Source organism: Ambystoma mexicanum, chromosome 12 (assembly GCF_040938575.1).
Source record: "Ambystoma mexicanum isolate Mex_15411 chromosome 12, UKY_AmexF1_1, whole genome shotgun sequence".
Lineage (NCBI taxonomy): Eukaryota > Metazoa > Chordata > Amphibia > Caudata > Ambystomatidae > Ambystoma > Ambystoma mexicanum.
The window spans coordinates 1,179,263,329-1,179,551,686 of NC_090936.1; the positions used below are offsets into that span (position 1 = coordinate 1,179,263,329).

The 288,358-nt window shown below is 46.3% G+C and overlaps 1 protein-coding gene across 3 annotated transcripts; it reads right to left on the minus strand.

The window, feature by feature from the left end:
- Positions 1–69,668: 69,668 nt before the first annotated feature.
- HAL (histidine ammonia-lyase) lies at positions 69,669–216,466 on the minus strand. 3 transcript variants are annotated; one of them, XM_069629828.1, is made up of 20 exons: positions 215,954–216,466; positions 192,923–192,983; positions 188,009–188,036; positions 180,654–180,728; positions 180,467–180,539; positions 180,315–180,381; positions 168,422–168,459; positions 168,207–168,332; positions 157,287–157,426; positions 147,001–147,048; positions 141,289–141,436; positions 141,112–141,207; positions 140,965–141,023; positions 123,117–123,197; positions 110,073–110,138; positions 109,546–109,711; positions 108,216–108,350; positions 77,242–77,350; positions 77,075–77,144; positions 69,669–70,248 (listed from the first exon to the last, which is right to left on the minus strand). In XM_069629828.1, the coding sequence occupies exons 1-20, from the start codon at positions 216,198–216,200 to the stop codon at positions 70,114–70,116; spliced, it is 1,968 nt and encodes a 655-aa protein (XP_069485929.1). In that variant the 5' UTR covers positions 216,201–216,466; the 3' UTR covers positions 69,669–70,113. The 3 variants fall into 3 exon arrangements, with proteins under 3 accessions (XP_069485929.1, XP_069485931.1, XP_069485930.1); XM_069629830.1 differs by lacking the exon at positions 215,954–216,466 and adding an exon at positions 214,358–214,466; XM_069629829.1 differs by lacking the exon at positions 215,954–216,466 and adding an exon at positions 199,670–199,796.
- Between the last annotated feature and the right edge of the window lie 71,892 nt (positions 216,467–288,358).

The window sequence follows — 288,358 nt, forward strand, 5'->3', positions numbered from 1 at the left end:
TTGTGGCATGTGTGTCTGCTGTCCCCTCACTAAACGAACGACCGAGGTGGATATTGGACTTTCCAGACCTTGGGAGAAAAGAGGGTTTACGAATTGTAATTGGAGTTTTGTCATATATGCCATCTGGTGTCCCTACCATAAGATTTACATTGGTAAAACTGAACGAAAAATTAAAGTCTGCATCAGTGAACACAAAAGCTGTATTAGATTAAGGAATTTAACAGCACCCATGGTAGGGCATTTTATAATGCGGAATCACAGTTGTGAGGATTTGAGATGGACAATACTTAAGAAGATTGCGGTTACTAATAACATTTCTGTGGATAAACATACTCTATCCAGGGAGGAGACTAAACTCATCTTTTTGAGTAAAAGCCACGTGGTTGGCTTAAATGAGGCGATAGATTGGAATTTTTAATTTTACATTGCAAACCACCTTAGAGTCCGAGTTTCACTTTGGTAACCAGCTGGGCTTACAGAGTTGCCCTACTGAGGGTTGAGATCTTTTTCTCCCCTTAAATGTGACCAGATTGGTGGTTTGTTATATATTCCATCCTTCGAGTAACCACGGGTTTGGGAAGTGCCGTTCCCAATGCACTGCCACATGAGTTTTCATGTGTCAGTATTTTCTGTATGGTTACGCCCAGTTTGTCTCAGCATCTGTGCGTTTAATTATAGTGTTTCTTTTGATTGAGTATTGTGACCTTTACTTACCTCGCTCCTGTCTGACAGCCGACATTGAGAGATTTCATCGATTGGTGGGATTGCCGAGCTTGCTCGAAGCCTTAGGGGCGTGTCCCCTTAGGACATCTTACGTTACGTGCTTGTCACATGATTATGCGAGCACGTATATTACCTGGAACCGTGTAGCCTGACCATTGGATATGCCGGCTGATTTTGATCGTCACGGCCACCCACGTTGCAAACTGGAGAGTTACGGAGGTGAGAAGGGTCAGAGTTTGGGTTCCGGTCCGCGATGTCTTTGGTAGTAGGGGCTATTTACAATGTTTTTATGGTCGTATTATCTACCTGTGCTCCCCATTCCATGAATATTTTGGCATAAAGGGAGCAGGTAACACTTCTCCTTTCCCCGCGTGTGATGTGAGTGAATTTACCGACACTGTCCTGTATTCCGCGTAAGTGCGGGAACGGGTCAGTGGTCACTTATTCTTAAAGTCTTGTCAGTCCAAATACGTATGGTGCACCTCATATACATTTGGATGATTTAAGCAAATGAACTGAGCACTTTAGAGTTACGCTCTGGTGTTCTGATTGCTTTTCGCTATGTTTTTCCTCTCCCGCTACAGTATTGGTTATCTCCACGGTCATGACTAATTTAAATGTCGCGTTTGGCGCTACCCTATGGGACGAGTCCTATTAGGAGACAGTCGTGACATGTGCACATGCTGGAAAGCATCAGATTTTTTCAATAAAGGAAAGCCCGGGTCATACAATTTTTTTTTCGCACATAATAGGGTTGTATGTCGTGTGTTGTTACTATGAAGGGACCAATTTGATACAGATTTGTCCTCATGATACCATGTTACTGCGGAATAACATACATTTTTGTTCCTCCTTGGAGCACTATATTGTTTGGTAACTGGTTGTGTTTCACCTTTGCATTTACAGGTGGGCGAGAAGTTGCTACCACTCACACATAGAGTCTACGAGGTTAGGCTCTTCCACTCAATTAGGGACTGCACGCTGTTCCATCCTTCGGCGGTTGCCTGTCGCCGGGTTTGATTCACACCAGTGTTATCACCGGACAAAGTCAGAGAAGAGTGATCGTGAGTGCTTGACTTGAAACAACCCCTGTTTTATGCATTCTCTCACATTCTTGTTTCCCGACTATGAAACCTTTTTGGGTCACAGGAGGTTTAACCTCATTGTGAGGCATGACTATGGTGGTTCTGGATATCTGAAGGTGTCACGAGGTGGTGGTGATGATGATAATATTTTGGATGCACCAATTAATATGGTGTTTCTATCAAGGTTTCTAGATCACGGTCCACTTACTTTTCCCTTGGTTAGAGGAAGATGTAGGGTATTAATAACCTTTTTTTACACCCCGTTCACTTATAGCACGGTGGCAGTAATGATCAATCTAGAAACTTAAGCATTCAGCCTGATTGATGTTGTGTTTTCATGTTTGTATTTAGGTGAGTTCCGCTGGTGTATTTTACATGTTCTTCATTTTTCCATCTACATTCCACGCGACCTCGCTGGACAAGAGTGCCCTTGAAGAATTTCTGTTTACTGAATATTACACAGAAAGAAACATGTCGGGTCGGGGAATGTATTGTTATTTGTGAACAGTTTCAAGTCATATTCACCTGAGTCAGAATAGACTATATAAGCAAGAAACTGGCTCAGTGGTGTTAAACTTATGGTTCATACTAATAATGGACTAGATATTGTATAATTGTGTTTTAGTATGTTTGTTTTTATTGATGAAATATTTGTTAGAATGATTTGTTGAATGGTTTGAGTATGAATGTAGTGTGGTTGAAGTGTGGTTTGTTGTGGTTTTTAGATGGGAATAATGTATCCGGTCAATCCAATGATGAAATGGATGGATTGATTAACACATTTATTGATACCGATATTGACGTATGTTTTTACTATTAAGAAATCAGTTTATTAGTGATTTGCTCAATATATGTTAATAAAAAATATTTAATTATATTTGAGCGTCTACTAGGTTGAATTCAATTTGTTTCACCTCAGGGTTTGGTTTATTGATCGACGCATTTGTTCCACAGATGTTTTGTGCATTGTGAAGCTATTAGGATTATGTAGACATGTACATTACACTGGGACTCGCCACTTGAACACAACAGTACTCTGACCTTCTATGTTAACTTTGTATATGTTTTATCCAGGCCAGGTCACAGTACTTAGATATTCCTGGTATCCCCTGTTACTCTTGTGTTTTGACAATGAAGTCAGTCCATGCCGTGGTAGGCGCCCAAGCAGAGGACGGAATACAGTCTGCTCCATGACAACGGGGGGGGCTGTGAACAGTCCTTCTGTGCCTGCCGAGCACGAACCTCGTGGAAAGGCCTCCTTATCACATGTCGTCCTAGTGGTTGCGGCTCTGTTACAGAGTGCTTGTGTGTCACGTGGACCACAAATAGGCCATAACTGTCTGAAAGAGACAACACCATCTAGAGGGTACATTTTGGCCCCATCATACTCTAAGGCGGTGGGAGGACTACACACGTCAAAGTTTGGGGATACAGATTAAGGAGAAGTGAGGCACTGGGTCCTGTTTTGCTTTCCCCCGAGTTGTGGCCTCCAAACAGCTGAGGTGCCTGTGCGCTCAAGCGGTATGGAGGAAAACCAGGACAACGCAGTGGCAGGGCACATGCCAGAGCTGTTGGCATAAGGGAGGAACGTAAGCACCAAGACAACAAGGCACATTGGCTCCCATGCCTGAACTTGACACGTCAGGGGCACTGTCCAGTCTAGGACCAAGGTGGAGTCTGTGGATCGAAAGAGTAGCAATGTATTTCCGTGCTACGGGCGAAACGAATGATGACGTCCAAGCAATCCACGCTAATCTAAGCGGCAGGCCCGAAAGTACACCGAATCTTTAAGACCTTCGTGCCGACTAACAACACATACCAGGCAGCAAAGGCGTGCCTCAAGGTACATTTAATGCCGCAGGCCAACCTAGACTACGAAAAATTTGTGATGTGTGCAGCAAAGCAAAAAGAGGACGAGTCATTGGACAATTTTTATGGGTGACTCCGACACCTAGCCGTGACATGCGCCGGGGACAATGAGGACAGCATGGTTCGGCAGCAGCTGCTCCAAGGGTGCACGACTGGCAAACTAAGGAGACAGGTGCTGAGAGAGCTGGGTCTAACCCTAGCCCTCATCCTCGAGATGGGGCAGTCTTACAAATTGGCAGAAGTCTGGGCGTCAAAGATGGACGCAGCATTCTGCACCCTCAAGGTGAAAGAGGTGTGTGCTTTGGGGCGCCAGCAAGGGAACACGCTAGCCCACAAAGTGTGGTTCTCATAGAGATAGAGAGGGCCAGAGCCACCCGCACTGTGCCCAAAGTGCAGATATGACCTCCCGCACCAAGGGGAGTGCCCGGCCAAAGGAAGTATGTGCGGTTGATGCGGAATGACAGGTCATTTAGGGAGAATGTGGGAAGCTCCCATGCCGGTCATTGTTCCCAGGGGCTCTTGAAGGCCAGGCAGCAATGTGTAGAGATGACCCCAAAGCGCAGCGTAGGTTGAACAGGACAGGAATCTGGCGGTCATTGACCTCTCTGAAGATGAGGACGAAATATTCTTCATCTCCAGTCTAAGCACCATACAAGGAATGAAAAGAAGACAACCAAGATGCACGGTCAGCGTGAATGGGGCAGACACTCCAGTACTCGTGGATACTCTGGCCTCAGTGAACGTGATGGCACAAGGGCACTATGTGGCACTGCCAGGCCCACCACCACTAGATGCAGCCAAAGAAAAATGTTTAACTTTTGGGGGGACCAGTCCGATACCTCTAAAAGGGGTCTTTGTATCCAAAGTTCAGCATGCTGGATGCTCCATAAAAGCCAGGTTCTTTGTCATGGACATCAGAAAGACACTTTGCTTAGCTGCCCAGCAGCAGAAGCACTGTGCATTGTAAGCTTTGCATATGCAGTGTACGTGGGGGATATCAACACGATGCTTGAAAGGTTCAAGGAGATTTTTGAAGGCATTAGGAAGATGACAGGCGAGCCGGTGAAACTCCACATCGATGGGTCCGTTTGCCCCGTGGCTTTGAAGGACAGACGGATACCTTTCCATCTGCGAGAACAGGTAGAAAAAGAGCTCCACCAGCCAGTGAAACTGGACATTATTGAAAAGGTTGAAGGCCCCCACTCCATGGGTGTCCCCAATAGAAGTGGCGCAAAAACAGAAGCAGCCATGATCAGTACGCATATGTGTGGACATGAGGCTCCCATACCAGGCAATCAAGTGGGAGAGGCATCTGAGCCTCCCCACCACCCCACGGTCGATGATGTGGTCAGAGAACTTCAAGGAGACAAAGTGTTTTCTAAGTTAATTCTGAGGGCTGGGTACCACCAGGCAGCCCTCCACCCCGAATCCAGATACATTACCACTTTCACCACGAGCTGAGGCCTGTACCAATACAAACGCCTCAGCTTTGGGGTGTCGTCTGCGGCTGAAGTGTTCCAGAATGTCATCAGTGGAGCACTAGCAGGCCTGGAAGGAGTCATCAACATAAGTGATGATAATCTGGTTTCCGCAAGGTCTGAGGTAGAACTATTCTTTGGGTTTGTGTTTCACGAAGGAGGGATGTCACCGGATCCCCGGAAAATACAAGACCTACAGGATGCCAAACCCCCAGGGAACGTGCCAGTAATACACAGTTTGCTCGGGATGGTTACTTACTGTGGGCGTTACATTCCCAATCTAGCCACGATGTCGGAACCTCTGAGAAACTTTACCAGAAAAGACACTGCAAATAGTTAAGATTCAGAAGCTTGTCCAATCCTGGAACCCTTTAATGGTTTCATGGCTTGGACGGATTCACTTTGTCAAAATGGGGATTTTACCTAAGGTCTTGTATCTGCTTTAGGCCCTACCGATCCGTATCCCAGCTTCCTTTTTCCATACACTTCATAAAATAATTTCAAAGTTTATATGGAAAAATAAGCCTCCTTGTACCGCATTGAGAACATTAATGCTCCCCCCCAATAGGGGTGGATTGGGCCTCCCTAACTTTAGGGATTATAGAGCTGGACAACTGATGATGAAAGGAATGGTTTAGGGAAGGCACAAATAAAAGATGGAGACAGATGGAAACCTAGAATGGGTGAGAAACTATGGTTAACTAGACCAGATATACCTCAAAAGATACATCACAGTGATATCACTGGGTTAGTGGAAGACATTTGGGACCATGCTGTCTGCCGACACTGCTTTACTTCGTTTCCCACCCGCTTCACCCCATTATTCGCGAACCCACCATTTACCCCAGGACTACCGGTTAATTCTTTCCCGGAATGGAAAAGGGAGAGCTGTACCAAATTTCGGGATATGATTTCTGGCCAGGATATTAAGTCCTTTGCTCTAGGTAAAGAGGAGTGAGCCCTCCAGGAGAGTCATCGCTTTCAATATTTTCAAGTTTGCCATTGGCTGATGGCCCCACCAAATAAGGCAGCAGCTTTGAGAACACTCACACCTTTTTGAGCACTTTCTAACTAGCTCGAGAGACACACACATGATCTCTAAATTATACAAACTCATAACGGATGAACCTCCACCAACTGCATTTCAACTGGCCTGGGCGAAGACTATGGTTATGCTTATGGTCAGATATCCCGAAAATGACTAGGTCTATACACATTAGGGAATTTCGGCTTAAATTAATGTATCAGTGGCACTACACCCCCAAACGATTACATAAGATTGTTCCATCGGTTACGGATTCTTGTTGGTGGGGTTGTGGGGAGAGAGGCGACTGGCTACATGTTTGGTGGTCATGTTCTAAGTTGCTTTAATTTTGGGTGGAAGTGGGGCAGAATATGAGTGTGATGTTTGGTTTTAAGACAGACCGACCCATAGGGGAACACAACAAGATAGTGAACTTTGGCCGAAATACTAGAGAAAGGCATTTTGTATTCTTCAACTGGCGGCGCTGTTGGTAATAGCGCAGAAGTGGAAATCTGTGGACCCTCCACACATCAAAGACTGGTACCATAAACTTTGGAACTTTGTATCCCTCGAATGGGTCACTTACACGATTCAGGGGGGAACAGGCTAATTTTTCAATGGAATGGGCACCAATTTTGAACTTCCTTCATGGGGACTATATGGAACAACACTGCCCGCAGAACTTACAAATATTGAGTATAACCTGATTTAATCATAGTTTACCAACCTGTATACAGGGAAGGAGGAGGGAGGCTGATGGGGGAATGAGGGGGGGGGGGGGTGGGTGAAAGGGAAGTAGAGGGGACATAGTTATGTTTATTTTGATTTGATTTTAGTATATTTGAAAATCCAATAAAAAAAAAAAGAAAAGACACTGCCTGGAGGTAGACCAAGCTAGAGCAGGAGGCCTTTGAGAACATCAAGAAGGCACTCACCGAGGAGGGGATCATGGCATTTTTTGACCCCAGTCGAGAGTCGGAAATCATTGTAGATGCTAGCCCTTTTGGCCTGGGAGCAGTCCTGATGAGTGCGACTGGTGGGAATGTGAAGCCGGTGTGTGTACACGAGCAAAGCCCTCTCCGATACCGAACAGCGATACTCGCAGATCAAGAGGTAAGCGCTGGCGGTCCTGTGGGGATGCTGCCATTTTAGACTGTACATTTTGGGAAAGCCGGTCACTGTGATAACTGACCACATGCCACTGTTACTGATCCTGGCTGAGTGGTCGTCAAAGCCCCCCCCATGCATCGAAAGATGGATGTTGGCGCTACTAGAGTACGGGATGAAGCTAGTGTACCACCCAGGAGCCAACAACATGGCAGACTACCCATCAAGGCACCCAAATGAGCACAACAGGCACCAACAAGCCACAGAGGCCAATGAGCATGTCAGCCTGGTGGTCGGAACCTCCACGCCTATCTCACCATTGATGCAGGAAATGACGGAAGCCTCCAGTCAGGATGAGTGGTTCGGCCTCATAAGAGCATTAATGCAGAGTGGGGAGTGCAAGAATGTTCTGATGGGCCTGAACAGGAAGATGCAAGGAGCAAGGGTGGAGCTTGAAAATGTATGGCGCGTGCGACATGAGCTCTCATTCACTGAAGAAGGGCTCCTGCTGAGAGGTGACAGGATTGTGGTCCTGATGGCACTAGTCCCGCGAGTCATAGGACTGGCTCATCACAGGCACCAAGGCTCTGCCAAGACCAAGCCCAGGATGAGGCTCAAGGTATGGTTCCCAAACCTTAAGAACTATGTAGACTAGTTTGTGCAAGGGTGTGTGTGGTGCCAGGCCACAGCGCTGGTATACAGGAAACCTCACATTGAGTACATGCTGAGGAGTGACCAGCCCTGGGATGTATTTCACATTGACTTTGGTTCCATAGGACGAGGGTCCCATTTCTTGGTGATTATCGACCAGTGGTCCAGATACCTGGAGGTGGAGCTGGTGGACTCCACCTCATTCGACCACATACTACCTGTAATGGAGAAAATCTTCATGACCCATGGGTTCGCGAGAGAGATATGCATCGGAAGTTATCCCCCAGATGGCCAAGGGCAAACGGAGAAGCCGAGCGATTCATGCGCACACTAAATAAAGTGTTCAGGATTGCCCATGTGCAAGGATTGTGCCTCAAGCAAGCTCTCTATAAGTTCCTGCGGGAGTACAGGTCAACACCTCACAGCTCTACATGAGTAGCACCTGCAGAAGCATTGTTCAGAAGGTTCCCGAGGCCTCATCCCAGAAAAAGAAGGAAGTAGTCTGAGTGAAATTGATGATTCCTGAGTGTTTGAAGAAAGAAGATCGAGGAACGAGCGCGAGAACATGAGGAGAAACTTGCAACCCAACGACTTGGCAGTAGTGGATGAAGTACAGGTGAGAAACAGACATCCAGAGGACAAGCTGTCTCTCCTTCATGAGCCGCACCTCATGGAGGTGATGAGGGTGAAGGGGTTGATGGTCACTGCTGCGGATGAATGGGGAGCAGTGACTCGGAACTCGAGTTTCTTCAAGAGGGTGGGGGAGGCCCCGTCGCCGGAGAGTACAGGTATGGATGCCGGCACCTGGGGCAATGCTGGTGATGACGGACACTGATGTTCCCCCAACCCGGTTGGTCCTGATCTGGTAAGTGAAGGGCACCTAGAAAGGGGAGGACCCCAGAGATATCCCCAACATAAGGGAAAGAGAATGCCCCCTTGCTTTAATGACTATGTTGTTGACTTTGTGATTAATGGAGCCAGTTGATGGCAACACACAGGGACTCTGTGTTGAAAAATGTTCTTCATGGTTAATGCACTAATGTAGCTTGTTATACAGTTGAGTTGTGTTTCTCCTTATGAAAAAGGAGGGATGCAGTGAGCCACGTGAAGGAATCAAAGGGGCATTCCCGCGCACAAGCAGCAGTGTGCGCCCAGAGCCGAAAGCATAATACCTCGTACGTGCCCTCTGTAAGGGGGTGTTCCACGGGCCCAGGGTCGGTCGGCAGTCTGCCGACAACAATGGTCACATTTAAGTGCACCTGTATGCAGAGCACTTTGATTGCCCCTGTTCATGCCTGGGAGTCCCATCTGGCCTGGTTTTTGCTAGTAATTCTGGGACTAGTTACCCTAAATGTTTAATTGGGAAAATAAAAGCTAAACGCTTATGAATTCAAAAGGAGTGGAATTTGGTGGCATTCCAATGCATGGGTGGGGGGGAACTTGATAGTTTTGTGTATATAACAAACATTATATATATACACATCACCTTATCCCACAGACCCTGGTCCAGAATCCACCAGCATCAAACCCAAACCATGCACACATATCCTTGACCAGCATGCCATCGACAACTAAATTCCAAACACACAGACAGGGATATGACATGTGCACAACACATATCTGCCTAAACATGTTGATACCCTTGTGGATGGCATGACACTTCAAAGCCAGAGAATGACGGAGCACAGAGGCAACGCATCAGGATCAGGGCTTCCACCCATTAGAGGCAGTTTGGTCGAAGGAGAATTGGTCGCAATTGTTTTGACCAACGTTGCTGCATATATATGTGGGGTGGGTTTAGGGAAATAATTATTGTAAGGGAGTTAAGGGTGAGCCTGTGGAGGGTTTCTCCCCCAGGGCTAATGAGTTGAACAAACCAGGAGTGGCAAAACATGAACTTTGCTTTTGTTGGACACATCAGTCTCGACCCATAAGGATACTGCATCCCTAGAGAAGGGATAAACTAGTAACTGTATGGACTACCTGACAAGGACATCGTTTTGACCCAGAGGAGAAGCAGAGAGACATTTCTTTTGTTTGGAATTGTTCTATGAAGTCGAGGAGCATCAAGAAACCCTAAGAACTCTTGGGGGGGGGGGCAGAAAACCCACCCCACTTAAGTTAACCAAGGGGGAGTGACCTTATCCTAGGCTGAAGCTTAGAATCTCTTTTTGTCTTTCTTTGTATTGTGGTAGGGTAGCTGGGTGGTTAGCGTACGTTCGGATAGAGACGACTGAATTTATTTGGACGACATCCTGATGAGCACCCGTTTTGTTGTTTCTAACATAGGGAACCCATCATAGGAATAGGGTTTAGATGAGGTTTCATTTATTTCTTTAAAGAATACTGTTCAAATATGTCCTCTTGTCTGGCTCCCAGGTCTGACTTACCACACAACAGGCATCGAATTGAATAGGTTACAGCCAGTCCTGGAAGAAAAGAAGGCAATACAAGTTTACCTGTTACTTGCCCAAATATTGCCATACATTTCTTCTGCTATGAAACTATTTACACTCAAAACTTTAATCATGGAAGTATTTTGACTTTCCATGATTTTGGCCAAGGATTTCTTTCTGCACCGTCGGTAGATTAAATTTGCACCAAACATGACATTGCAAACGTACTGTTATTGCATCGAACAATAGAAAACAAAAACGTTAGTGTCCTGTTAAATCACAGTTTATCTTCTTCCTTTTATATTCACACTATAACTGCTGTACAATTATCATGACTCTCAGGTCCTTCACAAATAGGACACAGGAACATGTAGGGGGATAAAGAAGTGAAGCATACGAGTGATCAATATTTGAACAATAGAATCTAGAAAGTGCAACCATTGCCCACTCCTGGAAAACAAGTTCTGCAGACCCCCTTACCCACCACCTCAGACTCCGATGAGCTGGACAGCGTGTGGCCCGAGCACAACCTCAACCAATTGGGTTAAAAATATACATACTAAGTCTCCACTATCCGATTATGTACCTTCCCTTGGAATGCCATCCAGAAATTACCTGGCCTGCTTGTCTAAAACATATGTCTTCCCATCTAGAATTACACTCACGCTGGCTGAAGCCACAGGGAGGCCTTATTTTCGTTGAGCAACAATTGTCATCTAATTTCTTCTTGGAGCTCTTGTCTCCCTAGTTCTTAGTCTCTGCTAAGGTCTAGAAAGACGAGGATCTTATGTCCCGCTAAAGGGTGCATCCATCTTTTTACCTAAATTCTGAAGCACTATTTATCTTTCCCTGAGATGACTTTCCTCTAAATGTAAAGTACCTCGGGCTCTCTAGTTGGAAGCCTAAAAAGCATCACTTCAACTTCATGCTTTTCTTAAACGTAGCATAACATTTATGGGGTTTCCTAAACATAACCTAAGCTCAAATCCCAAAGATCTCAGACTAAACTGTACTGATGATCCCTAATGAGGGTGAACGCATATGTGGTTGCCTGCATCCTTGAGAGCTGGCGGTCATTGGTTGATACAGGTATATAATAGCGCTGCCCTATAAGACAATTTTCTGGGACAAAAAGTATGTGTTTCAGCTAATTGGCATTCAGGGACGGTCTCCAGGCGTCTATCTTTGAAATCATTAGCATATTGGGGGATGGTGAAGCCAAGAAACCTCATGTTGGCAGCTTGTGCCTAATTTTTCTACTTGGTCTACCTTCACTTGCAGCTAGACTACTGAGGTTATCAAGCAGCCTTGTAATCCTGGGCACGCTTCCTTAAAGTTGCCAAGTCTTGCAATTCTGCCATCCATGACCTTTTGCATTCCCTGTTCGGAGGCCATCTGTCTAGTATGAAAAGTCCATAATATGATTTCAATCACCGTCACCATGGTTTCAATGTGCTGCATAGTTTTTTGCACATCTTTAAGTGCCACCATAATCAGTGACTCACCTTGAGTAATATGCCCTCCCTGGGTCTCAACCAGCGTCGTCATAGCAGTTTGGGAGGTGCCTTTGGCTGCTACCCTGGTTCAAAGAACTCTTAGGTTTCTTTTGTATTCTTTAGATGGCATCTTTAATGATCTGCAATGTTAGTCACTGTTGATTATTAGGGGGGTACAGGTTTTCTGTGTTGGACACACCAAGTTTCAATTTCCTGTGGGAGCACTCTTCCCTGCCCTCACTTCACTAGTGGGTCACTATCATGCAGAGGGCACAGGTGAAGCGACACATCTCCTGTGTTGTACTCCTGCATTACTTCATGTTCAGAGCACTCTGTTGGCCCTTTCCCGTGCCACCTCTGGTCTACAGCCCAGAGTATGCCTGACATTTTGTGGAATTGCCATCTGGCAAGGGGGTGAAACACGCTGGCTTTTTTGATTTGTATTAATATAGTTATGCAGGTAATTCCATCTCAAAGTGTAATCTACTAATCATAAGCACCAGGCCAAAGTCATAGTATACACCTGTGCCTTGCTGGATCAGTACCTCTGCTCTCCAGTGGCACAGAACAAAACAAAAAAAGAGGATCCTATATCATAAATTACACTTAATGGCTAAATGCAATTTACTAAACTTGACGGTAAGAACTGCACATATTCCATGAATTTACATGACTTTATTATATTATCTTATGTGTAAAAAGTAATACAAAATTGATTAAATGCTTTAAGTCATAAAAATCTATGTATTATTATTATGGCATTTATGGAGCGCGGGCCTAGCTTCAAGAAGCATACATACCATTATTCACTAAACACTAAACATCACATCACAACAAAACACACGATTTTTCCATAAGTGACAAAGACGCTACAAAATACAAATTTAACACCACATATATAGACATGCACTTAAAACTCTGTGCAAATCCTAGCATTCAGTGCAAATAAAAACAATTGACTGGTAGTTAATACAGTGGGGCACTGTCTACTGTGAGAAACCTGAAGGTGTCTTCCTAACTAGTCCCCGGGATCTGTCATCCACCTGGCCAGGACACGGCCATCGCTGTTGGATCCAGTTCCTTAGGGTGGACCAGTGAGGGAGGATCACCTGGATGGGGGTGGTCCTTGGGGAGTGGAAGTGGGACACCAACGGGTGAGTCGCAGTATCCCCTTCTTCCAACACCTTTTCTCCATCCTACCATGTAGGACATTCAGAAACACCCCTCCCCCCTTTTTTTACAATGAACACTTTTGCACAACACGAAAGACGGTGGACAAATACCAAAGCCGTTTACCTAACATGTCCCAACACAAAGGTCAGGCAAAGTCAGGCAATTGACCAGGATCACACGCATCTGACAGCCCTTTCCCTTCCCCACAGGGATAAAAGGTGGAGCACAGTACGAGCAAGGCAGACAGCGCGACAAGAGAGCTAACTCAGCATGGCAGTTAAAGAGGAAGAGAAAGATGGCGCAAACCGAAATGGTGACAAGGTGAGAAGCGACCTTGCCCTTTCTGAGCCAGGCCCGTGAAACCTCTGTGGAAAGAAACGTAAGACTGCGAACAATAGCCGAAGTGTCTTGCAGCAGATGTCAACGGTACACAGGGCCCTCCTCTGCTGATAACCAAACTGAGGGGAGACGCTTGCCACCGTGGTACTGGCCCTGACTCCCGAGTCAAGAGAAGCCAAGTGGTTCATCACAGCCGGTGAGCTGAGGGGAGAGCCGATAAGAAACTAAACTGTGTTGAACAAGATTAGCAAATGGCTAATTGAAGAAAGTAAAAAACAGTTTTGGATACGAGAGGGGAAAACAAGCTACAGAGGAGTCAGACACAACATGGGTGTTCACTTGAGGACCTCTGGGCGATTACCCTATAGTTGAAACTACCGTTACCAGAAGGACTTGGGAACGGCGCGAGAAGAGGGTCAAAGTGGTCATACAGGGGTCTAGCAAAATCCTCTGTGCAGTCGAAAGTCTTTGACCGGCAGACGATTGTAGAGTTAAGGGAAGTGAATCCTACATCATAAGAAAGTAAAAGAAATTGTATGATGGCAAGAGGGAACCCGACAGGGGGGGATGCCGATGGAAAGGGGTGAAGCCTAAAGTCCTGAAGGAATAGTATAAAGTCCTGAAGGAATAGTATGTTGACAAGGGTGAACCCGACAGAGGGATGTCCACAGTGAACTGTTTAAAAGGCATTAAGATTTGTGAAGCGTGGTTTAAAAAGACATTAAGAATCCTGAATGTAACAGGCGAAATCGATTTGTGAAAAGCCATAGTGAACGGCGGAGGGAGGCAATCATTTAAGGAAGGGTCTGAGCCCACAAGAGGGGGATCCAGGAGTGAGAAGCCATCACCCCCAGCAACACATGAATACAAGCGAGAAAACGTCTTTGAATACAAGCCAAATGGGAGGGAGGCTGATATTTTAAATCTATCAGACCATCAGAGGTATGAAAGCAAACCTTTGAAGGTCCTGATATCGTTAAGCCCAGAAGAGGGGGATCCAGAGGTGAAGCGTCATCACCCAACGTACATAAGGACAGGAACTTTTGTTAATTATTTTGGAGCCTATCAGGTGCTTGGAGGCAAGACACTTTTTGTAGAAAAGAGACTTAACCTCCAACGGCCCCGATACCTAAAGCAGACTTATCTCGTGCTTGGAAAGCTCAAGCGTATGCGTGTGCTGTGCTCAGGAGTCCCGCCTTATCCCGTGCTAAAAACGTGGGGAAGGGAGACCACTGGTTAACACATCCAGACTTATAATTTATTAACTCTTCTTTCATTCTTGTCAAACCTCATCCCACACTTTTTGTATTTACTGAAAGGATTGGCAATAGGTTTTTCTTAGTATAGGCCTTTTATTTTGACAAGACGCCACTAGGACTGCCTTATTTTGATTTGATGGTCGTAGCTTGCTCGCATCTTAGATTTAGATTAGGCATTTTTACACCCTACCAATACAGTTTAATAAACACCCTTGAACTGTGATTACTTGTGTCTGTCTATTCTTGATACCATGCCTTCCTTACACTACATAAACCTGAACATGTGCCACTATTCCAATGTAGCCCAGTGGCCAGACAAGCTCTGCACCTAGGGCTGTTTAATTTGTAAAAAGGAGATCATAATGTATAGGTTTTAGCTGCATGGGCTTATTTTCAGCAACCCAGTCTTCCTTAGGGCGATATTCCTTCATCAAAAAGGGAGTGCAACGAAATCTCTTCTTGCCTTAGTCGGAAGGTTTTTCAATGCACCAGTTGATCAATCCATTCACTAGTGAAAACAGTGGAGGAGGTCCTCGCCCAGCCCCCACAACAGAAACTCCACCAATTGAAGTCCTGCCTGCCTTCTGCACAGAGATTAGCCTAAAGCGGTATGCCACGGGTTCCGGCATCATTCCTGGTGAATGAGTTTCCCATGACAGACTCGGCTCAACGTTTGTTACAGAGCCTCCATAAGGGTGCAATATTCATGCTGATTTTCAATTGCTTATGAGAAACGTGGCAGAGAGCAAGTTGAGGGGTCCAAAGTGCAGTGACAGCCAAACCATTACAGCACACAGACTGCATTTAAGATATGCACCTCTGTTCCCAAAACCACATAACTTCTGAGAGTTACTATCCTGGTGGCAGTTATGAACTTTAAATATAAGCCGTTTGGTCGGTTGCTACTTCCCGTTCTTATAAAAGCCATATAAAATTGATATCAGACATGTGTGAGCTCTGTGAGCTCAGCTGTGGAAGGCTTATGTGTATTCTGGTCAGACAGCTTTGCCCTACTGCTTTCAGGCCAAGACACTGGCTCGACCTCTCCTTTGATCCATTGTGAGGTCTGGTAACACCTCTCTCGGCCTAGGAGACAGAGGTGCAGCCATCCCCAAAGAACTAGCCTCACACCAGAGTGCTGCGTACCAAAAGGGGCTTTGAAGCTATGGACAAGGGAAGGGGTTGGAGTTAGTATAAACAGGGGAGCTGAGATGTGCTGGAAGAATATTCCATCAACTTGTTGTTTCTCTAGATCTCTCTTCCTTCCTGTCCTCACCACTTCCTTTAACACAAAGCACTTTGGGTATGATGTCAGAAGGCAAAGTCCACTTGTTCCCAGCACAGGTATTGGCCCCTAAAGCAGGCTTGCTTTACTCCATTCACCTGTAGACGTTTGCCTTTAAAAGAAGTGTTCACCCACTCCTTTTTTGATTCATCTCTTGGCTTTAGCCCTTAAAGAGAATTTCCTTTGAATCCTGCTGGTAGAGCAGTCCTTTTAAGTTTTCCAGTTGTGAGACAAAGACATGTAGTCCAAGGCAGTGGTGATCTCTGCTCCCTGACCGTCCCCAGAGCACATTGGGGGTAACCTGCTGCTGGAGCACGACCTGCCTTTCTGCCAACCTGTGAAAATTACTGGGCTCTTGTCACTTCTCCCCAGTGAGGAGCCTTTCCTTGTGAGGCTAGAGAGGTGAGCCCACTACGCAACAACCCCCTAGGGGTGGCATTAATTGTGAGCTCACAGAGAAAGACCCCTTGCTTGGGGACAAGGACTCCCATTCCACGAAGGAACTCACTGCCCCACTTTCCTATGAACCCTCAGAAGATCACTATCTCAGAAGACACAACCTGAACAAACCACTGTTTGCTGTGATACAACTTCCAATATTCAAACCCAATAAAAATCCACTGAGGAGAAGAAGAGTAGAGGTATAATGCTGATCACTCCTCCATGGCAAGAAGAGAACACTGTGAAGAGTGCGAACCACGGAGTAATAAAGAATACTTTGGGGAAAGAGGAGAAGGCCAAGGATCCTCCAATGGGTAGGAACCAGTTCAGATGCATAAAAAGCAAAGAAGGACTTGCATTAGAGAGTCGCATTAACTGAGCAGGTGAAGCCTGGGAAGTTCGATCCTGGGAGAGAGAAACCAGGGCATTCTGGGAGTTCCTTGGTCGAGAGGACGTGGAAAACGAAGGAGAAAAGTGATGCAAGAGCCGGCAAAGGGCCAACTAAGTTGTGTGGAAAGCACAGCCACATGGTAACATGACCACAAGGAGGTGGACCGTGCAGTCCAAGAACGATGCAGAGACCATCCAGCAAAGTACTCAGCGCAGCTGTGGTGAGCGAAGCAGAGAAGGAATGAAAGACACTGGAAGCGTTTATCGACATAGCGTGCTATGAACCCCACAGGAAGACCAGTGCCACCAACCTGAGAAGCTAGAAGTAACGGGAATGGTGTGACACCCAGGAGGGAGCATGGGCAGGTGCTGTTCAGCAGAGAGTATCACGAAAACAAAGGTTCATCATACTCATCCCAGTAACTGTAACCGCAGCAAAGAGTATCGCGAACACCGAGAGTTTCATCATACACTGAGACTTCCTTCACATCTCTCCTGGCACAAAAGCCGCGGCAAATGCCAAGTAGCTCCATGTATAAACTTTCGTTTATCCATTCATCTGAGTCAGTGTTCAGTGCCTTCAAAGAAGATCTGAGGGCCCTGAGGCTAATTACCTTATGAAATAGATATATGCCGAAAAGACCAGCGCCAATGTGGATACAGGCGCCAAGAGACAGGGCACTGACAGGTAAGTCAGGGCGCTATGCGTGGCTTGGGCGGGAACTTAAGGGGCGCCGCAGCACACGTGAGGCATTGGTGCATGACACAGAGTAACCGGTAGGCACGAGTGGTAGTATAGTTCAGTGGCAACACGCTAGGCTTGGAAGCAAGACGGCACAGAGCAACACAGGTTCGAACCCCACATCCACGCTTAGAAACCTCTGATATTAAGTGCATTTTCAAAAAACAATTATTATTATAACCGATACCCTGGAGTTTCAATTGTATTTTCAGATGTGCTGTGTGGGTAGAAATGGTAGTCATTTAGATTAGAGTGGTCCAGGACGTTAGTAGAATTGGAGTGGATGAGATAGTTATCGCCAGTTCAAAGGGAACTTGTTTTTTCTGCTTTCCTCATGTTATTTGAAGTATCCATGCCAACCATGTGCAATTACATTCAGGGTTAAGAGGTTTCAGGCCAGTTGTGAGCTGTAATTAATTATGTTTGTACATGAATGTGTAACCATGTACTGATGTCATGACCTACCATGGACGAATCCCAAGAAGGGGTGTGCTATGAATACGATTTGAAGATGGCAGTTAAGATAACAAGTGGCCAATGAGACTGGAAAAATTGGAGAAAGATGTGATTTCTTTGTTTAGGTTTTGTCCATTCAAATGTGGGGGGTGGATTGTAATAAAATATATGGGAGGGTTTTTACTGTTGCAAAATTGTATATAATGTGTCAACTTATGTGGTTTGGAGAAACTCGTGTTAGTTTGACTTGACAGGGTCATCTAGCTACTCCCCGGACGATTGTACAATAAACTCCCTTAACGTACAAACGTGCACTCGTTCATTAAGTGGTGGGCCAGCCTGGGTTAAGTTGATTAGGGGCCCATCCCTACAGAAATGATCAACTACATCACAAGGAACTACCTCAAGATAGACTATTAAGTCCAAGAGGGTCTATCCAGGAGAAGGGAGTCATTCTTCTGGAACCCTTTTTTGTTTTGTTTGTTGATGCAAACCTTGGTGGTAGGGTTAGTGTAGGATAGTCTTTGGACAGAGGATGAACTATTTTGATTTGGACTAACTCACTGACTTCGAGCACCCCGATTAGATTTATGTTCGGTATGGAAAACCCTCTTTCTGTTAGGGACAGATTGTCCTTTTGTTTATTATTCGAATAAAATCATAGGTAGAAATGCCACCTCTTTGTCCACCTCCTTCGTCTGACTAACCACACAACCACACTGGTAACTAGGACCTTACTGTGCTAAAGGACCCCTGCAGGTGTCTGCCAGACTCCCCTGTTTTAAGCGTGGTAACCAGGACTACTCTTGCCCCGGAGACCCTCTAGTGGTACATGCAGCTCCTGAGAGCTAATGCAGCCAGGATTTGCTGACGCACCGTCTCAGCTGAGGCCTGTCGTTGCCTTGGCTCTAAGAAATAAGCATTGCTACACCTGCAACACTCAAACCAACGTTTCAATTTACACCCTTTTCGTTGCCGATCCAGTCGACTATCGCACTGACCCTGGTGTTCGTCCTGAACTGCGTCCTTCAAGCACAGCATCGAACCAACTCACCTTGTGCACCCCGACAGGCTGTCCTCTGTCTAACCAAACCTGATGATCTGAATCGCTTCGAACTGCAGCATCCTTCAGTTCGGCTAAGACTCGACATCTGCTTGCCATCTGGACTACCACGACTGCCGCATTTGAGCCTGAATCGAACCGCCATCACAGCGCTAAGAAGCCTGGTTCACCTTTGTCAAACTGCCAAGATACAGCAACGGTATTATTGCCATATAACTGCCCTTGTGGTACATTTCTGGACCCTAGAGATTGGCTCTGTCTCTTTAATGTTGCTTACATACAAGAACATATCCTTTTCAATTAACATTGTGGTTTTATCTGCCTTTCTCCCACTGTCTCATTACCCAGAATGCTGCATCTTTCTATCCGTGCATATTCTGCGTTCCATCTACAGCGGTGGGTTTTTATAGTGTTTTCTATTTAGTTGTTCTTCATGGTGTTTAAAATATATATATTTTTATAAAACCTAGATTGGACATTCCTTTGGTTTGGACTATTGTACTTTGCTGGTTGGGCTGCTGCTTTTTCACATTCACACCTCTCTTAGGCCTACGTTACCACAAAAGGCGAAGGAGGTATAGCTCTTAACTATGCCTGTTTTACCTTTGATGTGCTGGGTTTTGGTTTGTAGATGTGTGAGGGCTAAATAGGCTCTTTAGCCTCTACTCAGCTATGTACTCCTGCAGGGAAGAAGTCAGTTACAGCATCCATCCTGTGGTTCAGCTAGCTCCACTGGGTTTATGTAATTGGTGGAAGGGCCTACCGCTGAGTTATTCACTACTGCTATTAATGTAGTGTGGCCAAGGATGTATTAAAGATGGTGTTGTGTTATTGACTGTGGTCAACAAAGGTAGACTATCTAAAAATCTAAGAGACCTTAGATGGTCTCCTCGAGGTTAGAAAGGTCGGATGAAGTAGTCTTGTAAAGCATCCTTCTGCCACTAATGATGGACTTGTGCGTGGCGCTGATTCAAACACTTGTGAGGAATGACTCAGTGAAATAGTGGGTGAGGCAGATGCGGAAAAACTGCCTTGTTGATGGGAGCAAGTCAGGAGGACCAGTTCCTTGTGTGGCAGAATGTGTTCAGGGTGAGAAAGGATGCTGGGTGGGTAATCGATAAGGCAGCTTCCAGAGTGGGGAGCGCTGCAATAGATGCTGCGTACGTGTTGATAGCAGCAGGGGAGGAATCAGATTTGTGCGCTAGGCCTTGTTGGTCGTCCGATGGAGAGTGAGTGTGGTATAAAACATGAAAGATTTTACCAGAGAAGGTGTTAGAGTCATGTAGTGGGTTTTGAAAACACATTTTATCATGCTAGTCAACAACACCACAGAGGTGCTTTAATTTCTTGAACCTTAATGTGGAGAAGACCAAGGAGCTATACAGGTTCTCAAATCTCAAGCCCGATGCTCTGGCTTGGCCTCAGTGCCATCATGCTTGCCAACTGTGTATCCTCCTTGCACTACCTACACTAATGCCTCAGATTAATACAGTCTTATGTGGGGGGCAGCTTTTGCCCACTGTGGCCTCTCCATTTGGCCACCGTCTCTGCACTGTAAAAATGGCACTGCTCTCAGCAATGGCTGGCCAAAGTCTTGTGCTGCGTTGGTCTTTTTGTTTGCTTACTGCTTAACTAATAAAGTGTTCATCAATCCACTGGAATCGTGAGTGGTAATTTTTCCCACTACAGAGGGGAGGTATTGGAAGGTCGCCAAAGAGTGGAGAAATGAGTATTGATGGCGGGACTGGATCAGAATAGAGATGGAGAGTAGAAACAGTAGGGATATGTGGGATAAGATCAGAAGGGAGGAAGAGATGGAGACAGGAGAAGTGTTATGGGGCAAGATCAGAAGAGAGGTGGTAGAGACAGTAGCGATAGGCAGAGGAGATCAGGAGGGAGGTGGTGCGTGAGAGAAGCAATACGAACTGAAGATAGAGTGTAGCGAGGGAGCCAATGAGATAGAACTAGCAAGGTGGAGAAGATTAGAGACAGTCGTAGCAAGAGAAGAGTGATTAACATGGTTGAAAGGCAGTCATCCAGAGGATGATCTAGGGGTAGACGGTAATTCATGCTGAGGTCACTTAGGAAGTTCCTGAGGGAGTTAGAGAGGTAAGGCTACAGTCTTCTGGCCCTCCCTAGCATAGGGACATACTAGACAGTAGGGGTACCTTGGCTATAGTGAATCTGTACTGCAACACATACCTTTGGGGTAGAGAGCCTGTGCTAGGGAGGTGGGAGCTCCCTCAAAGTTGAAGGACACCTGTACAGGGACCACCCCTAGACTGCGAATCCCGTCTTTGTATAACTTTTGTAATAAAACATAAAAAAAGATTGTACTCATCAAGTGGTTCATTGGTAACATTGTCACAAGTGGCGTCCTCGGTGGAACGTTTAGACCCTGATACAGAGATCGCCCACAAGACTAACACACAGATGGAGATAAGAACAAACAGTGCAGGACAGTACCCAGCAAGCTGCCCAGGGTAACCTTAAGGTTTGGGTTGGAGGAACCACACCAATTCTAGTAATCACTTCCAGTATTTATTGTGGCCATTGTACAAAGTTTACATTTGCCTTATTGAGCAAGGCACTTTATCTGTAGCCACATATACTATTTTCTGAAGTAAGGGTATCGGTCCAGGATGGAAAATCTGTTAAACACCAATGAGAGTTTCTGTCCGCTTACCATAAAATCAAGGGGCCTTTTGGGAATGTAAGAATGAGCACAGATATATATTTACAAATGAATTTGTGATAAAAGGGCCAAATGACTCAATCTCTAAGTATATAATGCACATTGTGCCTCATTTAATTTTTCACGATATTCACTGTAACATTAAAACAATTTGGATGGGAGGATAAAATGGTTGGAATCTGTGCTGCTTCTTGTTTCCAAAACTGGGGCTACGGGACGGGGGGCCCAAATGAGCCAGAATTTTAGAAGAGGAGGAGTTGAGAGGGGAAGCCAGGTGTCAGGATCCCAGTGTCTGTACACAAGGGATGCACTCCCAGTCCTCAATGCACAGACATCCTTAGATAATTAAATACATAAGATTGAACAGGGATTAGTGATGATTAAGGAATCTTTCAATCATGATAGGATGGCTTTATATTTCCTCCCTCCTTCTCAATTGAGTAGGACCAAGACATGATTTGTTTCTGGGCATCTCTTGATTGTGTGAATGCATAAGCAATCGGGAGTGGTGTTGGGGTTACACTGGGGCATAGCGCTGGCTGGTCATAAAGGGTCAAAGGCCACCTTTGAGCTGGTAGAACAATAGTTTTGGCGACATACGCTGCCTGTTGCTGCCCTCTATTATTGTCCTCTGACCACATTAGCATCCAGTAGGTCCATTGATACCTTTGGTATTGACCCTGGAGCCTTAGCATGCTATTGTCATTGATATTATGTGTACTTTGTTGATATATACCAGTTCGAAATTGAGGGGTACTGGGAGCTATTTAGCTCCTTCTTGTAGTCTAGAAGAGTCTGGTTAGATTGACACCAACATCTTCCAGCTACTTTTGGCTCACCAGGCCAAATGATGATAAACAAACACTGCAATGTGAGTTCAAGGATTTGGGAAAATCTATAGATAAACATACAGACAAATCTATATGGCACTTAAAGCATAAGGAGTTATAAATAATGGACAGAATGATCTGTTTGCATCTTATGTGGAAGTTAGATTGCGGAACACGATTTATTAGCTCATCGTTCCCCAGTGGTAGCTCCTGGCCACAGGTTAATGTGGATACTGTAAGGCTGTCTAGGAAGGATGCTGACGCAAGGGTGGCATGTTTATTGCTATAGACCTTTATTGATAGTAAAAGAACCATCACTATCGCCATCTCCAAGATGGGTTTCCCTCCCTCAAACTAATACTAAATGATCTGTCAGAATGCCCATCCAAATGAAAATCCACCGTCCTGTGTCACAACCGACTTCTATCCCTTACACTACAAATAAAGACTAATATAATCCAACAGAAAGTTCCTTCTCCAGGAGAATGACTCCCTTCTCCCGGTATAAGGGTAGATTTCCAAAAATATTCTCTTGCAAAAAGGTGCTACAGGGAATGAATATCTTCCCCTGGCTTGTAGCAATCTAACAAAGTTTCTTTCCCAGCAGAATGACTCCCTTCTTCTGGTATATGGGTGGTGTTCCCAAAATGGCCTCTTGTAAACGGAGGCCCGAGGGAAGTACTTCCTTCCCCTGGCTGGTAGTTCCAGCACTTTGTACAGCCAACTTTCCAGACCAAAGAGATGGCGCCTTTCTCCTGGCACTGGTCTGCAGTCTCCAAGCCCAGGGGGAATGACTCCCTTCCCCCGATGTCCATTCAGTGCACTTGAAAGGATTCCGTTTGCTCACCAGGAGAAGGACTCCCTTCTTCTGATATGATAGATAGGTTAGGTTATTTATAACACGCTTAATACCCGGAAGTTTCTAAGCACGGACCCGGGGATCGAACCTGTGTTGCTCCGTGTCGTCTTGCTTCCAAGGCAAGCACGTTGCCATTGAGCTATCCTCCCGAGACATTCCTGGTGTTTGAGAGTTCTTTTTCAACTTGAGTTTTACTGTGGCACTCTTTCACTATATCAGAAAAGTTTATGTAGGGGTCCCAGCCACTTCTCTCTGGTCAGTGGGCTTGTCTGTGCCACTGGCATGAGGAAGATTCCCTCAGATGCACTCTTCTCGTCTGTTGGGGTCACCAGACCCTTGATGGCCCTCCGATAGGCATTACACTTGCTCCTGCATGAATGCTTACCGTTACCTTCAGGGATTTGCTCGCACGGCGCCGGGTACTGGGTTGGTCTCCTTCCCACTTTTTGCAGCCGTCTGCCTCGTTACTGCTTCTGTGGCATCACAGTGTGTTGGGGCTCCTTGCAGTCTCAGCACTGTTAATGGACCTGGAGGTGGTGACACTGCCTCACCTGTTTCCCGCTGGACTTGGTCCAGCCGACACAGGACCAGTCACAGACTTCCTCAGCCACTCGCCGGCATCCTCAGCAGAGCCCCTTCTTCAGGTAGAGTGCAGACTTCAAAACTCCCAGGTTCTCCGGCGAGGAGGAAAGACTAGAGTCCTTCTTCTCATTCCACGTTAGAAGGCTTACTTCGCCCCGCCGTAACATCAACACCTTTGTCAATGTCTCCTTGGTATTCCTCATGCCTCCTGTGAGCCACCTCGTCTCAGTACTAGCACACTCAGTATTCCTCGTGTTTTCTTATTTTCTGTGCTCTTCTTCGTCCTAGTATTTTGTGTCTTGGCTGTATCCCAGACACTACAGAAATGCATTGGCTTACTCTCAATATAGTGGTTTGCAATGGAGTAGGGGGCTAAGGCATGCAGGGGTATGATGATGTATAACAGGCTGCACCAAAGGTTGTCGTCCTTATCCCCAGAGGGGGGAGTCCCTCCCCATGAGGTCCTCCTGTATTAAACCACCCCTAGGGCACTATTGGGTAGCGGGTGCAACTCCCTAGCCTCATGGGAATGGTCTCTCCCCTGGGGAGAATGACGATACCTGGAGAATCGTCACAATAACCAGGAGCTTCTTTTAGGTCCTGCTCCTCTGTGCTTAATTTAGATCCATGTATATATAGCACTTTCACATACAGGGAATCCAGACAAGAGAGGGATGGGAGGGGTGAGGGGGCTAATCCTTGTACACATTTAAAAACGATGCAGAGAAAGTGGAATAGTAAACGAGATTCGAAAGGTAGCGAGGACAAGTAGCGTAGAGATGGGGAAGTAGGTGTACAGGAGAAAGACAACATAATGTGTGAATAGAGGAAGATTGAGCGGAGTCAGGAAAGATAATAAGCAGGTAGACCAATAAGTAGAGCTGAACAGTAATCTATACGGGAACGGAGCAAGGTAGAAATAAGGAGTAAGGTGGCGTGCAAAGACAGAAAGGGATGGGTTTTGCGTTTTTCATGAAGTTGATAGTGACAGGAGTGGGTGTTGGGTATTATGAAATACAAATATCCAGCACGTACCTGAGCGTGATGAGGACATGGCCTTAGTTCATGAAAGAAGGCCCTCTCCCCAAGGGCGCGGGACCTGGTTCCCATGGATGGGAGCGATGAAAGCGATGGACAAGAGCTGGAGCATGAACATCTGGTGCACTTTCCTAGGTCCATTCAGAAAGGCCATTCACATTCCAGTCCACTAGATACTTGAGGTGACAGCGTTGATACCAGGAGTCACATATGTGTGACACTTCGTATTCAGGACCATCCAGAGTACACACAGGAATAGGCATCTTAGTTGTTCTCACAGTAAAGCGTTCAGGTACATGAGGTTTCAAACAGGAGACATTGAAGACTGCATGAATACTGTCTTTGTCACTCAATGTGGTTCTTTCGAACTCCCCTTCCATTAACAAAGCACATTCGGCTTTTGAGCTTTTTTCTCACTTCCATTTTCATGTTACTACTAACACTGTGACCCCAGCTTTCTTGTCCTCTTTTTCTTCCTTTTTCTCCCATAGACCCTGAAATTCTGGTCACAGTGGTGGGGTGGGAATTCTCTCTTCTGTCCCATCTGTTTCTCTTCCTGCTTCGTTAGACTGCCCTCCTTTTTCTACTTATGAATTGCAGTACTCTCGCTTCTCTTCCCTTTCATCTCTGGTTAATCTCCTACTCTATCGTCCTCTAGCACTTATTATTAGTTTCTGTGAGGATCTTGACTCACTTCTCACCCTTTTGCTCCCTCTACATTTTCCTCTGCTTCGTCTAAGTGACTTTAATCTTCACCTCTTCTCTACCCATGCTTCTGTCCCCTACTTTGATTTTTATGATCTCTCACAAATTCGTACCCCTCCCTCTCATAACTCTTGTTCCTCACATGCTCTTATCGTCTCCATGACTTCTCTCACGACCTCCTTGACTGCACTAGGTGACCTCAACCTGGGGTTCAGCAACCCCAAAGACTAGCATGCCGCACAAATTGCAGACTCCCTGGCAGAACTAGGGTTCACTCAAAAGGTGACCCTACCCACCCACAACAAAGGGAGAACTCTCGACTGGGTAGTTGACTTTAACTGCCAAGCCTCCATCACTTCCATCTCACCCCAACCGTGGTCTGATCACTACCTCATAACCTTCTCTCTTGAGGCTGTATCACCTACTCCTCCTAACAATTCTCTAGCCCCCGCCATTCCCAACAGGAAAAAAAGAAACATTACATCCGAAAAACGTGTTCCCCTCATCTTACCTACTTTGAACCCACTACCAGACTCCACTGATCCTCTTACCCTGGTCGATGAGTATAACAAAATAATGTCCTCATAGCTCCACTCAAACTCAGAAAGAGCAAACCCATAAAACACTTTAACTCCCGGTTCTCACCGCACCTTAAATCTATTAGACTTGAAAAACGAAAAAGTGAAGTCATGCAGACAATCTCCCACAGATGACAACAAGACCAACTTCATTAAGTTAACCTCCCTTTACAAGAAATAAATTATACTAGCTGAACAAGATTCCTACAATCAAAGAATCTCCCAAGCAAACTCAAGTATAAAAGAATTGTTCACTATTCTCAAAGAACTGGAAACTCCCATCCCAGTCCCAGACACCTGCGTGAAGGACAAAACTTGGTGCACCAGCATCCAAAATGCCCTCTCTAATAAAATAGCTGCCCTCCAAGTTAAGATGGCGAACAAAAAAGAAACCCTCCACCACTCAACCCCTGCAGCTAGCACATCTTCACCTATTCCTAAACCTTCAAAAAAAAACTCCTCTCTGCTTTAGCTTTTCTAAAGTAACCATCCTTGAGGTCCAAAAATCATACTTGCACTCAAACCATCGAACTGCCAAGGTGACCCATGCCCAACCAAAATCATAAAGGACGCAGCCAGAGATTTATCACCATTTATCTCAAAGCTCATTAACTCCTCCTTCTCCACTGGCACCATTCCCAGCAACCACAAAGAGTCTTGGGTTCTCCCACTACTCAAAAAGCAAACTCTGGACCCATCCATACCCACGAACTACAGACCCACTACAACAGTCCCCTTTCTTCTTAAAATTTTAGACAAGGTAGCTTACCTCCAAATACAACAATACCTCAAACAAAATCACCTCTTAGGAGTCCGCCAATCTGGTTTCAGGCCCCAACACGGGACAGACAGTGCTAATCGACCTTAAGGCACAAATTGACTCACAGACAATGGCAAAGCAGCACTACTACTACTACTACTACTACTCGACCTATCAGCAGCATTTGATTTAGTAGATCATAAAATACTCTGCAACCACCTAGACTTGGCCGTTCACTTCTCACAAGAAGCAATAGGCTGGATACAATCATTCCTAAACAATAGAACCATGCGTGTCTTCTCATCCACAGCGTCCGCCGACCCCATACCCATCACCTGCAGAGTGCTCCAGGGATCGTGTGTCTCCCCCACTTTGTACAACATATTCACAAAGCCCCTTTTCGATGGTCTTGGTATTACCTACACAAATGATGCCGATGATACCCAGATCCTCTTACCGTTGTCGGGAGAACACGATAAGGATTTGGCCTTCGTGAACAAAGTGTACCTCATTATCCAGGCATGGATGGCCTCTCATGGTCTTTGCCTGAATAATGACAAGACGGAACTCATAATTCTTGGCAGCACCACCACCATCAACAAACCTTGCCCTAACTACTACAACCTCATCATAGATGGCAACACCATCAAAGTAGCCAAAGAATTTAAAACTTTAGGCTTCTACCTAGATGCCACCCTCACACTCAACAAACAGGTTAACTCCATGGCCTCCTCTACCACCTACACATGCAAATTAATCAGAGCAGCCAAGCCTTTCCTCTCCTCCAACAGCTGCACAACCCTGGCAAGAGCTTTAATTTTGTCAAAACTGGATAATTGCAACACCCTATATTTAAGGAGCAACAAATACATCAACAAAATCCAGATTTTACAAAATAATGCTCTTACAGCAGCACCGAGTATCCCCAAAAAGCTCATATCTCTGACATAAGGAGAGCCTACAACTGGCTCACCACAAAAGACAACATTTCACTTAAAGTAGCATCCCTCACTCATAAATGTCAACAACACCACCCCACAATATCTCATCGACAGATTCCAGAGACAGTCCTCCAACCGCCCCACTAGAACCACCAATTCCAACCTCCTGACGGTGCCTAGATTCAAACGTGTCAAAACTGGAGGAAGTAGCTTCATGGTTAAAGCCGCACAACATTGGAACTCCCTTCCCCCTGCCCTAAGAGCAGATCAGTCATACCTACACCTCATCCACCGGATCAAGGAAAATGACTTAAAACTCTGACTTCCCTACCCACAACACCCTCTGTGCCCACTCCCTTCTGCCCTTCTGCCCTTCTGCTTGTATATAACCTGTATATATTCTATATGTATTTGTATATGACTGCACAGAAATGTAACCAAAGCTGAAAATCTTCTTGTTGCCTTCTGCGCCCTGATGCCCTGCGGTCTGGCGTGCATTATAAGTAATAAAACAAACAAACAAACAAACTTCCACTTCAGTCTTCTGATCATCTTTCTTTTACCCCTTCTCCTTCTGCCCTGTCTCTTCCTACCCCTTCTTCTGTCGTTGTGATTTTCGTTCATTTCATATTTTCCTTTTTGTGTGCTATGGTAGGTCAGAAGAAGGACACTGGTAAATGTATTACAGAAAATGAATACAGATTAGCTTTCCCTATACTACAAGGTTCCACTACCTAATGAAACTAGCCAAGGTGCTCATCAGTGAATGTCTATAAATGAAACTATCCAACTCTAAAATCCTATCTAACCCTACCACTATCTAATAACTCAAAGTCAGGCAAATGCCTCCCTTCTCCTGGAATTTTGCTGGTTTCTCACCAACTGCTTTTCAATAGATGATTTTTAGATAGTCTCTAACTACAACTTTTATTTGTTCGTACAGTTCAGTCACTGTTGTCTTGAGCTTTGGTCTCTTCTCTTGTTTTCCTCTACAAAGAGCGATTATTTTCTCTTCCCCTGGTAAACCTATCCAACAAGTGTTGTTTCCTTCTGAATTATTTCGTACTCTTCTGAATAGTGAATAGCCTTTGGTTACTTCCTGCTCTTTGACTTTATATATATTTACTAGATTCACCTAGTTTTCGGGTTTTCCTTTTATAACTTGGCCCTGGAATAGGCTTTCTTGGTCTAGACTGGTATGCATTGGGTCACTCCCACAATATTTCTCATTCACTTCTCTTCGTACTAGTTTTATAATATTTTTCTCTTGACTTGAGTATCTCAATACTGCTTCTGATTCACTCTCCTTTCTGTTATCATTATATTATCCTTTTCTTGACTTTGACAAGTATGAACATTCCGATAATGATTCTCATTTACTCTTATTTCTGATCTTGTGATATTATCTTTCTTGCGACTGTGACTATATGCTCATTCCAAATATGATTCTCACTCACTCCCCCCGCTCTCCTGTGTACCCATTACCTTATATTCTTAGGTCTAACGTCACTGGGGTTTTCGTTGAGGGTCAGCTCTCTCCCTCACTTTGACTTGCATCTCGTGTTTTTTTGCCAGCTCCTTTTCCGTCGGGTCATCTTGGATGGCTGTACGGTGTCCTGTGACTGCCATGGTAGAATGGTTTCAGCGTTGTTGTGAAGACCTTCGGTCCAACACAATTCTTACCTTGGTCACGTCACCACTCCCGGGCTCTTTTTCTCCCTCGGCTCTAGCACATATGGTACTTCTCGTTTTCACACGATTGCAGGCTGCAATGTGGCTTGCCTCTGCTTCTTCAGTGTTAGTGCTCAAGCCCTTCTGAAACTCGCAGGCTCTCTCTTCGCGTCTCTAGGCTCCTCCCCTTCTTGGATTTACGCAGCCATTGGGCTTCCCCTGCGCATTCCTGTGTTCCTTCTTCTCTTTCTCTTGCGGATTCTCTTCTCCCCATACATCCTCTTCTTTGTCCCGGTGATATGGGGACTTAAAGGGAACTGCTGTATTTCCTGTTGGCAAGAACACATACTGGTTGTCTCTTCACATATTTTTTTACCAGAGAGGTTTGAAGATGTTATTTTGGAAGGTCCTCTAGGGAGTGCCTCATGAGAATGGGAGTGCTTGTCCCCCAAGGAGGAGTCTCTCCCGGTGAGGTCCCACTTGCCTCTGCCCCTAGGGAGGGTATTGTAGAGCAGTCTCACCTCCCTAGCCTCACAGGGGGGGCTCCCCCTTGGGGAGAAGAGACAAATTCCTGTGATTCATCATAGTGCCCGTACTTCAGTCCTGCCTTACCTGGAGCTCGTCTCGTCTGTTGATTCTGCTTCTTTTCGACAGCTTGACCAACACTTGTGATCTCCTATACCCCAGAACTCCTTTCTTTCCATCGCACAAACCTTCTCAACCGTGGCTGACCCATCCCATCAGGGTGGCTCGGCGGGCTCTACACCTATATGTCCTCTCTTCATACATCCTCTGATGCTTTTCTCCTCTCTATGAAGCAACCTTACTCTAATTCTCTTTTTGACTCCCTCTCTTCCCACCCAGTCTTTTTCTAAATGTAAAGCGTATGCTCCCACCTTACACTCCCTCTTCCTCCTCATGTCTGCCTGTGACTTTGGTAACAATTTTTCTTCTAATATTTCTCTCCTTTGGTCTTTATTTCTTCCTCCTTGCCATCCACATCCTCATCTTACCCAGCTGCCTGCACCTTTGGCACTATGGTGATCTCCTTTCAACTACTTAGTTATTCAGATACTGCTGCTTTCCTTGTTCGTGCCCACCCTACTTCTGCCCCAGGCAACCGTCTCCCTTCATCCCCATTGTGTATCCCCCCCTTTGTGGACTTTCTTCTATTTTCACTCTTCTTCCATTTTTCCTTCTTCTGTCAAACGCACTTCTATTCTTCCGATTCTTAAGAAATCCTTGCTTGACCACTCTCTCTGCTCTAACTTTCGCCCTATCTCTCTCCAAACCTTTCTTTCAAAGCTACTAGAGCGCATTGATTATACCCAAGTTTCTTCCTTTGTTAATATACACTCACTTCTTCCTCCTTTCCAATCTGTATTCCGACCTTCTAACGCTGAGAACTGCACTCCTGGCTGTAAGTGAATTGTTTATTTCTGCACACTATCAGAAGATGTCTTCTCTTCTCGTTCTCCTTGATTTGTCGGCTGCCTTCGATACGGTCCACCACTCCTTCCCTGTCTTTCATGTTTTGGCTTTTGGGATTCTGTTCTTGACTGGTTTCAGTCTTATTTTACCGATTGTACTTTTTTGTTTCTTGTTCTGGCCAGACCTCTGCTATTTTTCTTCTTTCCTACCATGTTCCTTAAGGTTAGGTGCTCAGTCCACTTCTCTTTTCTTTATACACCTTTCCCCTAAGGGCTGTCATCTTTGTACATGTTTTTTCTTACATTTTGTATGCAGGTGACTCAAATCTTCTTTCCCTCTTTCTCAGACTCAGTCATCTCTCTTGGCCTGTCTCCTTTGTATCCAATCTTGGATGTGTTCACATTTTCTACCCCTGAACCAGTCTCAAACTGATATCTTTTCTTTCCTTCTTCTACTGTTCCTTCACATTTAAACCCCTCCATTTCTTTAAAAAAAAATAATATAGAAATGTAGTTTATTACAAACCTTTGTCTTTAAAATCACAGATACAATTCACACTTAAATCTATAAAAATACATTTTCACCAGACAATTAAATAATAAAAGGAACCCATTATTCATCACTGGTTCCAATTCTTAGCCTAAAAGAATCTCTAAATGTCTTCCACCATAATGACCCATAAAGAATCAATTCCAGATATTACTTTGATTAAATAATTGTGTGTTAGCAATTTTATCACGCAAAAAATTCAAGAGAAATCACCCAGTAAAATGAAATCCCACCATTCCTCTGCTTTGACCTCTGGCTCGCTTTGACAAACTTCCTAATATATCCAGTTATTTGGGCCGTCAGAGCAGTATAGAACAATGTGATGTGTTTTAAAGTTTCGACCGCCCCTTCTAAAGCACAAAATCTACATCTGGGGTCAATACCCTCCTGTTTCCAAGCTAGCAAAATCTGTTTGGTCAGGTATATGTTCAGACGAAACCTCAAACGCTGGCGAAATTTAGGACTAGGAAATCTAAGTAAATATTTTGGTAAACAATTGTACGCTTTAACTTTTTTTTTTAAGGTTAGCGTGCAATAAATGTTTGTTTTTGACATCAACCGTCAACATCCAGTCCTGCTGCTGGAGTTTCTGCTTGACCTCCTATGGATATTAATCAAGTGTTTGCTGTTTAGATCCCAGATGTTCTAGGATAGCCAAACAGGCAGAGGTCCTCTGCCCCAAAATATCAGAGCCTCCCCTTTGCGATTTCAGTAGACAATATTTGGTACAGAGGCACAGAGATAGTCATAGTGCACTTTTGGAATAAGGAAAGCACCTTCCATACCTTTCTTGCATACAGTGATGTTAAGCCTAACTCATATCTAATAACATAGGGTGGCACTCCCCTTGGTAGTCTCAATACTCTTCTCCAAAAGGCCAACTCTAATGATGCCCATATTTTCCAAGAAGTGAATAAAAAAGCCTGTGCACCATAAGTTAAAATTGAGGTCGGTTAAAATTTTTGTTTTGTAAAAAGTCAGTACTGAAAGAACGGAAAATATACCATATTTTGTATGGAGCAATAATCCCTGGGTCATCACATTTTTAACCTTCATTTTTAAGTCTAGTTGACGTGGCACATCACGCACACTGGTGTTTATGCATGAGCGCAGGTAGTTCATTGAGGGGACTCGGGTAAGTTCTTCTCACCCTAGATACTATCTACAAGGGTGTTTTTTCCTACCCCTCATAGATCATAAGACTAGAATGTTAGGCTTGGTTGTATTTATCTCTAGCCCGTTTTGATCATATGCTCCTGAAGGCCAGCAGCCTGCGCTGAAGACCTATGGGAGTCTGGTCAATCAGGACAAGGTCGTCCACATATAAGATCCATGCTAAGTTCTGATCACCGAACTCGGAGGGGAAAGATCTGACTGGATCCAGAGTTATATGCAGGTCAGTTACAAATAAGTTAAACAGAGTAGGCGCCAACGGGCACCCCTGCTTCAACCCTCTACGGGTACTGATCTCCTTAGTCAGCAGACCTTGTACATGTAATCTGATTTGGACCTTAGTTGAAGTGTACAAAGCCTTGATTGCAGACAGGAGATCACTTGGAAAGTCCCAGGCCTCCAATTTAGTCCACAGTTGTTGTCTGTCAATACCATCAAAGGCCTTCTTCAAATCGACAAACGCCAAATAGAGTTTTGTAACACTTTTTAGAGATTTCCCCTTAAAGATGTTCAGGAGAAACAAGTTGAAGTCTGTTCCCAACCACTTTACAAAACCGGTTTGGCGACAGTCATACTCGTTTACTGTAGTTGCCCACCTCTGGAGGTGTTTCAAAAGAAAAGCTGCAAATAGCTTACCAAAGCACCCAAGACGGCAATAGGGCGGTAGTTGCTAAGATCCGCTCCATTACCTCTCTTGAATATGGGGACTATTATAGCAACCCTACAGGAGTACAGCACATCACCTGACTTAATCACCTGGTTAAAGAGATTAAAAATTAAAGGGAACTCAAGTGTCCAGTGCTTCTTTTATCATGTTATTAGTGAGGGCGTCAGGGATTAGCTTTCTTAATTAGAAGCTCTATATCTAGAGTATCCAAAGGAAAGGCCAACACCATTCTGTTTTTTAAGCTGCTGCTGCTCCCTCGCTGCCACATGGCCAAATCATTGCCTTAAAATTCTAGGAAAGAGGAGAATAGGACCCATAGGCACACCCTAGTAACAGGAGTGGTAAATTTAAGAAGATGGGGTAGGTTTCAAGTTTGTTAGGAAACTAAGTAAAAAGAGGTAAGAGGTGCAGAGGTGAGAAAGGCAACCTTGACACCTAGGTTGCACTAATAATAGGACAAAAATAAGTTCCCAACATAGGAACTTACGTCCCCTGCACACTATCTAGTATCTGGATGACCAGACCAACATTTATAGAAAGAGTAGTAAAGTAACTCTATGAAATAAAGTCTTAATAAAGGACGTGTTGGTATGAAAAAAATACAAATTCTTAAAAAAGGACAACATTCAATCGTTTAAGGTCACAAGAAACAATCTTCATTATTTATTCTTGATAGTGCAGCTGTGGTAGGCCCAACGCGTTTCGAGTGAAACAGACACTCTTCATCAGGGGCAAAAACAATGATTCTAGGAAAAAATATGCACAATATTTAGTATAGAATAATGTATAAATCCAAGTGGAAACTTTTTACCAAATGTCTTTTCTGACTCGACAAAGCAAGTGGTCCCATGATTTTTGTACAGTAATTAAAACCCTAGAACATTCAACATGTATGGGATTTGCTGGATACAGAAGAGTAACTGACAACAAGTAAATACTTATTCATATATTTTGGAAAAAACAGACATTAATTGTTCAGATAATAAATAATATAGTGTTAATCTGGATCACAAAACAGATAAGTCACAAAAGCATGAAGAAAAAAAAGGGGGAAAGAGAAAAATCTAACCTTGTATGTTTTATATAAAAAAGGGGGACTGGACGGGGACTGTGACAGGAAACCCAGTCATTCGTGTATGCAAGGAACCCTTTATCTGAAAAAGTAGAGCATAACAGAACTCAGTTCAGTCAGAAGTGAGTTAGAGGTCTGAAACAGGTCAAAACATGGAGATACACTTACATGCTTAATTGTTCATCCGGATGGGGGAAACCATCAATTGAAAAAATAAGCGGATAAGTAAGCAGAGGGTCTTGTAGTAGTGCAAGGGCTTGAACACTATGGATAAAAGTCCAAAGACAGAAAGTCAGGGTGAGGAAAACTATATGGAAGGAAAAAAAAAGCGGGTTCAGCAGAACCCAAAAGGTAATATAACTTACCTAACTTACTACAGCGTTGCAGACAGAGGGCAGGAAACCGGCAGGTAATCCGATTCCACCTACAACTCCGCCGCCATTTATGTACTATTCGTTAGTATGACGTCACCATGCGCATGCGCGTGATCCGTCATTATTAGAGCTGCTGTGAAAGCGCAATAAAATTATGCGAAAATAGATGGCATTGCCCCGTATACGGAACGGATAGTGCCTTTGTCTAGAAAAAGCGAAAAATAGGTATAGATGTGTGACTACCAGTTTGGGAGTGTTGATACTCTGACGTCATCACGCAGACGCGTGCATGACGCCACTTGTAAACAACCAGTTGGTATAGGAAAAAACAGTTTAGAGAAGAGGAGGTGCTATGTTCAACAAGGCCTAGAAGTTGTCCAGGAAGTAGCATGAAACAAGCAAATGTCAGAATACTAAGTTCAAGGAATCGCTAAAGATAAGGTATGAATAGAGCAGTACCTAAGGAAGGGCAAAAGCCGAAGGAGGCGTAGAAGTGTACGTCGGGGAATTAAAGAGGAGCTCACTGCAATCTGATGACTTAGTAGAGACAGTTAATATTAGATGGTATAATAAAGGTGTTTCACAGGAATGACAAAGTCCAGAACTGCAGAAGGACATTAATTCAAAGAAGCATGGAAATGATGACAATAGAAGTATTAATCAAAAAATACAATTGTTATAAGGTGCCTAAATACATGTTCCATTAGGTAACATCTTAACAACATGTCTCAACATGTTAACATCTTACATTAGGTCACTTTTTAAAAGAGTGTCTCAAGCCCAAAAAGGCAATCTGAATGCACCACCAGCGCTATTGTCTAACTTTCTATGTAGTCAAAACATAGAAAAAAACACTGCCCACAAATGTGGTTCACATACTTATGATTAAGTTATAATCTATTTAACAGAGAAACCACATATATGGAAATGTCAGATGTGTCTACATGAAATCTTTAAACTGATAGACATTTTGGACAAGTGTACCCTACAGATGACTGCCAACAAGCTGCCCCTTGGAATGGTTCACAGTCTTTAGGTTAGGATCTGGTCCTCTCAACTATCATTAGTTGTGGAAGAATTTGCCTAATATTCACATGGAATAATCCAGGTAAAAGGAAGAGTAAGGAATAGTATATGCTCAGATAAATGGGCCTAGATAGTAGTCCTCATTGAGCCCAAGAGGGGCCATTGCATCTAGCCTATGTATCCAATACAGTTCCCTTTGTGCCAGTAGTTTTGGTAAGTCACCACCTCGTTGGAGGGGATGTACCACTTCTAGTACTGCAAATCTCAACTGTGAGATGTTGTGTTTATGGTCTCTAAAATGCCTGAAAACCGGTGATTTGACATTTTTAGTTCTGATTTGGGATTTATGTTCAGTCCACCTTTCCTTCGCTTTTCTACTGGTTTTCCCAACATAATATTTCCCACAAGGGCATCTGATGGTGTAGATGACATTTCTGGAATCGCAAGTAGCAAAGCTTTTTAAAGGGATCTTGTTGCCATTATTCGGGTGCCTAATATAATTGCCTTTAATGATGTTTGAGCAATGCTGACAATTTAAGCATGGAAAAGTGCCATTTTTTAATTTTGTCAATACCCTTTGGGTGGATTTTTTAGGTCTTTCTGCTCTGATTAACGTATCTCTGAAGTTTCTTCCCCTTTTATACGCTAACATTGGAGGATTTGGAAAAAGGCGGTTGAGATTGGGATCTGATTTGATCAGGTCCCAATTCTTCATAATGATTTTTTTGACTTGATAACTCTGTGCAGAGTATTTCAATGTATAGATCAAATTCGATTTCTTCTGTGTGGGTTGTTTGTTAAGAAGTTGATCACGAGGATATGATTCAGTCCTCGTGATTGCTTGTGTCAACACTTCCTCCGGGAAGCCTCTTTCCAGGAATCTTGATCTCATAGTGTCAAATTCTGTCTGAAGTCTCTGTGTGTTGGAAGTAATCCTTTTCGCACGTAGCAGTTGACTGAATGGTAAATTTTCTTTTAAGTGTCTCGGATGGAAGCTATTGAAGTGTAGGGAGCTATTAACATCAGTCGGTTTTCTAAACATAGATGTAATCAAGACCGTGTCTTGCCATTCTACAGTTACATCCAAAAAATTCACACATGGTGAACCGATTTCCATAGTGAATTTGATCCGGGGGTTACACTGGTTGAGATATTGCCAAAAATCGGTCAGCTCTTGTTTTGTGCCTTTCCAAATCCCGAAGACATCATCAATGTATCTTAGCCAACAGTGTATTTTATCTTTCCAATGTGGGTGGTCTAGGACATACGTCATCTCGAAATGGAACATAAAAATGTTCGCATATGAGGGGGCTACTGCTGAGCCCATAGAGGTGCCTGCGATTTGAAGGTAGTACTGTTCATTAAATCTGAAGTAGTTGTTATAGAGTATCAGATTAATAAGTTCAATGGCGAAGTTTTTTTGGATCTGGATTTCGTCATGTTTTAGAATGAACCATTCCAGGGCAGCTATGCCCTCATCGTGGGGGATTGAAGTGTAAAGACTACTAACATCCATGGAGAATATTAATGGATCATCAAAATTGATCTGAAGGTTCTTGATACTTTGAAGGAAATGTGTAGTGTCTTTCAAATATGTAGGTATTTTTTGTACCAGTGGTTGTAGAGCCGTATCAAGGTAGACAGCCAAGGGTTGGAATATGCTGTCAGTGCCAGCAACAATCGGTCTAAATGGGGGGTCTTTGGAGTTTTTATGAATTTTGGGTAATCCATAGAACACAGGAATTATTGGATTGCTTTTAATCAAGAATTCTTCGGTTTTATCTGAAATCCAATCCATAGTACTAGCTTTCTCTACTGCTTGTTTGATAATAATGCTGATGTCATTTGTGGGGTCATGGTCCAATGGTAAGTAGGTCTGTCTGTCTTCCAAAAGTTTGAGACACCCAGTGTTGTAAAACATTGTGTCCATAAGTACAAGTGCACCCCCCTTGTCAGCTTGTTTAATCGTCAGGGAGGCGTCATCAGCAAGCTCCTTGATAATTTTTAGTTGATGTCGCCGAATATTGTGTTGGGTAGATGTGTCGTATTTAATTTTCCTCAGATCACGAGTAGTTTTAGTTTTGAATAGATTGATGAGTGGGTTGTTAATTTGTGGATGGAACGTGCTCGGATTCTTCATCTCCAGAAAGTCATGTTCTTTAGCTGGAGGTAATTGCCCAGGTTATCAAAGAAGATCTTGAGTTCCATTTTGCGTATTAATTTGAACAGATTGACTTCTTCTTCGAATAGATTCGTTGAATTTGTAGGGATGAATGAAATCCCTAAACTCAGAGTGTCAATTTGAGCTTTAGAGAGTTGTCTAGAGGAAATATTGATAATCAGAGGAGAATCTACTTGTTCTTTTGGCGTGGTTTTCTTTTTTCCTCTTCTGGTCGGGCGTCTCCTAAAAAAGGCTGAACAGGAGTTGCAGGAATCAATGTATCAGTTAACCTTGGAGTGGGTATGTCACTTTCTATTGTTATGGGTGTGGCAGTAGGATTAGATGAGCTTGTACTAGGTCGTTCTTCTAGTTCCCCACTTGTAATGTCACTGCTGTCAGTATTATTATTCAAGGATGGTTTCTTTAATACTCCAGATGGTCCAGGTCTTGATCTGTGGTTGCTATAGTATTCTTGCCACGTGTATACTATTTCTCTAGCGTAGTCTAATGTGTCTCTTCGAAATTTGCGTATCTTACGTTGTTCAATATCGCGTTTGTAACTGTCCAACTTGTTGTTGGTATCTTCTAAGATTGACTGTAGTTCAGATGCAGTTTTCAGCTTAAGAAGTTGCGTGGAGACCTCTTCAATCTCTTGGTTCTGAAAATTCTATTCAGACTTCCTCTGCAACCACATTTGTCAGCAAAGCTGATTGCAAGGAAGACCAGTTATTAATCAGTTGCCAGATTTGTTGAGAATCTTTATTCTTTAAGGCAAGTCACATCTCCTCAGGGTCAGTCTGCAAAATGTGGGCTTTATGGTAAACCAACCAATTTTTATATTTCCGTTTCCTTTTTCTAAGGAGGACAGATTGCAAGCCACTGTTCATATGATTAATTATCCGCAGATCTTTACGGAGCAGTTTTCTTTCTGCTACTATCCTCTGGCAATAGCTAGGGGAAAAAACAGGGCTCTTCCCTCTTTTGTCACTTGTAATAAAATCCAGCAGCAGCAGAACATAATTTATGTCTCAGTATCGTTCCAGCTGTTCAGTGTAATTAGCCAGCAAAACAGATACATCCTGACAGTTCATACGCAAGCAACTACGGCCTTATGAAACCTCCAGGTTTACTGGCCAGTTATCACCAGTAGGCCTTGTTCTTGGACTCCAGATCAATATTAGTGGATGGTGGTCACTCTTTCTTTTCCAGAGCTTCCAAATGTATTACATTATTGACCATCGGCTCCGAAACAAATAAGTAATCTAAGACTCTAGACTGCAGTCCATTAGTCCAAGTCGGTTTACCCGGTATGTCCCCTTTAATTTGGCCGTTAAGCATATAGAGATCTCTCAACCTCATTGCGTTAGACCACCTCACCGCGTTCTCATGCCCTTTACTAACAGAGCTCTCCACATCACTCATGATTTTCTCTAGTATGTCAATACATGGAATATTTAAATCCATGCATAGAATAATACGTTGGGGATTGGAGTGCATAGAATAACTGTCAATGTTAGTCACAGAGTCCATAAGTTTCTCAACTGATATTGCCACTGGGTTCCAATATACATAGAAAATGAAGCCCCACTTAGCAAAGTCAGGGGAACTCTGGTCTATTCTTACACAAAGGACTTGTACAAAAGGGGACTGGATTCCATAATTCGACAACAGTAAGCCCCATCCTGTTTCTTATGAGTATCAGGAGTCCCGAAGATGGACAACCCTGGTACCTCTGTAAACCGGATTAAGAAAGGGGCCATAACCGTCTGGAATGGGGCTCATTTGCACCCACATTTCCTGCAAACATATATTATATCAAATTTTTCAGGATGCAGGTCGCTGTCCGCAAACAAATGGCTAAAAACCCTAGTATTCCCCAAGTGACTTCTTAACCCTCTTAATACTTTGAGCTGCTTCCTGTTTTTTGTTGTTTGTTCATGTGAGCGCCCCAAAACCTTTGGGTTAGTGTTGCACCATACAAGAATTGATTTAGTTAGTAATTCCAAGACCCCGTAACCCAGACATCTCTACTAGCTACCTTTTGTTATTTGCTACCTTGTGAATCTGGGCCACTGGGGGTGTTCAACCAAATTTGTCAGAGGTTCTGAAATTTCTCTAACCCTACGTTTCCAGCTATTGGAACAATTAAATGTGACCTTTAAGGTGCATTTGTCTATTATATTTAAAGCACTGAGAAATTAGCCAGCCGTCATTGTTTGCCCACTTACTATTACCTATCAACATGGGAATTAGTTAGATGTCGATTTTAATGGGTTATTTTCCCTAGAACCTTTTCCCCCCATCCAACTTACAACTTCTCTATTAGATGAGAGTCCACTCAACTCAAAACCTAGAGGAAGAAGCAAGTGGGCTACTTTGAGTAAAGATGATTTGACCACATCAGATTTTAAGTGAATAAACAATTTATCAAATTGTGATTCATTCACAATTTCCACAATTTTGATATCATATGTGTCAACAAATCACAGTAGCGGAATATGATGGAAGAAACTCAGTACTTTGGAGCAATTTCAAATCATACCATCTTCGGTCGACAATAAGCGCTCCAGGCACTGACTCTGGAGCCGATGTGCCTCCTTGTTGTTCCTTGCACAGGAGGACCTCCCCATCAAGTCTTAGGAAATTCAGATTAACCTCAGAACATTTTTAGTACTAGCTGGGTTTATAATAACTGGCTTACTTCGAGCATTAGGAAATTCTGACATATGACTGCTATTCACCCCCCCCCCTTTCAAGGTAGCAACCAACCGTTTGTCGGCCAATGTCTGAAAGGGCATGTTGCCCTCAGAAGGAAAAAAAAAACCTTTGATGTACAATCTGTGGGAGACTTAGAAACCAGAGAGTCATAAAAGTCCACCACATAGAGTTTGACAGCCTCCTCATCTTCATCCATCGTGTACGTTGAAGCATTCAGCATATCCATTTCCACAGAAGAAGAGTTTGCATTGGTGCTAACCAAATCATGGCCCTGACTAGAAGGGTCCCTTCTGGGAAAGTGTAGAAACTTCGGTATATGAAGAAAGCCCATTTTCTTTGTTAGTGGCCACTTTTTAGGAGGTACTGATGAGACAGTTAAGTTACGCAAGAAATTCCTCAAACCATTTCACATCCTTGTTTTCTTTAGTGGAATATTTTTGGCTTTCTACCTTTTTATTTTTTTTTTCTTTTTTATTTGTTTATTTATAAAGTTTTACACATATATAATCAATCAAACAATCAGAACAATAAGTACTCAGCAAAAATACACAGAATAACAGAATATTATATATACATAACTTGCAATAAATCAGTAAATACTCAGAAAGTCATCCCACACCTTTCCGTACAACCTCAACTTCCCTTGCCTCTTGTAAACCACCCTTTCCATGGATGCAAGGGCAGACATGCCCTCCGCCCAATCATCAAGAGAAGGCGCATTCCGCGACTTTCAGCCCCTAAGGATCAACTTTTTACCCAGACAAGCTCCACGGAGTAAAAACTTTTTCCATGACATAGAGAAATCATCCAGCAAATCTCCACCTCCCAAAATCATTGTCATAAAATCCAATTCAACATCCAAATTCAAAACACGCAGACAGGCACCACAAACATCGTGCCAAAATCCCCGTACACGCACACATTCCCACAACAGATGTTCCAGACTTCCCTGTCCATTCCCACAACACCAGCATTCATCCGAGTCCATCAGCCCCCTCTTAAACATTCGCTCCGGGCTCCAAAAGACTCTATTGAGGATCTTTATCTGTCTTGACCGTTCCACCATATCAATTGCACAGAGTTTAACATTCGCACACATATCCAACCACATCTCAGGCGAAATCTCACACCCTAACCTCCTTCCCCATTCATCTCTCAAATTTGAATTTTCCTTATAAGCAGACCCAATACAATTATATATCCTGCTAGCAATGGAACAACCACCTGGCTCCCTCTCCATAAGATAGAGATTCACCATTGAACTTCCTAGCTCCGCCACATCACCGATACATCTTTTCAATTTCCTGAAGTCTTCCGTTCTGAAATTATCAATGTGAAACTTTGCTCATAACTCACGTTCCCCAGTCCACCCTCCATCCACCAGAACATCATCAATCCAGAGCACCCCGCCTAGAAACCAATCCGGCCAGAATAAAGACCTGCCCCGATAGCAATCAATGGGTTCAACCAAATGGATGAGTGAATGGTCCTTGAAGCAACCGAGCCCAACAATTCATGAACCTGTCTCCACGTCTCTCTCAGAAAAACCGTCAAAGGCGATTTATTACATGACTTGTTTGTTGCCGTGAGAATAGCCCTTGGAGGGAGCGGACCCAACATACTTGCCTCTGCAATTACCCATTTATCAGGCAAATCCATCAAAAAAGGCACAATAAAATGACTTGAAAAGGCTAAATGATATGCCCTGAAGTTCGGTACTCCCAGACCACCTTTTTCTACTGGCAACTGAAGTTTCCACAATTTAAGCCTAGGCGGCTTATTATCCCACAGGAATGACTGCAACAAACCATCCATTTTTTTCCAGTAATGTTGACCAATTTTCATCGGAAGCATACCTAGAACAAAATTAATTTTTGGAGCTGCATTCATTTTGATAGCGTTCACCTTGCCCCATAGGGACAAATGAAGCAAAGACCACCTCAAGATGCTCATTTTCAAATCAGCACATACCTCATTCATGTTTACCACAACCATCTCATCCACCAGTGGGGTTAGCCATATACCCAGGTATTTCAGTTTCCTTTCACACCATTGAAACCCAATCCCAGTAATCAAGTTCTTGTCACAATATCCTGAAATTGGCAACACCTCAGATTTAGACCAGTTAACCTTAAATCCAGCCACCGCATGAAATCTTTCCAAAACATTCAGCAAGGCCGGAAGGGACACTGTTAAATTCCGTAACAACAAAAGTAGGTCATCCGCATAAAACCACAATCTTTGGTCAGCACCATGAAAACTCAGACCCTGTATCCCCACGTCACTCCTTAAGGCAATCGCCAATGGTTCCATGGCCAAAACAAATATCAGGGGGGGATAAAGGACATCCCTGTCTCGTACCCCTCCGTAGCACAAAGGAATCTGACAATAGCCCATTAGTTCTGACAGCGGCAGTCGGACAAGCATAAAGCAAGACGATCCATGAAATAAACTCCTCTCCCAAATTCATAGCACGCAATACTGAAAAAAGATAGTTCCAATCAACACGATCAAACGCTTTCTCCGCGTCCAAGGAAAGCACCGCAACATCATCATCCATATCCTGTGCATGTGTCATCAACAACAATAGGTTCCTAATATTGCTAGATGTCCTCCGGCCATGAACAAAGCCCGACTGATTAGTGTGCACTAACTTCACAAGAAGAGTCTGCAAACGAAGGGCCAATAGTTTCGCAAGGATCTTATTATCAGTATTAATCAAACTGATCGGACGGTAATTCGAGGTCAAACAACCATCTTTACCCATTTTTAGAAAAACCGATATAATGGCATGACTAGTAGAAGCAGGAAGCAAACCTCCCAGATATCCCGCATAAGTTCTACCACTGAATCAGGTAAGATTTTATAAAATTCAGCAGGCAGACCATCCGGACCCGGAGACTTGCCCGAGTTCAACTTCCCAATCGCAGTTTTCAATTCATCCACAGTCAAAGCCTCACTCAGCATTGCATTCTCCAAATCATTCACTCTAGGTATCTCCAATCCATCAAAAAAGGAACCATTAAATCCATTGACACCCAACTCACTTTGATAGAGTTTCATATAATACTCCTTAAAAGTCTCATTAATCAATTTCGGGTCACAAGTCACCTGACCATTCTCTCTATTAATAGAAGTGATAGATCTTTCTGATTGCTGTTGTCTTAATCTATAGGCAAGCCAGCGATCACACTTTTCACCATATTCAAAATACGAACATTTCAATTTAAACAAATCCTTCTCAGACCTTATTTTCAAAGTTTTTCAATTCTCCCTGTAGTTCCCTCAATCTTCTCTTTTTTTCCATGTTCCCAGAGTCATTAATCATCTCCAGTGAAAGTTGCTTAATACTTTGTTCTAAATCCATACTTATGTCCACCATACATTTCTTCCTGCTACTGGACAAACCTAGAATTAAGCCCCGCATTGTACATTTAAATGCCTCCCATACTGTCCCAACAGCCATACCATCTGTCCTGTTTTCCACAACAAAATGATCAGCCTCAGATCTGATTTTCTCCACAATCTTTTCATCTCGAAGAATTGAGGTGTTCATTCTCCAACAAAACGATCTAGGAGTACTAAACTGCAAATCTACGTTCATAAACACTGGTGCATGGTCAGTGACAGCAATACAACCAATCTCACAGCTTTTCAAATTCAGGGTTGCTGAACCAGCCGTGAAAAACATCTATACGAGAATGTGAGCCATGAGAACTAGAATAAAATGTATATTCTCTCAAATCCTCATGAAGCAATCTCCAACAGTCTTCTAATGCAAATTCAGAAATAAGTGAGTTAAAGGAACAAAAAGTCGGGTCTCTCCTGATAGCAATATGCGGCCCACTGCGATCCTTCACATTATCAATAACCAAATTAAAGTCGCCTCCCATAATAACATTCTGACAAGCCAAATCCTGCAACATTTGAGCCACTGTCCCAAAAAATGTGCCATCATCCACTGAAGGGGCATAAACATTGCAAAGAATATACTGTACTCCCTGAACTTCCACCAAGAGCACGATGACCCTACCCTCTTTATCAGTGCGAGATTTCAAAACCTTAATCGGGGAGTTCTTCCGAATCAAAATAGCAACCCCCCTACTCCTGGATGAATAGCAAGAGACAAAAAATTCCCCAATCCAACCTTTGCGCAGCATATTAGTATCCTCTAACAGTAAATGGGTCTCTTGTACATCACTGTGCATATCTTTCAAACAATTAAAAAACGTTTGCCTTTTGAGCGGATTATTTAGACCATTGATATTCCACGAGGAAACAGACAACTGATCATCCCTCTCAGACGGCATTGCAAGGAAAAAGAAAAGACAACAAAAAACCCAACAAAAAAATCTGTACTTATAAAAACCAAAGACCCATCCCCACCCCCGCTCGCAGAAATATGAATCCAACGTCAACAAGAACTAACAAACCCCAAGCCACCCCCGATACCCCTCCCAATCATATATTGATTACACCAACCAAAAAACACCAAAATTGAAGAGTCACCTAGACTCTAATAAACCTAACAGCAACACAAAACCTGAATCCTAATTAACAGCATTTCAAACAGCAAGGCAACAGATGAAAAAGGATAACCAGCCCCCCAAAAAAAAAAAAAAAAATTAAACTTTGACCCAACAAAATAGTAAAACAAGGTATAATGCAGGAAAACATATAACTTAAATTCATCTTACAACCTAAGATATAATCAATGACTAGGTAATAGTACATTTAAATCCACTCTGTCACAGAGAATGTCAGTACCAACTTTAGGTCACAGCAGAAGCAAGCCAGATCTATAGTATGTAAGATCCACAAACTCTGACAGATGAATGTGAAAGGGACATGTCAACTGCACCATATGAAGAATGTCTGTAGTAGTTCTGTGTGTCACAAAACCTTCGGTCGACATCAAGGCGCAGTACCAATTATCCTCTAATTCATGCTGTACAGCGATGAGATTGCATGGAAGTATCTTATGAGCACACTCTTTCAAATGCCTGTGTGTAAGCCTCCAATGCCTGGAAGTGGCAACAGAGATCCATCCCCCATTCATGTGGAGGTATGGGTGACCAGCTGACGGGCCTGGCAAGTCTGAAAGGCTGTCCACTTGACGGAGAGGCCCACAACTGCTACTGCACACCTCCCAAAGTCAATGCAGGCCATAATCGCCACCTCCTGAGACACTGGGCCACTGATCCTTCCCATGGCCAAAATACTCAGATTCAGACTGTATCAGGATAAATAAACACCCAAACCAACTTCCCAAACTTCCCGCAAAGCAAAAAAGACCATCCCTCTTATAGCGTCATATTCTGTGCCCAAGTTTATAAAGACAGAGAGAGGGCCCTCCATCACGTCTACAGGGTAGGCATGATTCATTGTCTGCACTGTATTCACAAGGCCTTCGTGGGCAAGACACTGCTCTGGTATGCCTTTACGCTTTGTAAATCAGGACTCTTGTTTTCTGGGAATTTGTCAGTTAGGCTGCCGGCCTGCTCTATGCACAAACGTGCTCGGAAATGGGCATTTTGCAACATTTTATAAAACTGCAATAAATAAACAAATATCAGCGTGCCATGGTTATGTTTCACAGCCAGAGACCGGCTCAACTACGGTCATTTATGATGCTTGCGCCCTATTCAGGTAGTACCCTAAACACACAGGCCTTCATGGGTGTAAGACCTGGTAGTTCTTCTTTATGAGCCAGTACACAATGGGCATTTGACAGGATACTCTTAACCCACCCTCTCCAACCCTTTTTGGAATAATTGTATCCTAGGCTGAGGGTCAAAGGGGCCTTTATCCGGAGCAGTTGTCATTTGAGTTTCCAAGTATCCAAGCATTAGGTGAGTTGTAAAAGGCCCACAGATGGCACCATAGAACTTAATAAACACTCACAATAAAACAGACCATCGTCAGCGTATTAGGGCTCTTGAAAAAAGATTCTGCAACCTCTTTATAAGTAGAGGCCCCGGATTACACAGATGAACGCATAAGCCCATAATTGGAGCCACATTCCACCGACAGTGGGCAGCAGATCTGTATCACATGCCGCTCTAGAAAAATTTAGGTGAGGCTTACTTGCAGCTGAGCCTATAAAGGCACTCAGCCTGGTGGCGCACTCATTTCCTCCCTGTGGACGCTGCCTCAGCTCGGCTCCGGACGAAGAAATCATCCCGCCGGGGTCAGGGACTCCCAGCGCAGACATCTGTCGGCGGGAGTAGGAAAGCCGGAAACCGAAGCATGGCTCCTCCGACACCCCTCCCCGACATGTGAAGATACGGAGCGTCACACGTCGCACGGGATCAACGTGCATTATTACAGGTCCTTTTCTTTTCCTTCCATCTCCCTTTCACGGAGCCAAACGAAAAGAATGCACGGGTAACATCCTCGAACGCAGCAACAAATTCAAACCCCTGCAACTGTAATCAGCCACCGGCACCATTTTTCTCCATGCAATCCAATGCAAAAAATTGCAATTTTTACAACAAAAAAAAACACAAAAAAAGGGGGGAGGCAAATGTAATAATGTTGCATCAATCAGCAATCGTGGCAGTTTTATCCCCAAGAGCCTCCAGCCAAGACAAAGCTTCTTTTGGGTCAGATGTTACCTTCTCACCTTCCGGCATCACCAAAGTCAAAGCATTATATTTGTTCAAAAAGGATTTCACCTTCAGGGCTTTTGCCAAATCTTTCACCCCCTTAAAGCTCTTCCTAGCCACCATGACTTCTCTAGGGTAGTCCGGAATCACAAAAATAGGTTTTTCTCTGTAATAGGCAGATCCCTTAGACCTAGCAGCAAGCAGCAGACATTCTTTCTTCCTGGCCAAAACAAAAACCATCATTATGTGTCTAGGCCTAGATCCCGGCTGTTTACCAATCCTATAAATATGATCTATATCCTCTTCTGTAATTGACAGCAAACCAAAGCAATCCTTGAAGATCCCGGTAACTACTGAAATCAGGGGTTCAGCTCCAGGATCTTCCTCCACACCAACCAGCCTGACATTTCTCTCCCGTAGTTTAAAGTCCATTTCCAACCTCCGATCTCTTTCAGCATGAAGGTCTTTTTTCAAAATGTTGTAAGCCCTATAGCTTCCTGCCATCTCCGAGGCCATTGAGTGTGATTTTCTTTCCAACTCCTCCACTCTGCCATCCAAATGACACACCTTAGAGTTCAATTCAGCCAAGGTAGTCTTCACTTCCCCCATATCCAGGGACACTTGTTTCAGGAGTTTATAGATGTCCTGGCTGCTAGGATTTTCCTCTTCCATCTCAATTAATTGTTTCTGTTTCTTGGAAGAAGGGTTTTCTGGTTCATGAATTTTCTTTTTAGAATTCATTATCAATCATGAAATAGCTTCAGGGAGGGGACCAGGAGCTGCAGGTTCAAGCTGCTGTCACCTTGGCCAACATTCCAGAATCTACCTTGCAAAATGTCATTGGAGCTTATGTTAAATAACTTCCTTTTCTTGAAAAATTGGAAATTTGGAAAGGAAAGTGGTGAAGAAATTGGCCCATCGCCATCTTGGCTGACAGTACTGCTGCTGTCAGGCTGCCAACTGTACCCAGTTCCGATTGTTTACCCGATGCCTGGTGTGTGGCAATTACTGGCACATTACAAGTGACTTTCAAGACTTGAGGGGCGGCTATTTTCTACTCGCCAATCTTCTTCCACACAGGTAATGGGCTGATGATCAGTCCTAGCTGCCCTGCTGGCTGATATATCCGTTGAGAAGCCTTTGCCCCATTTGTTAATGCTGTTTTTGCAGTGACCTATGACCAATAGAAGCTCACGCTCGCAGGATTTTGACCATGTAACGTTTTCTTTTCATGTAAAATCTCCAACAGCGAACCCAGTATACTCTTTTTGTCAGCCCATTCTAGTTCCAAAGCATCCTGGAGTTTTTTTTTCAAATGCAAAGAAATGTCTGCTTCATGATCCACTCTCGTTTGCAAAGAAGCGATACATGATCCTATGTATATCATTTTGTAGTGGACCATAGCTAATAAAGTAGATTGATCTTTAATATTTTCGTTCACAGTTTTGTATAGCTTTAGGAATGTTGGCAAAGAGATGTGAGTGCAGACATCACACTACAGTGTGTTTGAAAAGTAGCAGAATTTAGTGGATTCACTCCTTAACAGGTTTTAGGAGAGAAAATCGAATCATCCAACGAAGAAGATTAAGAAGATGGCATTGTTTGAGTTTGAAAAAACAAAAAGGTGATGGCTGGAAGGTTTAGACTGAATCTTAACCACAGGCGTTGCCCTGGGCAACCTTCCAGACCATCATTCTTCGCCTGCCTAGCCATTACAGAAGGGGAAAAACCATATGCAAATCAGGCTTGGTCCCACCCCAAAAGGGGCAGTCCAGCCAGAACTGCTAGGTCACATCCCTTCTGCACGAGACCACAAGCATCCCCAAACATGTTTCAGCCTTGCAGGCACAGGACCCACATCTGGGCATGGACAGACAGGCTAAAAAACGGTGGTGTGGAAGGTTGCCCAGAGCAATGCCAGTGGTTCATATTCATTCAAAACCTTCCACCCATCACTTTTGTGCTTACTGTTTGTCTCACTATGTGAGAGAGGGTATGCCCAGACGTGGGTCCCTTGCTCGCTGCGCCATAGGAATCCAAGCTGTACCTCACTGAGGAGGCCCAACAAGGCCGAAACATGTCTGGGGTTGCTTGTGTTTCCGTGCAGAGGGGACCTGGCCTAGCAGTTTTGGCTAGGCTGCTACCATTGGTGGCAGTACCTGGCTGATTTGCATATGGCTGGACCCCTTTTTGCAATGGCGCAGACTGGCTAAAAAACGGTGGTGTGGAAGGTTGCCCAGAGCAATGCCAGTGGTTCAGATTCATTCAAAACCTTCCACCCATCACTTTTGTGCTTATTGTTTGAGTTTGAACTGGTCCAATTGTCGGTTCAGATGAAAAAGATGTGCATTAGAAGTTAACTCAGTTTCTCCCAGAGCAGACTCACCCTTCTTGTCAGCACCAAAGATTCACGATTCGTTTCGTCTCCCTCTTGTAAGTCATCATTTTTATGTTGTAACGGATGTGGCGCCATAGCCTCAGCCGTGAGGTCCAGTTTGATGAGCTTACCCTTTTGGTCAAGTTTCCCTTTGATAATAGCGAAGTCCATGGCCAGCGGAGACCATGCCTTTTCAAAATTCTAAACTGCAAGCTCGATGAAAAGGTCTGGTTTTAAAGTTTGTGTGACTGGAGTCGTTTCACATGAAATGAACAATTCATCACAGAGTGGTTTAGGAAGATCAGTAGGCAACCCCTCTGAAACAGACAAAGCTGGGTTTGATGCCATAGGAGACCGAGGAGAAGACAGTCTCTACAAAGAATCTTGCGTTCCCGTTCTGATCGAAGTGGGTCACCAGCTCCTTAGCAGGAAAAGAGTCTATGTTTAGTTGGGCCTCGGTCAACAAACGCCCTCATTGCTCCCCAAAGCAGCTCAAACAGTGGCAGGAGATTGCCAACCTCTACCACTCATGCCTTCAAAACACTCTAGACATACATGCTCTTATCGTTGCAAAAATCCCTAAAATTACACCAACCTTCCAACCTATGGTTTGATGAGGAACTAATCAACTTGCGTCGTACGAAACGAGCCCTAGAACACCTACACAACAAGAACCCCTCTGTGATTAATGGTAAGGCACTAGCCACTGCTAACAAAAATTACAAATCGGCAGTAGTGTCACACACACCCAACTCTTACAATACCTGCATCACCAATGCAGGGTCTAACACCAAAGTGCTTTTCTCAATACTGAGAGAATTGGAATCACGTATTCCCACTGCCTCACCCATGCAAGTAGATAAAACATGGTGTACAACCATTCAAAATGCTTTGACACATAAAATTCACTCCCTCCAGGAGAAATTTAAAGCCAAAAGAGATTCCCTTGCCTCCAAACTACTACACTGATCACAGCAGACACTTCCAACCCCAATCCTTCACATAACTTGCCCCAATTTGATTTCAATAAAGGCACCCAAGAGCAGACATTATCGACCATCCTTTCACTCAAACCCTCCAACTGCAAGGGAGACACTTGCCCTGCCCAACTTGTGAAACTCTGCGCTCCAACTCTAGCTCCCATCATCACCAATTTCATGAACGCCTCCTCCTCCTCCAATTTGGTTCCCACCAACATCAAAGCAGCATGGATAACCCCATTACTCAAAAAACCCACCCTTGACCTCACCATTCCCACTAACTACCGGCCCATCACTAACTTTCCCTTTCTATTGAAGACGATGGATCGGGTAGCTTATTCCCAAATCCAACTCTTCCTAGAGAGCAACCACCTTCTTGGACCAGATAATCAGGTTTTCACCCTGAAGCATAGCACGGAAACTGCCTTACTGAACCTCAAAATCCAGACAATAGCATCCGTGATGCTATTAACCCAAGCATCCTCCTCCTTGACCTATTGGCTGGTTTCGACTTTGTTGACCATGAAAAACTCTGCCATTCCCTTAGTGACAACTTTCATTTCTCCCCAGAAGCCACATACTGGGTTAAATCATTTTTATCAGAGCGCACCACCAGAGTTTTCATTGGAGAAGAGACTCCAGATCCCATATCCGCACCTCTAGGGGTTCCTCACGTTTCCTGCCTCTCCCAACACTCCATAACACTTATTCAAAACTCCTGTTTACTGTCCTGGACTCCCTGGGTATCACATACACAAACTTTGCAGATGACACCCAAATTCGTATCCCCATCTCCGCTGATTACATACAGGAGACCAGCAAAATCAACAAAGTATACATCACCATAATTGGATGGCTACGAATAGCATGCGCCTCAACGACAAGACCAATCTCCTCATCGTGGGCTCCCGTGCTTGGCTGAAATCTCTTGATAACAACTACTCCTCCATACTCATTGACGGCACATCCATCACGGTTTCGAAACAAGTAAAAACACTGGGAGTATACCTAGAAGTCGATCTCTCAATCAGCACCTTATCCTCTTCCACGGCATATACATCTAAATTGATTCTTGTCACCTCCCAAATGCTTGACCCTAGCGCAAGTACTGATTCTATCCAAATTGGACTATTGTGCCGTGCTCCTTCTGGGTACCTCAGCTACAAACCTATCAAAACTGCAACTATTGCAAAACAAAGCCCTAACAGCCACCTTAGGGTTAAAAGGTAAGTGATCACATATCGGCAACCACATGAGAAGCTCTTTGACTGCCCATAAAAGCGAGGATTCTCTTCAAGACGCTCATGCTGACCCACAAGTGCATTTACAATGACGCACCCACATATCTCAATGACTGTCACTCTAAATTCATCACAACGATCTCTAAGATCTAGTAGCATCACTTCGCTGGACATACCATGGTATAAGAGCAAAAAGGCGGGAGGCGGCAGCGTCTCAGTTGCAGCCCCACTCTGTGGAACACTTTACCTGCATCTATTAGAAACAATCTTACCCATCTTTTAAAAAAGGGATAACAACCTGGCTTTTTGACAAATATGAGTAATGCCACCTGTTTTCTGTTCATAGGACTGTACTTGTATCTGATAATATGATGTAACTAACGCTGCGATACTCTTGGGTGAGGGCATTTAACAAATGCTACAAATAAATAGAGAAAGCTTTCAGGTCATGAATATTCATCACCGGGGACACCTGTGACTTGATATCAGATGACCGTATGGGAATCTCTTTAGCTTTTTTCAGTGGCACATTATTAGGAGCTCTGCCGAAGAAAGGAGACGGCACTTGGGTTTCCAAAGGGGATTTCTTGGCTTTCAAAGCTTTCGAAAGCCCTGCACATTCAGTCCCCCCGTGGAGTCTTCACTCCACAGTTCAGCCTCTTATACGTCTGATTGCAAGGATTGCAAGGAACCACGCAAGGAATCGGGCAGGGACGATGGAGCTACAGCGGGCTCTATAACATGTCAAGCTAGCTTCTTAGATCTTAGTCTTCCACCCTCTTGGCATCAGGCTTGGTTTCTTGTACGTGGAAGCGGCAAAGTGGATTCCCTCAGCATTTCCATTCAACACACTGATTTCTGGGTGAGAATAATGGATTTTTGCTTTCCTCTCGACTCTTCCTTGCGGGCACTTGCCGTGATCCCTGGACTTAACTCAACTCCGGGCCGAACAATCAACACTTTACCCCCACATAGTATGCAGCAGTAACTTGGGTTCTTGTCAACGTCTTACCCCTTCTGTTTTCGGGGTGATCATGATGGATAGCAATCCTTTCCCCACTGTTGCCGCACTTCCGAAAACCCGGGGGGGACCACCGGGAAACACTCAGGGACACTCTGCATCCGGAGTGTGAATTTTGGATGTAAAGCCCCCACCTCTAAATCAAACCGCAGCCAAGAGAGCCTGCAAAACAGGGTTTCCAAGTAGTCTCTCAACTTGGGAAACACTCAGTGACACACATTTCTCCCCCACCCCCTTACTTACCTCTCTCTCTTGCACTGTTGCCCGCAAACTAGGTGTCTACTTTGACTCTACACTGTCTTTCTCCTCCCACATATACTTAATTTCGTGCACCTGTTTTCAACTATTTAATATTCGGAAGGCTCGCTGCTTTCTCACTTTCAATTCCTGTAAACTTCTTATTACCTCAATAATCTTGTCTTTATTGTTCTTGGGTCTGACTTGCTCCTCTTTGCTCTATATACTTCACTTCTATTCATATTATTTTTTCTCCCTCTAAGAGAGACTCTAGCTCCAGTGCTTTAAATCATCTGCATAGGTTATCTTTTGATGCCCGACTCTGCTTCCATTTTCTATGTCTCGTTTTTAAACATCTATGGTTTTGATCCTTCCTACCTTTCTTCTCTAATTTATTTTGACTCTTTACATTCCCTTCGCTCCCAATCTTTCTTCCTCCTTGTTGTTCCTCACCGTCCTTGTGCTCCATCTCGTTTCTGCTCTTTTTTCCTTTTGGCGCCTAAGCTCTGGAACGCTAGCCCTCTGTTCATTCTCTGTCCAGTCTCTCTCTTTAAATCTAAACTTAAAGATCACTTCCACTATTTGTGATTCCTTTAATTGACCACCCTTTTCTACGGACTGTCTCTCTGTAAAGCCAGTAGGTGATATATAAAATAAACACCAAACCTGGAACGAAAGTAAAGGCCACAGGGTTAATACATTTAGTGATTTGAGTGAGTCGAAGTAGTTTGAATGGCAACAGATGGTTCGGTAATAATCGAGTTGACAACCAGACATTGGCCCTCATTACAAGTAAGCCGGTCCGGATTTAACAGTGCTGGTAAAACCATTCCGGCACCATTTTCTGGACCGGCTAACTACGACTTCTGTGGCCGTGTGGTGTTACACCCGCCAGGTCTGACCTGGTGGGTATAACGCCACCGGCCGCAGACCGACGTGGAAACAACAGCACCACTACCGCATGGTGCTGCTGTTTCCACGGACCCCATTCCCGTGGAGTCCTATGGGACTCCACGGGAATGGGGAGTAACGGAATGCCAGCTCCAGAATTACTGGACCACCGGGGCTGTAATGCCCCAGTAAGTCCGGAGCCGGTAAATCCCTACGGGTCCAGAGGCACCCTGCCGGTTTTACCGTCACGGCTACTGCCAGACTCGTAATGAGGGCCATTATCTCCAACTGAAAAAGGAGGTTCGGTGGTGCGTTTGCGGTCCGCAAATTCTTTTGCTCTCACTTGGGATGCTTTAAGACACTTTACAGCTTTTGTTTTGTCATCCTCAATATCGGAGATCAGTTCTTGAGCAAATGGAACATAGGAGTACGGCAAAGTAGCAGTAGGCAAAACCTGCAGATGATACCCTACCAAGCCTGCCAGATAAAAAAGCTAAGACTTGTGCCGCGCTCCCTCACCTCCCCCAACCAAGCTGGCGTTACTTCAGAGAGTCAGAGGCCCCGGCGCCACAACCAAGGCCACAGCCCGCCACCTGTGTTATTTACAGCACGGTAATAAACCCACGTTTGAACCCACTGATCTACCAGCACCCTCTCATAAATCCCCCAAACCCCCCTAGACCCCCCAAGAATCCTGACCCCGTGCAAGGACGATCCCCATCATTGGGACAAGACACAGAGACCCATCCATATAATAACTTCTAACGCAGCAGACAGACATGTATCATTCGGCCCAGGCCCCAGAGCCCCGTCCTGCGACCTAACATACCGGTCAATAGGACACAGGTAAATCTCGCCCCAACCGACAACCACCAGACCTCTCACGAGGTGCATTCCTCATGTGTTGCGTTTACTTTATAAGATAAGCTGCTGAGCGATTTATTAATGAACGTAAATGTCGTTGTCTGAATAACTGCAAGGTGCATGGCCTAGGGCAAATGAGACAGGAAAGGTATTCGTCATTGTCACAGGCTGCCCCAGCATACCAACACCGCACGGATGACCTCAAGCCGGCCTGCCAGGCCCAACCCAACCCACGAGGCTGACCAGTGACGTCGTCCTGCCAAGACCAGCCACGCTGCAGCAACACCTATAGTTAGTCGACGACACCCAATCCCAATTAACTTGTGCCCCCTATAGTGTTTAGGTGTTGATGACGTTTTTTGTATTAGATATACGCCTGTCTTTGCTATTGTCAGACAGAGCGCTCTCGGAGGTTGCAGAGTTCTTTGCATGCCTTATTCTTGGATAAACTCCCATTTACGCTCACCCGCACTCTGTCTTGGCCTTATTCCCACTACGGGAGAGTCCTTTATTGTCTCTCATTGCGGGGAGGATCGTGCTGAAATTGGGGGCGCTTCCTTTCAGTGGTGACCCCGACGTGATATCTCCAAACTATTTTTCCTAACTCCTTCTTAACGACCCCCTTGTGGCACGAGAATCTCCGGTCGAGAAGGGATACGCACGGTGAGCCGTCTCCGGGAGGCCGCCCGCCAACGGCGACCGGCACAATAAGAAGTGCGCACTCAATGAGAAAGGGTACGGGATCCCGATTGGAAAAAAATCCCCTTTGAGTGCCGCTCGCCGGAGCCAGGGGCTGACCGTTGAGTTACCGGTGACGCCGCCTGGACGGACCCAGTTTCGGAGAGTATCGGTTCAAGACGGGCACGTGAGTACCGAGTGCGAGTGATCGTCAAGGGGAAAAGAAGGGGAATTGGGAATAGAGGAACGGGGAAAGGTAGAGGAGGAGAATTGCGGGGGTCTACTAAAGACGGGTCTTGAAACTTTCTTTATTCTTTCTTTGCATATGGCCATTAGGAATAAGAAGATAAGTGACGTGGTAGAAGTGACGGAAACCTAGCTCCGAAAGGGGGTGGAAGGCGGCGCCGCATAGTACTATCTAGACTAGTACTGGGAATATATGAAGAAGTCAGAAATAAGTTATTGGTGCCTAGCAAAAGGAGACACCGGGAATATTTTTTAGTGATTGTGCTCTCTCTCTCTATTTCTTTTTTTCCATTTCCACGGGGTAGGGGATGAAAATGAGAAGGGTATAAAGTAGTTAGACTTGGGGGAGAAAGAAAAAAAAAAAAAAAAGGGGGTAGAACATCTTAAAAAGTGGGGACTCAGTAGTGGCACGTACAGACGTGAACACAGTAACCTTAGCAGGAAAACAGGGACAGCTGGCTAGGGAGGAAAGGGAGGAAAAAGACAAAAGTGTGAGTGGAAAGCATTGTGAAGGGTGCGCGCACCGTACGAGTGTTGGAGACGAACGAGTGGCCGCGAGGTGGTGCCAGAGAATGTGGCCATAACCAGTACTTGGTCGATTGCAAGTGAGATCACATAAGAGTGCCTGAGAATGGGAAGGAGATGAGATATGGTGAGTGAGAAGAGATTTGCGCAGTGAATAACAGTGGGTGATAATTTTGAGAAGTCCACTCTTGTCTGTGCCATAAAGGTATACATACGCATATCTACACCTAATCAAAAGTAACGAAGGTGATCGCGGTAGTGCTAGCGATTTAGAGGATGGGGGCTGAAACTCCCTTGTCACACATTTGTAAGAGCTTGCCAGGATATACTGAACGCATAAATAAATATCATGATCAGTGGTTGACAGAATTGAAAGGGGAGGGGCTGCCCCAGATTTGGCCAGAAGGAGGGTCTTTTGACAAAAGCGTTCTTGATATGGTATGTACATGTATTCGCCTCAAGTATAAGGGGAAAAAATGGCAGAATAGGAAGGAGATATTAGATCTCTGGAGATTGTTTGAGGAAGTACCCCCACCCAAAGCCCCAGCACCAAATATTGATTTACCCTCCACCACAGACAATCCACTAATGATCCCGCGAGAGGAAAAGGAACAGATAAGTACAGAACAATCTGCGGAGGTGATTACGTTGTACCCAATATTACCTAAACCAGCCCCTGCAGCAGGATATAGCGACCCGATTTATGTGCCTCCCCCGTCGACCAGCACACCACAGAGGCCAACTGCACCCCCACCATACGAAAACACCAGAGAGCGCGCCCAGGGAGGCACACAGAGGGTGGATATAGAGAAGTTAACAAGTGACTTAGAGTCGAGGCTTACAGTGGCGAGGGATGAACTCTCAAGAATAAAAGAAATATGTGAACGCACAGCATGCGCCTCTACACAATCTGGGCGCACGTCTAGAGCGTCGAGCGAAACTAGACAAATTGAGGAGGGATGGAAAAAGGGGGAAATACTGTTCAGAATTGAGGAAGAACCGACAAGAATAATAGAAGTGGGGACAGCAGAAGGAAGCATTGGTGATGTATCACGAGAAAGAGGGATCAGAGAGGATTTGTTATGTGATGTCAGAGGAGGGGTGGATGAGAGTGATAGATTGAGCATGGCAATAGGAGGAGAAGGCGAGGAGCTAGATGGTGCCTGTTCACTGGAGACTATAGAAGATGAATGGATGGGACGACTAAGAAATAGAGTGGGGAAGATGGCGTCATTGGAGTCAGCAGTGACTAAGGAAAAGGAAGCTGCAACGGTAAAAGGGAAATTACAACTCCCATTACTCCACAGAGGGGGCAGGAGGCCAAACTATATACCGTGGGCTCAGATGGATAAGGCTAATTTAATGAAATCACTGCCTCAGCTGTCAGGAGGGGCAAGCAAGTGGATATATGCATTTGAGAAACATACCGCTGGTATACCGCTGGCAGTAGGCGATGTGAAGAGCCTACTAGTATCCGCAGTAGGGGACCAGGCAGACAGAGTTTGGGCTAAAGCGGGGTTTCCAGCTGTAACTTTAGAATGTGATCGCCATGATGGGGCTTCTTTTAACACTGTGCGAGCAAGGGTGTGGGACGCACTGCGGGAAACCTTCCCGGATACCCCTGATTTGCAGTCAGTAATGCAATGTACCATGAATGACGGGGAGGACGCTATGGATTACATTCTCCGGGTGCAGGAGATGTGGAGAGCGGAAACGGGTACGCCCTGGCACCAATCCACATCTCTATTTTATTTCATCATTAAGAGAGGGCTCCCAAAGGAAGTGCAAAAGGCACTCGATAAAATAGCAGGCGTTGAGGCAAAAGGCTGGCCAGAAATCCAAAGCATAATAATACACCATTGTAAACGGATCAAAGAAAGAGAGAGGGAAGTAGCACAGAAAAGGTTGGCGGACGAGGCAAAGTTGGTGCAATCAAAATTGGTGAAGGTCGCAGCAGCGGTAGCGGGACTCCCACTCATGAGGGAGGGAGAGGAAGGAGAGGAGGGGCAAATAGCAATACAAGGAAGAATAGCAGCGAATTGGGCAGGACAAGGGCAACGGCAGTGGACAGAGCAGGAGCAGAACGGAGGTCCAACGTGGCAAGAGTGGGCCCCAAGAGGGGGAAGAGGTGGGTACAGGGGTCGAAGGGGAGGAAATGGGTGGCAGGGTCCCAGAGGTCCACAAGGGAGCTGTTGGAATTGTGGGAGATGGGGGCACTACTCAAGAGAATGCAGGAGTAGACAAAACAACGGTTTCCAAGAGACAGAACAGTACGGACACCCCCATCCAGGAAGCCCCTACGGCCTCCCCATGGGACAATACCAGCAACCAGACAATGTAGTACAAAGGAGTAACGCACAACCACACGGACATCAGTACCGAACACAAAACTTTCCACAGAATAATGACAATGTGCACTACACGCCTGGTAACACTTTCGCCACAGTAGCTAATGGGGCACCCGCCCCCGCACCTTACAGTGGAGTGTCAGTAGTTTCGGGGAACATTTTCGATCAGGGAGGGGCAATGAGACACCCCGCATAGGACAGCCCACAGAGAGCACTTGCGTGTCCAGTACTATCTACGACCCATAATGCATCAGAGGAACCATTGATAGGAGCGCAGATAGGAGACAAGCAATTCATATTCATGGTGGATTCGGGAGCGGAGAAATCATGCATTAGAGAGGGCCGGTTCCCGTTATCTAATAGAACGTTAGAGACGCAGGGGTTCTCTGGGGCTGTAATTGAAGTTCCTTACACAGAGGTATTGGATGTGACAGTAGGGGGTAAAACAGTGAAAGCACCCTTACTGTACTATGAAAACTCTCCCATCAACTTACTGGGGAGAGATCTCCTAAGCAAACTAAATATGACAATATCGTTCACAGGGAGCGGCATCGTATGTTCGACGCCAGGCATATGCCCCCTCCGCATATTAGCAGTAATACACGGCCACACAATCATGAACGAGATCAGAGGGGTACCAAGGAATGAGGAGATGTTTGTTGAAGGTATGAGAACATTGGCTCTCATAGTACCAGAACTAAAAAGGGTGGAGTGGAGGATCCCAGCAGAATTCCTTTTTCGTCCCATAGCAAGCCCCGACACTGCTCTCGGGTCAGTGATATCGTTGGATTTGCATGCAGTACATGTATCAACAAACAGAATATGTGTGATTGGCGTTGACATGGAAGGATGTGAGTGGCGGACAGTACTGTGTACAAATGCAAATATCCCACTGAGGGAGCTCTCGGACGAGGAGCTATTTTCAGACACTGAGACAGATGGCGAAATAGTGATGGAACTAGCAATGCCGTGTGACATTGTAGTTACAGCCAGAAAAACTCAAGTTGAATTAATGGCAGTAGTAGGAGCACCACATGCATTTTTTGATGACGACATGAGGTTAGTACCCTCTAACATATGGACAAATGGCCCCCATGACGTGGGGTTATTACATGGGGTTCAGCCTGTGGTAATAAAACTGAAACCGGGAGCAATTATACCCCGGGTAAAACAATATCCATTGTCACGCGAAGCAGAAGAAGGGATCAGAGAGACACTAGATGCACTGCTAGCACAAGGAATAATAGTGCCCTCAAACTCCCCATGCAACACATGCATTTACCCGATTAAAAAGGCGAAGGGGGGTTCATGGAGGATGATACAAGATTTACGCCCACTGAACGATGTGGTAATGAAGGAGTTCCCTTTAGTCCCGAACCCGGCGACTATACTGTGCAACATTCCAAAAGCAGCATCACACTTTACAGTGATTGACTTAAAAAACGCATTTTTCTCGATTCCCCTAGCAGAAGAGAGCAGGTACTTGACAGCATTTACATTAGGAGGAAGGAGGTTCGAACACTGCAGACTACCACAAGGATATTGCGAGAGCCCAAGCATATTTAATAGGGTACTACATGAAGATCTGGGGAATTTGTCTGTAGAAAGCACAGTGATTGAGTACGTTGATGATCTATTGGTTTGTGCACAGGCTGAGGAAGAGTGCAGAAAGGACTCGATAACACTCCTGACATTATTGGCCAACAAAGGGTACAAGGTGGACAAAGGGAAGTTACAATACTGTCTGACAGAGGTCCTATACTTGGGTCAGCTGATATCAAAAGATGGCAAACGAATTATACCAGACAGGGCACAGGCAATTAGAACAATGGGGGAGCCCAAAACAGTAAAAGAGATGCAGAAATTTCTGGGTATGTGTAACTATTGCCGAGCATGGATATTGGACTATGCGGCGTACACAAGGCCCTTGTTACAGGCACTGAAAGAAGCACAACAAGAACACAAACACATAGAATGGACAGAGGAGATGAACACAGCATTTAACTCCCTAAAAGAGCTGATATCAAGCGCTCCAGTACTAGCAAGTCCAGATTATGGGCGCGAATTTTTCTTATTTTCACACTGCAAAGGAACACTGATGACAGCAGTACTGACACAGAAAACATCTTTAGGGCACAAACCACTTGCTTACTATAGCGGCACCCTAGACGCAGTAATGCAAGGTCATTTCGCGTGCGAGCAATCCCTAGCTGCAGCCGCGTTCGCGATTGAAAAAAGTGCCACGATAGTGATGGGCTGTCCGGTGACACTGTTTGTGGAACACTCACTTTTTGCAATATTAGAGCGAACAAAGAGCACATTGACAACACAACGCGCCACAGCATATGAGATAATATTGTCCAGCGCTAACATCCATATAGTAAGATGTAAAACAGTGAACCCAGCCACATTCATCACAGAGGCATGCACCGTAGAGGACATGCAAAACCACAACTGCGCCACGTACACAGGTGACGAAAGTAAGGATCAAGTGATTTTTGAAAATGCCCTGACCGAGGGTGAGGTGTATTTTGTGGACGGGTCAGCATCAATAGACATGGAGACAGGAGAAAAGCATGTGGGTATGGCAGTGGTACGATTAGAGGAAGATGAATATGAGATACTAGTACAACACCGCCTCCCATCACACTATTCAGCACAAGCAGCAGAACTAATAGCGCTAATAGAAGCATTGCATGCCGCCAAGGGATGCGCAGTGACCATATACACAGACTCAGCATACATGACAACAACAGTTCACGGTGGGTTGGCCCGGTGGGGGCGGAGAGGGTTTCGGCGAGCAGACGGAACGCCAGTTCAGCATGCAGAATTATTGAAAGAACTGATTGAGGCCCTGCAAGACCCCACGGCAGTGGCCATCGTAAAATGTCAAGCTCATACCACCAATACAGATTTTATATCTTTGGGGAACGCGGCAGCAGACGCCGCTGCCAAAGCAGCTTCCTATTTACAAAAAGGTGAAATTGGAGAGTACATGTTGCACCACACAGCAAGCCAAGAGGTCCCCACCGGATACAACATGATGTCCACACAGGAGATAATAGAGCTGCAAGAGGGAGCTAGTGCAGAGGAAAAATTGCTGTGGACTAAGAGAGGATGCAGCAAATCACCGACTGATTTATTATGGCGCCAAGAGAGTTCAGGAAAAGTGGTAATGCCAAGTATGCTGTTAGAAATAGCATTTCAACAACTACACTTTCCCGCACACAACACAAAGAAACACATAATGGCAGAAATACAAGAAAATTGGTTTGCACCTTGCCTCCAGGAACACGTCACAAGGTTAGCTTTAGAATGTACGACATGTCAAATTTACAACTCAGGTATGACTTTGCGCACACTAAGGGGTACGATACCAAAACCAAGTGGCCCATTCAGAGAGCTCCACATTGATTATGTAGACATGGGAGAAAGGTGTAACGGGGCGCGATACATGATTGTGGTTGTATGTCCCTTTTCGAGGTGGGTGGAGGCAGGCCCATGTGCCCGCCCTGACGCGAAGGGCGCCGCGAAGTTCCTAGTGCGGGAAGTATTTCCGCGCTGGGGAATTTGCGACGTTATTCGCTCAGATAACGGGACACATTTTGTTAATGAACTATTTAAAGAAGTGACTACATTGTTGGGAATACAGCACAAACTATGCTCGATTTATCATCCTCAAAGTAATGGCGTCGTGGAGAAGATTAACGGGCTGTTAAAGAGCAGATTATCAAAACTTTGTTTTTCCCTTAAAAAGACTTGGATGTACTGCCTGCCTTTGGCCTTGTTTGAACTGCGAAACCAGCCAAGTAAGGACCACCATTTGTCCCCACACGAGATCGTCACGGGAAGAAGAATGCACACAGTGCATTCGCCTCTCCGTGAGCGTTCTGATGCACACAGAAGCGCAGCTATATTGGGGGAAGAGTTCACGGAATACCTGCGAAAACTGACACGGGCAGCGCGCGTAATTGCAAAGCAACTAGCCCCCCCCCTCTACAAGAGAGGAGGGGAACGCGACTGAACCAGACAAATTGCCTGAAAAACCACTACAACTAATGCCTGGTGACCTTATATATGTCAGAAGTTTTGTGCGGAGGTGGAATGCACCACGTTTCCATGGCCCCTATGAAGTAGTGTTTTGCACGCCCACAGCAGTAAAGGTAAAGGGCCTGCGATATTGGGTGCATTTGACAGACGTACGTAAAGCTTACAGCGCTGCGGAGAGTGAGGTGCAGGACGAGGCACAGGCAACAGCGGACGATGAAGTTGTGCGGAATGAATGATTGGAATTTTATGTGCACTATGAAATGAACAGTGAACACTATTGGCGCGCAACAAATGTCCTGGACTAAACATTTACATATGTATATGTAAATTTTCTTTTTATTACAATTTTTTGAAAGTTTTGCGTGGGGTTTTTTATTATCCTGTGTTCTTTAAGATGTGTTTTTTTTTTTATTTTGTTGTTGGTTTTACACTGTCATTTCTCCTTAGTATTTATATATATATATATATTAAGTAAAGTACGAATAATGATGATTAAAAGGCTACCTTGTCTGTCAACGCACCCCCTCCCCCACCCAATCCTATATTGTATCAACGAAACGCTACAACGTGGAAATGTTTATATGCTGTACTTAATGAACTGTTGTGTCTCAAACAGGATTTATCATGGCATCGAATGGGCAGCCTGCAACTAATAGATATGTTAGATTTAGAGAAATGTTAGTGGCTAGATTGACATATTCATTTGAATGTGGTTTATCAGTGTGTGTTATTGTGTTCTTCATCTCAATGTTTTGTCTAGTATTACACTGGGTTATAGCGTTCATCTCTACCGAGATGAACGAGGGGGGAGGGGGGAACAACACCACCCTTGCCCCTGGAACGAAAATAATTCCGACTGTAGGTATCAAAGAAGGTGATTTCTTGATCTGGGATGGATCACACTTTGTGTGGGGATACTATACTACACCACCCACTGCTGTCCAATCACAATCAAGAACCAGAAATATAAATAATGACACAATGTCCCAACCCGAAACATATAACAACCGTACGATCCTTCCCGCCCCAATTCCAAACAACGATTTCTTGTTTATTAAGGGGGATGGAAAAGTGATTATGATGACAGAACACAAGTCCCTATATGAAGAATTAGAAAAGGGGGGTGGGGAGGAGGAAGGGGGGCCTGGTTTTTCACCTACTATAACGAAAAAGTACAGAAGAAGAGAGAAAAGTAGGCGGAGAAGAGAGACTGGTGGACAGGGGCATGAGGAGTTTTATGGGCTAGGGTTAGACAAAATGGAAGACCCACGACACCCTCACCAAGCAAATAAATGGTATGCTGATATGAGCATAACAGCCAAACAGACAACCAATGAGAGCTGCTATGTCTGCTCGCTTATCCCCCATGCATCAGGCACACCTAAAGTGTTGTTGCCACGAGAATTGCCCATTGTGGATGCCCAATGTCTCCTTCATCTCACGCTGTGTAGAATAAAGAACACTTTTCAAGCACATGATGTCTCTTTCAGAATGCTACAGAACAACAAAACGTGCTATTCACAAGCGTCTGGAGTGATCTGTCTTAAAGAACCTTTCTTTGCAATACAAGGGACACTGTTTTTCGAAAACAAATGGAAAGACGAAGAAGTACTGTGTAAGGCGGAAGCACTGAAAGGTGTCCAACCGGACAAGTTGCGGTGGATGGAAAAAACGTGCTTGCCAATATGGAAAGAACACATCCCTAAACTAACATGGGTAACAGCGATGGAGAAACCCTTCAAGCTACAAAGTGAAATACAAAACGAACTATGTTTCAAGGGAGAAGGAAAAATGGCACTGGGAACGAATACGAACTGTAACAAAACTCTCACCATCCCAGATATGAAAAAAGGAACAGCAGCACTAATGGACACATACTGGGTATGCGGAAACAAGGCGTACTTACACCTTCCCCAATCATGGAGTGGTAGCTGCTCAATGGCCACTTTGCATTCAACACTAATGGTGATTCCAGAAAGCCACATTGATGTCCTGTCCTCCGGAGGGAAAGGAGAAGAGCTCTCACGGAACAAGCGAACCTCGAACTACATATCGCAAGCATCATCTGATTTATTGGCACAGGTCCCAGACAGGTATCGCCTGTTCAGCTCCGTGGAAACATTCTTTGCCTCGTTAGTCTCAAGTGTCCAAGCAAGAGCAAATGCAAAATGGCTCCAGATCACACGGTGGGAACTGATCCAGTTGGCCAATGACACTGAAGAAGGGTTCAACATAATAAAGGTGGAACTACGAGCTCTGCGACTAATGACCATGCAGAACAGGTATGTTCTAGACCTGTTAACAGCGATCGACGGAGGTGTTTGCCGAAAAATAGGAAGTGCGTGCTGCACGTTCGTACCTTCCGAAGAAGCAGAAAATGGGTCCCTGTCCCACGTTATTGAAGCAGTACATAACCTGGGCGAGAAGATGAAAATGGAAGGTGGAGCTGAGGATAGCTCGTGGTTCGACAATATCTTCTCTTGGGTTCCCTCATGGCTTGGAGTGACAATGAAGTTCCTGATACCAATAGTGGTGATCGTCCTTGTGATGTTCTGCCTGTGCCAGGTGGGCCTCCGATGTTGTGCTAACGCAGTTCCTAACGGTGCAATGATGATGGTGACGATGGGCAACTCTAGTGGTACAATTAAGGCAACACAAGAAGTACATGTGCAGACAGGAACAGATAACACCCCCAGGTACCAGTTAGTGCCTATGTGCCGTGATAAGTTCATAGTAGATAAACTATGGCACACCACTATCAAAGAACCACGAGACGTAGAACTGGAATGGTATGAGGAGGTCTGGGTAGATCTGGAAGAAACTGGCAACTGTATATATTTAACATGTACACCAGACGAGTATGCTAGGAGAGGTGAGAGTTTAAGGGGGGTGTGCAGAGCATGGATGCCTATAAAAGGAACCCCTGCATGGGATGACGCAGTGATAGAGGAACAAGAATGTAGAAGATTGGAAGAGCTAAAGAATTCGTTACTTTAGTAACGAAAGGGGGGAAATGTAGGGGAGGACTGGCCGCGAGGCCCTCCTCACCTACAGCTTTCTCCCCAGGTGAGGACCATGACTCGGTGGGCGCCCCCTCATGCCACCCGGGCCCAGGTGGAGGAGGATTCACCCGCCGACGACATTGCCCACACGTATCCTTTCCTTGCATTTACCAAAATTTAGTTAGGCCTAGACGCCATCTTGTCTAGCAAATATGGCGTGAGTTCAGCACACTGTAACGAGGCCCCCACCTTTGGAGGGCCTTTCATGCATCTCTGCCGCCTCAGCAGCCCTGGCAGATCCGCTGCGAGCGCGTTCCCATGAGAAAGTCGGAGATGAGCTAAACCCGAGATGCCAACACGGCAACATTCTATCAGTTACAATGTACTAGTGCACCCCGTATGACCCAGACCGCGAGGCCGGGGTAACGGGGAAAAAAGCTGATGCATCACTATCTGAAGAAGGTAGAAATAATTCAAGTATTGGTATTAATGAACTACCTCTGTTTAAAATGTGAATAAACTATAAAAATGTAACGTTATATGATATCCCTCCAGGTCTGGACTAGTGCTGCTATAACCACGGAGAAAGATGTTGACCAAACGTGTAACCTCTATCTGTAAAAGTGTTTTTTCAATAGCATGTAGAAACTTGAACTCATATATGTTTTCTGAATCACCCAAAGCGGCGAGCATCAATCTCTGTAGGCCATAACCTAGATATCCCTCGTATAACGTCTAATGTACATACAATACGCACACAATGTAGTGAATGTAATGTTAGGTAATGAAAAGGTACTGGAACCGACTGTCTTAAAGAAATGTGTAACGAAATTGAAATATATATGTGTGTCTAAATAACGTCAAAATAAGGCAGAACAGTATAAAACTTCTGCATTCACTGATCAGCAACGCACGAGGAAAATACCTTTGTGGATATGCAAGGCCATTCCCTCTCCCACCCTACCAAGCCTGCCAGATAAAAAAGCTAAGACTTGTGCCGCGCTCCCTCACCTCCCCCAACCAAGCTGGCGTTACTTCAGAGAGTCAGAGGCCCCGGCGCCACAACCAAGGCCACAGCCCGCCACCTGTGTTATTTACAGCACGGTAATAAACCCACGTTTGAACCCACTGATCTACCAGCACCCTCTCATAAATCCCCCAAACCCCCCTAGACCCCCCAAGAATCCTGACCCCGTGCAAGGACGATCCCCATCATTGGGACAAGACACAGAGACCCATCCATATAATAACTTCTAACGCAGCAGACAGACATGTATCATTCGGCCCAGGCCCCAGAGCCCCGTCCTGCGACCTAACATACCGGTCAATAGGACACAGGTAAATCTCGCCCCAACCGACAACCACCAGACCTCTCACGAGGTGCATTCCTCATGTGTTGCGTTTACTTTATAAGATAAGCTGCTGAGCGATTTATTAATGAACGTAAATGTCGTTGTCTGAATAACTGCAAGGTGCATGGCCTAGGGCAAATGAGACAGGAAAGGTATTCGTCATTGTCACAGGCTGCCCCAGCATACCAACACCGCACGGATGACCTCAAGCCGGCCTGCCAGGCCCAACCCAACCCACGAGGCTGACCAGTGACGTCGTCCTGCCAAGACCAACCACGCTGCAGCAACACCTATAGTTAGTCGACGACACCCAATCCCAATTAACTTGTGCCCCCTATAGTGTTTAGGTGTTGATGACGTTTTTTGTATTAGATATACGCCTGTCTTTGCTATTGTCAGACAGAGCGCTCTCGGAGGTTGCAGAGTTCTTTGCATGCCTTATTCTTGGATAAACTCCCATTTACGCTCACCCGCACTCTGTCTTGGCCTTATTCCCACTACGGGAGAGTCCTTTATTGTCTCTCATTGCGGGGAGGATCGTGCTGAAATTGGGGGCGCTTCCTTTCAGTAGCAGTAGGCAAAACCTGCAGATGATACCCAAATGTGCACTGAAAGGGACTAGAGGAAATCGAAGTACGCACTGTGTTATAGGCAAACACAACCATTGGCATGAGGTCGCACCAGCGGTCTTGGGAGGCTGATCCAAAACAGTAGAGGTACTCTTAGAGGAACTGATTCAGTCTCTCAGGCTGTTGGTTTGTGGATGAAATCCGGCAATGGAGCACTCTGAATACCTAATAAGTTAGAAACAAGAGATATATTGAGGACCCCTGTCCGAGACAATGGTTTTGGGCAATCGATGTACAGGGAATATGTGCAACAGGAAGTACCTTGCCATCACTGGGGCTGAAGGAACTCGAGGTGAACTATTTAAGTGTGCACGTTTAGTGAAGTGAAGTATAGTAACCATGACAGCAGTCTGTCTGTTTGAGGGAGGACGATCTCCAATACAATCCATAGATCTTCTCAACCAGGATCTTTCAGGAACTGGCGTTGGCTGTAGCTTATCAAGGGGTTTGCATCGTGGAGTAGTGGTCAGCAAGCAAGGGCATAGATTAGGTTGAGGGAAGTCAGTGGGTTGTGTGGGGTGTTGGGTAAGGGCATAGATTAGGTTGAGGGAAGTCAGTGGGGTTGTGTGGGGTGTTGGGTAAGGGCATAGATTAGGTTGAGGGAAGTCGGTCGGGTTGTGTGGGGTGTTGGGTAAGGGCATAGATTAGGTTGAGGGAAGTCGGTGGGGTTGTGTGGGGTGTTGGGTAAGGGCATGGATTAGGTTGAGGGAAGTCGGTCGGGTTGTGTGGGGTGTTGGGTAAGGGCATATATTAGGTTGAGGGAAGTCGGTCGGGTTGTGTGGGGTGTTGGGTAAGGGCATAGATTAGGTTGAGGGAAGTTGGTCGGGTTGTGTGGGGTGTTGGGTAAGGGCATAGATTAGGTTGAGGGAAGTCGGTGGGGTTGTGTGGGGTGTTGGGTAAGGGCATAGATTAGGTTGAGGGAAGTCGGTGGGGTTGCGTGGGGTGTTGGGTAAGGGCATAGATTAGGTTGAGGGAAGTCGGTCGGGTTGTGTGGGGTGGTCTCCTGCATTTTAGACAAAAACAAAAGGTCAAATAAATTGAATCAAATGTGATGAGGTCAAATAGACCCAAACGTTTGTGCCCTCTGTGACGAGAGATAAAAAGGTTTATGCCCGAGGAGTGTACGGTATACACACACAAGTGAGTTCCAGCAACAAAGTATATATTGATAATTCAATCGTTGCATAGTAGGGTTTTCGTTTCCCCATTTTACCCTTTTACAAAACACAGTTTAGACACTATAAAGCATTGGAGAAATCAAATATCGCCATTCAGGAAGTCTATCTTCAGGGGAGATCCTGAAAAGGCTGTTGTAAACATATATAATTAATTAATAAGTACATTTGCCACAAAGTTCTCCAGTTCTATTTACTCTAATTTTTCGAGTTTGGCAGTGAGTCCACCGCATCGATTATGGTTCAGCGAAGGAGGAAATAGCTCCCACACTTACATCAAAGTATTTCCTCTTGAACAATTGAGAAATTACCACTGATAGAACTACCAGTGGTCATTTTTCCAATCCCCAATGAAGTCCGGCACTTCTAAATTGGAATAACTGTAACTCATAATTTGGCAAATTAACCAAGGCCATAATGTTATTTTTGAAGTAATACTGAGCGAGACAAAAGGATTGGAGTATGCCATGGCCAGAGCAATGTGATTGATGTCTGGCATGTTGTTTGAAGTCACAATGAGAAAAGAAGGGCCTTCTATAGCCATAACTGCCTGCTACCTAAAACCAGATGCAACTGAACACCCTTTTGGTACAACCATCAATGTTTTTCACCACTAGAAAGAAGGCTGTATCCAGCGTGTGTTCAAATATATTTTTATTCATACAAAATAATCTTTTCAGAATGAACAGCACAAGTTATTTTTCTAAGAAGAAATCCATACATCGGCTGAACCCCTTGTGAAGACTGACGTAGCGCTATACAGTACTGACAGAGAAGTGCTCTTACCACATGCCCTGAGAAGAACACGCGTGTACGGGATCAATGACGACTACAGATCGGCAATTTATCGCCCAGAATAAGAGCCCAATAATATGTAAACTGTAAAGTTTTAGTCTATTGTACGATGCCATGCGTGTTATTCAAGGGAAAGGAATCAAACCCTCTCTCCTAAATGCAGCCCATACAACAAAAGACACCACCCCTTGCAGTGTATATGTATATGAGCAAGACCATGCTGATACATGACTAACCATCAGAGACACACGCTCAACAACACAGGTATTACAAGACAGCAGTCCACACTACATTTTGTGGTCATGAAGGGAGCACGCGTTCATTGATGCGCCCAATGAAAAAGCGGTTGGAGAAACGGGTCTGGATTCTGGAATATGCTCCATCCTGTATTTTTCAATGTATGGGACGGCTACCTCCCAGACCTGTGGATTCAGAAAATAAAAGTTTTTAAAATCTCAAAACAATAAGCTGCCACGGCACCACTGCAGGGTTTCTTTTAATTTCCTGGACTATTTAAAGTTAAATCATGAAAAAATAGAAGACAATTGGTAAATAAAAACTCCCTATGCTGAGGAAGAAAGAATTACAAAATGACAAAGCTTTCTGATGCCTCAAAATTGATACAGGCAAACGCGCTGCAGTTTGTAATTGCTGCGCGACTGACACTGGGAATTTTGGTGCTACCATTTTTAAGAATGTAAAGCAGAAACCATAATTGTACACAAAGGACTATGAAACTAGCATACCGGAGGGCCGCAGTGGTAAATAAATTGTGAGATTATCTTCACATGTGTCTAGGATAACAATGGGACCATTCACAAAAAGCCCACAACTCCCGATTTCTGGACTTTTCAAATCAAGATTAGGACCAGGGATCCGATTTAGGATTGGTCGAAAGACATTGGTTAAATCCTTTTTTATTACATCTCGTTTAGACCTTAAGGTAGATCAATTTAACCATTTTAATTCTTATTTAAGAAAAGTAATCACATTTTACAAACTAAATAAGGATGAACAGGATGCAAAGACACTTCTGTTGTGAAGTTGGAAAAGTAATTTGCATTAGAATATGATTTCTTCTCTTAAGAAAAAGTGTTGACTCAAGGTTCCAACCATAATAGAAACCTGGATTTTATGATTCTCCTTGGTTATTCTCACAGCTTCCTGTTCAAGCCAATTAGTAAACTCTGACTGGAGGCTCTGACCGTCTGCAAAGGCTGCGTTCCAAGCTTCCCTTTGTTAAATACGCACACTGGGCACTTGTAAAGGAGATATGAACAGGTGTATCACAGGAAGCCCGAGGTGAGGCTGCCATTCATCAACCACACCCCCCTGCACAAGTTATATCATTAGAGGTCTTACGATCATTCTCTATTGTGTGCTATGTGACCGTTGCCCTCATTGTAGCCCTTTAGTTCAGGACCACTAACTTTGACAGTGGTCACCTACCACAAAATAGAGCCATCTAGTGCAGGCTACAATGATTTATTAGCAACCTGTGAGGGGCACACAGCCAACCAGGCTGCTCCGAGCACGGGTGTTGGCCGATATAAAGCCTGGGTTGGGATCAGCCAAGATTTGCATGCTCATGCCACTCCCTCGCATATTCCCTGCAATCAGCAACGAAAAAACGTACCTGTGACACTTCTAATGGTCCTACCCTATGCTGAAGGCTGTTCTCTGTGTTGCTAAAGTCATAAAATCAACACAGAAAACAGACTTCAGCAGAGGCGCAGCCGTGCAGATATGGCTGCTAATGGCGCAACTTCCGCCATGGCGGGCCATACATGCCGATAATGGCACTGTGCGGCCCTCAGTGTGCTCATGCCATTAACTTAGGCAAGTGGGTCATTACCGATAGGCACAACTCGCTGTTTCAGATTTTGTAGCCTCAATAGTGCCTTGAAGCAATTAGAAATGTCCTCCTTGGTTTGTTCAGAACATACAGCATATCAAATCTAAAAACTTGAGGTTCCTATAAAGGAAATTTGGAAATCCTTTTCAGGCTTGTGTGAGATTTTGCTTTTGATTCTGTGATCGGTCCTACACTGGTTTTGACACGGAGCTGCTTTGTTCCAGAAGAATCTTGCTATTTAAAAAAAAAGTGTTATATGCCTCTTCTTCGTTTGTTGGCGATTGAGAATCTTTGTGTTTTAAAACAGACTTCTTGAAATACCACGACAGACTGAAAAGGCCTCAAATTTCTGTTCTGTATCTGCAGAAAGTAATCCATACTGTAGGGTTTCCCAAATTACAGATCCCATTGTGTGCCTTGTTTTTAACCTATAACCTGTTTTTCAGAAACAAATCCAACATAATAAATAGTAATTTGCCAGCTTGACAGACCCAAGCCTTCCACACTTGCCGTTAGGGAGAATTCTCAGAAATGTGCTAATTCCTCTCTACCATTGAGACCCCCAGCAACTTTGCTGGATTTTGAGGACTTGAATTTTTAACCTGGGGAGAGCGAGACCCTTGTTCCCACTCTCTCATGTATATTAATGTGATTTTGAACGCTGTTTCTTTTGGTTGTGGAGTCTGACAAACTCCATAGGCATCATCTTTTACATTGTGTCACACAGCAACTTCTGTGCAGTGGCACAGGGAAGTCTTTCAGATTTCCTCAAGGTTTAAATACCTTCTCTTGGATAAACTACTGTTTCCAAGGGCAGTAAAGTGAACTTTCTAGACCCAGCACACACTATCTTACAATAGGGGGCTGGAGGGGTTACTTAGTATCCCCTTTGCCAAGCTTCTCATGTAACATTTGTATGTTACCCTTTCCTCGATGAATGGCTGGTGGCAGTGGTTTACTTTTTACTACCATTGTGTGTTTTTACCACGGGCTGCCTTCGCAGCCACGGTAAAGCACCCACGGGTGCCATTTTTGTCAAAATTGCCCTGGTCTTTTTTCACCATTTCTTTGTGGAAAGGTCCTTCTTGAGATTTACTCAGCGTGCCAACCCAGGTTTGGTCACTTTGTTCATTTTGTCTTTGGAGGAATTCATTAGTGAAGCCCGCCTCTGGCTCCAGGGTGTCTGGCGGGCGCAGGAAGTGAGGGAGGTCTCTGAAACTCCCTGTGCTTAGTCTCCTAGGAGACAGGAATGCACTCTTAGGTGATTGGCTGGCTGCCCACCAAGGACAGCCACCCTGCTGGGTGACTGGCAGCTAGGCTGGAATGAATGGGAGAAACCTGCATAAAAAGGTGAGGCCTTTGGCTTGGAAGACAGAGTCGACCACTGGACGAAGGAATCCAAAGAAGAACTTGGAAGAGATACCCGCTGCAACTCCTGGACCGTTGGTTTGCCCGGTGAAGCCCTGCTGAAGCTCTGAATTTGTATCGACAGAGAAGCCCCGCAAGGACGACTTCTCCCCTTGAGTTGGTGGGACCAATCAACTCCAAAGTAAGCCACCTGGAAATCCTCTCGACGCTGGTTGAATTTCCACTTTAGTCGCTGCTGGAGCCGAATAGGCAGGGAGAGGAACACCAGATTGTGAACGTTGCTTTTAAGCTGGCCAAGAGCTCCAGGAAGATCCTCCGGACTCCGAGGAAGCAGGACTAACCGAGCCTGAGCCACCTCAGAGTCCTGGACCCCTGATCCAACAAAAAACCATCTTGACAGCCAGGAACCACAGTGTTGCTATTTGCAGTAGATACGAGGAGCTGAAAACACTGAAGTGCCACTTGTTTGAAGATTGCCGGTTGTGGTCGGTGACCGTCCCATTGCAGTGCTGGAGTCCCCAGAAGTCCTCCCTCTTGTCCCCACGACTGAGGCGCAGGAACACCAGGATCTGTAGAGCTGCGCAGGAGCAGAAGCCATCTGCTGCACTTTTCTTCAACCTAAAGGTACGGTCCAGTCTAAGAACTTACCTCTTGCTGTGCCACCTTGCTTGATCTCAGTTGAGACTTGTCTCGGTTCCTCATGTAGTTGCTTACATCTTCTACTACTCATAGGCCTAACAGCTTGTGGCCCTACATTTGATTCTACTTTTGCTACAAAGATTTCTAAAACATTGTGCAAGACTTCTACTTACCTGCAAGAAGTGCTTCAGTTCACCTTGACTTTTGCTAACTTAACATTGGCTAGCCTGGCTCCCTGAATGACTCTTCTCTCCTCTACTTAACTTTTTCCTAGAAGGAAGGCAAAAACACATAATTGACTTTGCATTGTTTTCTTTTTTTTTAAGTACTTACCGGATTAAGAATAATTGTGTGGATACTCGTCTTATTCCGAAACCTGTGAAACCTCTTTTCTTTGACACTCCTCTCAATAATATTCTAAATACAACAGTGAGATATTAATGTCCTCGGCACCCTAACTATTGAAGTCTCCTGAGGGTGTAGGTGGTGTCTGTGGGCCATCCCAAATGGTATTTGCTGATTTAGGAAACTAAGAGTGTGTATTTTAAAGTATATTTGTGTGTTGCTTTATATTGCTCCCTTCTGAAGAAGGCCTATTGAAACTCATTGTTAAATTTATAATTGTTTAACCAAGAAACCTTGTGTACAAGTTTATTTGAATACTTGTCACTGTGAATCTCTCTAACTCTCCTACAGCTCAAATTGACCCCTCTTGATAGAAGCCTGGCTATTCGACCACACTACCAACCTGTGTAGTACAGACGTATACCAAAGGTTGGGTTCCTATTGCCAGGAGGTCAGGGTTGTTGTAGTGCACCCGAAGGGTACTGCATACAATCTTGCCTAACACTTGCATCAAGCAGTGATATGGGGCAGTAGCTTTTAGGGAGAATTCTCAGAAATGTGCTAATTCTCTCCACCTAAGAGACCCCCAGCAACGTTGCTGGATTTTGAGGACTTAATTTTTTTTAACCTGGAGAGAGTGTGACCCTTTTTCCCAACTCTCAAATATGTTTTGCTGTGAATTTTAAGTTTGTTTCTTTTGGTTATGGAATCTGACAAACTTCATAGGCATCATCTTTACATTGTGTCGCACAGCGACATCCGTGCAGTGACACAGGGAAGTCTTTCAGATTTCCCCAAGGTTTAAATACCTTTCTCTGGGATAAACTACTGTTTCCCAAAGCAGTAAAGTGAAATTGACTTTACTTACCATTGTAACTTTCTAGACCCAGCACACACTATCTTACAATAGAGTGCTGGAGGGGGTTACTTAGTATCCCCTTTGTCTAGTTGGTCATGTAACATTTTATATGTTACCCTTCCCTCATTGAATGGCTGGTGGAGTCGTTTTGTTTGAACTACCACGGTTTGCATTTACCGCGGGCTGCGCAGCTCCGGTAAAGCAACCGCGGGAGCCATCTTTTTCAAAATGGCCCCCGGTCTTCTTTTTTCACCATTTCTTTGTGGAAAGGTCCTAGAGATTTTATCTGCGCGCCAAACCATGTTTGGTCTCCTTGTTCATTTCGCCTTTGGTGGGATTCAGGAGTGAAGCCCGCCTCTGGCGCCAGAGTGTCTGGTGTAGGCAGGAAGTGAGGGAGGTGCCCAAAACGCCCTGTGCTTAGTCTCCTAGAAGACCCAAATGCATTCTGTGGTGATTGGCTGGCTGACTGTCCGGCAAGGACAGCCACCCTGCTGGGTGAGCGACAATGAATGCGAGAGAACTGAATAAAAGGTGAGTCTCTTGGCTCGGAAGGCAGAGTCGACCACTGGACGAAGGAAAAGAAGAACAACTTGAAGAGGACACATGCTGCAACTCCTGGACCCTTGGTTTGCCCGGTGAAGCCCTGCTGCAGTGTTGAAACACCAAGTTCGTATCGACAGAGAAGCCCATGCAAGGACGACTTCTCCCATTGAGTGGTGGGACCAATCAACTCCAAAGTAAGTCACATGGATATCCATCTAGGAGCTGGTTGAATTTCCACAGAGTGCTCCTGGAAACCGTATAGCCAGGGAGAGGAACACCAGATTGTGTGCGTTGCTTTTAAGCTGGCCTAGAGCTTTTGGAAGATCTTCTGGACTCCCAAGAAGCAGGACTGACCAAGCCTGAGCCCCCTCAACAGAGTGCAGGACCCCAGAAGCAAGGAAAGCCCACCTCAACAACCAGGAACCGCAGTGTTGCTATTTGCGGTAGACGCAGGGAGCTGAAACGCAAAACAGCCACTGAAAGTGAAGTTTGCCGGTTGCTAGTTTTGACCGTCCCAGTGCATTGCAGGAGTCTCCCGACGCCCTCCCTCTTGTCCTCATGACTGCGACCCAGGAACAGTGAGATCTGCAGAGCTGCACAGGAACAGAAGTCATCAGCTGCATCTTTTCTTCATTTCTAAGGTACTGTAAACCAAGTCTAAGAGAATTTACCTCTTGCTGTAGAAGTGCTTGTAACTTCCACAACTCACAAGTCTAATCAGCTTGTGGCCCTACATTGGATTCTTCATTTCATCAAAGACTCCTAAGAACTTGTGCAAATACTTTTCTACTTACTTACCAGAAGTGCTTCGTCCTATACAAGACTCTTGCCTATTGACTTTGGCTTAGCCTATTGAATTGTAGGACTCTTCTAAGAGGATCTAAAAGTGGTTGCCCTGCTTAAGAAACTTGTGATCTCTTGTGTTCTAATAACCTTTGCCTTTTACCAACTTTTTAAGAGTGTTCTGAATGCCAACAGTAAGATATTAATGTCCCCATCACCCTAGTTCTAGTTATTGAAGTCACCTGTGGGTGTAGGTTGTGTTTGTGGGCTATCCCAAAAGGGCCTTTTCTGATTCAGAAACAGAGTGTACAGTATTGAAGTGTATTTGTATGTTACTATTATATTGCTCCCTTCTGAAGAAGGCTTTATAACTGACTGATAAATAAATTAATAATTATTTATGCAAGAAACCTCGAGTGTAAGAGTTTATTTGAATACCTGTAACTGTGAATCTTTGTGTAACTCCACTACTGCTCACAGTTCCCCTCTTGAGATGAGCCTGGCTGCTCAACACGCTACCAAAACTATGTAGTACAGGCTTATACCAAAGGTTGGGTTGCCTATACCTGTAGTCAGAGTTGCTTGTACTGTTCCGAGAAGGTACTGCATTCAAACTTTGCCTAACTTTAGCTACTTTGGTCACATCGATCCCCTTTTTTATAAATTGAAATTATCTCAGCCAATTTCTAAGAGTCTGGATCCTCCTCTTACTCGATCTAGCGAGCAATGAGCTTACGTGAGCTAAATGGCTGTGGTATACTCATTTCAAAATGAGTGTCAAGGTCCATATATCCACCAAGCTTCAATAGGTTTTTGACAACAACGAGGAGATATAACCGTAAGCAGTGATACTTGCCTTTTCATCAACCAGCAACCTGTGCACAGCTTCGATATCCGGAGCCATGAATCGGTCCTTCAGCCAAGGCCTGGCGGGTGGAAAGGAAAGGACATTAGCAGATCATTAACGGCCTCCAACGGGCCTCCAACAAGTGAAACTCCAGTGCAAGGTTTGTTTTCAGTTACCTGACAACAACACGCACAAGGTCATAGACCTTCTCCAATGGCGTGGTGGTTCTAAGTGGGCGTAAAAACTCAATGCCCTGGCAGGCTGCGAGAAGCTCAATGGCGAGCACTAAAAGAAAAAAAACATTGGAAAAGGGGCATCATTAATGTCTCGGCATCAACAAATGCATCCAATTACAACACAATGGAAAGTTAATTTAAATTTGATTTTATTTCCATTTCGTATTAAATTTCAACAGTAAAAGTCAATATCACATCAATCACCAAAATAACATCAATTTCAACAAAAACATATCCCCCCCATAACCCCTTCCCATCCCCCTTGGTTAAAAGAGGAGCAATCGGATTCAGTTCACAATATTCGGGCACTCACAAACCTTACGCGGCAAGAAGCAATTCTTTTACCAATTATTTGTAAAGTTCGTTGAAGGGGGCCCACTCTATCTCTCTGCTGGAGGCCATTTCATGGAGCTGAGCAGTTAAAGTCTCCACCTCAGAGTCCCTTGGCCTTTGCAGACCACATCTGCTCAGTTGGGAGATTTTCCGATTTCCACCAACTTGCTATACACGCTCTTGCAGCCAAGAGCAAAAAGTGGGCCATGTGCGGAACTCTCTCCCAAGGATTACCCCGTTTTTCCAGGCCGAAAAGTACCAATATGGGATCACATTTTCTCGAGACCCCTTCCACTATTTTAATCCAGCCTAGAACTTCCAACCAATAAATTTGCGACTTCGGGCAAGACCACCACAGAAAGTTAATTTAGAGGGGTGACCTTATATTTATGGGTCTTAGCCTCAGCATAATAATAAGCATAATCATTTTTGTTTAGTACATAAAACACATCTCACTTAGGGAGGCATCAATGATTAAACCATTAAATGAGGAATGGATAAAAAACAAGCATTAGCAAAGCCAAACGGTCTAGCTTTACAAACGTATAGGTCAATCCTTTTTGTATTGCGGGGGCTTTACAGAAAATCTTACTCTCCACATTTGCAAAGGCAGAACTACTGGCTCTGCCAAGGATTATTTTAATGGCCACCATCATGAATTTGGGGAGTCGTAAGGATTATATACAAGAATTCCAATCCATCATGGCCATATTCTTTGACCATAATTACTTAGGTTGATGTAGACATTAGCTTTGCCACCCGTTAATGGCCTCGGGCCCAGGTTAGATAATGCGGAATCTTGTGCCATTGAGAGGTTTTAAAGCTAGTCCCCCTGAATACTGCTGTGAAATGGTTTAGTCCTGTGTTACTAAGAGGGCAGTATAAAGGCAGGCAGGGGAGCCTGCCAGCCTTGGATGAAGGTGGCCAATGACATGGAAGAGACTGGCAGGAGGCAGCGCACAGAATAAAGTGGTGATTTCGCAAGCGAGGCAGGACTATGCATGGTATATATGGGACTTGTAAAGTGTGAGCCTAGCTGGGAAGAAACTGTGCGCTGTACAAAGGGGACCTACTCCAGGGGATACTAGCATGGTGCAGAGGTGCAAAAGGAAGAGAATGGAGGAAGGATGCAGCTGGGCTGAGAGGAGGCAAGGCAAGAAATGTAGGCAGGACAGGGAGCCATGGCTAGATGAGCGAGGTGATGTTGAGTATCGTGCAGAGAAGGCAATGAACAAGGCAAACGGGTGGTATGACAAACTGGTGAAGTCAGATGAAGAAGCAAGCCTTCCCATCAAGTATAACCCATTGGTGTACCAGCCAATGGGAGGGGGGCCTCATTCTGCCATAGATGGTAATAATATTAATGCTGAACCTGGAGCCTGATAACAATTAGCACGTGACTCAACACCTCCAGAAAAACCACAGGTGGACCATAGATCATTATCTATGCCTTAACCACTCTAAAAGAGAACTTCTTTGGGCTCCCAAACTGGGCAACGCTACCCATCAAAAGGCCACCTCTCATGGTGACAGCCCCCACCCATTAGACCCGGTAAACGGTCTAGATCTAATTCTCAACACCAAATTCTCACTGCAACCACGAATATACTTGCTAGGTGGTAAACTGCACTTCCAATCCCACATGCATAGGAGAATTGTTCCCTACTTGGAAACAATACAAACGTTTGCGGTGACCAGAGTCCCTATACTCTCTCACCTATACTAGTGTTTCATCCAGGAGTAACAAAAAAACAAAACCAACTGCAATAATAATAAAGCAGCTAGACTTCTTTTGGGACTCAAGCCCTGAGACCATTTCTCAGCAGGCCAGAAACCCCTCACCTGGCTCCCCGTCGCAAAAGAATAAAACACAAAATCAATGGTAATACTTTGCAAATCCTCCTCAACATTGCTCCTAAATACTTGGACTCTTACACAAAGAAATATGTACATAAAAGACGGCTAAGATTATTGCAGGTCAAAAACCCAACTACAATCAGATTCAAAAGACAAACACTGGCGGCAAAAGGCGAATCGTGATACCTAATGGTATTCGGTCTGGAATTCTAGAACCACTTCAAGAGGTCCACAAGGTGTGCATTTCCAGCTTTAGGAACAGAAGATCCAACTCTGATGTGCCTGCGTACATTAACCAAATAACCTCCCCCCCCCATTGATGCTTATGCTTCACTCTAGCCCACTTATACTTTATGACTAGCACTTCCGCCCCACGTCCACCATTAAGCCGTTACCTGATAACCTCAGATTCGCCTGCCTTGGTCTTGCGAACGGTTACCTTACTTGTTCCAACGCCCACTGGTTATATGTGTGTTGTAATATGAATAACCTGCAATCACCAGGATTGATCTAATCAATGCTGCCTAAACAAAAGCATCAACCACACTGTGTAACCCACCCGTCAGCTCAGATCTCCGATACCGGCTAAGTAAATAGACTACTTGGGAATTTAACCTCATCCCAAGCATCCTATTCCACACCTTTGTATTGTACACGTTGACCCCTGTTTTTCTCAGCTGCTTTTAAGTGACAGCCCTGAGAGTTAGTACATCCCAAAACTCAAAAAAAGTCAATAAAAATGATTTGCAGCAACAAAAAAAAAGAAATACGATGCAACACAAAAGTGGAAAACAGTATCCGAAGCATAAACGGAAATCAAAACCAGCTCTTAAAAGCAACATTCAAGAACTAACTTAAGCAAGATGTCAGGCAGTATAGCAGAGCTTTCACTATGATGCCCTTGCTCTGCATCAGAGAGCAGCAGGGTCAATGTAACCTGCATCTTCAAGAGCTCTGGCATAGAGTGAAAGTTCGGTCAAGCCAGACCTAAAATAGGATTATCTTTCAAAGTACATCTGATGCATTGCAGTTTCAGAGCATTTTGGTCTCCTCTGTACCACTGGACGAAGAGGGACCGATATGACAATGGTATTCCCCTTTAGCAGGGGCATATGATGATAAAAGGAATTTACATTGTTTAATTGATGGCTGGTGGAGAATCTGCCTAACATCTAAAAGAATGCAACCCCAACCTCCCAGCTCTCCCGCCTGCCTGCATCACATCCACCTCATCGGGAAGCTTTCAGCAGATCAAGGAAAGTAATATTTAACCTTTAAAGATACATCGAGTGTCTGCCACCGTGCATTCACCTTCTAATGGGGTCCTCATCTGTATGAGGAATGAGTCATTGAATAGAAAAAGCCACCCAATGCAGTCAGTCACAGGGCTTGTGGGCATATGACAAGTTCTAGCCACGGCCAGCTGGGGATAATCTGGACCCAGTTCACAGATGTCCTGAATGTACGCCATCCACCTCTGCCCAGCGGTAGGCCTACCTTAACATGATTTGCTGCTGGATTCATTTTTCAGGCTCCGACTGAGACCACATCCCACAGTTACTGTTACTGACATTACCGTCTGCACATATACTTGTGTTGCTAAAAACTGGATGGCAGCAGATTGCTCTCCTTGTCCTCAGTTGAGTTTTTCCCCGTGATCGCTGACAAGGATATGGTTGCATGCTCCTTTGTATCCTTCCTTAAGCAGCTGCCAGATAGAATGAGGTGTCCCCCAGTGTCCTTTCCTCACCTCTATTCTTCTTCAATATGTATACTAACTCTTACATTCTAAGGGGTTTCATTTTCAGTAGAAATGTGCTGATCCCAACATTTACTTTGGATTATTCATTGATAGATGTAGTAAAGCGATTCTATTAACCTTTTGACAGCTAACCCCGCCACCCCTCCCATTGACACAGACTGCCACTGCCAGAGAAATAATAATTTGGCCACATGTCCATGAACTTTAGGCCAAACAGAGAAACCACCCTCAAATTTAGGATGTATATGTAAATACAATTTCTAGAGGCAAAATTGAATCTTTTTAATAGAAATTCATACGTCATAAGGTCATAGGGTTGACAAGATTCTCAGAGGCAGCAAAGGCCTACATGTAAAAGAGCAGACAATCGTGGCACGATAAAACGCAGGTGCACTTGGTTGGCTCCAAAATGGCCCCCAGGGTAAAATCTGGTTTGGTGAACTTGCTGGCTGAGAACTTGTGTGAATCTCCATGCACCTTTTTTCAGTAGCCAGCTATATTTGTCCACTCGGCTCAATGGCACTTGACAGAGCTGTTTCCATAGGACCATTTCTCAGGGTGACATAGCCTTTGCTTTCTGCATCTGGTCCACATGGAGTATGAAGAAAAGCGAAGACCCTGTGGATGGCACTGGGGCACACGGGCTGATCAAAATCACAGCTCCTGTAGATCATCTTAAAAACTGAATACCCCAGGCCAGGACCTCTTCTCCCCACTCTCTCTTTCTCTCCCCCTACTCTTTGCCTCCTTTGCCCATCTGATCTCCTCACAACCTCTCTCAAGTACCTTCTCCCTTCTTCTACCCCCTCTTCTGCTCAACCCTTCCCTTCGCCAGTCTATAACTGACACTACTCAATTCCCCACTCTCACAACCTTCCCACACACACACACACACGGACACACACACACACACGGACACACACACACACACACGGACACACACACACACACACACACACACCCCCCCCCCATTCTGAGGTCCCATTCTGCGTCTCTTACCCCCACAGAGAGGGATCCTTTCATTGCAAAGGCATAACATTTTTTACAGTCTCTGTGATGGTCCCAGCTCGATTCTGTCAGCGCTTTGCTGATTCCAAGATGCAGTGACTGCCGATTCTTTCCCTTGGTATGAGAGGAGTCTGCCAGGAGAGTGTTGGTTTTCTTCAGCGGCCCATTGGTCTGGTAGTGCATTCTGACCGGGTAGTTTTGAAAAGAAAACAGAACTTGAGCCTGAATGGACCATGCATGGCATTGGGTGATCAAAATGATACCGTTTAAAATATCCAAGGCACGTTCAAGAGAAAATGTGGGGTCCTTTGGTCATGCCAACTCCCTCGCCCCACCTCTGGGGTAGCATAGACTCATTTGCACTGGTAAGCCTCCTATCCCATGCTGGGAGTGGTCTCTGTTCCCCCTATTCCGATGACTAGGTCAAGCGCCTGACCCATGTACCAATGCTGTGTGGCTTGCTACTGTTACCAGCTCAAATCCCCTTCTTGGAGTATAGCTTGCCCTCGTCCCATGTTATCAAAAGAGTGTAAGGAGGTATACCCTTGTGTCATGCCTTGTTCCACTTTTATAACAGAGATCACAGCTGGCTTCGTAGTAGCGAGAGGGAGAGTAACGTGAAGCCATCATGAAGCAAGACACAGACAACTGATTCAAAGTTCAAAATAAAAGGTTTCATTTACTCAAATGTCAGGATGGTTGAAAGCCTAACTTGCCCTTTGCTAAGGAGGGATTTCCCGACCTCAACAAAACTAAAGAAAGTCTGTGTCATAAAGTTCAACTTATAAGTCTGTCTGTGTCCAAAACCTATCCTTGCCCTCACAACTGAAGCTAAACAATGTGAAGGGATGTCAACAATAAACAAAATGGTGATCAACACAAAGTTCTGAGGTTCCCTTCCCCAAGTTCAAGGCAACACAGTTTCAAAGAAAAGGGTCTTGATGCTTCTGACCTCAAGACAATATTTCAGTTCATCAAGTCTCACGGTTCCCTTCCCCAAGACTTCAACTTGCCAACTTATACTTGGTTTCAGTCTGTCAATGTGCAACACAACTCTATATCAACTTGCCACTCCTTTTGGATTGAGTTAACAGTTCACATGAATTACATCTTCTTGGTTTACTTCAACAATGTCTCTAATTTACACAATAGAGTGTTCCCTGGTCTAGGCACAGTTGTCAGCCCACACGGTCCACCCATTACAGATCACGCAACCATGAACTCTAGGCTTTTCAGCCCACACAGGTTCTTCTGTATTTGCCCCCGTGTACAGATTCACACTCTCCTTGTTGGCCTCTTGGCTTTATGTGAAGGCTCACACTCTCTTGGCTTCTCCAGATTAGCCTCTTGGCTAGGCCAAAATGTGTCACTTATCCTTTGCCAGCCTTTGGCCTGGCCGTACTGTATTCATGCATCAAGTTCACTTCGTGGTGGTTTTATTTCTTCCCCATCTTTCCGTCATGCTCTTTCACTCCTATTATTTCGTGTGTTGCTTTCAAATGGGCACTTTCACATTTAGCTTTCATCAGATCGTACATTTACCAATAAGGTTTTCATTCAGTTTGGTATTCAATTTAGTAAATGCTTTATTTGCTGCTGAACTTTCATTCAACCTGTGCCTTCAGGTGTTTTCAATTTGTACATTTCATTTACTTCATTCACTTTCATGCTGCCCCTAGTAAGCGCCGGTTTCAAGTGATGTCCCCTTTCACTCACCAGTCCTTGGTGTTCCTTTTAGGCAGCTGCGTTGCTCCACTTTTGCTCCGCTTGTGACGCGAGCCCCGCTCACTCTCCAAATGCTTTGCTGCGCTCATCGGCAGCTCTGGCTTCCTTTCCACGGATGCAGGAGTCTCGTGTCAGCTTCTTGCTCACACAAGTCTTCTACGTCTTTCTTCCTTGGTCCCCAACTCAGTGCTGCTGCGCGGTCTGGGTGCAGTTTCTGTACCACTCGGTCCAGCTCCTGGAGGTCACGCAACCACCAACTTCCTCACAGTGTCTGTGGAGTCTGTTCCATCCTGACTCACAGGGAGCCTCTCCTCTTGTTGCTTGAGGTTCTCTCTCCCGAGGGCAGACTGCCTCTCGGTAGGTCCTCTTCTCCCAACTCTATAGCTTCCCTTGCTGAGGCTACAGGCCAACTTCCTGTTCCCAGAGTCTGGGTCCTTCAATTTCTACTTTATACAGCGGGGTCCACCCCGCGCAACGTCCGTCTCGTTCTAGTTGTTTCAAGGTCCTCTTCATGCTTCCTTGAAACCACTTGGTCACAGTCCTTGGATTATTCATCCTAAAGTTATTCTTCTTGTTTCCCTGCATCTTCTTCATCACAGTTATGTTGGATTTTACTGATTATACAGAGGAAACCTTGCAAGAGCACACAACAGTACTCTTTGGATGGTTATTTGATGGATTAACCAGGGTCGTGGGTTGTAAAGGAAAGGGTTTAGGGAGGTTCTTCACAATATGGGAGTCCTTATCCTCATGAGGGGAGTCCCTCCCTAGGAGGTCTTCCTGCATATTACCACCTCTACAGGGACTTTTGGGTAGTGGCCTCACCTCCCTAGCCTCATAGGGAAGTGTTCCCCTCTGCAGAGAATTGATGAGAACCTATGAATCAACACAGCAGGATAATTACTGTTATCAACATTAAAAAGTTCAAGATTATGAATTTCTATTCTAGTAAAAAATCCCTTGGCTTTGCCTGGAAACTAGGAGCTTTGAAGCTGGAGGTGGTCAACCAGTTGAGGTACCTCAGGTATTACTTTTTAGCAAGCCTCAAGAGAGAATGGATCTTGAACATAAAATAAAATTTAAAAAAAAAAAAAATGCTATTTCATTAACAACTCTGATGAAAAGAATGAACCATAAACCTGCTAAATTCTCCTTTACACCAGTCAAATTCTATGAGGCGAAAGTCATTCTCTCTCATTTATGTATTGGAAATTCCTCATTTCCTAATACACTAGATATAAACCTCATTGAGGGACTAATATGGTGGAAAATACTGATCCCCACCAATTGCGTGCCTATCACATTGATCCAATTGGAACTCTGTCTGGTCTCTTTAAAGTCACGGGTTGGTCAGAAGAGGTTTTTACTGTGCAGAAAAATCATAGACCCCCTAAAAACACACTATTTAATGAGTTCAAGAAGAAGTCTGATACCGGTCTTCTTAAACATGGATACACATGTGAAAGATCTTTGCATCTTATGGCAGGATCTTTAGGTATTTTAAACACTGGCATGTTGAAGAAAATACTATGGCAATGCGACTGGTGTAATATAAATATTAAGATCAAAAGCTCCATCAACTAAAATACAAGCATAAGAAACGTGGAGCTTTGCTCTGATATTTAATCCAGTGCTCAATTAAGGCCATTGAGAGATTGTTATGGTGCGAAAAGGTAGACGCAGACACAAGGATACAGTTTGTAAGACCTTTATTTATCAAGATGAGGGTTTGGGATAACTCCTATCTTGCCCAACGCTATATGGGAGAAGTCTCAACCATAAAAGAAAATAAAACTAAACAAAAACAAAAAGGATGTCCGTTTCTAACCTAAACTTGCTCTCAGTTTCTAAATAGATACTGTGTAAGGATTTGGCCAACGTAAAAAAAAGAGTGCATTAAAGAAATGTCAGGATAGCACTGCAGTGGCTCTGCAGCTTTCTTCTTCAATGTTCTTTCAACAATAACGGAACTGTCCCACAGCTCCCTTCCCCAAGCTTGAATCACTCTGGATCATCAAAGTTTCATAACAAAGTTTGAAATATTTAAACAGTTCCCACAACTTCTGTTCAGGTTTCTCCAGACTTTGCTCTTTCCCCAGACTCAGCAGCCCTCTTGATTTCAAAACTTCATTTTCACAGCATGTAGGCCTTCTGCCTTCTGGTCTTGGACCACAAAGTTAGTTCTAGCTTGGAATTCAATAGGGGTTCCTTTCCCCCTCAGATCGAAAACTCATCACAGTTCACCAAATCTTCATGTCAGAGACTTTCGAGTGTGCATAGGTTTACTTTGTTCTATGCGTGGCCACTCTGATACCTTGGCTTTCAGATTTGTGCCCCTGCCACTTGGTTTCTTAATTTCTATACTTTAACAACTCTTTGTATCAGAGACTTTCGAATGTGCTTACTCGCTTTCCTTTATGCGTGACCACTCCAACACTAACTCTCATGGGATCGTGCCCTAGGCACTATCACTTGTGCTTTACTTTAGCTCCACTTCAGGCTTCGCACAGCTCCCCTGCACTTCGGAGAGATACCTTTACTTTCATCTGAATCTTTCCTTAAAGTGTAGACGTACACACTACTTTCCTGTAACTTTGTTTCATTCTCGCTCACACGCCATTTGCAGTTCACAATGGACAATAGAAGATTTTTCTTTCCATGCAGCTTTCATCTCTCGCGTGTCCTTGTACTAGCAACTTTTTTATCTCCCGCGCTTTGTATCTTTCACCAACTGGGTTCCCCTCTGGCTTTGAACTCACCTGTTGTAAGCAGCCTAGCTTTCCGTGTCAACGTCCGGGACTCCTCGATCGTCCCTCCGACCGCCGACACTCCTGGGTGGCCTCTCTGGCCCAGGGGAACAAACACATTCAAGGATTTGGTCTTTAGAGAGCAGCTTTCCATGCCATCCCCTTCTGGCTCCCTGGAGACACTGCTCCCTCGTCACACTCTCTCTGGCCCTTTCAAACCACGGTCTCACAGCGTTTTGGTGCTCAGTTCTCTGCCAGCCTCCCTCGGGGTGATCAGTCCTTCTCTGCAACCTCTTAGCTCGGTCTCTGACTCTGGTTCTTTCTCCGGCTCCAGATCATTCTCTGTCTCTTATGTGGTTACTTCTTTTATACACCTGAGGAGCATTAACAGGCTTCAGGTGGCAACAATGTTCATTCAGTGCCTGACTTCGCCTGACCTTGTTAATGGGACAGTCATGAAAATAGTAGAGTCCCTCTGAACGTAGCTCTTCAGTCTGTGTAGTATTGAGACGGTTTAATCAAGGAGAGTTCAGGGAAAACCAACTGTCTGGCTGACAGTAGGTTGGGGGGATGTTGGGTAGAGGGTGTTTAGAAAGGGGGGAGATTTAACAAGGGGGGTCCTGGGAGTCTCTCTGCCAGACATTAGTCCTGGTTACGAGAGACTTACCCAGAGTCTTTAGCTCACTATCTTTTCACAGAGAAGAAATATCCCAAACATATCAGTCTTTGTCCTGCCCTGGGGCAGTCCAGCACCGAAATGCGAGGCAATTCTCCTCTGAACAAGAGTACCAACAGAAACCCCAGACACGTGTTTCGGTCTGGTTGGACCTCATCAGTAGGGTGGATCTGTGCCTCTCTAAGAATAGTGAGCAAGGGGTCCACGTCTGGATTCCCCTAGTAACTTAGGGTGAGACCCAAAGTTACTTAAATATGCAGATTTAACAAGGGGGGTCCTGGGAGTCTCTCTGCCAGACATTAGTCCTGGTTACGAGAGACTTACCCAGAGTCTTTAGCTCACTATCTTTTCACAGAGAAGAAATATCCCAAACATATCAGTCTTTGTCCTGCCCTGGGGCAGTCCAGCACCGAAATGCGAGGCAATTCTCCTCTGAACAAGAGTACCAACAGAAACCCCAGACACGTGTTTCGGTCTGGTTGGACCTCATCAGTAGGGTGGATCTGTGCCTCTCTAAGAATAGTGAGCAAGGGGTCCACGTCTGGATTCACCTAGTAACTTAGGGTGAGACCCAAAGTTACTTAAATATGCAGATTTAACAAGGGGGGTCCTGGGAGTCTCTCTGCCAGACATTAGTCCTGGTTACGAGAGACTTACCCAGAGTCTTTAGCTCACTATCTTTTCACAGAGAAGAAATATCCCAAACATATCAGTCTTTGTCCTGCCCTGGGGCAGTCCAGCACCGAAATGCGAGGCAATTCTCCTCTGAACAAGAGTACCAACAGAAACCCCAGACACGTGTTTCGATCTGGTTGGACCTCATCAGTAGGGTGGATCTGTGCCTCTCTAAGAATAGTGAGCAAGGGGTCCACGTCTGGATTCCCCTAGTAACTTAGGGTGAGACCCAAAGTTACTTAAATCTGCAGATTTAACAAGGGGGGTCCTGGGAGTCTCTCTGCCAGACATTAATCCTGGTTACGAGAGACTTACCCAGAGTCTTTAGCTCACTATCTTTTCACAGAGAAGAAATATCCCAAACATATCAGTCTTTGTCCTGCCCTGGGGCAGTCCAGCACCGAAATGCGAGGCAATTCTCCTCTGAACAAGAGTACCAACAGAAACCCCAGACACGTGTTTCGGTCTGGTTGGACCTCATCAGTAGGGTGGATCTGTGCCTCTCTAAGAATAGTGAGCAAGGGGTCCACGTCTGGATTCCCCTAGTAACTTGGGGTGAGACCCAAAGTTACTTAAATATGCAGATTTAACAAGGGGGGTCCTGGGAGTCTCTCTGCCAGACATTAGTCCTGGTTACGAGAGACTTACCCAGAGTCTTTAGCTCACTATCTTTTCACAGAGAAGAAATATCCCAAACAGATCAGTCTTTGTCCTGCCCTGGGGCAGTCCAGCACCGAAATGCGAGGCAATTCTCCTCTGAACAAGAGTACCAACAGAAACCCCAGACACGTGTTTCGATCTGGTTGGACCTCATCAGTAGGGTGGATCTGTGCCTCTCTAAGAATAGTGAGCAAGGGGTCCACGTCTGGATTCCCCTAGTAACTTAGGGTGAGACCCAAAGTTACTTAAATATGCAGATTTAACAAGGGGGGTCCTGGGAGTCTCTCTGCCAGACATTAGTCCTGGTTACGAGAGACTTACCCAGAGTCTTTAGCTCACTATCTTTTCACAGAGAAGAAATATCCCAAACATATCAGTCTTTGTCCTGCCCTGGGGCAGTCCAGCACCGAAATGCGAGGCAATTCTCCTCTGAACAAGAAAGGGGGGAGACCATGTCTCACTATCGGGTAATCCACCCTCAATTCCAGGGAACCCTCCACCCAGATGATCCTCCCTCGCTAGTCCGCCCCCTATCCGTCGGGATACAAAAGCGATGGCCATCCCTTGGCCACCTGTTTGGAAGATCCCCTGAGAGTGGGAAGGGAAAAAGCATCTGGTTTTTCACACCAGCGTTTGAGATTCCGTTTTGATCTCCTTTCGACTAAAGAAATGATCTACTTACGGGAGGTTAAGTCACAAGGTCACAATAGATGCACATATTGTCACACAGACAAAAACTTTATTCCATTTAATTCTGAATTGTTCCATTTTGGTAAACTTGCGTATTTTGCACTTTGGAAAATGTATTCATGATCTACATTTATTTTTGTTCCAACAACTTGTGGGGAACATGGACTAGTGGAAATTCCAACTCCATGACGTTTGATTAATTTTTAAATCATTGTAATAGGATTTTACAAACTGATTCAGTATTTACTGATAACTTGTAGCTACTATATAATGTATTGTTTACGTTTAGCATGCCATTTGTATGCTATGGATTGGGATTGTAAGATTGATAAATGTATATATGTGTGTGTGTAAGGTTTTGTTTTTAAAAACATAAAAAAGAAACTGGTGTTGTACATGCCCTTTAGAAAATTACTTCACTGCAAACCTAGATAGTGCAACTTGCAGCATTAATATGCCGTTGGGCTTTGGCAAGGGACATGTACCTGAACTTTGATGCAATGAAAAGCAGTGTTCTCATGCAATGTTACCCAACATTTCAAATGTACAAAAGCCCAAGGAGGTCCCGTCATTCAGCATTGGATGACCTCATTTCCTTCATTTTAGCTCCCATCACACACACATCTTATTTTTCCCCACCGCTTCACCATATGCATGCGCTTGAACTCATCTATTATTTTTTCCTCCCTTTCTGATCAGAGACCATGGCATTCTATTTGATCCCTATATATACATCTTCTCATATTTCCAAACTCACTTCTACCTGTTATTTCCAGCTTTACAATATTCATAAAAATCCCCCGTTCTTAACCAAAACCCGCCTCTTTAGCTTGATTTCCTACTAGACCGACTTCTGCTCATCTAACATCTTCCACCTACTGATCATAGATCGCTCTCTACTTCAATGCCCCTACTGTCTACCATTCTTAACGTTAATTTCTTGTGCGTGGTCTTCAAATCCATCCATGGCCTGGATGACCTTATCCATTAGCCGACCCCCCTCCCCCACCCTCTTCCACACCCTGCTGGCACCCGAGCATCTATTCTAATTTTCCCCTTGCCCCTCCTAGCCCCATCTCATGCCTTCTCCCACTTTTCCGCTCCCAACTGGAAGAGCGCATTCTCTCAAACCCTCGGAGAGCTTGTTTTCAGAGACTGAATTACTTGCAGCATTTTATGGAAGATCACCAAATGGCTATTCTATCACATGCACAGTGTTGTGAATGGAGTGACGTTGAGCAGGTGCAGGCGGGGACATATAGTGGGAAGAAGGTGCAGGGGAAGCTGGGAAAGTGGTTAATAGGGTAGGGTGTACGAGAAGCATTGGTGGCACAGAGGGACTACCCTAAAAAAAAGAAAGAGCACACCATCAAGAGAAATCCCCTTCCGAATGAAGTGGGGCTGAAAGACTGGATGTGGCAAGGGAGGCACGCTAGAGACCCCCACCCCACAGACGGTGAAGAAAAAACACGAAAGAAAGTTGGATGTCATCAGCGTAGGTAAAAAAAAGAAACCAAAAGCAGCAATAAAGCCAGGGGCTTAATGTGAAGATTAAACAAGAGAGGGTAAAGTGACGAGTGCTGAGGAACACCACAAGTGAGAGGGCAAAAAAGGAGTGAAAATGATTTATTTATTTATTTATTCGCATTTGTTGAGCGCACATCAGACCGAAGGCATCGTGGCGCTAGTTAGATACAGTTCACGTCCGTACGGTTACATTGGACAAGATATACTTTCTTTTACAGATATGCAAGAGCAGCAGGAGCACATGAAAACGGGGTTAGTTGAATAGGGCAGTTTTGAGCTTTTTTCGGAAGGAGAAGAGAGATGCATCAGCTCGGAGGTCAGAATGTAGGGAATTCCAGAGTTTAGGTGCGAGGAAGGGGAAGACTATGCCTCCTGCTTTGGTTCTGTTGATGCGAGGTATTGCTAGTTGATTCGTGGATTGATATCTACCTATCATGTCAGATAAATAAGAGGGAGCTGTGAGGTTGATGCATTTATGGGTGGTTGTGAGAATTTTGAAGGCGATACGGTCTTTGACTGGGATCCAGTGAGCTGCCTTTCTGGCTTGTGTGATGTGTTCTCTTTTTGGTATGCTGAGGGCTGCTCTGAGAGCTTTGTTTTGGGTTGTTTGGAGCCTAGATACGTTTTTTTGGGAGGTGCCGGCTAGGAGCGCATTACAATAGTCTAGTTTGGCTCCTATAGTTGCTCGGGCGATGGAGAGGCAGCTATCCTTGGTTAGGAATGGTTTTAGTGCGTTAATGAGTTTAGTACTCAGTGCTGAGGCCAGACTATGGCGCTGACTTGTTTGTCCATGGATAGCGTTGTGTCTATGTGAACCCCCAGTGTTTTGACTGAGGATAGGACTGGGATGATACAATTGTCTATGTTGAAATTGATGTACAGTGGGTTGTGGTTGGAGAGGGTGGATTTCTGTCCTAGAATGAGGATTTCGGTCTTGTCCCCGTTCAAGCAGAAGCCGTTAGTAGCCATCCATGCTTGTATGGTAGAGTAGATTTGCTGTAGGGTAGAGGCGTCTTGGTGATAATTCCCTGTCAGGGGGAGGAGAACCTGTGTGTCATCAGCGTAGTTTGTGTAAGTGAACCCCAGCGCGTCTAGTTTATCAAATAGTGGCTTGGTAAAAAGATTAAAGAGCGTGGGGGCAGTACAGGAACCTTATGGCACACCACAGTGGATGATGGAGGGTGCTGCATGTGCTGTGTTAGAGAACACTTTATTCGCTCTACCCTCTAAGAATGATGTTACCCAGGATGCTGTGTCATTTGAGAAGTGTGCCACGTGTGTCAGGTGACTGGTAAGAGTAGTGTGGTCTACCAGATCAAACGCAGCTGAAAGGTCAGGAGAAGGAGCAGGGCGGGCTTGCCTTTGTCTAGGATGTTGGTAATTTCGTTTTTTAAGTCTAGAAGGGCGGTTTCAGTTCCGTGTCCCTTGTGGAACCCAGATTGTCTTTTACCTAGGATTGCGTTCGATTCAAGGTATAGTTGGATCTGTGTGTGGGCGGCCTTGTCAAGTAGTTTCAGGAGGAATGGGACTGTGGTTTGGGTCGGTAGTTGTTAGGGTTAGCAGGGTCTAGCGTCGTTTTTTTTAAAGAGAGGGCGTACCCAGGCCTCTTTAAGGCTGTCTGGGACTATGCCCGTTTTGAAGGAAGCATTGATGTAGGCTGTGAGACGAGGGGCGTGTGGTTCTGCGCAATCTTTCATGATTTTAGGGGGGCATACATCACCCTTACATTGTGAGGGTTTTCAGTGTCTGAGAATGTCACTGACCTCGGTTTCGGAGATTTCGGTAAAGGCAAATTTGGGCACGTTTCTTACTTTTACATTAGGTTTTATCTGTGCATGTGCACTTTACTTTGGTAAGGTTTTGAAGTGGTGGGATATTTTGATTGATTGATCACAAACAAAGAGAAAGAAAGAAACCAAGGAGAAGGCCGAGCCAGGAATGCTCAGCCAAGAGAGGCAGTCAACAAGAACACCATGGTCTGCGGTGTTGAAGGCGGCCGTCAAATCATATGCAGTGTGATGTATGGTGGGCTTCGTCAGTGGCTACTGCTGGGTGTATGACCATATTACTCGATCATGATCTATTAGCTAGTGTCTGGATTATAGCTCCAGGCTCGCCCCTTCGCTCCAGTCCACTACTCAAAAAGGGACAACTGTAATACAGATAATATAGTGGGTGTGCAGAAAATGGTGCAAGGGCAAATCCAAGGGACCCCAATCCTTTCTGGATTGCGAAATCTAACACGTAGCCATTGCAATATAGATCGCAGCTCACGTTTTGGCTAAGAGCATTCCAGTTCCCGTGTTACGGTACCCAGCACGTTCAATGACTGCAAGTACAGTTCTCCTCTTGCCTTAAGGTTGTGCCAGGCTCTGATATACCCCTCGCTTTCCCAGGCCATGGGTCGCCTTCCCAGGCCATCAGGCATATGGCTCCTCCCTGCTGTTCACAACCCCTGACTGTTAGGCATGATCTTCATATTTATGATAAATCTTCCTGACCTGTGTCAACTACAAAACGTTTTGCTTGGACTTGGTAATTATTTTACCTTGTATCTGGGTGAATGGGAATATTTTTCCCCCTTTCACCTAGTCATTTACTCTTTATGGGTGACGTTTTTATGTCTCGCCATATTGTGTGATTGGAGTTACAGTTTCCTATAACCTTAGACTGACTTGAATACTATGGTAGTAAGCAGCATTTTAAACGCAGTGGCTTCCTTTTTAATTCTTATTTTTTAGGTTGAACTGTTCCCAAGAAGTAAAGTGGGATTTCCCATCCCCTCTACATTGGTTTTAGTGAGTCAGCACACCCCACCTTATGTGGAGTGTTGGTGGGATGCAGTGAATTCCCTTTCTTACTTACCTGGTAACATTTATGTTACAATTGTAAGCTTACTTGAATGGCTGGTGGCAGTGGTTTTAACGTAGTGACTTTTCAGTCTTATTACTCGCAGGCTGTTAAAATCAGCCGCAGTAATGCACAGAAGGGCCACCATTCTGCTAGAATTGTGGGCTCCTTTTTTCACCATTTCCCGTTTCCTTGTTGTTTCTGAAGATTACTTTGTACGCCTTGCCAAGACTCCAGAATGTTTGAAAAGGCAGGAAGCGAGGGAAGAGTCAAAAACTCTGCAGCCCTTTGTCTTTCACCTTGCCTGAAAGGAACCAAGTCCCATTGGGGGGCTGGCTGTCCTGGTTGACGGCAAGGCCGCCCCTTTCTGTAAACTGCAGGGAGGGATTGCCAAAGTTGTGATGTAGTTCCCGATAAATACTCTGAACCTGGAAGCTGCTGACAAGTCAACAACTGGACCTGAAAGCGGAAGATGAAGAAAAGATGTATGTAGCATTTCCAGCGACCAGAGAGCCTGCTGTGTAACCGGAGCCTGATGCAACCCTTCCTTCCCCATTAACCTGGGGGTCCCGAATGATGTGACTTCTACCCAGAGGATGGGGAGATACACTAGTCAAAAGAAGACCTGCATTTTGAGCCATCCCATAATGTGCTGCAACCTAGCTGGGCTGCAAAGCGCCAATACCCTGGGACCTCGAGTCCGAGTGTGGTGCATGGTCTTCCGAAATCTGAATCCAGGTGAAACTGGTGGACACCAGCTAGATCGCTGGAGACATGATCCGAATACTTGAAGTCCCCTCGCAAGCGTGCATGACCAGATTAATGAAGAGAATCCAACAGTGATATTCGTTCTTCAGTTGGCTGCTGTAAAAAGGCACCAATCCACAAAGCCGTGAGAAAGCTTGAAGGGTCTTTTGCTGGAAGCCTCCTCTGACGACTGCTGCAAGTTCCCATCCAGTCTCCAGTTCTTTTGTCTCCAGACCAAGAATCCAGGGACCGGGTCTTGTGCCGCTGCATCCTGAAGGCATCCACTTCAAAGCTCTTCTTTTCTACTAAGGTACTGTGTGGACTTGGGTAATACTTAACTTAAGTCTGGTGTGCATCCTGTGAGGTTGAGTGGGTGCTTTGTGTGGTTGGGAGTTCGCCCATACCATTTGCCCAGGCCTAATGCTGAACTGCATGTAGGGAGACTTCTGTGAAGTCCCTGAACACTTTAACTATGAAGCTAATACTCGCTTGAGAAGAGATCCTCTGGAACATTGACTTACCTGCACCTGCCCCCTATCCTGACCTGCCTACAGCAGGCACCTAGACCACTGGGGTCCCTCTTATGCCACTGAGAAAACTCATGCTATAGACTATGGACGGACTGTTAGGGATATGTATCGTTAGTATGCTTCATTTACTCTCCTAGTGAGAGCCCAGCACTTGTTGCTGGACACCTGGAGCCTTTTCCACTCATTCATTCTTTTAGACTGTTTTCTGGAACTCTTCTTTGTATTCCACCTGTGCTATGGAGGTCGGTCTGCTCCATAGCTCATAAAAGCGTCTGTGTTTTACTACTGCAGCACGCAGCTACTCATGGGCAGTGTTGAAACTGACCTCCTTTAAGATTCTTTTTCTATATCCTCAAAGAACTACCGTTTTTATCTCTCCCAAAACTTCATAGTCTGAGAGATTGAGACACACCACCTTCAATGGAATGCCAAAGGGATCCCTAGTATCCTCCTTCTCTCTGCTCCTGTGACCTTTAGTCACATAGACAATCACCTTGTTCTGGCTGGTGGCAGTGGACGTGTTCTAGCAACTATTGTGTATTTTTGTCCATAGCCGTGTGGTGCACAATAAGGCACCCAAGTACAAACTTGGGGCCCTCCTTTTTTCACCATTAGTAGCATGTTTTTTTCTTTTTTAGCCCTTCTTCTACCATTCTGGGAGGGGGAGGCCTGTGTGGGTATTTTGCCTTTGGTACGAACCCTTAGGTATCCCCGCCTAGGATCTGGGCAGGCAGGAAGTAGGAGAGGAGATTTCCACCCTCTGTCCTTTGTCTGCCAGAGTGCAGGTCCAGCTGTTATAGGGGGTCTGGCTGTCCTGATTGGATAGCCAAACGCCCCTTTCTGTAAAATGCTGAGAGAGATTGCAGAGGAGTGTGTGCTGGAATTGTATAAAAGGCAAAGCAAGTCGACCACTGGATGCTGAAGTAACCGAAGATGACCAGAGACGCATGCAGACCCTTTGCAACACTGAAGCAACCGCTGCTGTCCTGACCCTGTTGTCTATGTGACAGGAGCTCCGAAGAGGACTCCTTCCCTTTGGCTGGTGGGAACAACCAGTCCCAAGACAAACTTGGAAACGAGCCATCTCCTGAGGTCCTAGGAGTTTCCAGAGCTGCAGAACCCCAATACCAGGAGATCTGCTGCCCATTTTGAGTTCATTGTCATGGAAAGGCCGAATCTATCCAAATCTTTCCTGAACCCATAAGGACATTACAGAGATACGATCAAACTTGCCCAGACCCCCCGATCAGAGCGTGGCACTGCAGAATACAAAGAAGATTAACTGGGCGATCCGGGTCCTTTGTTGGTGCTGCGGAACAGGCGCCAAAACCGCAGAGTGAACCAAAAAGTAGCTGAAGGTCATTCTACAGATCCTCCCTCGAGACTGCTGCTGAGAGATCCAGTCCATTGTCCTGCCTTCAGTCACAGACCAAGGAATCCGGAGGTCGGGTCCAGAGCTGCAACATCGAGGCGCATCCAGCACAAACATTTTCTTCTAACCTAAGGTACTGTGGGGAAAAGAGCATTGCTAACCCGATTCCAAGAAGTCGCTCAAGAGCGTTGGAGTGCGCATAGAGGTGTCCAGGGTAACCCCTTCTTACCTCAGACTAAGCCACTGCTTTTGTCCCTTCCTCAAGTCCTTTTTAAGGTCTCCCTTGTTGGGTTAATTTGCTGCTTCAATAGCACTTGAGACTGGAGGAAATCCACAGGAACTCTTCATAATTTGCTGCTTGTAAGGACTTCAATCCCTCGCTGAACTGCCTTTAGCTAGGGTTGCGTTTTCGGCCTATGTGAAGCAACCCACTCTAGTACTAAGTAACCGTTTTACTCCCTTCGAAGTTACTATATGTGCTTGCAGAGTAAAAGCATTACTGTATAAACCGCTGAAAACTGCATGAGTGCGCAATAACCGATAATACGATAACATTGTCTTTTCCTTTTCTAAAGTTTCTAGAAATGTAACAGCGAACAAACACAAAAGTGAAAAGTGCCCTTCGAAGTGTATTATCAAGTATTCCCAAGTGTTCTAGCATAAACGTATAAAGTATTTAAAGTGATTCTGGTGTAAATATAATAAATATATGACAATGCATTACTTACCGTAAAAGCATTTCTGATGGTTGTATCTGCTTAGATTCACATGCTGTGCATAGGTCCGACATCCAGTGGTCACTGCGGAGTATTGCATTTTGTTTTTCGTAGTCGAAAAGGGACGTCGACAAGGCGTGTCTGAAACACTATCCCTATAGTGACGTGCGTTGTACCCACAATCCCTCACGCGTCGAGGTCCCTCTGTTTGTATTTTTCTGCCCTGAGGGAGCCTTCTAGACGTGAGTGAGTACAGAAAAGAGAGATATAAAAGGAAGTCTATGTTCCTTCCATCCGAGCGGGGAGGAAGTGTGGGCGCATGTGAATCTAAGCAGATACAACCATCAGAAATGCTTTTACGGTAAGTAATGCATTGTCCTCTGATATTTGTTAATCTGCTTAGAATCACATGCTGTGCATAGACTAGCGAGCAGTACCCGGAGTTGGCGGTGGGTTATGAGAAGGAACAGTAGAGAAAAGATGTCTTAATACTGCCTGTCCCACCTGGGAGTCAGATCTAGAGTGTGCATCTAGACAGTGTTTTGTAAAGGTGTGCACAGAACTCCAGGTAGCCGCTTTGCAGATGGACTCAAGGGGAACATTTGCAATGAATGCTATGGACGCCCCCGTGCCTCGAGTAGAATGTGCTCTTGGCCTAAAGGGCAGTTCTCTCTTAGCAAGAGTATAGCAGAGAGTGATGCATTGAACAATCCATCTAGAAATAGTGGACTTTGAAACTGCATCCCCTTCTCTTCCTGCTGCCACCGAGACGAAGAACTGATTAGTCTTCCTCAGTGGTCTGGTTCTTTCCATGTAGAACATGACCGCTCTGCGCACATCTAGTGTGTGCAGAGTCCTTTCTCCCAAGTTGGAAGGATTTTGAAAGAACGCTGGTAGTTCTATAGACTGGTTTACGTGGAATTTTGAGATGAATTTCGGAGCAAACCTTGGGTGAGTGCGTAGAACCACCTTATCTCTGTGAACTGTAACGAAGGGGTCTAGAACAGAAAGAGCCTGAAGTTCACTTACTCTCCTGATGGAGGTGATAGCTATTAAAAAAGCAGTCTTAATAGTGAGGTGTTTAAGAGATGCTTTGTGCATGGGTTCGAATGGTGAGCCCATGAGTCTGGTAAGTACCACATTAAGGTCCCATCCGGGAGCTGGGTCAGCTATCGGGGGGTGTATTCTCTTTACTCCCTCCATGAAGGCCTTTATAACAGGGATCTTCCACCACGACACCTTGAGTTGGGAAGTGGTGTATGCAGAAAGTGCCGCTAGGTGGACTTTAATGGAATTGAACACTAGACCTGAATCCAATAGGTGGGTCAGGTATAGAACAATATGTGTGGGGGAGCAGTCAATCGGGTTGATGCTCTTACCCCTGCACCAGATGACAAACCTCTTCCATTTGCTAGAATAGCAGTGGCGAGTGTTAGGTTTTCTGGCTTCTTTGAGGATGTCCATGCATCTCTTCGGGAGCTGTAGATGTCCGAATTCTATGATCTCAGGAGCCAACCTGCTAAGTTCATGTTCTGGGGGCATGGATGCAGGGTCCTGCCCTTGTCTTGTGACAGCATGTTGTATGGGCAGGGGAGTTTCACTGGGGGAGATAGAGACATCTCCATCAAGTGAGCGAACCATGGCTGTCGGGCCCACATTGGGGCCACCAGTATCATGGTTACTTGTTCCTGGTGCATCTTGTGCACCACCTTGTTGAGAAGGGGAGTCGGGGGGAAAAGCGTAAACAAATTTCCCTGACCATTGTAACGACAGACCGTTCCCCTTGGATTGGTTCTGGGGGTACCTGGAGGCGTAACTTAGGCATTGTGAGTTCTCCAGGGTTGCGAACAGGTCTATTTCTGGGAATCCCTATTGTGTGAAGACATCGAAGACGATGTCTTTGTGCAGTCGCCATTCGTACTCTTCGGGCAGGGGGAAATCTCTGCTGAGTTTGTCTGCCAGCAGATTGAGTTCCCCTGGTACATGTTGTGACAGTAGGAACATGTCTTGTTTGAGAGCCCACTTCCATATATTTTGGGCCAGTTTGGACAGTCCTGGAGAGTGGGTTCCCCCCTGCTTGTTGATGTAATACATGGCTGTGGTGCTGTCTGTAAGGACCATCACTGTCCTGCCTTGTAGGTGTTCCTGGAAGGCTTTTAGCGCCTTGAACACCGCTAGTAGCTCCAGAAGATTGATGTGTTTGGATGCTACGTTCGGAGTCCACACTCCGTGAGCAGTCTGATGGGATAGGTGAGCCCCCCATCCTGTGAGGGATGCGTCTGTGGTTAGAGTGGCTTCCGCCGCGGGTGTGGCAAAGGGTTTCCCTTTTCCCAGGTTTTCCTTTGTCCACCACCGTAGCGAGAGAACCAAGGCCTGCGAGACCACCACTAGATCGTCCCATAGTCCGCTGGCCTGACACCACTGGCTGTTGAGCCACTCTTGCATTGGGCGCATGCGCAGGCGCGCGTGAGGTACCAAATAAATACACAACGCCATCATGCCTAGCAAGCGCATTGCTTTGCGTACCGTCACCTCTCGACCGGTCACATATTGAGGGATCTGAAACAGCATGTTTTGGACCCTCTCTTTGGAGGGGAAGACGAGGCCGTCCTTTGTTTGAATTAGAGCCCCTAGGAATTGTTTGATTTGGCTGGGGTCTAGGCTGGACTTCTTTTCGTTGATGGAGAAGCCCAACTGGAACAAAAGGTCTACAGTCTTTTGGGTATTGGAGAAGCATGTTTCGTAAGAATCCCCTGTTATGAGCCAGTCGTCGAGGTAAAGGTAAACTGGGATGGACAACCTGCGCAGGTGGGCCACTGCCACTGCCAGCACCTTCGTGAATACCCTTGGTGCTGATGCTATGCCGAAGGGTAGCACTCTGAACTGGTAGTGTTTGCCCTCTATCATGAACCTGAGGTATTTTCTGTGCGCTGGCAACATTAAAATATGAAAGTATGCATCTTTCATGTCCAATGTTGTCATGTAATCTCCCTGTGATAGCAGTGGGATCACTTCCTGTAAGGTCACCATACGAAACTTTTGGGGTTTGATAAACTTGTTCGCTGGGCGCAGATCTAATACAGGGCGCATGGTTAGATCCTTTTTGGGTACAAGGAAGTACACTGAATAAATACCTTCCGTTACCTGAGATAGAGGCACGACCTCTATGGCTTCTTTTTCCAGCAGTTGTTGTACTTCTTGGAGAAGGATGGCAAGATGTTCCGGTGTCATGCGTCGGCCCCTCAGGGGTTTGTATGTTGGGGAACTGTTGAATTCGATGCAATATCCGTGGGCTACAGTGGAAAGTACCCAGCGGTCTGACGTTATACCCTCCCATGCTGGAAGAAAGGATGTTATCCGGCCCCCGACCGGTGTTGCATGGGAGGGGACGCGAATCTTCGCGTCACTTGGTGTTGTTGGGGGCTTGGGAGCCTCTGGGGGTGGACCCCCGACCTCTTCCTTTGCCCCGGCGCTGGCCTCTTTGGCTGTACTGCCCACTATTGGTCTGGAAATTGGTGGCAGGGTACTGTTGCTGCTGGTTTTGTTGTTGGCGTTGGCCACGAAAAAAGCGTTTGTTGCCATAGCCGCGTCTGGTAGAGGGCTTAGAGATTTGGTCAAGAGTTTTGATAGTATCAAACTCTTTTTTAGCCATCTCCAGAGCCTCATCCACCGCTTTCCCGAAGAGGTTTGAGTCTTCAACAGGTTTATTTATTAAAGACGCCTGTGTCTCCGGTTTGAACCCTGAGTTGCGCAGCCATACGTGGCGTTTTAGGAGTATTCCCTGAACCAGGGAACGTCCCGCTGTTTCTGCAGCATCCAGAGAGTTCTTTACAATACTCTGGTTGACCTGGGTTCCTTCGCCAATAGTTGTTAGCAGGCGTGTACGTAGTGGTTCCGGCGCTTCTTCGGCGTCTTTGCGCAGTTTGGCCCACTGCGCGTCCGCATAGCTAGCGAGCAAAGAATTGTTGTTCGCAATTCTTGCCGAAAAGGCAGCCGAGGATGTAACTCTTTTTGCAAGGGCATATAACCTCTTGCCCTCCTTGTCAGGTGGTGCCTCACTGGTGGAAAGTGGTACCCCTGCCCTCTTTCTTGTATTGGTTACTACCAGGGAATCCGGAATGGAATGTCCCCTGATGTACAGCGGGTCTGAGGGTGAAGGAGTGAAAGTTTTTCAATTCTAGGATTAACCCCTCTGATTAGTGCGGGTGTGGACAGCGAAGGGATGATTCTTCTCTTCACCGAAGCGAGGAGGGGAATGGTCTGACTGACCGGGGGTTTCTCCTTAATTACTCTTTCCACAAAGTCTAATTCAGGAGAGAGCTCCCCAGTGTCCAGTTCGAAATGTGCTGCTGCTCTGCGCAACAGGGCATTGAATGTGGGCTGATCGTCAATGGGAGACGTGTTTCTAACAGGTGAATTGTCAGGAGGATTTAGGTTCAGGACATCAGTGTCGGAATATATCGATGGGGATTGCCAGGGGTGAGATGGTCCTTCTTCTGGATTTTCTCCGAAGCCTTCTCCTACCAAGTCTGGGCTGTCTTCCAGACCTTCCTCCTGGTTCCGTCCCTCTTCATCGTCCATAAAATCATCCTCCTCCTCAAAGTAATGTTACTCCCCAGTGAGGTCATACACACTATGGAAGTCTGAGGCTGTGTCCTGGTGGGGATTGACTAGTCTCGGAATTTTGGCCCTGGGGTCCTCCTGAGGCCCTTCTCTTGTTCTCTTGGGAGTGGGAGGGTTCTGGGTATTCATAAACCTCTCCATTCTTTCCATGCAGAGATGGAGCCTTTCCATGGTTTCATGGGGTACCGCTGAGCGGTCTAGCGGGGGAAAATTAGTGTCCTGTATCTGAAAACGGCTCGACCTCTCCCACAACGTCGAGGAAAGTGTCCCGTCGCCCTCCGAAAAGCCTTCAGGTGTGTTGGGGTTCCCCTCGACTGAAGGGGGTAGTCCCTGGCTTTCTTCAGGCTTTTTCAGCGTGTCTTTCGACCTCTGCGTAGCGCTCGACGTGTCTTTCGGCGTACGCTTGTGGGTGTCGGCTACCACGATCCTCGCCAAGCTCTCAGTGACTCGTTTGTCAGCGGAGGGCTGTGGTTTCGACGTTACGGGTGTCGATCGCTCTATGGCGGCATGCGCTTTCTGCTGATGCGCGCCGGCCGATGATTTGGGGGCGGCGCCCTTATTTGCCGAAAACCCAGTCACTGGTCGCGGCTGTGAGAGGGGCTTCGAACCCGAACGGTCTGAGGAGGCCGCCGGTGGAACCTGCATCTCCTTGGGCGCTGATGCTCTCTTCGACGAAGAGCCATGGGTTGTGTGCTTATGTGTGGTCTTGTGTGCGTCAATGTCGCCGGGGTGTTCATCCCCATAAGCAGGGCGTGAGCCGAGCCCGTCGGGGCCGGGGACAGACGACGAAGCGCGTGAGCGCTCTTTAGGGGGGTTTTCGACTTCCGTAGCGGAGGTCGTGTTATCACATTCCTCGTCACTGTCGGTGGTAGCAACGGTGGGTGAAGCATCGGCCTTCGACATAGCTTAGGCCGCCCACCTCTTGACCCTACGGTCTTTTAGAGTCTTTGGCTTAAGAAGCCGACAAGCCGTGCAACCTTCCTCTTTGTGATCGAGGGGCAAGCAGCGGTTACACCGTGAATGCTTGTCCTTCCAAGTAAACTTGCACTTGCAAAGCGGGCAAAACCTAAAGGGTGTCCTCTCCATAGCCGAGGCAATAAATCGTGATAACCACCCCAAGGGAAAGGAAGGGGAAAAGGAAAGGCATTCTCAGAAAAGAACCAGAGATGTCCCACGACCCCCACTCTCCCTACTGTATATGGCCTGCGAGGCCAGGTCACTTGTTCGGCAACGCCGAAAGATCTCCTCCGCTCATCCCCTCCGTCGAAGATCTTGCTCTGCGGAGACAGCTTCACAACAGCGTCGAGGGAGGGATCGATATGTTCTATATTAAATAGGAAAAACGACCAAAGGTCGAGGAGATGAAATCTGCAATGTCTCTCGAGGAGCTCCGCGTAAAGGCGACCAGTAGCTGGGCGGAAAAAAACAATCTGAGGGACCTCGACGCGTGAGGGATTGTGGGTACAACGCACGTCACTATAGGGATAGTGTTTCAGACACGCCTTGTCGACGTCCCTTTTCGACTACGAAAAACAAAATGCATTACTCCGCAATGACCACTGGATGTCGGGCCTATGCACAGCATGTGATTCTAAGCAGATTAACAAACATCAGAAACTTTTATACAATTTATGAGTATAAGTGCTTCTTTGCTAACTAGATTCAGATTACTTACCTACAGCTCACATCTTCCTCATAAGATAAGCCTGACTGCTCGGCCTTTCAAGCAAGGTCCTGAGCTAGTACAGACTGATACTAAGAGTCGGGGTTCTACAAACCACTGGGATAGCTTACTAAAGTCTTACTGCCAGTAGGACTTTAGGAAAACTCCCCTTACAAGGATTTTATAAGATAGGAAGTCTGTCTTGAAGTATAACAAGTGTAAAAGTACTTACTTGCTAAAGAGGTTAGTGTGGTAACTGAACTTCTGTGAAAAATTAAGTTACAAGTGTCATTAAGTTTATGCTTACCTTTGAGTTGCATTCTGCCTCTCTAAAAAGTGTACAAGTTACTTTGAATTGTGTTTCCCCCCTTCTGAAAAGTAATAGGTGTTGGTACTGTTTTAGTATTCTTAAAGGAATGAGTGTAAAAGCTTGCCAATAGGGTTTACCTGCCCTGAATAACTTTGTGTCATTCTTTTTTAGTTGCGGTTAACCCCTTTTAAAAGTATATATGTCGTACTCACCTTGATTAGCTGCTGCTCTTCTAAACTTGTAACCGTGGGTTGTGCTTCCCTGAATTGCTTTGGTACCATTCTAAAATCGTTTCATAAAGTTATTACTTACCTTAGAAACTGTATTATACACTCATTAAAAAGGTATACTGGGTATAATTAGCTATTAGGTAAAGGATAGTTATGTAACAATATGTCTATTACTTACTCTGAAATACACACTGTCTTTCTTAAAGCGTAATTGGGTTTTGCTTTCCCAGATTTGCTAAGTGCATTCTAAAATAGTTATTGAGTGTTCATACTTATCATGAGTAGCTTGAGGCCCCTCCAGAAAGTATGAGATTTGTCTTAATAGCTCTAAATTGAGTTCTAAAAAGTAATGTTGCAAGGTGTATACTTGTAACAGGGTTGGTTTATTATGTGATTCTATAACTGAGTGTCACTGCATGACTCACTGGGTCCACTACCTTGAATTAATTGCAATAACCGTCAGTCCCAATGATTGCACTCTCCCATACAATGTGTACTAGAAAATATTTTAATTACTACAAATGCAAACAAATATCAGATTGTTTGATAGGTCACATATTAATCATGTCTATTATAAAAATTCAGACAGAATTCAATTTTTTGATTAGTCACAAATTCCACATATGCCTATTCAAGCCGACAAGTGTTTCGCCCCAAGTCGCTATCAAGGCAGAATTTTGGCAAAAACAACCTCACTCTACTGCAATGACACATCTCCTTGTGATCAATGCAACTACATGCTGGCTAGGCATGCTTTATGGATGGGGTATCTAACATGGTCAGAGCTATGACCCTTAGCATGCTCCTGGTCTTTGGTCTGGTCTTTTCTGGTCTTCTCCCCCCAGTCATTGTTTAGATGGGCTCAGGGATTGGCCCATATAGGTAGTTCTTTACCCCGCAAGTGGCCATCCCTGGTCCCAGAGCCCCTCAGCATCTCACACGGATGGGTGACCCCATGTGACCTCATCACAGTGGGTCAGAGTCACAGGGGAGAGTTCAGGTCATTACAGATTAGCATTTGTTGAGATCCAAGGTGGTTTGCTACAACAAGGACATGTGAAAATCTCAATCATTGCCACAAATGGACATGCACTACCGGGCGATCAAGGCTTGCAACTTTGACGTTGTGAGACCTGGCACTTCTCAGCATTGGTGCAACACTGTAGCTTTCACGGGAGTTCCATGCAGGAATAACATCCCTTTTATATAGCACATCATGCTACTCCATCTCCCTTGGAAGGAGGGATTTCCGAGTCGGCCTGCCGGGATTCATACCCGAGTCTGCAGGTTGCACACACATCTCTGTGGCAAGTGAGTTACCCATCTGCTCTGCACCCTTTTCATTTAATGGAACTGACTTATCATGGACCCAAAAGGGCCGTTTTTGACAGCCCTCAATCATTGAATGGTCACCTAATGATGCAACAATTGGACATTGTGAATGTGGACCTGCCTTGGGATCTGCACCCTTCCTGCGTGGCGGCTGCTTCACCTCAATTCCTTGACTGCCTCAGAAAAGGAAAGTAGCTTTTCCACTGTAGCAGCTTCCGAAAGATGGTCAACATTATAAGGCATTCACCATTGCTTTCACATCACCAAAACTAAGCCCAGATACCTTCGGGTTTGGCGCGCTATAAAAATAAATAAATAAAGCTTCGACAAGGACTCCAGAGGCCAACCCATCCCTGGAAGCAAAGCCTGCAACCAACTCAGGCCACTTCAATTCCGAGGAACAGCCAATACAAGATGAAAGATTTGGTCCAACCTACTGCAGAGAAATCAGGGTCAAGTAAAGTGCACATTAACCTGTATTGATGTACGGCGCTCAGTTATTTTCTGGAGCTAGGTCCCTGCTCAATAAAGACACAAAATAATTCTGCATAGTATCTAGTACAAAAATCAAAGACTGCGCTGATCTAGAGGTGAAAAAATAAAAATGAAGGCTACCATTTTAGCGATCGTTTACAATTCTGTCTGCAGAAATGTGCACAAGGTACAAGCTAAATACTTCAGGGGTTTGGCACATGAGGATGTGGGTGACAGGGTTGCGTAGGTTTCAATAGCTTTTAGAGCAACAAAAAACACATTTTACAATGAATCAAAAACAAACGGGCATTAGTTTGGGCTTTTTTGTAGGCATGGGTAAGGCATTTGCCAGACACTGCTGTAGCAGTATTTACTGTCCATCAACGATAGCAGCTGCAAAAAAGTGCAATTACCTGGGCAACTAATAGCAGTGACTTGCAAATGGTGAATACGTACACACAAGCCAAAACTGTTGGCTTTGCCAATTGTAACAGGACCTCAGTAAAGGACACAGATGGTACTTATAAATGGAGTGGCTGAACGCAGACCTGGTTACAAAAATGTTATTACACCAGCAGCATGTTTACAACTCCAATCAAGTCATTAACTCTCAGAAGACACACTGGCAGGCACTTCTGATCGTAAGGCTTGATAAAGCCAGCCCAAAGAGATCCCAGGAGGATGTGTTTTGGGCAGGCAGGGGAAAGAACTGTGTGGGAATGGCCATAGGGATCAGTATGGCCCTGGGCAGTCAAATCACCAAATAACGCCTACAAGCTTTGTGCCCCTCTTCATATGGCATTTCTCCCTTTATGTACTCTAAAATAATAGTTTCAGCTTATAGGTGGCGCTAAAGCGCAACCGAATAAGCAAAACTAAAAAAGGTGGCTTTTTTAGTCTCCCTTTTTCTACTCTTCATTTTGCACTGGACATGTAATGTAATAGTCATTTGTAAAGCGCTTTTCACCATTGGTATGGTCCCAACGCGCTGTAGGTTGAACGCCCTTAGGGTACAAGTCCAGTTATGGAACATTTGTCAGAGAATTATAGAATACATGTGTGCATTTTAGCCAATACAAAGGTAGGTACGGGTGGCCAAGTCCCTGCTAGTCACCCAAGTAGTGGATGGGTGCCGAGAGGTAGTCAGGAGAGAATGCAAGAGCAGGATATATGATATGATATGGCATTTGTAACGTGCCTATACACAAGTGTTTCAAGGCGCGACGAGGCAGGGGGGGAACAAGGGGAGACAGACAACGATCCTACTAGGCCAGGTGTCATTCAGATCGCGCAAGTGCAAGGGTAGAGGGGAAGGGAAAAGTGCAAGGGGAAAGGCAGAGGGGAAAGTGCAGTACAGGGTTAGTAGAATACAAGATAAATAAATAAGGGCCAGCTGGTGGGAAGTGCAAGGTAAGTGCAGGGATACAGAGACAGTCCTGCAGTGCAGGGGTTGCCAGGGAGGCAGTGCAGGGAAGAGTGGCTGGGCCAAGGACCGAGATCGGTGAGAGGCCCAGTTACAGATTCAGTAAGTTTAGCAGGGGAGAGAAGGCGGAGGCGAAGAGGAAGGTTTTGAGGTGCTTCCAGAACCGGAGATGGTTCTCCTCAAGTTTCAGGGAGGCAGGAAGGCTGTTCCAGAGGGAGGCCCCTGCTGCAGAGAGAGATCTACCCCCAACTCGTTGCTTGGAGAAGCGGCTTACCCTGAGGGAGTTGGAGGCGGATGAGCTAAGAGTTCGAGAAGGAAGATATTTAGGAAGAGAGAGTTGAAGGTATTTTGGCCCAAGAAGGCCTTGTGGACAATGCAGAGGGTTTTGAACTTAATCCTCGCAGCCACTGGGAGCCAGTGCAGTGATTTCAGTCCTGGAGAGATACGGTCCCTGGGCTTGAGGCCAAGGACAAGTCTCGCAGTCCAGTTCTGGATGAGTTGCAAAGGGCAGAGAGTAGAGGCAGGCAGATTTAGATAGAGGCTGTTACAGTAGTCCAGCTTCGAGAGAACCAGGGCTCTAGAGACAGTGAGCTTCCGGGGGAAGGAGAGGAAAGGAAGGATACTTCTGAGGAGGTGTAGCTGGTAGTGTGACATCTTAGAGACGCCAGAGATGCGAGGAGAGAAGGAGAGTGTGGAGCTGAAGATGACCCCGAGGTTTTTTGCCTTGCAGGTAGGAGCAGGAAGAGGGCCAAGAGAGGTCAGGAGAGTCAGTGTGTGCAGCTAGAGCGAATTGTTATCATGAGGGATAGCTGCATCCAAATGGAGGTGTTGTGCAATGTGTCCTAGAGTAGTGCAACGTGTCCTAGAGTAGTGCATGTAGTAGGTGGATGCTGAGAGGTAGGCTGGAGAGTCCTCGAGAGCAGGAGAATCATCAAGTGTGCGACAGTCATCTACATAGTTTACAAACAACATACGTGAGCTTACCTTGTTCCACATGCTCTATGACCCGTAGGGACTTGCGCGCAGCCCACCCGCCCATGGACACGTGATCCTCCGTCGCTGCGCTCGTGGAGAGCGAGTCCACCGAAGAAGGATGGCACAGTGCTTTATTCTCAGATACTGCGGAAAGAAAGGTACAGCTCTCAAGAAACAGGTCATCCAAGAACATCAATGCACAGGTGAATTTGAAGGCCTTCCATGCAGGCTAAGCAAAGGAATTCAGTTGCCTTTAACCCAGCAGGGAAACCTTAATTGTGTGCAAAGTGCTTTGGGTTTGCAGTTGCGAGTATGAGATCCAGAAATTAAAGGGACGAGTTCTAGGTTTCTCACTATGGGTCATCAACAGAAGCACTTAGACCCTTGCCAGTGTGTACCACATCTCAGTGGCAATATTTATAAACAGCTGTTTTTAAGTGACAACGTCTAGAAAAGCACAAACAGTATTTGCTCAAATCCCCTTTGGATCCTCAGATAACTTTAGATTTTCGAGGGACCATGGGAAAAGCAATGGTACAGACTAACTAGAAACTACAGATGTCGCTATTCCAGATGGCACAGAGCCAACAAAGGTAGCAACAGGTTTGCACAGCAAAGCATCCTGGACATCTGACAGGCTCTAGGTTGTCCAGCATTTTAACAAACAGAATTCTACTATTAACGGTCATGACAAGTGCCAGTTAATAGCATGTTCTGGCTAGTAACATGTCCAAAATAACAGCTTTGTCTGCATCACCAAGTGCAGTTGGCACATGTACTCGGAGTGCAGTACTCCACCGCATTCTTGAAACTGCACTCCTCAGTTGCATCATGAAAGTGCTATACCTGGCTGTGCAAAATATGCATTGGCTCCTTGCGGCACTCATCACCACAATGGTCAAAATAGCTAATAGCTCGATTGCCAAATGCACCACGAAGTTCTTGAAAAGTCTGAAAAATTCAGAGGGAGGCATGCATCGATTCTAATCTCTTCACTCTAGAACCCATAATCCAATGTATTGACAAAGAGCGGAACTATGCCAAGACCTGAAGAGCATATCCAGTGCGCTTGTGTTCGGGCTTTATCGCTGAATTGTTTTTCCTCTAATCACAGAACGCCTCATGTACCTTCACCTGGGTCAAGGTGAAAGAACAGCGTGCCATTTCATGTTTCATGCTTCTATGCTTTTCGCGGATACATGTTTTTGGGAGGAATTGATTAAAGCTTGGAACTGGGCTTCAAAACCCTTACATTGTTAATGAGCACTAAAAATCTAAGATGGCTGCCACTTTCTAAGATGGCTGTCAGTTTCACCCATCAACGCTTTGGGGGGCATACCTAAGGCAGCTGCCGTGCAGTGAGCGATCATGAACCCGGAGTTCAGTCCTCCTTCCGTAACTAGAAATGCTGGCAGTTCGCTAAGGGACGGGTTACACAGCCTTTCAATTCGCCTTTCACTAATTGCAGCGAGTTCGTGGACGCCAATGGCCAGGTAGTCTAGAGCCTGAAAAGAAAAGCAAATTCAGTGCCTTGAAAAACACCACATTTTACAGAATATTAAAATGAGCATTACTTCAGCGTTGCAGGAAGTCATCTGGGAAGCTGTGTATTGATGAGGAAAAGTTCCCTTTCTGTTCAGTCTAAAATGATTCTTAAAATGTTCTTTCGCACAACGCATTTTTTTTTGTTTAATCCAGGTTTCTCTGCAAGACCGAGCATGAAAAATATACTCCAGCCAGCCATGATTAATACCTTTGTATTCTCTCAAACTTAATTTTTACTCCCACTTACTTGGTGAGAAAAATACTCCCATCACAAACTCTTATCTGGACCCGGGGAATATATTTATTTCAATTAGCGCTTACTTTTGCTGGGTATTCACCATGGAAGTTTCCACCAGAAATTGTTTCCCCTCTGTCAGCAAACACCATCTTGAAATAAATGTTAAGAATTCAACACAAATGACACAAAAGATTTCTGAACATGTTACGTTAATTATTGTTGTAACAGATTAATGTCAAATGATACAAACATAAAATAAATATAGAATTTCAAATTGCACAACATAGGTCAGGGGTCTGCAACCCATTGTGATCCAGGTTTTTTCAATTACGACTCCCATGATTCCTCGACATGGACTATGATGGCTAGGGATGATGGGAGTTGTAGTCCAAAAGATCTGGAGAGCCAAAGGTTTGAGGCCCTTGGCATAGATAAGGAGGTTTGTTTGGTGTGGTTTGGTCCAGGGGGGGCAAAGTTATAGGGGGTGTGCCAAAATTTCTTTTTTTCCCCCATGGAGAAAAAAAACTTTGCTCACGCCTACAGCCCAAACCGCTGGACGGATTTTCACCAAATTTGTGGCAGGAGTGGCGGCTCGGTTCCGAAAGCGTGCTTTTGTAAATTTGGTGAAAATCCGTCCAGTACTTTTTAAAAAAATGACCAAAAAGTGGTTCTCAAAAAATGTGTGATATTTATGTCCGCTCCGTGGACACATTGGCTTAGAAGGCAACGTGGTGTCCGCGGACATCGGACGCACCCGCTGATTGGATGGTGAAAAGCATGAAGTGAGTCCGATTTTTGGAACTCCTGCCATCTTGGATTCGCGGACAGTGGCCAGTGTCCGCGGACATCGCGGTAAAAACATATTAAAAAAACACAACATTGCACTTGTCAAACTTATCAAATAATCTCTAACATTCAGAATGCCATGATCCTAAAAATGTACTCTCTCAACAACATTCCTAGCAAAAGACAGTCCCTGAAACCATCCCAACTGACCACGGTCAACACCACCTATCCCACACCCAACAGCCTCAGTTTCCCCTCGTTCCGCTTCAAACAAGTCACAGAACTAGAATACCTTCACATCCTCAAAAGCCTCAAACCCTCAAGATGCAAAGGAGATATGTGCCAGGCCCCTGTCATCAAAGACTCTGCAGAAAGTTTAGCTCCCTTGATCACAGAATTCATTAATGCCTCCTTCAAAGCAGGAACAGTGCCCTCCAGGCTCAAGGAAGCTTGGGGTCCTCAAAGCAGGAACAGTGCCCTCCAGGCTCAAGGAAGCTTGGGGTCTACCCTTACTAAAAAAAATGAAAATTAAAAATCAACCCCACCCTCCCCAACAACTACCGGCCTATCTCCACAGTCCCCCTTTTGCTCAAAATTTTAGACAGAGCAGCGCGTGTGCAAATCCAACATCACCGGGAATTGAACCACTTGCTAGGTATCCGCCAGTCTGGATTCTGCCCAGACCATGGCACACGGTCCGCTCTCCTAGACCTCAAGAACAAAATTATGAGATCAGGGGCAAATGAACCCTGCCATACTCCTCCTTTTGGACCGATCTGCTGCCTTCGACCTGGTCGATCGTAAAATACTCTGTCACTATCTGACCACCGCCGCAGCTTTCTCTCAAGAAGCCACAATGGATTGCTTCCTTCTTAGTGTAACGCTTACCCTAGGAAGCTCTGGACCCGTTTTACAGACGTAGGTGAGGGCCAATTGAGAATCACATCCACCTTCCGATTATCGAATCCGTATCCCCTGTGGAGTTAGGACAAAACCTAGGAACTCAACCTCGGAGACATGAAAAGCGCATTTTTCCACTTTTGCATATAGTCTTTTGACGCAATTTCTCAAGGACTGCGCGTACATGGTCTATGTGGTCTTTTAGTGTGGCAGAGTAAATCAAGATGTCGTCAATGTACACCACTGCGGAAACATCCAACAATTCTGGCAGGACATCAATCATAAAATATTGGAACGCTGCAGGGGCATTGCACAGCCCGAAGGGCATTACTTGGTATTCATAGAAACCGTATTTGGTGCGGAAGGTGGTCTTCCATTCATCTCTGTTCTTTACTCGCAGCAAATGATACGCCCCCCTGAGATCCAACTTCATTTAGATCATCTAGGAGCACGCTATCAGCGGGTGTGGGTATCAGTTCTTGATCGTTATCTGGTGTCGATGCACGTTCCTAAGTCCCCCCTCCTTCTTTGGCAAAAAGAAGAGGGGAGAGGCTGCCAGAGACTTAGATAGATGCAGGAAGCCGTTGGCGAGATACTGATCAATGTAAGCCTTAAAATGGAGGTTTTCCTGCTCGATCAGCACATAGATCTGGCTGCAAGGGACGCGAGACCCAGGAATGAGATCATTTTGACAATCATATGGCCTGTGCGGCGGAAGGGTATTTGCTTGTTCTTTCTGGAATACATCCGGAAACTCCTGGTACTCGGAAGGCAACGTTTCCACCAACCCGAGGGCGAAATCGCTTTGCTTATGTGTAGGTCTGACCTGGTTAACTCTGGGAGCATGGCCGTCCCTAAAATATGACTGCCTGCATTTGTCGGAGAAGGTTAGAGTTCTTGCACATCCTCGATACAGGAATTATGGACCTCGAGCCAGGGCATCCCAAGGATTATCTGGAATTGAGGAGCACTGATTAAATCAAAAGAGATCTTTGTGTCGGTCCTGACAAAGCAGTTAAATTTCCTCAGTGGATTGCGTCACTGGCCCTGATAGCAGCTGAGTGCCATCCACTGCAGTGACGTTTTCAGCAACTGATTTCAACATGGTCCATATAGTTGCCCACTGCACCACTATCCACATATGCTTCTAAAGCATGCATTAGTGAAGGCTGTTGGTGGCAAACATTGGTATGATCTCAAAGCGCTGGTAGGTTGAACGCCCTCGGGAACCGCAGTCCTGGTCAGTAGAGAGCTAGTGTCGTATGGTGCGTGGGTGGGTGCACCAGTTATGTGTGCAGCTGGTGTAATTGCTGGTTGGTAGCTGCATCCTAGCGTTAGATGTGGTACTGAAGATATCAGTTGAATGTGTGCAGTCTGGCTGCGTTAGGCCTAAAAGACGCTTGTGTGAGCACCTAGGCCGGAATGTCATGGGATAGCTGCATTTTATTAGGGTGATGAGGTGTTCATGGGGTTGTGCTTGTATGTGAACAGCTAGGCCGAATTCATACGACTTCTGTATTCTCTCTGTGGTTGCCCAAACTCCCCTCTACTCCCCAATCCCCTTGATATGTCACCTATGGGTACTAGGCTCACCTGCGTATAAATAATGCTGTGCTCTCCGTCCTGCTGTCTGTCGCAGGGGAGCCATCTGGATGTGCACTGCCAGTTAATTCACTGGTTTCAGGCCCAGACCAGCTGTGACCAGTTTGTGCTGTGCTTGGAGGATTCGCTTAGTGTCCGGTGGCTTTTGACCCAAAGGGTGTTCCTCAGGGTCTGGCTAATGTCTATAGCGAGAACACGCTGTTCCTGTAGTGTGGAGCACAAGAACTGCTTCCATGTGAGACTTTCTGTAGACAAACACAGCAACTTGCCGTGTGAAATGACCTGCGTGTTTCAGGAGTTCCAGCTGTCACTGTTGCAGCGCGTGAGAGGAGCTGTGTGTTGCTGGAGTTCCAGCTGTCAATGTAGCCACGCTCCGTGCTTTTTGCCAAGGTAAGCATTAGAAGAAGGTAAACTGCAGTCTGTTATCTGCATGCGGTAAGAGCTTGCCTCTGTCTTCGTGGTAACGTTATTTCTCCCTCTGCAGGTGCCGGCCAGTGACGAACGTTGGAGCACTGAAAGAACTCATGCTGGATTGAGGGATGAGCAGCGCTGGTGAGGGATGGACTCCAGAGCGCAGAGGCGACAGCTGGAGTCTGCATGATGCTGATGGTAAGTAATTCAAGGTTTTTGCTGTTGTGTTGTGCCTCTCAGTAATCTGGTTTTCTTCCTTTGCAGGCCGCTGGAGTTTTGCAGAACACTAAGAGTCCCTGGTAAGCGTTCAGCTGCTGGTGCAGATCAACGCGAAGCAAGCGGCATGCCTGGGTGTGTCCTCATATAGTGAGCCACTCCCATCAGCTAGAGTGCACTTTCTGGTGGCTACCTGGCCTGATGGTGGGCCATCCTGGGGGAAACCAGTAAGTGCCTTAATATCCAAGCCTCCTACATTTCCTCAGTCTGGGAGTGCCTGTAGTGTGGGAGTGAGAGAGCAAGCGAAACCTGGATGATGGGAAAGTGTGCAAGGGCGGGGTAGGCCTGGGAACGGTCATGACACTCAGACAGCAGAGTAATGAGAGTCTTTGCTGACAACACAAGTGCTCCCCCAGTTCCAGTATAATGTAGAGTACCTAAAGTATCCTGCATCTCACCCACACTCACATATTTACTAAGCCCTGCTTGGATCTCCTTAACTACCTCGGCATAGCCTACACCAACTATGCCGACGACAGGCAAATCCTTCTGCCCCTTTCTGGCAACTACTCGAAGGATGCAGACACCCGCAATATAGCTGACACGTCCATCGGAGCTTGGATGGCAACGCACAGACTATATCTAAATGACGAGAAGACTGAGCTCCTAATAGTCAGGCTGTCTACGGTTCTAAAAAAACTTGATCCTAGGTACGTAGCCTTCAACATTGATGGCACTCTGATCACAGTCTCCCCTGCAGTTAAAACCCTGGGGGTCTACCTTGATACCACTCCACCACACCAAGTAAACGCCATTTCCTCTTCATCACCCTACACTACCAAATTGATAAATGCCACTAGACCATTCCTCTCATCTGAGAGCTGGCTTACTATTGCCTGGGCTGTGGTCGGCGCCAGACTCGACTACTGCAATGCCCTTTTCGCAGGCACCTCTGCACACAACGTCCAAAAACTACAAACGATCCAAAACAACTCTCTATGTACTGCACTAAATATCACTACATCTGAACATATCTCTGCCACCAGGAGAGCTGTTCACTGGCTCTCATCCAAGATAGAATTATGTTTAAGACCCTCTCCATCACACACAAATGCATCTCAAGATCCACCCCTCTGTAACTGTCCCAGAGAATCACCAAAACCAACTCATCCAGGCCTTCCAGAACTCCGTACTCCTACTGGTTAGTCCAGCCCAGAGTCAAAAGATCCACAGCAGGAGGCTCCATCTTCCCCTCCAATGCAGCCAAAAACTGCAACTCCTCACCAAATGCTCTTATTGGTTTATTTCTAATACGCCGAATAGCCACAGGCATCGGTGTGCACAACATGGACACCGAGATACGAACACAGATGTACAGGACTTGGGGAGGAAGAATTGTACTGCGCCTTCCGTAAAGCTCTTAAAACGTGGCTGTTTACTTAACTGTGTATGCCCCCATGATCTCCCAGCCTCACTATCTCCTGCAACACCCTACCTCATGTAAAGTTCTTCTGTATATTCCCAGATGTAACTAAATGTAATTTGCATGCTTTTCTCCTCCAATTGCACATTGTGCACTATAAATGGAGAAAAAGAAAAAAAAAAAAAAAACTATAAATACATAGGGCCTCATTACGACCCAGGCGCTAAGTGAAAAACGATGGCGGTAAATGATTACCGCCATCGTTTTCCGCTAGGTCCGATCATGACCCGTGACCGTTAACTACGATGCCATTAGCGGCATCGTAGTTAACGCTGCCGCTAACTGCACCAAGGACGCGCGCACGCGACATCCCACACCGTAATTACCGGCATGGCGCAAAGGTACGTGAATGCCGACCCAAGCGGACATGCACCCAACGCCATCACCCAGCCCGTTAAGTACCTTACCGCCATGGTGCTAATTACGCCATCGCGAACCAACCGTAAAGGGCCATGTAAAGTGAATCCAGCTGCCACAGGTGCACAGAATCAGCACAGGTGGAGGCAATACAGACTCAGGAAGTACAAAAAGAGCACACCCAACCCCTTCCCACACCCAGTCACACTCCACAATGATACCAATAGGACTAGCAATGTTGGGGCTGGAGGACCTGATAGCAATGCAAGTGCTACAACTTCAAATACAACAACAACAACAAGAGGCTGCACAGAGGAGACGCAGGAGGAGAAGGAGGGCAAGGCAGGGCCAGCAAGCCCCACCAGCAAAGCCAGTGGCACCATGCAGGCAGCCCCCAATCCCACACATCAGAGCCAGTCCATTCAACCTCACCGCTGAGCAGATCCACACCCTGTACTGACTGGACCGGGACACCATCACCACCATTGTGGACATGATACACAACATCGTCAGCATGATTGAAACACCCACCGCCACCCCCCCCCCCCTACTGAAGGTAGTGTCCGTGCTCCACTTCCTGGCCACAGGCACCTACCAGCACACAGTGGGGCACTTGCATGGCATATCACAACCATTATTCTCATGTACACTGATCCAAGTGCTGGATGCCCTCCTCAAGCACACAGATGACCACATCTCATTGCCACGGTCTGCCCAGGAGATTGCTAACACCAAAGTGGGTTTCCATGCACTAGCTGGCATACCTGGTTGCATTGATGCCATCGACTGCACCCATGTGGAATTGTCGGTCCCACGTGCCATGGAGGTACCGTACCGCAACCGTAAACTATTTCACTCAATCAACGTGCAAATGGTCTGTGACTCCAACAGGATCTTCACACATTGTTGTGCCCGATTCCCCGGATCAACCCATGATTCAATGGTCCTGCGTAACTCCACAATACCACGCTACATGGAGCGACATGCAGGGCCAAGATCCTGGCTACTCGGTGAGTCTCATGTCATGAGCATGGAAATGTGAAGTGGGTAGGTGATCGACGTACCAATGCATACTTCACCTGGCAGAAAGGGGGGGGAATGATGCATACGACACCTGGCTGCGACTACCAGTAGCCAGATCATACCCTGAGGCAGCACTTACGTCATCTGACACCTGTATACGTGATGCCTGACCGAAGCAGCCCTAACATGTGAATGAAGGTGTGTCCCAACCATGACACAACCATCTGCAAGTGCATTGTACAAAATGTGACCACATTGACTCCAACGAAATGCACCTACATGCACGTCACCAAACACCATCTACTGAAAGGCCTGTCCCCCATAACTGTGCCCAAAGGAGGCACATGATGGATTGGAACATCAATGCACCACAACACAGACAGCAAGGCCCACAAACTGTCCCTATTGACATCAGTATTGTTCACTGGGGTCATAATGAGGCAGACAGCAATGTTGCGATCATGTGCGCGTTAACCTCACAGGATACGTGCCAGGTCACCTAATGAAACGGCCTGAACGTACACAGTGGATGGGCACTCACAAGGCACTTGTCCCCCCTGCATACATTGTGTTTTGGCATGCAAAACAGTACATGAGAGCCATTAACATATACGGGTTGCATAGTGTGAATCCATTAGCGCAACTAAAAGTGGTCGAAAGTTACAGTTGAATGCAAGGCATGGTGGTACGTCATGTTCAGAAATCAATCTCATCCCTGACACATACATTGTTGCCCACATACAGGTGATGCAGGCTATCCCCTGAAGAGGTGGCTTCTTACACCACTGCGGAACCCACAGAACCAGCATGAGGAGGACTTCAACCGTGCCCATGCACGTACCCGTGTGGTGATTGAGCAGGCTTTCGGCCTACTGAAGGCACGTTTCCGCTGCATCAGCAGGTCTGGCGGGGCACTCCAGTACCGCCATGAGAAGGTTGCGAAGATCGTCATGGCATGTGTCATGCTACACAATATGTGCGTCAGACAAAATGTGCCCCCTGACGCAGAACTGCAACCACCTGACGATGAGGATGAGGAGGGTGGGGATGTGGCAGCACCTCAAGGAGGCAGCGATGCACAGGAGGGGCGTGAAATGCGTCAGAATCTCATTGACCAATGCTTCTAGCACACACGTGTGTAACATGGAGACGGCACTTGGGGCACTGTGTGTGTCTGGGACATGCACACTGTGGACTGTACAACAATAAAGCACACATACGCAATGAGCAATGTCCACACATTGGATTTGTGCTAAACGATAAAGTGTATTATAATAGTGAAAAGGTATGACACACCAACTCCTCCCTCCCCCCTCCCCCCTGAACACCCCAACACACCCACTCCCCCCTGAACACCCCAACACACCCACTCCCCCCTCCCCCCTGAACACCCCCACTTCCCCCTCCCCCCTGGAATCCCTACGAAGGTGTGGTTCAGTCTGTGCAGCAGTGTGTGATGTAGTTCTTCTCCACTGTCCGGGCACTAATGACAGTCCCCTCCCCTGGCCCCCGGGGCACCCCTGGCCGTGCTGCGCAGGTTCCTCCCTGATCTGCGGATGGGGCTGCTCTGTGCCGAGCTGGTTGACGAGGAGGGTCCTGGCTGCACATTTGGACGGCTGTCCCGAATGGTCTGCACCAGTTCTGAAGGACGTGCCGCACAGCCGCGAGTTCTGTGCAGATGTCCTTCGTGGAGGACTCAATGGCAGCCGTGACTCGGTCTGCACATTTCTCCATGGTATCCCTTGCCCCCCCACACTCTGCAACGTGTTCATTGAGGAGGGTGGATAGCTGCTGCTGCCGGGTGACAATCTCATCCAGGGTCTGCTGGTTCCTCTGGCTCATGGCCAATGGCATTGGCATGCCCATTGGGTTGCTCAGCTCCGGCAACGTGGATGGGGTGGCTGGCCAATCCTCGGCCTCCGACTGCCCCTGTGTGGCATCCACCTGCAGGGGGCTTAGGGATGTTTAGGGGGAATGTGGGTGGGCAGTGGGGCTTCCATCATCGATCTCCTCGATGCTCCCTGCCTCACTGTCGGAGGATGCTGCTATGGCAGCAATTTCACCAAGGGTGCTGCTTGCAGCAGAGCCTGTCCCTTCGGTGGGCACAATGTGTGTCATGTGCGCTGCTGCTGCTGAGTCTGTGCCCTGTCCTCTTCCCCTGGCAGGGTTTGTGGCTGCTCGGGTGTTTTCCTCGGGACGGCAGAGGTGGAGGCTTGCGGGCTAGGCACAGTTGTCCTGGCCCTCCTGGTGGCTGTGGAGGCAGTGGTGTCCTCATCCTGGAGGTCTGAATCAGAGCCTGTGGTGGAGCAAAGGAGGGATAGTGTTATTGATGGGTCTGCGGACATTGGGCGTGCATTGTGACGAATAACATCTTATCAGTAGGTACATGCAGCACATTTGAGGCAGGGGCATACAGGTTGTCTGCCTTTTGTGTGGAAGTAGCATGGTGGTATGTGGGTGCCAGCAGTTAGGGTGTGCATGCTGCATGTGTACAGGGTGGAGTTCGGATTTGTCTGTGGGCAGTCTCCTGCTGATGTGTTGCATTTGCACTATGGGGAAACATAGTACTTCACATGATTGGTGATTTTTGCAAGGCTTGATTGGAGCCACCTACCTGCATCTCCTGATGTCGGGACTCCTCTCTCCATCCCTCCGACTCCTTGCATGCTCTCCATTCCAATGGTGGATGCACAGATTTCCTCCCATGCTTGCAATTTGATGGGGGAATCAGATTCACCCCCGGTTGCCGTGCCCAGGTTCCTATTCGCCGAGAGGATGCTCCTGACGCGGAGCCTCAGGTCGTCCCACCGCTTTCTGCACTGCTGTGCGTTGCGGGGTACGCTCCCCACCGCACTGACACGCTGTGCCACCAGGGACCATATGGCCTTCTTTTTGGCTATTGCCGGCCTGGTCATTTGCGTGGAGAAGACCACCGCAGCATTGTCCTGGAGGGTCTCAGCAAGCATGGTTAGTTCCTCCCGGGAGAAGCGGTCCTGGCGCTGCCGATCGCATGCTTTTTTAACAACTTTTGGCATTTTCAGGTTGGTAATTGGGTGGGTTATGGGTTTGGACAGGTCGCAGGGTCGGATGTGGAATGGTTGGGGAGGATGGCAATGGATTGTGTTTTTAAAGATGGCCGCCGTGCTCTTTCCCGTTCCGCCGCGATGACGCTACTTCCGGTTCCGCTTATTTACGGTCACCGCTAACTGGATTCACAGGGTTTGGACACCCGACCTACCTGCAATTTATGATATGATATGGCATTTATAACGTGCCTATACACAAGTGTTTACCCTTACGCTCCCGCAAGGCCTTGGCAGTTAACGACTGGCACTTCAAGCAGTCGTCTGTTTTGTGGCTCTCGCCCAGACACCACAAGCAGATACGGTGCAGGTCCGTGATGGACATCTTGGACTTACAGTCCCGACATTTTTTGAAGCCAGACGGCAGGATCGGCGGGGTAGAAGACACTATCGAAGTAGATAACATGAGGCGTGCCGAGTTCTCGAAGCAAACCCGTTTTCAGAAAAAACAGAACTGAAGCTACGGGCGCTCTGCGTGCTACTTATAACATCCGATGACGTCACCCACAACGGAGGCCTTCGAGGGACATCAACCAGACGCCATCAACGCAGGATGCCGTCTGCCGAAAAATTGCATGTCAAAGATGTGGAATACTTTGGAGGACACAATCCATTTGAAACTACAGTTCTTAAGGAGAGAGAGATACTAAGTATCTTTCCTAAAACTTTATAGTCAGAGATTGGCACGCACCACCTTATGTGGAGTGCCAAAGGGATGCCTAGTATCCCTCTTCTTTCTGCTCCTTTGACTTTTTAGTCACTAATACATTTAAAAACGTATTGGCTTTGATTCCAATATGGAATATGTTTCCAGTCTCGGGAGGATAGCTCAGGGGCAACACGCTTGCCTTGGAAGCAAGATGAGGCAGAGCAACACAGGTTCGATCCCCGGGTCCGTGCTTAGAAACCTTGGGGTATTGAGCACGTTATAAATAACGTATCATATCAGATCAATATGCCTTTAAAAGATAGGCTTTCCTCCATATCTCTTAAAGGCATCTGTGTTACACTTTTGCAGCACACAACAACCGATGTGCTGTGTTGCTGGTTACCCTTTGGGTTCTCTTTTGATATTCCTCAACTATCCTTAAAAATAACGGTTCTAAAGGATAGAGGCATACTTAGTATCCTTCCTAAAACTGTAACCTACGAGAGATTAGCAAACCACACCTTATGTGAAGTGCTAAGGGGATACCTAGTATCCCCCCCTTCTCTCTGCTCCTGGGACTATTTGGTCACAGTGACAACCCTGTGGTTATGGCTGGTGGCAGTGGACGTGGCCTACCAACATTTGCGCTATTTTATACCACTTACTGTATTCACAGCCTCGGTTAAGCACAAAAGCGTCACCTATGTTCTAACATGGTGGCTCCTTTCTTTTTTCACCATTTCTTGTCCTTTGTTAGCCCTTCCTCTATCATTCTGGTAGGGGGAGGTCTGTGTGAGTTTTTGACTTCGGCAGGAACCCTTGGGTGTCCCCACCTAGGCTCCAGTGTGTCTGAAGGAAGGAAGCAGGGGGAGGAATTTTACACTCCCCTGTCCGTTGATCTGCCAGAGTGCCTGAATGGACCCAGTCGACACTGGTGGGCTGGCTGTCCTTGTTTGACAGCCACCTGCCCCTTTGTATGAACTGCTGAGAGAGTCTGCAGAGGAGTGAATGGGAAATCCAAATAAAAGGTGAGGTACCCGAGGCAGAAGGCAAGTCAACCACTAGAACAGAGCATCTGCAGCTGAAGACAACCAGAGACACCTGCAGAGCCTTCCAGTAACCGTGAACTGACCAGTGCTGTCCTGACCCAGAGGACCTCTGAAGAGGATGATTCCTTCCCTTTGGCTGGTGGGACCAACCAGCCCCAAGACGAACTGCAGATCGAGCCATCCCCCAAGGTGCTTTGACCTTCCAGGGCTGCAAATCGCAAATACCAGAGGACCTTAAACCCATTTTGCAGTGCAACGTCTTTGTGTGGACGAATATGCCCAGAACTTTGGTGAGCTCCAGTTGGACTTCCAGAGGCGTGATCACAATCATCCAAGTCCCCTCACCAGAGTGCAGGACTGAAGAACCGAGTAATCGACCAGGCAATAACCGTCCTTTGTTGGAGCTAATAAAAAGGCCCCAAAACCGTAGACCGACATGGGAGACAGAAGTTATCCCTGCTGAGGATCCTTTCTCACGAATGGTGCTGTGACAAGGTCCCTATACATTGTGTTATCTTGCTAAAGTATTGTTCTTAAGTAACTAAAGAAGCCTTGAAAAGTGTTGCTGATAAATATATTACTGCCAATAGCCCTCCTTTCCCTTCCTACAGACTGTCCGTTTGACTTTATAAATGAATGAAACTAATTTCCCTGCAACATATGCAGATGCGCGGCACTTCAAGTTATACGGTATAACTGAAATTGGTGTAATTTTCTGTAACAATTGGAAGGTCGAGCATTTACTATTGAAATAGTCACCTTTGAAAAGTATTGTTGATATTTCCTATGTCTAATGGTTAGTCTTAAAGAGTATTTACTTATCTGCCTTGTGTAAACAAAATAAATATATATTTTATTATAACTTTCAGCGTGTAAGAGTTTCTTTGGACTATTGTATTGACTGGGTTCAGTGTACTAACCTACAGCTCACATCCTCCTCATAAGATAAGCCTGGCTGATCTGCCATTCTACTAAGATTCTTTGGATAGTACAGACTAGTACTAAGACTTGGGGACCTGCATACTGAGGGATAGTTTTATAGAGTCTTACCTCCAAGTGGATTTTAGAAAAACTCCCCTTACACGCGCAGCACCTGCTCCACCAGCATCCTGGTGCACCACAGCAATCTTTCTACATTCCAAACACTCCACTGTCCACCCTCTATATTCAGGAACCATTCCTTTGTTAAGTGTGGTGACACCACTCTTGAGATATACATTGTGGTATGATGTGCAATTATATCAATAAAGTATATCCTCTTTTGAGGAGGGTGGCAGGCGCCCAGCTGGGCCATAGAATTTAGCTGCATTACTTTGGGGGTCACTAGTGGGTTCTGCAAAGTGGTTTGGGAAAGTGGCTATTCCATGTGTGTAAAAGAAGTCAGCGGACTGTCCAAGCAGCGCACATACCTATTTTACTGTCTTCATTTAGACCATCAATGCGATTATCAATAGCATAATCCACTTCTGAGTACTTAAGCATTATTATTTTAAAAGTAAATTCAAATGATACTGTATTTATTATTTGTTAGCCATGTTGTGACTCCAGAGTTGATACTCAAAGGATACAGGATTGTCTGTTGCACTGTTGATTTCTGTCGTGATGATGTTCTTTACAAAAGCGATTGTGTCGTTCACCACCCCATGCACCTGAAATACAAGACAGTCAGTCAGTCAGTCAATGTGGACATCCGCTATAACAAGGGCACCTGGAGCAGCTACAAGACAGCAGTACATGTTAGCATACATACTATGAATTCATGATGCAGAGGATTTAGGTGAGGCTTTTGGCATTGGTCCCAAAACCCTTTACTCGTTAACTTAAGAATTTAATCAGTGTGAGGCAGGCACTGTTGCAACGTTAGCCTAACAATTTCAGTCACTGAGGTACCCTATGTAAAGGACAGAGGTACATGATTTGCTATAGGCCAAGGTACATCTCAATACCTAATCATACAATATAATAAACGCCAGAGGTAAGTTTTAGGTAAGATTGTCATATTTATGATAAATCGTCCTGACCTGCGTCAACCCCAGAACGTTTGCTTGAACTTGGTAACTATTTTACCTTGTCCTTAGGTGGAGGGGAAGATTTTTCCCCTCTCACCTAGTCTTTTACTCTTTTTATGGGTGACCCGTTTATCTCTCTCCATAGTGTATAGTTGAAGTAATAGTTCCCACAACCTTTGGGCTTAGGCTGGGTTGCCCCATTGTGCTCCCCGGTTAATTTATCTTTCATATACTTGGGTGAACTACTGTTCCCAAGTGGTAAAGAGGGATTTTCATCCCCTTTACATTCTGTATAAGTGAGCCAACCTTATGTGGAGTGCTGGGCGGATACAATGTATCCCATTTCTTACTTACATGGTAAAAGTTTGTTAAAATTGCAAGTCTACATTAATGGCTGGTGGCAGCGTAACTACTTTTATGACTTTTAAATCACTATTACTAGCAGGCTGTCAATTCAGCCTCGGTAATGCACAGAAGGGCCACCATTTTGCTAAAATGGTGGGCTCCTTTTTTCATCATTTCTTGTGTGCTTGTTGTTTGAGGTCTTCCCATGCCATTCTAAGCAGGAGCGACCTCAGTGGAAGTTTTGTCTTCGTCAGGAATCCAAATCTCTGCAGCCCTTCCACCTTGCCCGAAAGGAAACAACTCCAAGTGGCGGGCTGGCTGTCCTAATTGGACAGCCAGACCGCCCCTTTCTGTAAAATGCAGGGAGAGAATGCAGAAGTTGTACTGTAGTTCCTGTTAAATCCCCCGAACCTGGATGCTCCCGACAAGCTGACCACTGGAGCTGAAACCGAAGAGGAAGATGAAGAAAATACACCTACCCAAAGGCTAGTGGGATAAACTATTCTCAAGTAGACCTGCATTTTGAGCCATCCGACGATGTGCTGGGACCTTGCTGGGCTGCAATACCCTAAAACGCTGGGACCTCGAGCAAGCGTGCGGTGCATGGTCTTCCGAATTCCAAATATTGCTGCAACTTTGGTGGCATCCTGCTGGACCTCCAGAGACTTGCCTCGAGTCCTTGAAGTTCCCTCACCGGAGTGCTGGACTCGAAAGGTGACGAGAATCTGACCGGCAATGTTCAGTCTACTCCTGGCTCCTGAAAAAGGGCGCCAAAACCACAGAGCCGCGACCAGCCTCAAATCCTGAAGTCTTCCCCGTTGATCCCTGCTGAAAATTCCCTTCCAGTGTCCTATGTTCAGTCACCACGACAAGGAATTCAAGGACCGGGGTTTGGGCTGCAGATCCTGAAGACATCCAGCTGCAAACGCCTCTTCTCTGCTGAGGTACTGTGTGGGCTTGGATATTACTTACCTTAAACCTTGTGTGATTCCTGTGAAGCTTTTTGGGCCGATTCATGCGATTGCGAGTTCCCTCATACAGTTTGCCCAGGCCAATGCTAGAATCCCTCTATTGGGTCTTCTCGGAAGTCCCTGGACCCTTTCTGCAACTCTGAAGTGAAGAACTTGTTTGAAGAGCCTTCCCAGGAACTTTGCCTGTTCAGCATTCTGTGCCTATACTGACCCTGCCAAAAGCTGGCCTCTAGACCACTAGAGTCTCTCTTCTGCCACTGAGAAACTCATGCTTCGAGATTAGGGAAGGACCTACAAAGTCAGGCCTCTGCCTTGAACTGCATCAAGTGTTGAAAGTCTTTTACTGGTGCAGGAGTTGTATTGGTAACTGTCCCTCTGAAATATGAACAGTTACAAAAGTATTTCTTACCTTAGAATGTGTTCTGCCATTCCTAAATGTATATAGGGTTACTTTACTTACCTGTGATTTGGATCCTCATCTTCTCAAAAGTAATATGGTTGGCTTCACTGGGTTATTTCTTTCAGAGAATAAGTGTATAAGTTCATCAACTGGGGTTTACTTCCCCTGACTTGCTGTATAGCCTGTCTAGAATACGCCTGTCTTGGGTCTTACCTACCTTGAATAGCTGTGCATTACCAACGCGGTGTTCCCAGGTGAGCATATGTGACCCCCCTGACCCTTTCTGGGCCAGCTTCGATGTCGGGCCAGGTCTCCATGTGCCCCATTGCCCTGCGTGCTGCCTCCGCTTCCCGACTCCCTCCCTTCCTCTTCCCCTCCCTACGCCCGCTTTCCGGCCTTCCCTGCACCCTTGATTGGTTGGCTTTCTGGTCTTAACTGAAACCCCCCCCCCCCCCCCCCCCCCCAAGGCAGCCCTCTGCCTGGCAGCCCCAGCGGCTAAGGGCCCAAGGAAAAAGTGCAGCTCCTACAGAGGTGGCTCCAAGAAGTGTCTGCAGGGGACCCAGTGGCCAGCCGTCGACCAGTAGCGAATAGCACAGTAGGACCAGACTATGGGGGGAGTCGTACACATGTTGCATTTCAAGGTCGCTATGTTCAGGTTTGTACTCAATCTGCGCTGTCAGGTGTAGGCCTCTCTCCCACTTTACAGGACTCTCAAATCTAGCTATGTTTAGTTTTGTACACAAATTTCACTGTCAGGTCACAGTGCTTAGTCTTGTGCACAATTTGCATTGTTTGTTAGCCGTGTTTAGTCTGCTCACCATACGTGGATATCAGCTACAGCAGATAATCTAGACCCGGACATACAAGGAAGTCCCGCAGCCTATGGTATGTATAGTTCACACCACTAGTGTGGACATAGGCCGCAGGCACGGCCAATCATCCATGCACGATAGAACATGTCTACGGCTAAGCACATCCGGCCTAGTTTCATTCTCAGGTGTTTCAGCCTTATACTAAGAGTGGAGCGTAGGTACTGCTTTGGATGCATGGTTTTATGACGTCTTGGTAGGACTGTAGAAAAACTGTCCTAACAGTCTGATGCAGTTGTAATGAAGGTCCTGGTTCAGGACCAGACAAGGGGGCCTACCTACCAATTGAGGGAATAAACTGGTTAGGCAGGGACACCTCCTAGAGGGGGAAACAAAGGGGACTCTGGGAGCTTAAGCCAGCCATTGGATCAGGCCTGGGAAGGAACAAGAGGAGGGGGGCACCTTGTCAACGACAACACTGACACACCAACCTTGTATGCATAAGAATGAGAAAGGTGAAACCACAGATAAGAGCACACTATGGGGATGCCACAGGCTAAGCCTCACTCTGAAGACCCGCTCCGAACAAATGAATCATGCACTACGGTTAAGGCGGGGTCGGGGGCAGGGTGCTGAACTCAGTCCACTCGTCTCCAGCAGACTGTAGTTGCTGAAACAGCACTGGGTGATGTAATCAAGGTCATTGAGCCAGACCCAGGGCTGCTCGTGGGACCTGAGGAAGTCGACCTGATCCAAAGCAGCAGTCACAAGACACCAAGGCAGCCTTAAATTTCCCACTGGCCAGCTTGTATGGGAATGGGAGGCAGAACGAAGGAGCATTTTCTGAAGAACCAAATCAGACGGTAAATTCTGGTGTCCCTGAAAGGTAACCAACCCCCAGAGTATCCACTACAGTGTTCGCGGAGGTTGCTATCTTGCAGGTGCCGCGTGGATGTCTCCCTTCCCACTAGTTCATGGTGTCTCGTGTTCCTTCCGATTTGGGGCTGGCCAATGGCAGATGAATGAAGGACCGGAGGCCAGCACAAATACGTTCTTACTAATTCAAATCGTTCGCGGGTGGAATGGGAAGCAAGGCTGCGCCACATGGGGAGGAGATGAGCTGGGAGAGGGCAGATCTGTTTGCTCCAATCATGTTTGACTAAAGTATGTCCATCTATAGGGGTATGATGTATTTTAACCAGTAAGCTTTGTGGGAACCGCAAAGACAAAATATTTGAAGTGCAACTGTTTCCAACTCCAAGGACATTGTATTATCAGTATAAAAATCATGTTCGCTGTGTACCAGCTTGTCATCTCTCATCAACCAGTTCTGCTTCACTGTTCTGTTTTATTTGTGGTTACCCAGCTGCAATAAACAGCGTTATTTCTTAACTGGTGTGTGCCCCTTTCTGGACTTCTTGTGGTTACTATTCATTACAAGCTTTAGTGGACTCCTGGTACATTTTCGGGGCCTCTGGAAGAGGAGTTCTCTCGGGAAACTGAGGGTATTCCAGCCATCCTCGCTGGGGGTGCGGGTCTGGCGACCGCAGATCTGATTCTCACGCATCACAGAGGAGGCCCTGCAAGAGTTCACGAGGATCTGCCTGGTCCAGAGTGTCGTCCGCGCTCAGGGGGAGGTGTGAGCACGTACAGGAGGCTCAGTGCCAAGTGGACCTTGAGGATCTCTAGGACATGAGTGTAACCGTGCAAGAAAGCGCTACATCATGGTTGCATGCCCTTGGCGCGGGCAGGGGGAGGGATTGTATTTTTGTTAGCGTATAAGATGCATCTTCAAAGTGGGAGGACGATTGGCCGTTGTAGTATTAGATTTAAGCATGTGCCACCCTTTAGGAAGTGGACATGGGTGTGGGCACATAGGCAGACCCCGTTAGAAGGTGCGTCATTTGGGGGAAGAGGAGTGTCAATTTTAACGTATAATTGTTTTGGAGGTAGAGAGAAGAACGCGCGCAGGGTTGTTAGTATTGTACGTATTGTTTCATGGTGCTGGCCCAAGGCGGAAGGGTCCACATCGACAGGAACCTTGTGTATAATACAGAGCGTGGCATTTTAGCAGAAAGCGAGCAGAAGAAGTGGCGGTGACCCGGCGCTTATCTTTATTAGCATAGGGAGAAGGTGAGCCTGTGGAGAAGGCCGTTGGTGAGTGGACGGGCATGAGGAGAAGGCCAGTGTGAAAGAAGGGCGAGGAGTGATCAAGAGTTAGTGTGGGTGTTCCATGGAAAAGGGTATACAAAGAACTGGAAGGGTGTCTAGGGTGATTGGGACATAGAGGAAGGGCAGCCAGAGGGCGAGAGATGGCCTATCTAGATAGCCCCCTCAAACATGTGTAAAATATTGCCCCAGTATCAAGAAAAAATATGAAAGGTATCATTTTCAGTGGGTCCAGGAGACTGCAGGACAGTGTTTCCATGCATGGACAGGAGTGTTTGATAGTAGAACAATCGAAAACATGTTCTCATGTTGGATAACAAAATAAAAGGGCTGCAAGTTGAAAAATAGGCAGAATATATTGGGGCTCTGGAAATTATATGGAGAGAGAGGGAGAGAGAGGGAGAGGGATAGAGCGAGGGAGAGAGAAAAAACCACAGCCAGGAATGGACCAAGCTTGGCGGGGTATACACACCCACAGTGGGAAAACACTGGAGGGGACAAAGACAACAGAAGAAAAGAGGAACGCTGAAGGGGACAAAGAGACAACAGAAGAAAAGAGAAACAGACACAGAGGGAGGAGGTACACAAAAGGGGGGAGAGGAACTCCTTTGCAGACTTTGAAAAGAATACACGACAGCAGGTGGATGCATTATTCAACGAAGATGAGAGGGTAATAGAAGAGGTGTGGAGAAAAAGTAAATGGGACAAGAGGGAATGGCTATCATGGAGGATAAAATTTAGACTGGACGACGAAGAGGAAGAAGGCAGGAAGGTGAAGGTAGAAGGAGGGGATGAGGGTAGTGCGGCCTCAGATGAGGGAGCAGTTGGGGGGGGGTGGAAGAGTGGAGCGATGGAGAAGATGACCAGTGGACACCTGATAAAGACAGGGGGAGGAAACAAAGAAGACAGGACAGCGACGAGTGTGGAAGGGACTTGTCAACTTCCCTCTGCAGTAGAAAGGGAAAGATAAAAATGGGTCTGACCCAGACCACCAAAGGAGGGTGAATAGGGCGTATGATGAGGCAAATGCTGCCGTTACAGAAAAGGAGAGGGGACACACATTATGTACCATAGCAGACAATGTACTGGGACAATTTGCAGGTTTCCCTCCCTTGTGGCAGGGGCCAGCAAATGGATACAGGCGCTTGAGGAAAAAGACTGCAGGGGTGACACTGGCAATAGAGGACACGAAAAGCTTATTTACGACCATAATAGGAGAACAAGGGGAGAAAATATGGGAGCAGGCGAGAAAATATTGGAGCAGGCGAGGTTCAAGTGGGTGAAATTAAGCACTAACGCCCACAACGGCTTTCCATTCAATAACTGTCGAGCACACGAATGGGAGGTCCCGAGAAACATGTACCCAGATAACTATGACCAGGGATTAGTAATGGCACATAACATGAAGCAAGATGATGACCCTGCAGATTATATAAAAGGTGCAGGATCTTTGGACACAGGAGACACCAAGGTCCTGGGACGAGTGCATACCCTCGTTTTATCACATACTGGTCAAGGGGTTGCCAAACAGACATCCAGGCATCATTGGACAAGATTGTGCAGAGAGAAGTGAAGGGATGGCGAAAAGATACAGGAGAGCGAGAGGCATGCGGCAGAAAATGGTGCAAAACCAGAAAACAAATTGGTACAAAAGAAACTGGTGAGGTATACAATGGAAGAAGCAATGCTTGTGCCTGATGCGCCGCAGTGGCGCCCGCCCAACAGGGAAGGTTTCCCATGGGGAACACACCCCAGCAAGGGGGCGGGGGTTACATGCAGCCACTGTATATGTCACATGGGGTGTTTCTTTCCAATGGGGAGAGCGTACATGCCAAGAGGGAGACGAGGAGGATACAGAGGGGCAGGAAATGGGGTATTTGGGTCATGCTTCATATTCCGGAAAATGGGGCAATTTGTGTGTACATGTCCTTTCGGGCAGCAAGCTCAGGCACAAGCAATTCAAATGGCACAGCAGCAAGGGTTTGTCACAGCACAGCCACAGTGGCAGACGATGCCGCCGCTCTCAGCTCAGCTGCAGCAGGGATCACTGCCCCTGCAGCAGGGACCGTTGCAAGTCCAAGGGGAGTTAACAGATGGTGGAATGGCACCCCCAACTGTGACACAAACACCAGCACTAGCTACAGGAAGCACAGTGGTAATAGGACAGAAGGTGATACCCCACTACAACGGGGTGAGCGTCGTCTGGGAAATCAATTTCCTTTCCCACATGGTAGCCCGCAACAATAGGGGGCCCACAGAAAGCTTGAGTGTGTCCAGTCCTAGCAGTAACTGACGGCCCGAAGAGGAACCCGAAGTAGCGTTGAAAATAGGACCAAGATAATTTTCATTCCTCATAGAAACCTAGGCCTTTTCCACACTTTTCAGGACTCTCAAACTAAGGTGCGTTCTCTCCTATTTTTAAAATTGCACTGTGCAAGTATTCCTGTTCTGTGGCTTTGCCTCCTAGCAAAGCACTCCTCTATCGAACCTTTATACCTCCATCTTAGTGCCTGTCGTCTTGTCCAATTGTCAACTTGACGCATCTCTCTCCGTCTCATCCGATTGTCCCTGACCCGTTTCCTCCCTAGTGTTCTCCCCGACCCCTTCCTCCTCTATGGTGCTCTGGGTCTCTCCTATCTTTTTTAACTGCTTCTCCATTGACTATCCAGCTCTCCTCACTAAATCTGGTAGAAGACGTTTAAAAAGGACATCCTGGTCTCCAACACAGGCCTCCCTATCGCTGACATCTATACAAGTGCCTCCTCCAGGCAAACTTTCCCAGACATCCTCTTTGTCGTTCCCTCGCCAGACCTATAGACTCTTCATATTGTCTCTGTGCTCTCTCCCTTCTCTTCCTCTCCCATTAATGGTGGCACACAATGGGAGGCCCTCCTGGCCTCCTTCCACTCCTCTAAGGTCATCATTAATGTTTACTCAAATGGTACCGTCTTGGTCCAAGGCCCTCAAACCAACCTTCTCCTCTGTGATCGATGCTTCCAGCACCTCATCAATTTACTTTCTTCTCCTGCTGTCCCCTCCAACGCTTCCTTGCCTACCCCTGCTGTCTCCTCCTTGGCTACCTTGCCCTCTCCTCCTTCCTCTTCTGCCCCTCCTCAGGCTGCTTCTACACCTCTGCAGGGCGTACCTCTGATTTGTACCCCTCCCCGAAGTCTTTCAAGGACAGCAACCTTCTCCATATTGCCACTCTAAACTCCCGCTCAGCTGTCAAACACTCCTCTGACATCTGCCGCCTCCTGGAGGAACTTGATCTTGATATCCTCGGTCTCATAGAGAGATGGTTCACGGCCAGCTCTGTCACAAGCTTTGACACTCTCCTCCCTGATGGCTACAAGATCCTCTCCGTGCCAAGATCCAACCGCTTTGGAGGGGGTGTAGCTCTGATCTTCCCCGAGTGGATTTCTGCCTCCATCATTCCTAAACAGACCTACTCCTCTTTCGAATGCCTCGTCTGCAGGCTCTCTCTCTCTATCCCTCTCCCCTAGCCATTCCCTTACTGTGGCTACCATCTATTGGCCACCTGGTCAGATCTCCTCCTTCCTCTCTGAGTGGGCGCGCCTCTCCTCTTCCCTCCTGGTCTCATCCACCCAACTCCTCCTTCTTGGAGACTTCAACATCCACCTGGATGCTTCCTGTCCTCCCACTGGACTCTCTTGTGATCTCTGCGACTCTCTCTCTTTTCTCCCCTCTGGCCTGACTCACCCTGCAGGGCACACTCTGGATGTTCTGATCTCTCCAGACTTTCCCCTTTCTATTCCGCTCACCACTTCTCTCTCTACTGAAGCGATCACTTTCTGCTTTCCTCCCATCTCACCCTCTCTATCCCTGAGGTCAAGCCAACTGCAACACTGCCTCCTACCTGCTCGGTTATCTGACCCATAAAGTGTGCGTCAGTTGAGGCTTTCGCCGCCACTTTCTGACCCCCCCTCCCTCCCATACCCAATTGGCTGACTCACACCCTGACACAGCACTTTCCATGCTCCACTCTGCTTTATCTGATTCTCTCTATGTTCTTATGTTCTTGCCCCTGTCATGAGGATCCGCTTGAAGCGCAAAACCAAGTGCAACTCTTGGTACAACTCAAACCTCGTCACCTTTGAACGTAAGTGCAGGGTGGCTTAAAGGAAATGGTGTGCTTCCAGTACATCCTCTGACAAACTGGCCTGCCGCCTGCTCCAAAGGCAATACCGGCTCTCCGTCCACACCAATAAGAGAGCTCACATCAAAGCCTGCATCTCTGCGGCATCTAACAACTCGGCTGAACTCTTTAAAATCTGCAAGAAGCTGGCCAATCCTGCTGCAGTCTCAACCTCTCCTGCCCCCTCCCAGGCCATTTGCACGGCCCTGGCTTCTCATTTCATCTCCAAAACTCAGGACATCCTGTCCTTGCTCTCTCTTCCTCTCCCCCCTCCTCCCTCTACTTCCTGCTCTTCCTCTGGCCCTTCTTCGGCCACCTCTCCTCTGTCCTTCTCTGCCTTTCCCCTATTCTCCTCAGACAAGGTTTCTAGACAAGCCTGATATAAGAAAGTCTCGTCAAAACAGGTTCACCCCTGTTCCTCCAAAACCATCAAGGACCACATTGACACCCTGGCTCCTGCTCTGGCTGATTTCTGCAACCACTACTTCACCGCAGTCTTCCCCTCCCCCGTGAAGCACTCCCTTGTGCACCCTCTTCTTAAGAAACCCTCTGCCGACCCTCCCTGCCCGGCTAACTATCATCCTATCTCCATCACTCCTTTCCTGGGCAAACTCCTGGAAAAACTGGCCATCTACCAACTTAATCTTCACTCTGAATTTGTTGGTTGTCTCCATGACCATAGGTCTGGCTTCAGTGCTGCCAGAAGCACAGAAACTGCTCCCCTGAATACCCATTAAGACCTGCTCTCCAACCTCGATTCCAACACCCCCTGTGTCCTCATCCTACTTGATCTCTCATCTGCCTTCGACACGGTCAACCATGCCATCCTGCTCAACCGTCTCCGTGATAACCTGGGTATCACAGATCAGGCCCTGGCTTGGTTGACCTCCTTACTCTCGGACCGACCCTCGCAAGTCCAACTTGGGTCCTTCCTCTACTCCATCTCTACCTGTGGTGTTCCCCAGTGGTCTAACCTCTCTCCCTGGCTGTTCAACCAATACATGGCACTTATTGCCCACGGCATTGCTGCTCTCTGCCCAAACAACTAATTTTCAGGCTCCCTTCTGCCACCTCTTCTCCTCTCATCTCATCTACGACTGTCCGCCATCCAGGAGTGGTGTGCCGCCAATGATCTCTCCCTTAATGCCAGTAAGACCGAGATTCTCATCGGCACACCTGCTCCCTCCTTTCCTGTCACTCTCTGGCCGGCCTCTCTTGGCCCTCTTCCTGCTCCCACCTGTGAGGCTAAAAACCTCAGGGTCATCTTCGACTCCACACTTTCCTTCTCTCCTCACATCTCTGACATCTCTTAGAAGTCACACTACCAGCTGCACCTCCTCAGAGGTATTCTTCCTTTCCTCTCATTCCACCAGAAGCTCACCGTCTCCAGAGCTCTGGTTCTCTCTAGGCTAGACTACTGCAACAGCCTCTTTCTAAATCTGCCTGCATCTACTCTCTGCCCTCTGCAACTCATCCAACAGAACTGTGATACTTGTCCTTGGCTTCAAGCCGAGGGATCATATCTCTCCAGGACTGAAATCTCTGCACTGGCTCCCAGTGGCTGCGAGGATGAAGTTCAAAACCCTCTGCATTGTCCACAAGGCCTTTCGGGGGCCTGAGGCCTCAATACCTTAAACTCTCTATTCCTAAATATCTTCCTTCACTGGCTCTTCGCTTATCCACCTCAAACTCCCTCAGGGTTAGTCGCTTCTCCAAGCAGTGAGTTGGTGGTAGATCTATTTCTTCTGCTGGGGCCGCCCTCTGGAATAGCCTCCCTGCCTCTCTGAAACTTGAGAAGAAATATCTCTGGTTCTGGAAGCACCTCAAGTCCTTACTCTTTGCTTCTGCTTTCTCTTCTCGTCTCCTCTCCCCTGCTGATCTCCTGAATCTGGAACTGCACTGGTTACCTGGCTATCCTCTGATCTCGGGCCCATGTCCACCGCCCCCCCACCCACCAGCTGCACACCTGTACTTCCCCCCCCTGGCAACACCTGCACTCGGGGACTGTTTCTGTATCCCTACAGCCCCTACTAGCACTTGACACCCGATGTCTGCACTTACCCTTGCACTTGCCACCAGCTGGCCGCACTTTTATTTATTTATGATCTATTGCCTTATTATTTTACTGTTATCCTATGTACCGGAATGTCCCCCCTCTCCCAGCACTTTTCCCCGTCCCCGCACTTTCGCGATCTAAATGTCACCTGGCCTAGTAGGATCGCCGTCTCCATTTTCCCTCGGTTTCCCCTCCCTTGCCCTGTTGCGCCTTGAAACACTTGTGTATTGGTGCGCTATAAATGCCTTATCATATATCAAACAGGAGCAACCAAATCTTGTATAAAAGAAGGGGAATTCCCACTATCAAATAAGGTGATGATATGCAGGGCTTCTCTGGGGCAGACGTGATGGATCCGGTAACAAAAGATTTGCCTCTAACAATAGTGACGCAGCACATAGCGCCATTACTGTATTCCAAAGACACTTCCATCAATATACTAGGGGGAGACTTACTCAGCAAACTAAAGGCCACAATATCATTTACGGAGTAAGTAATGGTGTGCACTACGCAAGGCATTTACTACACACGAGTGGCCACGCTCCTCTTAGCAGCACACACTACGAGGCCAGCCCATACCCGAGAATGTTTTTATATGGGGTCGAGATACTACTGGGATGGGTCCCAAGAAAACGAGGGATGGTGTTCTGATATCAGAATTCCTGTTCAGACCACAGTACTAGAAGGATGACAAGGTACCACACTCGTACTACAGCTAGAGGAGGTGGCGATACGCAAAGACAAGGTGATGCTATGCGGGACAGACAATGACAATATGGAATGGCGTACAGTGCTATGCATCGACCCTACACTGACAGTAACAGGAGTAATGGATGAACAGCTGTTCTCCGATGAAGAGGGAGAGATGGGATTCCAGCTGCAGGTACCTTGCCCAGTCAAAGTAGTAGAAAAGCTGGTGCTGATACTGACATAACTGGTGAAAAGGGGGAGCAAACGCACATATGAAGACCTCAAAAGGGTCCCAGAGAAATTATGGATTAGGGTACTGAAAGGTGTGGGAGTGGTGAAGACAAAATTAAAGGACAGGGCACTGCCAACCCGTGAAAGACAATACGCATTATCCAGAGAAGCAGATGAGGGAATATACTCCACCCTACAAGCGCTATGGCAGCAGGCCATCATACAGACATCCTCATCACCATGCAAGACGGCCATATACACGATAAAGAAATCAAATGGTGGGTCATGGAGAGTTATACAGGATTTATGCTCTATAAACTATGTAGCTGAGGCCGAATTTCCCTTGGTACTGAACCCTGCTACCATACTGTGCAACATCCCTACAAGGCCAAAGTACTGCACAGTAATAGATTTGAAGAATGCCTTCTTCTCCATTCCTTTGCACCCAGACTCAGATACCGGACAGCCTTCACGTTAATGGGTAGCCTGATTCAAACACACTAGGCTGCCCCAGGGGTAATACGAGTCACCTAGCATTTTCAACAGAGTGATCCAAGTGGACATGAGCAATTTACAAATGCCAAGCACAGTGATCCGGTATGTTGACGATTTGTTGATATGCAGTGAGACTGAGGAAGAGTGTAGGGCTGATTCGGTAAATCTTTCAGCCCTACTAGCAAAGAAGGGGTACAAGGTGGACAAATCAAAACTGCAGTACTGCCAGGAGGAGGTTGTGAACCTGGGACAAATAATATCCATTGAAGGGCGCAGGATAACACAAGAGAGGGTAGAGGCAATCCATTTAACAGCACATCCACGCAGAGTGAAGGAAATGCAGAAGTTTCTGGGGTTATGTAATTACTGTAGGCTGTGGGTTTTTGACTACTCTACATAAACCAAACCCTTACTGCAGGCCCTCAAGGAAGAGCAGAAAGAGAAGATAGAGTTAAAATGGACACCAGAAAGGAATGAAAGCTTCACAGAATTAAAAGAAGCATTGGCCCACACGCCAACGTTGGCCACCCATAACTATAAAGAGAAGTTTTACCCGGTTCTCCACTCTACAGCTCAGTGATGATGGCGGCCCTTATGCAAAAGATGCCAGAGGGACATAAGCCATTGGCTTACTACAGTGGTATTTTAAACGTAGGGATGCAGGGACAGTTCCCCCTGCGAACAAGCTCTTGCAGCTGCAGCGTTTCCAATAGAGAAGGCAGCAACAATCACCATTGGGTGCCTTGTAGTACTGTACGTGGAGCACTCATTTGCCATTTTGGAAAAATCAAAAGGCACGTTAACACAGAGGGCATCTGGGTATGAGGCAATACTGAAAAACCCAACCATTGAGGTAGTGCAGGGTCATGTGGTGAACCTGGCAACATTCATAGCACCTGTCGAAGAAGGGGACTACATACATGACTGTGTAGCACAGATGGACAGAATGGAAGGGAACATACAGAACAAAGATGAATAGAAGGGACAGGCATGGTTTATATTGACAGGTCATCAAGAATAGACCCAGACACTGGAAAGAGACATACTGGAGCGGAGATAGTGTGCTACAGGAACGGGGACTATGCAATAGCATCCCAGGAGCGATTACCATCACATTATTCAGCACAGGCAGCAGAGCTAGTAGCAATGAACAGTGCATTAAACATGATGGAAGGGCAGGCAGCTAACATATTTTAGGATTCCGCCTATGTAACATCCGCAATACATTCAAGATTGGCACGGTGGGAGAGAAGGGGTTCAGGAGACGTGATGGGTCGCCGGTAAAACATGCAGAACTGGTCAGACAATTGATTGAAGCACTGAAACTCCCAGTGCAGGTGGCCATAATAAAATGTGCCGCCCATACAGGCGAGTAGGACCGAATATCTTTGGGAACAGAAATGGCCGCCAGAGCAGCAAAAGAAGCGACCAACTTACCTGGGGGAAGTACGAGACAATGGCAGCAGAGAGAAGAAGGGTCAAGAGGAAGAAAGGGGAAGAAGTTTAAATACAATACCAATTGTTCAGATTATAGAGCTACAAGGAGAGGCCCCGAAAGAGGAAAAAGATATATGGATACAAAGAGGGTGTTTTCTCTCACCAACCAACTTGATCTGGAGGCAGAATAGCACTCGGAAGCCTGTGATGCCCAAAAGGTTGCCAGGTGTAGCAGAAGAACAGCTGCACTTTCCTACTCATGTATGCAAAGATAATATAGCAGTAGAGATAAGTGAAGGGTGGTATGTACCAAATTTACATGAGCGAGTGGCAGAATTTATGGGAAATTGTGGGGTCCGTCACAGTTTTTGTCTGGTCATACTTTAAGGACTGTGAAGGGAACATTACTGTGACCAGAAGGGTCCTTCAAGCACTTGCATATCAACTAAGTTGATATGCAAGACGGATGTGCCTCTTACAAGTACATGTTCGTTGCCGTCTGTCCATTCTCACATTGGCTTGAGGCAGCGCCCTGTGCAAAATATTTCACAAGGTCAGTGTTGGGTAAGAATTGATGGAGTCCCACTGTGTGAGACTACACAACACGCATCTGCTTGGTATTAGGTAACCCACCTTTTGGTATAGGACTGTACAACACAAGTTAATAGTGTAACTGACCTGCCAGGCTCATCTCAAGAGGGGTAAATGTGAGCTGTACAAATGAAATCCGTAAATACAAGTAGCCAAGTAACACTTACACTCAAGGTTTCAGTTATAGTTATTTATTTAAATTAACATCCATTTTTAAATAAGCGTTCTTTAAAAAGACAATTTGTTGTAACATGTAAAAACACTTTAAAATCATTTTCAGAATCAAAACAAGCTTAGTGGATAATCTTTGGATATGCTTCTTACACAATTCCTAAACCCTGAGGTGACTTCAATCGCGAGGACAGTAATGGCATTTATATATCACACTAGTTATACTTGGCAGATTCTGAGGTTGCAGAAAGGAAAGGTTATGGAAGGAAAAAGGATAGACAGTTTCTCAGTATATGTGAGGACAACTAAATCTTCCAATGAAATCTAGATAAGCTTTTCCCAGCAGTAACAGTATACAACAATTTACCACCTATGAGGGACAAACAGTATCAAAGTCAATGGACTAGAAGAGTCTTCAGGGAGCCAGGACAGCCAAAGTCAATTGGGACACAGTCTATGGATTATAGGCACTTCTTAACTCAAAGTCTTGCACAAAGTTAGAGAGCTTGTGGAGGAAAAACAAAATCACTTGTAGGGTCACAAGCTGTTACGCCTGTGAAATGAGAGTCGAGATCAACTCTAAAAAGTAAGCAAATGCAATTCCCAACTGAGAAGAGCGTGGCTACAAGGCAAGAAGGCAAGAACCGCAAACCTAAACAGTATCTCTAGTTTGAAGCAGAGTGCTCCAGCTGGTGCAGACCCTGGTTCCTGAGCCTCAGTCGTGGGGACAAGAGGGAGGACGTCTGGAGGGCTCCTGCGGTGGTACTTGGGCGGTCGTCGGCAGGTACAGGCTCTTTTCGGTTCAGGAGCACTTTGCGGTTTCAGCGCTTAGCAAACAGCACCGTGATGGATCTTGGAAGCCAGTTGGACTCTCTTTGCTCCCTTGGTCCTGCGCTCTAGGGAGGGGACTCTGAATCTGGAGGTCCTGCTTCGGGGATGGTCCTTTAGAGTCTCCTGGAGCTTCTAGCCAGATTCGTTCCATGACAGACATTGCACTCTACTACGGACACTCGACCCCTGGCATTGGGCTTCCAAAGCAACAGAGAGGCACAGCAAGTCGGGGGTGATGGTCCAGTGGAGTTCATCTCTGGGTTAGTTGGTCCCACTAACCCAAGGGGAGAAGTTCCGGAGGAGCTTCTCGGTCGAGGTGAAAGGAGTTGAGCACAGCAGCAGGGCTTCACTCTGCAATTCAAAGGTCCAGGAGAGTGCAGCAAGCTTTGTTCACAGTTTCTTCATCAGGTGTTTCTCCCAGTGGTCTACTCTGCCTGTAGTCCCAAAACCCTCACCTTTTAACCTTTTAAGCAGGTTTCTCCCATTCATGCACAGCCTAGGCTATCAATCACACAGCAGGGTGGCTGTCCTGAAAGAACAGCCATCCAGCAAATCAGGACTTGTTGCATTCAGGCATTCCTAGAGACAAAGGACAGGGGAGTTTTGGGACCCTCCCTCACATCCTGTCCTCCCAGACACACTGGAGCCAGAGGCGGGCTTCAGGGCTGAAGCCTGCCAAAGGTAAGACAAACAAAGGGCTCAAATCTGTCTCAACGCACAAAGTAAAACACAAGAAAGACCACAGAAACAGAAAATGTCAAAAAAAGAAGACCAGGGCCATTTTGACGAAATGATCACCCATGGGTGCTGTACTGCAGCTGAGGGTTCTGCCTGCAGTAGAAAAGCACAATGGTAGGAAAAAGTAAACCATTGCCACCAGCCATTTAAAGTAGTGAGGGTAACATCAAAATGTTACATGAGACTGTGGGATAAGGGACTACTAGGTAACACCCCCAGCACTCCACATAAAATGGGGTGTGCTAGACCTACAAAGAGAAAAGGTAAGGTACATCAATTTCACTTTACTATTCTTGGGACCGGTAGTTCACACAAGAAAAAGGTATTTAAACCCTATGAGAAATCTAAAAGGATTTCTCTGTGCTACTGCACTGAAGGTGATGTGCGTCACCATACAAAAAAAACAGATGCCTATGGAGTTTGGCAGACTCCAAAAACAGTGAAAACACAAAATCCAAATCAGGTAAAAGCACATGAGAGTGAGGAAAAAGGTCTCACTCGTGCCATGCTTAAAATGAAGTCCAGCAAAAGAGCTAGGGGTCTCCAAGGTTGAAGGGAATTAGCACAGAAATGAGAATTCTACCCAACAGGCACCAAACCACCTTAAGTGGGTTCAGGCTTGCTCGCTTGCTAAGCTTTCTGACGCCAATTCTGGGTAAATACTGACACTCACTTAGAAAATCACTAGCTGCCGCTACTGAAAACCTGTACTGCAATGCCCACACCTTCTCAATAATGCCCTCAAGCATGCCTTCTATTCACTTTGAACAAGCAGTGCCTAATGTTTGTGCTCATAATATATAAGCATGTGTATCTGTTCCATAAACTCACGAGGTAACATCACTAATGCAAATACAAAAGGCACATAACAGTTCATTACTGACAAAATGTTGACATGGGTGCCATTTAGGCGTGGTCCTTTTGCAATCCATGTGATTAGTACAGTAGCAAAGCAAGCTTTTGGTGCCAGGGCGTGGGGGGGCAGATAATAGGACACCAGCGGGAGGCTGGGGGTGCACTGGGCACCGAGGGGGAGCCAGGGGGGGCCACCCCCTAGACCCCAACCCCCATGGCTCCACCACTGGATTAGTAATCTACTAAAATGAAGCCTGCCTTCATTTGGAAGCTGTTTTTGCGGGTGTGATCAGATACATTGATACAGCATTGCATTAGGAGCACACAATCTATCAACATTCCATGTCTCTAACGTGATACCAGAGGTCAAAGATCGTATGCAGTCATTCAAGACGCTTCTGCGATTTTGTTGAAATGACAGTATCTTTTGAAAAAGCACAAAATCATGAAATGGGACTTCACCTGAGGACAGCAGCGTAACGTGTATGCATCCTGGACTCGATCACAAAATCTATGACTTTCTGCAAAAAAATAAAATAAGAGGACTGCATTTTTATGGACCTTCAGCTGTCACAAGTCTTTGGATATACGCCCTAAAGTGATAGTTACCTGCAATCTCTGATGGATGATGGTCGGAATCTAAAAGTGACCTGAACCGAGAGGCTACTTCAATCTGTCCTGGATGAGGACGTAGCGCATGAATATCTAGTAAAGGGTTAAAAGGTAAACTATGAGATCATGGTCAAGTGGAGTCCATGAAAGCAATAAGCAGAGGTCGATACCCACCTGAATCGAAGGCTCTGGTGGTTCCCTTCAGCACCTCCAGGGTAAGCGCAGCTATGATGTCCGCCTGCCGGGCGATGGCGCTGGCTCTTTCTACGGCCTCACAGCCGAGGGAAGTGATCATCTGGGTTCCGTTGATCAAAGCTAAGCCCTATGGGAAAGGAGGAAATAAGTGCCAGGTTAATATGGGCCAAGTTTAGTGCTTTCTCTCATCAGAGCTTTGTTGCCTGTGTGGTGGTTAGTGCTATACAAATTAAACATTAAAAGAAATAGAGAAACAGGCATATCAATAAACCGTTTTTTTTTCCAAGACAAGAAGTTCCCTTATCTGGTGATCACAAACCTTTTCAAAATTTTCTTTTTGAATGTACTCCATTTTGCAACTTCTGTAATTTATTTAGTTTGTTGGCTTGTTAGGCGCTTATGCAGCAAATACATTCTGTTTCAAAGTGCCAACAGGGCACCAGGGAGGGAACATGGGATTGCAGTGCAATTAAAATATATTTAAAAAAAATAATACAGTGGGGGAAAAGGGATGGCCGGACCTACAATGCCTTGTGAGTATTCAGAATGTGCAAGTGCAGCAAGGAAGAGGACAGTGGGGTAGGTGCTGGGGTGTCCGTGCTCGTGGGTGAGCCACAGATGAAGTGCAAGGTATGGTAAGTGCTATGCAGCCAGGAGCCGCGCTGGGTGGAAAAAGTGTGAATCTCAAGTGCGGACGGTGCACTGAGGCAAGTGCTGAGGGTAGACAGAAGCTGGGGAGATTGGGTGCGAGTGGTCAGGGGCCCCGAGGATACATAAGGGTCCAAGACACCAATCACAGCAACTGTGAGATTAGAAGAGGAGGGAAAAGGGAAGGTGGCGGAGAAGAGGAGAGTCTTGAGGTGCTTAAGAAACTTAAGAAGGTTCTGCTCAAGAGGGATGGGGAGGCTGTTCCAAAGGAGGGATCCAGCTGAGGAAAGCGAACGACCACCTGCTCTCCGTTTGGCAAATCGCTTTAAAACACAGAAGTTGGTGCCAGAAGAATGTAGAGGTCTAGAAGGAGAGTATTTTGTAAGAGAGAGTTGCAGATAGTGTGGTCCCCAGTCAGCCTTGTGGATGATGCAGAGGGATTCAAATTTGATCTGTGCAGCACCCGGGAGCCAGTGGAGACGTTTTAGGGCAGGAGAGATGCAGTCCCTGGGCTTAAGGCCAAGGATACATCTTGCTGCTCTATTCTGGATTAGCTGAATGGGTCACAGAGTGGAAGAAGGAAGATTCAGGAGGAGGCTATTGCAATAGTCCAGCCCAGAGAGAACCAGGGTTCGGGAAACATAGAGCTTCTGGTGGAAAGTGAGAAAAGGAAGAATTCCTTTGAGAAGGAAAAGTTTAAAGTGCGACTTCTTGACAATATCCTGAGTGTGAGGGAGGAAGGAGAGCGAGGAGTCAAAGAGGACTCCAATGTTTCTGGCTTCAGAGGAAGGAGCAGGGGGAGAGCCCAAGGTGGGAGGTCAGAGAGAAGGGAAGAAGGAGGGAGCAGGGGTTCCAATCGGAAGGATCTCAGTTTTGCTGGAATTGAGGCAGGGATCGTTGGAACTACACTAGGCCTAGATGACAGATAGGCAGTCAGGGATGAAGGAAGGTTTGAGTGAGTCAGCAGGAAGTCTGAAAACGTCTGTACTGCAAGTGTTACGTTGTAGCGGAAGCTGATAAGCTGTTTTCACCTTGCACTTTGTCCCACTGTGCACTTTTCCGTCCCATTTCTGTTTCTCTGGGAGGAACTTACTGCCCGTCTAACTCAGAGGAAACCCCAAGGACCCTAGGGTAGGCAAGCATTCCTGGTGTGTCCTTTGTGAAAACCGATATGGGCCTCATTACAAGTGTAGCGGTCCAGAAATAAGGGTGCCGGTCGCACCATACCAGCACCCATTCCGGACCGCCACGCTACACCTCTGCCTTCCTGGCCCGTTGCGCCCAGCAGATCTGACCTGCCGGATTCAACGGGCCTGGTAGGCAGAGTTGTCATTGAAGCACCAGCACAGTTAGCAATGGTACCAGTACTTCCGTGTCCCCATTCCCATAGAGTCCTACTCCATGGGAATGAGGACTTCCACTTTCTGCCACCTGATATCTGGGACGCCGGGACTTGTAATGTCCCAGTGGCACCGGGAACTCAGGCTGCAGAAATGGCAACCCGCCGGTAGCCCAGTGATGTAAGCAGATGCACAAGCCGCTGAAATTAAAACAATGCATTTCTGGCAAACAAAAACAAAAAAAACGCGTACACATTTTTACCATTGTTAACAGAGTGGAGGACATGGGTGGTTTACAATGGGGTGAGAGAATGTGACTTGAAGACCAGACTTATGACTTGTCCTGGGAGGATAGCTTAACGGCAACGTGCGCGCCTTGCAAGCAAGACGACACTAAGCAACACAGGTTTCATCCCCGGGTCCGCGCTTAGAAACCTCTGGGTGTTTAAGCGCGTTATAAATACGCAACTAAGACAAAAAAAAAAAAACAATTACGCAACTGAAAAAACGAACAATTCCTGTAACAGCGCCTCGATGTCCGCAGGCTGTGTGAGCGCTTTAAAAAAAAAAAAAAACTATTAAAAATGGCATATGTTGCCGGGGAAGGGAGATATAAACCCGGGATGAGGACAGGACAGAATGGAATGGGATGGTGGAGAAATTGTTGAAGATGAAGGGTTGATGGAAAAGTGCTGTAGGGTTGTCCATGAAGGGTAGCAAAAGCAGAGCATTCCAGAGTAGGGGAGCAAGGAGAGTGTGTGAACGGAAATGAAGGGAGTGCAGGGGCAAATCGAGTGGTGGCAAGGAGGTGAGCTGAGGATGATTGTAACGATCAAGGAGGAGAGAGAGAGAGGGGGGAAGAGGGAGAGGCCAATGAGGAGACTGGAACAGTAGTCAATCTAGAAAGGACCGAGGACGAGATTAGCGGTTTTGCAGCATTGAAAGGAAGATGGCGACAGATCTTTCCGATATTGAGGAGGTTGAGTCTAGCTGCAGTGGCAGATTTGGAGAAGTTGTGCGATTGGTCGAAGAGGTCACCAAGGTTACGAGAGTAAGCAGAGTAAGTAAGATAGTCAGGAAAGAAGAGAACAAGATGAATAGATAGCAGTAGAGCAGTTCAGTCTTAGCAGAGTTGGGCATAAGCGAGTGAGAAGGGACGTGTCCCTGCACTTACCTCACCTCACCTAAAGCCTCTGCCTACCCTCCTTTGCTTTGCATTGCAGAAACTACATTTCACATTGGATGAGGTACAGCTCTGCAATGCATGCCAGGGGCCTCAAAATAGTTCTACAAATTAAATATTTACTGCCATCCCTTTTTCTTTGTGCCTACCTGTGTCCCTAGCTTTCAAGGTTCTCCAAGCAATCGCAAGAGGCAAGTGCTTTGGGCATTGTTCTCATCAGTGTGTAAGCATGGAAATTAATTAAATATTCACTTGTATTTTCCCCCATATCACTCATGCCACACTTTCCAGATTTACTTATTTCCTCCACTTTCTCTCCATCTTTACTTTGAATCTTTTTACTTCAATGATCTTTAATTTATTAGAGTAGTATTTATTTGTTGAAGGTATGCGGTGTTTCACCCCTAAATACTTACAAAGACAAACATTCAGTAGGGCAACCCTGAATCAGGTACTGTACATTAGAGGGGGAGTTAGTGAGGAACTAAACAGTGGGTGAAGGGGAGAACATGGTAAAGAAAAACCAGGGACAGTGCAGACAGAGAAGAAATAGTTGCGGGGGAGGCCAACGAATGGGATGTCAGAGTAGTTAAGACAGCCGAGTAACAAGGTCAGCAAGAGGATTTTGTCACCATGAAGTAAGGAAGGACTACATTTTCGGGATATTGTTCCTGTGTACAGTACAGGGTGCGAGCGGGGTATCCGGGAGATGCTTTGCGGCAGTGAATTCAAAGGAGACTGGTAGGAAGTCAGAGATTGGAAGGCAGCAGAGGGATTGACTTTGTTAATCATCAAGTCAACCCCTGTCCCTCCAGCACTTTTAGAGGACAGACGGAGTGCATATAGATGGTGGATTCATTGCAAAGTGAACAGCGATAAAAAGAGGTTTTATTACAGACAGGTTGGGTGTTGCGTAGCCTGTAGTACTCGTAGTTGGAGAGCGAAAGGAAAGGGGAAGGATTACATTGGGGGTTTGTGGGGGGTGAGTTGAAGGGGATATAAGAGATTGGGAGCAGTGGGATGGCCAGGGGGCATTTAGTGGGTGAGGAGGGGGGGGGGGCACACGATTGAAGTAGAGAACAGGGAGGCAGTGATGCAGTAGATTAGCAAGATGGAAAGAGTCCACACAGAGTGAAAGAAAGATAACAGTAGGAAGAGTGAGGTGTGCATTAACAGAAGAGTGAGAGTGAATGCGGAGAGGGAGAAAAGTGTGGATTGGTCGGCAGGGCTGGTTGGGAGAGGGTATAGGGAGTGGTTGTTGCAGGGACGAGTGGATCGGAGGGCCCAAGGCGATCAGATTGGAGATTGTGGCATTCATGTTACTAGAGCTTGTATTTGTCAATGGTACCTACTCAAACTTGCCTTATCTTTAAAGCCATTCTTCTCGTAGTCCTGCATTCTGCACCTTGACTTTCATTTTTACTTGTTTTTCATCTCGCTTTATTATTTTACATGGTACTGTAGTGGTATACAGCTCCGCTACTGTACCCAATACGTTTCCATCCCATCAAAATGGCTGGCAATTGCTTTTTTATTTTTTTGTAACATTTTTTAAAGGTGCCTTGGGGTAACTAGCAGATTTTTCATACTTACTTCATGCAGTATTACCGAAAATCTGCATGTTTACTGAAAGCACATTGGTGGAGGCCTATTAATGCAGAGGCCACTGGATTATTGCTTGCAGTAATGATCATTTCTGTGTGCGGTAATCAGAAGTACAATTAGCAAAACTCGTAATTATGTTCCACCAGTAAGGCAGTGTTCCAATATTTAATTTTTGTAAACCATGTATGTCCATTTTTTTTTGCCAGGGTGACCCTTACGAAGGAAAGCTAAAGCGTCTGCACTTTTGAATTCAGAATTGCCGTTATCATTGAAAAGATTAGATCTCAGTGATTATCATAATATGGATGTTGCAGTCGCACCCGGGCAAGCGCGCTTCGCCATTGAGGTGGCCGGAAACGCGGGTGACAACACACACTGTACCACCCACATTTCTCCAGACCCAAGGCCCTTACCCGGGTTTTGCCATCTTGATTGTGGGGAGGCAGCAGGGCGCCCACGCCCCCACCATTTCCCCCAACCCCAAAGACACACTGTTCACTTCCCCCAACTCAGCCCTACCCACTTACCTGCTGGACCATAGCTTTGTGCTCTGGTCCCGGTGCTCCTTCCCGTCTGCGGTTGCCACAATAGAAATAGAAAAGGTGACTTGGTCCCTTTTCAATTTACTATAGCAGCAATCCTTTTTTGGTTACAACTATTCGCACCCTGAGTGAACCACAGGAAGAATCAGGATGAACCACAGGATGCAAATAGCAGGCACCCATCTGGGGCAGGGGTGCATAAAGGGCCAGTAACGGCTCAGAGCCCTCACCGAGGCAATTGCTTCGCTCTGGCTCACTTAGGCTCAGGCTGGCGGGCCATTACCATCCCTGTATCCCCCCCTAAGTGGGAGGGATTGCCACAGTTTCAAACCAAACACAGTTAATTGCATGCAGCGTTCCAAGATCCACTTACCTCTTTTGGTCGCAAGGATACAGGTTTCAGTCCATGAGCTTCCAGCACCTGGATTAGAGTGAAATAAATAGACATCAGGTGTGTGCATACATTTATGGAACCAGGAAATCACAGCAACAGTAGCATAACAGAACTGCAAAACAGCACGATCTCATTTACACCTCTATGGCGGTAATGTAAACTCCATAGCGGGGCAGGAATAGAATATTAAATTATAACAGAAGTGCATAATTTCAGACGTAAAATTAGATACGCAATATGGACAGTTATGTGCCCAGAAGCCATACGTATAGGGCTGAGCAACGAATGAGTCCATTAAGTGGGATAGAGGCACACAAATGGCTGTATTTTCCACGTGGCCAGCCTATAACTCCGACAAGGGGCTAGATGCTAGACCGTGCCCCTAATATACACAGAAAGAAAAAAGAAATCATGGGTGCCAAGCAACTCCCGTTGAGAGGACGCCCGGGGAAGTGCCTTTTTTAGAGTCCAGGCCAGAGTAGAGTGCGAGCTAGGTGATGATGAAAGCAATGGGAGAGGAAACAGTAGGGAGTCAAGTGTGGGAATGGGGGGCCCAAGTGGAAGGCACGCGGAGGAGCGATAGTCATACTGGCCGCCATCAGGAGCCATAATCGTACTTGCCGATAGCTAGTGGGGAAACGTGGGATTTAGGGATGATTGGCTAGAGAGGAAAGCGGAGAGTGGGACGCCAAACAGCACAACCTCTTGTTAGGGAGAATTCTCAGAAATGTGCCAATGCCCTCCACCTTAGAGACCCCCAGCAACTTTGCTGGATTTTGAGGACTTGATTTTTTTTAACCTGGAAAGAGTGGGACCCTTTTTCCCACTCTCTCATGTATTTTAAAGTGATTTGGAACACTGCGTTTCTTTTGGTTGTGGAGTCTGACAAACTCCATAGGCATCATCTTTTACACTGTGTCACACAGCGACATCCGTGCAGTGACACAGGGAAGTCTTTCAGATTTCCCAAAGGTTTAAATACCTTCTCTTGGATAAACTACTGTTTCCAAGAGCAGTGAAGTGACTTTGACTTTATATTCAGGCAGCCCTCCAAATAGGAGCTGCGGGAAAAGATGGAAAAGTTGGAGGGAAGAGTGGAGGGCCTAGAAAACAATCAGATGAACGCAGACTTGATTGAAATGAAGATGGAAGCTAGGGTGACGGTTATGGAACTGAAGGATGAAGACATGGAATTGAAGATAGACTATCTGGAAAACCGTGAACGGAGAAACAATATCCGAATACCGGGTCTAGCAGAACAGGAAGGAGAGACCCTTGCCCTAGTGGAATGTAAGGTACAAAACATTGTGAAAATCCCCTTCTAGCCTGAAGGAGGGAAGACCGTGCAAATCCAAAGGGCCCACAGAGGCAGCTGGGCATTTGGTCAAAGGGCCGCGTTCCATCATCGTGAAGTTCTTGCACCACGGTGAGAAGACAGTGCTGGCCAGGGCAGGCCGGGCTAGAGAGCTGGCATATAAGGGCTCAAGGTGCAGCTCTTCCAAGACCTCGTTGGATTGACTCTGGTACGTAGAAGAGATTGCCGTTCCCTGACCCAGTGGCTGATTGGGAAGGGTATGAGATGTCGATGGGGCTACCCATTCACCTTGCTTTTTGAAATTGGAAATGAAGATTCCAAAATAACAAATGGGAAAGAAGCCGAGAGGGTTCTACAGCATCTGGCGGTAGGCCTGGATGGGATGAGTGATGCTGGGCGGCAGGATAATCGTGAACCCAGATATCCCGACCTGCCGCTAGGACCTCCGAGTCAACGGAGGGGGAAAGTGGAGAGAACATTTCAGAAATTAAATGGTTCCTCGCCAGTGAAATGCCTGTGATGTGCATCGCATAGACGCTGATGATACGGTTGTGGGACCCTGTAATTCCACTACAGGCATCTGCGATCGGCTGGCAGAGCCCAGCGAGTCATACCGACCCCAAGGTGGCCCTCTGTACGGAGATGGCGCCTCAATGGTGACACTAAAGTGATGTTTATTTCATACATAGTTAATGGGTTATTGTTGTTTGCTGGGAAGGGGCAAGATGTGGGGCAGGGAAGGCAATATTCCTTGGAGTGGCACTGGGTCCAGAGGTGACTGAATGTGAGAAAATGTTGCCAGGGGGTGGGGGTGGAATTTCAGAGAGGGTGCAAGGACCTCAGATGGCTGCGGAGAGGGAAGCTAAACGGGGAGTGCCGATTAAAGATCGGTACATTAAATGTCAAGGGTCTTAACTCCTCTACAAAGTGCTCCCTTGTAGCAAGGGAATTCCTGAGGGCAGGGTTGTATGTCCTCTTTTTGCAGGAGACGCTAGGGAGGGAGAGGAGAGACCACTCCGGGGTGGAGGGATTGGGCAGGTTTACTGGGTGTCGGATGCCTCCAAAAAGGGGGTGGGGGTGCGGGTGGCGGTGGCTTTCCATAGACTTCTGCCTATGGAACATTTGCAGGCCAAGCTGCTCAGGGGGGGTAGACGCCTCACTATTTAAGGGGTATTGGGGGTGGGGTGTACATGGATGCCGTTCGCTGCAGTATATGCACCAAACCAGGAGCAGAAAGCTTTCTACACGCAAGTGCTTGATATGATACTGGGCATGCAGGGAGAAGTGGGTGTTATAGGAATAGATTTTAACTCCTAGGCAGTTGCGTGCCTAGACTGCTTTGCCACAGGGGAGACCCCAAGTGCGGCCAGACAAACCGGGGATGACGCGTTCAGGAGGGCCCTTGAAGGTAGGGGGCTGGTAGAGGCCTGGAGGGCGGCCCATCCGAATCAGATAGACTATCTCTTCCTTTCCTTGTCACACATCTCACGGGTAGGTGAGTGCATGATCCGTCCAATCCGCTGGTCAGACCATGCCATGGTGTGTTTGGAATTGGACGTTGCGGAACTAAACAGGGGGAGTTCCCAATGGCAGTGCAATGACTTCCTGTGGCGAGAGGCTCAGCTAGCCGGCCTGCTTAGCTCTACGGGGGAGCAAAACTTTTGGCTAAATGGCAATGGGGAGGTGGACATGAACACAGTATGGGAAGCCCACTTGGAGGGGCCTGCTTATTAGTGAAGGGGCTTCTAAGAAACAGGACCGTAGGTTGGTTGAGGACAGACTCTGCTAGGGTATCACGCGTCTGAAAGAGTGGATGCACAGGACTGGGCGATATGAAGAGTGGGATGTGGACAGCTTGAAACAGAAGAGAGTGGCACCGAAAGCTGTGGGGGTAGGCGATACTATAAGGAAGCTACAGTTCCTCGAACAGAAATTTTACGAGAAGGGCGACAAGGGAGGAGCCCTTCTTGATGGGGAGACTGTGGGCATAAAGGAGGGGGGGAAATCAAGGGGATTAGAGATGCAATGGGTTTGATAGATACTTACCCAAGTGGCACAGCAGAGACCTTTGCGACGTACTATGAGGAGATGCCTAGACCAAAGAGTGCTATCAAAATATGTGGGACAACTAGAGGTTGAAATGCTTGGGTTGGAGGGATGGGGTTTGATGGAGCTACGGATTACAGAGGAGGAGGTAGAGGGGGCTGTCAAGTGACTACCCAGCGGAAAGGTGCCGAGAGAAGATGGTTTCACGATTGGTTTCTACAATAAATTTGCCCCAGTTCTGGTCCCATACCTGATCCGGTTGTACAGTCATATAATGAACATCGAATAGTGCCTCCCTCCTTCAGCAAAGCTCTGATCGCAGTACTCCCAAAGGAGGGTGGGGATCGTGCCATTGTAGGTCCTACCGCCCAATCTTCTTGCTGAACTTGGATGAGAACATTTTCACTAGAATACTCACTATGAGATTGGAAGGAATTCTGCCTCGCCTGATCCACCCAGATCAGATGGATTCATACTGGGAAGGCAAGGCGGGGAGGCTGTGCGAAAAACCCTAGATCTGGTGGAGCATATACATAGGGAAGGGGGGGTGGGACAATGCACTATAAAATCTAGATGCCAAAAAGGCCTTTGAAAGCGTCAAATGGGGCTTCCTCTTAGAAGTCCTCAGGAGGCGAGGGTTGGGAGCGGTTTCTTGGGGGAATGCTGGTGATCTATACTAACCCAACGGGCAAGGTTGTGAATGGCAGTATGTCCAGGGATTTCCCACTAGGAAGAGGTACAAGACAGGGTTGCCCGCTTTCCCTTTAGCTGTTCGCCTAATCAATTGAGCCCCTCGGAGCCCGGATTAGAAGAGATCGCGGTATAGAAGGAATCCGGGGGGGTACTTGTCTTTCATCCCCTGTCCCCTCCCTGTTGCTTTCTGTGTAAGCGTCTAACAAGTGAACAATAAATAGCATGCAAGCTGTTGCAACACAGATGCAAAATTGCGCAGTCGTCCACATACTGTCAAAATAAGCTCCATGGCCTGGCAGTATGCCCCGGGCCGCTTGTCTAAGATGTACAGAGGGGTGGGCCCATCATGCTGGAGGGGATGTGGACAAAGAGCGGATTACTGGCACATGTGGTGGGCATGCCCAAAGGTACTGGAAAGAGGTGCTGGTATGGGTGAAAGACCTCAATGGCATAGATGGGGTCTGCACCCCCTTGCGGATACTGTTTGGTGTGTAAGAATGCAAGGGAGAGTGGGAACGTCTTCACCCATATGCCAGACTTTTTATTCTTAGCTGCTAGGATATGTATGGTGAGCAAGTGGAAAGGCCCCCGAGCATCCAAGTGAATAGAAGCAGTCATTCAAGGCAATGGAGACTTATGTGATGGAGAATATCACATGGGCCATCCATAACCGGCAGTCATCTAGAGAAACGGAACGGGTACCGTTCATTGGGAAATACGGCTTGCAACCCCCCCCCCCCCCCCCCGACAGCTCTGGTGGATGGAGACATAAATGAGACGCTGTGACTGGGGCCCAGTGATGGGGCCAAACAGATGAAAGGACTAATGTGCCTTCCTGATTTGTGTTTAGTTGCTTTGGGACCCATTGTTGAGATTCTCTCCCAGCCACATACCCATGTTCATGTCTTATAGATTGTATGATCTTTACTGTCTTCCGTAGGAGGGGTGTGGAGGCGATAGTTGAATAGTTTAGGGAGTGAGGGGTTTAAAGTGAAGTACTGCAACAAGCCGCTGAATCGTGATATGGTCAACTTCAAGTTGTACTTGCGCAGACCAAAAATAAAGAGTTAAAAAAATAATAATGACCAGGAGCTACTTTTTGCTTCCCAGGCCAAATGATGCTGAACACACACCTAGGCTAATTTAACTATGTGCATTCCGGACAAACTATAAACAAACATTAGGCCACATCTATAGAACATTTAAAGCAAAAGGAGTAATATATAATGGACAAAGCTATATCTTTACACCTTATGGTGAAGTTAGATTTGCATAAAGCTTGTAGTAGCTCCTTGTTCCCCAGTGTTAACTCCTGGTCCCGGCATTATGCCGGATACCCAGGAGCTGCTTTTAGCTGCTGCTTTTCCAATCTTAATTTCGAGCCCTGTTGCTCATATGCAATTATGTGGGGGATAGATTCTCGATGTTTTGTTTGCAGGGTAGATATTTGAACCTTTGACAATAAGAGTATGTTTTATTTTAATATATCGGAAGACAGGATTATCTTCTGACGAAGAGAAAACATGTGGATTCATGTTACATTCTTTTCTTGAACCCATACATAAACTTATGCTTCAGAAAGGCCCTCAAAACCTGGTCATTCCCTACTGCAACCAGACTAGGTTTACCCATTTCATGCTTTCCTTCATGACACCTAGGCCTTGACACTGTCAATGCCTCTCCAATATACTCTCCTGAGCAAGGTAAACTATACATTCGGAGTAGACCGGACAATCTGACTACATCAAAAGCAAAGCTGTTACGATAGGATTTTCATATTTATGATAAATCTTCCTTACCTGCGTCAACCCTAGAACCTTTTGCTTGGACTTGGTAACCATTTTACCATGTCCCTAGGTGAAGAGGAACCTAGTCGTTTACTCTTTGTATTGCAGCCCTTTATCTTTCAACTTGCCTGAAGGGAGCCCAGTCTCAATGGGGGGCTGTCTGTATGATTGGATGGCCAGACCCCACTTCTGTAAAACGTAGTGAGAGATTCAGCTGTAGCAATTTCCAGCTACCAGGAAGTCTACTTTGTAACCGCAGCTTGCTGTAACCCTTCCTTCCAATCGACCTGGGGATCCCAAAAAGGAAGACCCTGACCCAGGGTCTGGTGAAGTCTACTAGACTCAAAATGCCCTGCATTTTGAGCCATCACGCATCATGCTGCGACCTTGCAGGGCTGTAATATGCCAATACCCTGGGACCTCGAGCCATCATACAGTGCATGGTCTTCTAAATTCCCAATCAAGCTAAAACTTTGGTGGCACCCTTCTGGCTCTCCAGAGACACAATTTAAGTCATTTTAGTCGTCTCCTCACCAGAGTGCTGGGCCAGATTAGAGACAAGAATCCTATCTGCGATATTCAGTCTTCTAATGGCTCCTGAAAAGGGTGCCAAAACCACAGAGACCCATACAGCCCCTAAGGAACTCTTGCCTGGAGTATTCCCCGTTGATCCCATGCTGCGAAATCCCTTCTCATGTCCTGTCTTCAGTCTTCATGACAAGAAATTTATCGAACGGGTAATTGGCTGAAGACCCTTAAGTGTTCCTACTGCAAACTCGTCTTCTGTCCTGAGGTACAGTGTTGGCTGGGGTATTTACTTACCTTAAGCCTGTGTGATTTCTGTATAGCTTTGAGGGGTGATTCATGTGATTGGGAGTACTCTCATCCAGTTCACCCAGGCCCACTGTTGCAATCCTCCTAGGGTGTCCTCACAGAATTCCCTGGCACCTTTCAACTAACTCTAAAGTGAAATACTTACTTGTTTGAAGAGTCTTCCTCTGGGACACTGACTTTGCCTGCAACTGAACCCTATCTCACCCTGCCTACAGCTGGCACCTAGACCACTAGGGTCCCTCTTGCTCCTCCGAGTGAACTCATGCAATAGACTAGGGAAGGACTGGATAAGAAAAGGATTCTGCCTTGAAAAATATAACAAGTGTTTAAATGTATACTTACTTGTGAAAAAGTTGGTTGGTAATTAACTCTGAAAGTCAGCAGTTACAAAGTTTCTTACTTACCTTGAATGTGTGTTGTGCCATTCTGAAAATTATATGCAAGGTTATTTTACGCACCTGTGAATTGGTTATGCCTCTTTCCCAAAAGTAATGTTGTTGGCTTCACTTAACTATTTCTTTCAGAATATTAGTGTGTAAGTTCACCAACTGGGTCTTGCTTCCCCGGACCTGCTGTATAGCCTGTCTGAACCAAGTCTGCCTTGGGTTTTACTTACCTTGAATAGCTGCGTGCCATCCTAAAATAAGATAAAGAGTTATTGATTACTGTGTTACACTGATCTGAAAAGCAACTGTAACAGTATATTACACCCTTTTACCTGCCTAAAATAGCTGTGTGCCATTCTTATAAAGTGCCCTGCATGTGTAGCTGACCTTGGTCCACCAGGTGAAATCCTAAATTAGTGTAGAAAGTTATTGCTTACCTTAGTCTGTTCCACTGATCTGAAAAGCAACTGTAATTGTATCTTACACCAAAAGGTCTTACTCACCTGGTATAACTGAGTGTTCTCCTGAATGTAGTAATAGGTTTATACTGTTCCTCGAATCTTTTTTCCACTATTCAGAATCATATCCTGATTACAGGGTTGGTTTACAAAGTGAGTCCTTAACTGAGTGTCACTGCATGACAGATAGGGTCTACTACACTTTATTTACTGTAAGGTGATGTGAAAGTAATTTATGGTTTTACTCACCATGAATAGGTGTGCCCTATACTAAATGTGTTTGATAAGGTCCGACTTCCATAGAATTACTGTTAGTTATTCTGAAGAAGGTTTATGCTTTGGTCTGTGTACCTTCAAGCATTGTGTTGTGTTTTTATAATTTGTTTAGGACTATGATATGATACAGCATTCATAACGCACCTATACACAAGTGTTTCAAGGCGCGACGAGGCAAGGGAGGGGAAACGGAGGGAAGACAGAGACAACAATCTTACTAGGCAAGGTGACATTGAGATCGTGCAAGGGAGGAGGGAATGGGAACAGTGCAGGGGGGATGGAGGAGGGGGGGCAGTGCAGTACATAGGATAACAGTAAGATAAAGAAGACAATGAATAAATAGTGCAGACATCATGTGTCAAGTGCTGGTAAGGGGCTGTAGGGGTACAGAAACATCCAGAGTGCAAGGGTTGCCAGGGGGGCAGTGCAGGTGTGCAACTGGTGTGGAGGGGACTTGGGCCCTAGATCAGAGGGCAGCCAGGTAACCAGTGCAGTTTCAGTTTCAGCCAGGAGATCAGCAGGAGAGAGGAGGAGAGAAAGCAGAAGCAAAGAGGAAGGTCTTGAGGTGCTTCCGGAACCGGAGATGGGTCTCCTCAACGTTCAGAGAGGCAGGGAGGCTATTCCAGAGGGAGGCCCCAGCAGAAGAGAGAGATCTACCACCAACTCATTGCTTGGAGAAGCGATTGACCCTGAAGGAGTTGGAGGCGGATGAGTGAAGAGCTCGAGAAGAAAGATATTTAGGAAGGGAGAGTTGAAGGTATTGAGGTCCCAGGCCCCAGAAAGTCTTGTGGACAATGCTGAGGGTTTTGACCTTAATCCTTGCCGCCACTGGGAGCCAGTGCAGAGATTTCATTCCTGCAGAAATACGATCCTTGGGCTTGTGTCGGAGGACAAGTCTTGCAGACCTGTTTTGGACGAGTTGCAGAGGACGGAGAGTAGAGGCAGGTCGATTTAGAAAGAGGCTGTTGCAGTAGTCCAGCATAGAGAGAACCAGAGCTCTGGAGACAGTGAACTTCTGGGGGAAGGAGAGGAAAGGAAGAAAACCTCTGAGGAGGTGCAGCTGGTAGTGTGACTTCTTGGAGACATCAGAGCTGTAAGGACAGAAGGAAAGTGTGGAGCCGAAGATGACCCCAAGGTTTTTAGCCTCACAGGTGGGAAGAGGAAGAGGGCAAAGAGAGGCCGCCCAGAGAGTGATAGGAAAGGAGGGAGCCTGTGTGCCGTTGAGGAGAATCTCGGTCTTACTGGCATTAAGGCAGAGATCATTGGCGGCACACACTCCTGGATAGCGGACAGACAATCAGAGATGAGAGAAGGAGAAGAGGTGGTGGATGGGAGCCTGAAAATGAGTTGAGTGTCATCCGCATAGCACTGAAAGTTGGGGCAGATTGGAAATGCACTGGGCACGAAATGCCAGGTATTGGTTGAACAGCCAGGGAGAGAGGTAAGACCCCCGGGGAACACCAGAGGTAGAGATCGAGATAGAGGAGATGAAGGACCGAAGTTGGACCTGGGAGGGTCGATCGGAAAGGAAAGAAGTCAGCCAAGCCAGGGCCTGATCAGTGATACCCAGGTTATCACGGAGACGGTTGAGCAGGCTGACAAAGTACTTAGCCCAAGACTTAACTTGGCTTATCTGCATTTATAATAAACCTTTATTTTTTATAATACTTCTGGTTAAGCGTTTCTGTTGAACCCTTGGAATACTACAAGTTATTTGTACCTTCCTACAGCCCGCTCACCCAAGATAAGCCTGGCTACTCCGTCTACGCTACCATATACTCAGGTGGTACAGCCTTATACTAAGAGTGGAGTTTTGTACTGTCTCAGTTGTTTGATTTTCCTAAACCCTTAATTGGACTTCAGAAAAACTGGGCTTCAACTGAGGCTCAAGATATGTATTTACGCACCACTTGGTGGACCTTCTGCCATCAGAATATAGATACGTTCTATGACAAAATAATTTGGTCTAGCTGGAAACATAACTAGTCTCTCGTACTCGCGCACACTGCCGACCACCTCGCCGCACCCATCAACATGCCTGATCATCATGGGCAGCCTACCGGGGATCTGCCATCCACCCAAATACCTATTCTGACCTAATGCACACGTGCATTCTAATCTTTCTGACAACGTTCCCATACCTGGATTTCAGTGCCCAGAGGGCATTCCCCCCCCCCAAAAGCGCATTGAGGCCATACTAATGGGATAAAGGTGCTCTATAAATGGCATACTACTACTACTACTGCTTACATATTTGTCATCAGCCCATCCACTCTTTAGGGATCACAGCTTATTGGGCCGCGTCTACCTACCCAGATATCTATTCTGACCAAATGCACACATGCATTCTAATCCTTCTGACAACGTTCCCATACCTTGGACTTCGGTCCCAAGGGTGTTTCCCCCAAAAGCGCATTGAGGCCATACTAATGGGATAAAGGTGCTATATAAATGGAAAACTACTACTTACATATTTGGCATCAGCCCATCCACTCTTTGGGGACCACATCTTGCCTTCTCCAATCATGCCCAAGGCCAGATGTGCCAGAGGTGCCAGATCTCCGCTGGCTCCAACAGTCCCCTTCTCTGGAATATAGGGCAGGCAAGACGCTGCAGGAACAAACAAGAAAGACTGCATCAGACACACTGCTCTGTTATTGCTTCACACAACTGTGTCGGTCTACCAATCCGGTCTGTCTGCCTAGGTCGGGTGCATACGCGGCCAACGCATTTGTGAGTCTCCGTCAAACAAGGTGGCCGAATTCTGGTGAGAAGCACTTTCCCTCCCAAATTATTTGAGGCCTGCAGTGATGAAATTATGTTTTCTACTCCAAGAATGTACTTGGAAAGGCCTCATCTTGCTTGCAGGTGTATACTCAAATCACCTTGTTAGTTTATGTATACTATGCTGGTTCAGGGAGTTTATTAAAAAGCCATGGTCTACTTCTGAGGAAACTCTTGTGATGGTGGCCTAAACTGGTTTCAACACCGGCTTTAGAAATAAATATTAAGCCACAGATAATTTTTCAGACAAATTTCTCGCTATGGAGAATCGGATCGACCTAATACTTGGGGGGTGGCTTTCGTGGTGAAAATGGAAGACAGGAAAACTGCCTTATATGTCAACAGAGACTATAAGGAGAGAATGCAGAAATCACATGGAGCAAGTGGCCATACTACAGGTCTACTAAGATAGTTTACCAGTTACATGATATTAAGAGGCCATAAGCTAACAAAAGAACAGACTACAAGTAAAGCACTTAGTGCAAGGCCTGTGCAGGCAAATTCTCTACAATGGCCAATTCAATGCATGGGTATCTCTTATGTTCAAAATCATCTAGAATTGAAAAATAAAAAATGGTACCTCTGGGCAAGAAATATGGTACTTAATAAGGAGGATGCGTGATGTGAATATAATAACAAAGCACAAAGGTTTATATTATATTGGGGGATAATTTTCTGTGAGGATTTCAGGGGCAGCGCGCTTCTCTTGAAAGCAAGACAACGCTGAGCAGCACGGCTATGAAACCCAGTCCCATGCATAGAGGCTGGGCTCCGGCATGAAGTGCAATTGGATTTTTATCTAATGAGGGGTGCAGAAAACGGAAAGCATAAAATGACTTTTGCACTTTCAATGTCCACTCCAGCTCATTTCTGCAGCCACCCTGAGGCGTAACAGGACAGCAAAGGCGGAGCTAGCACCTCTACTTCGCTTTCCGCCTTTGTCTCAGGAGTGCACCTAGTTTGACTCCTGCATGAGATTTTCATGCAGCCGTAAAACAAATGGATTCCAATGCAACATACCTTGCAATTGCACCTGCTCAACATCAGGAAGGTTCCATTGGAATCCATTACAAAACATTGGGCCTCATTACGAGTCTGGCGGTAGTCGTGCCGGAAAAATCGGCAGGCTGCCGCCGGAACGATAATTCCATTCCGCCTCAGTGATTGCTGGAATCACCGGGGCATTACAACCCCGGTGACCCAGTAATTCTGGAGGCAGAATTCTGTAGAGCACCATTCCCATAGGACTCCATTGGGACGGGCACCATGGAAACACCGGTTCCGTATATGACAGAGCCCTGCGGAAGTGACACCTCCCGCCTGCAGGACTCGGAATCAGCTGGTTCGGAAACAACGGTGGTGGCGGATTTACCACCACCGTTTTTTCCGGACCGGCTGACTTGTAATGAGGCCCATTGTCTGCAAAGCTTATTTGCAGACAGTGCTTTATAGCCCTCAAAGCGGGGAGTAAAACCGGAGAGTAATGGTTCTACTGTTCTCTTTCACACTGTGCTTTGAGAGGGGGGGAAAATGGCACCCAGAGGACCAGCAACACCCAAATGCAAGCGCTGCTGGTCCCAGCCATGCAATTACCATATCTTTTCAAATTACCCTCTTGGTCTTTTGAACATATAAAATAACAGCACATTGAATTAGCCCAGATTATACAAAGTATGTAACAGTTACATTTGATTATTAATATTATAGTATTTATTGAGCGCAGACCTAGCCTTGAAAAGTAGGGAGCGCTGTACATAGGTATTCAACAATACAGATGCATAAAGAAGCGCTTTTTAGAGGTCAATTTGCCCAATTTCGCACATGCTATGTGGTACGAGGTGAAAGGAATGAGGATTCATTACATATGTTGCAAATATGTAATATTGAAATATGGCGTTCCTTAATAAATGCTTGAACTGCAGCTGTAGTTCCACAAAAAACCCTTGTTAACCTTTCTACATACAAAAGCGGTGTCTTGGCTCCTTTTTCTGAACTATTTTGAAACCGGAGGAGATTTCAAGGTCGGTGAGGTGGGGGGGGTCGAAGAAACATTCTGCTGATCCACGCCAGCAACAAAAGGATGAGGTTAGGTTGAACATGCCTTGTCCGTCCACCAACAGAGTTGCTCATCAGCCAATCCTGGCCAACCCAGTAGACGCACGCATAGGGCGTTTAAGCCACTCCTCATAGAGCATCCTATATCTTATTTTGAAAAAGCGTATGCCCATTTTAAGGAGTCGATATTCCCCATTCACACCCGGGGAAGGGTGCTGAGCCAATCAGGTGCTGGAACAGTGTGTGAAGACATCATGAACTAGACAATAACAACTGAAATAAAGTTTGGGTTATAAACTTTTATTAAAATGAAAAGATTGTTGGAAAAAGGCCCAACTTGCCCTATGCTAGGGTGGGATATATCTACCTAAATGAAACCAAGGACAGTCTGCGCCAGAAAGTCCGAAATAAATGTCTGTCTGTGCCCAATGCCTATACTTGCCCGCACATCTATTTGTATATAGCGTATAGGGATGTCGGCATCAAAATGAGAAGTGTTAAAATGAAAGATCAGAGCTTCTTCCAGCTCTTGGTTTAGAAAGGATTTCCCTTCCCACAAGGTGCAAATACAAAAGGGGGGGCCCTTACCCAAGCTTTCAAGTCTTTTCAACTTTCCAAAACAACACTTCCTTGTGATGCTTCCCAGATCTTCTGGTTTGGTCACCTTTCACCGATTTCATAGAGTTCAGTTGCTTAATTTCAAATCACACAAGATGTCCTTTATATTCAATCACAAGCATCTTTGTGGTTGAATTAAGTGGATTTTCCATAGATGGGTGTACTCTGTCTAGGCGCAGTCGTCGGACCACACGGTCCACTCGTTACAGGTCATGCAACCGACACCTTACTTACTTGCTTCTCCTTCATATGCATGTTGCCACTAGTGGAGCTTGGTTTATTCTCATTTCACATCCTCATAACGCTTTACCATGGTTTGGTTTGCCACTATTCACTTGTTGCACTTTCACACTGCTCTTGCCACTGCTTTGCACAGTTCCTCATGGCTCTTGCCAATGCTTCCTCTCAGTTCCTTATATTCAGGAAATTCCAAACTCCTTTCAATCAAATCAGTATTAAGCCGTACTTGCTTTCTTTCAGTTTGATATTGAAAAAGGTTTGCTTTCATTTTCATTCGGATTGGTATTCAAAAAGTACTTGTTTTCATTTAAATCTGCATTCATTAACGTTTTCACAAGCTTTACGTGTTCGCATGTTGCGGATAGTATTTCAGCGAGGCTTCCAGCTGCCACAAGCTTCCTCTCTCTCCGTCTCTCCTGTGCGCCGCCTCGCTCCATCTCCACACCGGCTCCCTGTGGCTTCACACACACCACCAATGTATCTCTCGCAGCTCCGGCCTCACACTGCCGCTTCGCCTGGTTACGCTGGTTTCCTTTTCCTGGTCTGCTACCGGCCTCCAGCTTCCTTTAGCCTCGCTTTCCACTGCATACACTCTGCATCTTCCTAGGGGTCCTCGAGCACGTCTTTCAGGAGAGGTCTGCTTTTCGTCCAGCAGGTAGCTCTTTCACAGCTGACCGCCAACCTGCCTCCACAGCTCTCTCCATTTCCATCATTCTTGCTGCTTTTAAACTTCCTGCCAAGTTAATTGGTCCGAAAAGGACTAGACCGTTCATTGCTTGCCTCCTTCTCGTCCCAGGACTTGGGGGGAGGGAGTGCATGGTTCTGGTTGGTCTCTTCCTCATCCCAGTACCCGACGGGCATTTACTGGGGAATGATCTACTGGAAAAATAGGGAAGGGACCAGTAATAGCCTACAAAGGCCTGGGGGATATTAGACTCTTTATGAAAGGGAAATGGTGGATACCATGTCACACCCAAGGGTGCCTCATCCCCACTTCCCAATTCTCCTCCATCCAGGTAGTCCTCCCTCACATATCCACCCCCAGGGTCAGGATCGGATAGCGACAGCCTTTCCCTGGCTACCTGGGGGGTAGGGGGAGTGTATATTTGGGAAAGAAGTGAGGATGCCCTCAGATTCCTCACAAGTGTTAAGAGTTGTTTTTCTAAAGTCGACCTGTGGTGAGAGTTTATAAAACTATCCCTTGGTATACAGGCCCAAACTTCTAGTATAAATCTATACCGCTCAAGGGTTTGGTAGTATGGCAGAGCAGCAAGGCAGATCTTAGGAGAGAGAGATGCGAGTTGTAGGTAAGTACAATGAACTCCCCCAATATAACCACACATAAAACACATCAGTCACATCTACCACCCTCACCTCCACAATCATACCTCACATCAAATGCGCCCTCCTCAATGTTCGATCCCTCCCAGCTCACGCATCTGATATTCATGACCTCATAACTAATAACAACATCGACCTACTAGCCATCACAGAAACATGGTTACTCTTGCACTACCACCTAGTTTCACCATACTCAGACAAGACAGACCTGAACGAATAGGAGGTGGAGTAGCATTCATCTACAAGGAGAATCTTCAGCTCCGACTTGTTAGCCACTCCTCGACCAACAACTCTGACCTCTTATCGACCAAACTCACACTGTCACCCAACAGCACCATCAACATTCACCTACTATATCTCCCCCCAGGCCCCACCCCTGACTCTCAGGAAAGCATCTTCCACATCCTCAGCAATAATATCAAAAGCTCCACCAAAACCCTTCTCCTAGGAGACCTCAACCTGGGATTTAATGATGCTAAAGACAAATCTGCACTCACGCCAAAGGTCGTATTCTAGACTGGGTCGCAGACCATAATTGTCTCTCCACTATCACCTCGATCATTCCCATGGACCGACCACAACTGCATCGAATTCTCGATCCCTATCACCAAAAATCACAAAACTCTGACCCCTGCTATCGCTGCACAAGTCAGAAGCTCTAAAAAACTCAAAGAGGACAACCTGCGCCCATACCTCAACACCCCCAAACTAGCACCCCCTTTCTCTAATGACCCCAATATTTTCGCAGACATCTACAAAGATGTCGTCACTAAAGCTATCAATGAAATAGCACCACTCGAATGCAAAAAAGAAAAGAAATCACTACACACCAACGCCTGGTTCACTGAAGAACTGCACTCAATGTGCTCCCACAAAAGAGCAACTCTAAAAAGCTGGCAATCCAACCCTTGCAACAGCACCAAAAAAGATTTCAACTTAATCTCCAAGCAATACAAAACAGCTATCACTGATGCTAAAGCCAAAGCATTCAACACACAAATCTCTAATGCCAAATCGCACACTAAAGAGATCTTCGCCATCTTCAACGAGCTCATCTCCCCCCCAATGCCCCAGATGAAATAATCAAAGATGAAGCTTGGTGTGCCAGCATTCAATCGGCCATGCTACATAAAATTGACCTTCTTCAAAAGAAAATCAAAGACCATTGCAAAGCACTGCCTAAACAGACAGGTACCAAGCTTTCTAACGCCTCACCCTCCTCATCGAAGCCCACCATACCTGACTTTCTCTTTCAGGGATGTCACGGAAACAGAAGAAAAAATCTCAAACCCTCCCCCTGCAAAGGCGACATCTGCCCACCTAAACTCGTCAAAGACTGAGCAGATTGCTTTGCGCCGCTCTTTACAGCTTTCATCAATGCGTCTTTTAAAACAGGCATTATCCGTGCTAGCCTCAAAGAGGCATGGGTCCGGCCCCTCCTAAAAAAACCTACCCTCGACCCCCTACAACCCAACAACTACAGACCAATAACCACAGTGCCATTTCTCCTGAAATTACTGGACAAAGCCGTGCATTGCCAAATCCAGCACTTTCTGGAAACCCACTCCATCCTTGGAACAAGGCAATCAGGCTTCCGGAAAGGACACGGCACAGAAACAGCCCTGGTGGACCTAAAAAATCAGATCACCCAAATCATGGACAAGGGCAAGCCAGCTCTCTTGCTCCTCCTAGATCTCTCGGCCGCTTTCGATCTAGTTGATCACAAGACCCTCACCTCACACCTCACACACTCTGCTAACTTTTCTAAAGAATCAGCTCTATGGGTCACCTCCTTCCTAGAGAGTAGAGCCATGAAAGTCTTCTCAGACATCGCCAACGCCACTCCCACGACAATCCACTGCGGAGTCCCTCAAGGTTCCTGCACTGCTCCCACACTCTACAACCTGTTCACTAAACCTCTCTTTGACAAACTCGACTCCTACGGCATCACATACACGAACTACGCAGACGACATACAAGTACTTCTACCCCTCTCAGGTTCATAACACGACGACGCAAAGGCACTCCACTCGATCTACGCCATCATCCAGGCCTGGATGGCAGTAAACGGCCTCTGCCTAAATGGAGACAAGATGGAAATCATGATATTGGATCAACAGAGCACCCTAGACAAACTGGACACACTATACGCTAACTTCTCCATTGACGACTCCATCATCCCAGTCTCCACAGCGGTAAAGACTCTGGGAGTATACATAGACTCCTCTCTATCTATGAACAGACAAGTTAGCGCCATCACCTCCTCATCTGCTCATACCACTAAACTCATAAACGCCATCAAACCCTTCCTCTCCAAACCCAACTGCCTCTCCATAGCCAGAGCAACCATTGGAGCCAAACTGGACTATTGCAATGCCCTCCTAGCGGGCACATCAGCAAAAAACCTGAACAGACTCCAAGTCACACAGAACAATGCGCTCCGGCCCGCTCTCAGCATCCCAAGAAGAGAGCATATTTCCCAGGCCAGACACTCAGCCCAGTGGCTCCAGATCAAGGAGCGGATCACACTCAAAATCCTCACCCTCACCCACAAATGCCTCACTCTCTCCGCCCCGTCCTATCTATCTGAGACCATCACCAAACCCTCCTCTGCCTGTCCCACCAGAACGCAATACACCAACCTACTCTGCATCCCACGCATCAAAAAAGCCAAAGCTGGTGGCCTAAGCTTCCCCTACATTGCCGCCAAAACCTGGAACGCTCTCCCTGCAGACATTAGGGCGGAAAACTCGCTCCCGATTTTCCGCAGGAAACTGAAGACCCCTTTCCTTGCACAATAAGGTGACCCCTGCGAATCCATGTAAATATACTGCATTGCTACTGTACAAATACCATATTCCCACTGTAAATAATGTATTCCTTGTTAACATTGCTTTATCTGTATTGTATTATTTGTAACTAAGACATTTCTGTAACAAGCGCCGCGATGCCCCCGGGCTGACGTGCGCTCTACAAATCTGAATAAATAAATAAATAAACCCAGTAAGTACATGGGCCCGAAGAAACTCTTACACACTTGTAGTTCTAGTAAAAGTTATTTATTTTATGTTCCCCATGGATACAGTTATATTCAGGTAAGTACTATTTCAAACTAAGAAACACAATAGAAAACCAATGCAATAATCAGGTGAGTAAACCAATTGTTAGGAGTAAGTACAAGGCAAGTGCAATAACTTTTTATACCTACTCAGAACATGTTCTGTTGCAGGCATTAAAAACGTTATTCAACACAAATAATAGCAGATTAGTACTTCAAGAAGCTTGTAATACTTGTCAGAGGCCTTGCGACTTAAGCAGCCCATTCATATCTAGGTAGGAGTACTTCACAGTCAGATTGGAGGTAAAGCAGATGTGGTACAGCAGCAGGAACGGTGTTCCAAAGGGGTCTTCAATTACAAATAAGTAGATTGCCTTAGAGGGACAAAAAGGTTTCGGGGACCTTGGGAAAGGCTCCCTATGGGTGAGCATGGGTTTGGCCTTGGTGAATGGTATGGGCGAACATCAAACACCGGAATCGGCACTACAGCAGCATAGGAGTGACGAAATGACTTGAGGTATGTACAGAGTTGTGAAGAAGATGCAGATGGAATCTTTCACGGCGCAGCAGCTGTGGACCCGGTCTCCTGTACCTTGGTCGTGGCGACTAAAGGAGGGACGTCTCAGCAGCTTTCGAGAGAACGGATGTGCAGCAAAGGATTCTTCATGCTCCAAAGATGTCTGCAGCTCTGGCATCTTTTCAAAGGCTCCAAGTGTTAGGTGAGATTTTCATAGCAATGATAACACTTTTTGCTGGACCGGTAGATTCTTTCTCCCTATAGCTCCATGAGTTGGAACTTTATCCACACTCACACAGTCTTTTAATGGCTGCCATTTTTAAGACTCTCCATAGTGTCTTTTTAATTGTATCCTCTTTGACAACTTTTGGCACATACTGCCCATTGTTGCTGGGTTGCCCTTTGGGCTCCCCTTTAAACTATCTCTGGCTAACCTTGTGAGAACTACAGCTCCCAAGGGTAGAAAGGATCTTTGGATCCCTTTTACACATTATTAGGTGAGACGAGCACCCCCCGCCCTATGTGGAGTGCTGGAGGGGGGGGGATTGTGGGTAGCCTCCTTCTCTTTTTTAATGTAACATTTAGGTCACAAGGACAAACTTACTTTTCATGGCTGCTGGCAGTGAACCATTTATTCGGCGCACCTTTGCCACAGGCTGTTTGTACAGCCCCGGTAAAGATACTCATGGGTGTTCATTTCACCAAAATGGCCCGATTATCTTTTTTCGCCATTTCAGTGTTCCTTGTCCTTTCTTGTTCCTTCCCCTGACCTCCAGGGTGGGAACATCCTTGGTGTTAACATTATCTTCGGCGGGAATCCTGTGGATTCCCCACCCAGGCCCCACAGTGTCTGTGAGGGCAGGAAGCGAGGGAGGAGTCCAAAACTCTGCAGCCCTTTGTCTTACAGCCTGTTTAAACTGGGAGACTTGCTGTCCTGCATGGCTGTTTGATTGACATTCTGGTCTCTCGAGGTCCTGAAGAAGTCCACCAAAGTTTCGGGAGAGTTTGTTCACAGGAGATGATGCACTGCAAAGTGGTTGCATGTCCCCGGATATTGGCGGTTTGCAGCCCAGGAAGGTTGCAGCACGTCGCGGGATGGCTCATTTTGCAGGTCATTTTAGGACCGATTATTCACACAAATCCAAGTGAGGAAGTCGTCCTCTTCCCCTGTCAATTCGAAAATGGGGTCAGGACAGCAGCAGTACTTCAACGGGCTTCACCTGTCACTGAAAGGTGCTCCAGGCATCTATGGTAAACTTCTCTGATTCTTCTGTTCCAGTGGTCGACTTTTTTGCCTCCGGATCCTCACCTTTTAACCCAGCCAGTCAACATTCATGCAACATTCAAACTTTGGGGGGAGGCCGTCATTTCATGACAGCCAGACTTCCAGTTGGAACTGGTTCCAGGGAGGTATACCACAAGAAAAAGAACAGCAGAATTTCAGACTCCTCCCCTGCTTCCTGTCCTTGCAGACACACAGGAGCCTCACAGCAGAGTTTCAGACTCCTCCCCTGCTTCCTGTCCTTGCAGACACACGGGAGCCTCACAGCAGAGTTTCAGACTCCTCCCCTGCTTCCTGTCCTTGCAGACACATGGGAGCCTCATAGCAGAATTTCAGACTCCTCCCCTGCTTCCTGTCCTTGCAGACACACAGGAGCCTCACAGCAGAGTTTCAGACTCCTCCCCTGCTTCCTGTCCTTGCAGACACATGGGAGCCTCATAGCAGAGTTTCAGACTCCTCCCCTGCTTCCTGTCCTTGCAGACACATGGGAGCCTCATAGCAGAATTTCAGACTCCTCCCCTACTTCCTGTCCTTGCAGACACACAGGAGCCTCACAGCAGAGTTTCAGACTCCTCCCCTGCTTCCTGTCCTTGCAGACACACGGGAGCCTCATAGCAGAGTTTCAGACTCCTCCCCTGCTTCCTGTCCATGCAGACACATGGGAGCCTCGGAGGGCTACGCAAAGGGTTCCCGCCAAAGACAAAAGTTAAAAAGTTAAACACCGCCCCCCACCCATGATGGCAAAAGAAGGACCACGTAATGACCAGCACAAAATAAATTGCGATAAAAGAACGAAGCCACCATTTTGGGTCAATGGTGACTTTGTGCGTTACCGCTGCTGTGGTAACAGCCTGCGATAAGAATTAAAAAAATCCACACAAATGTCGGTAGAACACGACCATAGTAGCAGTGGACTATACATACAAACAATAAATGCATAATTGTATGCTTGTCACCAACAGAGATTTTACAGGAGCAGCGAGAAAGGGGATTCTAGGTAACCCCTCAGCAGGCACCATTTTTTTTTGTCGAATGTTGGTTGGCAACAGGGAGCCTCCCCACCTCTCAAAAACAAAACAAACCGCCTCCCCCCACACCCCACCACCCCCACCAATACCTGCCTCCCCACTTCACTGCTGGACCGGGGCTGTGTGCTCCGGGCAGAGAGAATTAAAAAAAAAAAAGAAACCCTTTGCACTCCGGATTAACCTTGGGGCGCGAATGGCTTTCTCCCCTGAAGTGGAGGGCGCACATGGCCTTTAACTGCCCACAGCTCTCACTGGGGTCCTCACTTAGCTCAGGCCTACCTAGGCTCGGGACGGCGGACCATTAAAAGCCATGTCATCAATTCTCTTTTGTGAGACTGGGAAGCCCCTCTAAAAAATTCAGAGCTGCATGCACCCCACAGCTGGATAGTTCTAAGTTTTGACCATGAGCGGAGCATTGCATGGGTCCTCCTTCGAAAGGTTCATCTCGTGAGCAGGTACCAGCTTACCATTGAATGCTTCGATAACTTGGTGTAGGGTCTCGAGCGAAATCCCACTGTATCCCTTCGCGAGGACATTGATCCTTAAGGCTAAGAGCATGCGGGTCCTGTCTGGGGACAACGGCTTGCCAACACCTGCAAAGAAGGGATGATAAACAAGGCACGTTAGTCACTCAATGGCAGTGGCTTTTAGAAAATATGCATATAGTTTCCTTTTTTATTACCTGCGGAATGGGATCTGACCAGGTTCACCTGAAGTTCCCTGGTAGCAAATGGGGAGAGAAATTAAACATTATAATGCTTCAGGGATTCAAAGTCCACAGCAAAAAATATATATATAACACTGAAAATAAGGGGAAATTAGGTCTACTGAAAATAACTAAGCTGCATGTGACTTGTCTAAAAAATAATACAACTGTCATATGCAATAAAACATTAGCTCAGATGTCTGCAACCTATGGCTCTCCAGATTGTTGGACTACAACTCCCATCATCTCTAGCTAACAGTCAATGATCAGGGAATCATCATAGCCCGAAGCATCTCGAGAGCCAATTTTTACAACTCCTTCAATAGAACAAAATAAAAAAGAACGACTTGGAGCAGTGGAGTTTAGATCCGGCCGAAGCAGGAGGTGGGACAAAATGGTGCTTGGAGCATGGGGTACAATAATGGCTAGAAATAAGTAAGTTTAATAAAAGAAAAAACACACAGGTTGTGAGTCGAGCTGGTGAGCACAGGCGTACAGCCCCCTCCCCGATCACCAAATCAAAAGCCCAAAAATATGAAACATTTGGGCAGAATTTCATTCTTCAGAAAAACAATCCATTTGGTGGTTATTTTTGTTTTTGTCATTTAACTTCCTGCCCCCTGCCAACTGTTCACATTACTTTTAGTAGAACATTAGATGTGTACCTCCTGACTTTTTAACCCTTCATTAGAAGTCCAATTTACCTTTTACTTTGTTTTAGTTGCATAGAGCAGAACCGTTTGTCAGGGCTCTGCAACCTTTGGCTCGCCAGATGTTTTGCACCACCACTCCCAGAACCCCACACCATTGACTATACTGGCTAGGCTTGATGGGAGTTATAGTCCAAAACATCCGGAGAGCCAAAGAATGCAGATCCTTGGAGTAGATGATGGCAATCACAGCTGCCCCAGAACTGTAGATTCGGGTTAAGGAGCACAGCAAGCACAAAGTACACGTGCAGATGGCTGTCTGCATACGTGGGCGTATATGGAAAATGCAACACTTTTAACTACATTCAAGATTCATTTCACATGTTCCTTTGGATTAGCAACACTCTGGACGCGCCAGTGCCCTTTATCATGGATGTTGAGTGCTAGTGGCCCTGTATCTTCATGTTTGGTCCCCTGATCCCAATTCACCCCCGTCCTCCTCATTGTCCACACAAGGCATCCTGGCTGTCATTCATGCTCCAATATCATCTGTTCCCTTCGCTTCCCCACCCAAACTCTGCTGTCACCCCCTCCTCCTATACCACTCTTACCCCAAGTAGATGGCATGCCCCCAACCACAATCCCCCGCACCACCTCTGACCGCGTGGACTCTCACATCCCCAAGATTGTAATTATGGGCATCATAAAAACATGGGTTGCTCCCCAGGACACCGCTACGCTTGCTGCCCTACATACATAGATTTTCTGGCTTCTCGGTTCCCCACAGTGCCCCATAACTTTTTCCTGGCTTTGCGGGGAGTAGATAGTGGTCCTCCTCCACAATCCTTGTGAGACTCTCTGCAGAGCGGAGCCTCAGGGTCCTCTGTGCAACACATGCTATGCCGTGATCATGGAAGCAGTTGTCGGCGGCTCTCATTAGGTTGAGCCCCAGAGATTCCACAAGGAATTTGGTCTAACGAGCTTCTCAACCGACTGGATCGGGGCAGGCTGGTATGGAGACAGATCCGTAAATTTGCCAGATGAACCTCTTTGCAGCTGTAGTCCTCTTCTCCTCTCCAACTCTGGTTCCCATCTGTAGCCCCGAGCACCCCTTTCTCATCCTCCTCCCTGACGAGTCGCTATGGTACCATACTTTAGGTTAATCTCTTCTATACTTTCCGTCTTCTCTGCTGTCCCTCTCCTTCGGAGCCTCAAATCTTTGGCACATGCATGGACCTCTACTGCTTCTTAGCTCTCTAATTTTAGGCTCCATATGTTGTCCTCCTTGAAACCAATATATTCATTTAAATTGAACCACTGAATTCTCAGTGGAATGGGAGAGATTTCAGAAGCACATGGCAAATTGCAGAGTCTCAGTTGAACTATCTGGATTGATAGCGATTGGCATAGAACACCAACCGCCAGCTTTGACTATGTAGAAGAGGCAAAGTCTCAACGTTGCACCAATTGGAGAAATTTTATCCTTCATCTGGCAAGAATGAGAATGCCAGATTGGCAGATCTCGGTTCTTTCCCCACCAGTTTTCTGTAGAGGCAGGATCCAAAAAGTGAAATTTGAAGGAACCAAACCCGACAAGAATTATAGATGGTTCATTAACCAGAAAGACATCTTCTGTGGCAATTTCAGGCCCGAGTGGCAAAGATAAATAGATGTGTTGGAAGCGGAATGCAACAGAGGAGGGTGAGGGGGCCAGAGGATGGGTAGCGACGGAGGAAAACAGACATGGGACGAGGAGGAAGAACGCGCCACACAAAAAGGGCTGTAGACTAAGTGGAACAGTGCTAGAAGAACTCTGACAGCATATTCGGGTTTCCTTGGGAATTTCACTCGGCGGCCCCGTACAAAAGAAATAGGCCCTGTTACAAGGGTTGTTATAGCAGTGGTGCTCACAGGTGCAAAGGGAAAAAGATCACTCTGGGTTACAAACTAGAAAGAACACCACAATCTCATGGCACCAGTCACAGTACTACATGTGTATGAAATAAACAAGTAGACACAGCACTGTGTCAGTAAATAAACAGAGTTTCTTATTGTCGATGGTGAAGTGGGCACAGCCCATGTGACAGCTTGTGACAGTTCTTCGTGTTTTGCCCACCGTGCTCTACATGCTGGGAGATGGTGCCTACGTTTTATGAGGAAAACTACATTGCAAGCCCCAGAATTGAAAGGGATGGTGGTTGAAAAGCCAGTACTGGCTCAAGGGAGGCCACTTTGAAGCACTGATCATCACTCTGCAATTATTTCCCCATTAAATAAATATCTGGTTTGGCGCTGTAGCCAATACGAAGCGTCTACGCATTTAGAACTCTCACTTAGGGAGTAAACCTTAGGGCAGGACAGCTAGGACAGCTCCCTGCAAAAAGAATCTCACAAATGTAGCCAGCAGCTACAGCTACAGGATCTAGCACGTGAGGATAAAATGCTGCTCCTGTCCTTGACTGAACTATGCGCGCACGTTTCTTTATAAACCCAAACACTGAATTCTCAGTAAAAGAGGAAGGGAGATAGTCTATAAGCACACCCAAGTTTGCCAAGTGTGAAACTGAAAGTCATCCAGCGAGACTCGTGGGACAAATGGAACACGCTCCTGTTCTACGGATGAAGGTCAAATCAACCTGCATTCTACAGCTGCCCAAGCACGATCAGTACTGCATCATTAAACAGTAGCAAGCATGATCTGTACTGTATCATCAGTAGCAAAATGAACAGTACTGTATCATTAAGAAGTACCAAGCATGATCAGTACTTTAAACAGTAGCAAGCACGATCTGTACTGTATCATTAGTAGCAAAATGATCAGTACTGTATCATTAAACCACAGCAAGCAGCTGGGGGGTTTTGTAGTTCAGACTAGCTGTCAGAAGACTTTGCTTATAAATTAGGTGGCGGAAGGCACCCTTCTTTAAGAACTTATTATATCAGCAGCCACGACCTTTTAGAAGCTTGCTTAAGAGTAACAAAGGTATACCCATAAAAGCACAGTTTTCTGTGAAAGGAGACACTGGGCTGAAAATGGGCAGAACAATGCACTGCCCTTAGTATTCACATTGGCGTGCACTGGGGGGTGTTCTAGCCAAGCAATACCTAGAGGCTGTACGGCGATCCGTGCGTGCCATCCCCTGCTTTTCAAGAGCTCCCAGGTCATCAGTTCTGAATCGCAGGTGGTGCCATGACCCCGAACTAACACCAGGGATATAGGCCTGGCCAAAGGAAACAGATCCAACACGGACATTGTGTAGAGGCATTGTTTTTGCAATGAGCTGGATTGTTTTCTTTTTTAGCTATTCTAAGGAGTTAATGTGCACTGTTGTATGTGATATTTTTAAGGTGCAATGGTGCACGGGTGAAGAGGTTGGCCTGTGAATGCAAGGTCTTGAATGTGGTGCTCTAGATTTACCTGGTTATATCATCTTGGAGCGAAAGCGGGTGGCCCGGCAGCCTGGGGGGGCCGGGGCAGGCTCCTCTTTGGTTTTTGTTCTTGATACTATCTCTTTGAGGGGGCGTAGAGGGGGTTATGGGGTTTCCTTGAGCAGAGATATGTGCTGTACTTCATGTGAGAAATCTCAGGGGTTATTTTGTGTAACCTTTAAGATTGTGTAAGGGGCAGGGAGGGATCTTGTAACACAGATGCCCTTTTTACATTTTTCAGTGTGGGGAGGGCGTAGTAGATGGAGCCCTGGTCTTTACCTTAAGATAAGATGGTGTGCGGGTGGAGGGGCACCACTCTCACTCGTTGGGCCAGTCGCAAGTAACGAGAGACCACTGTGACATTTGGTTTCTTGTCCAACATGGGAAACCGTACATCTGAGACTTTCTTGGGGGCGGGTCATGGAATTCATGGGCCACTTGGAGGGTTCCCGTGGGCAGGAGGGAAATTCCAGCACAATTAAAGCAAATTTAGATGGGGGTGATACATTTGTGCCGTATCCTAGAACATTGGTATTTTGATGGCCTCTTGGCAATTTGCGGTCTGTAAATGAAGGGAGATGGGTTAGTCGGTGAGCAACATTGCCGTTACTAAAATGTTGGCGAGAGACGGAGTGGGGAAAACTGTGTGCTGCGTGCGGTTAAGCATCTTTACATAAAGTGATATGCTTCTTGCGGAGCGAGACCTCAGGGTGGACGAGTTGCTTCAGACCCAGCCTGTGTGAGCGCAATCCGGAAGAGGTGGTCGGCATGGCAGGGGCGCACCCACAATGTTTGTCCAGGAGCTGAAAGGACACACGTGCAAAAAGGCTCTTGAACATCAAACGGTTACATAAAACACTGCCACCTGCCCCCAACCCTGCCACCTATCCCAACACAGCACTGCTCCTCCCCCAACACAGCACTGCTCCTCCCCCAACACAGCACTGCTCCTCTCCCCAACCCCCCCCCCCCCCCCCACACAATTCTGCTGGCCTGGAGTTTGGTTCTGTGATGGGTCAGAAATGTGAGACAACCAACTTTTGCATGATTTTCCAAAATATGCAATTGTATAAAATTATAAATTTCAACCAATGCCTCACTATCCCTACCCCGACGAGGATTTCCCTGCCTATCAACACTAACACTCAAACAAGGGATATCTGGCCCTCACACTTAAAACATAAGATACACAAATATATATGGCAATTCACATCAATTATTGTATTTCCAATGTATTCCCAGTCTGTCTTTATAACCTGGGTGAACTCCCCTTCCCCAGGTTTCAAGTTAGATTCAGTTCCAACTTTCAACAAAAAGAAACATCTGGGTTTGCACCAATGTTCCAACTCAGTTCTTGGCTGCTTCACTTTGTCAAAAAAGTTCTGTTAGCCAATGTTCAACCAACAGAAACACTTCTCTTCTTATTTGAATAATGATTTGCACTTCATCAAATAGCATCAATGGTGTTCTAGGCCACAATGCTTTGCTACAACATATGAATGTCAAAGAATAAACAGTTCCTTGTTAGGATCAAAGAAACAACTTCTGGAAAAATTAAAGAAACAGCTTCTTGTTAGCTCTTTTCAGTTCTCCCTTTATAGCACCATAAATCACAGTTTATATCTTGGTCAGGATGACTTCGCAGTACCTTGGCTTTCACCTGGATCACTATCATACAAGTTTAACTTCTGCAAGGATTCCCCATTCAGGTCTACTCGCCTGCTCGATGGGTGTTCCACATTCAACTGTGCGTCTGAAGTTTTAAAATCTACTGACAACCAAACGTTTTACCGCAGCTTTGATAGTTTGCAATGTTGTGACTTTTTCAGAAAAGACAATATTCACATTAGTGCTCCTCGACACCTTCATGTAGGCAAGGCACTCTTCCTCTGAACATTCACCTTTCAGGCGGGCAGCCTCTTTGCCACTTGTCTTTCTGTAATACCAACAACCAAAATGCCTTTAAGGATGCAATTCGACCTTTCCTCCTTTTGGCTTTGGCAATGTGAGTTATACCAATTTTCAGGAAACAATCACAATCAGCAAGCTTCACCTTTTTACAATCTTGCGTTCGCCCTTTCACTTCCTGCCAACCAGATCGGCTTAATTGTATGCTTGTTGTTAGTCTCTTTGGCTTTAAACAATGCTTGTACAACACTTTAGGCTTTAGCAATACTTGGACCCGGCTTGGCTTTGGGAAATGCTTGCTCCCTAGAACTCACAATTAACAACTTTCGGTCACTTAACTTCAGTGTTAGATTACTGCTTCACAATTAACTCTTTGGTTAACCTTTACCTTAGACTCACTTTTAAGCACACCCAACCAGTCTCATCAGTTTTAGTATTCAATTAACGTGATTCAGAGCGTTTTACTCTTACACAAGTGCTATTAAAGTTCATTCATACGCCAGTGCTACTATTGTGGCTTTTCCATTGTCCGATAATGAATGGTTGGTTTAATACTGCTGCAAGCGATTCTGCTTGGCTACAGTTGCCTGCCTTTGTTCACGCAAGAGATCAGAGCACTCTGCAACACTCACTGGCTTCTGTCTAGCTCCCTTCGCATGCTGCAGGACTCAAACTGCTTCTGGCTTCGTTGTAACATACACCCTTCCTCGGTGAAGGTGTCTTCATTCCTGCCACACAGCCACAGAGCTCATCTCGCTCCTGGGACCCTTTGCTGTATTACAACTTTCAGCCACTGTCTCCAGGACGCTTCCTGCTGTGCAATCTCTGCAATCAGGTTGATGTTGATAAAAGCAGTCTCCCTTCTGCTGCGCAACCTCTGCTCTTCAGATTTAGGGGGAGGGGGGTAGGAACCTCGCAGGACAGGCAGCTGGAATCTGCTTCGTGAAAGTCCTGGTGTCCCCTCTTTCCACCAACCTCTACTTAGACTTCCAACAACATGCTCTCCTTCTGCTGCTGCTATTGCCAAAACTATTCCAATTCCATTTCCATCTAATGGCCTGCACCAGAGGGGCCTTTTAAGCCTTTCTGCTTCCCTCAAGAGTGGCTTATCAACATCTGAAGCACTCTTCCTCGTCCCAGCAAGTTGAGTATTGAGGGGCTCGTAGTCCCAACCAACAAAATTAGGCTTTTTTGTCAGCTTTCTATTTTTAAAACCAGATTTACTTCTCTCAAATGCATTAAAGAAAAATTCACAAGCGTTTACTTGAAAAGGGGAAGGCAGCTTGTTCAAGCCATTATTTATAGGTTTCCTTTCACTTTACCTCTGGGAGGAAGGGAGATTTTTAATCTTAAAAGTTTCAAACAGCCTTTCCTTTCTTCAGAAGTTTAGAGATTTCACACCAGCTTTAAACACATCAAAAGGCTTAATGTGTGGTTCAGATACATCATGGCGGCAATAAACCAATATGTGCCCTGGTACCTATAAAAGGTTCTTACCTTTTAAAGACAAATACTGTGTCCCATCCCACGGGTTCTCCTCACCACCCTGGGCCTAATCTCCTCCCAGGTGATCCTCGTGCAGAACATCACCCCAAGACGAGGTGCGGGAAGTGTCTGCCTTTCCCTGGCCACCCAGGAGGAGACTTTAGGGAGGGGTTTGGCGAGTGATCCGCAGGACTCATCACAGTGCCTTCCACTGAAGAAATGTTGGCAAATGCAGTGGTAACGGTTACATGGTTAAACCCAATCAAACCTTTAAGCTGGAAAGCTGCTCTTATTAGGCCCAACTTGATAGGATTTAAAGACCACTTTGCACAGGGCATTTTGTAAACATTGCAGTAAAATTAGGCATAGTACATTCAGCCAGCAACATCGCCCAAACCAGGCTAAGAAATATTTCAAACTACTTTACAGAGAGCCCGAGTGTATTTTGCCAAACATATTTTTTGGAGGAGGATTAAAGGCACATTATTTTTAAAAGAACATTTTACAAGGCGTTGAGGAGACACATTCACTCATGTAAATTTAACGCAGGGTCAAATGACAATTTAAGCAGTTAACACGACAGGGTTAGAAATAATTATTCCTGTTTAACACAACTTGACCAGAATCAAGGATTGCCAATTAAACAGAACATGTCCATGTTCCATCATTCTCAATTAACACAGTGGGGCCAGAATCCATTATTGCCAGTTAACTCTGTAGGGTCAGAACCCATTAGTTCCAGTTAACACTGCAAGGCCAGAAACCATTACCCCCAGTTAAATATGTAGGGTCAGAACTTTGCAAGGCCAGGATCCATTCATCCTGGTTTAATGCAGCAAGGTCAGTGGATTCTCCATGGAGGCAGGCTGTGAATGGCACCTACTGATGGTATCCTGCGAACAGGATCGGGGATAGCGTGCAACAAAACGATGCATAATGTGGGTGATGAAGCCTGGACTGCAATTGGTCAACACGGATGGCATGGAAGCAGTTTGGGAGGCCTAGAGCCCACCAAAGAGGTGCCTTTAGCAAATGCACAACTTGTGGTTGTAATTCTAGATATATATCAACAAAAGGGACCATATATATAATGCACATATTTTTATAGTTGACACACATGATGAAAAGAATATATGCATGAAACACAGCACATAATACACACTGGATTCAGTGAACAGAATCACCCTAACATTAAAGTGTTTGCAACCATGAACCACATATACTCGTTCGGACATCCTCAGGATTTGGACGCGAGGGTCACCTATCCCGCTTCTCACTTTTTGGGTGGGCATGCCGAGGCAGGGTGCCCAACTGAGTCCGAATATTAGAAGAGAAGGTGCTGGGGGGAGGGGGAGCCAGGTCCAAGGAGAAGGAAGTTTCTCATACATGCACATGGGTGTTGTGGGCTTGCCCAGTCCCCAATGCAAAGACATCCTTAGAGAATTATATAAAAGGAACCAAAAGGTGAAAACCCTTAAAAGTAGTGCCAGGCTGAAATGGCATACATTCATGGCCGCCATTGGGCTGTGCGGCTTCTATACTGCGCCTAGAAGGGCGAATACATTCCGACCCGGCTCCGAAATGCTCCTAATATTGCAAAGTAATTCAGGGCTTCAGACATGTGAACAACCATGTGGAGTAACTTCCCACAATGCCCTGGAGTATCAAAGATTGACGGTGTGTTCTGTGATGTCAATACATGTGTATATCAGGGGCCATCTCACGCCAGGGCCATGAAAATGCCCTAGTCTGTTTTGTGGCCAGAGTGTATGCCCTGCTCGAGAATCAGGGCTTCAAGCCGGGTTGGTAGAGAAAAACCAAAAGGTGTTGGCTGGAAGGCTTTGAATCAATCATAACCTCGTGCACAGCTGTAGGCAACTCACCAGACAATGTCTTACAGCCTTCCTAGCCATTACAGAAGGGGAAGGACCATATGCAAATCAGCCTTGGTCCCACCCCAAAGGGACAGTCCAGCCCGAACTGCTAGGTCACATCCCTTCTGCGTGAGACTACAAGCATCCCCAGACATGTTTTGGCCTCATGATGAGGAGCAGCTTGGGTGTCTAGGCACAGCAGGCACGTGACTCACGTCTGGGCATACCCGTGCCACTCGGGGAGACTTAAGAAAAATCAAAAGGTGATGGCAGAAAGGGGATGCTTTCGGTCTGATTTGTATACGGTCTCTTTCCCCTGCTCTAAGGACTTGTTATGGCAGGCTGAAAACTATGGTCTGGAGGGTTGCCCAGAGCTGTACCAGTGGTTATGATCGATTCAAAACCTTCCAGCCATCACCTTTTCTCTTTTTTTTTCTCTACCGCCAAACTCAGGTTGATGGCCTTATTGTGGACCAGCTTTGGCCACAAGGCAGACCAGGGCATGTTCTAGGATTTGCAAGGAACTGTGGGGCAACATTTTCTAATTTGCATATGTATTCACACCACAGAACGTGCGCCACTTTTTGGTTTTGCGGTAGAGAAAAAAAACAGAGTCTAAATATTGCCTTTTTTTAACCACCCAATGTGGGCCAGGCAGTGTTTTAACACAGATGCGTCAATAATGGCCTTCTCTGCATTAGTTTGCCCCGTGCAGTCAGTCCATCACAGCGCACATTCCATGTCCGTCCTCAAAACAAAAAAGGAAGTGGATTTAAAAAAGTTTTTTTAAAAACACACACAAAATATTGCATGCAGATTGTTTTACCTGTAACCACCTCACTGGCAGTATTGCTGTAAGCAGAAGGAGTTCTAGGATTACCGCATGCAGTAATAATAATTAATGCATGCTGTACTCTTAAACCTCATAAGGAGGAATTAGGTATGCGAAGGCTGTGGGAGGTCTAAAGCGTGAGTCCACAGTGGGGTAGATGTACAGGGACGAGTCCTTTGTGAGAGCTTCGCCGGAGAGTGTCTGCGAATATTTAGGTAGGATACCTACACTTCAGCATTAGTTAGTCCCCAGGTGTGCACTTAAACGGTTTACACTGTAGCTGCATGGAAAGGTTCTACAGCTCCGGCAGCTTTGTGCCATTGCTTTCTGACACTCCATTAATACATTGTTCCTGAGGTGGCCTAGATTAACATCCGTGTGTGAGAGCACATTTCATTATCAAGTATTATTAATGTCCATTGTTTATTATAACGTTTTGGAAGTATTGCACTGTCATCCAACCCTTAATATAAATCATTTGAGTGGAGGGACTGAAATAATTATCTAGTCATTTATTCACCTGAGCCCATATAGATGGTGTACATGTTTGCACAGGACCAAGGCCATCCGAACACACTTCTTTTTTAGGGACAGTTGCATTGCCCTCACCCAAAAAGGTGGTTTCCAGTGCCATGCACTGTTCTTTTGACATCCATGTATTTATTTACATAAAGAACAAAAGACAAAAATAAAGGGGGATGAAGGGTTACATGTAGGACAGGGCTAGCCAACATGTTCGGCATACAACTCCCATGTTCCCTCAGCACTGACTGCTGTCTGTGGCTGATGGGAGTTGTAGGCCAACACATCTACAGAGTGACAAGTTGGCTACCCCTCATTTTACACACGACATGGTGCTGGCATGTTTACTGCTCCTAAGCACTCCCAATTTCTGTGATTGTTTAAATCGGATCATTGAAAGATTAAGTGATCTCCCCAGCATCAAACAATGGTGGTGTCCAGTTAAAGGAGCGATTACAAAAGGTTTGAATGCAAAAGGTGAGAGTCAGTAGGATCGAAAACCAAATGTTCGATTTTTTTTTTTGAAATTATATTTTTTGTTTGGGTTTCCGTGTAGGTAAAAAAAGTGGTTTTTACCACAAAAACTGAGGTTGGAGGGGGTCCCCCCCAAAAAATTTGAACCTTTGACCTACAAACCAACAATGGTTATATGTGATTTTAACGACAGACATTACAGAGTGGTACATTTCCTCGCAGACAAACTAACGAAAAACACCATGTTTTTATTTTGGGGGTCCCCCCCCATCACCCTGTTTTTGAACCCTTATAACGCCACTCCAAACCCATCCCAACCCATTTTAACCCCTTTACCCCACTATCCTTTATATATTTATTTAATGTTTTCAGTGTTTTTTGGTATTTTTGTACTCGTGAAATTTACCACTCTAATGTTTTCGGTAAATTGACTGGGTACCTCAAATAATATGGTCAGGTGATCTAACTGGGATTATAACCCACGTCTTCGGGAGCCACCATTGTCAATTCGGCCATTGGACCATATTTCGTCACAGCGGCTTCACAAATCACAAACTTCCTGAATTGAAACCTCTCCCTTGCAAGTTCTAAACTGCATCTTCACCCTCAAAGCTGGGGAAGAAACGTAGTCTTTTGGGAGATTTGCATACATTTGGAAAAAGCAGTCAATAATAGGAAAGTCAACCAAAACCTACTTGAGCTTACTGAATGGGATAACAGTCCGAGCAAACTTCCCGAAGCCAGTGGTGATGCCGTACACAACTAAAAAGGAAAGAGACAGACAGAGTAAGGCTCCTGTCGAAGTAACAACAAGCCGAAACATGCATGGTTTTTAGAAGAAACATACCCTTCTGTTCCTTGACGATGCTCTCTATAAGTTCTCCAGACGCTTTTACATTCTTTTCAGCATCAGGAGTTAGCTTAAAAAAACAAAAACTATAAAATGCACTGCTTCATCAATGCCACATCCGTAAATAGCCTTAAAAAGGATTAAAATCGTAAGGTGGTGAGAACGCAACTCTGAATGCTCTTACCTTGATTTTGTAGAGTCCTTTTCCCAAATTCACCAAATCTTCTGTCGTCAAACTGTCCCCATCTAAGTAAATATACTAGACAGAAGCGGTTACTTCAAGATATTTGAACAATAGCTCACAAGTATATTTTTATTTTAAAAGTAAACAGTGCAAAACATTTAGAAGCGCTCATATCCCATATGGAAGTCCTCAGGGATATAAGAAGAATACATTACAAAAGCAGAGCGGAGAGACAAATTGGAAGAGTTGCGGGACCATTTGGAGAGTTCTGGATGCAGTGGTATTAATCTATTGCCAGCGCTGTGGGGACTGCCCAGTATTTAAAGACAAATCTGAACCCTACCCGTTCCCTGTGCTTATGAAGAGTGCGGAGGGAGGTTGGGTCAGAGGAGTCTAAGAGGCCTAGTCGATAAAAGTGCTCATTGGGAAAGGAGGAAGAATTTAGGGACAAAACATTTAATGCAATCCTTTTTGCTACGGCCAACGCAGGGAGTGTAGCACTGGCAAAATAAGCTTATTTTTTAGGGTTTTGGTGGGTAGCACAGTCTGTGGGAGAGATTTGAGGGAGTCAGAAAATTAGAGGCTAATAATGCACAGGCTCAAAAATAAGTGCCAGGGCTGAGCCCTGGCAAACACCCCAACAAATTAAGTACTGCTGGTCCCATTTCCTGTTCCTGTACTAGCAAGCGCGCAGCGGTGCTCTCCACAGCGAGCCCTGTCACACCTGCTTAGCTTTCCTACCAGTCTCTACTTTGGCCCCACCCACTACACGGATGTGACGCACATGTGGATTAACGCAACGCCTCACCAGCAGGCTCAGACTGGCCAATAGGGCAGTTGGACACTGTGCGTGTGAAGTGCTGACCCAACAAACTTGTGACGTTGTTGAAGTCACCATACATGTCACATGGAAGAAGCCACGTAGCTCTGGGGAAGTGAAGTAGTACTGGTTTGGAGTTAAAGGAATAGAGGCGCGTCTACATTCCTCCTCTGGTGTCCACAGGTCCGAGTGAACCCCGTCGGGTTCAACTTGACATTGGTGACGAGGCGGGTCGACCGACATGTGTCGGGTCCCCACCTTGGAAGTGCGGCAAGTTGAAGGAAGGCGGGAGCGTAGGCGTGGAAGTCCCGCTGGCCCTCCCTCTGCCCCTCACAAGGCGTGTGAGGAATCGTTGGCATGGAAGCCCCGTTGGCCCTGCATCAACAGCAGCAGGGAGATCGCGGGACGTGGCAGTCCCTGCCTCATTCTGGGTGCCGGAGGAGGCACGAGAGAAAGTAAATGACGACCTCTGTACCAGGACTCGATTGCGCACGTGTGCCCGGAGATAAACCAGCAGCAGGAGCCCCCACAAGTGGTCAGGAAGGCCATTTTCAAAGCCCGGCAGCACAAGGCTGAAGGAGCATGCAACAAACAAGAGGTCAGTCAAGCCATTGGGGGCACAGCATACTGTTCATGACACCAGCCCAACAGACCCATGCTGGAAACATGGGGTGGAGAAAAATAAAATAAAAAGGAGAAAGGGCCAACAAGGCACCATATGGCCCTCCCCACAACAAGTTCTACAATCCCCCATAGAACTTAGCCAACAAACCCCCAAGATGTCATAAGAGGACAATCTCACAGTGCTCCTCACGCAAGCAGCGGCCCTGCCATCACGAATCCATTATCCATAGAAGATTTGTGGACAATTCCCTACAGGAACAACAGATACCTATGCCAATGCAGCTCTCACAGAATATTTCACGGCGCACACTAATGTAGATTACGAAAAACATATCTTTCATACCACCAAACAAATCAAAGGAGAATCAATGGACACTTTGTCATGCGTCGTAGGCTCAAACTAAAACACTCACTTCAATAACTACTCAAACGACGAAGCACTACGGTCACAGATCATAGCCGGATGTGAGTGCGCCGACTTCAGAAAGAGATACTACAGAAGCCTTGTTCCCTAGAAGAAATACTGTGCCTTGCACGGTCAGAGGCAGCGTTGGCATCTCAAGTGGAGAGGCTCAGTGACATCAAGATTACTCATGAAAAATTCGAGAGCATACACAAATTAGACTTGACGCATGCAAGCAAAGGTATTGGTGAACATTTCTGCTACAGGTGCGGATGCAAATTCCCCCACGAAGGGACCGGCCCCGCCATTGGTCAACAGTGCTTGGCATGTGGGAGGCGGGAGACACAACCATTTTAAACCGGTATGCCGCATGTACCGCAGCCAAGCAAGATGTGAAGGCAATGGAGGGCGAATCTCACATGGCAGAAAGTGACAAACACAAAGCCCCCTTAACTCCCAAGGACAGGACATCAAGTAAACCTTACGAGCCACCTCATCGACGCCACAGAGAAGAAAGCGATGAAAGGAAGCCACAAAATAGGATGTCGGGAGAATGGCAATCAAACAAATTGACATCATCCAGACCCAGGAGAAGGCCCAAAAGATATGTGCGGTACCTCGTTCAGCAATCACAGACAGTAGTTCCAAGAAGACTCTATACGAAAGGAGAGAACTCGGGAAGAGCCAACAAAAAACAACAATGAAAAAACAAAAAAAAAAAAAAAGGAGGATACTTACATGCACTGGGTAACCTGATAGCAAAAGAACAGAGTCCAGTATTACTCCTCCAGATAAATGAGAAGGCGGCTGAATTCCTAGTGGACACTGCAGCGACTGTAAACATCATAAGTGAAGAGGTATACGACAGCCTACCCCATGCTCCGCGACCCCGACCAGCAGAGGTACACATCTACCCTTATGGGTCAAAAACACCAGTGCCATGCAGAGGATACTTTATGGCATCATGCAGTTACAAAGGGCAAACAAAGAAAATACCTATGCATGTTCTAGAAGCAGCAAAGGACAGTGGCTGCATCTTAGTTTTAAAGCCGCATTTGACATGGACCTCATACATGTGCCCTACAGACTTATGGCACAAATATCTGGACCCTGCTGCGAAAATAGAGCCACTGTTCCCATCAAAGATCAACAGATTGATCTACACATTGATCCACTAGTGCCACCAGTAGCTCAACATTACCGCGGAATACTGTGGAACATTCAAAACAAGTGGAGGAAGAGCTATACGAACTGCTAGAAGCAGACATAGAACCGGCGGAAGGCCCCACCCCGCGGGTGTCGGCCATTGTCCCAGTACCCAAGGAGGACTCCTCTGACATCCGAATATGCGTTGACATGCGAAGACCAAACGAAGCAATACTAAGGGAACGTCATCAAGCCCCTCGATGGTGCACCTACTGAATGGTGCTGCGGTACTCTCGAAGTTGGACCTTAATAAAGGATACCACCAACTTGAACTAAGCAAAGGTTCACGCTACATAACCACGTTCATCACCCACCTAGGCCCCTACAGGTACAAACGCCTTAGATTTGGCATGTCCTCAGCCGCCGAAATCTTTCATGCAGAAGTACACAATGTTATAAAACATATCCCCAACTCCCTGAATTACAGTGACGATATCCTTATTTTCAGACAGGATCAAAAACAGCATGACAACACTCTCACCCGTGTATGCATGGCCCTGGAAGAAGCCCACCTCACACTAAACAAAGAAAAATGTGAGTTCAGGAAACACACCATTCGCTTCTTTGGACATTTGTTCTCAGCTCAGGGCATGACCCCAGATCCTGAGAAAGTAACGACACTCACTGAAACGGAACCACCTACGAACATCTCAGACTTACGATCCTTCCTAGGGCTTACAAGTTACTGCACCCGTTACAGTCAAGACTTCGCACTCAGAAGCAAACCAGTTCAAGCGCTCACGAAGCAGCAAACAACCTTTGAGTGGACAGAAGAGTGACAGGAAGCATTTAAAAAAAAAAAAGAAAAAAATATCAAACAGAGAATATCAAGTGCCCAAAACATGGCATATTTCAACACCACAAAGGAAACAGAACTAATCATTGACGCATGCCCTGTGGGCTTGGGCGCCATCTTAACACAGATCGACCCTAAAGACAACAGCACGCGCCACATTGTCTATGCCAGCAGGAGTTGATCTAAGACAGAGCCGGCCTACTCACAAGACGAAAAAGAGGGCCTCGGTGTGGTATGGGCTTGCGAGCACTTTAATCTTTTCCTATACAGAAAGCCATTCACAGTAGTCACTGACCACCAGGCTTTACTCTATGTATGGAAGCCCCCAATCATAAATGCCCCCTAGGATTGCCAGGTGGGCACTGAGGCTCCAAGACTACAGTTTTCACATCATCCATCGCCCAGCAATCCAGCTGACTTTCTATGATGCCTCCGCAAGGAGTCCCAGCTCACACACTCCATTGCGGACCAATACATATATAGTGCATGAGAAGACACCGAAGGCTTAAGCCCCCATCAAATCGCGCACGAGACTGAAAACGACCAGGGTGTACAATGGAAGCAAGCCAAACAGGCGGGAAAAATCACGAGCACTGAAACTCAGCAAGTCATTAGCAGCCTGGTGGCTGTAAGGGAAGAGTTGGCCGGGACGGAGGAAGGACTCTTATTAAAAAGGAACTAAGATAGTGATCGCAAGGTCTCTGCGAAGGAAAGTGTTGGAACTAGCACATGAAGGACACAGGGGCATTGTGTCCACCAAACGGATGCTACGACAAGAAATATGGTTCCCTCAGCTTGACTCCCAGGTAGAAAATCTGCTCAAACCATGCCATGATGGATCTCCCCGAAAAGGCCTCCGATGGGATCACCATAGATTTCTTTGGACCCCTAGAAGGAGGGGGAATAGACGAATATGCTCGTTTTCCTGATCTACAACTGGTACCATCCACGTCAGCTTATCACACCATACCTGCGCTGGACCGGATGTTTGCCACCTATGGCATACCTCAATTGTGAAATCAGACAATGGTCCCCCCTTTACAGGACAAGATTTCAAAGTATTTGCGGAATACATGGGCTTTGTGCACAGAAGAATCACACCACTCTGGCCACAAGCCCATGGCACGGTAGAACGTTTTAGGAGTAACATCCAAAAGAAACGGCCAGATTGCACGGAGATACGGGGGAACACGGGGAGAAGGTCCTATACCAATTGTTGCAGGACTACCGCAGCACAGCCTAGAGCACAACTGGAAAAACACCATCTGAGGTGATGTTCGGAAGAAACATACGCACGAGAATACCACATATTACGAGCATGGATGAGAGATATAAAGGAGATGCCGAGATGAGGGAACATGACGCAAGGAATAATGAGAACATGAAAAGAAGAGCGGATGAGAGCAAGAGGGCACGAGAAAACGATCTTGAAGTAGGAGATGTTGCGATAGTGCCTCACATGTGCCTGCATTTGGCAAAGAACCAATGACGGTGACGCACGTGAAGGGATCTCTCGTCTCGGCTGAAAGGTAAAGGAGAAGCACAACTAGAAACTCCTCACATTTTAAAAGGAAGTCAGGAATCATCACGTCCCATTCGTCGAGTGCAGAAGCCGAAAGTCAAAAGGTGGGACCCCTCCTACGAGGGTGACGGTGAAGACTCCAGTGAAGAGCAGATGCCCTCGCCTCAGAGAGGGAGAGAGGAACCTCCAACTCCGCATGTGACGGAGAGGCCACAGACGGACCCCAGAGAATCATAGAAGAAATTAACTGAGGTACGGCACTGTGTGAAGTACAGGGGCGGGGGAGTGACATTGTTGAAGTCAGCATCCATGTCACGTGGGAGGGGGGAGGCGCGGGGAAGAGAAGTAGTACTGGTTTGCAGTTGTAGGAATACAGATGTGTTTACACTCCACCTCTGTAACTAAGAGTGAGGACGTGTGGACATGTTCGAGTGAACCCCGTCGGGTTCAACTCGGCAAAGCTAGTCTGGGATCGTGTTTTGGGTCAAAGTGGGTCTGTTTTTTATGTTTTTTGGGGGGAGGGTAGTGTGGGCCACTTTAATGAGCTGCTATACTGTGCAGCTGGTTTTGACCCATGTCACTTACCAAATAAACTTTCAACTGATTTTACCTTAACTTCCCCTTTCCGACTACTTGAGGAGTCCGTCATAAAAAGGTACCCATTTTTCATTTGTAATTTCGCAACACTTTCTTATTGGTGCCCAAGACGGATTTATGTCCCAATCCGACACTTGACAGCATATTTTGCACGTTGTGAAACGTGTTTATGAGCGCAATATCCTTAAAACATGCCCCTCACCCCCCTCCCTCCGCCCCCGCAGCAAGGGAGGTCATCCACAGCAGGTTCACTTCCCAGCCCAGGTTCCCTTTTGACAGCAGGCAATAGAGTAAAATAAACACTTGTGTCCACTGGATGATGAAACAGGCCGGGGCAGATAAGGGGCTCGTTCAGAGTGGATGTATATCCAAGGTCGCAACACCAGGGTTCATTTTGAAGTCTAGAAAAAAAAAAAAAACATGGAGGTTTGAGCGGAGGGGCAGGTCCTCAACTTTTACCCCGGAATGGCCGGTTGGCGCTCGTTCAGATAAGGGAGTTTTTGGGGTGGTACGTACAGACCTGGCATTACCTGCAAATAAAGCTCAGTAGCTTTTCTTCAGTGGTCATTTGTTGTTTCAGCTCCCCATATTGCTGCCTTTCTTTGTTCTGCTGCGAAGAGGCCAATAAATCTATCCTGTAATAATCTGCAGCTACTCACCTCCTCCCTCCCTCGCTTGATCTAGAATTTTACTACAGATTGAAGCCCTAAGGTAGGGTTATATATGTTACGTGTATACATGTTAGCCAAAGACAGAGCGCTCTAAAAGATCATTTATTACAGACATGTTTCACCCTGCATTCAGATCTTTGGTGTGGTGCAGGGCACATGCTTGGCGATGAATGAATTTCAAGGTAGGGGTCATGTTAAGCAACCACAATGAAAAAATCAAGGCATTCTCCCAATGGAGTTTGCAACAGGAAGCCTCTCCATTATAAGCAATGCACCACACAGCTGCCACAGACGCGTTTTCCCATCAGACGGCCAGGGGACCCCCAAATTTAATTCTGAAGACAGCCCGCACGAGCACCCAGGCATCTTACCCCAGATCCAGGTATGCAAGCTCTTCTTAAGGTGCTGAATGGGGGTCTTTTTTCCATAATGCCCTCTCCCGCGACCCGGGCAGATTACAATAGGGGTGTCCCTTCTGCAGTAGAGGAGGCTCGGATCTCCTCCGTTCCTCCAGATATGATCAGTGGGGGGGAGGGGTGGGGTGGCGGGGGAGGGGTCGCTGCCCTACAAACTGCCCCCCTTTGGCTGTGCCCAGGGGTGCAGCACATTCGGTTGCGTGGCAAGGACAGAGACATGCCCTGCTCAGAGAAGAGCAGGAGTGCAGTCTGTACATCATTATCAGCTTACAAGAGAGGCGGGTATTAAAAGGAACCTACCTGCTCGGGTTCCCGGTACTTGCTGTATCTGTGCGCGCATTAAGGACATTCCAAACCACACCGGAAATAAAACATTAAAAAAGCAATTATATAGACGAAGCCAGGGGCGTTGCTGGGGGGGGGCTAAGGGGGCTATAGCCCCTGGTCTTTTGGTTGTAGCCCCGGATAGAATCTCAGGAGCTACAGCCAAAAGACTAGCTAGCCCCCAGTCCCAACAGTACCGACATCAGCTTAGCCCCGGGTCTTTTCCAGACCTAGCAACTCCCCTGGACGAAGCCATGGATACGTGCTTAGGTGGAACCTTGGGGTCTGGAGATGGTAACTTGCATACCAATGTGTAGTTTTCTACACATCCGTGGCCAAGTGACACTATGCCAAGAGGGTCACCTTTCCTCCCCCTCCCCGCAGTCCCCCCCCCCCCATTTCCTTTACCAAAACGGTACCATGGCAATACATGACTTGGTAATACGCACCGAACCCTTAGGTAACTGGGCGCAGCAGATACAAGAATACTTAAAGCTTGGCTACACACAAAGTAATACAGTGAATACAATCAGAAGGAACAGGGTACATTGGAATGATACAGTGGGTTGCTTACATGCACATGGTGAGCACCTGTGAATATTATCATCTGTCCTCCCTTAGAACGCAGCCAGTTTAGTGTGTTGCGTCTGAACCCAAGATAGGACTGGTCAGTTCCCAGGGCTAAAGGGAATGCGTTCCAGGCTTGCGCTGCCTTTACCGGGAAACTACTTCCTCCTGATTTGGTTAACTTAAATCTAGGTATCTCTAGGCAGTGGGAGTTGGCTGCTCTGGAGGGGCGGGTCGAAATTCTCCTAACCATTCTCTCTGTCAGGTATGGGGGTGCAGCGTTGTTCAGACACTTGAAGGTGAGTCACATGTTAGTATACGGACGTACAGGAGGACTACTGAATTCTGAATGTTAACCAACGTTGCTTTGCATGCTGGGACATGTAGGCCCTAACTTAAAATGAGAAAAGGCTCCTCTTGTTATTGGCTAAAAAGCCATGACTGGCAGGACGTGTGCCCTCCCTTTGACAAAGGGACAGTGGCGAGAGTTGAAGCAATGTGTGGCCAGAGCAAGGCACAGTTTTTTGCACTAACTGTTGTGATCCTAGTGGGTTGCAAGTCACTGGCAGTCCTGAATTTCTCTCTCCAAGATGCAGGCCTCCTTGTCCGGTCAATATGTAACCATGTCAGTGGGCCAACTGGATACACCTCACCTTCTCAAAGGCCAATCCTGGCTTCAGTTATCCTTGAGCTGTCAAAAGATGGAAGCGAGCCCCAGAAAATGCACAGTTCCGTGCATGGCTCCAATGCCCCAGAAAATGCACAGGTCGGTACATGGCTCCAATGCCCCAGAAAATGCACAGGTCCGTGCATGGCTCCAATGCATTCACAGATTAGGGATCAAGTGAAGGGTAGCAGTGCCAGGGATCAAGTGAAGGGTAGCAGTGCCAGGCTACAACGATCACCCTCAAAAATCTGGAAAAGTTACTGGAGGAAGGGTAATAGCTGCTCAGGGTGCCACATTCTGGAACACATGAGGTGATGTGGTCTGCAGTGCCTGCTACCTGTATGGGCCATTGGGCGCGCTATACGAATCGCCCACAAGGGACACTACACAAACGGCCCATGAAGTACACTACACCAAGGCCCATACCGGACGCTAGACAAGCGGCACATATTGCAGGCTACCTTAATGGCCTCTAGGGTGTGCTGTTGAAATGGCCCATAATGGACGCTACACAAATCATTGAAGCGGATGGTATGGCGATAAATATATAGCTCAAATAATCACCATCAAAGGGCATTCTGACGCTTAACAGAGGCTGTACGGCCCAAAACCCCTGCCCCTGTACAGGGCAAGGCGGTTCTAATGACGGAATAGGAAAGGGTTAAGTCCATATCTAAATTCCTGATGATGTTTGAGGCTAGTTGGTAATGTGTTCCAGAAGCTTTAAGTGAGAAAGCACGGCCACCCCACCGTACCAATCTGAATCTGGGCATAACAAGATGGTGCAAGTCACAGGAAACCACATCTAAAAAATAAGTGATCTACATTTTGTTCGCATAAGCCAATGAAGCAACAATTTACTACACTAAAAATCATAAAACTATACCAATTAGGCAACTCTAGAAGATGAAATCTAGGTCAAAAACATCATGGTGCTGATGAGCAGTTAAAATACTCACATCTTGTCATGTAGATCCCCCATTACTGCACATAACTGTTGAACCCATATGCAGCAGACTTACATATGTTGTTGTGCGGTATGTGCGTCATGCCTTACGGCCCTTGCCCCTCCCACCCCATGAAATATTACACCACAAATATTTGGTCAAGTGTTGGCAATAAAAGGCCGTAGGTTTTTATTGATACAGATATGGTTATGGGAACATAAACAATACACGTAATCATAATATCATCCTTTTGGGCACCAGGTCCAGAGGTCATCCCCTCTGGCCCGTGCTGCCTTTCTTTTCCCACGACTTGTTGTGGCCACCGTACGGTGTCCTGAGTTTCTTCCCGTTGTTCTTCTCCCCTTTTTCTGAGGTGGGAGGGTTTTCGTGGAAAAGAAAAAGAACGGGAAGACGCGGAGTCATTACTGCACAGCACACTCCTCCACCCGAGCCATGCCCTATGAATAGTTATGTAGATCCCCCATTACTGCACAGCATATTCCTCCACCTGAGCCATGCCCTATGAATAGTTATGTAGATCCCCATTACTGCACAGCACATTCCTCCACCCGAGCCATGCTCTATGAATAGTTATGTAGATCCCCCATTACTGCAAAGCTCATTCCTCCACCTGAGCCATGCCCTATGAATAGTTATGTAGATCCCCCATTACTGCACAGCACATTCCTCCACCTAAGCTATGCCCTATGAATAGTTATGTAGATCCCCCATTACTGCACAGCACATTCCTCCACCTAAGCTATGCCCTATGAATAGTTATGTAGATCCCCCATTACTGCACAGCACATTCCTCCACCTAAGCTATGCCCTATGAATAGTTATGTAGATCCCCATTACTGCAAAGCACATTCCTCTACCTGAGCCATGCCCTATGAATAGTTATGTAGATCCCTCATTACTGCACAGCACACCACCGAGCTATGCCCTATGAATAGTTATGTAGATCCCCCATTACTGCACAGCACATTCCTCTACCTGAGCCATGCCCTATGAATAGTTATGTAGATCCCTCATTACTGCACAGCACACCACCGAGCCATGCCCTATGAATAGTTATGTAGATCCCCCCATTACTGCACAGCACATTCCTCCACCTGAGCCATGCCCTATGAATAGTTATGTAGATCCCTCATTACTGCACAGCACACCACCGAGCCATGCCCTATGAATATATTTGCCAATAGAGTATAACATGCTAAGGTTTTCACGCTTTTTTACAGAATTCCCGTGCCTCAGACACCCTCCTGTTACCTTGTAGTCTGCAAATGGGCAGGAAGTACATTGCCCTAAGATAACTATATCTGGGGCATAGCAACATGAAGTGGCCGACAGATTATTCCAGAGCTCCGCAGCACTGACTGCCCCCGCAATTCGAGCTATTCCATCTTTTCGTGAAGGAGGCTACGCCCATAACCAAAGACACCCTTAACCTGCCCGCTAGAAAGGCCTGTACAGGTTGCGACCAAAACATGTCTGCAGTGCTCTCTTCAGGCTGCTTTGATCAGATCCTCCCTCTCCACAAGCTGGCCACTCCCAGTAACGATCAAGGCCCAATGCCGAGCACCAGCTCCCAATGTGCCTCAGCCAAGGAACCATGCAGCTTCCTTCTAGAACCAGGAAATTTGACAGCAGCTCTTAGACTCATGCAGGCCGGGTTGCTGACACTATGCCCGGACCTTAAGCATAAGAGATTAAAGGCTATGGTGTGCTTTATCGGGCGTACGTCGCATTCGAGATGTAGTGCAGCATTCGGAGCACTAGCGAGTTGTGACATTGTTGACTTTAAAAATGTATTTTCTATTACACCCAGGCTTGCTGAATTTTCACAGCCCCAGAGCTTTGCCTCGTATACCGCTGCATACACAGGTTTGGACCGCTACAGTTCTAGGACTGGTGTCAATGCACCGTTGGCATGCATACAATAAAACCTCCTAATACTCCCACTGTGTTTTGTCGGTTGCATGTAATGTCCTCTCAAAAATATCGACATGCAAAAAAAGAAATTAAAAAAAAGAAAAACCCTGAAAAATTACCGTTTTTTGCTGGGACATTGTTACATGGAACAAGCAGGGGGGGGGGACAGCCCTGCAACCCCAAAACCCTTTTTTTCTCCAAGGGGGAACACCCTCACAACCCCCGTTCCCCCTGTAATATATATATATATATTTAAAAAAAATCACCTATATAATGTCGCCTTTTCCTGGTGACATTATATACAGAGAACACATATATATGGATATTATTGCCGGATACTGTTTTGTCAGGGTCATGGAAGCTTTAGAGACTTGCTCTCACCGGGTATCATTTCCCACAAAACACAGGCCCAAGTAACTATATGCGGTGACCTGACCTAGTTCTACCCCTTCTATTTGTACACGCTTTTTTCAATTTCGCTCATTTTTGGTGGGAAGCGCCCATTTTGAGTTTGGCAGCAGCCATTTCAGTGCGCGGAGCCACATTTCATCGTAAAATAAGGCACAAGCAAGAGAGAAGATAAATAGTGACCAGCGATCGTTTGATACCCCCCCCCCTGCAACGAGCAAGCACGCACTAGAAGATGTGATGCTTGTTCAGATTTTTGGGTACTTTAGGGTGTTTTTGGAAGTGTGCGGTAATAGCCGGACCCATTGGATGAAACTGACCAAGCACATTTCAGGAGAGCAACCATAGAGTACAGGAAAAGGATACAGATGGACGCCTTCAGGCTGAGATGGGATGAAATCCGGCGACATGATGTCCCCTTCGATAACTGGAAAGCAGACAAAACACAGCACGTTAGCATCTCTCAGCGTGAGGAAGACCGATTTCGAAGCACCTGTCCAGCTTCCATGGGGGGGGGGGGGGTGAACAGGTACAATACACAGAGTGTGCACCAAAGGAATTCAACACACAGGACTCCCTGCAACCGCAGGGAGTTAACTCATATTAGAACTGCTCCAGTCCTGCCAGTATCACCCCACACCCCCAACCTCCACAGTACACCCATCACTTTATATTCCCTTCTCCGCTCTACCACACAACCCACGCCTTCCCTGCTACCTGCAAGCACTCGCCTCAACACAGCACTCTTGGTTTACATAGTTCTGTCATTTGCCAGACAGAAACATTTAAGATCCAGCAACTAATTGAAAACCCTCAATGAAGAGAGAAAACCCCATTGCCTATTTGCTTCAAAAGGTATTTGTTGTAGGGCAGCCCTTCCTCCAAGGTGTTGTGGCCGCTTAGAGCAGACCGTGTTATTGTGTGCCAAGGTAGACCATGAAACTTAAGGGTATCCCCTTAATGTAAGGTACCTAGTGTGGAACAAGACATAATAATCACACTGTTGTACCCAATATTAAACTTCCTTCTTCTCGTTACCTTCAAGTAAGCAATCACAGTCAATGTATTGGTTTCATGGGCGATTAGTGGGATTCAATACAAAGGGGATTTAGAAAGACTTTGAGGTCACACGAGGATTCATGTACACCTGTAATTGTCAATGGAGCCCTGCTGGTCTGGAAAATAAGAACATATTTGTATTTATATAGCGCCTTAATCCAAAGCGCTTTACATTATAACAACAAGATACATAAAAATATATAACAGTAGAAGCAATTTACAAGACATGAGTCAAACCAATAAAACAGTAAGTAGAGCAATTAACCTGTGAGGGTAAGTAAGGGAAGGAGGGGGAAGGGGAGGGGAAAGGAGGAGGGAAACAGAAAGGGCATTAGGGTGAAGATGTAAGGAGGGAGAGGTAAGGGGAAAAGGAGCAGGTAGAGAGGAGTGAGTAGGGGAAGAAGTGAGGGAAGAGAGAGTGAAAATGAGGGTATCAGGGTGGGGAATGGAGAAGGAGAGATTTAAGGAAGCACGGAAGGAGGGAAAGGTGGGGATGGAGTGGATAGAGAGAGGGAGGGAGTTCCAGTGTAGGGGCGTGGGGTGCATGAAGTTCCAGTGTATCAGGGGTGCATGAAGAAAGCAAGATGTCGATAGAAATGAATATGGAATGTGAACTTGCAATAAATAGTTTAAGCAAACACTAGCTGGTAAAGAAAAACGATGAATTGAATGGATTGCATACTAGAAAAGAGTCGAGAAAAATTGCTCCAGCATTTAATGCAGGAAAAAAAAAACGACAGAGAGAAAAGAAGAACCTTTTTGGGTAAAACTAATTATGAAACTAGTTGGTGATGTTAGACTGCTGTACAGCATGGGAATATTAGAATAGAAAACATTTATATGGGTACAATTAGCAGGAATGCGAAGGGTACCGTTTTATTGTACCCACAAATCTCCCACAGGGTGCTGTCTACAGAACAGTTACAGAAACAAACGTGCGATTGGGCGTTGAGACATTAGTAAACAGCTCACCAGACAGAAATGATATCTAACAGCAAGTAAGTTATGGTGGATTTAAAAAGGTTTGAGAAAAAAAAACGTCACGTGCAATGAGAAAGTAGGATAGTCCATTTGAGCCAAATCACTCATTCCACAACGCCACCTAGTAGCCATTGCTGTAAGTTCAGTTCCAGTTCTGAGCCACAACAGCAAGGCATTGTGGGTATACAAATTAGCACAAATGCAAACCTTCTCCAGGAAATTGTCCGTCTTAAAATGGCAGCACTACTTTGTACATAACTTCACCCAAGCCAGACTTTTTGCAAGGCTGTCAGGACAACTACATACTAAGAAAGTGTGAGAGAGTTTACAATTGGAGGCACAGGGAGCTGCAAGGATTTGCCCGAAATCACACATCGTTTCATGAAGTGTAAAAGTTAGGATTCAAACCGGAGTCTCCAAGATGCAATACAGCCATCATTTCAGTGACTAGTTGCAACAAAAAAAAAAGCAAAAAAATCTGTCAATTATGATTTTTCTAAAATACTGACAAAAGTAGACTAGGCACCAAGAAAACAAAATCTTTTGTGAGATACCTCATAACTGGTAACCTCGTTAAGTCCCTATAATGTCATCTTGGGGTGCTCGTGACCTTAACATATCACGCAGCTCTTGATCTTGACGTGGTCACTAAAACCCCATCTACAGTACAAAAGGTTCTACACAGTAGCCCTCCCTCCCCCCTTTTGCCTCTCCAATCACATCATCGCTACACCCCGCAAACCTGAGTGATCGAACGCCCCGTCCCCACTTACTTTAGGCAGATTTTCTCATTTTCAAAATATAAAAAACATTTTGAAAAAAGAGCAAATCTATCAACCTGGTCCCTTTTGACCCATTGCACATTTTATTTAAGCTTTTGAACTGGTATAAGGGTTCTTTCAGCAGTGTTCCTCATTTTGAATAACTTATTTTCCAGGTATATTTAATAACCGTGGATGCTTATTTTAATATAGACACTTATTAGTGAAATTGCAGCTTTGAGCAGTAAATGTTTATATTACTGGGCCAATATATAAACATCACTGATACCGTATGCTGGTGTTGGATGGAGAGAAAAAAGAAAAAAAAGGGGAGGGTCTGGGGGCTAGATAGTCCCATTCTGGTTTTACACTTTGCACTCTGGTACTTGCAGTTTCTCTTTACACCCATTGCAAATGCAAGACTGCAGGGCCCACCATGTTTAAAACAAAACAAATTATATAGGGCCAAATGAGCTACGCATAACCGAGTGCTCCGCTTGCCTCACTTCCGGTAAAGCATACCTCTGTGTACTCATTCACCCCGACACTCCACATCATGTAGTACATACTCTGCCCTCGTCAGTAAGGCTAGTCCTTGCAGCTCCCACCCTTCCTTATTAAAGGCAAATCGCTCCCCAAAATCCTGGCCCTCAAGTAGATAGAGTTCTTGTATCACACTTGATGCCGTAGTCTGTTATTGGAGGCCGGGTCTTCGGCCCCGCCATAGAGCGGATGCCCCTCCTGGTAGGGCGGCCTGATGGGCCCATGGTATGTGCGCTGTCCTGAGCTGCGCGACAGTAAGGTCACAGACATATATTCCACTGTAACAGCAGGGCGGGAAACCACGTGGCCCCAAACATGTGACATGGCACGAGCCATAATACTCGCGCTGACGTCACAAAATCCCATGCCAAGGGTAAAGGATTTTTTTAAAATAAATAAATAAAAAAAAAGCAAATGACAATTTAAGATGGCATTTGTTACACTGATGTACAACTCACTCCGACCTCGTGGGTCATTCTGGATTCTTATATTGGGCACCCTCCTGTACCCATTATCTACAAGGGCACACTACCAGGGGTTGGGCAGTTCAGTTGTCTTGCGAAGGGTGATATTCCCGCCTGCTGTTCTGCCCAACATTGATGTCCAGCTGGTCTACTGGGCCTACTTTACACATATCGCGTTCGAGGTGTCACTGCATTAGCAACATACCTCTTTGGTCTGGTCTACACTTATGCACATATATACACTGGTTTGTAACACATCTTTGGAACCAGGGCTGGACTGGGAAGCAAAAGTGGCCCTGGAATTTTTGTATTAAAGTGGCCCTATATTCCACCCACAGAGGGAGTGTCAGTCTCCCACCTTTAATGGGGCACCTCTACTCACCCATTGCACATTGGATAAGCTTGCTGGCAGTTACACTGTCAGAAAAGTGATGGGTTGAGACTCAACAACATATTTCTTACCACCATATTCTCCAATTAAAAAAGAAATCCACATATTCCTTCTTGCTCTCCTTTTTGTCACATAACTCTCCCTTAGTCCTCCCCTCCTGTGTCCCAGTTCCCTGAACTATCTTCTTGAATCTACTCTTATCCTCTCTTCAACCTCTCCATCCCGCCAAAACTCTATTCTCTCCTCTGTTGTCATATCTCCCTCCCATCCTGTTCACTTGCCACCCTCTCCTCACTCTTGCCACTCTTTTCATTCCCGCTGACCAATACCAAATATCTCGCCTTCCTCTTGCTTCATTGTACGTCTACCCCTCACATTCTTGCTGCACCCCTTTCGCCCTCCACCTCAGTCTTGCCACATCCCCATCCTGCATGGTCATACCTTCTTCATATTAAAATTACAAAGCACTTGGCGTCGATTTACACCTCTTTCCCCACTCTGAGCTGCCTTCCAATACCTCCTCCCAGCCTCTTGCACTCTCTTCTCCTTTCTCTCAATCTTACTACTGCACCCTTGCCATCATGCTCCTTGCAAACAATCCTACTCTCTGATTTCTTCCTCTTTTTTTAAAGTCCTCAATGTTCTCCACATCCCAATGCCCCCTTGTTTGTGACCACAGTCCCCAAGCCTGCCCTTCTCTTCCATTCTAACTTCCTAACCTTGATTCTCTTACCTGCTTACCCGACCCTCTCACTCACTACTGCCTTTCCTTTCTCCCTATCTTTCTATGAACCATTACTGTGCAGATTAATCCCAAAGAATACTAGTAGAAATCCCTCAAAATGACTAACACAGGGCTTCATCATCACAGCTGAGACGACATTAATCCTGCAATAAGGAAGAAACAAAAAAGGCCGCCAGTACGCGAAGGTGATGGTGAGATGAATGAATGACAGGGACCATGCCCTGAGCAGTCTTGCATCCTCTTTAAAGATACACTTGAAGTGATCATTTGCATTGTTAGCAAATGTGCAATTCTGAATTGAAATCCAGATCTGAGTCTTGTCCATACTTGATATTTGTTAGAGCTCTATTATTTTGTGGGAAGAGTGGCAATGGCCCAATTCTTAGTGGCGCTGAAGTTGGCTTCTTGTGGGTCGAAAAAGGACATGTGTGTGTGTGTGTGCCTCTGTGGTCTGGCACCAAGTGGCTAATTCAACATTTTTGTGTTGCTGAATTTCAAAACTTGATCAAAAACACTTTATGTAAGTAATTCAAAATAACTCCTACGTTTTTTCATCATCTTCCACTTATTTTTATCAGAAAACCTTTAGCAAATAAAACATCAAAGCCACAAAATAGGAAGTGCTCAATTTTAGAATCTTTACATTTGAATGACTTTTACTGCCTTGGCATGTGTTAGTCAATCATGACATCATGTTTCCAAAGCTGAATATGAGAGTTATGGTATGCCAAACTTCAGCTATATATAACACTATATGGGACACCCGGGATTAGCACTACCAATCGGGGTGCTTATCTTTCACTTGCCCCGGACTCAACTTTATAACATCATCTACCAGTGAAAGGCTTCAATGCATTTCTTACACTTATCGAGGGGCGGGGGTAGGGGGGGGGGATAATGTATTCACATAGTGAAAATGATGTATTCAACTTTTTTTCATCTTCATATTGCAAACATATAAAAACTGGTTTTGTATAAACTAACCACCACCTTGCATGACCCTTATGACTCAATTTAAAAAGTACATATCAATACCATTTCAGCTGAAAGGTCTTGCAATAAAACAGTGCTGTAAAAAGTAAGAATCTGACATAATTCCAGTGCCTGAGCAGTCACTAACATTGGGTAATTGTACTGATATGTACTTTTAAAATCGAGTCACAAGGATGAAAATTCACGTACGGTGGTGGTTTGCTTATATAAAACAATTGTTTATATTTTTGTAATATGAAGATGGTTATTTTTGGAAAAAAAGTTGAATAAAAGATTTTAACTGTGAATACATTGGGTTTTTATTCCTCCTGAAAAGTGTAAGAAATGCATTAAAGCCTTTCACTGGCAGATCTTAAGCCCGACTTTAGTACACCCCAAACGAGGCTATTTATGTGCTGCATGTATATGCCATTTATGTTTTAACATAGCAGACAAGGCACGCGAATTTGAAATGTCACCGACGTTCACCGTGCAATGAAGCGAACAATTATGGTATAGTAAATCTGGCCTTTTATTAGAAACACATTGCTGGACATGCATGTTCTGGGGACTATAAGTAAATATGGATAGTCCAAGGTAACAGTGTGAACAGAACTTCCAGCTATTCCAGTGTCACTGCAATCCGCTAACGCACCTGATTTTGGCAGCGCTGAGCACTGAAGCGAAGGGGAATGAAGCACTGTGCCCAGGATCACACACAAACGCTATTTGATTGCATGACTTCTACACGCCATGCCACTAAGGCACTATGCACAACTAACTCATTAATACTGTTACGTTGACTTCCTTGTCACTTGTAAGTGTGCATGCACACTGAGCCTTCCGTATTGTCGCTTTCTTTTCAAAATCTGATAACCTACTTTTCTCTTATAGCATGCAAATATCTCTTTTTCAGTGAATTAATGAGCTAGCCTATCAGGCAATAACTGTATTCCTAGAGTGTTGTGTGATGGCCACAGAGCCAATGTGTAAAATGCAGTCCTACATAGATGTTACCAAAAGAGCAACTGGTTACTTCATTAATACTTGTCTACAGGTCACTGCCATAGCTGAATCTACATTCAAAAATCATTTGGCCATGTGGCAAAACGTGTTTTGAACATTGTCGTTCTGACCCACTGCTACCGCACCCCCTCCCCCAGCCTGCCCGCCCCTACCCCCCCTGTCTCCCCTTACCTTCAAGTTGACATCGATCTTCACATGGCAGCCGACGGCCTCACGCCCGCACTTAGTAGCCTGCAGCCTGCCCTGCTGACCTGCGCACTGTGCAGGGTACGTACATTTTACCCATGCCCAGGGCCTCATGCGCAGGCGCGAGCGGGAAGAAGAAAAAAATGCACAGCGCCGATGGTGGCAGCCGGCAGGCAATTCAAAGCAAACCATAAAGGCAGAGAGATGGTTTCACGCGACGAGTATCCTTCCACGTCAAAGAGGCCCTATGCGGCCAGAGGCCTACCGGGGGATGTCCCGGTGCCCCGGTGGGGCAGTCCAGCCCTGTTTGGAACTCTGTTACTGCAAACTTTATTAGTCCAATATGAGAGTGGGGATCGCACCACAGGCCTGAAACGCCACACCGGTGGCACCAGGGCCATATTGGCAGATTGTCACAGGGCAGTCCCTCTGTATCTGCTCACCCACGATGGAATGCACCTTCAAAGCCTAGGAGGACCGGAAGAAATGCCCCAACGGACAACAGCAGCGAAACCTAGGAGGACGAAAGAAATGCCCAAAAGGACAACAGCAGCGAAACCTGGGAGGACCGAAAGAAATGCCCAAAGGGACAACAGCAGCGAAACCTAGGAGGACCGAAAGAAATGCCCAAAGGGACAACAGCAGAGAAGCCTGGGAGGACCAAAAGAAATGCCAAAAAGGACAACATCAGCGTAACCTGGGTGGACCGAAAGAAATGCCCCAAGGGACAGCAGCAGCAAAACCATCAGCGTAACCTGGGTGGACCGAAAGAAATGCCCCAAGGGACAACAGCAGCGAAACCTAGGAGGACCGAAAGAAATGCCCAAAGGGACAACAGCAGCGAAACCTAGGAGGACCGAAAGAAATGCTCAAAAGGACAACAGCAGCGAAACCTAGGAGGACCGAAAGAAATGCCCAAAGGGACAACAGCAGCGAAACCTAGGAGGACCGAAAGAAATGACCAAAGGGACAACAGCAGTAAAACCTAGGAGGACCGAAAGAAATGTCCAAAGGGACAACATCAGCGTAACCTGGGTGGACCGAAAGAAATGCCCCAAGGGACAGCAGCAGCGAAACCATCAGCGTAACCTGGGTGGACCGAAAGAAATGCCCCAAGGGACAACAGCAGCGAAACCTGGGAGGACCGAAAGAAATGCCCAAAGGGACAACAGCAGCGAAACCTAGGAGGACCGAAAGAAATGCCCAAAGGGACAACAGCAGCGAAACCTAGGAGGACGAAAGAAATGCCCAAAAGGACAACAGCAGTGAAACCTAGGAGGACCGAAAGAAATGCTCAAAAGGACAACAGCAGCGAAACCTGGGAGGACCGAAAGAAATGCCCAAAGGGACAACAGCAGCGAAACCTAGGAGGACCGAAAGAAATGCCCAAAGGGACAACAGCAGCGAAACCTAGGAGGACGAAAGAAATGCCCAAAAGGACAACAGCAGCGAAACCTAGGAGGACCGAAAGAAATGCCCAAAAGGACAACAGCAGCAAAACCTAGGAGGACCGAAAGAAATGCCCAAAAGGACAACAGCAGCGAAACATGGGAGTACCGAAAGAAATGCACAAACGGATAACAGCAGCGAAACCTAGGAGGACCGAAAGAAATGAGAAACCTAGGAGGACTGTAGAGGGGTCCCAAGAACAGCCCACACTCCAACCGTCCATTTTGAAGTACCAGGAACGTTCACGCCAAAATAGGTGATGTATGATGAGCAAATAAACCAGCAGAGAGCCGCAGTGGGGCACTGTCCAGTACCTATCAGAAGAGCAGCTCCTATTGAAGTACCGATACCAAGGAAACCATGGACAGTAAGGTACCCATTGAGAAAACCATATCAACAAATGAAACGAAATGAAGATCGTTTGAGTACAATCCCTGAGGAAACCAAAAAGGTCTTAATATAAGACGAATGGTGATGACACAAGCACCTGGACTGACTCACATATAGAAGGAAGGATGACCAGAGAATGATGTAAAGAGACAAAATGCCATGAACAAGGGATCGTGAACCTAAAGTGAAAGGACGATGTCAAATGTAAGAAGCTTAAGCCATGAGCATGATGAAGATATTCGACCAGTTTACGCATGTACATATGCTTGGAACCGCAAGAAAGCTAAGAAAAGCGGGCGGCTTGCTATGCTTAGTAGAAAGATAGTGCGGAAAGCGGTGTCCAGTCAATTGGTCGACAGCAAACTGGTCGACTGCAATTTGGTCGAATGCCAAATGGTCGAATTTTTTTTAAATATATGTGTTTTGTGGGTTTTCGTGTGGGGAAAAAAAGGGGGTTGGGGGATGGGGGGGGGGACCCCCCAAAAAAAAACAAAAAAAGGGAAAAAAAAAAAAAATTCGACCATTTGGCATTCGACCAAATGGTGTCGACCAGTTGTCCTGTCGACCAAATGTTTTCGACCAATTGACTGGTAACCGCGGAAAGCGCCACCTATACAGATCTACCTCAAAAGAAGAGCGTTATATAAGCGTATCTCCACTTTGCACAAGAAGCAGAATCAACCTAAAGGTTACGAACGGCCACGTGAGGAGAGCTTCATATTTAGCAAAATCAAGAATAAGTAGCAGAAACAAAACTCAGCAGAGGCAAATCGTGCCAGGAAAACCAAGGTTGTATCAATCAGAATGAATGAACAGTAGCTACAATTAATTTAAGCAAAGAACAGAATATCCTGCTCTGAAAGGTGAAGATAAGAAACCGAAGGCAGGTGGTGGGTGAAACTAAAATCAAATAAACGAATTACATGAAGAGGCAAATTCATGGTGTCTGAATCACGTCACCAGCCGAGCGAGGAGAAGTGAGATTTTCACACCTATGCATGGCAGCAGGCCAGGCGAAGATGTCGAGGCCAACCACAGTGAAATAATTGACACATGGCCACTAAAGTGATGATTGATTGTAACAATAATTGGAGGAAGGCCGGGGGAGCTAAGGGGCCCCCTGCACCTGACCGACCATTCTGCGTGCTGCTCGACAAAGTGGAGACGTATGAGTTGGGTTGGTGCCAACCCAATCACAATGGACCAAGTAATCTAGGGTCCTATAGTTAGTAGAACCAATAGGACGTCGTACTTTTAGTGACGTCTACAGTAGCCATTTTGAAGGAAGGGCTTAGATGCCCCACCGGACAAGGTTTACACAATCCCCTTACTCAGAATCCCCTTACTCCATTACCATATACAGATATAGTACATATAGTAAAGTTACCTCTCCTAAACCAATAGAATTGTATGGCAACTTTTAAATGTTACATGTCAGTGATCAGTATAAATGTTATGTTTTTTATGAAGTTTGTTGGAGTTGTGAAGTGAGAGAGAAGATCACACATCTGCTGATATTCATGCGACTTCCTGTTTTTTTGTACTTGTCATACTCCCTTTGCCAAACCGTTGAGTTGTCATTATTGATTTGGTGTTGGAAAATAAATCTGCACCCCCATCCATCTCACAGGTGCTGCTATCTTGTCTTAAAGTGCTTCTGGGAAAAACCCCGACTCCATGGGCCGGTTGGGGGTCTCAGAGTACAGGACCGAAAGAAAGGCCCAAAGGGACAACAGCAGCGAAACCTAGGAAGACCGAAAGAAATGCCCAAAGGGACAACAGCAGCAAAACCTAGGAGGACCGAAAGAAATGCACTAAGGGACAATGGCAGCTAAACCAATGAGGACCAAAAGAAATGCACAAAGGGATAACAGCAGCGAAATCTAAGAAGGCCGAAAGCAGCACTGTCCCCTTCTGCAATGGTCACAATATTGTGCCAACAGTTTTCTGGAGTAAACAAACAGAACTGCTCTTCTGTTTGTCTTCACAGGCCCCGGCGAGGGTAATTCTGTTTAAAGGACACCTGCACAGGTTCACCACAGAAAATAGAGGGCAATGTTTAAGATGACCATCAACCTCCACGCCCGTTAATATTAAAATAGTGCAATAAAATGGGTGACCATGGAAAAGGGGAAAAAAATGATTACAACTTCAGAATGTGAAGCTAAAATAATGTAGATTTCAATTTAGAGGACGGGGTGCCTTCTAATTGGTGATGGGAGGGGTCACTTCAGAAACTGGGTGGAGTAAAATTTGCAGCTCCACCACCTCTGTTCAATCCCAATGGTTGTCTGGTGTAGGGCTCAAGTAAGCACAATATGCCAGTGAGAATAATGAAGAGATTGGATTTGAGGATCACAAAACGAAGCTGGGATTTTAATCCACGCTATAGTTTAGGCACTTGAACACCAGCTAGACAATGCTAGAGACTCCCGAAACCTCTCCCTCCTCATGCTCCTTGATCTATCTGCGGCATTCGACCTTGTAGACCACACCACCCTCTGCCACCATCTTGCCACCTCTGCTGCCTTCTCATCAGCAGCAACCGACTGGATCACCTTCTTCCTCGCTGACTGAAGATCCCATGTGTTCGCTGACAATCACTCCTCTTCCCCACATGCAGAGTTCCCCAAAGATTCCCGTGTCTCACCCACTCTCTAGAATGCTTATACTAAGCCCCTCTTCGACCGCCTCGACTCCATTGGCATCAAATACACAAACTATGCGTACAACACACAAATCTTAATTCCACTTATAGGCATTAGCAATCAGAAAACCAAACTCGTCGTTGGCAACCCATCCCCTTTGCAACATGAGCCCTGAATACCAGTTGTTCAACATTGACAACCACACCATCCACAGCTCTCCCTACGTCAAAAACGCAGGGCTTCCACCTTGACGCCACTTTGAGCATGTCACGCCAGATGAACACCATTGCTCCATCAGCCGTGTACGCCACAAACTCGCATCACTGCCAGCAGACCCTTCATAACTACTGAGAACTGTCTTAACATCCTTCGATCGATCATCGGCTCCAAACTGGACTATTGTGATGCACTCTTTGGAGGTACCCCCAAAAAAACCTCAATCTACAGACGATACAAAAAACAATGCGCTCCGAATTGCCCTCAGCCTCAACAAGCACAACCATGTCTCTGCCGCAAGAAAAAATGGACACTGGCTCCTAGTCAGAGAACGCATAAAGTTAAAAATCCTCACCATCACACACACCGCTGCCTCTCTGATACCGCCCCCAGCAACCTGACCCAAAAGCCATCTAAACCCACACAAACTGAGTGCAACCGCTTGTCCATTATCAGGTTCAAACAGTCTAGAGCCGAAGGGCCCAGCTGCCCTGCCTTGGCGGCCACACTTGGAACTGACCCCCCCCCCTATCCATCAGGTCAGAACCCTCCAACAGAATATTCAGGAAACAATTAAATACCCACTTGGTCAACTAAGCAGTGCACCGCAAGACCTTCCCATTATCCACGTACATTCTCTCCTGCCTGTAACTAGCACCTAAACGCCTCTGTGCTATGTGCACTCATACAATAAAGAAATAAACACATACCTTCCCCACTTGCCAAAACTATTTACATTTTAAGGCCTACCAACAATTATGTCTTATAGAGCAGAGCCATCACGTTTCCTGTGGCAACGCATGAGAACACCACCCTGGTCAGATTTTGCTTGGAATCCTTGGGACTTTTAGTTTTGCTCAAATTCAAACAGTAAAGAAATTACTACAAATCCTAGAATCCAAAAGGGATATGCAGGAATGCAAGGCTTTCTCATGCATGGTCACAGGAAAGTTCCGAGCTCTGGTAGTTTAATGACAAAATACACTTATCTGAGATGATGATCCTAGGGCTGTGCCGAATAGCATATTTAGCATTCGGCCAAATACCGAATAGTTTGTCAACTATTCGGCCGAAGCCGAATATGAAGCCGAATAGTTGCTTTATTTAATAAATCATGTTCCAAACTTCAAAAAACACACTTATTAAAAAAACATATAAATGCATTCTATACTTGCATTTCTCTTCAGTGTAATCAATGGAGTATCTTTATTTAAAGTATAAAAGCCAGAAATAAAGCAAAGCAGATTTAACCAAAATGACGGGACCAAATGTACAGAAGATTGTTGCATATTCAGTGCCAGTTAAAGTAGGAGGCTTCACAAATGCAAAAGGACTGCCTTTGTGAATCAGATGCATTGCATTCTCTATCCAGTTGCAAAGTCCATCGTGATCGAGTTTCAAAACTTCTTTGCAGCTCACATAGAAATGTAAAAATGCTTCATGTCGGCTCATGCAGGACACAAGTCAAGAGGAAATCTGAAATGCGTGAACTCCAACTCACAACTATTGACCGCACCCAAACAAATGCTGCTCACTTTTCACTTATCCTCGCCACTCTTTCTCACCAATACACACACATTTGCAACTTACAATTTCCTGATAAAATATACAGATAATGTTAAACTCAGGACTCAAGTTGTTTAAAAAGAAAAGGGGGGGCTATGACGTACGCAATGGGAAGGGACATGACAGGAACTGAAAGTATCTATGCACATTTCTTTCAGTTTGTTTTTTCCAACTGAAAAAAGTGCAGTATGCATATAAACATTTGCCAAAAGAAAAGATGTTCCTGTATTGTTGCAGGCGAAGTATAAAAAAATGAATCCGTCTAAGAATCTGTAACAAAACATGCCCTAAAGAGCAGGTGACAATATAAGATATTTTTCAGCTGTGTGATAGCAATTTGTCTTGTCTAATTCTATCCAGTTTTGCAAACTGAAGTCCATATTTGCCTTTCTGAGTTCATGTTGCATTGTATTCAAATGAGAATGTCAAATTATTCGGCAAGAGCCGAATAGCAAGAAACTATTCGGCTGGAGCCGTATAGCTTTTTTGTCAGCCGGAATTCAGCCGACTACTTACTCAAAACCGAAGTTCGGTACCTTACCTCCTTAAAGAAACATGCTAAGCCTAAAGAATAATGCTGTAGCTTCATTTTCTACATCCTAAATAAAGCTACAAGTCACATAGCGTAAAATAATACAAGCCAGAAAAAAAAATATTCTTTTTAAACCACTGTAGTGATGTTACTCAGATACAGAGTGTATTGTCATTAACTTACAGCATGCTGTTATGCAGTCATTTAAAGCAACCCCCTTTTTGCATGCCAGAAGCCTTATTTTAGATGGAAACCTTGTTGCTAAGCTAATGAACCATGAGAGGGGTCTTACAGACCATCGGTGACAAGTGTGTAAACAGACTTGAGCCGGATCTTCTTAAATTCCGGAAACTTAAAAAGACTTTACCTTTCTCCTCTTCCTTCCCTCTCCCCCTCCTGCGCCAACTCTCCATCTGCTGCTGCGACTGGGGCCTGGTCCCTTCAGAGTCATGCAGGGGCCAGACCACCCCCTACGAGTCCCCCTAGCATCCATACCAGCACTTGCCCTCGGGCACCCTTCCCCGGACTAGCCCAACTTGGTCCTTCTTGTCCGCCTCCCTCACCCCCCAATCCTCCTGGCATTTGCTGCCTTGGGACACTCAGCACTTGCCCCCCCCTGCACTTAGCACCTAGTTGTACACTTGCATGGTATGATTTCCACAATGTCAATATAACTGTGTTTGTCGTTCTACTTTTTGATTCCCATACCCCCCCCACCCACCCCCCTAAAATCTTGTCTTGTGGCCAGTGGCGTCACTAGGGAGGGGCCTGGGGGGCCGCCCCCTCTATGAAAGCATGTGCCCCCCCTGCTTAAAACGAGCACTGACCATGTTCTCCACTTACATTTGTCTATGCCCCCCTGCGTTTGTCTTTGGCCCCCTCTGTGCCCCTCCTAAATTTGATTCCTGGTGACGCCACTGCTTGTGGCGCCTGGAAATACCTGTACATAGGCGCCATACAAATGTCCAATAATAAATAAATATGTAAAAGAAGAGAGAGGTGCGATTGTGGGTCATTAAAGAGCCACAGGCAGCCCAGGGCACTGCCTGTGGCCTGCACAATAATGGCTACCGCAAGTTGCAGGGTGTGCGTTTCCACAGTGGTTGGAAGGGTCGTTCTCCTGTCATCTGCAAGTACTTTGGCAATTTTTTTTTTTTTTTGTAATTTCTAGTTTCTTACAAACTTTTATTACAATTTTCTTACATCAACTGATTGATCTCTTCCCTATTTTTTTGTTTTAATTCCACATCTTATGATGTGCCATTTCTCAAGGTTTTGATAGGCTTTCGTTTAGTGCTTTATCTAGAAAATTTATGACAGCACATGTCAGATGCGCTGAGTTCCCACCTAAGATTCGTAACCACAAGTCGTCCATGCTGTCAGTGAGGGGAGCAAATTTATGTAGATGTACAGATCTTAAATCTTTGAGCAGTTGACATTCGATCAGTAAGTGTTTTAGCGTTTCAGGAAGAATGGCGCAAAACCTACATGAGGGATCCGTTACATTATCAATGTGCCGGATGAAACACATTTGCCTGGTCTTATATGTATTTGTTCTTAGACGTAAAAAGCCATCTCTATGACGTCTTGATGGAAATTTACACAAATATTTTGGCAGTTTGTCTAATTTGTTCATCATCGGCCTCAAATCCAGGGCAGTTTTTAATTCGTAGTATTTTTCCAAATTCTCAATCCATAGCCAATGTCTCATTTTTTCTTTGCATATTGAGGATGTTCTTGTAGACTTTCCATGGAAACATCGGCGACCTGCATAATTGCCTTCACTTTTTCTGACCACAATTTCTGTAAACTGTCCGTTTTCAAGTTGATCTGTGGTCTGAATAATCTAAATGCAGGTTCGCTCTTTTCCAACGACATCTTGCGTAGCAGAGCCATCGATTTCCAAATTACAATTCCACGCATCGGCTCCAGCCCTAGTTCATGGCGTATGACTATGATTGATAAATATTTAGGCAATCTTAGTACACGTCTCCAAAACAGACCTTCAAATTTTGCCCAGATCTTGTGGTCAATATTCCAGCCTGTTTCGGCTCCAAACATTATAGATGGTATCACCTTTTGCATGTAGAAGGTTCGTACTGGGATCAAGGAGAATTTCCCATACTGTGCATGAATTCTGGATCCTTGGAGAGCCAAGGTTTTGTTTCTTTTTCCAAGTTCAGTCACCCAGCTCCATTCTCTTATCGAGGTGCTGAAAAATATGCCCAGATAACGGATCTCATTCACTTCCTCAATCTGGGCATTATTTATTGTCCGCCTGAAGTTCTTGTCTTTGTGACTCTCAACATGACCAAATTTCATTATCTTTGTTTTCTCTACGTTGATCTTCAGATCGTTTTCCACCATGTATGTTTTTAGTGTATTTAATAACCTCTGTAGACCAACTTGTGTTTTGTCGATCAATACTAGGTCATCTGCGTAGATAAGACAGCTTACCGGATTGCCATTAATTTTGGGAGGAAAGCAATGCGTTTTCGCTAGTGTTCCAGAGACATCAGCGATATATAGTTTAAAAAGAATCGCTGCCAAAGGGCAGCCCTGTTTTACTCCCTTGTTTGTTACAATTGGTGCAGAAAGGTCTCCGTTATCATTTAACCTTATTCTTATTGACGTTTGGTCATGTAGAGCTTTTATGGGATTCAGAATGTTCGCTGGACAATTCCAATTCTTCAACTTCTCCCAGAGTTTTTCCCGATTGATGCCATCAAAGGCTTGCTGCATGTCGATAAATGCAAGGAACAATTTTCCTTTTCCTCGCAAGGTTTCTAGCTTCAGAAGATTCAGTATGGTTAAATTGTTTTCGATTCCAACTCCTTTCGTGAATCCAGTTTGTCTGATATCATTTAATTCAAACTCGAGGGCCCAAGTTGAGATCTTTTCTTGTAAAAAGGTTGCGAACACTTTTCCTATGGTGTCCAATAGGGCAATTGGACGATAATTAGCGGGGACATCCCTGCTGCCCTTTTTGTGGATTGGAACAATTATTGCCTCAGACCAGGATGATGGGATTTGCCTGGATTTCGTTATTATTTCGAACAATTCGCCTATGAAAATGGCCCATTCACGAGAATGTTGTTTTAGTATCACATTGGAGATGCCATCCGGGCCGGCTGCTCGGGAATTTTTTAGCTTTGCTATGGCACTTACTATGTTATCTACCGTCTCCTTTGTATGCCAGGCTACATCCGCAGAGTCAATTTCCACCTCCTTAGGCTGAACATTGGATGAGAATACTTCCTGAAAGTGACACACCCATTTCGCCTCAGGTACTCCATTTGCCATTGTTGTTGCTTGATTTGAGTAACCTTGGTTCAGAATTTTCCAGATTTCTCTGGTGTTGTTTGTCCTGATCAAGGAGAGCATCGCCTCCCCTCGTTCCTGATCTCGCTGGTGCACAAATACCTTTAGCCAATTTCGGTATCTTTGTTTTCGTTGTTTAATTATTTTTTCTGCACTAGTGGTGCCGAATCTGGTTCGTAGATCCTTTAAGTCTTTTCTCAGTTTCTTCTTTTCAATGTTCAGACTCATGCTCCACATATGTTTGTGATTTGATGCCAACAGAGGGTTTCTTGCCTTTACTATATTCGGCTTAGGAAGAATGACTGGATAATTTATGAAATCTGAGGAGACTTTATTTTCATATTGAAATCCAGAAGTCAGTTGCTGAATCTGTTTTATGTTCATCCTGAGTCTGTTTCGACCAGGATTTACTTCTAATTGAGTACTCGCTGTGCCACTCAGATATCTGCACCGTGGTTGCCACAACAATTTCAATGGGTAGTGGTCACTGTTGTTCGATGGCGTTATCTGTAGCTTGGTTATTTTATGCATCACGTTATTCGATGCCCAAATGTAATCCAGAGTTTTTTTTAACCCCATGTTTTGCCACGTGATTTGTGGTGGGGAATCACCAGACACGTTTCCATTTACCATGATACAATCTCTGGATTTCATTGCCTCTGACCATCGTGTTCTTCTGGAGGAAGACTTCTGATCTTCATCGCGGCAGCAAATATTTTCCTGTTGACTTCCATTGAACCACGATATGTTAAAGTCACCGCATATAATTATCCAGAGATTTTGAAGACGTCTTTGTTCTTTGTCGATTATTGTAGTTATTGATTGGATGAAAGTCCCAGTCGAAATCTTTGCAGGATTCCAATATACGTTGAATAGCAGCAGGTGTTGAGGTGGGTGTTCCACTTTTCCAGCTCTTATAGTTGTTCTTGTCAGCAAAGTCGATTGCACATATCCATTTGGATTTGTTGACTCTGCCACTTCCCAACTTGTTCCTATTTTTATTAACGTCAGGAGGCCAGAAAAAGGACGGCCTCTTGTATTTTTCCTTGCAGGATTTATCAAGATTTGGTATCCATCCTTTACAGGGGGGTGGCGCATCCAAGTTTCCTGCAAACATACTATGAAGTTGTCTGATAGATCCACAGGGAAGTTGTTATATAAATGACTAAAGCCTCTGGTGTTCCACGAGATCAAGGAATTACCAGTGTCCAATCCATCGTTGTCTAATTAGTGTTTTTTTCCCCCTCTTGCACATCGATCTTATTCTTTCCAGATATCGAATTTGAGTTCAGATACTTTCGAATCTGGTCACGCCGTTGTCTCAGGGAACTCTTTGTCTCGTGCCTATCTGAGCCGTCTAGAGCAGTCGATTTTGGCGGCTCGAAATATTCTGAAATTTCAAAACCGAGACATAAGATGTCATCCTTTGCCTTCATCAATAGCCTTCTTACTGCATTGGACTTAATGTGTAACAATACGCAGTCGACTTGTTGTTCCGAGATGTATTCCACGATTTGTAGATCATCAGAGGTGATCGTCCGTAGTAAAGGTGCTGAGTGCAGTAAACGCATTACGTTACCACGGTTCAGATTCACATCAGTATCATCTGCTAACACATTCACTAATTTTATTTTTTTTGTTGAGTTCGCGTATTCCCCAGAGCTGGATATCCCCGGTTGTAATTCTCCAGTTTTCTGTTTTTGAGCAGTTGTTCGCTTTGGATTTAATTCTGTGACTAGTTTTCCTTTGCTATTGCAAGGGATTTCCAACTTATAACCGTTTCTTTGTTTGTCGTGCTCCACGGGAGCTATAGCACGATTTTCTCTTCTTTGTGTTGGAAGACGTTGAGGAGTCTGTTTTGTTTTCAGTAAATTCTGCTGGCTCTGAACTTGATCATCTTGAAGAGTCGTTCCCTCAAACGAAATGTTATCATATGGAGCACTACTATCTTCTTCACTTTCCTCGTTAGAATAAGTAGATAGATTGCAAAGTTCTTCAGTATCATCAGTTGTTGAAGCACAGCTAGAGTCAGAGTCGACTCTTCTCCGCTTGTTTGGATTTTTTCTTTCTTTCTTAGACGCCTGTTACATCGTTATTAGCCAGAAACGAGTCGTTTGTTTTTTTTTGTTGATCTTTTCCAAGCTCGTTCTCCACTGTTGACCCCAAGGCGATCGTTGACGATTGTTTGTTCGTCATTTTCCCCGACAGCCTTCCATCAACAAAGACTTTAGGTTTTGGAGGTGTTGTTAAGTTTCTTAGAAATTTCCTCGAATTTGAGGTGTGTTTCTTGACAAATATATTTTTTGTCTTTTCTTTTCTTTTTTTGTGTTGGAGTAAACTTGTTGTACCTCCTTGCCTGTCGTCGTGATTTGGATCTGTATTCTTTTCAGGTTGAATGTTTTTTGCCCCACCATAAAAAATTCCGAAGGACGCCTTTAGTTTGGAGCTACTCGATGTCACAAATGAAGACTCCCGGGCAATGGAGGGGACTGATCCTTTTATAGCATTACATATATGCCTCTCTCCGATTGGTTGTTGAAACTCTTGTGTGTCTGGGGGTTCGCCTGATTATCAGTTTTTTGCTCATTATCAGTCATTTTTGGAGTGAGATTTCTTATTCCCACGTCAAAATGTGACCGCAGAGATGTACTGGCTGTTGCGCTTATGAAAACATCATTTTCGGTTTGTGTTCCTTGTGGTAGAACTTTTTTACTTAGACCTAAATCGAGACAATTACGACTCCCTGATTTGGCCAAGTTTGGAGAAACTGGGTTTAAGTTCGAAAGAGTCTTTTTCATAAAGTGCAGCAACTCATCCATTTTGATCCTGGCTTCGTTTGAGTTTTTATCAACCAACTGAATTATTTTTTAAAAACCTTTGTTGATCTCATTGTGTTCGTTTACTCTTTGTTGTTGATTTGAGTGTTGATTGAGTTCCATTGATGATATTTTTTCAGCCAGGTGTCCAATTATGGCTCCGTTGTTATGCATTGTTTTGTTCACACTTTCATATAATTTTATGAAAGGGATTAAAGCCTGTGATGTAGCAGCTAGGACATTGTTGTGTATCTGAATTGCCGCTGCAACAGATAAATTAGATTTAGCTTCTGTTATTGAGTCCGTCGGATGTACCATCTTTTCCTTACAGTGACACTTGTAATTAGCTTGTTCGAATTGTCGTGAGGAATGAGCAGTCTCTCGTCGGATCTCTGGAAATTCAGCTGTATGTGTATTTAAAGGGGTTGAGCAGTTTGAAGCGTTATTTCCACCTTTTTTAAGAGAAGGTTTCAGTCGTTGTACTTCCTCAATCCTCTTTTCAGCCCGACCATCTCCATTATCATGGGCTGAATGTAGGCCAAAGGTGTCATCCTCCCATTTCGGTGAACAGACAGCCGTAGTCACCTTTTGCTCTTGATGGAATAATTTTGATTGAGAGTTTGTAATTCCTATTTCCAGAGCATTTGATTGCTCTGGAGATGACATTTTTCGATTCCTACGGCCTGGTCCAAGACTGTCCTTTGAGTAGCTATCTTCAAGCTTTGCCTTCATTGCTTCGAAGTCCGCTTGTAGTCTCAGGGTGAGTCTGGCCTCCCGTCCTGTTTGATCCATTTCGTTGTTGTTCGATCTCGACGATGCAGCCAAATGTGTATTGCCGACTTGTTTTTTTGCTTTTCCATTGGACACCAGTTGCTCCATATTTATTGTGTCCAGTTTCGATGATATACTGGTCGCCAGTTGACTAATCAATGGGTGACTTGTCTGGGTCGAAGGAGGAGCTTCAATTTGAGTAACAGAATGCTCTTGAGCCTGTTTCCTAAAATGAAATCTTAGTGTTTTGATGTTATTGTGAGTCTGCGCTACTTCTGCGCTCAAGAGCTCGGCATCTGTCACATCAAAGGGAGAGTTGTCATCCCCTTCCTCGTTGTTCCCATTAGATAAAGCACATATGTGTGTGGTTTTTCTTGAGGGTTCGGGACTCTTTTTGCAGGCCAGTTGGACGGCACTTGCTACATTTTGAATGGCAACATACTGTTTGCTTTGTGAGTTGAGCTCTCGCTCTTGCTCACTCGAAGTTTGGTTGATAATTTTCACACAATGCGGTTTTATGGGGGTATCCAAACGGGCATTTCGCTCGTGCTCGTTTTCCTCATTTATGGAACTCTTCACCTCTGTGTTACTCGTAGTGACAATGGCACCGGGTGCTAGACTATCCTCATCATCCAAGGTTACTGGAAGAGTGCTGACCCCCGTTTTGGACCGTCCTACTACTGAAGTAAAAATGGGGAAGGGGGGGGGATCAAAGTTTGCTTGCGTCGATGGAGCGATCGCCGCCGACTTCTGTGGGAGGGGACTTGATGATCTCGTCTCGTTCCCCACAGCCCCCGTTCCCAGAACACCAGTCTTGTTACCAGCCCCTGTTTCAACACTCTGGAGGCTTGTATCTGCTTCAGTAGACATCAAGTTCACAGACATTTCCTCCCCAACATCCAGGAAGGTTTGTTTTGTTTTTGAGCGAGTCAGAGGACGAGAGTCCATGATCGTCGGGTCTCACCTGGCAACTGGCTTCCTGCCGAAGACTGCAACTCAGCGCGAAACTCTGGTTTCTTTTTGGTTCTTAATCTTCTTGACTCCTAGCCTTGTTTTCCTTGACCTTGGTCTCCGGAACTGGATCAAAGAGGGGATACCTCCGCAGTCTCCCGTTCATGCCAAACAGCCGCACAACAGCCGACGCCCTCTACCCCTGCCGGGCTCAACGCCGCGAGGGTGATTGCAGGTGGGTTTTGAAGGCTGGTCAGGTCACGTGGTGCTTCGCCAAGCTCCGCCCCCTCCTGGGAACGAAGCTGCAGGCGGTAAGAGTCCTGGGTAACTCGAGGTGCTGGGACTCACTATTGTTCCAGTTTTAGCAAAAACGAAGTGTCCTTGACTGTAGTTAATATTGTTAGTAAGGGACCTGTTTCCCGTAGGAACGATGGCGCTCTAATGGTAACAGAAGTGCAATGGAAAACAACAAGGTGTCCAAAGTTCAAAGCACTCTGATCTAGCATAAACAATTCATCAGATGAAGGGCTATCCAGTGACGATCCGTTAATGAGTAAATGTGTCAAAAACCAGGTAAGCAAGAAAAGTACAAATTTGGAATCCAAGATGCAAAGTCCAATCACCAGAGCCGAGGTCGAAGCAGGAGAACGAAGGTCCGTAGAAATGCAGAAGTCAATAACCAGGAAGCATAACACTGAACGAGGGAGAGGGATCAAAGACGGAGTAACAACTTTAATCAGAAGCACTCGCGTATGGAAAGTCTTCTGGTACTTCCAGGCTAGACCTTTGGCAATGAAGCCAGGCCGACAAGCAATTAAGCTCACGGCAACACTGGTGCGGAAGCCCCGCCCCTCGGCTCAGCCAATTAGCGCAATGGTGTCGCGCGCCTGTTAATAGCGCTAACAATTTTGGGGGTAGTAAACTACAACGAAACAGCTGCGCTACTTTTTTGCCTTCAGGCCCCGGCGAGGGTACACCTGCACAGGTGCACCGCAGAAAAGTGGGGAAACGTTTGAGGCGACCCCACGCCCGTTAATATTAAAATCGTGCAATGAAACGGGCGACTTTGTGGAAAACGGAGAATGGGGAACAGTTGAAACTCCAGAACACGACCCTAGAAAGGTGAATTTTAACAACGCGTCCTATTTTCTTTCATCAAAACAAATGGCGCCATGAAACACGTTCTGTTTTATAGCTAGGCGCTTTAAAAATATCCACTCAAATAAAAACCAATAATAAGCAGGGGGGGGGGGGTTATTTTCAAGTCCATTCACCGTTCGGGATTTCATTTCAGAAAGTTTACTAATTTTAAATCTAGAACCGAACTGTTCAAAAGTTTTTGAGAAAGAGCGTGTCCAATTTAACATTTCCGCTTGTCGAACGTTTAAATGTCGAGCTTTTTTTTGTAATTGTTCGACCCTCCCTTTCCCAAGAATGACCAGCAAAGCTTAACTTTTGGACATTATTGGCGAGCCCTCCCGCTCGGTTGACTCCAGTACCATTATCCAGTTTGTGTTGTGTGATAAGCCCTTTTTAAACACCCCTAATACAAGTAACGGCGATGTGTGTTACCCCCGCAAATATAGCGCAGAATTAAAGCGCCACCTACCGACTTCCACGAAGTCGTTGTCCTCCAGGGCCGCGGCGATCTCATCGTCGGGGTCCAGCAGGCCCAGGCCCTTGCACCTCCGCACGAAGAACTTGACGGTCTCCAGCGACTCGAAGCCCCCGTTGTCCGGCCGGTTCTTGATGTAGCGCCTCAAGGCCTCCTTGCCCAGCCAGCCCACGGTGTCGGAGCCGTCCTTGCACGGCACTGCCAGCCACTCTCCGCGGATGTGCACGGTGTAGCGCAGCATGTTGGGGGGTCAGGAGTCAGCGTGTCCCCTCGCAGCAGGTGAAAGGCGAACTGTGGGGCAGCACCTGGACACCCTGCCTGGAGTCAAGGAGCCCAGCGAGAGGGACCAATCGGAGGCCAGGCAAGGCTTACACAACCCCCTCCCCCGTGCCTGCCCCAAGTAAATAACAGCCCCGGAGGCAGGGGACATGGGCCTTCACAAACACATCCCTCCCAGGAAGTGGGGAGAACGTGGTGTAACATCCCCCAAGCCGAAGGCCGAGAGGTGGGTGCATATCCCCTCCCCCATGGTATTATTGTGCCCCAATGTTCTCCCCATTATCTTCTTTTCCATGTTGCCACTACTCGGCCCCTCCCTGTCCACCCCCAATTCATGAACTCGCAGTCAACTCTTGACTCCGCTGTTAGACAGCAAAGCCACAGCAGTGGCAAGCTCCAGCACACTGCTTGTTGTGCAGGCAAGTGCGCAATGCTTTTCTAATATGTCCCAGTGGTTTTAGACCTAGGGCAAACTTTGCCACAGTGCTAATACAGTGCAAGCGTGCACCGGTGCAGAGTGTATTTTTGCAGGGCAAAATCATTTGGTACTGCAACAATGATGTACTACACTGCACTGCAAAAATACATTTTACACCGTTCCATGAATCGGGGTTTGTGTCGGCGGTGCAAAGTGACATTTAAGCAGTGCAAAGTCACTTTGGACCTTGCAAAGAAAATCATGATTCGGGTCCCCAGAGTGTACCCCGAGGCTATCACGCAACCACTCGCACTTCACTTGTAGAATGTAGGTGCCAAATACACACACCACCTCCTGGGTCCAGATGACACAAACTTTGCACTGGTGTAAGTGCAAAGTTGCACAGTATTAGCAATAGGGGAAACATTGTCCTGGTGGTTATGCCATGCCAAATTGCATTTGTGATGGTGCAATTGTTTTCTAGTAGGTCCCAATGTTTTTAGAAATAGTGCAAACTTTTCCCTAGTGCTAATACTGTGCAAGCTTGCACTTGTGATGGTGCAATGGTTTTCTACCATGTCCCAGTGTTTTTAGAAATAGTGCAAACTTTGCCATAGTGCAAATACCGCGCAAGCTTGCACTTGTGATGGTGCAATGGTTTTCTACCATGTCCCAGTGTTTTTAGAAATAGTGCAAACCTTTCCCTAGCGCTAATACCGTGCAAGCTGCACTGGTGCAGAGTTTCTGTAATCTGCCACTGGTCTCACACCACTGTCACCTGCCACCTCTTGTACTATCCACTTCCTGCCACAGGCCCACACATCAAAGCAGAAAGAACATTTTGCTCAAACCTTCCTGCTCTACCTAAACATCCCCCCCATAACCTTCCTCTCCTGTCCCCCTTCCCCACCTCCCCTTTACCTCACAGAATCTAGTCCTTTGCCCCAAGCCTGGGCCTATTACCCCACTTCATTATACCTCTGAGCCTTGAGGCATCTACCTGGTGGTGGAGTATACACACGATTACGTGAAATTAACATTAAATTACCACACATTTGGGTTCCCACAGGGTGGGGGGTGGGGGTCGGGTAGTGACAAGCCATGTGTACAAAGGATGTGGAAGGCGCTGCAGTAATTGCAGCTGGATATAAGTGGCGGGAGAACAGAGGATGAAATAAGAGGAAAGACATCAAGGAAGGATATATAGAGATGAGTGGATGTTTTCCAATCAGAGGAGGGTGTGAAAACCAGACAAAACCAGGACCAAGGCGCTGGAGAGTACCTAGCGTAGAAATAATGGGGGTGTGGGGGAGGGGCGAACAATAGTATGGCGGAACTCAACATTCTCCCAATGCGTGGTAGGTAGCGAGACCCAACTAGCCATGGCACAGGCTTCTACAGCCAAGACGTATGATTCCAGAGCACATGCAGCTGGTGAATTTGCAAAACTGAGGGGTGTAAATGTTTTCCTTGAGTTGAACGAAGCGAGCACACTTCAACTTAACAACGCAAGGTTTTGCCTGGTGCTTCCCCCTCAGGAATTGTTTTAAATAATTGGTTGCAACCGTGCATTTCACAGCAAACAAATTCAGAAAAATTGGGTACAATGTAGATTGGTACTACGTTCTGTAGGGCAACACACGAAACACTCCAGCAATACACAGGAACATTACGTAACAGGCGTGGATGCTGGCTGTCCCTAAACATAAAACAGGCGGTCTCTCAACAATATAGGCCAGCATTGCCCCACTGGCAAGCAGCTCCTGTCCCAAACCAAATCATGCCGTATGGCTTTCCATTAATGCTTTTTGTGCCCAAGGAAAGTAATTAGACTGGTCTTGAATAAGCACATGATTGCCGGTGCCCGATTACTGGATGGGAGGGGGGCCTTTTGATAGTTGCAGGGGATTTTAATATGCAAGTGGAACAGCTGAATATTCTAGTTGACCTGTGGGAAGAGCAAGACAGGGCGTGGGGAACTCCGGAACTGATCGCTGACGCTCCGAAGAAAGCCCATACCCTAGCTGTGGAAGTGGCAACTCCACTCTGCAGGCTGAATCTGAGAGGCTGTAATGGACGACTTCAAAAGGACCAACTGGCTGGCAAGGAAGTCGTACAAGGGCCCAAATGGTTCCTCGTTAATTGACTATGTTTTCTTATCGGGTGATCACTGGGACCTTTTTTCAGATTTTGCAATTCTTGGAAGGGGTTGAGAGTGACCATCATCCCCTGTCTGTTGTCATAAGTCTGGGTCAAGAAAAGGGTGTGGTGTCTTGCACAGAAACCTCTCGGAGGATCATGGCCTCCTTAACAGCAAGAACATAATTAAAATTGGCAACAGTACCTGAACGAGGCCAGAAATCGGTCATCCATGATGGTATAATGTACGATCTAACAGCGATCTGTGCCACTGAGAGCACCCCTCGCTGCACGCTGGAAAATTTCGAGAACATTAAGTCTATCCTAGGCCATTTTGTAACAGTATCTCTGGCTGCAAATAGAAGCCGGGCTGCGGCGTGCCTTCCTGTCATGATAGAGACTGCCACGTAGCTAAGAAAAAAATATATAATGTTGGTCAAATCCAGAACTAGTAATAATGGCCTCATATGTATAGGGCTTTAGAACGGGGCAATAGTACCCTATTTTGGAGGATAGTGGCAGGTAAGAGGAGGGAAGGGCCTAGGGAAGAGCATTGTGGGATCCACCCTGACGAATGGGAGTCCCATTTCCCTAATTTGTATAAGCCGCATCTGGGAGAAGAACGGTACGAATATGAAACGGCTCTTTCTGATGGTGGGGGGGGGAATGTGATATTCACCTGAGTATGTCTGAAGTTGGTAAAGCCTTAAGATCCATGAAGAAAAGGAAGGCGGTTGGTCCTGACTGGATCCCAGTTGAGCTTTTTAAAGAAGAGTAGAAGGTGTAGATTCCGGACCTATTCAGAGGTTGTTTTTTTTACAACTTTGTTTCAATCGGTTGCATAGGAATAGATCTTACAACATTGGTACATAGTAATAGCAGTTCTTCACTGGAGTGGCATGGCCCACCAGGGGATTGAGGAGGGGGGGGGGGTGTTACTATTTGGCGTCACTTGGGTCTCAGGAAAAGTTTCGCCAGGCATGGTTGGTATGTGTGCGCAAGGGAGACTTGGTCATATTCCAGTATTGTGGCACAAATGTCTGTGAAACAGTGAAACGTTCCTTCTTTAGCTGCTGTGCCCTTTTCCGCGACCAAGATATCCCAGATCATGCCCACCATAATTGTATCAATGGGCCTCCCTTGTTTTCCACTGGCAGGCAAGAGTGATTTTCGCAGCTTGTAGGGGTTGAGTAATTAGCCTGGCAGATGTTCCGGTCTTTGGGTAACTCTCCAGATGTGAAATCCCCAGTAGCATTACCTCGGAGTCATTGACGACGCCAGATGAGTGACAGCCTCGACAGAGTTGGCCACTGCCTCCCAGAAAGTCTGAGCAATCACACCACATGTGAAAATAGGACCCATACGCCCCACATTGTCTCCAGCATTTGGGAGCAAGAGAACTCTTAACTGGCTTAAGCGTGCTCGGGATTAGTACCACCAGTATAGAAGTTTAAGGGCGCATTCTTTGTTGGTAGCACATCTAGTGGCCGTGTGTATCCTGGACATGGTGTCGACCAAAGTTTGATCATCTATTTAGTGACCCAGGTCAGCTTCTGAATGAGCCATGTATGTATGTCGTATGGTTAGCATATCGTCCAGCAGCTGTTTATAAAGTCTTGAGATGTTTCCCCTCCAAAGGCCCTCCTGTAGTTCAAAGGAATTGATGTTTTATATTTATTTATAAAGCGCACAATCACCCAAGGGCATCTTGGCGCTGCGGGGCGCAAGAGAAGCGGTTTCGGAGAACAACTGCCTAAAAGAGCAGTGTTTTTAGTGAGCGACGGAAGGAAAGATGGTCAGCAATGGCTCGTAGAGTGAGAGGAAGTTTATTCCGTGACCTTGCAGCCATTAGAGAGAAAGCACGTCCTCCGGTCCGGGATTGTCTGCCCGTGGAACTGATAACAAGAGAGCAGAATGAGACCGGAGTAGGCACCCAGGAATATATTGAGGACATTTTTCCTGTAGATATTCCACACCCTGCTTGTAAAAAGCGCGGCGGACGATACAGAGCGACTTTACCAAATTCTGTTTCTCCAACAGAATTCAAGTTTGAGGTCCACCATGAGAGATTGGATGTCTTCTTTTTTCGCCCATTGACCTACCGGTCTCTCAGGTGAGTGGGTTAAGGAGCGTCCCTACTCTGGTTTCCTGCTTTTGTCGCGCGGCTGCAACAGGGTGGCTACGTCTGCTGATTCTGAGAGGTTTGGTTGTTTTACCATTGTGATAGTTGGTCAACGTTCCCAGCACAGGTCAGGAAGCTCAAGGCACTCTGGACATGTGGGTGTGGGCCGTTGCTCAACCTCCTTTCTCTGTCCCCAGGTAACTGGGCTCCAGGTGGTCGGGCAGATCATCCCTGCGGTGGGAATGGGAGTTGAGGAGGTGGGTCGCAGTTTACTGGGTTCAAGTTCGTAAATTGCGGATGCCAGGGTAAGCAACTAACCACTCCCACCTCTTGTCGCCTTCATATTACTGTGACAGCTATTCCTGTGCGTCATGGGTAGGTGGAGCAGTCACTGTGCAGGCCAGAGCTCCAAGCTTTACGGACTAATGGCAGAGCCAGGAGCAGTTTGCTGCTGTCTCTCCCCAGCACAGGAGGGCGCAGCGCTGATCGCTTGCTAGGCACCGGGCTCCTCCCCACTTCAGAACCCTTGCTCCTATATTATCTCCTCTGTGGAGCATACCGTAGCTATGCTCCCTCAGGCCCGGTCCCACTGCCTCCTTACTTTAGCATTACCCCTACTTTATTGCACGATCTGAATGACACTTAGCCTAGTAGGATCGCTGTCTCTGTCTTCCCTCTGTACCCCCTCTCTTGCTGCGTCGCGCCATGAAACACTTGTGTATAGATGCGTTATAAATCCCATATCATATCATATAATTTAAGAAAGGTTGTAGAGAACCTCCCCTGAATTACCTTCCCATCTCGCTGTTAGATGTGGCTGGGAACATTTTGTGAAGTCCATACTTAGTCACTTGCAGTCATGGTCTGACACTAACCATGTACTTACCCAGCATCAAGCTGGTTTCAGGAAAAATATAGGCGCTGTTGATCTGTGCTTTCTCCTGTTCCTTTTAATCCTAAAATATGTAATTTTATATAGGACAAAGTTATATGTCGCCATTTTCTGGCATATACTTGAAACTCGTAAAACCCCACCAAAGTTGATCTCCATAATTGCCTCATTGTATTCCCAAAATCGGGCTAAAGTTTGCTTTTGCTTGTGGGGGGGAATGCACAAAGGCATTTAATGTGAACAAGGGAGTGAGGCAAGGATGTTCCGTTGCCCCCTCGCTTTTTAATATATATATTCAAGAAATAATTGACGCCTTGCTGAAAGAGAGCCAGGATTATCCAAAAATGGTTTCCGATAAATATCCGGCTCTCTTCTGTGCGGATGATGCAGCAATAATTTCAACAACCCCAGCGGGTTTAAGAAAGGCTTTATTAATCTTCAAGACTCAATGTGCAGAGGTAAAACTGGAACTAAATGTTGATAAAGCAAAGAGAATTGTTTTCCGGCCCAGCTCCTTAAAAAAAAGGGGAGACCTCTTTTAGCATTGGGAACGTTTTGCTTGAGCGGGCAGACTTTTTTTGAACTATCTGGGGGTTAGATTGCTGTTAGCTGTAAGTTGGGAGCCGCAAATAGTTAAAGCAAAAATCAGTTTGGAAAAATATATAAACTCTTTCTTTGCGAGTCATGGTAGGGGCGTAGTCTCTCCCGCCCTGAAATTATTCCAGAATTAGTCCTGCCGAGCAGCAGTATATGGGGCCGAATGATGGGGATATTCGCAATTCCATATCTTACAATCGTGTGAAAGGGAGTTCTTACGGAAACTGTTACTCCTGCCACCTTGCACGCCATCGTCTTTAATATACCTGAATTAGGTATCCTACCTGTGTTGGAGAAGGTAAGTTTTGACCCAGTGAAATATTGGATACAACTGTGGCGAAAGGAAGGACTAAGAACCTTCTGTGAAGCGCTAGTACATTTCTGAAGCTTAGAGGGTGTCAGATCCTCGAAATGGCTGAGTTCCATAAAGAAAGGCCGCTCCAAGCTGAGTTGGACAGACCCAATCTCTTGTAATATGAGTGGAAGGGAGACAGTAAGCCTAGCCATTAATAATTAGGTGAGAAACGTTTTAATGCGTGAAGGCCTGAAACGGTCTACCGGTACTGATTACACTGATAGCAGATTGCTTAAGACCGAAATTGTATATGTTGACCTAATTGGCACGGTCTATGAGAAATTATTATATTTTCACTTCCGACTATTGGCTGTGGTGAGCTTTACATCTCTTTGGAAAATCCAGGCGTCTGCTCTATGCCCAATGTGTTTGTTAAAAAAGAAGACAGATTGCACTTTGTGTTGATGGGCCAGAAGACCTTGAGGCTGAGGCAGAGCTATCTGAGACCTATTCTAATTCACGATGGGATTCAAAGCTTAAGGGAAGCACTTTTGTTTTTAAGTAACCCGCAGAATATTTGTGTTGTGTTGGCTACATCACGATACATATACAGAGCTTGGTTGTTAAGAGCAAAATCTCTTAATATATACAATAGCTGAAGTCAGTCCAATCTTTGTAGTTGTTCCCTGGTTGAGCAAGGCATGACCAACTCAGTTCCCCTGTTTGTTAAGGCTGCGAGCTATGCTCTCCTTATATTCTGCAAATAACAACTGTATAACAGTGTTGTGTATTTATTATTGTTTTAGTATTAATGTATATTCTATATTGTTATAAATAAAGCTTTGATTGATTGATAAGCACATGTCATCTTTGCCCCTGTGAAATACATTCCCACGATGTTATTGCAAAAAAGGCATCCCAACACTACCCTTGATGTTCATCTTTCATGCTACTAGTGCCCAACTTTAATGCTTCCGTTTATCTCAATATATGCCACCATTTCCCCCCTGTTGTGCATCATGTGGCTCTCAGTGGCCACAAACTGCACCTTTGCCCCAGATATATACATGCACAAACACATTCACACAAACACACATGCAAATAGACCTTTTGTTTAGTATGTTTTTTTCTTTTTTTCGAGCGTTAAAGCCAAGAATGGTTATTTATTTCACAATGAAATTGGAAAACTTGAAGTCTCCTTTAAGGGATTTTCAACCCGCGGCTCTCCTGATGTTTTGTACTATGACTGCCAGGAGCCCTCACTCACTATTGATTATGCTAGTAAGGGCTGATGGGAGTTGTAGTCTAAAACATCTGGTGAGCCAAGGGTTACAGACTCCTGCCTTAAACTGTCCAACATGTCTTAATAAGTGGAATACACTCCCAGAAGAGCATTTGTGATAAGCTCACTTGCTTGTAGCCATCATTTTACAAAGGTATTCATCATTCACACAACTTTGCACATCAAACCAGCATCTGTAATCGTTCAGGAGACACGAGATATTTTAGAGGAATGGGCTAACTCTCTTGTTTTTTGTGTGTAAACTCTATTGTATTCTACATTTCTATTTATTTTTTATTTTATTTATGTTTACATTTGTAAAGCGCCTAAACCCAAAGGCATCATGGCGCTGTTACATTGTAACTGAAGCGATAAGAGAAACATGTACACAATGATAAAGGAATCATGAAAGCAAAAGAAGATAAAGTAACTTGTAGACCAATAAGTGTAAACACGCACTAATGCAAGGTAGAAAAGATACATAGAAGCTTGCTATAGAGGAACATATAACGTGCCATGGACGGCCATTGTTGGAAATTGGACGCCAGCTTGTGTAAATATTCAATTCAACTACCTCAGAAGTCAATCATAATTGAAGAGCCAGCAGACTCTGGAAGAACAGCTTTGTGTGCAAAACAAAGAGGAGCCGATGTTGGCCTGGGATCAAGGAGGCTATTTTTAAGGAATAGCTGTAAAGCACAAAGGGAGGCAGACTGATGAGTCGTGGACGCAAGGCATATTGCTCTAAGATTAAAGAAGAAAAAAATTGCAAGAGGCAATTATTGGACAGTTAAAAGTGTATAAAGTCTATGCAAGGTAGAGAGAGTAAGTCTCTAGAGGCCTAGAGGAGCAATGACACCCAGTATAATTAAATCAAATAGCAGTAAATAAGAGGCTGAAATGGACCAATTCGTGGTCTCTTCACGCGCGATTGAGAAGTCCAAAACAAGCCGTGAATGAAGATAGTCGAAAGTCCAAGGTTGGGTGAGAATGCCAACCAATCAGTGGGTCCATGAGGCAACCTGTTATGCAATGTTGCATAGACCAATCCGCTGCCATGTTGTTTTCTATAATCAGTAATATACGTATGTAGAGGTAGTTCAAGGGTTGTCTTACACATAAGAGACAGCCAATGAAGTACTAACCTGTATACCTTCTATACGTAGATATGTTCCCCTAATCCAATCACTCCCACCAATAGGTTTTATGGTTTACCACATAGGATGCCGTCATAGAAGACGGATATTGGGATATAAGACCCCTGTGTAATCAAGTTTGTGTGTGAGTGTGCAAGCATCAGTCTGATGTCTGCCAGATGACCCTGCTTTATCAAACAGAAAATAAAGTAGTACTTTGCCATATTCCTTGAGTCTGTCCGGTTATTTGGTCTGAGATCTTCATTGGTAATTCCATCTAGCACAAGAGATGCTTCAAGGTGCTAGAGCTCACGATCGAAAACTGTTACACATATCTCAACAAGTACCACACATGCAGATTCAGTTGCAAGAACAGTCAGATTAGTCCTCATATTCGTGGGGGGAACGCTGTGCCTTGGACATCAAGTAGGCCACATACGGACGCCAGATATTTTTGGGTAACACCGAAGGGTGTAAAGTGACACAATGTTCCGCCTCCACATCATGTCAATATAATATATCGGACTTCCACAGATCATGCAAAGGAGGTCGCCTCCCTTCCCCAAACCATAGCAGCCCTCCTCTTAGCAAGGGCGAACAGAAGACCAATGAGGCGCTTAGCATGCTTTGCCACCTCCCCAGTGTATCCCAATAGGCCAATCAACGGGGAAAGAGCAACGCTCTCCCCCACAATCTCACTCATTGTGCGGAAGACCTGGGTCCAAAATTCAGAAAAACGGGGACAATGTCACGACAGATGGGGAAAAGTGGCTGGGGAGAACCCACATCGCAGGCAGACTTCCAACATCTCGGGGAAAGCATCTATGCAGGTCAACGGGGGTAAAATATAGCTGGTGCAGAAATTTAAAGTGTGTCAATTTAAATATACTATTGAGTGATACCCTATTTGTCTGGGCGCAACAATAGCGCCATACCTTGTCCGGTATAGGAACACCAAGGGAATGATATGATAGGATATGATATATGTCACTTATAACATGCCTGTACACAAGTGAATCTTCCCATCTCTCATTTCCATCATCTGCCCAACCCACCGTGTTCTCTATGAGTTTGGCATACAACCTGGAAACCAGCCGCCTGCTGCCGTCTGCACTAATCGGCCCATGAAGTAAAGGGGCAACCAGTGGTGCTGCAGGAAAATAGAAGAAGCAATCCTTCAACACTTTCCAAAGTCTATAATACAAGAACACGTCAAGTGCCGACAATCCTTCAAGGAGCTTGAACTCCTCCAGTGTGAGAAATTGACCCAGAGGAAAGATCTTGCCAACAAGAGATACCCAATCTGGCCAGACATTGAGTGTAAACCCTTTAACCCATGATCAGAAACCCAGGGACATTTCCCCTGGCACCAGGGGAGAGTATAGCACTTCCTGAGGTGACTTCTGTTCGATTCGCCACCAGGCCTTACATGAGGTCATGTCTATATTGTTAGCTCTGCCTATACATCTTGGCAAGGTCAAAATCACTGATCTCTGGAGTGCAGGCGAAGCGAGGGCACGCTCAATCCGGACATGGGATCAGTCTGGGCAAGGTGCATATCAATACATCAGAAATGATGCCTGGGCTGCAATGTTATAAGATTTCAAATCCAGGCGCGCAAGCCCGACCCTCTCCAGCGGGGCCACAAGCTTCGCTCGTCCTATACGAGGTTGCTTACCCTGCCAGATGAAGCTTGAGAACATGGAATTCAGCTCTCTAAAGAAAGACTTAGGTACCTCATGGGTACATTCAGGAACGTATACAACAACCTTGAGAGGATAATCATTTTTACCAATGGTATATGCCCAAACAAAGATAACAGGAGATGTTTTCAACATGAACCCAGGAAGAGTATGTTTGGCCGATAATTTTGCTCATAAAGAATCTCTGGGGATCGCGCAAGCGCAATAACTAAATAACGAGTGCTCGCCTCATGCCACTGGAAGCACAGAACATCACAGTACTTCACCAAACTACCAGTCAACAGAAACAGTACTGACTTTGCCGGGCTAATGTTAAGAATGGAGTACTGCCCAAATTCAAGGACATCCTTCATAATAGGTTCCAGATTAACCTTAGGATCAGTTACGAATAAGATCACGTCTACTGCATATAACAAGATTACCAATCAGTAAGTAAACAGGCCAACTCCCATTGGGATGATTGTTTACCGAATTAACTCTGTCAAATGTTCTATTGCCAGGGCAAACAATAAGGGGGAGAGAGGACACCCCTGCATGGTTCCACGATCCATCATAATAGGGCCGATGAGTCGTCCATTGGGCCGAGCTACAGGCAATGTATACAACATGGTCACAAGCGAAATAAACATCTCACCAACAACCATACGTCTAAGTACCCTGAATAAGAAGGGCCATTCAGCAGAGTCAAATGCCTTCTTGGCGTCAAGTATGGCTGCAACAGTAGGGGCATTCCTCTGAGTTCTTCTCTGGTTTCAGGAGTAAAGTAACAACAGCCTCACTCATTGACTCATGGAGAGAACATCTGCGACTACCTGTTGATACAGGTTCAAAAGATGGGGAACCAGGATTGCCACAAAAACCTTGTAAAAATCGGCAGAGTACCCATCCCGGCCAGGTACCTTCCCTTACTGAAGAGCCTTTATAGCACTATGGATCTCCGGGGCAGGGATCGGGCTGCACAGCGATTCCTTTTCACCCTGCGTAAACCAATAACGACCAACCTGATTCAGATCATTCTCTATCAACGATTGGTGTGGGGAAATATTGGAAGAGTAGAGCGCACTGTAAAAGTCTTCCAGGGACGGAGCTATTACATTGTCAGTATGCACTAGGGCACCAGCTCAGTTATGTATAGCAGAAATATGGGACCTAGGAGTTTCAACCGTAACTGCACGAGACAACAGCCTGCTTTGTGATGGCCCTCACCATATTGGCGGACCGACGTCTGCCTCTGTAGAAACTTCACCTCCCTCTCTGCAGCCTCTCTACATTTCCCAAGCTCCTTGTGGAATTGTGCCTGCAACGAGGGGTCCGTGAGGAAGGCAGCATCCGATTCCATAGGTCTAGCTGAGACTCACTATCGGCAAGTTCCGTCCTTATGGATTGAAGGATTCCTGATTCCTTTGCAAAACATACTCTGCGGAGCACACACTTAATCTTCCCAAAGAACAGAGTGGGAAGACACTGACCCTGCATTGTCTTGGAAAAAATTAACAATACTTTCCCGGATGGATTCGCGGATGGATAAGGCTATCGTTCTTGAAATAATAACTATTACCACTCCTTCTCAGACCAGGGATATCCATATCTACCACTAGCGGAGCATGATGAGACAACGTATGCACCAAAATCATACAATCCATTACCTAGTCAGTGCCACTCTGAGAAGCCAGAATGTAATACAGACTGGAAGCCGATTGATGCACCATAGATCTCTCCACACATCTATGAGTTCACTAGTTGTACAAATCTGCTGAAACATATGTGTGGACTTAGTAACTGGTCTGGCAATCCCCCCTGATCTAACCAGGACGAGGGCAAGAACTGCATTAAAATCCCCTGCCCAAATGATAACATTGGCTGAGCACCTCCGAAGGTGAGACTTAGTCCACTTCAATGTGTCAGTTGAGTCGGTATTGGGACCATAGTGACACCGTAGCCTTGTAGCACACCAGAAAGAATCAGCGCCCTGACCTCTGTGTCCGTCACCAGTTAAAAAAATAGAAAACCCAATGCACCACGGGGAACTATGTAGACTCCTCTTAATGAGTGGGAACAAGACGAAAAATGTCTGCGACAACTCCAGGACTTGGCAAAGTTGGCCTTGCCAAGGGGGAGAGGTGGGTCTCTTGTATAACTGTACCTTCCTCTATTTGGAGGGGCAGTTAAGACCTCAGACGTTCCAAGTCATGTGTTTGACCCCGCTACCAGCCATAGGGGATTCCATCCTCAACAATCAAAGCGAATCTGCAAGAAATGCTCAACTGTTTCACAGCCAAGGAGGAATCAGAAGAGGAAACAGTGCAATCACCAAGTCTGGCAACTGCGTTACTGGGTCTTATTCCTAAAGGGAGCAACATAAAATTCTCTGTACCTGCACAACCTGCTGCCTGAATAAACAAACCAAACAAAACCACACCCAACACCACCCTCCTCGTGCCGCCGCCACACCATCGGGAACCACCCCCACATATCTGTCAAAATCCACCCAAAAAACTCCCGAACCCCCACCCGACCCCTGACCCCCACCAGCAACCCCAAGCCGGCAGTTTAATCCCCACCCCAGATTCCCGATGCCCATAATGTGACGTTGCATGAAGACCACAAGAAAGCCCAGCCAGCCGTGGCCCACCCCAGACCTCCTTCCAACACACTGCAGAACAACAGAAACAACTCCCGAGCAGGAGGCAACTGCACCAATCTCAGCCTCTGTCCCTTAAACTGGATCCCTCAGGAATATTGCCACTTTTTGCAAGCCGAGAACCACAGACCATAGAATCCAGAATGTCTGCAGCATCCTCCGGAGACTGAAAAAACACTGCCCTCCCTTTATATTCAAAACAGAATTAAGCAGCATACTGGAAGCCCTTTTCTTGCAACCTATGTTTCACATCAAGAAATAACTTCTGAGATGCTAGGACCCAATTGGAAAAGTCAGGGAACAGTTGCAAATTCCATGTGCCTACAATTAAGCAACCGAGCAATGATAGGTCTGGCAGGGGTTCGAGGAACCAGTTTCCTCCCCCCGGGGACGCTGTGAGCCTTTTCCACCATTGTGTCCCAGAGTCTCACAAAGGATAGATTCCACAAGGAGTTCAATGGGTCCCGAGGTCTCCGATTCAGGAATCCCAATTATCCTAAGGTTGTTCGTGCAGGATCTCAACTCCAAATCTTCTTGCTTCTCCGATATTTCCTTGAGAGCTTTGGTTAGTCTGGCAATTTCTCTTGAGGATTTCGAGGCTTCATCCTCCACAGTGGAAAAATGATTTTCCGCTTCGTCGAGTCTGTCTCCATGTTTATTAAGCCAGACCTGCACATGATCGACTTTGCAGGTCAGGGTGTCCAATTTGGCATCTAAAGACTGAATTCCCGTCAGCAATTTTGCAAACATATCTTTGATGTCTTTCATGGCTTCAGGTGGGTTTTCCAGGGTCGGCTCCAATCTCTCAGCAGCCGCAGCATTCAATGCCACAACGTTCTTATTCTTGGCGGGGGCAGTAGATTAGCCTGCTACTTTTCAGATTTGGCCATCTCAAACGTGACCCCAATGTATATGGCCCCAGCTAGTCAACACACCCTCTGATGAGAAACTTGATGACAAGGTTCTGGCCTCATCAAACCGATGGAAAGAATGTGGATCTGCATGGAGATAGTACTTTGATACCTTTGCTGCACCAATGAATGACGCGCAACCGCAACCCACTGGTACCTTATGTGTCACTTACAGGTCAGCCACCACAGTACCAGCAGACATCTGTGATACCGGTGTACACTAGTTCAGTGCACCAGGATGAAGTGAGGAATTCCTTGGTTAAAGGAGTGTTGGGAGGCTCCAATCAGCTGCCCTATCTCAGCCAAGACTCTGCGTGGTAAAGGTGCTGTAGGAGCCAGGCTGCCCCGCTGATGATATACTACAGGGAACCATTGAGCCACTTAATGGTATAGTTCCAGACACTGTATGTAGGAGAGTAAAGGAGCCAGGATCCGTAGGGGGAAGAACAGTGGGAGCTGGGCAACCCCTGTAGCAACGTGAATCTCAAAACTCCAAAATGCCACCAGAGTAACTTACCCCCTCGCTGCAAGGGCAACTGTATGATTCTTCCAAGCCAGGATTTCCCCAGACAATGCACTACCAATAGCAGCAGGATCCTTGGCCAGTGCACCAGATGAAATGCGACTATGGTCACAGCTGCATCAACTCCTGGAAATGAATAACGAAATCAGATAATGTAAGGCCCAGGGGTCCAAGAGCAGACTGCAGTATACCGGTGACCCAGATTCAAAGTCAATTACGAATTCTCTGCCGCCAGCCCGGGACGACTCCTTCCCACATTTCGCACCACGACCTCAGCAAATTAATCCTCACAGTTGCGGCATGTGGCATTGTTTTGAATATTAAGTAACTTTGGGTTTCACCTGGGCATGGCTGCAGAGCCATGGGATAAGATGTGGATCCAGAGGAGCTCCTGAGAATCTTGAAATGAGCTGGGCAGAAAGTATACATAATGATGCTTAGGAACGCTAGAATTACATGTGCAGACCTGTGAAACTGCACTGCGAGACTGGAGTGTGCCTGGAACAGTTTGGCAAAGGGATTTGCGGATATCATGCCCGAAACAGTCTGCAGCGGCTTGCAGACCGAAGAACAAAGATGGCGGACTGCAGGGGACAAAGAGACGGTAGGCGGAGATGAAAGACTGCGGACATACGGCCACACTTGGTCGAGTTGTAAGTGGCCTGTAAAAGAAACGGGATAATAGCAGATGCGCAACAGGAGGAATAGCGCTTTATCATTCAAGTACGAATCAGTGACGAGCACCTGACCGGAGCTCGGGAAAAAGCAGACATCACGGCAGTTGCAGGGTGCGTACACAAAGACTTATGAAGCAGACCCGAACACTGAAGGAACTGCTGGGACCTGGTGCGGACACAGAAGTAGCTCCTTTCTCTCGCCGGGTGCCGTGGGACGACATATGAGAGCTGGTGAAATAGACGTGGAGTCGGCGGAGTGGAAACACTCCCGGGAAGCAGCGGACACATTGTAACAGCTTGATTTGGTGATACACTAAAACGAACCCGACTCTCCCATTCAGAATCCGCGCTCGCAGTACAAGCGAGGTATGCATATACTGTGTATTCAAACGAGATTGAAGTGTGAGGGGCTAAGATAAGGAGGCCCGGCCGCGTATCGATCGAGGAGGCAATCGCACTGTTCCACAAGGCACATGTTAAAGAATATGAGTGCCGCATGGCAACCCAGGAAGCAGGGACGGCTTCCAATATCTACCGTGAACGACATGGGGCTGCAGGGGATGGCACTATGGATTGTGCCCCTGTAACAAGGAACGTATAGAAGATAAAGGAAGTTTTGTCCTGTGTGGCCAACAACATAGGAACAGTGCAAATGCAGCAATAAGGAGACATAGAACATCTTGGCTCCGAAAAGACGGAGAAATAAAACTGCCCACGACAGATGATCTGCAGCCCACGACAGCTGATCTGCAGCTGGAAAGCGGTTGAATACACGTGACAATCATTGCAGATGCTTACGATGCAGTAAGCTGGTCACGTAGAATTGTCCAAGTGACACAGTGGTTGAGAGAGGGCGAAGAGGATTGTATTGCAAGGAGGTATACAGGCAGGAGCATGTAAGCTCCCATAAAGGGCACAAGGCAGTGCAAGGAGAGCCTACAAGGGCAACTGGGAGCAATTGCATGTTGGGAAACTGAGGATGGCCCACACAACCACTTAGGAGGCCTCATAGATTGTGGCAGTGGCAGGAGCAGGCACTAACGGGACAGCCACGAGGGGCAACAACATCAGGTCCCACACTTAGAGGAACCGGCTGCCGCTGAACTGCTCATTGAAATAACTACAGGCCCTAAATCTAGAAGGATATGTTAGCGACAACCATATGACAAATTACAACAGTATGTATTGGGAGAGGCTATGCAACCTGAACTATAAAAGATAAGTGCAAAGGCAGCATGCAGGGGGGGATAAACCAGGTAGGCTGTTAGCTTTTTATGTAAGAGTGAGGCACCCCGACCAACAATAAGTGCAGTACGGGGGAGGGATAGACATATAGTAGACACCCAAGAAGGAGTGAACAAATGCATCATGGAGTTATATCAGCAGCTGTATAGAGAAGTTGTAGAGGCGGAGGAGATTGAGGTACAGGAAACATTGGAGGATATTGGCTTTCCCAAGCTAGGGGCAGCAGAGAGGGATAATCTAGAGGCCCCGATCACGTTGGAGGAATTAGAAGCAGTGATTAAGCTTTTGCCTACAAGTAAGGCTCCAGAGGCGGATGGACTTCCTAGTGAATTTGATAAGATATACAAGACAGAGTTGCTCCCCCTGCTACTAGCTGTGTTCAATGAAGCGTTAGAGAAGGGGACGTTGAATCTTTGAGGGAGGCAATTATTATCCCGCTCCTAATAAACCAAGCACGGACTGCGGGTCATACAGACCGCTATCCATGCTTAATCAAGACAGCAAAATTCTTACAGCAGTATTGGTGAATAGGTTGAAAACGTTATATGTAAACTTGTACATCCCGATCAGACTGATCAGACCGGGTATGTTCCGCATAGAAACATATCTGACAATCTCAGAAGGCTCCATCGTGTTGTAGAACAAACGGAAAAGGACCCCCAAGAGGTGGCAATTATTTCATTAGATGCAGTAAAGGCCTTTGACTCCGTTAAATGTCCCTGGCTGATGCTGGCCTTGAAAGAATATAGGATAGGACCCATGTAGTTGAGGTGGGTCCAATTGCTATACAGCATGCCACTGGCTCGAGTTAAAACGGGAACAACCATCTCAGATAGATTGCAACTCAGTAAGGGTACTAGACAGGGATGCCTGTGGTCCCTGATTTTGTTTATTCTGGCATTGGGGCCTCTGGGGATATACCTGAGGCAACAATATAGAGTGGTGGGGATCAGCACGAGAGGGGGCAACACCTTATATCTATGTATGCCGATGATATGCTGCTGTATTTGAAATATCCTGAGGAAAACCTACAATATATTTTAGAAGTAATGGGGTGATACGCAACGCTGTCAGGCATAACAGTGAAATCATGCATATTCCCACTGGGTAGATATTAGGGGATACCACGAGAGAAACTGCAGATATTACAAATACAATGGGAGACTGAGACCTTTAGATACCTAGGGATTGATATATGTCACACTGTAGAGGGAGAATAAGTACTTAATAGTGAAAAGGCGGTAGCCAATATTGAAAACTGCATGAGGTTTTGGGCCAAGCTCCCTTTGACCATGATGGGGAGAGTGGCATTGTTGAAGATGGTGGTGCTACCAAGGTTGTTACACTTCTTTGGGAATATACCATATATGATACCCAAGCGGTTCTTTGTAAAGCTCCAGGGTATATGTAGGGGATTCATATGATACAACACTAGAAACAGAATTGCGCTATGGAAACTGCAAAACACGCACGACCGAGGGGGCATTAATTTGCCCAATTTTGAGATTTATTATCTGGCCAGCCAGCTACAATATGTGGCTAGGTGGTTATCGGAGGACCCTATATCAGAGTCCAGACTGTTGAAGGCTGAATGTGTCCCGTTTTTTCTAAGAGAGTGGATATGGTTACCGAAAACACAGCAAGGTGAGGGGACAAGAATGTTGTATCTGGGATGGAAGATATGGAGACGGGCTTGTAGGGTCTTAGAGAACCGGACCCTGTGTTCCCCACATATGCCGTTAGTGGCACTGAAGGGAGTAGACGAGCAACTGAGGAGGATAGTCCATAGGTGTTGGGAACCTGTGAGCATAGCAACACTGGGGGATATCTGGCAAGAAGGGAAGGCAGTGGAGTTGGTGGAAGACACTGGTCTACACCGAAGACAGTATATCACTTACACTAGACTGCTGCGGAAGATAAAAGACACTTGGGCAGACATAATGCTGGAAGGTCAGCCCTATACGGCTATAGAAAACATTCTATGATATATCAGACGGAGGACATGAGGTCTCCCGAATTTATGAATTGTTGATTTCAAGGTTGGGCAAGGAGGTGCTCCAGCTAAAACGGGACTGGGAAGAGGAGGCCGGGGAAACCATGCGTGACGGGCTGTGGGTGAGGGTTCTGAGATACCACAAAAAAGTGTCTAGGAATGCAAGGTTATTACCCATAGAGAGTATATGTCCCCTCAGAAGATTGCACGATTCAAGTATGCAGGAACCCTAACATGTCCTAAATGTGGGGAGGTGAACGCGGGACTGGTACATATGTTCAGGGCATGCCAGGAAATTGGGAGATTCTGGGGTGAGGTGGCCCACCTTCTGGCGGAGAAAGGGGTGAGGCTGGAGGTGGAATCTTTGTGGGCATGCATGGTGGGGGGGTGGCGGTTCTAGGCTGCGTTGGATGAAGCATGTAAGTAAACTTAAAGACTTGGCTTACATACTTGCCAAGCGCAGAATCGCCATGGGCTGGAAAGCAAGCAATAGACCGAAAGTAGAGGTTTGGTGGCATAACCTCCAGAAATGGGCAGATGCAGAAACGGTGGTGTGGAGCGAAGCAGCAAATAGAGGCGGAGATGAAGAGGCAGGTACATTGATGGCATGGAGGCACCTGGTAGCCACACTGTCTGAGTCTGCCCAGACTGGTCTAGAAGACGAAGATTCCCTGGGGGAAGAAGAGGAGGTGGTACCCCCGGATAGAGTAGCGGATGGTGATGAGATGGAGTAGGTTTGGGATAGGGAGGGGGGTAATGGGTAAACGGTGGACATATCATGATGTCGTATATAATATATGTTGGAGGTTCACTGTTTGGTTTTTGTTTGACTGTTTGTGTTTGTAAAATCAATAAAAACTGTTAAAAAAAAAAGAAAATGTGGGTTTCACCCAACGTTACTAGGGGAATCCAGACGTGAACCCCTTGCTCACTGTTTTTAAGAGAGGCACAGCTCCACCTCACTGATGAGGCCCGACTAGGCCGAAACACGTATCTGGGGTTGCTGTTGGTACTCTTGTTCAGACGAGAATTGCCTAGCATTTCAGTGCTGGACAGGAACTTTTCCTCTGTGAAAAGCACAGCGAGTTAAAGCGTGGTTGAGACTCCCGCGGGTGCCATCCACCCAAGAACAGGTCAATGGGCCGTGTTTGTGCAGGTAAAGGGACACCCAGACCTCTTTATAGAGATGTAATTTGTCTCAAACCAACTTGCTGTTACACTAATGTTAACAACATTTGACTATCCACAAAAGCAAACCCTTTTCTGCTTGCCAAGCTAGTAGACATAATGGATACAAATATATCTTTAAAAGGAACTGTATTGCATTACTCAATTGAATTATTTTGGTAGCAGACATAGATCTGGAACGTGGAGTGGTGGGGGATCTTTTACTTGGATATGTTGCATCACACTGCAATGAGTCAACCCGCATTGCCTAGAAAGGTGCTGGCCACAAAAGGCATGTATTACAGCAGTAATTGACAAGCCATTACTAAGGTGCATTTGTCATCTGCATCATTTTCCCATGCCCATATAGCAGCTGTGAAGGTGAGGTGGACCCTCCTGCCGTGGCCCAAATTGAAAGGGAGTGGCTGTAGCCATTAAAATAAGTTGCTGCCCATTAGCAGGGCACTGAGCTAAACAAAGACATGTGTGAATACTGCCACCAGAGAGCCAGTGGCCAGCACATTTCCACCAGCCCAATGGCTCTGCGGATGAGCCAGCAGCTGAGGAAAATGTCGCAGCCTGCTCTAAAGTGTCCCGGTGATCAGTGCTGTAGAGCCCTAGGTGTGGCGGGGGGTACGACAGCTTACACCGCCTGCCCCTGTGGTCAGTACACCACTGCAAGGGTGAGAAAACCAGGACGAGGGAGTGAAAACCAGGAAGTGGGAGTTAAAAAACAGAGGAGGATATGAAAACCAGACTCGGGTGTGAAAACCAGACTCCGGTATGGAAAGCAGACTCGGGTATGGAAACCAGATGCAGGTGTGAAATCCAGACGAGGGATTGAAAACACGAGAGGAGGGTGTGAAAACCAGGGGCAAGTGTAAAACCCAGAGGAGGGCTGTAAAACCCAGAGGAGTACGTAAAAACCAGGGAGCATGTGAAAACCAGAGAGGCGGGTGTGAAAACCAGAGAGGCGGGTGTGAAAACAAGAGGGGTGTGTGAAAACCAGACAAGGGTGTGAAAACCAGACGAGGGTATGAAAACAGAAGAGGGTGTGAAAATGAAAGGAGGAAGCATGTGGAAAGAGATCAGGGGATGATATAGAGCAGTCAGTGGATGCTGTCCAATCGGATGATGATGTGAAAACCAGAGAGGGTGTAAAGCCCAGAGGGAGGGGTGTAAACAAATAAAAAAGGAGTAGGCTGTAAGTGGAAAGAGATCAAGGGATGATATATATAGAAATCAGTGGACGATGTCCAATCACAAGAAGATGCAAAAATCATAGGATGATCTCTGAGAAGTATGTGAACACCAGAGGCTGAAGCAAATGATGATATAACAAAGGGTGATTTCATTTTGGAGAGATCAGAGATTGAATAGAGACATGGAGAAATCAGACGATGGACTACGTGATGAGAAATCTGAGGAAAATGGTGGACATGGAAAGAGAAGAGAGGGTGGTGTAAGTAGGAAGAGGTGAGAAGATGATGCAGAGAGAAGAGAGGTTGATGTGAGTGGAGAAACATCACACAATAATTTAAGTCTAGGGATAGAGGAGAATGACAGCAGTGTGGAGCGATGATGGGTGGAGGTCCAAGTGAAGAAAGAACAGACGATGTAGAAAGTTATAAGGTTTAGGTAGAGATCCCAGAGGTGGAGATGTAGTCCGTGCAGAGAGCCAGCAGAGGATGAGCGATGTGAAAAGATCGGAGGTCGATGTATGTGTAGTGAGAAAAGAAGATGCAAGTGGAGAGAGATCGGAGACAGATGCATATGTGAAGAAGTCAGTGGTTGATGCAGGGAGATGAAGGGATGATACGCACAAAGAGAGACCGGTGAATGATTGAAGTAGAGAACAGAGGATGGTTTAAGTGGGGGATATCAGATGATGATTTAAGTGTGGCTGTATAAGAGGAGATGCTATCATAGAATGCTGCAGGTGGGTCTGAGACCAGGGATGGTGTAGACAGATCAGAAGGGGATGTAGAGAGGGTTTGGAACTGAAAGAGACAGTAGGGGATTAGGTTAAGTTTCTCAGCTTCTATACTGCACCAGTCATCACTGCAGTTGTCTTGTAGCATCAAACCCGGTGTAGTGTCACTATCCAGAGACCAGCCGAGGAGAACAGCAGCCTAAAGACACAGCCAACTTCTATAGGATAGCCAAGCCACAGATACCTGTGGCTCACTGCAAAACACTCAACTGAGCCAAGGAACTGGCTCCACTTTGCCAACAGGATTGTCCAACCAGCAAGCCAGTCACCCATCAACCATGGGCCGCTAAGAATCCATTTAGCCTTGAGAAACACATCTCGATTGACCCACCTTTAATCACTAATTAAATCATGTATAAGAAAAACTAGAAAAACGTCATCTTCTTTATTATCAGCACAAGCATTATGGGGCCCAACCCTTTTTGGTGTAGTGTGTTCCTGCCAGAAATCTGCAGACCTTAGTCAGTGGTGGAGTAGAAAAGTGGATAATAGGAGAGGAGGGGTGGAGGCAGAGCAGACAAACTAGAGGGTTTGATGTCCAGATGGGGGAAGAGAGGTGAAAATAAGGAAAGAAGTTTGCAGTACTTTGAATGCATGTGGCTTAAGTGCAGAAAGAGCGGGGCACACAGCTGATCAGGAATAGAGCTTGCTAATAATAAAGCTCCTGAGAGCAAGTGGATACCACATGAACTACTGACATTACCTCCACGTCCACTCTTCCTCGTCCCAGTACTTACTTCATGAGGCCTCAGCCTCCGACACAGGACCTTCTTCTATTTCTTTAAATTCCTATAACTCCTCCCCCACATCCACATCACTCAGTTTAATTTTTCCTGCCTCCGGCAGGTTGGACTTTTTCTTCCCGGTGCGGGGCACTGGGGAGCACCGATTGCTGGCCCCCTGGGGGTGGCTGTGTGGCGGGGCCCTCGGCTCCCTCAGGTGCGGCGCTGCTCCTGGGCCACCTGCGGGGCGTGGGGTCACAGTTGAGCGGGATTGCCTCACTCGGTCCTTTGCTGGGCTCCGGACCGCAGCGTGAGCATTGTGTCTCGGGTCCTGCATGGCCCGGGGGAAGGTAAGGAGAGGGGAGGACTGGGCTTGATGTTTTTCCCCTCTCCTGCTGGTATGGCCATCTTGACTCATTCAACATGCCGTTTCCTCATGCTTTGTGTACACATCGTTGTTGGAAATGATGGCAAGCACTTGGCAGTATGGGCTAAGTCTTCCCTTTTGTTGTGAGGCCTCTCTGCTTCTTGTCGTGGGGTGACTGTGGCAGAGAGTATTTGAAAGTGCGGGGGGTCTGTTCTGTCGCAGGCATGTCACATACCACCCGCTCCTCAGACACACACAGCCCAGAATGCACCGGATGTTAGCTGCATTCTCTGGTGGAAGGTAAGGAGAGGGGAGGACTGTGCTTGATATTTTTCCCCTCTCCTGCTGGTATGGCCATCTTGACTCCTTCAACATGCCGTTTCCTCGTGCTCTGTATACACATCTTTATTGGAAATAATGGCAAGCACTTGGCAGTATGGCCTAACCTTCCCTTTTTGTTGTGAGGCCTCTCTGCTTCTTGTCGTGGGGTGACAGTGGCAGAGAGTCTTTGAAAGTGCGGGGGCTCTGTTCTGTCACAGGCATGTCACATACTACCCGCCGCTCAGACACACGCAGCCCAGGATGCACCGGATGTTGGCTGCATTCTTTGCGTGCAGCCTGTGAAAACGGCGCAGATTTGGATGTGTCTGCAAGCAGCCTGAAGGGTACCGGCCTGGCATAGTCTACACTTCGGGTTCGAGTCTCTGCCGTGCTGACTCGGCATTTCATCCTTCCTAGACCGACGCATTGGAACGATTTAGAGCTTGGGGCTACCAGCTACTGGATACAGGGCTCAAGCCACCTCTCAGTAATGTGGCGAGTTAGTGGTGTGTTTGGGTCTGTGCTAGCTATGGACGCAGAATCCTTGTCCTGTCCTCTTCCTCTGAACTGCACGAGGGAAGGTCAAAGGAGATGATTTTCTTTTCCCTTGTCCGGCATGGAATTATAGAAAATGCATCATGGAAGTAGTGGCCATTCAGAGGGTTCCCAGTGTCTCTTCTTTTAGGGCCTAGGTCCTCCGGTGCCGACGTGTTGCTTTCACGCCTCCTCTCAGACTTGTGGGAAGTGATATGGCACATGGTGGCACATGTCTGTGCTTAGAGGGGTTCTCAGAGCCCCCGGTGCCGGTGGAGGGGGATGTCACTTCAGTGGGTTTTTGCAGTGTAGGAATACCCCAGGTGGGGGGTAGCCTTTGATGTCTGCTATCCAGGATGGATTTCTTTGCCCTGCTTTGTGGCAGTACTCTGCCCTTTTGACGCCAGCCTGGTGGCTCCTCTGTCGGCTGGGGGGGGGGCCTGGTCTGCTGGACTTCTGGGCTGTCCTGTATCTTTCTTTTGATAAGTCGGATCGTTTTGTGGGCTGACAAGCATGCTGTTCTATTGTGGCGCAGGCATGCTTCAACATTCTGTGATTTTCCTCTGGTGCAAGTGCAGTGACTGGCGGTTTTCCCTGGCTCCTCGTCTCTATCTTGTCTCAGGTGTATGGGACCGGTTCGGCTTCCTGGGTAATGGGCTCCTTCCGGAGGGGGGTATCAGTTGCAGTTCCTGTCTCCTCCTGTCCAGGTTTGCATGGTTAGGACTTTGGTACCCAGCTCAAGGTCCAAGTAGTTGGCCATGGGATCAGTTCTCTCCGAACGATTGTTGTGGGTTACCGTCTTGCCCGTTCCTCTCCCTGTTCAGGGTCAAGTTTTCTACTTGCGGGTGTTCCTGGTCCCTATGCCTTCTAGGATGTGTCAACTGCTTATGGGTCTCAAGACCCTGCACTGCTTGTCCGGACGTCTGGGGAGAGCGTACTCTGGATGTTGTGCAAGGGGGGCGCTTGCTGGCTGGTCTGGGCTGGGTTCTCAGAAGGCAGTGTGTCTCAGCTCGCCTGTTGCTGAAGTTACGGGGCACGTGGCATCTTTTGCGTTTTTGGTTCCTTGAGCCCGTCTTCGGTTATGTCCCCTGGTGTCTTATACTCTCTCCCACTGGTTTCCGACGTCTCGGCTTTCGTAGTTGTGTTTTCAGTGTCCCCAGCGCTGCGAGTCTCCCTGCTGTGGTGGCAGGGGGTTTCAGGTCTACAGGCTGAGGTGTGCATGGTCCATCCTCCTGTGGCCTCTCTTACTACCGACGCCAGCAGAAAGGGTCTACATTGGGGGTCCTCTCAGCTCAAGGGTTGTGAGATCTGGGGAGAGCCGGCGATCATCCAATTGGCAAGAGTTGTGCCATTGTCCAAGCTCTGGTGTACTACAAGGAGTTGCTGGACGGTCGCCGGTTTTGATCCGATCGGACAATACGACGGCCTTGGCATATGTCAACTGCAAAAGGGGTTCCGGCCGTTCCTTGAATGCTCTGGCAGCGCTGATAGGCACCTGGGAGAAATCTCATCTGGTGTCTCTGGTGGCCTCACGTATCAGAAGGGTGGACAATGTTCAAGCGGATCTTCTCAGACGCCGGTTTTCACTCCTCGGTGGAACTGGTCCTGTTGACCCAGGTCTTTGCGGTGACCTGTGTCAGATTAGGGTCCCCGGTTCTAGACCTGTTTGCATCCCCAGCCTCAGCAAAAGTTCCCCTCTTCTGCTCTCGGTTTCAGGCCGGGGGGATTGGGGGATGGACGCCCTCTCTGTACAGTGGCCTTGGGGTTTTCCTTTATGCCTTTCCGCCTATTCCCCTTCTGCCCCGGGTGGTTTGGCGCATCAGAGTGTCCAGGGTGACTGTGTTGTTGTTAGCTCAGTTCTGGTCCCGCCGGAGTTGGCTCCCCTCTCTGTTGGAGCTTCGGTCCTAGGAACCTTGGCTGATTCCGAGGTGGCTGTGTCCCCTTCAAGGGGATCTGCGGTTGGAATTCCACTGGATGCAATGGGCAGTGTGGCTATTGCTCAGTCTAGGTTGATATCTCAGGGGTTCTCAGATCCTGTAGTTGAGTACATAATGGATGCTCTTAGACCCTCCACTCTGAAGGTGTTCGGCAGGCATTGGGGCCATTTCCGAGACTGGTATGTGTGGTCTGGGATCCCTCCCCTCAGGGACGTCATTTGGGGGTCGCCAGGGGTCGCAACTGCGACCTCTGTGGTGTCCCTTGCGACCTCTGTGGTGTCCCTTGCGACCTCTACTAAAAAAAAAATATACATTTTTTTTTTTTTTTTTTTTTAAGTTATGCAAGCTCCTGGGCTGTGGCTCTTTACTTCTGGGGTGGCTGGCTTTCTTGTTCAGGCCCCTTAAAAAAAAAGACTTGAGGCACTTCTTATTTTTCTTCTAACACTTTCAGCACTGACCCCAAATAAGAAAGAATAGGAATACCAAATAATGTGTCTTTCTGGAATTCTATACAGTAATTGCTGGCCTCATTAAATGTTTATTTCAGGCACACTTCAGGGGGTGAGTCACTGATTTAGTCTGTTCTTAAACGCCTCACTAAGCCTAATCCGTTCATCCTTCTGAGGTCGATAAATGAGTACCAACACAGGTTGGGTGATATTGGGTGTATATTTTTTCTATATAAAGCGCTTAATGATGTGTTATTATATAGCACTTACGCTTATCATTTGGTCATGGACGTCTGCTTGCATACACAGTCATTTGGTAACACGGGCCAATAAACACTGAACTTAATGATACATATGGCGATCCATTCTTGTATGAATGTACATCATATAGTGATATCATAACTATATTTTTCATAGTGTACAATGCTATGTGATGCCACTTCCTGTTTTGTCAACGGGTGAAATGTCGTGTTCCATCGCTACCCGCTATATCACTTTGGGGCGGGGTCTAATGACATCACTTCCTGTGATGTCATCAGAGGGTCAAGGGTCGGGTGATGTCACTTGCGCTACCCCTGGCATTTTAGTGAAATGACGTCCCTGCCTCCCCTGCGTTCTGGCCTCTCTGCTATCCTTCGATTCCTCCAGAAGGGCTTTTGACAGGGGCCTGGAAGTTTTTTTTCCCAGGCTTCGCTCTCAGTGGGCCTCCATGAAATTGCTTTTGGGGGACTCTGATGGTCACTTGGATGGGGAGGTGTTGGTGGGGTAGTTGCTCCAGGGTTTTTCTTCTTCCCGTCCTTGTGCTGATAAAGGGCTTCCCCCTTGGGATCTCCCTCTTGTATTACGGTTCCTTCAAAGGCCGCCCTTTTCCGAGATTGATATCAAACATCTTACACTGAAATCTGCTTTTCTTATTGCCTTCGCTTCTGCCCGTAGGCTTGGGGAGATTGGGGCTCTCTTATGTCACCCTCCTTTCCTGAGGGTGCTGCCAGACTCGGTGCTGCTGAGGTGTGTTCCGAAGTTCCTCCCTTAAGTTGTATCTCGGTTTTCACACCTCTCAGGATTTGGTTCTCCCTGACTTCTTTCATGATCCGAGAATGCATGAGGAGGTGGCTCGGCTTAACATTATGTCCGGCGGGACGTGTTGGAGTATTTGGCCAGGTTTGCTTTTTTCCACCAATCTGATAGTCTTCTGATTGCTTGTGGTCCGCCTGGGGCTGGGCAAAACGCATCTGTGGTTTCCATTTTCCGATGGTTCCGGGTTGTGATCTCAGGGCCTATGTGGCTTTTGGCCTGCCTGTGCCTGCACACGATCAGGGGCGGTCCGCCAGGGGTTTGCCGGCTTCCTGGGCCGATGCAAGGAGGGTTTTTCTCTGCAAGATTTTGTATGGCTGCCGCCTTGGCTGGTCTAGGGATTTTCATCACCCGCTATGGGTTGAGTTTCTCCCACTCGGGGGGGGTTGGTTCCTTCGTGGTTGGAGTTTTGTCTGTGGGGATATGAATTAAGAGTTATTGTGGGTGTGTTTGCTGCACTGTTTTTAGCTCTGTGTCTCATTGGGACCTTTTCCCCGTTGCTGCTTTGGTATACCTCATGAAGTAAGTACTGGGACGAGGAAGAGTGGACGTGGAGGTAATGCTCTGATTACTTACCAGTAATCTTCATTACTCCTGGTCCTACTCTTCCTCGTCACAGTACTGACGACCCTCCTCACCCTCCCTGCGGGGAAGGTCCCATGCTCTGGCTTGGTATTATGAAACTGAGTGACACGGATGTGGGGGAGGAGTTATAGGAATTTAAAGAAATAGAAGAAGGTCCTGTGTCGAAGGCAGGTGCCTCATGAAGTAAGTATTGTGACGAGGAAGGGTAGGACTAGGAGTAATGAAGATTACCGGTAAGTAATCAGAGCATTATTCAGTGACTGGTTGCAAGATGGGATCAAAGTGTGCTCCTGGAAGTATGGGGGATTTATTCTCTATTAGGTGTCATTGCAACCAACAAGACCCCTCCCACTGAGGGGAGCATTGGAAGGAGGATAGCTCAGCAGCAACGTGCCCACCTTGGAAGCAAGACGTTACAGAGCAACACAGGTTCGATCCCCGGGTCCGCGCTTAGAAACACCTGGGTATTAAGTGCGTTATAAATAACCTATCATATCATATCATAACTGTTCCCCACTAGTTTGCAGAGGGAGGGGCAGAGATTCTCTTCACTGGCACAGACCAGTGCGTCTCATGGGCATATCGTCCCTAATGGCCTGAGTGGACATCGAATCCTGCCGCCTTTAACATATGAAGTCTACTCTCTGCAGTCCAGCCAATTAGCGTTCATTTATCGGAGACACATAGCTCTCAACTCACCCGCTTTTGGCAGGTGTCACCCGCCTTGCAAAGGGCTGACTCACCCGCCAAGCCTCCTGCACGCCCATTCATTCCAATGGGCGTCTCACCCGCCAAAAACAAAATCGGGTGATTTCACCCGCCTTTGTGAGACAGATGGTTGAGAGCTATGGAGACAAGGGCACGTGAGAGGGTGGGGGGACATCTTTAGAGCTACAAATGTTTGCAAATTGACCCACTCACCATCTTCGCGTTACTTTGTTCAGACTTTGAAAGGCCTGACTCTCTCTCCAGGCAGCCCTTGGCTTGGGCAATTTCTGCAAGCATTAGAATGGTGTTACACTGTCATCAACGTGATGGGCTGATGAGGGGGGGGGTGCTTTTGGGGGGTCTAGAATCAAATAAGCCAATTAGGAAATGTTAAAATCACTTTAAAATCATTTTTACAGATGGAATAACTTGTGAAGGGCAACTCAGCTGGAGTATATTACCCGGTTTGTAAGTACATGTTTATCAGGGCTTGAAACCTGTGGCACTTGGACCTATGACAAATAAGACTTGGGCGAGGTCAAAAGTAATGAAACATGGCTTTCCTTTGGCTCGTCACCCCCACCCCTACCTGTAGGGTCTCCTGCATTCCGGGCTCTACAAAAGGGGAGACAAAAGAAAATTTAGGTCAGGGGTCATCAAGTGCAATGATTCTGATGTTTTGAACTCGCACTCCCATTCGCCCCACTTGTCTCGGGAGGATAGCTCAGCGGCAACATGCTCGCAAGGCGACACGCAGCAACACAGGTTTGATTCCCGAGTCCGCACTTAGAAGCCTCTGGGTATTAAGCGCGTTATAAATAACCCATCATATCATATCATATCACCATTGCCTATATGTAGTTGTATTCAAATTGTTTATACCGACCACCCCCTTGAGCAAAAATATTGTTTCCTGCTCCCCCAATAAGGTGTATCTGCTTATATTTTCTATTAAGAGCAGTCACTGTAATCCCTTTTTAAAGATCCATGCACCACCCTGGAAATATTTTGGACTCCCCTACGGGATCCAGGCCCACCGTTTGAAGACCACTGCCGTATACACGGTTGTGCTGGTGGGAGTAGAGGTCCAAAACATCTGGCGAGCTGATGGTTCCAGACTCCTGATTGAAGTTGAGAGAGAAAAGTGTGGATGATGCAAGTGTAGAGAGAACAGACACTTATTTAATTGTAGAGATAGTAGTGGAAAATGAAGAGGAATGAGAGATCATATAAATAGAAGAAGTTGATTATGCTGAAGAGGGATCAAAGTACAATGTAGAGAAATCAGAGTTTAATGCAAGGGGAGAAAGAGCAGATGATGATGTAGAGAAAGTTCAGAGGATGACTAGTATCTAAGGGTGTTCAGGTAGCAGCATGCGAGTTAAGAGTGATCAGAGGATTTTGTGGGTGGAAAGAAATACTGGCTAATGTATGGGGATAAGAAGAGACTATGGGTAGAGAAAGATCAGCGGAAGATCAAAAGACAATCTAGATGCCGTAAGATCGAAGGAGGATCCAGGTGGATAAAGATCAGAGGAGGATACAGGAAGATCAGAGGAGGATGAAGGCGGAGAGTGATCAGAGAATGATTTGGGGGCTAAACGAGAAACTAGGTGAGATGAGATGGGGAGTGAGATCAGAGGAGGATGTGGGAACATGGGAATCTAGATGGAGAGAGATTAGGGATGGTCTAGGGGGTAGGGATCAGGGGATGGTGTAGAGGATCAAATGAGAATCGAGTTGAGGAGCTACAGGTGGTGAGAGATCAAAGGATGATATAGCTGGGGCGGGATCAGAGGATGATATAGGTGGAGATAGTTCAGGGATGATGAAGGGGGATCAGGAGAGGATCTAGGCCAGGGGCCTGAAACCTGTGACTCTCCAGATGGTATGAATGCAGCTCTTGTGCTTCATCAACATGGGCTAAGCTGAAGGGCCAAAGGTTGCAAACCCCTTATCTAGGTTGAGAGAGATGAGACGAGATCTAGGTGGAGAGGGATTATGGATGATGTAAGGGGATACAGGTGGAGCAAGATGAGAAGATGATGTAGGGGGACAAGAAGAGTATATATGTGGGGCAAGATCAGAGGATTATGCATGTAATTTGTAAGAGGCATTATATTGAGAGAGCTAAAAAGAGGCTGTGGGGCAAGAGAGCGCAAGGATGTTGTAGGACGATCCGAAAATGATCTATGTGGGGTGAGATCAGAGATCTAGGTGGAGAGACATCACTAATGATGCAGAGGGATAAGAAGAGAATATAGGTGGGGCCAGATCAGAGGGTGATGTATCGAAATCAAAATAGGATATAGGTGGGGAGAGCAGAGAAGGATCTGGGCGGAGAGAGATCAGAGAAGGATTTATGGCAATCAAAAGAGGGTATAAGTCGGAAGATCAGAGAAAGATCTGGGTGGAGAGAGATCAGAGGAGGATATTGTTAGGTATCCACCTACCAATAGACTCCAGTCACGCACACAAGGTCTCACGGGCTCTGCTAGTTTACATGATACTTCACAAGATATGAGTAAACACACACTCATCTCATCCAGACCTCAGTTGACGGCTAAGCGACTCGTTCTGCATAAGAACCTTTGCCATTTTACACAAAGTCATGATTTGCACTACATTTCCCAGATGGCTCAGCCTACGGGACGTTACGGTCGTTCCTGGCGGTTGGCATGGAAACTATGGAGCCCGTGATTGTTTCGTCATCACGTTCGCATTCATGTCATGTGACTTTGCATTACTTAGTGCTCGATTGCCATGGGTTGCGCGCTTCTGATTACACAGAAGTGTGCTTTGTTTCCTGTTTTTTGAACTTTCTGGATTTCTGCTGCCTTGACCTTGGACCTCGTTTTTGGATCGGTCTCCTGCCTACTCCTTGTCTGCTTTGTTTGCCTGGATATTATTGGAACTTTGGTATTTCGACCCTGGAACGTTTCCTGGATTGTCTTGCTGCTCCCTTGTCTGCTTCGTGTGCTGTTTGTTTCTATGCAGCGCCTCTTGTGTTTCAAACGAGCCACGGTGTACCGGACCTGTTTGAATTAATCTTCACTACGACCTTCCAATTTAAGTGCTTATATCCCGGTGTAACATCAGCCCTTATTCCGTTTCCCTCCAGTTGTACACCTTGGACGAGTGACTGCCTACTTGGTGTGCTTCTGTTCGTCCTCGTTTCGTCGGGTCCTCCCATTTGGAACTAGAGACTCTACAAAGGCGTCCTCGTGTCGTCGGGCACAGTTGGGCTGTTGCTACCTGGATACGGCATTTACTCCTTGTTCTTCCATGCTGACATTCCTTGGGTCCACGGTAAGGTACATAATTCACATTGCACATATTTCTCGAAAGTTTAGATTTTCCACCACTTATTCTATTGTCTTTTGTTTGCTCTCTCACAGAATTAAGGAGGATACTTTTCCCTGCACTTCTTACCGGCTCCTTTCTTCCTACCATTAGAAGTTGGTTCTGCTACTTATAGTACTCTATGAATATATTTGCATTGTGCTGTTACCTAATCGGGGTGTTTTTCATAGGGTCCTGGAGTTGCTGGCATCACCTTGTGATTGGTCCTCCTGGCGGTTCGAAGATTTCCATCTTTCAAAGAGTGCCACAGACTGTCTGTTCTTAGGCGGCCAGTCAGTAGCATTGTTGGGAAGAAATCTCCGGCTACACTACGTGATCAAGTATTTGCCAGGGATTTCTGACATAATCAGAAGCCGTAATGGAAATCCAGGACACCCTAGTACAAATCATGCAGCTGGTTGCGGATTTACGCAATGGTATTGCTATGGCTCAACCTAATACGGAACATCGTATTAACACCTTGCAAGCAGGGTTACAAGCTCCTGCTGCTATGCCTCCAGGGTCTGACCAAGCCTCTGCTTCTGGGTTGCAACCACAGAGCTCAGGCCCCGTTATCATGACCACGCAATTCCCGCTAGCTCTTCCGGAAAGGTTTACAGGAGATCCGAAGTCATTCAGGTCTTTCCTAAATCAATGTCGATTGCACTTTTTGTGCCGACCCACTTCCTTTCCAGATTCTGTAACTAAAGCTGCGTTCCTCCTCTCTCATCTTGGTGGAACGGCAGCATCTTGGACCAATCCGTTATTAGAGTCAGGAAGCCTGCTCTTGTTTGATTGCGACGCCCTTATCCAAGCCATGAGCAGGGTATTTGACCCGAGGTACAAGACCCAGGCCACAGATCTAGAATTATTGGGGTTGCAACAGGGTTCCTTACCTCTCTTGTCTTACCTAGCTAAATTCAATCAGTTAGTGGCTGAGACAGGCTGTCCAGAGGAAAAGAAGGGGGCTCTTTTTTTATAAAGGTCTATCTGATTCACTGAAGGATGTTCTTGCCACTGTGCCGGTTGTGCCGGTTGCCTTTCCAGAGCTCTTAGATTTAGTCATTCAGATCGATGCCAGAAGAGTGGAACGTAAGGGGGAACGCAGAACTCCGTTACCCCCTTCTATGCCCACTTCTGCTTCCTCTCTCACTGACAGTGAGCCTATGCAAATCGCGGCTGTCAGGGGCCCATTATTCCAAGAAGTAAGGGAAAACAGAAGAAAAAATAACCTTTGTTTTTATTGTGGCTCTTCTGATCACATTCTGAAATCCTGTACTAAGAAACCGAAGAAATCGGGAAATGCCAAAGCTCGGCAGTAGAAGGGGTCTGACTCCCGAGCAGTGGTTTTTTCGGGCCCAAGTATCACAGCTCCTTTTTTGGTATCCACAAAATGCTCCATATCTTCCGGTTTGGAATGGGATATTACGGCTGTTCTTGATTCAGGTGCCACTGGCAATTATATTGATGCTGACTATGCCAAGGCCTTGGGTATCCCTGTTGTTCCCAAGTCCCATCCTGAAACGGTTAATACTGTTGATGGTTCCACACTAGCCTCCGGACTAATGACCGAACGGACGGTTGACTTGTGTATGATCACTAATAACGAACATTCCGAGACCATTTATTTTGATTTGATAGCTGCACCCCAATATTTAATGATCTTAGGTCTACCTTGGCTGGTGCGACATAATCCTATTTTGGACTGAAGGTTGGGCACTATTGAATTTGTCTCGGACCATTGTGAAAAAACATGTTTGGGAGTCTCTAGTACAGAGATCAGTCCTTGCCGACCCTTGTTGCTTAATACATCGGCAATTGAAGCAGTAACGCCTTCTCTTTTACCCACAGAATATGAATCCTACAGGGACGTCTTTGATGTGAAGGGTGTGGAGACGCTGCCCCCTAACAGGCCCTATGATTGCCCTATCGATCTGATTCCAGGAGCCAAGATTCCCACGGGTAGAATTTATTCCTTGACCCAGAAGGAGGATATGATCCTTAAGTAATATATTGACAAATCCATTAAGACTGGTTTCATACGACCTTCACGTTCACCGGCATCAGCTCCATTATTCTTTGTTCCCAAAAAAGAAGAGGAACTTCGCCCATGCATTGACTACCGGGTGTTAAATTCGGTTACTATAAGAAATCAATACCCCATTCCACTAATCTCTGTCCTCTTGGATCAGTTAGGATCCTCCGTGATATTCACCAAATTAGACCTGAGAGGGGCTTACAATTTGGTTAGGATCCGGCAGGGGGACGAATGGAAGACGGCATTTAAGACCACATATGGATTATTTGAGTATTGTGTAATGCCGTTTGGGTTGTGTAACGCCCCTGCTACGTTTCAACATTTCATTAATGACATTTTCAGTGATATGATGGATCGTTTCATTGTCGTGTATCTTGATGATATTTTGATATACTCAGCTTCAATGGAGGTCCATGTCCAGCATGTCACACAAGTATTACAGCGCCTGCGCGAGAACTCATATGCCAAATTGGAGAAGTGTATTTTCCATGTTGCCAGAGTGGAATTCCTTGATATGAGATCTCAGGCAAGGGCGTTCAAATGTGCCAGACCAAAGTCAAGGCGGTATTAGACTGGCCAGCACCTAAAACCCTGAAAGCTTTGCAATCTTCACTTGGTTTTGCAAATTTATATCGACGTTTCATCAAGTCGTTTTCCAAATAGCAGCTCCGCTCAGTCGTTTTACCAGCTGTAAGAATAGGTTTGAGTTGAATCCCAAAGCTGATAAGGCTTTTGAGATGTTGAAACAGGCTTTTACTACAGCACCTGTTTTGCAACACCCTGATCTAAAGAAACCCTTTGTGGTAGAGGCTGACGCTTCCGATTCTGTTTTAGGAGCTGTGTTATCTCAAGTATGTCCTGATACGGGTTTGTTGCATCCGGTTGCTTACCATTCACGAAAACTGTCTTCTTATGAATGTAATTATACTGTCACAGAGAAAGAGCTTTTGGCAGTATGTGATGCCTTCTTGACTTGGAGACACCATCTGTTAGGCACCAGCACACCCGTCACTGTGTATTCAGATCACAGAAATCTTCTTGCTCTCCAATCAGTCAAATGCTCTACGGCCCGCCATGCCCGTTGGCATTAATTCTTTTCCCAATTTTATTTTGTTATCACGTATCGACCTAGTTCATTACATACTAAGGCAGACGCTTTGTCGCGTCTGGATGGTGATCTTACAAGACACAGATCTACGGGGTCTTTGCTACTGCCCAATCAAGTCATTTGTGCTTGTACTCTTCAGGATTCCATGAAGGTCGCCATTCAAGATTGGGTTAAGAAGAATCCGCAGTTGCTAACGAACGACGAAATTCAGATCGTTCACACCCTTCCTTATGTTCAGGGGAGACTTTATCTCCCAGATACCTCTACAAGGCAAAAAGCCCTGGCATGGTGTCACGATTCTAAATTGGCAGCACACCCGGGTATAAAGAAAACCTTTGAGCTACTCCATCGTTGGTGTTGGTGGCCGGGCATGCTCAAGGATGTTCAACTTCATGTTTCCTCTTGTGCCATTTGTGCCCAAATCAAGTGTTTACGCGGTAAACCGGTAGGTCTGTTACAGCCATTACCGATCCCTGATCTATGATTTCTATGGACTTCATAGTGGAACTTCCAACCATACAAGGTCATGATACTATATGGGTGGTCATTGACTATTTCACGAAATACGCCTTGTTTGTTCCATGTCATGGTCTTCCGACAGCTCCTGTTTTGGCAGATCTGTTTTTAAAGCACGTATTCTATCCTTTTGGATTACCGTCCATCATAGTGACGGATCATGGTTCACAGTTCACTTCTCGATTTTGGCGAGCCTTGACAGGTTGTTTTGGTATTGAAGATTGTTATTCAAGCGTCTATCACCCTCAAACTGATGGGCAAACAGAGAGATTGAACGCTACTCTGGAACAGTATCTCCGTTGTTTGATGATACATTATCAGGATTCCTGGTTGTCAGCCTTACCATTGGCTGAGTTTGTCTGTCTAGAAATACGGATACCTCTACTTTGAAACCGCAAACGCATTTTGGTGGCTGTGGGCCAACCGTCTCATGCACGATATGACAAAATATAGGTTTTCGAGTTTGCCAATGAACGGCCATTTTGATGTAACAAGAATCGCCATTTTGTTTTCTAACCATTGCTCATTGCTTTCTGTTCCTATTGTTTCACAGTATATTTTCCGCTTACACTGCTCGACTGTGAAACATTGTTGTCTGTATGTGAAAAGGACAAGGCCGCGGGGCCGTGAGGATAACAAGAGTTCGCTAAAACACAAACGTAGGCAGCGCCAGAAAGAATGCCGGCTCCCTCCCGAAGCAGAGCTGCAGGGCATTTAATCATTTCACAGCTGCCAGCCAGTCTCGTTATATGGTAGAATATGTTAGAATAATACCGCTAAAGGCTTGAATTATGCTTTTCTAACGGCCCCCCTTTGCTGAGCCCGCTAGAGCTTGTCGGCTCCCAGGACGCAAATAGCAACTGATAGATAGCAAGGTCCGGAATGCAACTCCCTCCCGTATGTAGTTCGCTTCCAAGAACAGAAGCGCTGTGTTCTATTCAATAACTGAAAGATGCCTTCGCACTCACAAATTGCAAATTGTTACTAGAATAGATGTTTGAAGGTGTCATAGTGGTCGGAGATGTCCATCATCACACCAAGTTCAAAGAAACCCAATAAAGGGGGGTGTTAAACATGTCATAGCTGATTGTTTGATATGCATTTTGTATATATGTAACTGATGTACGTAATTCACTCTTGCATCCCTCGAGGTCTAGAGATACACGTCGCGGGGCGTGAGACCGAGTTGGCCAACTGAGACTTTTGCTTTGCAATAAAATCCTAGCTTTTGGATTACAACCTCGTGTCTGGCGTCTCTATCGTGTGTGGTGACTCGCCTTGTTTCCATAGACGTCAGGGTCCCCTACGGGCCCCTTTCAAAATGGCGCCCGAATAAGGACCCTCCCCCACTTGTTCCATCGCGTAACGTTGTAATTGAGAAAGGCAGAGAACGGTGAGGACGGGACGATCGAGCTGGGATCAAGAGGTGTTCGGGGCACCCTGTAAAAGTGATGAGACTCCTTTGCAGATCTGCGCACATCTGATCCCTGATCGACGTGCCTGGCTAGAGAACAAGGAGGCGAGGGTCCCGAAACGAGGCGGAAGCCAAGAAACGCAGACACGACGTCCTTTGGTGCGTCAGTATACAGACCACTTGATTTATCAGGTGAGTCATTCCCCGATTCAAAGCATCCTGACATTGGTTGAGAGTTGACTTTGCAAAATCAAACGCCCTAGGTAAGGTTGATTAACCAGGGGGAAGGTTGAAACATGCCTGGGGTATTGTCCACCCTAGTGGGGTTTTTCCGCTCTGGTAGACAATCTTTGGAAGATGGCCAAATTGTACCACCTGGGGAACGCCGGCGTATGAGATGTATGTGAAGTATGGAGTGGGTGCGATAATATTCTGTGAGACTTGGCATAGGCAAACCAGAAAGCAACAAGACCACCAGTGGCCAATTAATGGTAGTTTTGAGATAGCGAGGATAGATAACCTGGAAAGGGTTTTGATAAGAAAGAAAGCGCGTCCTGCAGCATTTGAGACTATTAAAAACTGGAGAAAGGAAGCAATGCTCCGATTCAAAAGCAGAGCAAAGCATGCGCGCAGGCATAAATCGAAAGGTGAAGTAGCGGAAGAAAAAGAACGGGAGGAGTGGACTGAGAGTCTTAGAAGGACAGGCAGGCGTGACCAGTTGAATATAGAAAAGATATACCCACAACGAGAATTACACATAGCAGATGAATTGATAGAAAATATATTCACCCATACAAAACAAGGCCTAAGATCAGAAGGAAGACCAGACACGTCAGTAGCTATTGCCCAGACCCCACCAGTAGCTCAAGCTCCCCCTCCGGTAGCTCAAGCCCTCCTACAGCCACAGAACGCGCGTGTAACACTTCCTATTAGCCAACCAGGCCCACAACAGACACTCCCTGTTCCCATTGTCCCATCCGCACCTCCCGCCTCAGACACAGACTCGGTACCGTCCGTTCCTCCTGGGGTTGAAGTTGAAACCACGGGGGCAAGAGGCGGGACTGACCAACGGGGGTGCACAAGGGTAACCCGCAGCGCAATCAGCAAAGAAAGGAAGGTGGAATTGCAGCAACAGGCAGAGATGTATGTAGACGGGAATGATGGGACGACAACATTGGCTTCGATATATGACTTCCGTAGAAGCAACGAAAGACAGGTAGTGTTGGAATGCATGGGTGAATATTTGGTGGAGAAATGGAAACAGCTAATTGGGAAATTACCACCGCAGCGATTGTTAGATTTGAATGCATTAGCATGCTGTAGTGAGAGGGATGAAGAAGTGAGAGAACATGTATATAGGCTTTTTGAGCCTAAAGATGAATTAGATAATGATTATGCCGAAATGTTTGCTACACCTGGGTACAGGAGTAGAGATATCGGGAGAAATAGGAAGGAAACTGTAGAGCCGTATATACAACAACGACATTCAATGTCGCCAGTACAAAGGGGCGACAAGTTAAAAGTATGTATGTGAGAAGCGTTTAGATGGATGTCAGATCCTAGTATTCCCACAATGGAGATACACAAGATATTTGATGAATATTCCATGCCCATGAAAAGAAAAGCACTACAGTCGATGGCTGAACATCTATTAGACAAAGATATAAAAAATGAAAAGGCCAGCCCACCCGAAATAATGGCAGTATATAGAAGAGCACTAGAGCGAGGGACAGGAGAAACAGCCCTATCATTGGATCTGGGAATATTGTTGCATCTAAGAGAAGCAGGGGAGACGGTAAGTGGGGCATTTCCTATGAGAGAGGTCCCACCTATCTTTGTGCCCAAAGTGGAGGTTCCCGCAGTGGGCAGTGCAGCGGCGCAGGTAACACCAGCCCATCACACCGCCCAATATGTGCATGTCCCCTTTTCCAGACAGGAGGTGAACAACATAAAACAGACGATTCCTGATATAAGAAAGAATCCTGCAGGGTATTACAAGGAAGTAGAGTCCTGCCTACAATCATCTGTGCTTACCATGGGTGATATAGACCTAATATTCCCGGTGATCCTGCCAGCAGACATATGGAAACAAATAAGAAAGGTAGATGACCCAATAGCCTTTGGCGCCACATGGGCGGACTTGATAATAGAAGACAGGAATAAAGCGGTTGGAGGGACACCAGGAGCGAACCTGGCGGCGTTACCAGCACGTATAGTACAGAAGTTAAAAACAATTGTCCCAGAGAAAAGAATCCAATGGGACAAATTGACTGCATGTGTACAAGGCAAGGATGAGTTGGCTACAGATTATTTTAATAGATTTGAAGTAGTATTCACAGACTTCAGTGGGCAAGATGTGGGTTCGGGAGCAGGAAAGAGGTTATTTGTTGACAAATATGTGAGGGGGTTAAAACTTCCAATTCAGGATCTAATAATGACATCAGAGAGGGCATGGCAAGCAAAAACGTTGGGAGAAGTATTACATATGGCCCAATATTATGAGCGCAGAGTGACTGCAGGAAAAGAAAAAGAAGAGAGGGATAGGGTAAATCTAAAAACACGAGTATTCATTCAGCAAGTAGTGGGACATAATAGAGGGCGAGGGAACGCACAAGGAAGGAGTAATTCGAATATGCATGGGGGAAAAGTGGGACTGAATCAGTGTGCATATTGTAAAGAGGAAGGACATTGGTGAGTGCAATGTCCGCATCTACAGAATAGAAATGGGTCTGGTCAGAGGAGACAGTATAGAGGACACCCAGGAGCAAATGGACCAAATAGGAATAGTATGCAGCAGCATCATAATAACAGAGGTAATTAAAACCAAGGCCAAAACCAGAATGCCCCAAACCAGAGTCAGGGACAGCAAAATCAACAATATGGAAATCAGAGTGGGGGAAATAGAGGGAAGAGTGGAAATGTTTTCGATACACAGCCAAACACGTACTACAGTAATAGTAATGATTACACATCGGACGATGTGTTATTTCCCCAATAGGACAGACCAGGACAGGGGTCGGAACCAGTGTCTATTCCCGTGAATCAGAGAGGACCCTACGTAGAAATGAGAGTCGGGAATGAGGAGCACCGCTTTCTTGTAGATACAGGAGCACAGAAGTGTTCAATAGACCATCACTTGGTTCCGGATATACCACTGTCAGGGCAAAAGAATATTTCCGTAGGGTTGGTACACCAGTCATAAACCCAGTGTCCAAACCAGTCCCAGTTACCATAGGACCATTTACTGAACATTATCCTTTCCTTCTAACAGAAAATTGTGGAGAAAATTTGTTGGGATTAAACTTGTTGAAAAAACTAGGTTCTGTTATACATTGCACGGCAGACAGAGTGTTTCTAACGATATGGCCACACGATGCCCCTGTGCCAGAATTCATGTCTGAAGCGTTACCAGGGGAACTAAGTAAAGTACCAACCTGTATATGGGCAATGCATGACAACGATGTGGGATGTTTAAAGATAGAGCCAGTAAAGATTATTTTGAAAGAAGGTGTTACCCTACCGCGAATACCCCAATACAAAATTTTGGTTGAAGGGGAGAAAGGATTGAAGAGTATTGTTACAGATTTGGTGAAATTAGGGGTAATCGAGGAAATCACAGGCAGTACATGCAACAGCCCGATTCTTCCGGTTTATAAAAAAGGAGGTAATGAGGTACCATACCGTTTCATAATTGATCTACGCGCATTGAATAAGGTAGTAGATCCGCAATTTCCTCTAGTGCCAGATGTCACTACAAAATTGACAATGATACCTGTTTCAGCAGAATAGTTTAGTGTAGTAGATTTGAAAAACGCATTCTTTAGTATTCCAGTGGACAAGGACAGTAGATATTTGTTCGCGTTCACATTAGGAGGACGATCATTTACATTTACGCGGATTCCGCAAGGTTACACGGAAAGTCCAAGTATTTACAGTAGAGCATTAAAAGAACAGCTAGACATGCTGGAATTACCCGTGGGTTATGTACTTTTTCAATACATAGACGATCTCTTGCTAGCTGCAGACACAGAGGAGATTTGTAAAGAAAGCACTGTATTACTACTGTCACACCTAGCGGCACATGGCCATAAAGCTAGTTTGAAAGAATTTCAGAATAATTGAAAGGAGGTGGCTTATTTGGGCTACCTACTTTCGAAAGGAGGGAGAAGACTAACGCCAGAACGCATAGAAAGTATTTCTTGTATGCCTATTCCAAAGACACAAAAAGGAGTCAGAGCCATAATAGGCATGGCTTCATATTGCCGACAATGTATTGGTAATTTTGCGTTAATTGTGAAACCATTAGTGAATTTAACTAGAAAGGATGCGGATATGCCTTTGCAGTGGGATGAGGAATGTCAGAAAGCATTTGATGGATTAAAAACTGCATTATGCTCGGCTCCAGTTTTGGGTACGCCGAACTATGAGAACATTTTTAGACTATTTGTGTGTGAAAGTGAAGGATGTGCATTGGCGGTTTTGACACAGGAACAAGGTGGAAGAAATAGGCTGTGCGGCTATTTTTCTTCTGCGCTGGACCCTGTAGCGCGCGCACTACCACGATGTTTGCGATCTGTCGCGGCGGCTGCTGCGTCAGTGAAACAAACGGAAGGGATGGTATTGGGGCACACTTTAATTCTGATGGTGCCACGTGCCATAGACGTTCTATTAAATAGGACACAGACGCAACACCTCACCTCTGCTAGATTGACAAGATATGAGATTATCTTGTTTGCGCCCCATATCCAAATTATGAGGTGTAGCGCTTTGAATCCTGCAGAATTAATGCCACTAACCATAAAAGAAATTGGGAAGAATGAATCACCCCCCCACGATTGCTTAATGGTCACTGAGGAAGAAACCAAGGGAAGAGTTGATTTAAGTGATATTCCACAGAAAGAGCCGGATGGAGAGTTATTTTGTGACGGCTCATGTTTTAAATTACCAGATGGCACGACAACTGCCACATCCACTATCACTACCCTAGAGAGTGTTGTAGAAAGTAAAAGAATCCCCTATAATTCAGCACAAGCCGCGGACATAATAGCATTGACCAGAGCCTGTGAGGTTTCTGAAAATTTGAATGTGAATATATATACTGATAGTCAGTATGCTTTTGGAGTAGTTCATAATTTTGGCCGACTCTGGGCTGAGAGAGGGTTTCTGACATCACATGGCGCCAGAATTCAACATGGACCTTTGATTGTATGATTGCTGTCTGCACTCATGTTTCCAAAGCGCCTAGCAATAGTGAAAAGCGAGGCACATAAAAATGTAACATGCAAAGTAGGAGAGGGAAACGCGTTTGCAGACAGAATTGCAAAACAAACTGCCACCGATTTGAATACCAAGATGATGACGGTTCAGACAGAGGAAGTACCCTGTGTGATAGAAGATGGAGTTGCGACTGTCAAAGAAATGCAGGCCGAGGTTACGGCCGATGAAATACAGGGATGGGCAGAGGGATCTGCTGAGTTGGATCTGGAGGGTTGTTGGGTGGACAAGGGAACTAGAAACTGGATGTTGCCAAATTCGTATTTGACTGCAATGGTCACAATGGCCCACAGCCCTACGCACATCTGTGCAAAGAAAATAATACAGCACCTTTCTACAGTTTGGTAGAATGTAAACATAAAAAAGAATGCAGAGAGGTTGGTGCAGAACTGTATCACGTGTTTGCAACACAATGTAGGGAAGGGAACAGTGACTCCAACAGGCAGTTTTGGCCCGCCCTCCATGCCGTTTGAGGTGATTCATTTTGATTTCATAGAGATGGAGAGGTGCCAAAACTTAAAATACGTCTTGGTGGTGATCTGTGCATTCAGTAAGTGGGTGGAGGCATATCCCTTGAAGGACTAAACAGCAATGAGTACAGCAAAAGTAATGTTGAAGGAGTACTTTTCCAGATTTGGCTTGCCCCGAGTCCTAGGGTCTGATAATGGACCGCATTTTGTGGGTGCAGTGGTATTACAGATATGTGCTGGTCTCCAGATTGATAAGAGATTCCATAGTTCAAGGCATCCGAGTTCTGCCGGTCTTGTGGAGAGGCACAATGGGATTCTTAAATCAAAGATTAGCAAGATTTGTGCGGGAAGCAAGTTGAGTTGGGCGGATGCATTACCAATAGCACTATTATGCATGCGTACGTCTGTACAGGCTAAAACTGTGTTCTCCCCGTACGAAATCGTAATGGGGAGGCCGGCAAATTTTGGTGCGCACCTCAGCCAAAGCAACTAAGGGAGATAGAACATCCTGTGCTTAGTACTTATTGTGGCCTTTTAATGCAGAAATTGCGTTTGATTCATCAGCAGGTGCAGGAGGCATTGCCAGTGAGATACACCGGTCCGGGGCACGCGCTGGAGCCAGGAGACTGGGTGCTGCTAAAGAACTTTGAAAGAAAGTAATCATTAGCACCCAGGTGGCGCGGGCCCCATCAAGTACTTTTGGCAATGCAGACGGCAATATGGGTGGATGGAAGGAAGTCGTGGATCCATGCCACCCATGCCAAGAAGATTCCAATTGCACTGAAAGACTTGCCTGACACTGATGACCAGAAACGAAAGAAACTGTTGCCAGTAAGCAGCCACCTAATCTGCCAAAACGAGAAGTGAAACTCGAAACAAAGCCTGAGACGATTGCCAAAGAGGGGGAAGGGCAAAGAGTGCCCCAACGTTGCCCAGCAGAATCGACATCACTGCTGACCGATGTGAAATCTGCCTTGCAGATACCAGCAAAACCAAATCGTGTACCCCTTGGGCGCCCACCAGCACTTGCCAGCACACCAAAAAACGGATCTGCATTATTGGCGCGGTGCACACCAGCACCTGCAGTAGCGCCAATGATGCACTTTCAGATTCAGGCTGACTTCAAGCCTGAATCTGAAAGTGCACCGGCACTGTTCACGGATCATACGATACCAGGAGCAAGGCGATACAACCTGTGGCCTCGGGAGACAAAGTGATCCGCAGTTCTGTTTGGTGTTTATGTCAACCTCTGGTTCAGCTCATGGACGGAGAAGGAACCAGAGGTGTAGAGGAGAGAAGCGTGAGAATTGTGCAAGTCGGACAATTCAAGACTCGCGGCTCCTCGGTGCGATCATAAAAAGTACATGTGTCCTGAACCAGAACGGACAAACTGGGCACACATGGTACTATGGCAAGTGAGATAACCGATTAACAGTACATGTGTCCTGAACCAGAGCGGACAAGCTGGGCGCACATGATACTAAGGCGATAAGATAACTGATCAAAGGTCCTCTAAGCAGTATAAGAAGGGACAAGTGATCTCGCCTAAAAACGAATAATCGAATCCAGGCTAAAAAGGACAGGCAGAACTGAACTGTGACAATTCCATTGAACTTATTTCCATCAGAGCAAGCGCGATGAAGAGAGATCTTCACAACGAACTGTGATAAAAAAGAAGGACGACGACGAGAAACATGCCGGGACCGGTTCCAGCCTCCTCCTGCACCACCACCGCTGAGAATGAGTCAGTTATAAAGACTATAAGCTTAAGAAAAATGCATGGTAAAACAAATTTTATGCTGGTACTAACGATAATAATGTGCTTTATCCACAGCCCTAATATTATGGTGGGTAGAAAAAATACACCCATTAGAAATGTTTTTACCAATAAGTAATATATCCACTACTAAAAGCCCGGATCAGGTGATCACTTATACCCTACCCCCAATGAAAGAAAAACGCATGGAAGGTTTTGGAAATAACACCTTATTGCTGATAATGAACATGACGCATGCAATCCTGAAGAAAACAAACTGCTGGGTATGTGCCCATTTACCACAGCATGCCGGGAAAGGAATAGGGTGGTATGTGCAGCCATTACCATTAAGTTCTGCATGTAGTGCATCTTTAGGTGCAATGTTCTATGGGAAATGGAATGAGAGTAATACGGGTCAATTAGACAGAACCAACATGAATGAGTTTGAGGAGATGATAATGAAGCCTGTGGGTTGTTCCATTTTCCATAAAGCACAAGCAATAGCCCCAGAGCCCGCGAGGAATAGTACACGAAAGATAACACGACAAAATAGACGAGATAGATTGTCCCCACCAGAAAAAACATCTGTAATGACGTTTCGTGTAAGAACAGAAGGGGACAAAGATACAATTCCCCCATTTTACACAGTGAATTATAGCCCAAGAACTGTCCCTTTTTGTCTAAAAAAAGAAAGGCTCTTTTTCAGTCGACACATATACTGGTTGTATGAATACAGTGGTACTAAAATGGGAAATAGAACCAGTATACGTAGGTGACACAGTTTATTTTATATGTGGAGAGAAAGCATACCCTTGGTTGCCCAGAAACTGGGGAGGTACATGTTACCTAGGGCTACTGTTCCCAGGGGTATTCCTCTTAGAAATAGCAGCCATGGCCAGATTATCCAGAACTAGAGTCAAGAGGACTGACAAAGGTGTTTTAATAGCAACTGATGTAGCGAAATCATTCATTCCATTCTTAGGGCAGATAGTGAACTCCTATAATATAAGGCAACTGTCCAGAATCCTAAAGAATACAATAAACACAACAACAGATATATTATTTAACATGACGTTGGAGGAAAGAGGAATAAGGTTAATGACGCTGCAAAATAGAATGGCTCTCGATATGATCCTGGTTGATCGTGGGGAAATTTGCAAAATAGTGAGATCAGCATGTTGCGTTTATGTCGATGACTATTCCCCCACCATCTTTGAAGCAATAAAAAAAATGCAAGTTCTAAGCTCTGAACTCCCTACTGGAGAAGGGAGCTGGGGAATAGGATCTTAGTTTTGGGGAATACTACGATCTTGGGGAAGGAAGTTGATTTCAATATTAGTAGTGGTGTTCGGAATATTCCTAACATGCTGTTGTTGTATACATTGTTTACCCATAGTTTGCGCTGAGGTAACTGAGGGATGTACGGAAGGATGCATGCATATGATAACAAAGAGAAAACAACCTCCTGATCGAACTAGCCCAGACCCAAATGAGATGAGAGCAGTAAAAGAGTTGATGGCAATAGATATTGATGAAGACAATGATGTCCACGATAGCATGCAAGACTCAGACATAAGTACTTCAGATTCATCATCACTAGAGGAGGTTTCAATAAATAGATGAGACGTTTGGCATACGGCCAAAGGAGGGTTTGTCAGTCTAGAAATACGGATACCTCTACTTTGAAACCGCAAACGCATTTTGGTGGCCGTGGGCCAACCGTCTCATGCACGATATGACAAAATATAGGTTTTCGAGTTTGCCAATGAACGGCCATTTTGATGTAACAAGAATCGCCCTTTTGTTTTCTAACCATTGCTCATTGCTTTCTGTTCCTATTGCTTCGCAGTATATTTTCTGCTTACACTGCTCGACTGTGAAACATTGTTGTCTGTATGTGAAAAGGACAAGGCCGCAGGGCCGTGAGGATAACAAGAGTTCGCTGAAACACAAACGTAGGCAGCGCCAGGAAGAATGCCCGGCTCCCTCCCAAATGTAGCCTTGAAGCGGAGCTGCAGGGCATTTAATCATTTCACAGCTGCCAGCCAGTCTCTTTATATGGTAGAATATGTTAGAATAATACCGCTAAAGGCTTGAATTATGCTTTTCTTACGGCCCCCCTTTGCTGAGCCCGCTAGAGCATGTCGGCTCCCAGGACGCGAATAGCACCTGATAGATAGCAAGGTCCAGAATGCAACTCCCCCCCGTATGTAGTTTGCTTCCAAGAACAGAAGCCTGTGTTCTATTCAATAAACGAAAGATGCCTTCGCACTCACAAATTGCAAATTGTTACTAGAATAGATGTTTGAAGGTGTCATAGTGGTCGGAGATGTCCATCATCACACAAAGTTCAAAGAAACCCAATAAAGGGGGGTGTTAAACATGTCATAGCTGATTGTTTGATATGCATTTTGTATGTAATTCACTCTCTTGCATCCCTCGAGGTCTAGAGATACACGTCGCGGGGCATGAGACCGAGTTGGCCAACCCTGGCTTTGGGAATACAACCTTGTGTCTGGCATCTCTATCGTGTGTGGTGACTCGCCTTGTTTCCATAGACGTCAGGGTCCCCTGGGGGCCCCTTTCAAGTTTGCCTATAATAACACAGTATATATGGCCACGGGTACCTCTCCTTTCTTCGCTACCTATGCCCGTCATCCTCAGGCTTTTCCAAGTCCTTTGACGATAATACCTTGCAACCCTGCTGCTATTACCTGTGCCAACGGATTGAAAAAAACACATGAGCTTATCAAGCAGCATCTTGTGGAAGCCCAGGCTCGTTCCAAGTTTCACGCTAATGCTCATCATTCTGCTTCTCCCTCTTATTCCATCGGGATAAAGGTCTGGTTGGCAACTAAACATCTCCACTTACCTGGACGAAGGTCTCTACAACCACTCTACTTTGGACCTTATGAGATCACTGCCATCATCAATCCAGTGGTTGTTAAACTTGCTTTGCCTAGTTCTTGGAAAATCCATCCTGTTTTTCATGTGTCCTTGCTCAAACCAGTGCATGCAGACCTTCAACTACTTCCTTGTTCTAGACCTGTGGCAGTTGGGGGTTCTGATGAGTATGAGGTTAGTGGTATCTCAGATACTAAGGTCAAGAGAGGTGTGAGAATGTATTTGGTGGATTGGAAGGGTTATGGGCCGGAAGAACGCACTTGGGAACCAGCCGGAAATATTCATGCACCTGTTCTTCTTTCTGATTTCTGGTCTAACCGTAGAGTGAGGCGTTCTTTGGGAGAGGGTACTGTTAGGTATCCACCTATCACTAGTCTCCAGTCACGCACACAAGGGGCCTCATTGCATGGAAGGTGGTAAGGGTTAACGGTCCCCGGTAATGGTACCGGTGACCGTTAACCCTTACCACCTTACTACGAGGTCCCTTAGCGGGTTGGTACTTTAACGCCTGCTTTTAGCAGACGTTAAAAACCAACCTGCTAAGGGACCTTGCTGCTAATTACAGCACCGCAAATTTGCGTTACCGTAATTAGCACCTTCCCCATTCCCATTATGCCCTATGGGGCAAAAATAGGAATGGGGAAGGGCAATGGTGGAAGGGGGAATTACCGCCCCGCCAACCTTGGAATAGGGCAGTAATTCCCCTTTCCACAAAGGCGGTGCCGGTATTTTACCGGCATGGACCAAGGTGCTATTAGCACCTTGGTCCACCGCCTACCGTGTAATGAGGCCCAAGGTCTCACGGGCTCTGCTAGTTTACATGATACTTCACAAGATATGAGTAAACACACTCATCTCACCCAGACCTCAGTTGACGGCTAAGCGACTCGTTCTGCATAAGAACCTTCGCCGTTTTACACCAAGTCATGATTTGCACTACATTTCCCAGAAGGTTCAGCCTACGGGACGTTACGGTCGTTCCTGGCGGTTGGCATGGAAACTATGGCGCCCGTGATTGTTTCATCATCACGTTCGCATCCATGTCATGTGACTTTGCATTTCTTAGTGCTCGATTGCCATGGGTTCCACGCTTCTGATTACGGGGCAGTATACTTTGTTTCCTGTTTTTTTAACTTTCTGGATTTCTGCTGCCTTGACCTCAGACCTTGTTTTTGGATCGGTCTCTTGCCTACTCCTTGTCTGCTTTGTTTGCCTGGATATTATTGGAACTTTGGTATTTCGATCCTGGAACGTTTCCTGGATTGTCTTGCTGCTCCCTTGTCTGCTTCGTGTGCTGTTTGTTTCTATGCAGCATCTCTTGTGTTTCCCACGAGCCACAGTGTACCGGACCTGTTTGAATTAATCTTCACTACGACCTTCCAATTTAAGTGCTTTTATCCCAGTGTAACATCAGCCCTTATTCCGTTTCCCTCCAGTCGTACACCTTGGACTAGTGACTGCCTACTTGGTGTGCTTCTGTTCGTCCTCGTTTCGTCGGGTCCTCCCATTTGGAACTAGAGACTCTACAAAGGTGACCTCGTGTCGTCGGGCACAGTTGGGCTGTTGCTACCTGGATACAGTATTTACTCCTTGTTCTTCCATGCTGACATTCCTTGGGTCCACGGTAAGGTACATTATTCACATTGCACACATTTCTCGAAAGTTTATAATTTCCACCACTTATTCTATTATGTTTTGTTTGCTCTCTCACAGAAGAAAGGAAGATAGTTTTCCCTGCACTTCTTACCAGCTCCTTTCTTCCTACCATTAGAGGTTGGTTCTGCTACTTATAGTACTCTATACTCGAATATATTTGCATTGTGCTGTTACCTAATGAGGGTGTTTTTCATAGGGTCCTGGAGTTCCTGGCATCACCTTGTGATTGGTCCTCTGGGCGTCTTCTGGGATCCTCCTGGCGGTTCGTGGATTTCCATCTTTCAAAGAATGCCACAGACTGTCTGTTATTAGGTGGCCAGTCAGTAGCATTGTTGGGAAGAAATCTCCGGGTACACTACGTGGTCAAGTATTTGCTGGGGATTTCTGACAGATATATGGAGAACAAAAGATGATATAGGTGGGGGAAATCAGCGAAGGATCTGGATGGAGAGAGATCAGAGGACGATGTGTAGTGATCAAAATAGGATATAGGTGGGGGAGATCAGAGAACGATCTGGGTGGAGAGAGATCCGAGGAGGATGTATGGAGATCAAAGGAGGATACAGGTGGGGAGATCAGAGCAGTATGTACAAAGAAATCAGTATGGTTTAGATCTAGTTCTATTGGAGGCAGATTTACGTGAAGAGGATTGTCAGGACAAGCTTTGGGTGTTAATCCCCAGCAGGAGTGTATTGGTCAGAAGAGGGAGAAGTCTAGCTGGATAAATGAACAACTCTCCTGAGGGCGATTGAGTACTTACGAAGAGCAATGTCTGGTTTAATAAAACATCCTGTGAAACAGGGTCTGCATTATACGTAGTGCCAACATATACCCTTACCACCCACAAACCTCAGGAACACACCCAGGTAACTCTGATGCTTCACTGGGCACAAGAAGTCTGAACAAGTATCTGTTTTTATTTGATGAACAGGGATGTCAATTTCGATCAGAAGTGGCTTATAATAACATTTACAGGCGGCGGTGGCATTCTCAAGAAGGGTGCATGTACAGTATCACAAAGATGAGAAAAAGTGGAGTCTGTTTTTGAGGGGGTAAGAAAATGAGGACGTATACCAGGGACAAAACAAACAAAAATATATAAGAAAACAGATGACTTGCAAATGGTAACATTAACCTAATGGGGCAAGTGCTTCAAACTTAAGAGGAGTACTAATTACATTTACACAATTACATTACTAAGCGTCACTGGAGGCAGTGGGGGGGTCTGGTGGGGGTGGGGAGTGGCTATGGGAGCCCCCACCATAGCAAGTAAGTGAAGTTTAAGCCGAGCTTGAAGAGATCAATTTGGGCTTTGATTTTGATGGGGAGCGGGTTCTAGTGGAGTGGCTGAGAAGAGAGAAAGAGCGGAAGTGAGAGGAGGAATGGGGCAATAGGGCAGTGACGAGGAGTGCAGAAGAGCAGCGGAGGCGGCGAGATGGTGAGTAAACATAGAACATAAGAGAGGATCTGTGGAGCAAGGCCACTGATAGCTTTGTAGACTAGGAGAAGAAATTTGAAAAGAGGGAGGGTTGTGCATAGAGAGCCAACCAGCATGTTGCCGGTAAGTGCAAGTGGGGAGGATCTGGGTAGGTTGTAGAGAGTGTGGGTAGCAAAGTTGAGGACTTTGTTTAAAGGGAGGAAGGAGTGGAGAGGAAGGCCAATGAGCGGGCATGCGGGTAAGCTTGAGCAGTAGTCAATTTTGCAGACCATGGGCCTCCTTACGAGATTGGAGGTAACCATGGTGCTATTAGCGCCATGGCTGCCTCCAAAACCTTACCGACTCCGCCCTGGTGAATGGAGCGATTACCGGTCCATTCCAAGGTTGGCGGGACCAGTAATTCCCCATTCACCAGGGCCCTTCCCCATTCCCATTTGAGCCCTCATAGGGGTCAATGGGAATGGGGAAGGCGCTAATAACGGTACCGCAAATTGCGGTACCGTTATTAGCTCTAAAGTCCCTTTGCGGGTCCTGTCCTTAACGCCTGGAAAAACCAGGCATTAAGGGAGGACCCGCAAAGAGAACTCGTAGTAGGGCAGTAAGGGATTACCGGCACCGGTGTCCTTACCGGTGCCATTAATCCCTTACCGCCCACCTCGTAATGAGGCCCCATGAGCGTGAAGTCCCCACCAGACCTCTATTTTTCATACAGCTTTGAGTTTGCTCACTTTAAATATGGGTTTTTGATAAGCTTACCCTAAGGCTTAAGTTCATTGGGAACTCCTTGTCCCTGTTCTGGTCTATCATTTCTGCATCTTTTGAATTCTGGGAGTTGTAGTGTTGCGGCACATGAATGGACGACAATGAACTAAAGTAAAACTAAAGAAAAAGCATAGCCCATTACCGGAAGAAGGTGTCTTTGGTCACATGCGGTCATCGGATAACGTTAGATTTGATGAACTGAAATATCTTTGAATGATGTCCAATATCCACTGCTAAATATGGCAAACTTAAAAGAGTTTTTAAAAGTACTATTTTCTAATGCTCTAGTGAGTACAAATAAAGAAGGAAACTGTTACGTGTGTCATGACTGGCACATTGCACTTCATGAGAGATGCGCCAGGCATCCCCTCTGGCAGGCGTCCGCAACGTGCAGCCCTCCAGATGTGCTGAACTATAGGTCCCAGGAACCTTCACCATTGACTATGCTTACTAAGGCAAATGGTAGTTGTAGTTCCAAACATCTGGAGAGCCAAAGGTTGCATACCCTTGCCATAGACTATGAAGGCAAGGGCTGATAAGCCTAACTGCTCTTGCCACTCTATCAAGGTCTCTGAGTAGTACAGACTGATACTAAGAGTTGGGGATCTACAAACCACTGGGATAGCTTACTAAAGTCTTACTGCCGGAAGGACTTTAGGAAATATCCCCTAAAAATCTGTAGCGGTGCAATCAAACTGTGTAGGATATAGTATGTCCAGGTACACAATAGTCATAACATAAACTAACACCATGTTTTCGTGTAGGCCCGAATCCGCGCAGGCTGTGTTTTCGCAAGAAACACATAACAACAAGGCCTACCTTTCGCTTCGCCATTGTATCTTGATTCCCAGGTGTGGTAAGGAACACACATATGCCCACACTTCAGTTAGGCCTTTGAACCAATTAGGTGTGCAGCCGAGGAAGTGAAGGGCTGCTGCCTAGTACCAAGGTCGATTCCTGAGAGCGGAGGCAAAGGTCTTGGGTTGCCAAAACACAAACCAAGATTTAGGACACCAACGCCCCCAAGAATGAAGGTCACTCTATTTGAACTACCAGCTGTGCAGGAAAATGGGCCCTAAATCCTTAGTCAATTGGATTGATTGGTGGGGTGTTAGATTTACTCTTGGGGAGGGGAACTGATAAAGGGGAATGCGCAGAACAACATCATCTATGTTTCGTGCCAATGAGAGCTAAGAAAGTTGCCCATACAGTGGGGAGTCTGGGATGAGAAAAGGGCTGCTTTGTTCGCAAGCACCAGTCTGACCTCGAAGTTGGCCACTGAGTTCTCATTGATAACCAGGTGCATGTCACGTGGTTAGGGTCGAAGTTAGGGGGTGCCAATCGATCCTAACCAATTGCTTTACAGTATTCCATGATGGACAAGGATGTTATCCATGTGTGGTGAATATTGGAGTGAAGACAGCGGAACCAATTGGAGGATGAGTTATATGTAATAATTAGCATGTATATAGGCGGTAGCCAATACGGGGCGGGGGGGAGATTAAGACTGTATACTGAGTGCGTCATGAGTGAAGATTTTTATGTTTATAACCTAAATCTTGTGCGGAAGACGTCAAGAACTCCTTGGCATTGAATTTGTAACACCCTTGTCTTTCTAGAAAAAAACTGTGCACCTAGCCTTTTTCCCTAGCGGGTTGAATTTTCTTGGTCTGATTGCGGGGAGTTGCCATACATTTTTGGTAATGCCGATGTGATCCCAGTGACCCTCGCGGAGATGCAGGATTCCTGTCTGCACATCTGGAGGGGCCGCGTCCACCTGCAGGGACCAGTCCCCCTTGTGCACAACGTTTGAGAGGTTTACAGGTGCTGTGTTATCAGAATTCCTGTCTGTTCTTTGGAGAGGGGTGCTGTCCCTGGATTCTGCAGGCCGTTTACGGGACCCCCTGATGAAGGACTTGGGGTGAACACGCAGACGTAAGTGCGCTCTCTTTCGGAGAATAATAAGTGAGGTATGAGGGAGAGTATGAGTGTTAGTTAGTGTGAAGGAGAGTGGGTATGTATGTGTGGTGAGGAGAGATTGGATTGACGAAGTAGAAAACCACATGGTATTGTATATCTTTTTAATGAGGTTTGTATATTATGGTTTGTGAAGTAATGGGATCCTTTCCTTAGGTGATAGGTTAGAAGACAGTGCTGTATAATGGAAGAAAAGAGAATATGGATAGTTGCTCCGTATGTTTAGTGAGTCTGGGATCTCTCTGTCCGGTATAAAGGGGGGCGTGAGAATGAAAAAGTAGTTGTTGTAAAGGCCCTCAGTGGCCTGGGATCTAATCACCTAATATAGTGCGGGTGTTGGAACGAAAAAGTTTATTGTAATTTTATTGTTGGTGATTTCTTTGTGGTGTGCTTAGTAGTGACTGGAGTGGGGCCTATTGAGGAGTGACGTAGGAAGGGTATAGGAAGGGTGTAAGACGTGTGTGTATTTGTGCGTGTGGGAGAAGAGGGATGAGTGTGGGGTATAAGACGGGGATACTGGGGATGGAAGCGGGTTGTTGGGGGGGCAAAGGTTTAGGTAAGATTGTAAAAATATCAACGGGGAGGGGTAGTTATCATGGAGCCAACAACCCTGTTGGATTACATGTGCAGCAAAGCCCTTCCGTTGTATTGAGACAAGATTCTTAAATACCATAGGGAATGGTGAGTGGAAAAAAAGGGAGGGATGTTTAAGCCATCGCTGGACCAGGGCCCATATAATAGAGAGCAACTAAGTCGCATGTTTATTTTCTGAACAGGTTAACATAAGGGAAGAAAACCTAAAAAACAGAAAAGAAGTATTGTAGTTGTGCAAAATAGGGGAAGATTTGGACGATAGCTCCACTGACTCTTCTAAGGCAGTATGTGCGGTGGTCACAACATGCAGGGCTAGTACTGCTATTGCCACCATTCTGAGTGCCCTTGTGGCCCCTATGGTAACAGACAGGTGTCCTCCATTAGGCTGCTACCCGACACGTGCCACGTCACGATGCACGTATCCAATGTATGCCCCTCTGCCTACCACGGCACCCCCGCCGACCACATCAGCGCACTATCAGAATCTTCCCAACCCCCCCCCCCCCCGGCGTCAGTAGTTGGAAGGGGTAAAGGGCCAGAGGGAGATGACGCAAAACCACAAAAAGAGCTGGTAGTTGCATTAAGGAAGGTGGAGGGTGAGTTAGTGCGACTACAATTAGAACGACGGGATGGACAGCGGGCGCCCGTAGGGGTGGATGAATGGAGAGTGGGAGACATCTTGTTTTCAATAGATAACACAGCTATCAGAGATGTGCATATAGAAAAAGAACATGACGATAGGAGAAGGCGAGAGGGGGATGTGGATTATGCAATGGCAAGGTGGGAGGAAGAATACGACTATGCACATGAGGGAGAAGAGGAATGGGATATGGAGGACAAATTGGAAGCCAGCGGAGCGGCCACCCATGATATTCCCATGAGTAGAACGTTTATGGTGACCCAGGTTACGTAACAGACTTGGGCAAGTGGCAGTAGCTAAGAGATCGGTGATGGGAAATAAGAAAACTGGTGTAGAGGAGCAGATGTATACATCCGCAGGGGATCCTGCCCACCGACCTCATTTGTATTGGAGACAAGAGACCATGCCTTGTCTGACACCAGCTATTGTACCAATACTGCAGCGAGTATTTGGAAGGAGATATCCATTGAGACAACTGTATCGAATGTACCCACGAGGTAATGAAGGCCTACAGGAATAGATCCCTGAAGAAATATGAGAACGAACTAAGAAGACAGACTGATGATGTCACAAGAAAATGTGCAGGAGGTTCTGAAGTATCGAATGGAGACAATGTATGGATCCCAGAGAAGAAATAACAAAGTAAAGAATGAAGTGAACCATGAAACTATAAAGAAGAAAAGTGCAAGTTGGAAAATGCTGCAGAAATCAGAAGCATGAAGAATGTACAGTCACTGAAACGCAAGATAGATCAAGTCATCTTATAGGCTAGCTATAATTAGTAAATAGAATGCAGGCAAAGCCACCATTGTATAGAAACTGGATATTGGTATCATGAAATAAATACGCCTAAAACCATGAAAAGGGAATGAAAAGCTGTGTCGCAGTAGAATAACAGGTTGCTGAAGCTGTGTGGCCAGGATGTCTGGCCTGAAGTCAAGATCCTAGAAATCGAGGTCAGCTATCTACTCTGAAGAAGAACGAGTGTGCGGAGGATGAATCCTCTCACGTTACAATGCAGGAAAGCACACAAAGGATGCCAAGTTTTAATTCATTTAAAGCATTAAAAGCTGCAAAATGGACCAAATCGTGGTCTCTTGTCACGTGAGTCAAAGATGAAAATAGAGTTTGAACTTGGAATTCCAGATATGATAGCGAGTGCCCTCACTACTGTGCATTCCCAGGACAAGAATACTCTGCAAGGCCAGGTACAAAGGCAATTTCATGGCAGAAGGCATAGGTGATGAGAGATGTTGCGCTAATTGGGGGGTGAGGTAGCTTCATGTCCTATCTTCCTGCACCTGGGTCTTGGCTTACGTGTTGCTAAATGAACCGAATGTTCCAGACACGCACAAGCATGCCACGCCAATTGTATTAGTCTGTATAACGAAGGACCGTATAGCTTGAGAGACCAATGAAACACAGTGTAACTGATTTGTCTTAAAATGACACATATGAAGAGGTAGGCATAAGTTGTCCACTTGATATTAGACAGCCAATAACAGTCCTAGCTCCTATATGATTGTATATCTAGATGTCTCCCTTAACCAATCTGGACCCTTATTAGGTTTTTCACTATTGCCACGCAGTATGGGACTCTAACGCATAATGAAGTGTATTTTTTGTGGAAATCATTTAGAGACTGAGTGTACGTCTGTTGATGTTCGTTGTAACCTTCCTGTTTTAGGTATTTGTTAATAAAACAGTAACTTGCCATCTTCTTGAGTGTGTCCGGTTATTTGGACTCAGAATCTTTCTGGTGTAATCCCATCCAGTAACAGATGCATGTACCAAGGGCCATAAGCTCATTGGGAAGAGAGTAGGAGCACAATTTCCATTGTTACACAAGGGTCCCAGAGAGAGCACAGTATATTTCTTGGGCACACATGGACAAAAATAACCTTATAAAGACACTCCCGTCCCTCACAGCTGGGGTGGGTAAGTGTTATGTTATGTTGATTTATACTGCATACGGCTACCACCCAGGGGCAGTTTCCAGGCCCCTGCGTGGCTCTGCAAGAGAGGTGGTTGGGAAGGTTAGTGAGGATAGGGTGAGAGAGTAGGTTCAGAACCTGGTGGAACTGGCATCTGTGTGTGTTGTTTTGCATGCAGGAGTTTGTGCAGAAGAACATGTTTGTTATAATCATATGGGTAAAATTCTGTGTCTCGGTTGTGTGGCAGTGTTTTTTGTTGGAGCTAGTGTGTTGAGTGAGGTTGTGGTGGGTTTGGTTGTGCAAACTGGTCAGATAGTGTCCATAAGGGATCCAGAGTCATGGGTGGCCATAAGATTCTCCAGTGTCATGGTGTGTAAATTGTGTTGTTGAAGGGTTTGTTGACTATGTGGGTGGTTCACTCTACGTGTGCCACAGCATCTTGAGATGCTGGGTGTGAAAATAGCATTGATTCTTGGGTTTGTTATGTGTAGTGTGGCTAGCCTAAGCTCTGGTATGGCGTCCGTTATGTTGGAGGAGCAGGAAGGGGAGAATGGGTTAGCAAGTTGGTCGGTTTGTTGGAGCCTCTGGCGCGGCTCTTGGTTGCTGCTTGGTGTTATCTTGCCAGTTCTTGGTTGTAGTTATTTGGCACATCTCGTCTCCACTCTAGTTGTTTGTCTGTGGTGTTATTGGTGCGGGTGTGCTTCGAGGTTGTCATTGTCAGCTGAATAGCCAGGTTTCGGGCCGTTTCCTGAAGATGATGTGGTCTTCTGTGGTTCTAATTTCTTTGGACATGGTGTTCCAGATGTTAGCAATTAGACGTGAGAACGCTGTTCCACCGAATTGTTTTTTGCCTCTATTTGTAGATTGTTGATGGATCTTAGGTCCCTTCCTGAGCAATACCGGCTAATCTTGTTTCGGAGGAATTCAGCTCCTTGTCTTTGCAAGGCTTTGTGGGTGCTTTGAATTTGATGCATTTTTTTTACTGGTAACCAGTGTAGGCTTTTCAGTGCTGGAGTGATGTGGCCACTTCTGTTTAGTCTGTTTAGTGGATATAAGCATTTGAAAAGAACACAGCGGGGACTACTTTGGCTGCAGGGGATTTGAAAAGTTTGTTTGTGTCGATACTGCGTGATCAAGTGGACGATATATGGGTCAAAGCAGGGTATCCGGGTATGAAGTTGGGTGAGAGGAGAAAGGGGACTCATGGGATCGAGCGATTCCATTTTTCTATTTTGTGGTTAAAAGAGGCCCTCCAAAAGATGTGCAGAAGGCACTTGACAAGATAGTGGGATCGAGGAAAAAGGTTAGGTGGAAATGCAGTCTCTTATGCACCACTGTAAATGGTTGAAAGAAAAGGAGAAGGGAAAAGCGCAGCAAGCGCAAGCGGAGAAAGCGAAACTGGTTCAAAACAAATGAGCAAAGGTCGCATTAGAGAGGGCTGTGGCAGCAGTGCAGATGGAAGGATTGGCTGAACATAGGATGATTCAGGCAGATGTGCCTACAGTGCCGAGGTGGGGAAGAGAAACGGTTGGACAGGTGGGTACCAACCTCAATATCATGGGAAATTTCCAGGGAGGTTCCAACTGGGAAGAGGGGGATTCTCAGGTGCCTGGGCACTGCGAGGTGGTTTCGGAGGGATGGGGCCACAAGGAGAAGGAGCAAGCCAGTGTTGTACGTGTGGGCGCATGGCCATTTTTCAAGAGAATGCAGGAGTAAACAGACGTATGCATACCCCCAACAACAGATGTACCCTTATTCTCAGGTAGATCCAACTCCATACCCTCAGTTGTACAGACAGATTCCCCCGGCACCTCCAATGGTGCGCCAATGCCCACAACCCCGCCTGCTCCCCCACTGACTTTACCGCAGTTACCTACCACAGGTTCTAGCAATGTACCACCATATGCAGTACTTCTGGGGCAGCAACAGGGCCCCCGTACCCTGAGCAATAACTCTGTTCCGAATGGTATGGTTACCCAATACCAAGGAGCCATCCTATTCCTCGATCCATAATTAAAGCTATTTCGCCCCATCTTATTGACATTCTGACCAAAGCAGTTAACACTTCTCTGTCTACAGGAGTGATCCCGGCTCCCCTGAAGCATGTGATTGTCATCCCGCTGCTTAAGAAGCCCTCTTTGGACACTTGCTTCTAGCTAGTTTTTGGCCTATTTCCCTTCTTCTCCTTTCCATGAAGCTTTTGGAACCTTTAGTTTACCCACTGATCACTACTTTTCTTAAGGACACTCTTTTTTCATTCCTCTCAATCTGGGCTTCGTCCCGGGCATGGTACCAAGAGTGTCCTGGTCTCAGTTATGGATGATCTGTCTCAGACCCATGACGGAGGCGGCATCAGTGCCTTGCTTTTGCTTGATGTGTCTATTGCCTTTGACAGCATCGATCATGGGGTCCTGTTGGATCGTCTATCTGGGCCAGCCTCTTGAACACCGTCCTGGCGTGGTTCTCATCTTTTCTTTCTGGTTGCCGTCAACGTCTTTCTCTTCCACCTTTTCTCTCGAAGGCAACTGATCTTTCTTGTGGTGTTTCTCACAGGTCCGCCATTTCTCCGGTCTTTTTTAATGTCTACTTTGAACCTCTAACCAAGCTTATCTCCTCCCACGGCTTTCTCTGGTATTCTTATGCAGATGACACGCAGATCCTGGTTTGCATCGACTTGTCCATCTCTGAGTCGGCGGCCAGGAGGCTGTGGGGGAGTGGATGCAGAACAATTGGCTCAAGTTGAACAGTGACAAGACTGAGGTTCTGGTTGTACGGCCCCCTTCAGCTCCCTCCTTCTGGACATCTGATTTTTTACCTCCCTCTCTAGGCTCTTTGCCTTCCCCTGTTTCTAGGGTAAAGACCTAGGAGTCATTCTGTCGTCCTCTCTTTCTATGGAACCCCAGATGAGTGCCATTTGTCATCTGGGTTATTTTCATGTTAAGCTTTTTCGTCGAGCTCTCCCTTTCATTCCAATGCATCTTCATGCCCCGGTGGTTTCCTCTTTTGTTCTTTCTTCTGTTGACTACTGTAATTCTCTTTTCCTTGCTCAGCCTGCATATGTGATACAGCGTCTTCAGGTTCTCCAGAATTCTGCTGCATGACCTTCCCACTGGCACTCCGCGCTGTTCACATATCTTCCCTGTTCTTCGGAGGTTGCACTGGCTCCCTGTAGCCATGCAGATCCGATTTAAAGCGTTGTGCCCAGTCCATCGTGCCTTTTATCGGCAAGGAGCTGAATATCCGCAGGATAAGTTCTGGCCTTATATTCCAGGACAGGCCCTGTACTCCGACCGATGCTTGCCTATTCCTTGTTCCGGCAGTGAAATACTGCTGCATTGGAAGATGGTCTTTTTTGGTGGTGGCAGCTGTGCTGTGGAATGCTCTCCGACGTCCTTTAAGATCTACAGTCGACCATCTAGCTTTCCATAAAGCCCTGAAACCATTTCTCTTCTAATCCTTTCTGGGCAACTTTCTCTTCTAACCCTTCCTGGGTCTCTTTGTTTCTCAATCTTCAGTAGCGCCAAGATGCCTTTGCGCTTAATAAATATCTTTCATTCATTCATTCATTCATTCATTCATACATGGAGACAATTGGTGGGAGTGGGAAATCACATAGGGGGAACTAATCAGTAGCGATGCAATCAAACTATAGCATGTCCAGGTACACAATAGTCAAAACATGAACACAGCATTTACGAGTAGGCCTGAATCCTCGCAGGCTGTGTTTTCACAAGAAACACAGAACAACAAGGCCTTATCCTTCGCTTCACCATTGCATCGCGATTCCCAGGCATAGCAAAGGACATGCATAGGCCCCCACATCAGTTAGGCCTTTGAACCAATTAGGTAGGAATGTGTGCAGCTGAAGAATTGAAGGGCTGCGGCCTAGTACCAAGGTTGTATTCCTGGGAGCGAAGGCAGAGGTCTTGGGATGCCAAAACACGAACCAAGATTTAGGACACTAGCGCCCCCCAGAGTGATGGTCACTCTATTTGAACTAACAGATGTGCTGGGAAATGGGCCCTAAATCCTTTGTGAATTGGATTGATTGGTGGGACGCTAGACCCACTCTAGGGGAGTTGAACCGATAAAGGCGAAAGCGGAGAACAACATCATCTATGTTTTGTGCCAACGAGAACTAAGAATTATGCCAATATAGTGGGGAGGGAATGATGTAAGCGCTAACGTGTCTGGGATAAGAAAAGGACTGCTTTGTTTGCAAGGTCCAGGCTGACCTCAAAGTTGCCCACCGAGTTCACATTGATAGCAGGTGCATGTCACATGGTTAGGATCGAAGGTAAGGTGGTGCCAGTTGATCTTAACCAATTGCTTTAAAGTATTCCACGATGGACAAGGATGTTACCCACATGTGGTGAAGATGGGAGAGTGTCGACAGCGGAACCAATTGGAGGATGGGCTATAGGTAATCATTAGCATGTATATAGGCGGCAGCCAATGCGGTTGGCAGATTAACACTGTATACCGAGTCCGTCATGAGTGACGATTTTCCCATTTATAACCCGAACATTGTGCGGAAGATGTCAGAGAGCTCTTTGGCAGTGGATTTGTAACACCCTGTCGTTTTATCTTTTGTATACAAAATAAAGCTCTTGTCTTTCTCGAAAAAGGGTGCACCTAGCCTTTTTCCCTAGCGGGCTGTATTTTCTTGGTCTGGTCGCGGGGAGTTGCCCTACACTTTGTAAGGGAATGTTCATTGCAGTGCACTGAAGAGCAAGTTTCAGCTTCTTCCTACACTTTTATTTTATTTTTTAAACATAGTTTTATTGATTTTACATGTCAACATATCAATCATAATAACTTAACTTTCTACCACTCCCTCCCATCCACCCCATCGGATGGCGGTCTTGGATATTCTGGTTTGTAATGTGCGTTAGTTCATAGAGTGTCTCTGACTCTGATGTTGTGCAGCCACCATTGGAGCGTATAGTCACTTTGCAGGTAGGATAGGATATTGCCCCAATCAGTTTGGAAAGTCTCCGGGGTACCTTATATTCTATATGTCATCCATTCCATGGATACGAATTTCCACACTTTTAGGAGTCAGTCAAATATTGGGGGGGATTCTTTTGTTTCCAATGCTGGCCTGTTGTTAGCCATGCTGCTATGACCAGCGCCATCACCCCTGTTTTCTTGGCTTTTGTATATGTCTTCTGTTTCGGGTCCCACATGAACACCAGCCACACATTGTCCCCCAGCCCGTCGGCTCCTTGTATCATTTTACCCACTTTCCTTTATATCTCTTCCCAGTAGCTTAATTAGGCTGGACAGCTCCAACAAATGTGATTCCAGTCTCCTGTTGCTGAGCATCCTCGCCAGTAGGTGTCGCTTGTGGCGGGGAACATTGCATGAAGCTTCTCTGGTGTATAGTGCCATTGTATGATAACTTTCTGCCACATTTCTCTCAGCTGTATGGAGCGTGTCAGTTTCAGAACGTTATTCCATAGGTCTTGCCACTAGTCCCGAGTTACTGGCTCTCCTAGTGTCTTTTCCCACCTCTTCATGTATTTCCATTGGATTTCTTCTCCTTGTTCATTTAAGAGTTTGTGTAGGTTTGAGGTTATTTTATGGAAGCCTGTGTCGGTTGTCATGTATGATATGATATGATGTGGCATTTATAACGCGCCTATACAAAAGTGTATCAAGGCGCGATACGGCAAGGGAGGGGAACAGCGGGAAGACAGACAACGATCCTACTAGGCCAGGTATCATTCAGATCGTGCAAGTGCATGGGAAAGGGGAGGGGGAAAGTGCAGTACATGTGATAAGAATAATACACAGTAAGTAATGTACGGCCAGCTGGTGGCAAGTGCAAAGGTAGTGCTGACTTCAGGTGTCAGGTGCTGGTGGTGGAACTGTATGGATACAGAAACAGTCCCTAAGTGCGGGGGTTGCAGGAAGGCAGTGCAGGTGTGCTACTGGCAGGGGGGGCCTGGGCCCAAGATCAGGGGGTGGTCAGGTAACCAGTGCAGTTTCACTATCGGCCAGGAAGTCAGCAGGGGAGAGGAGGAGAAAAAGCAGAAGCAAAGAGAAAGCTTTTCAGGTGCTTCCGGAACGGAGATGATTCTACTCAAGTTTCAGGGAGGCAGGTAGGCTGTTCCAGAGGGAGGCCCCAGCCGAGGTAAGAGATCTACCTCCAACTTGTTGCTTGAAGAAGCGACTGACCCTAAGGGAGTTGGAGGCAGATGAGCGAAGAGCTCTAGAAGGAAGATATTTTGGAAGAGAGAGCTGAAGATATTGAGGCCCCAGGCCCCAGAAGGCATTGTGACAATGCAGAGGGTTTTGAAATTAATCCTGCAGCCACTGGGAGCCAGTGCAGAGATTTCAGTCCTGGAGAAATACGATCCCTGGGCTTGAGGCCAAGGACAAGTCTCGCAGTCCTGTTCTGGGTGAGTTGCAGGGGGGCGGAGAGTAGAAGCATGCAGATTTAGGAAGAGGCTGTTGCAAATGTCCAGCCTAGAGAGAACCAAAGCTCTGGAGACAGTGAGCTTCTGGGGGAAGGAGAGGAAAGGAAGAATACCTCTGAGGAGGTGCAGCTGGTAGTGTGACTTCTTAGAGATGTCAGAGATGTGAGGAGAGAATGTGAGTGTGGAGTCGAAGATGATCCTTAGGTTTTTAGCCTCACAGGTGGGAGCAGGAGGAGGGCCAAGGGAAGCCGGCCAGAGAGTGACTGGAAAGGAGGGAGCAGGTTGTTCCAATGAGGAGAATCTCAGTCTTACTGGTATTAAGGCAAAGATCATTGGCAGTACACCACTCCTGGATGGTGGACAGGCAGTTGGAGATGAGAGAGGGAGAAGAGATGGCTGGGGGTAGACTGAAAATGAGCTGAGTGTTGTCCGCATAGCACTGGGAGTTGGGGCATAGCGCAGCAATGCGGTGGGCCAGAAGTGCCATGTATAGGTTGAAAAGCCAGTTAAATTTCAAATGGAGTCAGCTGTCTAGTGCCTGCATCTCTGTTGGGGGGGATAGTCGCCAGTGTCTTAGCTGTGTGTATTGGAATTCTTCTGTGGATTTTATCCCCACCTCTTGTGCACAATCCTGAAATGTCATGATGTCCTGGCCTTTGTAGATGTCCCGTATTTTGGTACACCCTGCCTGTATCCAACTGCGGTAGGCTTTCTGGTCCATTTCCGGTTGGAAGTCCAGATTCCCAAACATTGGGGTGAAGGGTGATGTATAGGTTGTAAGAGTTCCCCTTAGGTTCGCTGTGCCCCATGCTTCTATTCCCGCTCCCATCACTAAACTGATTTTCGTGTTCGGGTGTCTGTATCTTTTATGCAGCCATTACAGGTTAGAGAGGGGGGCGCCCACCACAGCTTTACCCAGATATGTTGTGTGGGCTGCCCAACCCATTCTGCGCTGCTTCATAATACCTACGGAAGCATACATCCTCCTTCGTTCTTTTGCGCTTTGAGGGTCGCCATTGCTATTCTTGGCGTTTTGTGCTGCCATACGAAGCTGGATACCATTTTGTTGAGTGCCCTGAAGAATGTCCTTGGCATTTTTATTGGGAGCATCTGGAAGTAGTAGAGCAGTTTCGAAAGGAACGACATTTTTATAGCCATCATTCTGCCCCACCATGAGATGTTGAGGGGGTTCCATTTTGCTTGGTCTGCCTTTAGTTTCGTTAGAAGATTTGGATAGTTGGCATTGTAGAGCTGTTTGATTGAGGGTGTTAATCATATCACCAGGTATGTTATGTTATCCTTGGCTTTGTTCAGATGGGTTATTCGGGCCAAGTTGTCCACCATTACTGGATATGCTGATAGATTCAGGATCTCTGATTTGTGTCTGTTGATTTGTAGGCCGGAGGTTGACCGAAAGTGGTCCAGTTTCTTCAGGAGCTCAGGTAGGGAATGCTTCGGGTTCGACAGGGTTAGGAGCATGTCATCTGTGAAGACCATCGTTTTGTGCTCCTCTCCACCCATTTTCATGCCTTTTATTTGGTGTGTTTCGCACATTCTTATCAGCAATGGTTCTAGGAAAATTGCATATAGCAGAGGTGAGAGTGGGCATCCTTGATTTGTGCCTCTGGCTACAGGGATTTGGTTCGATAGGGTAAAATTCAGTGAGATCCTCATCGAGGGTGTTTTATAATTGGTGTTAATCGTCTGCATTTAGGTCTGTCCAAAGCCCATGCGTTGCATTAGATGGAATAGCTGGGTCTACTCCACTCTGTTGAATGCTTTCTCCGCATCTAGCGACACTAGAATCGCTGGGGTGCCAATGTGTTCTATTTTTCCTATTAGATGGCTCACTCTGTGTGTGTTGTCTGCCGTTTGCCTTCTGGGGATGAATCCTGATTGACCTGGTCCTACGATTGTTGATAGCAGCCGGGTGAGTCTTTCACCAGAATCGTTGTGTAGTGCTTAGCGTCCAGATTTATTAACGCTATTGAGCAGTATGAGCCTGGTAAGGTCGGGTCCTTTCTTGGTTTGGGGAATATGACCAATTTCGCCTCGTTCATTGAGTTTGTTATGTTTCCTTGTGTTTTAAAGCTATTGAAGAGGTTGGTTAGTCTAGGGTCCAGTATCTCTTGGAATTTTTATAGAATGATTCTGAGTAGCCGTCTGGGCCTGGCGCTTTGTTTCTCAGGAGTTTCTTGATTTCATGAATGACCTCTTCCACTTGGATGTCTCTGTCCAACATCTGCTTGTCTGTTTTTGAAATCTGGGGTCGGGTGATGTAGTAGTGGTAGGTTTTCTGTTTGTCCTTGGGTGTTCTAATTCATATAGGGCCTGATAATAGGTTCTCATTATTTTGCCAATTTTGTTATTGGTTGTTTTCACATTGCATTGTGTGTCCCTCAGTTTAAATATGGTTGTTGTACGACCCTTATCACAGAGTTGTCTTGCCAGAAGCTTTCCCCCTTGTTGGCGCTGATATAGTATATCTGTTTCGTTCTTAAGAGTGCCAGCTCTGCTTTTTTGTTCTGTAGCATCCCTATTTGGCCCTGTATATGTTTTTCTGTTTGCACTTCAGAGAGTTCCCATCTAGTTCTTCCCATCTGATTCGTTGTTTGTCTCTTTGTGCCTTCAGGGCTATTAACTCTCCCCTCAATACTGTCTTAAATGCATCCCATACCACCCCCTGTGGGGTTGCACCTGTGTCTTTCTCAGTGAAGTAGAGTTCAATCTTTCCCTTTATTGTTTCCACCAGTAGGCTGTCTTGGAGGATATTGGATGGGAATCTCCAGGCCCACACCCCCAGTTCTGTTGATGTTAAATGTTGTTAATATCGGGGCGTGATCTGAGAGGGTGATCGGACCAATTTCTATGTCTGCCACTTTTCCCACTAAACCCGTGGAGGCCCAGACATAGTCTATTCTAGATTGTGAATTTTAAATATGAGAGAAGTGGGTGAAGCCTATCGAGTCCCCTTTCCTGGCTCGCCAAATGTGATGGAGCGCAGTTTCTCAAAGGCTTTCTTCAATGCCTTCAAAAAAGGGCATTTGTGCCCGACCGCGTTTTTGAGCTTATGTTTAGTCAGGGATCCCAGGCTATATTGAGATCACCCCCGATGATAATGTCCCCTGTAGCGAATTCTTCTTGTGCCATGAGGGTCCCTCTCATGAATACATCTTGCCCTGTGTTGGGTGCGTATATTGATGCTAGGGTGGTATGCCTGCCTTCTATTTTCACATTTAGAAAGAGATAGTGCCCCTCTTTGTCCGCCAGCGAGGTCTGGACATGTGCCTTAAGTCTGTCTTGTATGCCTATTAGGACTCCTGCCCTCTTTCCTTCCGCATTCGCCTGATAAGTCTGAGAGGCCCCCCTCATCTTGACCTGTTTTTTATCACCTTTTTTTATATGGGTTTCCTGGTACATAATATTGTCTGCTCTCATTCTCCAGGCCTGTCGTTCTAGTTGTTTCCTTTTCATCGGGGTGTTCATCCCGCTGACATTATGTGTCAGGCTCTTTTTGTGTCTCAAGGTCCTGCTATCCATGATCCTCTATTTCCTGCCCTTCGCCCCTCTGGTGCCTTCTTGTCTGCTGCGTTTTCCTGCTCTGTACCACCCTTCCCTACCGACATCCCTGCCATACTTGCCCTTTCCCCTTTGCCCAATCCCCTCCCCCCTACCTACCCCAACTTCCCTTCCCCCCTGAGAGGTTGCTTGGTTCCTATGAGCATCTGGACGAAGTGTTCTGCGCGCCTGGCCCCCTTTCCACCTCAGATTCGAGCTGTGGGGAGTCCTAAACCCCACTTCGGATTCCAAACACGCTCTTCCTCCTTCTCCCTTGGGCCTGTGTTTTGAGTTTCCGGGCGAGGCGACGCCCCTTAGCTTTTCCTAATGCTCCATTTGTTTTATGCTTTTCTTCTTACTACGTCAGAGATTCGATTTGCCTCCTCATCTCCTCCCTCCCCTACTCTTCTTCATTACTGTTTTCCATCCTTCCTGCTTATTGGGGCCTTTTATTCTTCCCTGTTGTCCTGCTGTGCTGTCTCCCTAGGATTTGTTCTCCTTCTTTGCATGATGTTATCCTGTGCTGGTTCCCTTCCCAGGGAAAGAGAAGGCCGAACGGGAAGGTCTATTTGTATTTCACTTGGTTGGCCGTTAGATGTTGAACCACGGGGCCCATTTTCTTTCCCTTCAGTAATGTTCATTGTGCTAGATCGTGGTATAACTGTACTTCCTGACCATTTATCCGCATCAGGTCTGCATATTTTGCTTTTCGTAATATTTGCTTTTTCTGTGTATCGGAGTATATAGCTGCTAGCACGTCTCTCAGTCTGGTCCCTGGTTCGGTTGATCTTCTTGGTCCCACACGGTGCTGTCTGTCCACCTATATCTGAGTTTCTGCATCCTCCGCCAGGACTTTTGCAAAGAACTGGATGACTGTTCCCTGTAGGTCTTAATCCTCAACTGATTCCGGCAGTTTTTTGATTCTAATGTTTGACATTCTCTATCTGTTTTCCAAATCTTTACATTGGAGTTTGAGATTATTAGAGATGCGTGCCAGCTGCTCAAGTATTTCATATGATTTCTGTGTGTCTTCTTCCACCTGTTGAACTGCTTTTTCCAGTGTGTCAGTCCTCTCTTTCAGCTTTGCAATATCCAGCTTCACTTCTTGGAGGGACTGTTTCATGTCTTCTTCTAGCGTCTGGAATTATTCTTGAAGGCAGAGCAAAAATGGACTCTGTAATTCCTTGAAACAGTTTTGCATGTTTGCTTTGGCCATTGAGTTGTCCCCCAGGTCTTGCCGTTCTATGTTGTGTGTATCTCTTGTGGGTTCCCCTTTTCTCGTTGTGGACGTCTCTTCCGCACTCCAGAGTTGTTTCAAGCTTCTATTCTGTCTTCTGTGGGGGAGGGGACTGAGCCGGGGTCGTGGTTTTTGCTCTAGATTTTGACATCAATGCTGGTGTGATGGTCTTCTCCCTGTTCTTTTCCTATTGAGCTCGGGCCGCTATTTAAATACTTGGTCATGTGTGATTATGTGTGCGGCCGGTCTCGCCCTCTGTTTACCCTGCGCATGATAAGACCTCGCTGGGTCAGTGTTCCTTCACCCTCCTGTTGTCGTGGTTTGTGTTTGTCTCATGAGGTCTGGGTTGATACACATTCCTTTTGGTTGGGGGGAGGGGTTCCATTCTGGAGTCTATTTCTACGGGCCCTTACGCTGGTGTTACGTGTCCTGTTTAGTCTGCCTCTTCTGGATTGGGTCCTTTTTCCTTGCGTGCAATGCTGCAGGTTATTTGAACCTCTGGGGGGGTGCTGCTCTTTATCCCTGGTAGGGTTTGGTATTGTCTTATGGCGCCGGGAGCTTGGTTGTGGGTTTATTAGTCCTTCCTTGCAGCCTTCTGTGTACTTCCCCCCCTTGCTTGGTCCTCTCTTCCCTGTAGCTCTGTGTGCTGCTAGATTGATGATTTACAGGCCGTTGCCTATGTCCGCCCCTGTATTTGCTTCTTCCTATTCCTGTTGGTCCCACTCGTTGCTGGTGTTGATAGCGAAGGACCCGTGGGTGAGCCTATGTTGTATATCCCTTTGTGTTGAGGGGTTCGCCGCCGGGGTGATAGTGGCCTTTATCCTAGCCACGTTTTATGCTAGCTTTGCTGCCCCTGAGCTTAAATGGTTTTTCCCCACTTTATTGTTCTGTTTGCCCTGTTTTCCTTATGTTTGCAGCGTAATTTGGGGCCCAGTTGTATCTGAGGTGGGTCCACGTTGCTGGGGTGGATCTATGGAAGGCTTCTTGATGCGCAATGTAGTCAATGCGTTGTTGCAGTACCCAATGACCTTCATGTCTGGTTCCATTGTCTTCTTTCCTCACGTTGCTTGCTCCTCGTTTGTTTTGTCCTCCATGGGCCGTGTCCTGTCTCTGGTTGCTGTAGGGTCTCTACTGGGTCCTGCAAGCCGTTCGTTGTGTCGCGCTCCTCTCGAGCCTCCGATTTTCCTTTTTGGTTCCGCTGCGTTCCAGGAGGGGGTTGTGGGGGGGACTATTTGTGGGAGGGGGGTCACCAACCGGTCCCTCCAGCTTTCCCTGCTGCCGGCCACAATGTTTTCATTTCGCTTTCCCTCTGCGTTTGCTGTTGGTGTGGCTGGAGAGGGGTGGAAAGGGTGTGCTGGCCCCACTACTGGGTCTTGCCGCTCCTCTTTACTTGCCACGATCTCGGGCCTCTGTACGACCATTTGGGCCGCTTCTGGTCTTCTCGCTAGTCCCGGTGCAGTGTTGCCCTGGATGATGCATGCTCCGGCTTCCCTCCACTGTGATTCCTTTGCTCGCCCTGGTTCGTGATGCCTCACCAGGGGGACCTAGTGCGTCCGCTTTCTCTGCGTTGTGTTTGTCTCCCTTCTAGTGGGAGCTGATCGCCTGGCAGCCTGTACTGCGTGTGGTCCGTTCTTCCTCCAGCTGCGTCACAAGATCTGCCGATTCGTTCCCTTATGTTGTGGAACTCTTGTCAAGTGGCTTCCAGCTCTCCGATGCTTGTAGACCGCTTTTATTTCTTATGCTATTGGGGCATTGGACTGCCTGGAAAGCTTGTTTGTAGTGCTAATTGGCACAGCCCGTAAAGGAGAGACTCCTATGCACGTCTTCCTCTGCCGGCCGCCATTTTGGAATCCGTCCTACACTTTTATTTGAAAACTAAACCATTCCAGAACTGTTTCTTTTTAAAATAAAAGTATAGGAACAGTAAAACTTTAAAAGAAATGTAGAGGAGCGCCGCTCCCGCCCACTTCGACCACTGATTTGTAGCTGTTGTATGGTATGCCATCTTATTTGATAATACTGCATTTTGTTATAGCACAGCTTTTGCTGTTTGGATGGCCTCTTGGCGCTTTGGGTATTGTATGATATTATATTTGTTACTTATGTAGCGCTCTTTCCCCATTTGTATGCGCTTTGTGGATGGAACACCCTCGGTGACTGCAGTCAATGTGTAGCAGGTTCTAAGAATTTAGATGAAGAGATGCTTGTGTGCATTTTCACCGGCTTAGGACTTAGGTGGCTGGCTAGGCTCCAGTAAGCAGCCCAGAGGTCAGGCACGTGGGTGGGCACTGTTGGTGGTTTAGGATAGAGTGCTATTGCTGAAGCTTCGATGTGTGCCCAGCTATACCAAATTTTATTTTCGTTGGCAGTCGCCGTATGCTAGTGGCAGATGTGTTGAGGTACATCAGGGGTTTCAGTGTGGATGGCTATGTGCGTTGCTAGACCAGAATGGCATAGCCATAGCTGTATTCTATGGTGCATGGATGGAAGGCCATGCCTGCAGACGGTGTCCACAGATGTGTAAGGTATACGTACCATATGCTTTGATGTTGTTCAGCTGAAGCGTTCTTTTCCTTTGTCCAATGTGGATGGCATGGTCTTGTTATTCGTGGTCTCTCTGGAGCGAAAGTATGAGCAACGGGGCGAGTCCCGGAGGGGGGAGGGTGTGGGGGATGAGGAGGACGATAGGGGCAGAGGGAGGACATCTGTGAGGGTGAATTTGTTGTGGAGTGCCTTTGCGAAAGCAAAGGGGGAGGGGGAGCACCAATCAAAGGGTACTACAGTAGGAAGTAAAGGTTTTGAGGGGGTCACAATGAATGGTGGAATGCAGTGGCACCTGGATTTGGGAACAGCTGGGTGGTGGGAGAGACACCTTACTGGGGTACATCAGTAGCCACTAAATAGACTGACACCTGGATTTGTAGGCAATCATATACAGTGGTACCTGGGTTTGGGATACCTGGGTAATAGGAGAAAATGTCTAATGGGTCTATCAGCAGTCAAATACAGTAGCACCTGGGTTTGGGGCACCTGGATAATGGGAGAAATGCCTGATGGGTCTTTCAGCAGGCAAATACAGTAGCACCTGGGTTTGGGGCACCTGGATAATGGGAGAAAACACCTAATGGGTTTTTCAGACAGTCAAATACAGTAGCACCTGGGTTTGGAGCACCTGGATAATGGGAGAAACGCCTGATGGGTCTTTCAGAAGGCAAATACAGTAGCACCTAGGTTTGGGACATTTGGGTAATGGGAGAAACACTTGATGGGTCTTTCGGCAGTCAAAAACAGTAGCACCTGGGTTTGGGGCACCTGGATAATGGGAGAAAACGCCTAATGGGTTTTTCAGACAGTAAAATACAGTAGCACCTGGGTTTGGGACACCTGGTAATGGGAGAAAACGCCTAATGGGTTTTTCAGACAGCCAAATATAGTAGCACCTAGGTTTGGGTACCTCTATAATGGGAGAAAATACCTAATGGGTCTTTCAGCAGTCAAATACAGTATCACCCGGGTTTGGGACACCTGGATAAAGGGAGAAAAACGCTTAAATGGGTCTTTCAATCTGGCAAAATCTTACAGAAATCAGGCTAAATACGAGGTATAGCTATCTGACACAGTCAGGCAAAATGCTCTTGGAGACAGGAGATATGATAGGGTCAGCCAGCCTAATGGGGGACAGTGATTGCTGGTCACTATGTTCAGACCCAATCTTCACAATTCTGTCTAGATGTGATCCAAGCTAGTATTACAGGTGTCTAGAAGTGACAAAATGCTAATCTTCGCAATTCTGTCTAGATGTGACGCAATGCTAATCTTCACAATTCTGTCTAGATGTGACACAATGGGCCTCATTACGAGTCCGGCGTTAACCGAGGCGGTAAAACCGCCTGGTTAACGCCGGACTCGTATTACCATTCCGCCTCCGTGATTCCCGGAATTACCGGGGCATTACAACCCCGGTTTTCCGCGAATCACGGAGGCGGAATGGTGTAAATCCCCATTCTCATTGAGTCCTATGGGACTCGATGGAAATGGGGATCATGGAAACACTGGCAGCATCTCGTAATGCTGCCGGTGTTTCCTCGTCCGCCTGCATGCGGGAGGTGTTAAACCCGCCAGGTCAGACCTGGCGGGAACATCACCTCCCGCCTGCAGGGGTGAGACTCAGGCGGTCCGGAAACAACGGTGGCGGCGGGTTTACCGCCACCGTCATTTCCGGAGCGCCTGGGTCGTAATGAGGCCCAATGTTAGTCTTCACCAGGACACAATGTGAATGCCTGAATTGGAGGCACAGCCGAAGTGCAAACACCTAGATTTGAGGTATCTGAGTAGATGAGAACGCCTAAGTATGGGACACATCAGTGAATAGCACCACTGAGCGTTTGTTACACAGCAGTGAAGGGCTATTCTTTACTATCTGGCTGGTTTTGGAATGCTTATGTTGTGCAGGTAATAAGAGAGGCAGGACTTTTTGGAATACAGTAGTTGATGTACTTCCCAGCCAGACCACACCTATCTTGTCAGTCGCTGCTGGTTGACAGCTGGGTACTGAAAGTAAAAATGGTGGGTTGGTGGGAGCAGCGCAGAGTTTGCTGTAAGCATAGGCATCGAGTAGATGCAAAGAGCAGAAGCAGTTGCCCCCG

What these genes read in the sequence shown, in the direction of transcription:
- HAL (XM_069629828.1), bottom strand. Translation starts at nt 216,200, where the DNA reads ATGCTGCGCTACACCGTGCACATCCGCGGAGAGTGGCTGGCAGTGCCG. An exon ending in CAACGACTTCGTGGAAGTCG is followed by an intron (nt 192,984 to 215,953) that starts GTAGGTGGCGCT and finishes TCTGCTTTCCAG; the next exon opens with TTATCGAAGGGGACATCATG. An exon ending in AAGGACTCTACAAAATCAAG is followed by an intron (nt 180,540 to 180,653) that starts GTAAGAGCATTC and finishes TGTTTTTTTAAG; the next exon opens with CTAACTCCTGATGCTGAAAA.